The sequence below is a fragment of the Rhipicephalus sanguineus genome, chromosome 1, assembly GCF_013339695.2.
Source record: "Rhipicephalus sanguineus isolate Rsan-2018 chromosome 1, BIME_Rsan_1.4, whole genome shotgun sequence".
Classification (NCBI taxonomy): domain Eukaryota; kingdom Metazoa; phylum Arthropoda; class Arachnida; order Ixodida; family Ixodidae; genus Rhipicephalus; species Rhipicephalus sanguineus.
Window position 1 is genome coordinate 208938700 of NC_051176.1, and position 288358 is coordinate 209227057.

General features: G+C 45.8%; 1 protein-coding gene and 1 long non-coding RNA gene across 2 annotated transcripts; both read right to left on the reverse strand.

Moving 5' to 3' along the window:
• Window positions 1–16072: 16072 nt before the first annotated feature.
• LOC119381375 (hemicentin-2-like) lies at window positions 16073–232262 on the reverse strand. The gene is made up of 13 exons (XM_037649224.2): window positions 232223–232262; window positions 231739–232086; window positions 231170–231271; window positions 226831–227058; window positions 155135–155428; window positions 150316–150597; window positions 143326–143509; window positions 135183–135289; window positions 128341–128460; window positions 54732–55013; window positions 43972–44178; window positions 20186–20213; window positions 16073–18921 (listed from the first exon to the last, which is right to left on the reverse strand). The coding sequence occupies exons 1-13, from the start codon at window positions 232260–232262 to the stop codon at window positions 18900–18902; spliced, it is 2244 nt and encodes a 747-aa protein (XP_037505152.2). The 3' UTR covers window positions 16073–18899.
• LOC125759799 (uncharacterized) lies at window positions 38283–43165 on the reverse strand. Its single transcript, XR_007417492.1, has 4 exons — window positions 41572–43165; window positions 41434–41505; window positions 39383–39447; window positions 38283–39003 (listed from the first exon to the last, which is right to left on the reverse strand). It is a non-coding gene; the product is annotated as an uncharacterized LOC125759799 (long non-coding RNA).
• Window positions 232263–288358: the final 56096 nt, after the last annotated feature.

Sequence of the window (288358 nt, forward strand, 5' to 3'; positions counted from 1 at the left end):
CACAGGGCTGAGCACACCGCCCTGGGGAACACCACGATAACTGTAGTGTAGGGAGGTGTCCCCGTCCTCCGTGATCACAAAAAAGGATCGCATGCAGAGGTAGCTGCGTATCCATTTAAACATTCGACCGCCCACTCCGACGTCTTTTAGCGCGGCAAGGACGGCTTCATGAGTAACGTTGTCATAGGTTCCTTTGACGTCGAGGAACAAAGAAGCGCAAAGACGCTTGCGGCCTTTCTCGTGTTCCACGAAGGTGATGAGGTCGATGACGCTATCAATTGATGATCGATCATGGCGAAAGCCGGCCATGGTATCTGGGTAGATGTTATTGTATTCCATGTACCACTCCAGGCGTCCGAGGATCATCCTCTCCATCACTTTGCCCACGCAACTAGCCAATGCGATCGGACGATAAGATGCCAGTTCGAGCGGTGACTTGCCAGGCTTCAACAGTGGTACCAAACGACTGGTTTTCCAACTTAAGGGGAGCGTGCCCTCGTGCCAAGATTCGTTATATAGCTCAAGCAGAGCAAGTCTCGCGCGTTCACCCAGATGACACAGGGCTCTGTAGGAGATTCCGTCAGGTCCTGGTGCTGACGAACGTTTGCACGAAGCGAGTGCTGCCTTCAGTTCTTGGATGGAGAAGGGGAGGTTTCATGCGGCGGTCACGTGGTGGTGGACAGCTGTTCGAAAGTTGTAAACTGTCGGGTGCTGTAGGTTGTCCAGATAATCTGGCGCAGAATTCTTCTGCTACGTCAATATCTGGTCGATTTTGGTAAATGCCTAAAGCCTTGAATGGAGACCTCTGAACGGGGGATGACCGCAAACCTCGTACCGTCCTCCATAGCTGTGATAATGGTTTACGAGGGTCGAGCGACTCGCAGAAAGCAGTCCAGCGTTGGAATTCGACCTTATCCAACCGGCGCTGGATCTTTTTCTGCATACGTCTAGCAGTCCGTAAATCGTCAATGGCCTTCGTGCGTCGGTACCTTCTTTCAGCACGTCGCCGGATTGCGCGAAGTCGCTCCAACTCTAGGTCGAAGTCCGTGAATTTCGAAGAGCAGGTGAAGGTACGCACAGAGTCCTGTACAGTGCTCTTGATTGCCTCTTCCAAGTCTAGTATGTGGTCTTGACATTGGTCTTCCATTCGAGACTCAAATTTCGTCCAGTCCACTCTTCGTATCGTGTCGTGTATCTTGGAAGGTGACAATCCTCTAATCTTGACGTATGTAGGAATATGGTCACTCCCATGCGTTTCTATGTCCGTGAACCACCCCGCATGCCTCACTAAGCTTCGTGAAACAAAAGCCAAGTCGAGACAGCTGCTGTATGTGGAGCCACGTAAAAATGTAGGACTGCCATCATTCAACAACAAAAGTTCATTATTGGAGGCGAAAGACACCAAGTTTCTGCCTTTCACGTCGGTCTTCGGGCTTCCCCATAGAGTATGATGGGCGTTAAAATCCCCGATGATAACACATGGATCAGGGGCTGATGATAGGATGTCACGTAATCTTTTAGGATCAAACCGACTTGATGGTGATAGGTATGCGCCCACAACTGTAATAGTAAGTCTCTTCTTTTTCACTCTTAAACATACATATTGATTATCATCATGAGGTGGTACAGGCTGAAGGATGTAAGTGAGATCGCGGCGAATGAACACCAGAACCTTGCTTCTTTCAGTAATGGCAGACGACATAAAAGGTTCGTATCCAGAAAGTCTTATTGCACTGGATAAATTCGGCTCGCAGATGACGATTACGGGAAACTTATTGGCGTACACGAATCGACGAAAATCAGCAATGCGCGATCTCAGTCCTCTGGCATTCCACTGAAATATTGCTGCATTTCGGACCTCATCCCTGAAAGACATCGGTGAATGAGCCATGGTCTATTCAAGGGCTGCCAGCACCGGTCTGAGAGCGTCCAGTACTTGAAGGGCACTTCTAGCTGACATCGTCTTCATGTTGCCTAGCAACATGCGAATGGCGTTCATTAGTGATCGCAGAATCGCTACCACTTGGTGATCTGTGTGCCGTGCCGTTGTAGCATCTTGTACTTGTGGTTGAGACTCTTTCTGCTGTGGCTTCTCTACTGGTCGCGTTTCCTTAAGTGGTGGCCATTCCTTTGTTGAGAGAGATCTACAAGTAGCTTCTATTTCAGCGGCGTTGGTGGTTGCCGCACTGGGAACCGGAGGAACGGACTTTCTCACTGAATGCGACATTGTCCTTCGTGACGACCTTCGACGTCGTCTTCGCCTGACTTTTTCCGCTGCCTCTTTGTGAGTTGAACTGTCTCTCACCATCTGTTTCAGAACAGAAATCTCCTTCTTTATCTGAGGACAGTCCTTGGAGGAAGCACTGTGAGCACCATGACAGTTCGGGCACTTCAGCGTAGTTGCACTACAGTTGTCTTCTGAATGAGGTTCGGCGCATCGGGGGCACACTGCGGGATTTCTGCAAACGCCCTTCACGTGGCCAATCTTCTGGCAGTTGAAACACTGCATAAGTCTCGGTATAAATGGACGGACCTGGTGACGAAAATGGCCAACCTTCACGTAAGAGGGTAGACAGTCACCCTTGAACGTTACTCGCACACAACGTGTGTTACCTAGGCGACCTACATGCACAATGACGTTGTTTTCATTCGCCGGTTTTATAAGCACTAAGAGGTCTTCATTGGCGATTTCAGTGTCGATGTCATAGATGACACCTGCTACGGTGGCACCATCCGCTGGAATGATTGGCCGGACTTTGATGTTCCCCAGCTGCGTTACATGCTGCAGCGTGCTCAGCGCACTCGGGTTCATCACATCGATTGCCAAAATGTTTTTCCTCGTGTTTAGCCTGATATCCTTGATCTCGTTTGGCACTGTGTTTTCAAGGTACAAAGACAATGCTTGCCTGTTGAGGACACGCAGATTGTCGATAGCGTTCTGTGGCACAAACAGGATGGAGTGGGGCCACCGCTGAGGCGCAGTTTTCACAGTGGTTGTGCTTGACGCCGACGATGCGTTGATGATTCTTCGTTTGGCCTTGCGGTACAACACAGGTTGAAAGCCGTCTTCGGAGGACTCATCGCCTGATGCGGAGTACAGCTCGGTGTCCTCGCTCTCGCTTGCTGTGTTACCACGCTTCCTCGAGGCGATCCCCGCGGTTGAACCGGCACCGGACGGAACCTCTTGGGGTTGCACGTCCATCACCGTGATGTAGGGGGCGGCAGACCCCACAATTGCAGTGTAGAATCCAGAAAACGGCAGAGACGGGCAAGATGTGTTCCACAAGAGAAGCACAAGAGAAGTTTTTACGGCCGGCTTAAACAGCTCCGCTGTTAAAAAGAAATAGCAAGATATCTCAATTCACCCTCAGACAAATCGTGCTTTTAATTACGGCATGATTATCGTTCTAAAGACGCGCCATTTTATGTAATCGACGGCTGCAAAACTCGTAGCTATCATTTATACTGCGCTGAAGTTCGTTACTTAAGAATCGTCTTAGTAATCGCCCGTCCTTCATTATTGAAAGAGATTTCTCCAGTTTTTCCTGTGGCCGTTGCATAACGCACATAACGAACGGCAGGCGGACGATGGCTACTTCACCACCAAATCCACCAGGTAGACAACATAATCCGCAGTCTAATCATGGCAACGTTCACCAAACTGCACTTTTGAGGGAAGTCAAATGAAACGTACATTATCACTGTTAGCTTGAGGCGTAGAGTAAAAGTAACCTTGCCGCAATTCAAATATTACTAGAAAACAATAATGTCTAAGAAATGTATGTCTGTTCAACGACACAGTCGTTAGCATTGTAACTTCAAGTTGTATGTATACGCAATTGGAAAAATACGCAATCCTAATATGAGTTACCGTCTTTAGAGTAACATTTTAATTACTTGTAATAATTGTCTTAGATATGAATGCCTTTACAACCGGGATTTCTTTTACCAATGTAACCTTAATTTACATGTATATCAAGCTGCAAACATGTGTACGTCTAACCTACCGTGTTAATATTGCCGCATGGTCTGCTTGTGTGAGAACTGCGCGTTGAAGAGGACAAAGAAGATTGGTCTGAGCCGCTTCTTCACCACCCAATCCACCAAGTAGACAACATAATCCCCCTGCATCCAGATGTGAAAATTTATGTTTATGCAGACGACATTGCTTTCTTTGCGATGGCCCCTGACATTCATTGTCTTTACAGTACACTGCAAGCACACTTAAAGACACTCGAAATTTGGCTAGATGGTTTACAGTTGAACCTGAATGCTAATAAGTGTGCTATTCTCGTTTTTCCTGTTCAAGACGCTGTGCACATATCTATTAATTATAAGCTCCAAGATCTCCCGCAAGTCGAATCATTAAAGTACCTTGGAGTTATTTATAATGAACATCTCAATTGGGGTCCCCATATTGAATACGTCGCGACAAAAGGAGTATGCGCTATGGGTGTCTTACGCAGGGTGAGCAGCCGTAGATACGGGATGAGAAGAAAGGCACTTTTGATGATATATAAAATGTATATCCGGCCGGTGTTAGAATTTGGTTGTGTTCTATTTTCTGGTGCGCCAGCGTACAAGCTTCGGCCGCAGGTTCTACTTGAGAGAGAAGCTCTACGGCTGTGCTTAGGCCTTCCTAAATATGCGACAAATGCAGTGTTATACCTAGAAGCGCGCGCGCCACCCCTTTTATGCCGATTTAACCTTCTAACAGTGCAAACTTTCTTAATATTATCTGAATCATCCTCTATCCGCGATCAGATAATTTTTATCTCGGACCCTGACTTCTTTTTCTCAGCGCATTGGCCCAAATTTCATAAACCACAAATTGTATATGTTCAGTCGTTACTTCATCCACTAAAGGTACAAATTCGTGATTTGCTTCCTCTGACTACACAAGATAACTATTCCGAAATTTTGCATCATGATATATTTCCGAACCACGCGAAATTGTTACCTTCCGGCATTTTAAATGGTTTGTTGCAAGAACATATAAAAACTATGTCAACGAATGTTTTTATTGCAACGGATGCATCGCAGTCTGAGGAAAGATCTGGTATCGGAATATTTTGCCCTGAACTTGATTGGTCTTTTTCATTACGATTGCCGGATTTTATTCCCGTTTTCCTTGCTGAATTTATGGCAATAATTCTGGCTTTACGTAAGTTAAGTACTTCAATTCCAGTAGCGGCAGTAATAACCGATTCATTGTCTGTGTGCTCTTCGCTTTCCAAATCCGGTGACACACCTAAAACAAAGCTCTTTAAAATACTGGTCCCCGCGCATCTACAATGTATTCATTTAATTTGGGTACCTGGTCACAAGGGTTTGGTTCGCAATGAAATGGCGGACAGTCTTGCAAAGGCGTCGCTGACAGCACCGATAATTCCTGTTTTCCCGTTAACAGCTCACATCACGACGGCGCGTTTCCGGACACTTACAATTAGAAAAAGCTTATTAGACTCGGCGTTGACAGCTTCTCCAGAGTACCTTCTATTCCCTTGGCACAGCGATTTAGCTAATTCAAGGTTGATGGAAGTTGCCCTAACAAAAATTCGTTACCGCGTTACTTCCCTGAATTTTTACTTCCATCGATCAGTTTTTGTGAACTCCTCTCTGTGCCTCTTCCGTAATCAGGAAGAAACGATTAGTCATTTTTTCCTATCATGTCGCCGGTTCAACACATTCAGGAAACGAATACTTGTACCACCTCTTCGAAAACTGGGCCTGGAATTATCGGAATCCATTCTTCTTTCTTTTGGGGCCACTACGCTGGGGTACAGCCACAGGGATGTTTTCTTTGCTGTTCAGGAATACATCATTGCGACTAAAAGAATATCTTGCTAAATTCCGTGAGCACTAAAATTTTTCATTACTCATAATTGGCACTTTAATTCAAAACAAATAGCGTAACAAGGAGTGACAACATACATAAAATATAGGACGAATTCACCATCTACTCGGCCGATCCCCTCCATTGGGCATGTGCCATGACGAGAGGTCACCAACAACAACAACAACAACAACTAACCAAACGATCCGAACAACGCAAAGTTGTCGTCAAAAGCATGACAAGATTGGTAGACGTGCTGGGTGCGACGACTTATCCTATGCACAAGACCCCGCCTAGTAGCCGGAACACAAGCCCTGTACCGGTGCACAGAGCAAGCCGCCGCCAACGAGGCCTACCACCAGGGACACCGGAACAGCCTTCTGAGACAGCGACTATGACGTCGTCTCAAGTCGCCATGGAAGCTCCTTCGCCTTCTACGCCGGTCTACTGCACCGTTCAGAACCCGATGATGCCTATATAGTCCTTTTCACGGAGAGCTATTTAAAGATGTGGATGACTGGCTGGGTGAGTTTGAACGTGTCGCAGCGATCCATCACTGGGATGACGCCGCAAAACTTCGGAACGTATACAACAGCTTAAAGGACGGCTCTCGAACGTGCTTTTTGAATAGATATGATGTCTTGACATCTTGGCGCGAGTTCCAGCATCGTCTTTTGGAGACCTACAGGAGGCCCTACCACCGCGAGCGTGCTGATCGCGCACAGCAATCACGCACTCAGATGCCGAATGAGACTGCCACTATGTTCGTCGAGGACATGACACGGGTTTTCAAGCGAGCGGATCCTTCTATGGCAGGAGAAAAAAAAAACTGCGCCATCTTATGCATGGTGCAAAGGAACAACTTATTGCTGGTCTGGTGCGCAGTGCTGCCAAGAGTGTAGCCGAGTTCCTTACTGAAGCCGCAACGATGGAGAAAGTACTGCAACAGCGGTCTGCCCTGTTCGATCGTCAAGTGAATGCCGCATCAACTCCCAATTCTTCGCCACCTTTGGGAGCAACCGCACCAAATGGATTCGCAAAATCGTTCTTTCTGTTGTCTGCGAAGAAATGGAGAAGTTGTACGGGGCAAGACAACCCGAGGTCGGCTCCATCACCAGTGTCCTCCTCAGCGAGGTCCAGCAGGTGCTGCACACCCATCGTTTTCAACCGATGCCTATACCGATGCTGAAGCGGTTCCTGTGTCTACTAATAGTCGGCGCCGTACGTACGTGGAAGCCTTGCGAACTGCCACGCCTCTCTTTAGCCCAGCAGTCCTGATCGAAACGATGTCGCCAGTCGCGAGTCAATCAGCACACACTGGTTTGGACATCGATGGTCGCCGAGCACCCACGCGGAAATTAATCTCTGGCGTACGTCGGACAGACGACCCCTCTGCTACCATTGTGGTGAGGCCGGTCATATTTACCGCGAATGTCCGTACCGACAGCTTGGAGTGCACGGTTTCTCCATTAATTCGCCTCGTCCCCAAGTTGGTCAGAGGCCAAGGGAAATAAAGAGTATCTGGCCCAGGAGTGCGTACTCTGCACAGGACGTCAATCGCTGTCACCATCTCCGCGGTGACCCGCAGCCATTGGACCGCGTTTCGGTGCGACGGCACGGGGACGCTCCCAAGCCCCGTCGCGAAAACTGAAGGCAGCGGCTTTCGGGGGCGAGGTCGCTGGAACTCAAAGTGCGGAAGACCTCCCATCGACGCTTGCACGAATCGCCGCAGAAATTCCATCAGAGTTCGAGTGCAGTGCCGGACAAACGCGGGCATCTACATCTGAACACGGTGACCGAGTCTCGTTCGACATACTTGTGCTGATAGAAGGTCACGGTCTTCAGGTCAATGCCTTAGTGGACACAGGTGCAGACTATTCGATTATTAGCGCAAAACTGGCAACGGATTTCAAGAAAGTGATGACACCATGCATTGGAACGCGTATTTGTACAACTGGAGGACACGTTGTCGTACCACTGGGTGGGTGTACTGCAAAAGTGAAAATTCCTACGCCAACGTTTGTAGTCAGTCACCTGCCTCGTCCTTCGCGACTGTTCTCGTCGGCTCATTCTGGGCATGGACTTCCTTCGAGAGTACGGCGCGATCATAACTCTCCGCGAGCGCATCGTGACCTTCTAGGCACAACGCGCAACAGATCGAGACGCCGATAGCTGCCGTATACCTGCGCTGCGTGTAGCTGACGACAGTGTGACGCTGTCGCCCCTGAGCGACTGTTTTCATAGACTTCACGTGCGAATAGCTCCGAGACGGTGAAGCGGTCGCCGGAAGCAACCTCTCACTTCTGCTGCTTCAAGGTGGATGTGCAGCCCGGAACCTTGTGCGTGTTTGTGATGGGCGGTCACAGATACTTGGAGAACCTGTAACCGACGTCACGGAGTGCTTCGCGTCCGAGGAAATGAGTGATGGGGACAAGTTTCTTAAGAGCATCGACGTTAATTCGACGCTGTCGGACGAGAGGAAGGCTGCACTTCATGATCTACTCTAGTCATTTCAATCTTGCTTCGCCTCGTCTTCTAAGGTCTGTCAAACGCCCCTCACGAAGTAGCGAATTATTACCGACGATGACCTTCGCCCTATACGACAGCAGCTTTACCGCGTTTCTACCAAAGAACGCAAGGCTATTTAAACACAAGTAAAGGAGATGCTCGACGATGGCGTCATCCAACCATCCAGCAGCCCGTTGTCCTCGCCAGTCGTTCTAGTGAAGAAAAAAGACGGAGCGCTACGATTCTACATTGATTATAGGAAGCTAAACAGCGCCACGAAAAACAGACGTTTACCCGCTTCCACGGGTAGATGACTCTCGACAGGATACGAAACGCGAAGTATTTTTGTTCCATTGATTTAAAGAGATTATTGGTAGATAGAGGTTGATGAGTGAGACCGAGAAAAGACAGCGTTTGTAACTCCATATGTGCTTTATGAATTCTGGGTTCTTCCTTTCGGCCTCTGTTCTGCCCCAGCTATTTTCCAGCGGATGATGAATACCGTTCTCTCTCGCCTGAAGTGGCAGAGTTGCCTTGTGTACGTCGATGATGTGGTCATCTTGTCCGAGTGCTTCGAAGAACATCTGAAGCGCCTAAAAATGGTTCTGGAAGCTATTCGCTCAGCTGAACTCACGCCTAAACCCCAAAAATGTCATTTCGGTGTGAAGAGCTGAAATTTAGGGGACACGTCGTGAGTGCGGATGGGGTTAGACCTGATTCTGAGGAAACTGCTGCCGTCGCCGCCTTCCCCGTTCCATCAGACAAAAGAGCTATGAAACATTTCCTCGGCTTGTGCGCTTATTATCGTCGATTCATTGCCAACGCCTCGAAGACAGCCGAACCGCTCACGCGATTCAGCCGAGATGATGTACCCTTTATCTGGACCGCAGAGCAAGATACAGCGTTCGCAGAGCTACGGCAGAGGATGCAAACAGCACATGTCCTTGCCCATTTTGTTGAGGACGCTGCTACAGAAGTCGACACAGATTCCAGCAACGTCGGACTTCGCGATGTCCTTGTACAACGACACGGCGGCGTTCAGCATGTCATAGCTTACTCCAGTCGTACACTCTCTCGAGCACAGATCAACTACTCTACTTCAGAGAAATAATGCCTCGCAGTCGTGTGGGCAGCGATAAAATGCCGGCCTTACTTCTACGGCCGTTCCTTCAAAGTAGTAACTGATCACCACTCGCTGTGCTGGCTGGCCATTCTGAGAGATCCGTCTTGCCGTTGTTGCCCGCAGGAGTTCAACACCACGACTGTGCGCAAGACGGGGCGCAAGCACGAAGATGCCGATGCGTTTCCTCGAGCACCTGCGGGACACTCTGTTATGGACTTAGAGGATGACGATGGCTTTCTCGCAGCAGTTAGTGATTATTACTTCATCTCAAGACAGCGAGTAGACCGAGAATTACGCCCTGCTATTGTTTAGGCCGAAACTCCCAGGTTACTCGGCACATTGCTCGCGAGCTGACCTCCTTTTCTCTCGGAAGGGGCATCCTTTACAAGACAAACACTCCTGGTAGCGACAAAGCCTTTCTACTCGTTGTCCCTACCGACATGCGTGATGACATCCTCCCTGCGTGCCGCGACGAACCCGCGCCAGGACACTTGGGCTACTCGTGAACTCTCACCAGAGTGCGCCAGCAGTATTACTGGCCACGACTGTCAGCTAGCGTACAGCGCTATTTGAAAGGCTGCCACGAGTGCCAGCGCCGCAAGACGCCGCCAGTGAAACCCGCGGATCTACTCCAGCCGATTGCACCACCGAGGACACCGTCTGACTCCGTGGGAATGGACCTTCTAGGACCCTTCCCTTTGTCGGCCTCCGGGAACAAATTAATTGCAGCTACCACAAATTACCTGACCCGTTATGCCGAGACAAAAGCGTTACCCTGCGGCACGGCTTCTGAAGTCGCGAAGTTATTCATGCACAACATCGTCCTATATACGGTATGGCGCCCCGTCATGCGGGATCACGGACAGATGAACGTAATTTACAGCACACATGATGGAGGACATCTTCAGACTGAGCTGAGCAAGTAATCGAAAAATGACAGTTTATCATCCCTAAACCAATTGACTGACAGAGAGGCTTAAGAAGACCATAGCAGACATGTTGTTAATGTACACAAAACCTGGGACAAGATCCTCCCATACATCCCGTTTTCGTACAATACGGCAACGCAAGAAACAATGCGATTTCCGCCCTTCCACCTTGTTTACGGACGCAACTTGCAAGCCATGCTTGATTCTATGCCTCCGTGCGATAATAGTGATGAACTTGCTCCAGACGCTGAGCAATACACTCAGTAAGCCGAAGAAGCTCGTCCACTGGCTCGCATAAACATCAACCACCAACAAGACGCACATGCGCAACGTTACAATCTCCGCCGTAGAAACGTCGCCTACCAACCGATTGTCGGTGTGGACCCCTGTCCGACGACCAGGCTTCTCTGAAAAACTTATGAGCCATTATTTCGGACTGTAAAAGGTTCTCAGACGTGTCAGTGACCTTACCTACGAGGAATTTTCGGACAGCGCAGTTTCTTCTCGTCAACAACGTCGGCTCGAAACCATGCATGTCCTACAGCTCAAGCCGTACTTCACACAGTAGCCCTTGTGCTTTCGCGCTAATTCTTGTGTTACCATAGTCAGTGATTTTAGTTCGTGTTGTTGTTTTTGTTCTCCTGTGCTTTTGTGCATTTTCCTGTGTGCGCTTGGCGCAAGTGTAGGAGAGTGCTCCTTATTTGCCCTTCGGGTACTGGTACTCACTCTCTCTGGTTCTCTGCGCCTGCGTTCGTCTTTTTTTTTCCCTTTACAAGCATCGAGTCGACGCTTTCAAAGGGGGAATAATGCCGCATGGTATGCTTGTGGGAGAACCACATGTGGAAGAGGACAAAGAAGATCGGTAATAATTACATCTGGGGTTTAACCTCCGAAAACCACGATATGATTATGAGGGACGCCGTAGTGGAGGGCTCCGGAAATTTCGACCACCTGGGGTTCTTTATTGTGCACTTAAATCGAAGTACACGGGCCGCATACCTTTTCCCCTCCATCGAAAATGCAGCCGCCGCGGCCTCCATTCGATCCCGCGAAGTTCGGGTCAGCACTCGAGCGCCATAGCCACGAGACCACCGTGGCGGGGCGACAATGAAGATCGGCCTCAGCCGTTTGTTGGGTAACTAACCAAACGAGCCGAACAACGCAACGTTGTCGTCAAGAGCGTGGCAATATGCCGCATAAATTACCGTGTTCAAAGGCTACCGGTGAGTACAGTCTCACTGCTGTATTTCTGATAACGACAATGCGGAAGAAGTTGCCCGATCGGCCAGCGGTGGTCGCACAACAGATGGAAGCATAAATTTTTACTCGCTCATGAGAGTGCGTACACAGGCAAAGTAGAACTTACCGAGTTTAACAATGTATACGTCTCCGCAATTTGAATCCACCAGAGACGCCACGAGCTGAATAAATACGTCCGCGCCGCCTACAGCTCAGCGTGCCATTCACGAACGTCTATTTGTCTCACATCGGAAAAGTCGACAGCCCTGATAACGACAAATGAGTCTAGTCTGTGAGAGACGATATGCAATTGTCCTAACTTCAGTCTCAAAGCGGGAAGTAGCAGGACGTGCATGCATAATAAGGAGACACCGACTACCTTCGAAATCACACGCTGTATCGCAAACAAGAGACTACTAACAATCCGTATATTACTCTAGTCTGAGTTCTACTTCCCTTCTGCAGCAGTTATTCGTCCATTTTCATGGATAGCGAAATCCTTCCCTGCTCCGTTATTCACTGAAGGGACAATGGGGCCTCTACAATAGTACATTTCTTGAAAATCTGTACTCTCGTGATTTATAATTACTTCCAGTGTGTATCCTATGTGTACATTTACCGAGTGTATGTTAGCGGTCGTCTAAGCAGAGACGACAGCGTTTGCAGTGCATTATTTGGAACCGGTTTTTCTACTTTGTAACGAACTTTGCTATGCGGGAGCCAAGCTCTGCGGTCTTGATTTAGCACATTCGTAGAGGACTATCACTTTGGAAAATTATAGTTCGTACGCTCGTCATTATGCAGCTATATTTACTTCCTGCGTGTGAATTTCTTAAGAGTCTGTTAGAAATCGCTGAAACACACTGACGCAGATTTTTGTCATTTCCTTTTGGGAACCACTTCTAATTATACTGTAAGAGTACACTGTAAGAGTACACTGTACACTGTACACTGTAAGATTGGCCTTCTTTATTTTGCACATTCATAGAAGTACATGGCTTTTAAAAAGCACTTCATTATTCGTGTGACTCTGACTACATTTTCATTCGTCCAGCATGCCTCCCACCTCAATTTCCGGAGCCCTCCACTACGGCGTGCCTCATAATCATATCGTAGTTTAGGCACGTAGAACCCCACAAATAATAATTATTATTAACATGCTTGCCATGTGCGCTTTTAATTACACTTCCCTCAAATGTTTCTGCTTTGTCACAGTTAATATATGCATGACGATGGTGCCATGCCTCATGAAGCAGTTGTAAAATATACTATCCTTCCTGACACATAATACTGTTAATTGTTCTTTTAATCCTGTAATCTACTGCGTATCCTCATGGTTTATTTCTAATTATGTTTAGATCATCTTATTTGCAAAGGGAACGTGAACTAACAGTCAATCAAGCCAACAAAAGTATAGGGGATGTTATTTGTAGTAATTGTGTAATAACTGAGAAGAAATTAAAGTGGCGTAACTTGCCGCCGGCAGCGACCGAACCTGCAACCTTCGAATAACGCGTCCGATGCTCTACCAATTGAGCTATGGCGGCGGTCATCCTCCCATCCGCCTTATCGGGTATATCTGTGCATTTAAAGCTGGGAGGGATTAGTAATCTGCTGCCAGCTCGTAAAAGAATCCCGTGCTACGTGACGCCACAGGCAGAAAAAGAGTGTTCCACACTCGCCGTCACGGCTACGAGCGGCGCTGTTTAACAATCTCAGGTTTAAATGCACAGGTATGTCCGATAAAGTGCACGGGAGGACGACCTCCGCCGTAGCTCAATTGGTAGAGCATCGGACGCGTTATTCGAAGGTTGCAGGTTCGGTCCCTGCCGGCGGCAAGTTATCTTTATGTCCGCTTTAATTTTCTCTCATTTATATCACATGAATACTGGAACTAACATCCCCTCTACTTTACTTGGCTTGATTGTCTCTTAGTTCTCGGTAATGCTGTGTCTAACAAAGGAAAACGAGCACCCTTAAAACTCCCCTTCTTTCGTTTACTTGCAACCTAGTTGCCCCAAAACTCACCTATCTATCTATCTATCTATCTATCTATCTATCTATCTATCTAGGACGTTTGAAGAAATCTGTCCTCAAATCCTAAAAAAAAATAAGGGAAATGGAATATTTGCTAGCTGCATTCATAATGACTTTTTTCTGTAGCGGCAGACAGATTAAGATAACTGAGATGTTAGTTACTGCTGTAATTAAATAAATTGATTAAATTAGCTTAATAATTTGTGGAGACAGGAGGTCGCGTCAAATGAGAGAATTGAAATCGTTCCTGCGAAGAGCCCGTTGACGCTTGGAGCTTTGGAAAAATGGGCCTCTAGTAATTATTGATAGGTCATGAAGTTCGACCACATTTGCCGGCACATTTGCCGGCACCACATTTGCCGGCACATTTGCCCAGGTGGCTGGGAACATAGGTCGGCAAACTCACTCATGAGTCGACTCACTCAGACTCGGATCGAGCCGTGAGTCTGAGTCAGAGTGAGTCAGGCTGGCTAATATTTCCGTGAGTCTGAGTCCGAGTGAGTCCTGTTGAGAAAATTTCAGTGACTCTCAGTCCGAGTGAGTCCGAATGAAAAAAAAAAATTGGTGAATCTGAGTCCGAGTTAGCCCGAAGGGCCAAATATATTTCATTAGTGAGCCTGAGTGAGCTCCAAATTTTTGGCGACCTATCTTCCTATCTACTCCACTTCGGCATTACTATCAGTCTTATGATGAATCACGTTTAAACTCACGTCTACTCAAACATACTTCAAAGCACTAGCATCCATACGCCATCTCAATATTTATTGATCAGAATCGTGAGTTACGGATGGGGACGAAAGAAGGGGGTTTGACCTCCCTCTGGAAAATCTTTGACGGGCAGTTCTTGGTAAAAATACCTCGCGTGAGTCATCTCTTTCGATAAAAATGTCTTTACTGGATTGTAACCATTGATAACTCGTATTTGAAGGTACGAGATTAAAACACGCCCAGTAGAACACCACCTATATGGGATATTGATGTTAAAGAGCGTTGACACTATGTTCGAAAAAGTTAATTATACGCTAAAGGACTCATGAATCGATCCATTCAGGATTACTCAGACTCAGATCGAGCAATGATTCTGAGTATGAGTGAGTCCGAGCGAACAATATTTTGGTGAGTTTGAGTCCGAGCGAGTCCAGTTGAGAAAAATTTGAGTGAGTCAGAGTCCGAGTGAGTCCAAATGAGGAACATTTTGGCGAGTATGAGTTCGGTTGAGCCCTAAAGGCAAAATATATTTCATGAGTGAATCCGAGTGAGCTCCACATTTATTGCCGACCTATGGCTGGAAAGTTCAGCTGCCTTGTGTGAAGACCTAGAAATTTTCGCTCGCAATAATTTTCACATTTCTAGGCGATTTCCCATTGAATTGGAGACGCAGTGGTGTCCTGTTTCTATCAAAACCTGCTTGCGGCTTAGCAAGTCTCTACCTTTTTCAGAACCATCACGAACGCGGCTTTAGTTCCTGAAAAGAGCCTTATGCAATACGATCCTTTGTGGGAAAAGCCGAAGTCTAACAATGAAGCCTTTTTGTTTCGCGAGCGTTCACGAAAGATTAGGCAAAATAACAGTAACAGGAACACCGACGCGCAGTCCAAAGCAGTTGTCGTAGGGTGGGTAAGTCACATCTGGGGCAAGTTTCCGTGCATCGTAATAGAATTTACACTTAAACAAAAAGTCAAGTAAACAGACAGTGGTACGTGCTACTGTATGAAATCACACTAAAAATGAACCCTAGCTTGCATAAGGGTACACGTTCAAAATTTTATAATAAGTAGCTACTGAAATCGTAATTGTATATTACAGCGTAGGGAAGAAGTCTTTTGAAGAGTTATCGCAGGAAGATTCGGCGTAGCTTATGCTTATGCCATTGCACGGAAAACCTCCAGACGAGCCCCGCAAACAAAACGTAGCATCAAGGATAGAAGTAAAGGATGCATCAAAAGCTGTACTGGGGCGTCAACTTTTAACGTAGAAAGTGTCAAATGCCAGCCAAATGCACCATGACCAAGCTGACAACATCCATTCCCTAAAAAAGAACATCCCGAGGAGCACCTGCTGTAGTTCACACGAACTGTGAAAAACGCGTGTACTGCATGAGCTCGTAAGCGTAAGCCTGCGAATAGTGCACGGCGCATTTATGCGAGTCTAAACGTGACGGGCGGCATATTCCCTTCTTGCCACCGACACGACAGCACCTGCAGAAAGGAAACGCCGCAAAATGGTTTGCCAAATTTTCTAAAACATCGCTCACCCCCTTGAGATAACGTCCCCATGCTTTAGAATGTCACATTTCGTACAATGTACACGAACAGCAGTAAATGTAGCAACAGAAGAGACTGAGCCGCGCAGGGTATACCGCCACATGATCGGAGAAAGCAAAAAACGACGGGAACCCATGTCGAAACTTTATTTCATATTTTCTCACAGAAATCATGAAGCACTTCGTTTCCTTATGCCTAACCGTTAAAATCACACTTCGCGTTGCTGTGTGCCTACATCGTTAAGCCAGCCGCGATAAACCTCTTTCAGTGGAAGTGCGAGAGAAGCCTTGCAAGACTTCTTGTTCATTCCTTCAATTGCTTTAAAGATGTGTATATTTACATATTTCTTCGTTCAGACTCTAAGAAGAGATTTTGGCAACTCAGTAAATAAGAACAGTTGTCAAAACCACGGTGATCAAATTATTTTTTTGTACTAGATAGTAAAGCAATGCAGCCGGCAATGAGAAATTTCGAGTAGCTCTTCAAAGGGCAGCGAACAATACACTGCCTAACAACAACAACAACAACAACAACAACAACGACCACAACGGAGAAGAAACACTGCAGGCTCATCAGACAGCCTGTGCCAGGGTCTCGACGCACTTACCCATCATGAAGCAACTCGATCTACGTATATCGCGTAAACAAATCGACACCTATGTACAAAATTCACTTAACGCTTTGATAAGTCTGCACACTTTCCCGTCATTTACAGGGCCCCTCACCAGGTTTGGGCATTCCAAAGGCAGAAGCGTGGCACGTGGATGACGTTGTGGGAATCGTGTCTGCAAATTTTGAAGCGGTAACGCGGCGTGAAAACGGTCGAAATTTCGAACAGAAAGCCGCGCGCCTTTGTTCGCGAGGAAGCAGGGCTTCGACTGAGTGTGGAGACCGTACGTATGAATTCACTCGGCAACACGCATTGCTTGAAACATTACTGGCTACGTTGCGTGACTTCGGTCAGTCATCTGATGCTGAAGGTGCAATAGCACGACTTGAAATCTGCCGCGAAGCAATGCAGGAAGAGAAGAAAAAAAGGTAGAGCTCGTCACGGGAACATGGCGCAGTCCCTCGGCACGTGGACATGGGAGAATGCAGGGGAGTAACGTCGCTTGCGGGCGCTTGTCGAGACAGAAGGGCAGAATGTCTGCATTGGCAGTGAAGCTGGCCCCCGTGCGGCATGTTGACAGGACGGTTCGATTTCTTCTAGCTCCTCTAATAACAAACCGACTCGGAAAAAAAGAGAAATTCGGTGATCGCTCCCTCGACGGGTCCTTACAACTTCCGGTATATAGCAAATATTCGCAATATGGCCTGATGAGGGGCCCATTAAGAGGAAACTTCAGCTCCAGTGCTCCTGTCTTTATACATGAAAAAGCAGAAAAATATTTCAGCAACCACCGCTTCCAATTTTTTATATTTGTCGTATTCGAAAGAGAAATTAGAAATCTAATAACTGCACCACAGTAACTGTTTATTCAGGTGTTCATTTTTACAGAAGCTTTTCAAAATTTCCAAACTTCGAAAAAACGAAAGTATGAATTTTACGACTGTAAATTCGTGATTGCAGAAATGTACCAAGTGTCTCTACATTTCACCCCACCGACAAGCTCTAACGGACAATCTTAGTATGCGATAAAGTGCTCTCAAATAAGCCATTTATTTCGGAATATAGTTTTGCAAAACCAACGCAAAAGTTGTAACAGCTTCGCATACGCTGTAAATTGACACATTAAATAAGTCAGCTTTAGCCCCTCCAAAACTTGCCGTCGAAAGAACTGCGATGTCTTTTTCTTGCAGCGCTATAAGGTCATACAATGAGGGCTTCTTTTCGTTTGACTTTACCCGTTTATTACAATATTTCTTAAGCATCTCATGCCATATATCGAAATTCTGAATTTTAAAGTGACAATTTACAATTTCAGTTTCTATATCAAATGCAACAAACTTTATTGGAATCGGCCCAGCGGCTGTCTCACAAAAACATTTCTGCATTCTTAATGTGCTAGAATATGCGGTATTGGAGTTCGCCCTGACATACGTAAGGCTTCCACTGAAGAGACTGGTATATACATGAAATCACTGTGACATAAATATTTACAGCAATGACAGGATAATATGCGCCCTCATTAAAACAGCACACTTACCCGCAAACCGGGTTCGCTTGTCCGTCTTTGACATGACAATGTGCCTAACAACATGAGAGGTTTCAACATGTCAACGAAAATATAACAGGCCACCATCACATCTGGCCAGTGAGATTTATGTCAATGTACATAGTAGAGGCTCAGAAGAAACTCGGCAATCAATTTACAGGTCCCACCGCATGACGATCCAGCATACGATTACGCCGCGTCAGCCCTACTTATACTACACATGAGCAGTGTCACTGTGGAAGCAAATTGAAGACCCAGCTGAGAGAAAACACACTCCAGACCACAACCGCAAACAGGCACTGTTACGGCTCCATCAAGACGCGCAATAGGCAAACACTGTTTAGAGCAGCGTCTGAACAGCTCGCGAGCGCTGTTGTATTACGCTAACGCTCTGAAGCAAGTTCAAACATTCTGGTTGAGGGCTGTTCACGCATCTGATTATTACTCTTTTAAAAGGCAACCCCAACAGTTCGACCCGCGCAATAACCCCAACGGTCCATCATGATTAATAGTGCGTGGTTTCTGCAATACTGCAGGAAAGTTCACGCGTGTCGTCTGAAGTAGCGCTGTCTCGTGAAGCGGCTATCTGCCGTCGTCTGACCGACGGCTTCCATACACTTTCCGCACTGTTGAAGTCACTCACGTCTATAGCGCTGCACGGGCGTTTTCTTTTTGAAAAACGTCCACATTCACATCACTGCTACATCACAGACAGTTGGTTTCGGGCGCCGCCCAGTCAGCACGTGCGCATTAATGACGCTCGACGTCGGGAGGAGACTCGACGATTTCGGCCTCGACAGCTGTTTGTCACTTGACTTCTTGAAGGCTGCTGGACACAAGTGGGAGAAAGAGAGGAACGAGAAAAAAAGTGTGCACTGTTAGACGTATCTCGAAACCAAGGTTTTCTGCGCTTAAGAAACTAACATTTGAACGCATGACGCATGTTGACAATGAACACTGAAATGTAAAATGGCTTTCGCACCCCGCGAATCTAAGCGGACAAGCAGTTTTCTTTCGTAAGAGATAATTTGGTACTGTTTGTTTGTGATACCATTTGGCAAATCAAATTACCTTATGTTTGCCACTGCGCTCCGCATTACAAATAATGTTCGTTGCTTTCTGTAGCGAGGATGAAAGTCAGAGTAGAGAAAACAGGATATAAGCGTCTATTTCATCTTTCAACAGACTCATTAATTTCAGCGCGTTAAAGCCTAAAAATGAATTAGTTTTTAGGTCAAGCTGATGCAAGTATTGAAGTTCAGATAATTCATGCAAGGCTTCTGCTATGATCAAGCCATGTACGGATTTAGCCATTTGTCAGCTAACTTAGCGGACCACGGTGTATTGTTCAAGCAATATTCAGGTAAAACAACGTAGCAGTGAAGGAATATTATTCCGTTCTGTTCTTTTAAACATGAGTTGCTGTAAAGAGAAATATGGTTAGTATATGATACAATTTTTTATCTTTCTTGTATGTTTGTGCTGTCTCCACAAAAAGAGCTAGAAGTGAGCTCCTAAAAGAATCCGAATACGTATTATCAGAGCTCACTTGATTGCATTACTTCCTTTTCTTCTAAAGACAATACGTGTCCAAGGGTACAGGAAGCTCATGATATTTGGTATCAGCAACAAAAACAACGGAATAAATTGCGGGGAATGCTTATAACTTTCTAAAACGTGAAGGCGAAAGTCTAGATGGACTCATAGCAATGTGGAATGAAGCTCTGAGCACACGCGACGAGGCATAGGCACCGTGCAATGGAGTTTTCGAAGTGCGACAGCACCGCAAGAACCCCCGCCTACCAGCAGAAGCAGCCAAATTAGTCCCAGCCCCGACGATGTGCAGCGACTAGCCAATCCATGCCACACGTGCTGACTTCTCAGTCGTCAGCTTTTTATTACGCAGCCTTGCCTATGGCGTCCGAGTAAGTAAATTAGCCCCAAATCGAACATTTAATCCCTTATTACATAAAACGGCTTTTTTCACTGTGGCGATACTAAATTGTTTTGAAAACAATTTAGTAAAAAGATTGAAAAATCAACTTCACAAACCAGGAAGTCAGGGTCCAAAAAGACGCAAATGCGTTACTTACTATATTTCCGGTGGTCGCCTTCGCCGGCCTGGAAAAATTGCAACAGAAAGAGTGTCAATCCGCCATAATTCACTCGTGCAAGAACACTGAGAAAAATACTCAGAACATAGTGCAGAACAAAAAACGTTGGGCGTCTACTTGATGAAGCATGTCTTTTTCTTTATGAAAGTAAACAAGCACTAAATTTTCTGAAAAGGACACCGAAATATATGATAGGTTGTGCGTTGTCGTGTCTTGCTCTGTCCTTTTCAGAAAACCTAGCGCTTGTTTACTTTCATATTGCAGTTTATATTATATATATATATATATATATATATATATATATATATATATATGAAGAAAAAAATGCAACGATTCTTACTGTCTGATCTATCACAAGCTGCGAGTAGCTACAAGATTTCTTTGACCGTTCGAAGATAAACTTCTAGAAGTCAAGACGAGGCTTATTAAGGCGAAAGGCTTAGATGGCTCATTAAATGCGAAAAATCAACGAGGTAAATGCAAAAAATCATCATCACGTGATGAGGTCACCATTTGACATTATGATGACTTCACATATCGCCAAAACTTGTGAGGTCATTATGACGTCATCACGACTTCACATCACGTGACGTCACATGATGTCGTCATCACATGACAGCGACGCTTGGTCAAGGGCAGGCCAATCACGGAGGCTGTGCAGAAAGCTTGAAATACCTCCGATCTAGAGGCAGTGCAAAACCACGTTAGGTGCAGGAAGCTTTCGGACGGGGGCAGAGAAGGATCAATACATCGAGTGAGAAGAAAAACAGGAAGATGGCATTCGCCTTAGAGTCTGCATAGGCAAATTCAAAAAGCACCTATTTTTTTGTCATTGTGTAGGTGCGCTTGTTATGGAGTAGAACGCTGCTTTTTCACCCGCTTTTGGAGTATGACCCCGCATTTTCACTCAATTATTTCAGTAAAACTTCGTTAATTCAGGTTGATGACAACCTCAGTATTTTCCGGAGAATGAAAATTTTTTCGTTATATTGGGAACTTCGTAAAATCGGGTTTCGTTAGATCGAGTTTTAACTGTAGAGCATTGTGTGTGAACACACGCACAAAAGGCACTAGTATTTGTGATGATTATTGAACGAACTACAACGAAAGTGTGCACCATCCTTGCATGTGTGCTTTGTTAAAACGAGAACTTTTGAACTTACCAGTAGCAGGAGTGCATATATGTATATATAGTCTTTTGTTTCTTTATCCTAAGAGCCAAGTGAAAAAGGAAAGCCGTCGCCATAAAATGGCGACAACTCCGTTTATTTTTTATTTCAATAATAATAAAGAGCTGTGAACATTACTGTAGTACCGTGCCCGCCATTTAGCTGCATTGATATCGAAATGAACGAGAAAATTACAAATATCTCGCGTGAGCTTTCGCAGACTTGTCTTTTGAGGCGTGAATAAATTGTCACACAAAGCACCCGAGGTCTCGTCCGTACCTGGGGCAAGTAGTTTTTCTTCGTCCACTTTTCTTTCTCTTTACTTTATAATGAACATTAGCTAAAAACTGCAAATAATGGCCCTTAAGCATTCTTTGGGTTTAAATGGTTATGTCTACCAAAAACAGAACCCTGGATACATTTTACTCATTTCGCCCAAGAGAACGAGGTTTTTAAAGATGTGACTAAAATGAACATGTCGTCTCAGTTGTGGGGCCCTAGAACTGCCGGGTACTTAATATGGTAGAGAATAATGCGAGTACAGCAACACTTCCAACTTCCTTGCGTCCATCACGCAAATTAATGTTAGCGGTTGACTTCATGCAGTATGGATGGCAGAAGGCGCAGGCAGTACCTTTTACCATGCCCTCTGCAGTTTATGTTCGATACTGCAATGAGGGTTTTAAACGCACGGCATTTTTAATAAACACATACCAAGTCAAGAGCTGTATGAAAACTTCTTTGATTTCACATTTATGAAGCGTTTTTCTTCGCACTGTTGCTTGTACGCAAACAATACTATAAAATTCTGTATTTTTCAGAGAGCTTCACAATATTAAGTTAGCTGCTTCTAAGACGCCATACGTTCGCCCAAAAGACAGACCAATTAAATTGAGAATAATATCAAGGCTAGCCCAGCCTTTGTACCCAGCGCAAAGTGCTTACAAAAATAACGCTATAGGGGCAACTATACGCTCAGCCACGCAGAGAGCTAGCGCATCCGCTAAGGCCACGCCAGTTATAAGAGAAGATGTGATATCAAATGCATTGGTCCTCCTGCGCCCCTTCCCTTGTTTCCTTTATTATTCGCGGGTAAGGTCGCTACTGCTTACCGCAACAGACTACTGCGTCTGACCTGCATGTTTAGAGCTTACGATTGCTACAGCTGAGGGGAACTACCTTGAATTTTTTAACAGCTGCGCATGTAAGTGCCGGAGTTCTACAGCATAGCGTGCTTGTTTGATGGGTGAAAGAAAGCGAGTATTCCTGTTTTGCGTTAAATAAAAAACAGCCTCGAAATTGGTGTTAAACTTTTGTGAGATGTACAGACTGGTCAATTCAGTGTGTTCGTGTTGTCCGTTGCTGATAAAGCATGCAACGCTATAAACTTTACACTGTTTAGAACGGCACAAAGTTGAGCTAGTTGGTAGACACTGATCGAGTAAGCAAGGTGTGCAAGCATGCATGGACACAATAAATGAGAACCAGACCCGTGTTTGCAAGCCGTACTTTTTTCCTCCAAACTTCATGGTGATTTTTTTTCTACAAATCAAAATGAAAAGTATAATGTAAGCATTACTGAGCTCGTAAAACTTGACGAAGAGTTTTGAAAACAGCCACAGTAAGATGTATGGTGTTTTATGGCGCAAAGGCCATTTGACGGCCATAGAGCGCCAGGTCATGGCACAAAAGAGGTGAACAATGATTACGGTAAGTGGCTGTATAAGGGCCTTAAAATTCCGCGCACTAAGGTGGATAAAACATAAATAATAAATTCATGGGAGTGACGTGAAATGTGTTGTGAGAATTAACTGCGAGTGGTTATGATGATAAAACTATGGTGGAGAGATATGGCATTAGCACAGTGCCTCGTTCACGCCCTTGAGTCCAAGGGCCACGAGGCAACTGTTTTCTTTATTGTACCTACCGAAGCAGCGACCTCTGTACAGAGTGCTTTGGTCTGGGCAAGTTGGCGCGACATTCTGGGGCCGAGTTGGTGCGTCAGCACTGGTCCTGTTGTACATTTGTCTTTCGTCTCGTCTTTCGTGCTCGTTAACTTCGCTCTGTTCAGAGTCGTGCTACAGATTACTTGGGTATGTCACATGAAAACTACGCACGTCTTTTAAAAATGCGAACAATGAGCCATGCTTGAAAAGCAGTTCCCTACTGATGAACATTGATGGGTGAAATGGTACTTGTTGTCGGTAGGGTAACGAAAAGTTGTTTTCTAAGCGTGTCTAATTCTTTACACTTGGTTAAAATGTGAATCGCGGTTAGTGCTTCACAACATCTGTCACACAGAGGTAGATCGCCACCGGACAAAAGTGCTGTGTGTATGTCCTCTTCTTAGCCTGGTAAGTGTTACTTCTCTGCGGCGTGGCTTTGCGGGGAACAAAAGTCTTGGCGGGTAACCAGCAGATTTAACAACACTTCTCACCCTTTGCCTAGCCAAATATTTCAAATAAAGATACTTCTAATCTGTACCCAACATTATAAGAGTTAGTCCTTAACTTATGTGCCTTCCTTTCATCTGAAGGCGGAGAAAGGGTCTTTCCTTACTCTCACATAACTTAAAAAATGCCCCCACTTCCCCGAAGGGAATCGTGAGGAAATGCGAATGCATTTCTTGCGCCGAGAGTACACGGCGTAGTAGTTTTAATGGCGTAAATTAATGACGCCGTCAGACATTCGCCTTCAGCGACTTCTGCCATCGCCTTGAGAGGCGCCCAGCCAGCGGACGGCGAGAGAAGGAGCGGCGAAGCACTGCACCTACCCTCTCCTACACTCTCTCCACACACGCGGGATCTCCGCCGAGCTCCCGCGATGCGAGCGCCCTCACACGCTAGAGCGCGCTCCTCCTCTCCACTCACTCTCCGCTACTCCGTCCGCACCACCTGCTCCGGTTGCTTGGGGCGAGGATAAGCGCGCGCCCGCAGCTGTTGCTATGGGAGAGGGAGTGAGAGCGGAGAGATAACACCTGCCGGTGCGTGGACACCGACGCCTGACATAGCCCGACTAAGAAAAGCATTCGCATTTAAAATACGCTTGCCGCTGCGCTGTTGAAATGAAGAACCGGAAGTTTCTTGGGGTACAACACGTGCTGCTACTATCGCAGTCTTGAAACCATCTATATTACTGCCCTGTGTCGTTTTAATTCTTTGATGCATTGGACGGCCGCAAATATAACGTAAGCCTCTGCTGTGAAGGTTCTTCTATTAGGATGCAGAACGCCGGCATCCGAAAAGAATGGACCGACCATGGCGTATGACACAGAAGTGTGAGACTTTGAGGCATTTGTAAAGAATTCAGGACAAGTGTATTTGTGTTGCAGTTCCAGGAAGTACGTGCGGATATGTGCAATAGGCGCACGTTTCGTAACTTCCACGAAGCAGGCCCGTAGCCAGGTATTTTTTTCGGGGGGGGGGGGGGGCACTTGCTGAAAACATTGACTATTTGAGAAAAACACCCAATTTGATTATTTATTTTTGGTAAAAACCCCTACTTCACCAAAATTTCGGAAGGGGTGGCGGGCCCCCAGCCCCCCCCCCCCCCTTGACTTCGGGCCTGCCACGGCGGGAGATGTGCGGCAGGAGCCATCAAATGGTGTTCAAGAAGCGGCACACCCGTTTCCTCAGCTAGGCTCTTCACACGAAGTGAGTAGGGTTGTCTCAGTGAAAGACGGCTGTCAAACAGGGCAAAAGTGGATATATCATTGAATGTGGAGTGTGAGGGGTGTTCCTTGACTGTGTTCACCTTGAGATAATATAGAAAGGACTTGAAAGATCTCTGCAGGTGGAGCGACCACTCGTTCGACACGACGTAGAGGCCCTCTACGAAGCTGGTGCGAAAAGCACCAGTAGAAAGACGAATGCCCAAATGGTGGACAGGGTCAAGCATCCTCAAGGCGCCTGGTGTCGAAGACTGATAGAGTATCGCCCCATAATCTAGGCGCGTGCATGTGAGACTTTTATACCGATTCATCAGATATGTTGTATCACTGCCTCATGATGTCCGTGACAAAACTTTGAGTATATTCATATCTTTCAGATACTTCTTTTTCAGATTTTTGATGTTAGGTACAAATGTCAATTTCATGCCTCAAATTATGCCTAAAAGTTTGTGTTCAGTTTTCACGGGTATCCGCTGACCATGGAGGTCTATGTCCGGATCGGGATGGAGGCCACTCTTTCTTGTATATCCGAACCAATGTCTGTGGTGCGAGTCGCGACCGACGCTGCAGCACGTCATATGGGAATGTCAGAGCAAACCTATGGTGGCACTGTCGCCTCTGATACTCACGATGCTGGGGGAGCCTTGGGCGGCCGTCCTCGCCCGAACTGACCTGAAGACCCAAAGGGGTCTCCTGGATCAAGCCGGGCGAGAAGCGGCGGCCACTGGTGTCCTAGAATGGGGAACCCACCCTTGAATTTTGCACTCCTTTTAATTTTATTTTTCATTCTTCTTCTCATTAATAAACGTTGTATCCTCCTCCTCCTTGCGAATAAGACGCACGTGCTTTCTTGGCGATGGAAGCTGAACCCCTTCTTGTCTGCCCATTTCGTTACCTTGTTCAAACCAAGTTGAATCTGCCACTCGCACATTGTAAGATTGCATGCTTTAAAACTGATCTGCACATCGTCGACATATGTGCAATCAAACATATTCCGTGGAATTCACAGACGCAGCGAATTCATTTTTAAAATAAAAAGTGTGCAACTCAGGACACCACCTTGCGGCACTCCAGTTTCCTGGACAAATGTTCGGGACGAAATATTACCCACTCGCAGAGGGAACGTGCGACTGGACAAACAACTTTCGATTATGGTCAGCATCTTTCCTCGGACACCTAAGTGTGAGAGGTCTCGCAGTATGCCGAAATGCCATGTGGTGTCGTAGGCCTTTTCCATATCGAGGAACACCGAAAGAAAGAATTGCTTGTGGACGAAAGCATTGCGAATTTGTGCCTCGATACGTATAAGTTGGTCAAAGGAAGATCTACCCTCTAGAAAATCGCACTGGTATGAGTCAAGTGACTTGTTTGCTTCGAGGAAATTGATAGGTCGGCGGTTTAACCTCTTTTCAAAAGTTTACACAGGCAGCTTGTTAGTGCAATGGGCCTGTAGCTTGCAACGAAGGATGGAAATTTGCCCTGCTTTAAAATAGGAATGACAATAGACTCTTTCCATGAAGTACAGATCTCGCCGGAAAACCATATGGCATTGTAGGTTTTTGTAATAAGGTTTCTTGCGTTTTGGGTATGTTTTTAAGCATTTCATATACAACACAGTCAGAACCTGGGGCGGAATTACTGCAGCAGTTTAGCGATGTCTGTAGCTCAGCTAAGCTGAAAGGTTGGTTCTGTGCATCGCATTTTGTAGATATGCGTTCTAGTTTCTGCTTTCCTATTCTTGTTTTGTACCTTTGGAAAGCCTCGGAGTAGTGCGACAAGCTGCACACCTGTTCGAAGGGAGCGCATAGGAAGTTCGCCTGGTCTTCTAAGCTGTCAAATTTCGTGCTTGCTAGAGGGAGTGAATATGCTTGTCTACCCGCTACCCTACTAGCCAAGTTCCAGACTTTGCCCTCATGAGTATATGAATTGATGCCTGATAAAAGCTTCTGCCAACACTCTCTTCTAGCCTGCCGGTGCGTTCTCCTGCCTTGGGACATTATGTACTTAAAATTTGTAAGATTTGCCGCTGTGAGAGTCCCGAAGCAACTTCCATGTTTTCTTTTGCTTCTTGCGCGCATTTCGGCTCTCATTGTTCCACCATGGCACACATCGTTTTCTAGAGAGTCCAGTTGTTTGTTGTATACACTTGGTTGCAGCATCAATCAGAAATGTTGGAAAGTAGTCTACATCTGCATCTATGCTTAAGGCAGACATGTCGGTCTAACTTAAGAGCGTAACTTTGCTAAACTGTTCTCAATCGGCTTCCTCAATCTGCCATTTGGGAACTTTTGGAAAACATTCATTTTCTATTGGTGCGCTGAGAACTACTGAAAAATAGTCACTTCCGTAGATATTCCCAATAATTTTCCAATTAAGCAGGGGAAGAAGGGATGAAGATGTAATGCTGAGGTCTATGGACGAGTAGGTTTTGTTGGCAGGGCTATAATATGTTGGCTATTTCCATTCAACGGACACGCACCGGAAGAGAAAAGTAACTGTTCAATCAGACGACCTCGTGCATCGCAGCGAGAATCATCCCATAGACCGCTATGTGCATTCAAAGGAAGATGCTTGCCAAGCAGGTCTATGCACTTCGATGCACATCATCTGGCCTGGGGAAGTACAAGAACAAATGCAAGAGGGCGCAGGTTTGCAAGTTTCGCTTACAATCATGACCTCACCCTCACGAACGACGGCAGCCCCACTTTTCTTCGAGGTGTGACATATGGGAGCTGCCTTGATCTTGCTTTCGTTTCCAACTCGTTCGCCAGGTGTGTTAAGTGGTTTTCGCATACTGAGATACACGGGAGCGACATATTTCCACATATCTTCGCAGTCCTTCATTCCTCGCACATCAGTCGACTGGAACCACCTTCCGGGTCCGTCAGCCGGCATCGAGGACAACGCTTGTTTCGGCAATAACGTAGCTAACATTGTATACCAAGACTAGCAAAAATTTGTTCATTTCCTGCGTACTACCTTCGTTATTTTTTCTTAGCAAAAGCTCACCGCATTATATATGCTTGTATAACCACGGAACATAACGCCTGTATTTGAACTTTGTTTTCTTGTATTGTATTGTTTATGAACACTCCCCTCTGTAATGCCTTTGGCCTTGAGGGCATCAATAAATAAATAAATAAATAAAAAGGGCTGTCCAGATCTTGACCAAAAAAGACTGTTCGAAGGATTGACTGGACCACTTTCAAGTATGACATGGAAGATGCTTGCCAAGCGGGTCTGTGAAGTGGGTTAGAGCAAATAATCAAGTGCACAATGCAAGATGCCACGCGCACGATCCCGATTGCGTCCAGGTGCAATGATTTTGATGTCCATTTGGAAAGACTGCGAGCGCTTCACCGCCGCGCGGAACGCAAATACCGGCGCACAAAGTCCGTCCACGACATTAGAACAGCCAGAAGAATGCGAAAGAAGATTCAGCGTCGTATGGACAAGTTAGCCTCGGAACATTAAAGAATATTTGTCAGACACTAGACTCCCGCAAGCCCCTATCTCACATATGGAGAACGGTGCGGGGGCTGCCCTGCCTTCCTGAACAGCGTTTTCCATTCAAGGCGCTGGCGCTCTTCCAAAAGTGGCGAGACATTGATGTCGCAGAATACTTTTGCGCGAGGATAGCTGACCAAGTGGTTCGTCGGGATGTTCTTGCCGGAAGTGACGTCCCTCATCCCCGTGACGGCCGCATGGACCTTCATTTTACAATGTAGGAGCTTGAGGCGGCACTAACCTTATGCAGGCGCTCTTCATCACCGGGGCCAAATGGTATATCATATCGGGCCCTGTGCAATCTGGGTGAGACTGCGCGGGGACAGCTCTATGTTTGTACAACGGATCCTGGCAAGAAGGAAGTGTTGCTGACGAATGGAAGGCAGTGCGTATGGTACCACTATTGAAGCAAGGCAAGCCCTCACTTGAACTTGCCTCGTACCGCCCAACTGCACTGGCCAGCTGCGTGGGAAAGATAATGGAACGGATGACTCTTAGCCGCCTTGAGTGGTATCTTAAAGATTACAAGATTTATCCAAACTCCATGGCTGGCTTTCGACGTGATCGCTTTCTATCGATAATGTTATTGATCACGTTACATACGTCCAACAGCAGAAATCACGCAAGCGTTTGTCTGCAGCCTTGTTCCTAGACGTAAAAGGCGCATACGATAACGTCTACATGGGGCCATTCTCGATGCCCTTTTGTTGGGTGGCCGAGTTTTCCGATGGATTGCTAGCTACCTGACAGCAAGATCATTCTTTGTGTCAACCGACGACGGCCCAAGCGCACGACGCTATACCTGCTGGGGCGTTCCTCAGAGCGGAGTATTAAGCCCCAAGCTATTCAATCTCGCTCGCATTGAACTTGTCGAGAACCTGCCATGTTCGATCGAGATATCTATATACACAGACGACATATATGTCTGGAAATCAGCCGTCACTCACCTCCAGATAAGAGCAAGGCTTCAAGAAGCTGCAACTTTGAGAGCGAGCTACCTCGGCAAGCAAGGCCTTAAAATATCCTAGGAAAATGTGCATTAGTGGCGTTCACACGCAAACCAATGACGCACTATGCCATTTCTATTGAAAGGTGGACCATTTCTTATGCCCCAACCCACAAATTTCTGGGTATAATCATAGATAGAGACCTTCGTTGGAGCCCGCACGTGTCTTACATGAAACAGCGCCTCACAGCAATCTCCCAGCTGTTCAAGTTTCAGGGTGGAAAAACCTGGGGGATGTCATAATAATAATAATAATAATAATAATAATAATAATAATAATAATAATAATAATAATGATAATAATAATATCTTGGGTTTAACGTCCCAAAACACGATATAATTATGAGAGACGCCGTAGTGGAGGGCTCCGGAAATTTAGACCACCTGGGGTTCTTTACGTGACCTAAATCTAAGTACACGGGCCTCAAACATTTTCGCCTCCATCGAAAATACAGCCGCCGCGCCCGGGATTCAATCCCGCGACCTTCGAGTCAGCAGCCGCTGGGGGATGTCGGTAGACGCAATGCTTGAACTGTACAGATCACTGTTTCTCGTGTTTTTGAGATCTAGTCGGGCCGCACTGACTAATACCTGCAAGACAAATATTCGCACTCTGCTGGCTGTACATGCTCAGGCTCTCAGAATTTGCCTTGGCTTGCCAAAATCGTCGATTTAGGCGACTATTTCCATCGCACGGGACCAACCTATGCAAGCGCACATTACGGTGAAAGCCTTTAGAGCTCATATCAGGGATTTTTCTTGGGCTCATTGTCACCGTCTTGCAACACTGACTTCACAAAGACTACGGGCGTCGTACTGTGAAACGATTTCAAACTATTCCGCCCACCTTCCCTGAAGCTTCATCCCCGAATCTAAGCCAGTGATACCTCCTTGGTGCTTCATTCAACCTGAAGTGCACCTCAGCGTACCAGGAATCAGAAAAAAATCTGAACTCTCACCACGAGTGCTGAAACAGCTATCTCTGATTCTTTTGAATGATAAGTACACCGATCACGTACATGTTTATACTGATGTATCAACTTTTACCCAGTGTTCGTCCGGAGCAGTGGTCGTCCCAGCGGAAGATATTACCGTCACTTTCAAGTCAGACCACCCAACGACATTGAAGGCTGCAGGAGTTGGCGCTCTTCGTGCTGCACTTTGGGTAGTCAACCGCGAACAGCCTCAATGATGGTCAATCTTCAGTGATTCCAAGGCAGCCTAGCAATCTTTGCTATGAGCCCTGCGGCACGAACCATACGAGCAGCTGATTTTCGAGGTTAGGTATCTCCTCCATACATCGTTCCGAGAAAGGACACCACGTGACATTTCAGTGGCTGCCAAGTCACTGCAGAGTAATAGGCAATGAGCACGCCGACAATGCTGCTCGATCAGCTTTCCAATGCGACAGGCTCGAGACAATACCCTTATCAAGGACCGATGCTGCTAGCCAACTTCGAGTGGCCGCACAAGAAATCACTTTCTCCACTGGGAATAGAGCAAGCTGACTGTATTCCAGCACCACCACTGCCCGAAAACATTACGTCTTCAGACACCTACTGGCCTACGATGAAATGATTCTGTTATATTGGGGGCTCAGAGCCCCGCAGCATAGGAAGCACGCGAGACAGCGGCTGGCAGGAGACTGTTTTATTGCTTTCTTTTAGAAGCGGGCGAGAGGAGGCAGAGGAGGTTACAGCGAGGGTAGAAAAGTAACACGATATGCAGGAGCTGGGGACGAGAGTCCGAGGAATTCGCCGTGCCCGTGAGCGCGTCGGGCAGCACCAGCAAACGAGGCACAACGTCTGGAGTGGCCGTGAGTCGGTTGCCGTGCGCTTACACGACATCCCTTACCCCTTAGACGGGGTCACCGTATCGGTCAGGTGGACGCCGATCACATTGGGGCCTCGGCGCAGTTTGGTGCTGCACGGACCCGCTGGGTTGGTCATCGCAAGCTTGCGTCGCACAAGTGTCCAGCCTGGCCTCAGCTTCCCTATGTTCGGAGTCGGGCTTTGTTGGCAGATCATGCGGTGGCGGTGCTTCCGCTGGGAGCGAGATCCCGTACGGAGCCGGCACTGTGTCTTGTTACTGGTCCGGCACTGTGTCTTGTTACTGTGTCTTGCTACTGGTCCGTTCGTTTGATCGTTCCGCGGCGAATCTTCTGTCGGGTAGGCCTCTGCACCTGGCTTTATGTGATCAAGGTGCCGACGAACCGTTCCGCTTCTTGACTTGATTAGCCAAGATCGATGTCCGAGTCTCTTTAACACGGTTCCGCCAACCCAAGCAGGATTCCCTGCAAAGTTGCGGAAAAAGACCGATTGCCCGATGGCTACCTTTCTTGGCGATTTAGTAACGCTGTGGTCAGTGGTCACCCTCTCAGCTGGTCGCGGCTGAATGCGTGTCAGTGCCGTTGAGAGCTCGCGGCCGAACATGAGTGCAGCTGGCGTTTTGCCCGTCGTTACTGAAACGGTGGTGTGCTGTTTCAGCTGAAAACGAGCCAGCCTGCACGCAAATGTACCTGACTGATCCTTGGCCAGTGCCTGTTTCGTTTCATGCACCATTCTTTCGGCTTGCCCATTCGTGGCCGGATGATAGGGTGCACTTGTGATGTGCGTCACCCGATTCTTCTTCAGAAATTCTTCCATTTCCGCAGAAACAAAGGACGGGCCGTTATCCGTGACTACCCTTTCAGGAATGCCGAAAGTTGCGCACAGGTTTCGAAGTCCCTCGATCAGTGTAGGCGACTGTATGTTCCGCATGGTGCGCACTTCGAGCCACTTGCTGTATGCGTCGACTACAATTAGGAGCATCCTTCCCTCCACAGGCCCAGCAAAGTCAGCGTGGATTGTGTGCCACAGAGTTGTCGCACGTTTCCACTCGGGAGCTGGTGCTTTAGTTGGCGTTTTCTGGTGCTGGCAGCAAGTTGCACAACTTTTGACCACCCGCTCTATGTCGTTGTCGACACCGGGCCACCAAAAATAGCCTCGAGCGCACGTCTTCATAGCTACCACGCCCCTGTGACCTGCATGTGCTAAGTCGAGCACGTCTTTCCTTGCTTTCTCTAGAACGACCAGTCTGGCACCCCGAATGACGTAGCCCTCCTGCAGCGAGAGCTCGTGTCCAAGCTTTGTGCACGCCGAAAATTCCTGCTTGGGCAACCGGCGTAGTTCCCCGTTTGAGATGGCTGTCATCACGCGGGATAGCAGTGGGTCACTCCGGGTGAGCTCAGCCAGTTGACGCGGTGACAGCTCGAAACGTGGCGCGGACGCAAGCATAAGTACATCTCCCGGGGAGCATGGCTCATCCAACTGCGCGGGCAGTGGCAGCCTGCTGAGCGGTTCAGCATTTTGGTGCAGACGTCCAGGCCTGTACACCAAGTCGTAGTCGTATGTGGCAAATTTAAGACACCATCGAGTCATCCTCGGTGACAATATCTGAGGGATTTGCTTCTTTTGCCCCATGATGCCTAGGAGCGGTTGGTGATCCGTTAATACGGTCACGTGCCGGCCAGCGACATACTGGTGAAAGTGGCTGACGCCATAAACCACCGCAAGACCCTCTTTATCGAGCTGCGAGTAGTTTTTCTCAGCGGTTCCCAAAGTTCGTGACGCGAATGCAATGGGAGCCTCTCGGCCGAACGCGTCCTTTTGAGCGAGAATTGCGCCGATGCCGTATGGTGACGCATCCACAGACAGAATGAGAGGCCTTTTTTCATCATAATGCGCAATGACTGTCGAAGACCGAATCATCTTCTTAAGCATCTCGAACGCATCCTGATGTTTTTTCTCCCACTTCCACGGCGTGTTCTTCTCGAGAAGCCCATACAACTCTGCAGCTACTGTCGCTCTGTTCTCCAAAAACGATCGTAAAAGGCGAGAAGCCCTAAGAAAGCCTGCAGAAAGGTGTTGTCAGTCGGTCTTAGCGCCTCGAAGATTGCCTTTACCTTTTCTTCGGTCGTATAGACACCCTGAGCATCGATTTTATGACCGAGAAATTGGACTGAGCTGATGCCGAAGCGGCATTTCTCTTGCTTGAGTCGCAGGCCTTTGTCGCTTAGCCTCGACAGGACTTCCTCTAGACGTTGCACATGCTCTTTAACGTCCTTACCGCTGACAATAATGTCGTCAAGGTAGACACTCACCCCCTGAATTCCGGCCAGTGTAGTCTCCATCATCCGCTGGAAGATGGCTGGCGCAGCGGATATTCCAAAAGGGAGACTATTCACCTTGAACAGTCCTTCGGTGGTGTTGACGGTGAGCAATGCGGCTGTCTCGTCGTCCGCTCTTAGCTGCTGATAGGCCTGGTACAGGTCCAGCGTCGAAAATGTCGTTCCACCGCGCAACTTTGCGAACACCTCCGCAGTTGTCGGCCACCGTCTTCTTGACCACCGCGTTAACTGTGCTCCTGTAATCTCCACAAACGCGAAATGTTCCATCCTTTTTGCGCACCCACACCAAAGGTGTGGCCATTTCGTCATGTTGCGTCGGCTCCAGGATACCTTGTTTTTGCAGGCGGTCGAGCTCTTCCTCCATAGGCTCTTGGCAAGCTAGGGGCACTGGACGTGCTTTGCAAAACTTGGGTGTGGCGCCTTCTTCCAAGTCCAAGTGAACCAATGGACCCACGTAGCCGTCGATGCCCTCCTTAAATACATCAGGATGGCGTGCGAAAACATCCTGGATCTCTTGACCTGGTTCGGAAACCTGGTTTATTCCGTGAACACGGATGTTCAGTGCCGAAAACCAGTCACGTCCGAGCATGTTGCACCCAGTTCCTTTCATTATCAGCAGGGGCAGCACGTAGTCCTTTGATTTGAAACGCACACGAACTTGACGAACTTGTGCCGAACCGAGGGTGCCAAGTTCTTCCCCTGACCAGGTACGTAAGTCTAGGGCTTCTCTCGAAAGCTTTGGGGCGTTCGATGGCCACGTTTGGTGGTAGGTAGCCTCACTGATGAGAGAACATGCGGCGCCCGTGTCCACTTCTAGTTTCAGGTGCCTTCCCTCGACTTTTACGTCAACGAGGAAATTAGAGTAGGGTTGTCGCCCACTCACGGCATGTAGGTCGTAGCACCTATCGGTGTCCTCGAGGTCGTAGCACACAGGTTGGGCGTTAACCATGTGAGTTCCTTGCCGGGCGTTGATGTTGCCTTCATTGTTTTTCTTCTTTTTGGAGATGCAGGCGTTCTCGATGTGACCCTTTTTGGAACAAAAACGGCACTGCGCTGCCCTGAACTTGCAGGTGTCAGCCTCGTGCCAGCCGTCGCATCGGTAGCAGCGCCGTTGCTGAGCCGAATGTTTGCTTTCCTTTTTAGACTGTGAAATCTTGTGCACCTCCGCGGAGCTCGTCGCTCCCTTAAGCCCTCGTTGCTGCTTCGACGCACTTTCGGACGACCGTGCCAAGTTCAACGCGCGTTGAAAAGTCAAGTCTTTCTCCGTGAACAGTCGCTGCTGGAGGTGCTCGTCGCGGATGCCGCACACGAACCTGTCGCGAAGCATCACATCTTGGGGCAGCATGATGGGGTTCGCCAGAACGGCTGCGTGGCCTTCTGCCGGTGGCGTCGATGTATCAGACGTTGTCGCTGGCACTCCGAAGTTACAGTCAGCTGACAAGCTTCTGAGGGCTGCAACGTAGTTGCTGATCGACTCTTCCGGTCGCTTTTCACGTCGCTGGAACACGTAGCGGCTGTACAATTCAGACGGTCATGGACTGAAGTGTTTCTGCAGAAGGGCAACTATGTCGGCATAGCCCACCTCTCCGGGAGTCTTCGGTGCGACCAGAGCGCAGGCAGTTTCAAAGGTGTCGGCTCCGCATAGCGTCAGGAGGAGCGCGCGCTTCTTTTGTTCGTCGCAGACGTCGTTCGCCACGAAATAGAAGGTCAGGCGCTGGATCCACGATGACCAGTTCTTGCCGCTAAAAGGCTCGATAGCGGCCTGCATTTCTCCAGTAGCCATGGGCGTAACCTAGAGCGCTGTGCACTTATAAATTCCACTTCTCGTCGCCAGTGTTATGTTGGGGGCTCAGAGCCCCGCAGCACAGGAACCACGCGAGACAGCGGCTGGCAGGAGACTGTTTTATTGCTTTCTTTTAGAAGCGGACGAGAGGAGGCAGAGGAGGTTACAGCGAGGGTAGAAGAGTAACTCGGACTCTCGTCCCCAGGAGCTGGGGACGAGAGTCCGAGGAATTCGCCGTGCGCGTGCCGTCGGGCAGCACCAGCAAACGAGGCACAACATCTGGAGTGGCCGTGGGTCGGTTGCCGTGCGCGTACACGACAGATTCCATCCTGCTTTGCCTTGTATGGCGAAGAGCCGCTTTCACGAAGTCATTCTCCTTTCGAATCGAAATAACTGACAACCCTTTTTGCGACAATTGTGGTAGCGAGGAGACATTACAACACATCTTCTGCGACTGTCCTCGCTACAATGCGCAGAGAAAATCATTCGCAGTCGCTCTAGGTCGCACAGATCACAGACCGATGATGGCAGAAACCATTCTGGAATGTCGTCCCGAGAGGTCATCGCGGGTACGGGCGACGAAGGCAGTGCTCCACTTCTTGGAAACATCAGACTTGCACCGGCGGTTATAGATTAATGCCGTTATCATGAATGTGAGGCGTGTGACTTTGTACGTGTGTGCTCTACCTCTCTTTCTTTCTCTATCTTTAAACTCCCCCATCCCTTTCCCCAGTGTAGGGTAACACACCAGTCCTTCTCGACTGGTTAACATCCCTGCCTTTCATTTCTCTCCTGTTCCTTCCGCCAAGTCAACAAAGGCAGGATAAGATTCTTGGAGTTCGTCTGGAATTCATGTTTATACAGTTGGTAGTGTGGAGGTATGTAGAGAGAGCAAATGGCGACGAGTTTATTGAAAAGGACGGCTCGAACAGCCGCTGCCTCAAGCATAGAGTTTCCTACAATACTTACTAGAGGGAACTCTGGCGCTAGTGTCTATGGGAGCTGCAATGCATCGCGCTTCAGCCAGCATGGGAATCATGGGTAGTACACGGATTTGTCTAAACTTCGTCCTTTCGGCTCCGTTTGGCTCCGCGTCGCCTGCATCCGCTTTGTCGCAAAACGAAGTTCAGCAAAAATCAGCAGTTTCACTCCACCACTTTAACTTCTTTAGGCTCACCGATTCAAATCTGATCACGAAGTTCACAACGATCCATTCTTTTATCTGAAAGAAAACAAAAACATAGCAATAAACAAAGCCACAAGTGCGTTCGAAGCCCACAAGCACGAAGACTAGGCAAATCCGTGTACTACCCGTCATTCCCATGGTGGCTGAACGATCGCAGCGCCAGAGTTCCCTCTAGGTCATTTTAGGAAACTCTATGGCCTCAAGGGACGTTTGAATTGGTAAGTAGGTACACGCTATTCCTTGATAAACTATAACGGCTACACCACCAGATGATGCCACAGCATCATCCCGGTCCTTTAGGAAAATAATGTAACTACGTAAAAAGTTGGTGTACTTGGATTTTAAGTGTGTGTCTTGCGCAGACAGCACTTTTGGTGAATGTTTGTGTAAAAGTTCTTATGGAGTCCTCTCACGTTCCATTGTATAATTTGTGCTTCTATACTGGAAGTTAAGTAGTCCTGTGTGTACGAAAAGGAAGAGGCTGTTGTTTAAGCGGAAAGTTGGAACTTAAGTAGCAGGGCCGTCGTGGGACCCCGTCATCGGTGTTTTAGTTTTCTTAGCGCGCTCCAAGGAGCTACGCCGCTCTTTCGGCACCAGGGGTACCGGATTGTGTCCATTAGCTCTTGTGAGGCACTGGACGCCGCCCGCATGCGCGAGCTGCTGGTTCATGTTTCCGACCTCGCCTGGCGAGGCACGGTCGGGAGACCCGACGACCCTGCAGTCGTCGGGATCTGTGACTTTGTCGATGGAGCAGACTTGACTGCTGCCACCACAGGGCAGCCACCACAGCCAATGGCTCATTTTGCGTGGGCCTGGATAGTGGCGGAGGGCGATGTGACGCTGCCCCCGCATAGGTTCAGCATAAGTTGGGCCGTGAAAAGCCGAACAACTTCAACGTGCTTCTTTGAAGATGTTTTCGCAGACCCTCAATGAAATGGTCGCCTTTTCTTTCTTCCAGTGCGGACAAGTACGCGAGTATGCAGCATGGTCTCCGTCACACTTTACACAATGCGGCGTTTCATTACATGTGTCCGACGCATGGCCTTGGACACCACATTTTGCGCAGGTAGGTCGACCACGACAGCTCTGAGAGCAATGACCAAATCTTTGACACTGAAAATATTGGCGAGGGTTTGGGATGTATGGCCTGATAGGTGTCTTTGTGCAGCCAGTTTCAATGCTTTGTGGTAGATCACTAGTGGCAATGGTCAGTATGAAGTGTTTGGTTGGGAATTCCTGATGGTTTGTTCGGATGACAAATGGTTTTACATTTGTGACATTCTGATCCTTCCACCCTTCGAGGAGTTCAGTCTCGGATAGGTCAAGGAGATCGGTGCCTGATACGACTCCACGGGTGGAGTTCATGGACGGATGGGGTGTTACAGTGATGGGAACGTCACCGAAAGTTACGAGGTTCTTTAGTTTATGAAACTGCATCTTGTCGCTGAGTTCGAGAAGGAGGTCTCCACTGGCCATTTTTGTAAGTTTATAGCCAACACCTAACCCTTATGAAAATGTGAGACGAGTTCAAAAAGAAAGTCTAATGACTTCTGACATTTCAGTCATTTGACGCTCTAATGTGTCCCTTTAGAATTTTGTAATGTATTTGAAATGCCATTCAAAAACATATTGGCCGATCATTCTGATGCGTATTAACATGTGATAGTCTGATGCGGATTAACATGTGATAGTCCGATGCGTATTAACATGTGATAGTCTAGTGAGCATGAAACGACCTTTGACATCAACACTCATTTGATTCTCTAATGTATTTCTTCAGAATTGTTTTAATGTACTCATAATGTCATTCAAAAACATATTGGCCACCGTCATTCTAATGTGTCCTTATGAGTGACTTTCTTGTGAGTATGAAACATCCTGTTTGCAATGACCCTCGGCCAAGCTTGTGCTTCGTGGCCAATGACATTCATAACATTCCTGAAACAGAACTATTACAGTGCATGATAAGATTTATGATATGTCCGGATGATAGTACGGAATCACATATTAGTTGTGCCTGACAATGTGTTTGCTGGTTGATACACATGCAGCCAAGCATCATACAAAAGTGCATGTATGCACCTTCTACGACACTTGTGCTGTACAAAGACATTTCTCAACAAAAGAAAATGGATAAAAACATTTATTGACTGGGAAACATGCAGAGGTTAAATGAAAGAAAAATATGGTGTACACCTGTCATATCTTCGTTTCGTTTAATCTGTCTACTTAACATTGATGACAGATTGCTTTTGATGCGCAGGGTCCTTGTAGGGAATCCATGTATGTGTATCCATGCATGTGTATCCTGCACGAAAGATCGCAGTAAATATATAAGAGTTGCAAAGAAAACTTTATCCAACACATCGTGCACCTTAGAACACTTAGATGTACTGCCAAGGCCCCGTGCAGGTAGTTGACAAAAAGCACTTTTGTGAAGTGCTTTTTGTGAAGAGTTAGTCAAAATTGCATCTTATATCGCATTTCCAATAGAAACTTTCAGCAAATCCTGTAAGAAAACAGGAAAACAACACAGAAGGTCAAGTCCAGCATCAAGTATACATTAATGGAGTTACGTCTAGGGTCTTGTTTCTTTGATCTTAGAATTCCCTCAAAAAAGTTGCAATAGGTTCATGAGCAGGCGCAACATGTCGAAGCACTTTGTAAAGATTGAAACAAATGCCTACCATAAAATATAAGCTCGACCAGGCTCACAGGTAGAACGCTCCCATCTTCGTCTGCAAGCTGTCGTCTGCTTCAGTTCCACGAACAGGTGAGATCACCGGGTACATATGTTAAGGATACCAGAAAACATTCATGAGTTGGCGCACCACACAGACCTTACAGCTCACACACAATACATACAATGTATTCAGGCAAGTCTATGTTTATATACCAGCAAGGGCCTTGAATGATGGACTCAGATTGCGCTATAAGAACAAGTATAACCTGAGCAACGGCTCATGGCAGACAACTGTAATGGTGCCATTGCAAGCCGAACTTTCAGAAACTTATGTACTTAGTAAACACTATGTGGTTGGAGAACGCAGATTACGATATAGGTCATTTAAATGACGAAAATTACATCAGCTCTGCTACACAATATAAAATGCATAAATTGATAAAATAAGAGTATGTGTGGCCCATGTGCACACACCATAATGCCGAGCTTTACATATTGTATTATATGATGAATTTGAGCCGTTTAGGAAAGTAATTCTAGTCGTGTTAAAGCCAATCAATGCCTGGAATATCGGTTTAAATTTGTAGTGCTGCAAGCCATAAAAAAAAAACCGTTAACCACTTTTGTCAGCCTTCTCTAAACTTCTGCACACATAGTTACATATGAGAATTTAGATTTGTTTCCCATAATAATTACTTCATAAAATTAAAGTAGCACTCTCACAATGAATGCTACGTCTTAGTCGCACAACCTGCAAATAAGAGCGCTTTTTCAGTTTCATGCTGCCTTAAGAAAAGCTCACAAAAGAAACATGAACTTTAGATAAGCACATAATTGAGGTGTGCTTTTGCCACCCCAGCACAGTGGATAAAAAGCTCTTGGAACAGTGCTGCTTAACCATTACAACAACTTCTGTTAATATAAACCAGTATGCTTCAGGAAACAATATAACGACGGGAAAAATATTTCACATCATTTTCTCAAACACAAATATTGCAACAAAGGGCACCTTGCCAAACGCAACTGGCATATTTGTCTAGAATTGATAATTATATACATCTTGTGCTCTTTCAAATTACTGTACACATGGTGTTAGTACCAGAATATAACGTAATTCACTGACTTGTATTATCTTCAAGTGGGTTCACCCAACGCAAGTTCGTTTCTCGTAGCAACGACCTTGCACAGTCAGATTAAAATCCTAACCATAGTGCAACTAACTTCTAACAAAAACAAGCGCGGTGCAGTAGTCGCGGAGAAAGCCACAAACACACGCCACTGAAGAGCACCGCGCGCGCATGTGCAGCCGCAGCGTGTTTTTATATCTTCCTCCCCGCGTACTACATGCCAATTATTACTGAGTTTCCTGAAAAGTTACTTCATTTGTACCTGCATCATAGGAAGGCTAGGCGATGAACGTTATGTTTAAAGCAGTTCTATTTCCGAAGTGATAAGCCATCGTACAAGTAGCTTCAGGCGATGATCTCGTGCAGTATACAGCTGTAGTCGATTTCAATAACTTTCGACGACGCTAAGAAGTTTATTTACAGAATCACAACTCGCATACAAAAAATCTTGCAAATTATTCTTCCTTCGGTTTACGATCGCTTCTGAGCGGCGGAATGCCAAGAGCGGGCCACTTTCTCTCTCTGCTCGGTCGCGACCCGTCCCCTCTCCGGGAAAGAGCCATGCTCTCAGTCCTTCCCTCCTACCTCACCTCCCCCCTCCGGTCCCCTACGCCCAAAAGGGCGAATGTTGCCCTCCCTGCGACACATACATCGCGCAGGCGTCCCCAAGGTCAACCAGTTCCCGAGTAGAGAAGCAGCAGCGGGAAGCGGGCGGGCCGAGCGACAGGCATTCTTGGAATCGAAAAACAGCCAAGGAAGAAGAGCGCCATGACAAGAAACGCTTGCGTTACAGAAGCGAGCGGAGTATCGCGCAAAGCAACGCGCCTTCATCCACCCGTTGCAGTTGTAGGTAGTGAACGCACATAGTGAGTGCTTCATACAACCGTATAAAGTGCACAGAAAGCATTGAGCATAGCGTAAAACATACCTGTCTATCATCCTTCCTCTGGCCATCATCCCCGCAGAGTGAACACACCGCCCAGACGATCACACTCGGTTCCTGCGTAAAAGACGTCATGTAATGAAGTAACCTAGCTGTGTAATTCAGAAATATTCTAGAACTTACCAAAATCAGGCATCCACTGTGCACTCTTCAGCTTTACAGTCCACAATGTACCGTACACTCGGCGACAGTCTTGTCAAAAGGCTGCTGTACGTCCGCACTCGCCTTCAGTCACGAGACTAGGACCTAGATCGTCTTGGAAGGTACACTTGACATTGAATCAAGTAACCAACGTGCATAATCGATAAACGTGGTAACGAAGCATTGCAGAACACAGCATGGCACACACACACACAAACCGCGCGCATCGTGCACCCGTCAAACAACTAAAGCGCCCCCAAGGACAACTTTTCTTGGCAATGAAGGGAAGGCTACGGGGGCGGAGCTACTGCACATGTACTGCTCCGCGAAATAGTCCGGTTCGGCGCGCGTTTCGAATTTAGTTTTGGTTTGTGAACCTTCCGTACCTCATGTGACGGCCATTTCATTGTTCGAGCGGCCGTCTCAGGCTTATACAGCCATTTGCTAGTGAAATTCGTCAGAAGCTCCCTAGGCGAGTCGTCGGGAAAGGTGGAGGGTGACGAGCGCTCACTTGAAGACGAAGGCGCTATTTTGACTGTGAGGTGCACGTAAAAGGTGCGACGTTTTCACAAGTGCAAAAACGCGAAATGACGCTGCATAAATCAAAACAAATATAAATATCTCCTTGGTGCGCGCTGACCCTCTCTTCAAACAGCGCTCCGTAGAAAATAAAGCAATGTTGTTGTTTTTATTTGTCACTGTACATAAAAAAAAGTGTATTTATGGCTTTTTTTAACCCGTGTGTGCATGTTGGGAATGTGTTATGGCTGTTCGATTTTGTTATACAACTATACATTTTGTTTTGTCAAAAGAAACGCTTTTTTGTTTCAAGTTACTGCCCTCTCCCGTGGATAGAAAGAGGTAGGGATTATGATAGGAGGAGGGAATGGGTAGGGTGTGATAGGCAACACCCAACGTTGCACGCAGAGGAGGTGAATGGGACAAGGAAGGAGTGAAGGGAGAGAGGAGTTGACGCCGTGGAGAACGGAAGAGAGTCGCGTGGAGACGACATTACGAGGAGGCGGGGCGGGAGAAGGATGTACGCGACGTTGGGCCAAATCGAACTTTGCTTGTCGGCTGCTTCTGACCAGCGTTGCAACAGCGAGGAGAGATAGAGACAGTAGTTTGAGGTTGGGAAAAACGCTTGTCCGCGTATCTTTGCAACCAACAACATTCTGTTTTGGACATATATGTAAGTGCACCATGCATAAGAACAGTCCCTAATTTTTATCACAACAATAACGAACTTTTTTTCTGTACGTCACCCATTGTCCACAGTTCCAATTCTTCTCCGCCCCCCAAAATCCTTCGCGACGCCGTGCGGGTAATCCCCACTCTCCTCCGTTAATTTCTACTGGACAAATGGGCAACACGGGCCCCTGAGCGAGTGTTCGCAGTGTCACTTGATCATATCTGTTCATATTTGCATATGTGATCGACTCATGCCTTTTAAAAATAAGGAAATGCTTACTTCTATTATACGGCAGGTAATATAATGAACATTGCTGCGGTCGTCAGCAATTCTTCGATCGCCGGTGCATGGGCGATATATGTAAAATATTTACGCATTCTACTGAAACACGATATTTGTGTACATTGCAACACAAATAGTTTATTGCTTGTAGTCTCTGAAAGACGAACTTGTCTATTGTGATAAACTGATTTTACGGTGGCGATTAAGGCTATTTAACTTCTTTGTTGTGATGCGCGTTTTGACATTAGGAACGGCAACTGAAAGTCTGAACACTTCAGTCACCAGAAATTAAAGTGCACATGGTCATTTGACTCTCCGATGTACACTTAATGTTAAACGACATTAGGCTTTGCGTGTCTAATGTCTGTCTAGTGACTCATTAGGAGCGCACCTAGTCGACACTAGACACTCAAGACTCATTTTCATAAGGGAAGGTGGCTGTCAGTAGCTGTTTTGTCAGACTTGTCCCTATGTACCACATGATAGTGGGGGAATACTTCTATAGGTCAACTGAGAAAGGTCAGTTCTTCGGTGTGTACACGCTTTGAAGTGGAACGATCAGTTAGTAGTGAGAAAGCGCTATGCATGATAGCGGAATATGATTCAGTGGCGGCCCAACAAGCGGACGCTACAAGATTCGCGATACGCGAAAACATGCAGATGCCAGCCTCAAACCGCTACGATAACCCAATGCGCATAGACCAAGGTTGGCTGGTTGCACAAAGTTAACCCAGGCCGCCTTCGAAAATTGAGAAGTGACGGGAGTGGGAGACAGGACAGCGAGGAAAGGATATACGAACGTGAATGATAAGACAGGAGGGCAGGAAAAGGCGACAGCCGACTTCCCCTGGGTGGGTCAACCCAGGGGTAAGAGCCGCAGTAAACGCGTATGTTATAAGGTTACGTACGATAGTATTTCTTTCTTAGACGAAGACCGATGAATACTGCAGCTGGGAGTAGCACTACCAAGGCTGCAGAAAGCGCGCACGCAAGGGTCACGAGCGGCGAACAGCAGCCCCTTTGCTCCTGACTGGCGTCTTCTTCGTCCGGAAGCAGTTCCTCCTTCTGGTTGGCGTCAGGTAGCAAGGGCTGCTGCTTTGTTCGCCTCTCTTGGGCTGCAAAAAAGAAAGAAAGAAAGAAAGAAAGAAAGAAAGAAAGAAAGAAAGAAAGAAAGAAAGAAACATCAGACAGACAAAATGTTTCGCATTTCAGAACGCGTTTTTCACTGAAGTCTAGGAATCCTTACGTGCATTGAAGTGCACTGAACACTAACACCCCATTTTGTCAAAGCTAAAAATCGAGCTCTTTCTGCCAGCGCTACACTTGCCATATAGATTACAGACACAGTAAAAACGCTGGGAGTACAGTTTAAGAAAATATGTTACGGGATGCTCGCATAAAGCATCTGCAAGATACATTTGCCCGCATAGTTGGCACGATGAGAAAATTTCAGATTGCGTTGAACTGAGAAATATATGGATCTCAAGACACGTAATGCGTTTTGCTATGGGGCAGTACAACACACACAAGCATCACGAAGCTCTTAGTTACGCAGAGGAATGAGCGTAGTGTGATTGCTGCCGTGCCTTTCAAAATACATTCGGAACTGTTGTATAAAAATTATAATAATTATTATTGTGAAGGACTACGGATTAACATTGACCATCTGAGGTTCTTTAAAGCGCATCTGAATCTAAGTATATATGTATTACTGCATTTAAGGAAATATAGCCGCTGTGGCCGAGTGTCGAACCCGCGCACTCTTGTTTAGCAGCGCCACACACCGTAACTACAGTCCCGTTATTACCTTTATGACTATGTAGCTATCTACAAAAGTCTCGCAAGTATTCTGGCCTGTTCACGGTCAGTCATATGCTTAGATGCATTTTCTGCCTCAGCAAGGAGTGACCTCGCAAAAGATATAATAATAATTGCTGAGGTTTAATGTCCCAAAACCACGATATGATAATGAAGGACGCCGTAATGAAGGGCTCCGGAAATTTCGACCACCTGGGGTTCTTTAACGTGCTCCTAAACGTAAATAGGCCGGCCTCAAGCATTTCCTCCTCCATCGGAAATGCGGCCGTCACAGCCGGGATTCGATCCCGCGAACTTCGGGTCAGCAGTCGAGCACCATAGCCACTAGACCACCGTGACGGGTGACCTGGCAAAGATACGAAAGCTACATACGGTACGTTACGCCTTCCTCGAACAGGTCTACGTGCTAGAACAAAATATAAGATGTGATCCAACGTGATACCGGGTCTTTCCTTCGAAATTTTCAGTAGGTTACATGGCACAATGGAGGATGAGTTTGGCCGCACGCCGTCTTCTTGTGCCCTATATCGAGGTTAAAGGAGGCGCTCAGCACAAAGCAGGGAGACCGTTTGCGCTTCAAATTTCTTCAGGAACCTATTCAAAGCGTTTCCGTGGCCCATGCATTAACATGGCGAATAAAGTAAGGAAGTCAAACCACCGCCCATCTACTATAGCGATGTCCATTTGGCAGACACAAAATGCCCATGATACTAAGATGCCCACATTACCATTAAGATGATTGGTGCACGAGGCCAGCCTTTCATTCGGACCCCTTCCCACCACCACGCCATTCTCACCGTTGAAAGGTCCCGAACGACAATTAGTGCAGCTGTCTTTGCATCACGTGCATCATTTTACACTAAGGTACGCCCCTGTGCCCAACCCATTGTTTCTTCCATGGTCTATCGTAAAGCACACCTGGCGATTTGAAGACTTCGAAAGTCTGATCTACCACAGCCTCTCACTAAAGCAACTCAGTTTATTCATCTTGTACTAGAACTCGGTCAACCACACACAAACCTATACTAATGACACGACTATATCGACCACGTCTGGCGGCCTGCGGTTACACCGACATGGAGTATAACACTGCAATTAAAGGGACATGGAGTATAACATTGCGATTAAAGGGACTCGGCTCGGAAAAAATTGAGAAGATTGTTTGTCACATCGGTGGCAACCAGCATGCTTTTGTCCAATAAAACAGGAATTATATTTTTAATTTGGCTCTGAATGTCGTGAAAGCATGACCGCCAGCGTGACCCAACAGCGATGTGGTTCAAGCAATTGGTAGAAGAAAAAGACTCTCGCAGGTAAACTTATTTTGCTTGACAGGGGCGTAGCCAGAAATTTTTTTCGGGGGGGGGGGGGGGGTTCAACCATACTTTATGTATGTTCGTGCGTGCGTTTGTATGTGTGCGTGCCTATATATGCAAGCAAAACTGAAAAACTTCAGGGGGGGGGTTTGAACCCCCCCAAACCCCCCCTTGGCTACGCCCCTGTTGCTTGAAAACAAGTATGTTTAACTTAAAACTGTATTTTATGCACTTTTGGCAGCTTTTCTTTGCGTCAGAGAGGAAATTAGGTTCTTTTTTCTCGCTCGTTGAAAGAGGCATACAGTTTCCTACAATGCTTACTAGAGGGAACTCTGGCGCTAGTGTCTATGAGAGCTGCAACGCGTGGCGCTTCAGCCAGCATGGCTGAAGCATAGTACACGGATTTGTCTAAACTTCGTTATTTCGACTCCATTTGGCTCCCCGTCGCCTGCATCCGCTTTGTCGCAAAACGAACTTCAGCAAAAGTCAGCAGTTCCACTTCACCACTTTATCCCTTTTAGTCTCACCAATTCAAATCTGGTCACGAAGTTCACAACGGTCTATTTTTTTATCCGAAACAAACGCCAAAACACAGCAGTAAACAAAGCCACAAGTGCGTTCGAAGCCAAAAGCACGAAGATTAGACATCCGTGCACTACCATCATTCACATCGTGAACTGAACGATCACAGCGCCAGAGTCCCATCTATTTAATTTTAGGAAACTATGCAAAGGGGCACCCGGTGGCTCTGCCGGCGCCGCGTTCGCTTGCCTGCACGGCGGAAAAACGTGAGCCACGTGAGCACGGCGTGCGGCGCTACCGGCGCCACTCAAAAGAAAAAAAAATGACTTAGGCGAAGAGAAGCGCGATTGACTTCGCAAAATTTTTGAACCATGACCGTGAGTTCTCTTTCGTAAAAGCGTATACCAGTATTCGCCAGGGCTGGGCAAAGATACTTTGAAATTGTATCGCGATACGATACAAGATACTCAGACAAGAAGTATTTGAGATACAGATGCAAAATACTGCGGCAATAACTGTATCCAATACGATACTTGGCAATTGTATCTTAAGATACTTCGATACATTCTCAAATTTGTTATTATAGGTCCATATGATGTAGTAGTAAACGCCTATATATGCACGAAAATGTCTGCTTGAAACTTTCTTTAATTGTGACCAAATTTGTTTCATTTGAATAAAATATCTGTTAGTATCTCAAAAGTTTCGCCCTTCTTGCTCAAAGTACATTACTTTCCTTCCAAAACAGCTTATTGGGGTTTGTTTTAACTTCTTAATAGGCCAACTACTTATACACTTATCTGACAGCGCTTCTTGCTTGTCATTTTTGCAATTGATGGGAGTCGCTGCTCAGCTTGCCGACCAGCTAGCGGGTTGCCATATAATCACAATAACGTCAACAAGAAAACTTCGCACGGCGGCGCAAATACCGGTCGGTGTGGACTTTTACCTTGCCCGTAAAAGACAGTTTGCACAATACCATATACCCGGACATGTGTACAGCAGCAGCAACGCTGGTAGCAACTTTTTTTTGGGGGGGGGGGGGGGGGGGGGGGGACACACGTGGTGTATACTAGGTGTTTGAGACCTTTCGCTAGCGGCTCGGTTCGCACATATGACTGTATTGGTCCCATCTGTTTTTATTTTCTTAACAAGCATGTACATTAGCTACACAGACATGACTGGTCTCAAGCATTCCTTTCGCGAGGACACGTGGTCACGATGTGGTGAAAGATAACCGTGGAACAAAAACTATATTTCAGAATCCGCGTCCATATTTCACTCATTGTGTAGATCGGTATCGATGTTTTTCGGATCCTGACTCCAAATCCCCTTCAGAAATGACCTATGTATGAGATATTGGAAAGGCTTCCTTTCAAATGGCAACGTTTAATTGGTGACATTTCGTTCAAACTATCTCCGACCTCCGCTCCCACCAGCTTCACTATCCCGGTCCCTATGGAACTAAATTTCGTGACTATACGGTCAGTTTGAGACTCCTGGTGTATACGTAGAATTTTCGCATTCTTCTTATCTGCTGGCGTAAAAAATTCTTTGTTGATATACTCACTAACGTGCAATCTTGTGGCAATTTTTCTTGAACGGAGCAATTTTTTTTTCAGCAACCCAAGAACGTCTCAGACGTACTGTATACTTGCACAAAGCGTCGCATGACACCGCCGCTTTTCGCGCTACTGTCATTTATAGCTCCGATTACGTGGCGATTAGTAATAGCAAAAAAGTTTAGGAAGGCCTAAAACAAGAAAAGAAATATAATTAAAATAGACAGATGGTTCTGTATCAAACGTTCACATTTAATGAGTACAGAAACACGATACATACGGCGCCCTTAAAAGCTATGACAGTTAAGCATGAAGTATTGTGCGCTTACTTGTTGAGACAATAGAAAATTCAGTGCCTATGCAAAATTGTCTGAAACGACTCGTTGGGGCGCTCATGAGTAAAACGGAGCATTCGGTGTAACAACGTTTCTCGAATCGCCTTGCTGACATCTTTACGATGACTCCTAATAATTTCCATTATTATAACGCCCACTCATTTTCGATATTTTCCTAAGCGCTAAGCAGAATATTTTGTACTGTATACTCAAGGCACGCCCACATCATTATATATTTGTTTTCAAAATCGTCTTGGCAAACAATGTGTAAAAGTAGTAGAAATAAAGCAGACAGTTAAAGGGACCGACAACTGTGCAGAACGTGTGATTATAGATCCTGGTGGGAAATGAAAAGACCGTGAAAGATAGTGACAGATTCCAGCATCCTTTTCGCGTTGTGAGTAGGATTTATGTTTTTAAATCATGCTTAAAGGCAACAAAAACCGGTATGTCGCGCAGCCTAGCGGAAGAGCCTTGAAGCTGGATTATGAAGTCGGTCACTTTGCTGTACATAGTCACGTAGTCCCTGATGCTGTCCTGCGCACCATAATTGGTCCTCAAAGTTAGAGTATGTTTATTGTTATATATCCCCGCTCTGTTCTGTGCTGCCTACGAGGTAAAAGGAGTTGCACGGTGAGAAGCGGCGCTGCCTTCGCGGCCGCCAGTGGACCATGTCGAGCCGCGGCGCATGCGCGCGGAGTGCACGCGTGCGCAGTAAACCGCCGCGCTCGAACACGAACCGCTCTTGCGCCCACTGTTTGCAGCATGTGTTGTCAAGCGTGTAAGACTTCATATTTGCCGCAGATAGAAAAATTCGGATTAAAAATGTTTCACGGCGTTTTCCACGTTACTATTCTGTGGCTGACACTCTGACCAGTTAGCTTTCCGTTGCGCTAAAGAAAATAGGTGCCCTAAAAATTGGTTGTCAGTCCCTTTAAAAGAATAAAACAGATATATTATATTGGGAGCTTTATACGAAAAATAATAAACTCTCCAGCCACTTTGCTAAAGTTAAACTTTAGAAGCTATAAAACTGACCCGACGTTTCGGGACCGATGCGGTCCCTTAGTGACCGGAAAAACAGCACAGGGACCTAGGTAATGTACGGGATGCAAAAGGACAGCAAAGAAAGCACTTTGTACTTATAATGAACATATGATTTCATAAATTATTTGAATAAATATAGCAGGAAGTGAAAAATGCGGTACGCCAAGATATTTTCTGTTTGGTAAATGCTTGCTCTATTAGTTCTAGCGTCAGTACCAGTGGTGCTGAAGTTGTTAGAATCTTATCTGCATATAAGTTAATTCATTGCATGGAAGTCAAACTTACATCCACGAGATCCTTCAAATAGCTGATATGTAAAATCCATGAAACGCGAAGCAACCCCATCCTTACACGCATCGCATTTCGTTACGAAGCAAGACGCAAGAGAATCAGTAACGACACTATAGCAACATCAGAATATGCGCGATAGACGCCGCACACAGTGGAGTACGCGGCGCAGGACAGTGGCTAAGAGCAAGTGTCGCGTCATTATTTATTTATTTATTTATTTATTTATTTATTTATTTATTTATTTATTTATTTATTTATTTATTTATTTATTTATTTATTTGATTTGCATACATACAAGCACAAGGACACAGAGAAAAGAGGGAGAGAGCAAGCTGGCAAATGCCACCAGAAGGGGCACAACGCCTGCCTGCTCTTTCGGGAGGAGGGAAGAGACAGAGGAAAGGAAGTTAGGAGGAGAAAAAGAGGAAAGGAGATAGGAAAGTGAAGAAAAAATTGACGAAGACTTGGACAATAATAGGTAAACACACACACACCACACACACACACACACACACACACACACACACACACACACACACACACACACACACACACACACACACACACACACACACACACACACACACACACACACACAAAAAAAAAAAAAAAAAAAGGAACGCTTATAAACGGGCGGCCAGATCTGTTTGGTCCATGAAGGTCAGCAGAGCTCGATGGGCCTGGTCGCGTCGAGATACACAACCTCTCGGAAAGAGGTAATCGTCGATGGTCGCGCATTTAAGTCCGAGGAATTTATATTCCTTAATAAGCAAAGCCCGCTGCGTAGCAAACGCGAGAGAGTGTATTATAAGATGCTCAAGTGTTTCACATGAGCCACAAGCTGCACACAACGGACTGTTCACACGTCCTTGACGGAATAGGCGTTCACGCACCAATACTGAACCGACTCTTAGTTTATATAACAGTGCTCTGGAACGACGAGGCAAGCCACGACCACGAACACGGCACAACTAAAAGAAAAAAATCAAGAAAACAAAAGGGACGTGGGCTGGGCGTAGACGTTCATGCGCTTGACTTCCCCACCTTCTGTCCTCACTGGAGGACTCTGGCGAAAAAATAAAATTACGTCACTGCCCTTAGACTTATTCAGATGACTTAGTGGCACCCGCACCAGCTTGAGAAGCGGAGCTTGGCCAGCGATTAATGTTTCGTGCGGTTGCGTTGCGATAGAAGTATCTTGTATCTTAAGCTACACGATACATTAGCGAATGTATCAGAAATGCAGATACTGATACTCTTATTTCGAGAAGTATCGCGATACAGATACAAGATACCCATAGAGTATCTAAGATAGTATCTAAGATACATGTATCTTCGATACCGCCCAGCACTGGACTATTCGCCGATGCGGAAGTCACTTCGCCACACGGTCAACCCCATGGGTTCTACACTGAAGAAGATTTTGTCTTCAAATTCCGCTGCTGTTGGCTGTGATGTTGCATATGCAACGCAGAACACCAAAAGATAAATAAAAAACACCAAGGGCCTTCTCTTCTTCTGTGAAGCTCGTCTCATATTCGCTTTAGTGGCACGTTTGGCATGAGTGGAACCACTACAGTTCGTTTCACAACGCCGGCAAACCAGTGTTGCTGGAAAACACGAAGTCCTCCGCTGGACTGCGGTGGTTTTTCAGGCTGGCTAAACAAGGCTTGAAAGTATGTGGTAATATTACTTTATTTGGCAGTTTGCGAGCTCTAAACGATCATTTTGGTAATCGTTTTAATCTTAAACAAAACCTAATCCTGAATAAAAAAACTGCATGTGAATCTGGTTTTCGACTTTAATCGGCACAGCCATTGTCATCGCGTGCAGTGACCAATGTTGTCGGTGTCCCTACACCACTTCACGAAGACATAACGTAGATAGAAAAATTCTGTTATAAAATTTCTGCTCGCTTTTCAGAGAAACCGCTACAAGGTTGTACACTTCATAAGGTATGCTTCCTGTTGCGACACAATACAGAAAAACAATAAAGCACGGTAGCAGTCCCTTTAATGATATCACATGCCACAATGACTACCGCGGTACAACCCACGGCTCTATTTACACCAATTCCAATTCAGTGATACATCGAGCCTTGATAAGCGGGCTGTGTTTTCTTACTCAGAAATGACGTAACAGTGTATGCACTCAGTTCTCTGACGTGGACCACACTAGCAGCTGACGTACGAAATCATCACAAATTCAACACCTCGTGAAAAGAAAGACACCACATTTCTTTTCTGGCGAATGCGAGATTATTGGAAATGATTACGCAGACAAAGCTGCTTGGCCGTCGCGTCAAGAAGACCAGGACATTCTTATCAAACTTTCAAAGGCGGCTTTTGCAAGGCAGGCAGCATCTGACACGCACACACTTGTTCGCTCAGTGTAACACTCCAAATATAAGGCGCACAAGATTGCACAAACTAATCCTTTCGCTACTCCTCGGACCTCCATTCCGGACTTCATCGATGTGGGGCATCTCTTCTTTGTGGACTGTGATTGCGAGTTGCTTTTATGAAGGCTTATGCTACACTAATTGTAATGACCGGCAGGGCTGCGAACGATGTCTGCAGCAGTGAAGAGAACATCGAGAATTCATTGTGTCTTCGATTTCAATCACCAAGGCTCTCCAACGCGTTGTGACGACTGGCTGCTGTCCACGAAGGCCCAATTCGAGCGCCATCCCTATCGTTCGTCAGCCCATAAGGCAATCAATCCTCTTTTGTGCTGCTTGAGACTGACTGGTCCATGCGACGCTGCTGATTGCGTGGGCGCCGTCTGCGCACGTACCAGGCATTTACCGACATCTTTCCTTCCTTCCTCTCCTTTTATTTATATTTTTCTGTTGCCTTTCCCACGCATAGCTAACCAGATGCTCTTCTGGCTGACGCTCTTGCCTTCTTCATTTTCCTCTCCTAATCGGTTCGCCGCCTGAATAACCCGTGTGGCGACAAATTTTCTCTGTTCTGCACATGTTTTTCTAGTTTACGCCATCTCACAGTTCTATGTAGCCAAGCCGTTATTAAGCCTGACTAACCTCTCTGCCCTTGATCGCATGCTTTTCTCTTGCTTCAGGGACACAATTATTACTGAGCAAATACGTCAAATGCGCATCGCCTGTAGTCTGCCTATGTTTTAAATTACGTACGTACAGACAGGTCCACTGTTAAAGGGAACACTTGCGTGAAGTATATGTCTAGATTTAGATCTCTTAGAAAAGAATCGTGGCTTAGATTTGCATACGACTACTGGTGGTTGACAGTTCTGACTCCTCTTGACAGACTAGTGTTGGGCACGAACCAAGTTTCCACGTGCACTTGCATTTAGGGGGCCAGCAGTATGAAAGGTGCTCATTTGAGTGTTCCCTTTAACAGTGGACCGCACTGTACATCTGTGTAGCAGGGCGTTTAAAGGAGCCAGAAAAGGCTGACAAACTGACTGAGTGGCTTTGCAGGGCTGAGATTTTCCTGTCGTATCTGTGCGAACGGTAGCCTGTTAGGTTGAGCGAGCTTTGGAGTCTGGCTACGCCACCATAACTGCACGTCGTAGGCCGAGGTGGCCGGAGGCTGAATTCACAAGTCGTTTTTAAGGCGAAAGCATTAGATATATACGTTGAAAGGTCGTGTGAGTTCCGAAATTAATGGTCTAAAAAAAGGAGTGAGCGCGTCAGATACGCCTGTACTGCATTCACTTCGTTTTTGCGCCGTTGGCGTGAGGGGGAGGAGGAAGAAGAAACTTTTATTAAAATAAGCAGTTTAGTTGGTAGGCCTAGGCCTCCCACGAGTGAAAAAAAAAAAAAACACACGAGAGCGCGAGCTGCATGCCTGCATCGTCTTTGCCGTGTTCGCGCGAGTAAAAAAAAAAAAAAGTTCGGCGCAGGCTTAGAACGTTCTAAAAACGTGAAGGCGAAAGCCCACTTGGACCTTCTGTTTATCTTCTGTCACACAGAGACACAAGAACAATCTCAAGCCCTGTTAAATGTTAAATCATGTTTTTTTCTGGATCTACGCAGAAGTAACGCATAATCAGGAACAATGTAACATGCAGTAACGCATGGAGCGGCACGAACTACAATCGACACTCTTTTAATCGTCTGAAAGGCTCCTTAGAAAGGAAGCGTGAAAAACACATTGAAAGGAATGCGAAGTGTAGCGCCCCTCTGAAGTAATCAAGTTCGCATCCAGAGCCTGTTTATCTTCGCATGTTACTCAGCAGAACAGTTTTGCTCACATTTGGAGTCATTGGACTGGTGACAGGGGTAGATTCGGAGGAGGGGAGGGTCGAAGGAGGCAGGCGCCTTCACGAAGATTTAAGGGGGGACCCGGTCCTCCTTTCCTGGTGACCAGCAATACATACATACATACATACATACATACATACATACATACATACATACATACAAGCAGCCCATAAGGGCGAGGGGCCCCTTCGAGCAAAGTGGAGCTCCCTTCTCTAAATAAAAGGAGATTAAGCACTGATATAGAAGGAAGGAAGGCAGACGGCAGGGAGGTTGACCACAAAAGCTTCCAGTTGGCTCCCATACAGTGAGATATTGGGGAAGCAGAATAGAAAAATGAGAGAGAGGGGAAGGTTAGGGAAAAAAAGGTAGTGAGTTCACGGAAGCTCTGACACAGATTCTCTACAGAAAGTTCCATGGAGCCAGATATGTAGGGGACTAAGAACAATAAAAATCCAAAAACAACAAAAATATGCATTGCAACGAGGTACGGCACATGGTAATACCCTTCCCAGCGCCACTGTTTTGTCTCACCTCTTCCACTGCTCCCTGGAGCCGCCGAAGCCTCAGGAAGAGTTTGAGCCCTGAGAGCGGCGAGCTGGCTGCGCCCTCTGGGGCTGTCGGCAAACACCAGCAGCTCGAGCGGCGAGTCTGGTGCCAGGCCGCGCAGCCAGAGGGAGCGCCGACCGGACTGGGTTCTGCTCCAGGCGGCACTGCTGCTTGCACGGCTTGTGTTGGCACCTCCTGCTGTGCCCGACAGAGGGCGGCGCAGCTCCAGAGTCAGCTGCGGTTCCTCTTCACCTGCATCTCCATCCACTGGTGAGGAGGAGAGGAAGAACGCTAATTAGGAGGGCTGGCCACGCACATGACACCACGCGTGCTGGCTAAGGTTGGAGAAAGGACTCAACTACACTGCTCTCTCAAGCATCTGGGGATTTGGAAGTTTCCCAAACAATGCGTTTGCGCTTCGCTCAACGAGTGCTTCTCTGGCGCATCTGTCATATGGAGCGTTAAGGCTGTTTTTGCGCAACTAAGAGATACGCACGAGGGCTGTTTCAAGTGGCCAGTGTAAGAATCGTCTAATTGAAGACGTGCTGTACCCATACTCTATTATCATTGCTCTTAGTAAAGCGAGTAGTACTTCCAAATTTTTTCTTGAAGTATTTAGAGCTATCAGGGCGTGTTTCAATATGTATACGTATAGATGAGGCACAGTGCAGCAACACATAATAAACACACTTGACTTTGTGTGTACTGCGTGCGCTGCAATTTCACCATGAGTAGTAACAAACTCGTGCAAACATTCAGTTATACTGCCATATACATGAGGCGTTCAGGCAAAGGAAAGCGTCATATCCTAAACGAACACGAATAACGAACCTAACCTCTGCTGCTTTCTGAGCACGGAAACAGCACCCTGTACTCATTAATTACCACAGAATTGATTATAACAAAGTAGTACACTGTCATCTCGCTAAAACAGTGTTTTTACTTTAGTGAAGAGAGAAGTAAGTGAACAAGTACATAGCAAAATGGACAACAGCATCTGAACTGTTCTGCATGTACAAAACCTATGTGAAAGAGCGGTTCAGCAGAATCACCATGTGCCACACACGAAAGTTAGAATAGAACATTGAGGGGTAACGTTGAATGTGCGACAAATATTAAGCCGGGTGTGTCCAGATAAGATCGAACACGAGGTCCCGGTCACCATCCCCGATTGTGATGAAATTTACTGTAGGTCTAGGCATTACACCCAGAACAATGGTCTCGCAGTTAGTTTTGCAAAAAAAAATTTGTTTGTCTGAAAAAAAAAATACAAATTTTGGCCGCAAAAAACGCTTTTCCGCCAATTTCGCGATTTCTGAATTTTGAGCGCACCTAGGGAAAAAACGGTGCACTTCTTCGTCACAATATTTATTCCCCTTAAAGACCAAGTGAAATACAATCTTATGAGTCTATTATTTCCCTTGCTTGTCGAAGCACTTTTGAAGAAAAAAATCACAAACTTGGCAAATCGCACAAAATACCTGTATTTCAGGAATTTATTGCTGCAAGAAAGTTAAAGTGAGGATAATAAAAATCGGTACATATTAACTTTCATACCTTCGCTCTCTTTTAAAATAATTTGCGTGGTATTATCGCGCTCCGTTTTACTTGATAATTGGGCTGAAACGTAAGTGATTTACCAAAAACGCCGAACTTTGAAAATGATTTTCTCAAAAAGGCCATTTTTAATTTTTTTAAAGATCCCTCTGATTGAAGGCAAGGACGTCATCTACCATTGTGCAGAAAAAAACGTTGCATTATTTTGGTTGCTAAAAATTATAGTGCGTCAAATGTGACCATGCCAGCCTAGCGGCCGCGTCGTTCGTTATAGGCTGAAACTCGGATATAAGTTGCCAAAAATACTTGTACGTGACGTAATCACAAATCAGCAGCTCCACACTAACAAATGCGTAGCCCGGTGCCGTGGTTCAGCAAGCTTTGTCTTGGGATCAGCCGCTTGACAAACCCGCAGCAGCGGCCGCTCGATGCTGCGGGCATTCACATTACGTGAGTGCCGCTTCGACTGCGGATGAGCTTCTTGAGCGCCAAACTACGCTCAGAGGACAAATGAGAGAAGGAATGCATCGTTGTGAAAGTTAAAGGCCGTTAAGTGCCAACAAATGTCAAATATGCAACGGAAACTCTGCCGGCAATTTCCCAATGAGCGCCTTCAATACAGCACGGATGTATTTTTAAATGCGAAGCATTTCTTAGCGAACCTCTGGCACTTTGGGCGTTTCTATCTACGTATCTATCTATCTATCTATCTATCTATCTATCTATCTATCTATCTAGCCGCCTACGTCTGGGCGCTCTCGTGGTCGTCTCCATAGGTTGTAATATACCAATATTTGCACAGCATAGAATCAGTGCATGACGAACACGATTCACTGGTCATGACATGAATAACGCAAAATACCTTTCGCGTGCGTCATGAAACCCTTTCCCGCAATCACGTGTGGCACATACCCGTATACCAGAGTTCATGTTATGCGGGTATGTGCCACAGGTGATAACAGAGTCTCAATCAACGCAGTAAACGCGAACATACACATTGACACGGAAGGAAAGTGATGATAATAGTAATTGTTAGGGTTCTACGTCCCAAAACCACGATATGATTATGAGAGACGCCGAAGTGAAAGGCTTCGGAACTTTTGACCATCTGGTATTCTTTAACGTGCACTGATATGGCACACTACGCGGGCTTCTAGCATTTCGCCCCCATCGAAATGCGACCGCCGCGGCCGGGATCGAACCCGCGACCTTCGGGTCAACAACCGAGCACCGTAGCCACTGCACCACAGCGGCGGACGCAAGGAAAGTTAGGGAACTGAAGACCGAGCCCCTCTGGTAGACGCTGGACTACCATCCACTCGTCCACGTGCTCCGCAACGTCGACCACGTGGATTACGCAAGAACCAGGGTCAATGCTTCCTACGATATAACTCTGCCGAGAGGACCATGTCCCTCATGATTACCGGCGACTTCAGCATTGATATATCAAAACCCAACAACGCTTCGACGGCGTGAAAGACGGCTTGGATGTAGACAGGGAATCACAAGACCTTGGTGCCAGGTCCAGGACAGCAGGCATCATAGATCATTTCTTCGCAAGAGCCATACGCGGTTTCCACCCAGCTCTACTATACCTCGCATTTTTACTATACTCAGACCGTTCGTAGCCGCGATCACGAGCGGATCCAATAACAAGACCTGTCCAGCTGCTGGTGCTCCCTGATCACGGTGATGATGACCGTATTCAAGAACTGCCAAGAACCCGTTCCACACATGCACACAGGTTCGTGAAACGTGCGTGCGATCTCCGTCATAACGGATAAGTTAAGCATAACAACTCTAACGCAACTGTAACAACTGCAACTGTGACTGTAACGTGCATGCAGTGTGCCTGCTCGTGCCACTCGGCGGTGTATATATCGAGGTGAACTTTTCTGAATAAAGCTTAGTTGTGAGTAGCGCCTGTCCTGTGCATCTGTGTTCATTGTCCTATTTGAATTCGCGTAATCCAGTATTGAAGAATATAAGCACTACATATCAGCGTACTGTGTCTCGTGTTGGTAACACCTATATTGCTGTTGGCATCGTTAAGCAACTCTAAACAACTGGTTATATAACACATGTTCGACTCTTCAAAATATGTGTGCGTATACCATTTGCACATTTCTCTAGCGTCATTCCTCAACGTTTCGCTCATTGTGAAGAATTGCGACACAGCTACCTTCCTGCGCATGCTTCGCATCACATCGATTCCCACGGTACGTGGTATCTGCCGAATTTTTTTTCCCTGCTGTTATGCCCGAAGCCGCATAATATCGTGATAAACGCTCGACTTGCGTTGAATATTCTATCTGCGTACGCACAACAATACAGTATTCTAAAAGCGGTTCTTTAATGAAGTAAAGGACTTGGACACACTTCTTTTCACAGCCGGCTGACACAAGTGTTCTGGCACGGGATGAACAAGTGCAGTTTGAGTTGCTCGACCATCGGAAGCACGTATGACAGCTTTCTTTAGATGTCAATGGCTTTCTTTTGTGTCATATGTTGCTCATAGAACGAACCTAATTATCTTTAGGCCATCAGAAGAGAAAAAGCAACACATGAGCGCACTACTGGAGGCGCTCACTAGGAAATTGTCGGCAGAGTTTTCGTTGTATATAATGACATTTGTTGGCACTTAACGGCCTTCAACTTTCACAGTGATGCATTCCTTCTTTCGTTTGTCCTCTGAGCGTAGTTTGGCGCGCAAGCGGAGCTCATCCGCAGTCGAAGCGGCACTCATGTAATGTGAATGCCCGCAGCATCGAGCGGCCGCTGCTGCGAGTTTGTCAAGCGGCTGATCGCAAGACAAAGCTTGCTGAACCATGACACCTGGCTGCGCATTTGTTGGTGTGGAGCTGCTGATTTGTGATTATGTCACGTACAAGTATTTTTGGCAACTTATATCCCAGTTTCAGCCCACAACGAACGACGCGGCCGCTAGGCTGGCATGGTCACATTTGACGCCCTATAACTTGTTAGCAACCAAAATAATGCAACGTTTTTTTCTGCACAATGGTAGATGACGTCCTTGAATTCAATCAGAGGGATTTTAAAAAAATTAAAAATGGCCTTTTTGAGAAAATCATTTTCAAAGTTTGGCGTTTTTGGTAAATCACTTACGTTTCAGCCCAATTATCAAGTAAAACGGAGCGCGACAAAACCACGCAAATTATTTTAAAAGAGAGTGAAAGTATGAAAGTTAATATGTACCAATTTTTATTATCCTCACTTTAACTTACTTGCAGCAATAAATTCCTGAAATACAGGTATTTTGTGCGATTTACCAAGTTTGTGATTTTTTTCTTCAAAAGTGCTTCGACAAGCAAGGAAAATAATAGACTCATAACATTGTATGTCACTTGTTCTTTAAGGGGAATAGATATTGTGACGAAGAAGTGCACTGTTTTTTCCCTAGGTGCGCTCAAAATTCAGAAATCGCGAAATTGACGAAAAAGCGTTTTTTGCGGCCAAAATTTGTATATTTTTTTTTCAGGCGAACAAATTTTTTTTTCGCAAAACTAACTGCGAAACCATTGTTCTGGGTGTAATGCCTTGACCTACAGTAAATTTCATCACAATCGGGAATGGTGACCGGGACCTCGTGTTCGATCTTATCTGGACACACCCAGCCATTGATAAGTGGAATGTCGCACGAATAGCTAACTTGTTGACTCTGATTTCTAAACCAGCCAATGTTCAACCCTTACCTTACGAGTTTTCGTCTAATGCTGAAATAAATCACCACTGTGTTTTTCGCCAAGATCTTGGCTGTCCCCATGTAAGAAAAGGTAAACGCTGGCTTCTAGAATATGTTTTTGAACCACGTACAACGATGTAAAACGTCGCAAAGTGATACCGTCACTGTATTTGACATGACTCAGTGGAGAGGTCAGGATGAATTCGGAGATATTTCGGTGCTTATATACAACTCAGCAGGTTTGACTGATGGAGAGGGTAGTAATCTGCCTGCTTCGAGCATTTCTTTTTCCAACCTTCCCAAGTTGAAAAAGTGAACGTTTAACGCTGGTCTCATTAACCATTTTCGTAAATCTCAAATACAGCAATATGCTTTCAGTGTATGAAACTTCGTGGAATTCTTCGAGCCTATCCCGATAACACCAACGCCTATCACGCTGTAATCGTCAGAATAATTGGTGGTATAACGGCGAGTGCTCATCTTGCACTTTTTTTTCCCTGAGCACCGATCCGCTCAACTAAAGCGCATAGGCGCGTTAACCAGCGTGTTAATGCGTGTTCTGCTAGCATAGCAGTGGAAACATCTTTAATACAACCGTGGTTGAAGGCGGTTTTCTGTTCTGCCTGGTTTGACTTTCTCCTTTTCCTGCCGCATTTTTTCTTTCGGCCCAGAGTAAAGTTCACGGTACTTAAGCGTTCATCAAAATCTAGTGGTTCGAGTATTTTCCTTACACTGAAATTGTACTACTATAAGTGAGACGAAAAAAAGAATAAAAAAAACTCGCGGCGTTCAGGGGGAAGCACAGCTGTGTATGTTTAAAGAAATCTACCTTGTTCAAATTTTTGTTATAACGTACAGCGTCCCCAGCGTAGAAACACGAATAGCCCAACACGCGTGAAAATAAATAAGGTAATACATACAAACGTAAAAGAAAGTACATGACATGGCCCCCAGCCAGAAACACATTATCAGTTTACAGGTGATCAGTGTCCTGGTTAGTAATTACTAATTTATATCAACGAATTCAAGGAAACGGAACTGCTATATATATATATATATATATATATAGAGAGAGAGAGAGAGAGAGAGAGATTTCCTACAACCTCTGAAAGTACAAATAGAAACGCACACAATTGCAGGAGAGATTGTCAGGAATCAATAATCAATTTTATTAAGGTGTTACAATAGGTTCCCAGCCATCAAAAGTCACACCTCTATGCCAAACGTCTTCGTCCACCCGTCCGCGAGCTCGTACGAGAGATCACGTTAGTGTTGCTGTTGTTAGGCTGATCACAGTGCACTCGTTTGCGCTCTGTCATGGATCGTGCCTCTTTCTTGTGGTTTCTATATATTATAGCAGCTTACTTGTGAGCAAGATGGCTGCAACGAAAGGTGTGCAACATACATGATCTAAAATCCTCTTAATATGCCCTCAGGCCAATGGGCGATGACTTCGGTTCTCCAGCTATTACTCTGCCTCTTCAAACGCCGCAAGGGAACCCAATAGGCGTGGAACGTAAGCCGGATTACTCGCACTAACTATCCGCAGTACCGCAAGAGCTCCTAAATGGGCGGCACTTGAGCGCACTGTCCGCTGTTACGACCGTTCCCAGCATTGAAATTCTTCCGGCATTTGCGAGCCCGACAACTAGCTCGTTGACGCATTCCAGAGAATAGACCTCATGTAGCGCGAAAAAGACACAACGGACACACAGAGCCACAAACCACAGGCGCTACTAACAACTTTAATAGAAATTCAAGGTACACAGAATATATATGCGTTCCAAACGCAAACATGACATCCGGCAGGCTACAGGGGGCGCTAGGCAGAATACACAACAGTACGACTGAAAAACACATGTTCCGCGGACTGGTTCCTGACCAACGACTAGTCGTCAACCCCTCCCCCATCTCCCCACTCAGGCTCTTCCCTCTCGCCGGGAGAATTCTGGAACCTGCCGTGTGCAAAATCTTGGTGCTGTGAGTTCATGACCATTATGGCATCGTTTTAGACTGCGCCCTCTCCATGTGTTGCGTGGTGTCTTTTTCCCCTCTGTCGTGGATGGAGCGCTGAGACCACCGGACACCGTATTGGCTGAAGATCAGAAAATGCGGAAAATGCGCCCAGGGTTGGCAACGCAGCGCTATGAAAAGCCGGAGATTTGGTGTAAAATTCTCACTTGATCTACCTCTCTTGATCATTTCTTCTCAACTTACCATGTAAATAAATCTCTGTATTCACGTACGAGCGCCCTCTTTTCTGAAATGTTGGACGATGGGTCCTACGACGGGGGCCAGCTCCCAATAATGAGACCTGCAGGTAACTTACGTCCGGCAGAAAATTGTGTGACAGCTTGGTTAAGCTCTTTCTGTTAAGCGTCAGGTTACCAGTGACGAGACAGGATTCGGTGTAAGAGCTTTTTGGAAGCTTTATATGTAGACTAAGTTAACGGATAACTTGAGACAAGGCAGAAATCTAGAGCTGTCGTTGCCGTCAAGGTTAATTAGTTGCAGGACAGGAATCTTTAGGGAACAAAGGAAGCGGTAATGGAAGCAGCCAGGCCTTTGAAATCCCTGCGAGAGCCTATGTTGTTGCTACTTGCAAGGGAATTGCATCTAGACGTGTCGGACTTCCTAAGAAGGTCAGAACTTATAAAGAAGATTCTCAAGACGGGGGAGGACGATGAAGACCTCTCGGGCTATGTCATGGACATTCAGGAGGGGAAAGAGGCAGAGGCTGAGAGAAAGGCAGAGGCTGAGAAAAGGCAGAGGCCGAGAGAAAGGCAGAAGCCGAAAGAAAGGCAGAAGCCGAAAGAAAGGTGGAAGCCGAAAGAAAGGCAGAAAAGATACGTAGACACGAGGCTGAAATGTGAACATTAGACGGAGAGATCGAAAGGATTCGTAAACGCAATGCAATGCAGCCGAGTGGTCAGACATCTGTAGAGGTAGCGCACGAACGGTACGATGTAGCGGTGGTGCCGCTTAAAACCAAAGATAAGGCTAGTGCAGGTGAGGGAATAGTTGAGGCCCTAACCCGTTCCGAGGAAAGAGAGCTCGCAGCCAAGTCAGGGTGTGAGGGTTCCGTGGTGGTTGAAACAGGGTTAAAGAAGTGTTCCACCAAAAATGAGCCTTGCAGCCCTATAGACAATGCCAGGGAAGGCGCGCCAGCTATGGAAGGAGTCGGGAGTTCAGAGGGTTCTCGGGTATCTCGCGAAGCGGAGTGAGTGCACAGGAAAGCTCTTAGACGTAAGTCCTGCCGTTCTGATTGCCGAAAATGAAAAAGATCCCACTTTGAGAAACCAAAAGCCACAAGGGCTAACTGAGGATCTGAGTGGAGAAGACAATGCAGTTACGAACAGCTCACTGGTATGCAATCTGCCTTGTACAGGAGTAAGTAGCGGCATTGTTCTAGATAGCTTTGAGCTGTCCGCCGTTCTAGCGACTGAATGGGAGGATTAATTGCTAGGCAATCGTCAACACGGTGCGCGCGAGACAGCTGGCGAGGGTTGTGGCAATGTCGATGAGTGTCAGAGGCGGTCTAAAGGCTCCAAAGTCTGCATCAAGAAGCGTGCGAAAGGGAGGGAGCGTCCAAAGGCCAAAATTGCAGCAAAGGTCGCGACGCGTTTGAGGAAAGGCTTCAGATGTCGACGCGAAATTGCTAGAAAAGCGCGATTGTCGTCATTGGCAGGTTTCTACCGCATGCGTCCGAGCCGCCGCAAGAAAAAGAAAAGAGAAGCGCAAAGTTCGCGGAAAGGGTCCAAGGGCAAAGGACCTCCCCGTTGTTCTTTTCGCCGAGCGTTGGGTAAATGCGAGATCCCAAGGTCGGTGACTTTCGCGAGGTAACAGGAGGCGACAAATGCAAGTCCACATAGAGGACCGTAGTGGGGTTCGATAATGAGGTAATTAACTTTCATTCGTGTCGCTTGACGAGAAAAGCGTTCTTGGCGCGACCACCGCGAGTGCGCCTGAAAAGTTGTTGAGGACAGCTGTTAGCTTTTCATGGAATGTCGACTCCGGATTTGTTGAAAGGAATTTTGTTTGTTGATTTTAGTTCGGAATTAGTTTTCCTTGTGATTTCTGCGACTGTTGATAGTTTAGGAAAACAGTATTGAATTTTGTTTTCTTTAGCGCTCTATAAATGCCTATGGATCATGTGATCACTTGAGTTCAGCATTACGCGCTGTCGAACGTTGAAGTTCGGGATGCTTTTCAGACAGTTATAATACGCCGCTGAATCTGCTGTGAAAGAGCTTGCGAGTCCGTCAGGGTCCGACCTACTAGTAGGTGAAACGGTAACGTTTCAAGTTAGGTTTTAGCGTGCGCAAAGAATAAGCACGGACATCGTTTTTTTTTAAAGAGAGCTCATGCGAAAGTTTTTTGTTTTGGTTTGATTTATCGCATGTGTCTTGTGTGGGCAGAAATAAGGAAGGCCTAGTGAGCGCGGTTCAGAAATTTACTTGCTAGATGGCTAGAAGTAGGTTTAGTGTAGAGATAGGCCATCGCTTTCTCACAGGACTACCGATCATATCCGCTAAGAACGGCCTCTTGCTGCGCTAGAGCCTCGTTTTGCCTCAACGTACGTTGAGGTACGATATCAGAAGGGGATACTTCCAGGCAGCGCTGAAGGCCTGAGTCGAGACCCCTGACGCGAGAGGCTGTCTCGAGAATTCTGGCATATCTTTTTTTCTGACCTAGACAAAGGCTAAGGATTATGTTTTTTTTTTACTATTTTAGGGTTCGATTGCACTTCTTTGAAAACACTGAAGACACTGCTATCCAGGGTTTCAGGTTTGGTGTGTTTCCAGTGTTGCTGTTTTGTTTCACCTTAACGTATGAGTAACCTTTTGAATAAACTGTGTACTTCCTTTAAATGTCAGTTAAAGGGGAAAATTGCCTGGTGGATTTTGGCGGAATTGTCCGGCGCTCACCGGCTGAGTAACTGTGCTTTCATGTGCGTATGTGATGTCTGTTGTTCCCACAAAGAATCAGGTGGTGTACTCTACTTCATCAAAGAGAGTCTTCACTAAACCGGATGGAGGCGCTGAACTCTCCGGACTGTGGCTGCAAACCTCAGCCCATCGATCTACACCCCCACCCCTTTCGTACGAGACTGTTATGACCGTCCCCAGCGTTGGAATTATTCCGGCGTTTGCGAGCCCGACAACTAGGTCATCGACGCATTCCAGATAGCAGCATGCACTTGAGGCGGCCTCGCAGCCAAGCGAGAACAAAGGTGTCAACGGACCGGTCTTGCGTGAATAACACCAACGAGTAGGAGGAGTTGCAGGTGTGGAGGACTGGTTCCTGACCAACGACTAGTCGTCAACCCCTCCCCCATCTCCCCATTCAGGCTCTCCCCCCTCGCCGGGAGAACTCTGGAACCTGCCGTGTGCAAAATCTTGATGCTGTGAGTTCATGATCATTTGGGCATCGTTTTAGACTGTGCCCTCTCCATGTGTTGTGTGGTGTCTTTTTCCCCTCCCTCGTGGGTGCAGCGCCGAGACCACCAGACACCGTATTGGCTGAAGATGCGGACAATGCGCCCAGGGTTGGCAACGCGGCGCTATAAAAAGCCGGAGACTGTGCAAAAATTCTCTCTGATCTACCTCTCATGATCATTTCTTCTCAACTTACCATGTAGATAAACCTCTGTCTTCACGTACGAGCGCCCTCTTCTCTGAATCGTTGGACGATGGTTCCTACGACGGGGGCCGGCTGCCAATAGTGAGACCTGCAGGACCCGGAGTCCCAATATCGCCTAGATATCGGTTATGGTGGACGGCAGACGCACGGCGATTGGTACGCATTTCTAATGAAACATTGCTACACTTCGTGGCGCTATCGATGGCATGTATTACGATTATCTTAATGCAGTTACTAAACACGCCGTTTTCGGCATATGCGTACATAATAATTGTAGGGGTTTAACGTCCCAAAACCACCGTATGACTATGAGAGACGCGTTTTCGGCGCGTGTGCGCTGGCGCGGCACCTTTGCTTGTGTATCTGAACGCAATATCCCGAAACATCAAGTCTTAAGGGTACGCTTCTTTCGTCAAATCTTCAGGGTATGCTTCAGTCTGCGCTCGAGTGTGCTGGATCAAGCTTCAGTCTAGCTTTTTGTTTGTTGCAGCGTAGCGTAGTTTAAACTGCCTTCTGACAGCAATAATATTTACCAGCTTGCAGTGTCACCAAGTCTGACACGCTTTAAGTGTCCTGCGCTCTCACGCACTTTAATTCCGTGGCGTCATGCAGCATGTCACGATAGAGACACTGCCTTGCGAGGAATGGTGGCCGTTGCAACGGCCGTCGTCGTTCATCGAGACAGGCCGTTAAAGATTGCTTATTCAACAGATCCGTGCTCTGGAAGGTAGTATTTTTTTCTTAATTAATCAGGCGAATGGATAAATATTTACCAGGCAGAGATGTGTGTTTACCCAGTTTCATGCGGAGAAATATGCAAATAGTGTGACACGCGGTTTTTATCGGTACCATTCCTGCGACACGTTACCTATCGCGGGTTCGATGATACTTCCGTCATCAAAACATACAGAACGTCCGGTTTCTTTACTCCGTTTTCAGTTAAATAATTCGTCACTTGCCTTCAAAACTTCTTCATTCCTCCGATAGTTGCTACGCCTCCTAAACGCAAAGCCTTGCCGTAAAATCTAATCGACTAAAAATAAAGAAAGATACAGTAAATAAATAAGTGCCGCTCAAGTCTATCAGCCATTCTGTCTTGACTCATAGACGCGACAGACATTGGTGACATCGAATGCTACAAACTCAATCGGCAGTTGATGTTTCGACCTAAAGACGTCGACGATGCGCAGTGGATCACGGCCTTACAAGCTACTACTGAAGGGAACTCAAACATGAAATTGTATTCCACAAGAGTGCCGAAGCAGGGTACAATGTTTACAAATACGACGACTTAAATTTTCTGGACGATGTGGTCAACGCGCTGAACAACTTCTACAGACGCTGATACATGGACAGGTCTTTCGATACATACTACGTCAAGACGCTTCTCGAGTACCCGCCGTGGGCTCCAAAGGAAACATGCAGGTGCTGGTACAGCTCCAAACCAATAGCCCTACTCTTCCTCCTAGGATCCACCCGGGAAGTCGATAGCCATGTTCATCATAAAGACTAACGCGACTCACATCCTTGAGTGAGCGCGAGGTGAATTTGAGGGTCTATTCAAACCGTACGCCGTTAATAATCTCCAGCAGTGAAGTGATCCCAAATTATTGCCAAAAGTCCTCAACGAGAAAGTGCTGCTGCTAAAAGAATTGAAGTTTCTGAAGAATCACAACTACGATGAGCCCGATGGTAATTATATGCAAAGATGAAGATTAGGGAAGTTCTGGACGCTGCTCATGTTTCGATTCACCTCATTAAGCGTGCCGCGCTGTGGAAGCACTGTTCGCGGTGTACAACACTGTGAGATATAATGGCGTAAAAAAGAAGAAGCTTCACGATACCCAGCAGTACAGGGGCATCCCTCGACCCTAATGCTGCACTGACTGCATATTTATACTCGTAAGCTGGGGGAAAAAAATGCGAGTCACATCATCTTGCGTACAGAGGGAAGCACGAAAGCTGCTTCACCTCACGTGACCCTGTGGTTAGCGAGCCGTGCTTTTCAGTCGTATGTTTTGCGTGTAGAGATGAACTTAACGAGTGATTCGTGTTCGTTCATTAGACCTACAAGCCTATTCAGATCCCTGCAAACTTGTAATTAAATTTTCATGGTGACTTCTTTTAAACTTTGATACTTAACATGTGACATATTACGCAAAATTGTGAAGGTAATTCACGTAATTGAATTAATTGCTTTAGCTCTTCTTAAAAATGATGTTCACCAAAGCAGGTAATTCAGCTGAAGCAATGTGTATGAGTAAATTTCAGGGCGCTCTGTGAAGAAAAAAGTGCTCAAAGTCAAAGAAAATAATTACACAACGTTTAGTTGAGCAATACCTAATGTAAGTCAGTTGTCTCATCTTTCAAACACCCAATGTGGGAGCAATGAAGCGTCTTTTCTAACTCAGTGATTGGTGCTAGGCGGCGAAGCGCATGATGCGGCTCTCTAGCTAAACACAGAAACAGAGGAGCTATCGGAATGAATGCGAAAGTTCTCTTCAGTTCGATTTAGGCGCATGTTAGAGAAACCTCAAGGGAGATCAATAAATGCGGACACGCTCATCATATTGTTTCTCAACGCGTGTGTGTTGCTTTAGGATATAGAAGACTCATCATGTCAGCGAGTTAATTTTGAAGTGATATGGCTTCTCAAATATTTTGAACGGAATGACATCATTTGGACACAGCCGCTATTCTATCTAGTTTCACGTTTGTTTTCTAATCAGAATTGAGCAAACTGCATTTCAGATCTCTTTCACGATACGCTGACGCGTTAACTCAGTAATTAAGGCTGTAATAGAAGAGAGAACAGGCACTTTGCACTGTACATGGGTGTGTCGCTATCGTGACTTGTTTTTCCAATGTCTCTCATAAAATAATAGCAACGCAGCGAAACTCCTGCTGCTCCTCTAGATCTTCTCAATACAGTATTTTGTTCTACGCCATGCGACACATCCCTTTTCACTACATTTTTTCCCTGCATGGGCGTTCTCCAGACATTCGCTTGCATTTCAGACACGAGAATGAACCGCGCATTGCCCTCCAGCGTCTTCTGCCAAGCTACTACGCCTATCGCATTTCTCCTCAAGAAATATTCCGCTATGGCGTGACAATCAGCAAGAAGAAAGCGCACGCCATACCCAAAAGGGTGAAAACGGTGGAGGTGGAATGTGCATAGCAATCCAGCAATGGAAACTCGCGTGACCGGGTCGATAGCAGGCAGGCGCAGCAACGTTCATACACCACTTAACTGTTGACGCAGCTCTTCCTTGTTATCCATATTGTTCACTCTTATCAAAATAACCGTTTATATTGAGTTGGCTTTTTTTATGTACAGAAACACGTTGTTCGTGTTTTTCCTCTTCAGCATTATTGATCTCTTCTTTTGAGGCGAGTCTTTTTGCTCGAAAAGTCCGATTTTCATTATCTTTCACCGCATTTTGTTCAAAATGCAATGCCTTTTACAATAATCTTATTATCTGCTTTGTGAAGTAATTCTTTATTGCTTTTATCTCTGTTTATTATTTCCGTAACTTTGTCTATGTTATTTTCTCGTTGGGGGTAGGAGGAGTCATATACCATGCAACCACTTATTTCCCGTTTGCGGAATTATTTTTGTTTCTTAAATTGGTGCAACGCATGGCGATAATTTAAGCGTAAGCGTTCTGACAAAAGTATTATCACATCCCTTTTGCGTTAATAGCGGCACAGCTCGAAAAAGTGCCTTCTTTTGCGCGAAAACCTGGAAATTGTACATGAAAGCCGGCTTCCCCGCATAAAGAGTCACCTTGCGAAAAAAAAAAAAAAAAAAACCCTTCTAGCTGACTACATGGCATTGACACGGTCGCGGCTAACTGAAAAGGTTGTCAGAATAACGCTAACTGACATTATAAGTAGAAAGAGAGAAAAATAGCTTACTGGTGTCGATTATCAATAACAATTCGATGAGAACTAACAGACAATAATGCCAAGGAAAGTATTGGGGATGTTTTTAGTAATAAATGTAAGGTAATTGTGAAGAAAGAAAAGTGGACGAAAAGATAGCTTGCCGCGGGCAGGGACCGAACCTGCGACCTTCGAATAACGCGTCCGATGCTCTACCAACTGAGCTACCGCGGCGGCCATCCCCCCGTCCACTTTATAGGGTATATGTGTGCATTTAAACGTGGGAGCGTCAGTCAGCGCCGCCAGTAGCCATGACGGCGAGTGTGGAACACTCTTTTTCTGCCTTGTTGGCGTCACGCAGCACGTGACCTTATTACGAGCTGGCAGCTGACCAATAATCCCTCGCATACTACCTGAAAGCATCAAGTCTGCCAGAACGAGACCCTCGCTATGAATGAAGGAAAGAAGTGTTAATTTCAAGGGCTCGTTTTCTTTGTTTTTACACAATATTAATGAGAACTAACAGACAATAATGCCAAGGAAAGTATAGGGGATGTTCTTAGTAATAAATGTAAGGTAATTGTGAAGAAAGAAAAGTGGACGAAAAGATAGCTTGCCGCGGGCAGGGACCGAACCTGCGACCTTCGAATAACGCGTCCGATGCTCTACCAACTGAGCTACCGCGGCGGCCATCCCCCCGTCCACTTTATAGGGTATATGTGTGCATTATACCCCATGCACACATATACCCTATAAAGTGGACGGGGGGATGGCCGCCGCGGTAGCTCGGTTGGTAGAGCATCGGACGCGTTATTCGAAGGTCGCAGGTTCGGTCCCTGCCCGCGGCAAGCTATCTTTTCGTCCACTTTTCTTTCTTCACAATTACCTTACATTTATTACTAAAAACATCCCCTATACTTTCCTTGGCATTATTGTCTGTTAGTTCTCATTAATATTGTGTAAAAACAAAGAAAACGAGCCCTTGAAATTAACACTTCTTTCCTTCATTAATAACAATTCGAATAGCATAAACGCGGACATTTGAAGATGTCGTTTTTCATGAAGGGCCCGCGGCAACGAGGAGGAGCGTGCAACAAATTTTGATGGCCTTCCTGTGAGACACTGGGCTGCTCAACACGTGGTGACAGACCCCTACAGATCGAGAACTGCTCAGACAGAACAATTGCCGGCCATGCAGGCAAGGCTAACCCGGCCTGCTGCAACACCACTACCACCACCGCCTCGACGACGCTTGGTCAGCGTTGTCAAGGCGCGCCAAGCGTCTTCAGACGCGGGCTTGCATGAAGGAAATTATTGAGGAAACCATCAGTGTTGTGGCAAACGTGCCAGCTGTCTGACAGCGATTTGTTGCATGCGAGATATTTTTAAAGGTATTCCGTTCCGCATGATGAGGCATGTTCCTGTGTCGTAGTGTTTAGAGCATCGTGCCCAGAGTGCAAATACCGCTGTCAGAACAATGTTAACGTTTTCGTTTGCTTATCCGGCGTACATACGCGCTGCGCTAACGCCTCTCTTTTATGTTTGCGTGTGGGCCTGTGGGTGACGTCACGCTGGAAGATGGATCATCAACCATGCGGAATCCATTGTGCAATCCAATGAAATGCGATATGCATAAAAATAAATTACAAGCATACAGGCCATGCCAGACGACATACAAAATGGGTCCTCTCGAGCATGAAACGAGCTCTTTATCGAGCATTTTTTTTCTGTATACAGCAATCGGCCACTTGCTGCGTTTAGGCAGTACATATGTCATGAGTAAAGGGCACGGGACACGGGCTGGACGACAAAGAAGGAGCGATGGCCCTTCATAGGAAAGGAAAAGTCCTCGATGATGCTCAGTGGAGTGAAAAATTACTGAATGGAGTGCGCGACACGTCCACGCATCCGACTGGCAAAGGACACCCCTTGGCACACGACGCGAGCTGTGTTTGGAAACTGAAGAAGAAGGAGCTGGTATTGCCTGTGGGGCACCGGTCGACGAAGGTGGTCAAGCCAGCATCGCACTGTAGAGGAGAGCAGCGGATACCGGATCTGGAGGATGCAGCGCTAGGTGTCCTTAGTGCTAATGTCGACCTCGGCAACGGCCGGGTGAGACTCCTCGGACTCTCAGCAGTGTTGCTAAACGTAAGGTAATTACCCTGCTTGTAGGGTATTTTCGGATTTTTTCGGGCAGCGTGGGGTAGCGGTCATACGATTGTCTTATCCGGCGTAGGGTGATTTACATTTTCCACTCGTCATCGATCAGTGAAAATTGCACACGATCGACGCGAAATCTCCGAGGGTGACATTCCTACAGAGATCTAAAAACTAAATTTTCTTTGGATAAAATTGGGACAGTCTTAATTCACATGTCGCCAGCATAGGGCAGAGACGAAAGAAAATACGTCCCACATCCCTATCCTAGCATTGTTGTTTTTTCCCATGGATGGTTTTTTTCCTCTCTGTCGTTACCCATTCGTTCTTTGCGTGGAGAGGCTTTTAAATTTTGCGACGGCGGTCGGTTCCAGTTATTAAGGCGAAAGCCTTACCTCTTCAAACACGAAAAGTGAACGTCGGCGTCGACGCGAGTGAAGCAAAAAAATCATGATATTAGGACGTCACCTCATGACGCCATCGTGACGTCACAGATCGCCAGGAATTGACTTCATCGTGAAGTCATAGTGAAGTCACTATGACATCGCAATGTGACGTCATATGATGACGTCATCAGATGACATCGTCACTTGGTCATAGGTGGGCCGATTCCGGAGGCACGTGAGGTGCAGAAAGCTTGAAATGCCTCCGAGTCCGGAGGCAGTGCAAAATCACGCTAGGTGCAGAAATCCTTTGAGGTCGGGGGAATTTATACAATCGACCGAGAAGAAAAAGAAGATGGCTTTCGCCTTCGAGTCGACTTAGGCGAATGCATTAGGCACCATGCGAGCTTCTTCGATGACATTAGATGGATGGGTTAGAGAGCGTCTCCTTTACAACGGGGCGGCGACCTGCGCTCCACCAAGCCGAAGATTGTAAGAGCGAAGCTGTTAAGGCTTTTCTTTGAGCCGAGTAGTGCGAACAGAAGCTATCATCATCATGAATCGGCACTTGCTCTCTTCGTCGTCTCAGTCCTCTTCATGTTCTGTTTCGCTCTCAAAACACGTGCGCCGATTTCTCCAGCATGGCCTGTAATAACCTTGGTGGGTGAGAGGACAGAACGACTGCAGAGAGATAAAAATGAAAGAGAGAAAGGAAGAGAAAGTCGTGGAGAAAAAAATTCCCAGTGATTCGGCGGGATTCGAACCCGCTTACCCACGACCTGAAGCCGAGCGTCTCAACCACTCGGCTATACAGGTACGCAGACAGAACGTAGCGTAACATTGTATAGTATACTGTAGCAAGGGGGTAGAAAAGGGAAGTGACGGTGAGCAGGAGAAACGTGAGGGTGCAGAGGAGAGAAAGGAGGAGGGGAGAGCGTAAAGCATAGCGTATAAATAATAGAGAGAGAGAGCAATAGAGAGAAAAAAATTCAGACAGAGAAAGAAAGACAGAATCAAATAAAGAGAAAGAAATAGAGAGAGAAAGGAAGAAATAGAAATGAACAGAGACAAAAAAGACAGAAAAAACGAAGAGATGAGGGAAAAACAAAGAAACGGAGTTATAAAGAAAAAGAAAATAAAGATAAATGAAGAATGCCGCCCAGCTCCGCACCTCCTTGAGTCTTGGCACCCCTAGCGCGAAGCTGCCTTGTCTTATCGAGCTGAATTGAGGTATTCACAGTCAAAATCCCAGGTACTTACAGCAGATTAACCCTTTTCTTGCTATTTCTTTGCTGTCTGCCTACTTTGCTGCCACCAATCCTCCAGTCGTTCTTTATTTATTAATTTTTATCGGCGTCTTGTTTACCTTTCCAAACCTGTCCCTAAAACCCAAGGCTTCATGTAGGCTAGTGCAAAACAAACACCGGTGTGTATATCGCCACTTTCAATTAAAACATGCTCCATCGTTTACATGCCTTTTTCACGCATGTGCATTTCTCTTCTTTACTGAGTCTCGCTTACTATGCGTTCTAAGGCAACCCGACCTTGTTTCAAACAGCAAGACCACTTCCCCCTGAATTATCGTAAGCTGAATCCTTGCTCATTTTGTCTTTACTCTTTCGGCAGTTACTCAGATCCGGTTTTCTTTCTACGCTGTTGTCCCATACATCTTTTCCACCTCTCTGACTATTCGCTTAACGCTCTTTGTTACCATATCGCTTACACTGCCAGCTGTATACTTCCTGACGAGCCTCCTAGCTTTTTTCTCAACTGTAAGTCAACTGAACAAGGGTGTCAACGCTCTTCCCATGCAAATACTGGAACGCTTTCTCTTCCCATCTGCTGTCTTTCATGTTCCGCAGTTTCTCTTCGAAACTAATTTTCAACCGATTTTCGAAGTCGCTACCGACTTCAGCGCCACTATACGCCTGCATGTCGTACAGTGAAATGTCTGTGCCTCATTACTGTTACACTGCGCTATTTTTAGGCATAGGGTAAAATGTAAGGTAATAAAAATTTTGTAGGGTAAATTAAGGTAATTTTGCCGTGACGTAGGGTACTTTAAAAAAATTGGTTGGCAAGACTGACTCGCAGCAGCCTGTTTATAGCAATTCCCGGGCCACTTGCGACGTTCCGCTTTCTACAGCAGAACGGGGTCGCCCGCAGAACAATCCCCGGATGCCTCGTCGTCATTTCCACCAGGATGTCACTTGGCAGCAGTGGCCGAACGTGAGACTAGGCCTAACCTCCAAGCTTCAGTGGCGGCTGCGACGGCGACCAGGGAACAGGCGGCGTAGACAGGATCTCCCAGCAGCTACGTAGGTCTTCGACGACGACAGGATTCCGTCGAGACAGCTGGCAACAGACACAACGCTACTAGAAGCTGACTTGGTTGCCGAGCGCGACGAGCGAGTAAGAACGTTTCATTACGGAAGCGACTGTGAGGCCAATGTGGCTAGTCTGCGGCGAGAGTCAAGGACTGCGCTTTGCGCGTAAAGTTGAAGTTGCAACTTATTGTTAACGGACTAGGAGAACAGGATTGTTGTGTGTCCATTAGTGCTGCTTGCATGGGTTTGATCTGTGTGAATTTTTTTGTAGATGTTTGTTTCAATAGATGAAGTTATGTACCACCGTCGTCTTACGCATCAGTCCCTCTAAATGCGAGCACTCCCGAGATAGGTGACAATGTACTACACGCCCATATTGAGTACATAGTAGATCACCAAACAATGGGGCAGGTGAACCTAATAGAATGTTTTTTCTAGCTGCTTAAAAATATCAAAGCTTAAAGTACTGGCTTTCACAAAGCATAGCGCAGCCCGTGCTAGTTTCAACTGCACTGCATCCTGTATGCATTACCTATAACACCGTGTGTCCGAGTGGTGGACACCGCGACTTCTCAATTATTATGGCATTGCGTGGCGGGGAAGTAAGCCTTCCAGCCGCGGCGTCAATTCCAGTAACGTCTATAGTGACGTATTGAGAGACGCAGCTTTCGCCACGCAAAATAAACAAACGTCGATGTAACGCTATACTTTTCCCTCGAGAAATATGCTTCAAACGGGCAGTCGGTTGGAGATTACGTAGCTGTTAACAACTCAGGAACTTCCACCCTGCAGTTCTGCTCTACTTGTCTTAAATCATGGATACCTCAAAGTTACCACTCGATAGTCCAGATTGGAAGTGCGCGTGGGCGTATATTTAAGTAACAAACTCTGATGGCGTTGTTTGCAGAGGAGCAGATTTAGTATAGATTACTGCTTACCGATGTTTTTCTCTCATTTTAAGGCTGTATTGCACCAATGCTGTTCACCGCACGGAAGGGACTCAGTGGCGGTGATTGTTAATTAAAACTAGACTACAAATGACGGCCCTTTTAGGGCTGTTGCTTTGGCTAAAGATATACGCCATTGTTATATAGAAGTACCGTATTTCGGTTGTAGAAGCACACGGCATTCACCCAAACTTTAAGCTCGTTCTATTCCATCTAGCAGCCCGAAGGCGGAAGGAAGGAAGTAGGAGGAAAAGGAAGGAACGGCGAAAAGGTCAAGCAGACGAGCGTCCGGTTGCTATCCTACGCTGGGGGAAGGGTATTAAGGGAGGAAAAGAAAGGGGAAACAGAAAGGAGGGAACAACCAAAAAACACACGTGAGATTAAACAACACTGCTGCGTTCCCATAGGACTGGACTCAGGATCTCAGGCACATCACGAAAAAATTCTGATACAGTCTAGACATGCAGACACCGGCGTAGTGCACGTATAGTTGCTTTCTTTCTATGTCCCTTGCGTTGACTATACAAAAAAAGAAAAAAAAAAGAAAAACAGCTACAAACGGAAAATTCGCGTGACAGAGTACGCTTCAACATGCATTGTTTCCTGCGTATTGCGCATTTCTCTGCACAGACGGTAGATTACACTTCAGGGATTCATACCAAAAGGAGTGGAATATATCATTCGTTGCACGACGACAGAAAATGGTTGACCGTAAAATAATAATAATAATAATAATCAATCAATCAATCAATCAATCAATCAATCAATCAATCAATCAATCAATCAATCAATCAATCAATCAATCAATGATTTATTTAACGTGCCCAGGAACAACCGTATGGTCTTTGTGCTGGCGCACGCAAAAAAACAATAAAAATAAACAATACAATACAGACAGTTTTCAGAAATAAAAAGAGCAAAAACACGTAGACAAAGAGAAATGAACACAAAAGGGGAGGAGTAAAATAAGACAACACGAGAAATATTGAGAAATAATAATAATAATAATAATAATAATAATAATAATAATAATAATAATAATAATAATATAATAATAATAATAATAATAATAATAATAATAATAAAGCTCTGCCCACTTCTCAAACTTTCTCGTTTTCATCTTACAAAATACTGAAAAATTTACCAAGTCCAAACAGACAGTTGTACCCTGCGCACTTTTCACTCTCTTATTTTTATTCTAGCATGATATCTTTTATTTCACAGAAAGGCAGCGCTACTCAACACCCTTTAAGAGTTAGTTATGTACAAGATTCCAAGAGATGGTAAACGCGTGAGGGGGAGACAGAAAATTAGGTGGGTAGATGAGATTAAGAAGTTTGTAGGTATAACGTGGCAGCAGAAAGCACAGGACCGGGTTGATTGGCGGAACATGGGAGAGGCCTTTGCCCTGCAGTGGGCGTAGACAGGCTGATGATGATGATGATGATGTACAAGACGGCCGTTGCGCCGCTGCAGTGGCTCAGTGGTTACGGTACTCGGCTGCTGACCCGAAAAACGCGGGTTCGATCCCGGTCGTGGCGATCGCACTTAAATGTAGGCGAAATGCGAGAAGCCCCTGTACTGTGCAATGTAAGTGCACGTTAAAAAAGCCCAGGTGGTATAAATTATCTGGAGCCCTATGAGGGCGTCTCTCATAGCCTCAGTCGATGTGGGACGTCATACCCCATAAACCAACCGAGACAGCCTTTGAAAGACGGTTGCCGTTGCTTTGTGCAAGACGTGCAGGGCATTTTCTAAAAAAAATTATTTCCCACCAAAACGAACATTTCTGACACTGTCATAACTAGTTAAACCATATTCTGTTGACGAACACTGTTATGCTTAGCTTGCCACTAACAGAGTACGTGCGGTCCGCGCAAGTGTAAAGTGACACACAATGGATACTTTTGGAGCGCACATGATCGCAAGCTTTTCTAGCTTCCATCACTGTCCCTAAGCACAATCAGAAGCGCTTTCGTCAGTGCCCACAGATATTACGAGTGAAGCAGTAACTCATCCCGCAACTCACGGCGAAAAATCAACGCGGTGAAAAACTAAGCTCGGCCGAAAGCGTGCATTATTTCGCGATACAAAAAAAAAGGTCGTCTTTTAACGAACGAGCGTTAGTTTACTAATCACTGACCAGCTGATTAATTTCGCACGGGTTGAGCAAGCAGGAGCTTACACTCGCCTTCGAACAATGGAGGCAATCCGAGTTCGTCGTTCATTTGTCATGCCCTGCGCGGGCCCATTATTACAGGTGCCCCTTTGAGCGGAGGATGCTATGTCTAGATGTGAAGCAAGGACTGTGATCCAACAAACTTGATACAAAACAGAAATAAAAGCTACTACAAACGTCTTCGCACACGTGGGCGAAAGGGTAAATAAGTTCCGAGCCAAAATACTGCGCATCCGGCACTGAGAGCGGGCGCATGCCGGAGCGACTGTACAACAATGAACACACCCCTCGCTCACAACTTTGCCGCAGTTAATCCTGAGCTTTGAAAGCAGCGAGATATTCCGCTGAAGCACACACCGCTCGCTTAATTTCACTCGGGCGCCTGTTTTAAGTGTTGTAGCGTGCTTTTTTTTTTTCATTGATTATAGCGGTAGCTTCATATCGTTTTTGCGTGGGAACACTAAAGGTGGCGTTTCCTTATTTCATGCTTGAATGATATAGGAGAGGTGTAAAAACCGCAAAGAAAAAACTTTTACTTGCACAATATTTCACCAGGCTGCGGGATAAATGCAAGCGCAGTTGATCTTGATGGCTGTTTTTATTGATTGCTCGACTAGGCGACGGCAAAATGTCTGACTCTACCATGCATTTGTATGGCTCCACGCATGTATTATTAGATCTATTTCCAAGATTACGCTATTCAGAATTATTTTATATAATTCACCGCAATAAAAGAAGCCTGCCTAATGTAACAGTTGGCGTTTGTGCGTGCTCTGCACAATATTGTGCGTTCCGTAAAACTGTCGCATGAACACTCGCGCTAGCTGCTAATAGAGCATTGATTGGAGCAAAGCAAAAATCGAACAAAATAGCAGCTAAGGAAACATGTGTGCGCCGAATGTGCCATTTGCTTGTATTTATTAGCCAGTATTTGGGAAACCTGCCAGCGTACACGACGACCGCATATTAGATTTTGTTGCGCCAGCCTACGTAAATTGAAGGACTGTGAGGACGTAACATACATCAGAACTGGCATCTCGACATGGCCCGAAGTTCTATGCCCAGGCACGCAATTTCTCCCTGTCTCTAGAGAAAAGTTCGCCAAGCCATATTCTAGAGCAGTTAATTATAATAATAATTTCTGGGGTTTAACGCCCCAAAACCACGATATGGTTATGAGAGACGCCGTAGTGGAGGGCTCCCGAAATTTCGACCACCTGGGCTTCTTTAACGTGCACCTAAATCTAAATACGCAGGCCTCAAGCATTTGCTCCAGCATCGGAAATTCGGCCGCCACGGCCGGGATTCAATTTCGCGACCTTCGGGTCAGCAGTCGAGCGCCATAACCACTAGACCCCCGTGGCGGGGCGCTAGAGCAGTTAAAACGTACGATATTGGATGGTGAAATGCACGTGGATAATTTGTGCTGATAGCTTAGCTGACAGCTTCAACGAAAGCCGCAAGGGGTGCTTCTTTTCTTCTATCTCTTTGCTCGAATGATATAAATAAATGCATAAACCCGATGTCAGATTCATTATCGAATGTTTCATTTTCAACGGCCAGTAAATGGGACCAAGAAAGGCGATCTCTTTAAATAAACAATAGAACATTTCGAACTGTATATTTGTGCTGCTTGCAGAAACCCGCAGTAGTTAACTCCTTTCTCGCAGTGGTTAAATGTTTGTTGGGCATTCTATCTTCTTCGTGAAAGACCATCCAAAAGCAGATCACTGATTGACACGATACGTAGATAGTTACGAGCATTCACCGTCGCAATTGTTTTTCTTCGTTGCGGGATGAGCCATATATAGTCGCCTGGTGGCTTGTTCAAAACTTCATTCTATGCACTTGCGAACTGCGGTCGTACTACGTTATTTTTATGTCTTGCGTTAGAGCATTAGAGCATTCAATTAGTTCTGCTTCTTCCCGACCCATCCGAGGCCCGTGATAAGGGCGCCCTAACTCATTAAACTCGGCTTACCTTAGGTTCGCTCTAATTGCCATGAACTTCGTTCTCGTTCTCTCTGCGTTCTTATTCTACACAGTCCTGCGTAAACAACATCTAGCGCCACCTACTCAACGCACTTGCGGCCAGTACTCACGAGCACTTTCATCACACGCGTATATCAAAGGGCACACTTCCAACAGCTCCAGGGATTCGGGGCTACGAGGCCGAGTTCTTGCCTCCGCGCCTCTAGTCGTTGATATAGAGAGCTCCATTATGGGATTAGTCGCGAACATGGCCAAAGTACCTGCGTACGTCTTAGTGGCAAACTTCCTGTCTTTTCTTGTTGCACTTGGCCGTGACGCTACTTATAGACCTCCTGAGCCCATAAGCGTCCGTGCAGAGATCTTCCTTTCATCATATGCTTGACAACGTGTGCCTCACTTTCACCCAATAATGTCCTCTTCACGTGCCCAGCTGTGATCAATGCAGGGTCGCAAATTTGCCTTAAGACACTGGAGAAAAAAAAAGATGGTTGATCCCTCTGTCATAGGAATCGGTATAACACGAAATTGAAACGTGTCGTCACAGAAGTAGTTGATTGCTTTAGTGCATTGGTACATCAGAGCTTGCATAACGTCTATTGTTGTTTAGCAGATGTAGCAGCGCCTGATGCGGACGCACTCATGTTGACGCCTAGTGAAACATCTCCGTACCGACGACTAACGCCCATGATCATGATTTAACCCTTGCGGTAGCTGAAGTTCTTAACATATACGTGGACACCGCATATGGTGAATCCCGCGTAAATATGGTATCAACAAGCACATAATAAACACTGATAGTCGATATGCACTCCTCCAAAGCGTCGTGAAACACGAAGAGAAACGCCACACGCGTTGTGTCTTCCCTCTAGCCTGGCAGTTAATTCTCACAGGGCAAGCGCGGAACGCGGTGCGACAGCCAGGCGAGCGCCGGAGAGCTATTTGCTGATATGGATGGATGCTATGAGTGAGGCTTGGGCTACAGCCACTACCTCGCGGTGTGTTAACTCTTTCATGCACAGAACTGCATTTTTGGCAGGAAACAGAGTTTCATGCAAAAAACGGTGAATTATTTTAAATGCGAAGCATTTCTTAGCGAACCTCTGGCACTTTGAGCGTTTCTATCTACGTATCTATCTATCTATCTATCTATCTAGACGCCTACGTCTGGGTGCTCTCATAATCGCCTCCTTAATTTGGTGTAGACCAAAATTTGCATGGGAGGGTAAGAGGATTTGACGAATATGATTGCCGGGTCATGACATGAATAACGTTAAAATGCTGTCGCGTACGTCGTCAAACCCTTTCCACTAGTCACGTGTGGCACATACCCGTTTACCACGGGCCGCCGTGTACGGTTATGCGCCACAGGTGATTGACAGTTTATATCTACCTAGGAACGGCGAGAACATTGGTAACTTACATGCTAGAGCGTTAAGGAAAACCAACATCGGCAGCTTTGACTCAACGAATGGAAAGAATGAAAATTAAGATCGCAGCAGGAATCGAACCCAAGCATTCTGCGTGGCAATCAGATATTCTACCACTGAGCCACGCCAGGTATATAAACTGGTTTGGTAAAACAGCCTACCCAGGCGTAAAAGCGGTGACAGTCAATTGTGGTTGTGGTGCTGGCTATCTAATTTTACAAGAAAGCAGTGAACACTACATGATACTCCTACGATGGCTACTCCTACGATACAGACGTCATATCAGATCAACGTCTGTAGTTCCAGTGTTGGCTCCGCTTTTATAGCAGTCTAATAAATATTACGTTTGTATTCTATGATTCATCAAGCTATATTGAAGCATTGCTCGAGCCCGGAGGAATACATTCACGAAAATTACATATGATATCCACATCACCGCACCGTAAAGTGCACTTCGTCCACCAGAACGACGCAGTGGCCTCTTTATTTCTAACGAGGCTGGGCGATGGCCTCATGCTGACCGAGGATGATGCCAGATTGATTGACAGCCGCTTTGTAGACTAGGCTACGTAGGGCACATACGCTCAGGTAGTGTACGAATACGACAAACACCATCCATTGATGTTGGTTTACGTAGCACTATCCAGGCCTACCAGCCTCTACGGCCTATACCTCACCAACGCGAAGGGTGGCTTCAGGTTCCGACATGTCGCCGGCTCTGTCGACAGACAATTTGTCGATGAAATGACCGAGGCATCCACGAATTCCAACAGCTCTACTATACCACATACTTCACCACACATGGACCCCTCGTCACCACGATCACGACCGGATCCTATAACAAGTCATGACCAGCTGCTGGTGCTCACTGATCACGGTGATGACGCCCTTGTTCAAGAACTGTCAAGAACTTCTTGCACACATGCACACCGGTTCGTAAAACGTGCGTGAGTTCTCGGGACACGTATAAGCACTACATATCAGCTTACCGCTTCTGGTGTTGGTAATACCCACGTTGCCAGTGGCAGCGTTACCCAATCGTAAACAACTGGTTATATAACACATATGCGGCTCTTCAACATATATATGTGTGCGTATAAAATATATAGAAATCTTTAGCGTCATTTTGTAACGTGTCGCTCAGTAAAAAAAGTTACGCCACAGTCACCTACCCGCCGCATGCTTCGCATAACATCGACTCCCACGGTACGTCGGATCTGCCGAATTTTTTTAGAAAATAATCTTCTCGCAAGCAAAATTAATGGCACCTTTAGTTCAAAAGATATTAGGTGGTCACCTGAGGTGACCACCATGCAGTAAGGGTCGACCAGTCAGTTTCAGTGGAAGGCTGCAAAACAGTGCTTTTTTTCCCTGCAGGAGCACGGGGTCTTTGTATATACCACACATCCATCTCAATCTTGAAGGCTCCGTAAAGTATTTCGCAAAACTTCTCCTCCTAGCACCAATAAAAAAATAATATATTACCAGCCTTCCAAGACCCTTCATGCGCGGTGGTCACTCTAGGTGACCACCAACTTCAGCGGCACAGTGTTCTGTACTGATTGAGTACAGCTCCTAAATTCTGGATTCCTTGGTGTTAGCTACCCATGCAACGTGTTGTCCTAAGCTATCAACTTAATGAGAACCGGACATACCTTCATTTCTGTAAAAATATCTCGGGTCCATCGTTTAGCGCGCCTTGATGACGACGCAGCCGGATGAAAACAGACGTAACCCGTAACAATGAAGCCCAAACGAAGTGGCATCATCTCTGTCACTATGTTGAAAGCTGTAGAAACGTGTCGTATAAAATCTAACGCGAGGCGCTCGTGCGCTTCAAGAGAAAAAAAAATGAAGAAAATGTGGTTACCGTGGGTGACCACCGTGCTGGAGAGAGTTAAACGAAATTACACTTCTATTGGAAACGCGCCGAATGGGATGCTCGCAGCAACGGCGCGTTTGTTTGTTTTTTCGATCCTGGTGGCTCCTGTCAACGGAATCTTTTCGTATAGTTTTCTTTTCTTTGCCATTTTGTGGCGTTCATTTTGCAGACGTATTTCCGTGGCGGAAATACATCATGAAAATCTTGGTGGACCCCGGCATAAAACACTTTCGTGTTAAAAAAAGTCGCCCCCATCTTCCCACAGGGGGAACTCGAGTAAATGCGTCGCAGAGTGGTGGGGGTATCGCGTGAATGTTGCGTAGTTGAGTATGGTTTGGGAATGCTTTATTGTTACACGATGCGCACACCAAGTACGACTTGAACGGCTCAAGCGTGCACGAAGTTCCGGGTCCGCAGCTCGCTCCAAACGCTCGCGTTCAGCGTCGTATGCTCGTCTCTTCGCAGCCTTGTCTTCTGCATTGCTTGCTGTTGTTGACGCCGACGACTGTGAGGGTGGGGTAACGTTGCCTTCAACGAGTGGTGGGACGCTGACTGAAGGTACTGTTGCTTCCATCGCATCTACTCAAGTCAAGCAAAGCTTCAAGTCAAGTGAAAGCCAAGTAAAGACGCCCTTGACTGAATTCCGAACGTGCGCTCCGCCGCTTATTTACACACCGCCCGCGTTCGAGAGAGAGGAGGGAGGGAGGGAGGGTGGGAGGGGGGAGGGAGAGGAGAGGCTTGCTGCCGGCACGAGACGAGCCGAGCATGCGCAGTGGGGGTGTGGACGGCGCCGCCGACGCCGCAGGTGCGACTAATGCTCCGCATTTAAAAAATGTGTAGCCATTGACGGAGTTTTAAATCCTACGCTAAATGCAGCTCCACTATACCATGAAGCCTGAGGAAGCGCGTAGCACGGGCACCCAACGATTTCCGTTGGTAGAGTTCCCACTGCTCCGTTTACCAAACCGTCGATGACGTGAATGTTTGGGGTAAGCATGTAAGGTTTCCCTGGCACGAGTAGAATCTTGATAGGAAGAATCGCAAACTCGGTGTGCGATATGCGCGCTACTTTTTGCTGCGCTTTATTGACTTCCGGCTTGCTACGGAAGTTGAGATACGTGTCGTCTGCAGCGAGTTCCATCAGGTTGTTTCCCCCTTCAGATGTAGCGACGAAGGCGCCGGAGAGGCGCCGGTGGGACGAACAATCACGTACTTGGCGAGGTGGTGGCGCCCTCTCTTGTGCGACGCAGGTGTCAGCCATATGTTTCCGAAGCGTTTTAGGCGATTTTAAGTTAATGATTGAGAATACTTTTGGTTATTTATGTTAATTATATTATTTTACACCTTGTTCATTTATTTTAACCCGGTTTTGAGCATTGCTAGCCTTGTTTTAGGCCTGTATTGACCATTTGATTTCGAGCGTGATCACACCACATGAGATCTACGGATGGACGAGAAGCCAGGCCCCTAAAGTTCTATGCACTAAAAAAAACTTTTGGTGCAGGTTATAATGTATTACACCTTATTTTAAGGGGGAAAACTTACTGCCTGGCTACGAGTAGCCGCAGAAGTAATTTTGAAGGAAACACCCTAATGCTGTTTTAAAATGGCTTGTTGAGGGCCTAGTTGGTGCGTATATGACATTGTTCATAAGTGGCGAACAAGAAAAAAAACTGACAGGGTTCCTTATGCATTCGTCTAAGACGAAGGCGAAAACCATCCGGTGTGTCTACTTTACCGAGCGCTTTACATCGACGTCCAACGTTTACAAATAATGGTCACTGATTAACTTTCCGTAATGTAACTTTCATTAATTAAGTCAGCACTAACTTAGTTTCCTTTTATTATCACCATAATTGACTTCCACCACCTAACTCAATACTCACTCAATTTTCTTTGATTATCATCATACCCAAGTCATAGTTATGTTTTCACTCGATACCCACTACGCGTCCGCAAGGCAATGTGTGCACCGACGTAGTTGCACACTGTGTTGATGCGGCGGCTGATGATGATGGGCAGCTTTAAACTACGCACTTCTTACGCATTTCACATGTGACGCCTGGTGTGGTAATATGCTTCTGCCACGCATTATTACATGTGTTAACGTGACTAATCGGTCGACATGACACCTGTACAAGGTCTTTTTCCGAAGGAAGTTTCAAGGGCTGGCGCGGCTCTGTGGTAGGATTGACTGCCACGCAGCAACTGTACTTGCTCTAGGCGCCCCAGGACTGTTTACAACGACAAATGTCACGCGCACAGACGTTCCTTTCCTCAGGGCACGGTTGAGGTGTCCACCGAGAGGTGAAGCATTGCAAGCAAATGAGAAGGCAATGCGAACGAATCCCTAAACGCGATCACGTTCCACCCACAAATGGAAAGCATATATGTGTCCTCAAAATTTTGTGTTGCAGTAAGCGATGCCGCCGATTACTGCTAAATGTGTCGTACAATGTAGTTGTCGAATTTTCGTGAGAGAAATCAGTCGTGCTTTCACCAGAAATTGAGAACACGCCTCTACGAAGTTCAATAGGAAGGCCAAGGAAACAAATAGACTGATGCGTCTACAGTCATAGCGGCTTTCGCCATTTTGTCTCCCGAAATAAGTACAAACGGCGTATGAGTTTGTATTTGACAGCGACAAGCGACGATGAGCGGCGAAACGGGCCGTCGCGCGACCACATCGCTCGTTCAAGTCGCTCGATTCTAGGAATTTTGAATTCACTGCTCGACGCTGGGAGTTATCCCGAGCGCAATAGAACTCTAGCTGGCCGAGTCCACGCACTGTCTACATCAACGCTCCTGCTCCGTGTGTTGAGGCGGGCCACGTCTCCTCTTCGGCGGACGAAGCTGTGTGTGTGTTTTACATGCATGGCCATCGCCGCAGCTACACTGTTGCTATTTACGTGGGTCTGCAGACGTTGTTGAAGATGTTCTGTATTCATTACCGCAGGAAGCGCTAACACAAGAATACGTGTGGTCAGCTGTACAATATGGGGTGCATGTTCAGATGCTCGATTCGCGTTCTTTGAGCGACGCGCTCAAAAGAAGTCGCCGCACAGCTAGTGGCAGTATCTATTGTTAGCGCACTCCCAGGAAAATTTCAGTGAAAAGTGCGAGCCAGTAGTAATACGTTAGCTAACCGAATCTTACGAGCAAGTGAATCACACTGCCTTCTCTCCGTGTCACCCGCAGCCGTCGCTCGTCTACGTGACTGTCAAAGTTCGTGATAAGCGACAGACTTGAGCTATCGACGGCGCTCCCCGCTTTTTCACACAGAATTGATCAAAGCCGGTTCATAGTGCAAGCATGGCAAGTGGCAAAACATAGGCAAATAAATGTGACGCGCACGTTTGTGCGACATAGCAACAAAACGACCAAACCAGCGCTAGTACAATTCGCAGATACGTGCAAGGTGTGCATACAAACCGATCAGTCGTTTCCAAAATGCATGCCCCTGTGCAATATCTTGCGCTTGCTGATATGCGCCATCTGTCCAATTTTCACTCTCCTAAGACATTTTAGTAGTGGCTTCTATAATAGTTATATAAATTCCAAGTACAACGGTAAGGTGAGGAGCGGGAAGTACCATAGCCGTTCTCTTTGCATGCCTCCTTTTCTCTTCGCTCCCTTTCCATCTTTATTTCCCCTATTTTCGCGTAGCAAACCGGATATTTCAATGCTGGCAGACCGCCCTACCATGCTCTCATTTTTATTTCTCTCTTTCTGAATGTAAAGGATTCAAAGAATGACGACACACTATTCCGCAATGAGACGCACTGCCTGAAGTCTGTTCAGCTTTCGGTAACCCACTAAGAATAGCAATATTGAGGTTGTCTTCCTCACTAAACAGCAAGTTTGTGATGATTATTTAAAGCGCAGCTTGTATTGCCACAGAAGTGTTGTTGGCGTTGTAGGTGTGACCGAAAAAAAAATCCGGCGTCCGCGAGCGCGAACGAATGCGGCCTTCGAAGGTGCGCCGGTCACATGCGTGTTTGTATGCGCCATTTTCCAATAGTCGATGCTCTCTCGATCATGGGCTTGTAGCGATCAGAGGCTTCTGATAGGGCAGGCTGATCTTTTATCGAGATGATCGAGGTGACTTCTCATTCCACGTTGCCACTTTTCATTCTTGCCTGGGTATGAACGCATGACCATCGCTGTTGCATGTAGCAACTGAAGTGCAGCGCTGCTAAGCACGCCGATAACGGCCCCATTACCGGCATGGAGGAAGGAAAGAGTTAATAACTGTCGGGGTTTAACATCCCAAAACCGCAATATGATTATGAAATACGCCATAGTGGACGGCTCCGGAAATTTCGACCACCTGGGGTTCTTTAAGGTGGAAGGACAAAGTTATGAAGTGGCATTGTGCAATGCGACTGAAAGAAATAAAGAAAGAAAGAAAGAAAGAAAGAAAGAAAGAAAGAAAGAAAGAAAGAAAGAAAGAAAGAAAGAAAGAAAGAAAGAAAGAAAGAAAGAAAGAAAGAAAGAAAGAAAGAAAGAAAGAAAGAAAGAAAGAAAGAAAGGTAGTAGGTCAGGCATGCGCACGCCTAGCTACGTTTTCCCAATAGAACATGGGCTCCTGATTTTTTTTTTCCTTTTTAGCAAATGTCTGCCTGCGTAAATTGGCGTTTGCATGGAGCAAATTTATCACTTTTAAAAGTTCTTTCGACCAATTTTTGTTATATTCCGAAACTAAAGCAGCTGTTAGTGTGTCTGTTTGTTTAGAATATAACAGAGAAGAGCACACTACAAACATTCAGGCCCAGAGCTGTAGTTGCCCTAAAGAACTACAAAGAAAATAATAAAACAATGGCAGCGCTGAATGACACTCGACGATGAACGGCGTACGAGCTTTCGCGGTGCGTTGGGCAACAGGGATGACGACCGTACATGTCAAAACCACACTCGCTGATATCGTTGAGAAGCCAGCGCTTGAGCACCGTTGTCACTCATCTGTCCAAACATGCCGTATTGTGATAAAGCAAGCAAAGGCAAAAAGATGTGATTGGGCCCCAACTACATTGGCTGGTGCGCTGTGCCCACAAAGACTTCTAGGATAACAACGATTGAACAAACGCGGCACGTGTCGGAGCTATTTCATGCGCACAAAACCGTAATAATCATCAGCTATAGCGGAGCACAACACAACCACAGGCCAACAATGTTTCATATATTAGCAGCTGCACAGTTACCAGCCTCTCAGCGAAGTGCATTACAAAACGATGGAGAGGAAGGGTAGGGATGCAAGTGAGAAAGTGAAACATTCTTTCTTTGAACAGTCAGTTCCGAGGCTGGGCAAAAATACTTCGCAGTTGTATCGAGACACGATAGATACAGAGGCGTTGAGTACCTGAGCAGGAGAGCTTGAGAAGTCGGGCCCCAAGGAGCTTGGGGACCCAAGAAATATGCGAGCCGCCAGGGCGCATGCGCAGAACCCAAGCCACTCTTGTGCTCTTGCACTCGCCTTGATCCAAGACCCAAAAATTGAAAGCTAGCGTGGGTCCCCAAGGCGTCTTGGGTCGCCAGCGAGACGACGCATACGCAGCGCTGGCCACGACGCAGTATGGCCCACGTCTCGCATAATTTTAATTTCGCCACGTGTCGCGCCCCATGCGTTTGACCGAACGCAGCCTGCGGTTGACCCAATTCTCAAACTCTGCTGACCCTCTGAACGCAAGAGCAGCCTACCAAATCAGCTTGGGAACTCAGTTTCTTGGGTCCTCAATTCTCAAACTCTCTAAAGATTCCAGATACTATAAGAAGTGTATCCGAGACGATACTTGTCATTTGTACCTTAAAGAGGTACTTACACAAAATTTCGCGGCTAAGGTAGCCTGCGGGATCGATTCGCGCAAACATGTGTTTTTCATCTACCCTATCTCAACAGCAACTATAGCTTGGAAGGCAATTTATATGACTTTTGAAGTACGCGTGAGTGATCGGGCGCTATACGCCACACCCCGTGAGGCTGACATCATCTAAAGTGACCTGAAGGAGACCCCCAGCTTCCATGACGTCACCACGGCAGCCGATCTCCGAGCTGGCGCAGCTAAATGATGATGTCATAGTCGCCGTTGCCCTTTGGCCGTGCTTGTGCCAGCAGGCTATATTCGGCGGCTGCTCGCGGTCCGTGCCCGCTGCGAACGCGGGGAAGCCTGAAGAAAGTTGTTGCCACCCGATGCCGATGACGGCAATGAAATCGCGCAGCACATGCGGCAGGTGAAACATCGCGAGCAGACTGTGCAGGCAGCGCGGAAGTGCGTCACAGTTATGCGTGCCGTTTCGCACGCTAGATGACGTTAGTTGCACACGGCGGCTTGTCGTTCTCGGAGCTCTCCCAAACCGAAACTGAGACCGGTTGGTAATAAACAGACCGAAATTAATTATCTGTCGCGCGCTGCAGCAAGCGATGTGCCGCGTTATGACTAATAGGCCTCCAGCAACATACTTCAGCAATAAAACGCCACACCAAAATTTTTGTGTCAGTACCCCTTTAAGATAATTCGATACATCATTAAGAAAACGGCGCGACAGAAAGAGACGAAAAGACTTTAACCACATGAACACGTCTTTCCGTCTGTTTCTGTCGCGTCGTTTTCTTAATGATGCATTGGTACCAACTCGCTCAACTGTCAATCCTATATACTTCGATAATGCAGTAAAAATTGTCAGGGTATTACGTCTCGAAATCACGATATGATTATGAGAGGCACTCTAGTAAAGGGCTCCGAAAATTTCAATCACCTGGGGTTCTTTAACGTGCACCTAAATTTAAGCACACGGGCCTCTAGCATTTTGTTTCCATGGAAATACGGCCGCCGTTGCCGAGATTCGATCCCGCGACCTTCAGGTCAATAGTCGAGCTCCATAACCCCTAGACCACCGCGGCGGGTACATACTCCGATACATTAGTCGATTCCTCCTTATAGCTTCATCGTTAGGGCTGTTGGAAGTTTGCAGTTTGCTTCCCAAGTTTTTCTCCGGCATTCATAGCTTCTTACGCTGAGGACAAGAACGGAAGGGGGGTGGGGTGTTCGTCTCTCCGTTTCAATTATTGCCGTTAGCGAAAGAAAAAAGTATGAACAGCTACCAAGTAGGTCAATGTATCGCTCTCCTGAACTTCTCTCCCAGAGGTAGGCCTCCTTAATTTCAAAAAAAGTTCCGGCAGATCCCACGCATTGTGGGAATCGATTTTATGCGAATCAGTCAGCGAGGAATTGCCAATACCGCATTCTTTGGATATGAGCCAAGTGTTATGAGGTGGATCGATGTCTTTGCGTAAATTGAGTAGTTGTGTGCACATCGTGGGCTTACCAGGCACGTCGTCTAAATTGGCGCCTAAAATGCAGCTTGTGCTACAACATAACTTCGGACTCACGTTACAGCAGACGTCAGTTTTATACAAACAATGTGCACGCTACGGTGCGCTGATGTGCGTATCATAAACGCGTAAGACTATAGTTTTCTGGGTCGTAGGAGTACATATGTAATGTTTATTACCTTGTTATAAGAACGGATAGACAGCGCTGCAAACAAAAATTCACTTTAGACAACCAGAAACCACCACCACAGCTGATATTAGGCAAGTGTCACTACAATAGCTAATGCAACAACCTATTCGCGATCTGTACCACGTGGTTGCTGGCTGAGAATCCTTACAGCAGGTTTGACAGCGCTTATCTGGGACAATAATATCGCCAACTGTAGCAAATGGTATGCATTTCTCTTGTTTAACCCACACAAAGTGTCATGAAACTAGCTGCCGTGATAGCCTAGCACGTAAGGCGTTGCGCTGTTAAAGGGGTCCACTGGATCCATTTTCTTGCGTTGCTACCCGGGATGGTGTCCACTGAACTTTTGTGCTCCACAAAAGTTCAGTGGACACCATCCCTATCTCCAGAACATATCGAGGGCTGGGGTTCAGTACACTGAAATATTGTATTAAAAGCCTTGCACAACTATTCCTGAAGATCCGCGGCAATAAGGGCGACAGCGCAACGACTGCAGTTTACCTTCCAGCGTGGTACAAGGCTGTTTAACACCTGGTGGCAAACCTAAACTATCAACTCAATAAAGGCTCAGGCGGAACGACTGCTGGCTACATATGCCAGACTAATCCCGCCTGCAACAACACCAGCACCACCAGCAACACTACCACCTTCGAATATTAACGCGATAGCGTTAAAGAGCTCGTATCGCAGAAATTCCGCCGTCGGCGTCGGTGTCGGCGCCGTTGGTTGTGAGCGAAAAATCAACATCTTGTCCGTGACCGAAAAATCGAAAAAGCTGCAAATAAAATAAATAATAAAATTGTTGTATCCAAGTGAGAATCGAACCCAGGCCGGCTGCGTGGCAAGCAGGTGTTCTACCACACAGCCACGCCTCTGCTTGGAGCTGCACTGAAAGTAACTTTCATGCTTCCCAAAATTACTCGTCCTGTATACAGGTGTCGCAGCACGAGATGTAACATCGCAGTACTATTGCGTGGTACAAGCGTACATTGCCATCGGGCCACCAGGTCACTATTCTAACGACTTGGTGGTTTAAAGATAGCCACCCATTACAAAAGGCACACACATTACTGCGCGTATTCCCTTAAGGCCACGTAGTGGGTGCATCGCAACTTCGAAAAAGTTTCTCGCGCATAATTGCTCCTGGTTTAAAGCATGCTACCCATTACATAAGGCACACACCTTAGTGCGCGCATTCTCTTAAACACTCGTAGCGTTCGAAGTGAGCACTAGGGGCAGGATATCGCTATCGCTTTCAACTCTTAAAGGCGAAGCTTAAGTGTCCCCCAATTTTTGTTATGGTTTGTTGATGGTCTAGGCGGTTCTAGATCAAGACTACGCTTTAACAGCGCTTCGTCTTGTTCTTCATCTGTTCGCGCTGTTAAAACGCTTACCACGATTGTTGAGACAGCAGGAATATACGAAAAGACTACAAACACGAACCTGCTTTTGATTGCAACACTGTGCTGTTCCCCCCAATAGCTACGCCCATCCTTTGCCTTTTATCCTCTTCCCTTTCCTTTTTGCAGGGCAGGAAGCAGCATATTTCTATCTCGTTGACCTTCTAATTTTTCCACTTTTTCCTATATTACGGTTTTTGACTGAGATGCTTAAAACGCAGCAGTGAGTACGTACAGCGATGGCCACTTCTCATGCAATACATCTCGGGCGCCGTTTGAAACATCTCTCCATGAAAAACTGTGCGTTAACGGAATTCAAACCGTTCAATATTTCGTAGCGCAAAGACCAACACATGAATTCTATAAATGGTACGAGCGGGGACGGCTTCAGCTTCATTCATCTCTTTTTTCATTATTCCTTTTTCATTATTCCGTTTGAGTTGATACTTCTCGCTCGTCTTTGAATTATGTAGGCAGGCCACATATCGCGGCATTCAAGAAGCTCTTGAAGTGCAAAAATGGCACAGCAAACGATGCTCACTTTAATGTATACATAGCATCGACTACACAACCACGCTCCAACGTAAGGACAACGCCCTCACGTAGAGAAGCTTTCATGTCGAAACATTGACACCTGCAACATTCTCTGTTAAGCGGTGTCTCAAAACTTCAAGCCTCCATATTCCACTGAACTTTTGTCTTGTTTGCATATGACCACAGAATAGATGGTATTGCGAAATACTGTGTGTAACGTCCTTTTGCATATCTCGCATTGTGCGCAGCTCTATTACATCAAGCGCGGAAGGGCACGCGGGCGTAAGCAGGAATGAATACGACACTAAACATTTTTAAATACAATAAACAGCAAAGGATAATGGCATTGTGCGACATCTTTGCGTACAACGTTATCAATTTGTGCGTTGTCCACTAACACCTATAAATTGCGTCATAAAGTCCGCTTCCGCATTTTGGGAGTTTCGAATATAACTTACGTGAATACAAATCTGATAGCGTTTGTTTTACTTATAACATCTGATTCACGTGAGCGACATTGAACTTTTTATCTACTTGTGGTTTCTTTCGATATGGCATTTAGACAACACATGGCTTTGAATTTCAGCACGTAGCTCACAACACAGCAAAAGGACAGAGTGAAAAACGACGAAGACCGCCGCTACCAATAGGGCGTTGCACGACTTGAAGTACCTGGTCGAACCTCAAGGAGTATGAAATTACATGGACCCAATAAAAGGCATTAGCAATAAAGGAGATGCACATTGGGCAACGTTGCAATAAAACGTTGAACAATGTATGAGAAATGCAACTTGAAATTGCGCAAGTTTGAACACGTTAGTATTCCATTTCAGCGTGCTCATCACCTCGACTGCTGAAACCTCCTGTCAGGCACGTGTGATTTCACACCGCCTGATAGTGACCGGACAGTACCTCAAGTTGTGCAACGCGAATCATTGGCAGCGCCGGTCTTCATCGTTTTAAATGCGAAGCATTTCTTAGCGAACTTCTGCGGATTTGAGCGTATCTATCTATCTATCTATCTATCTATCTATCTATCTATCTATCTATCTATCTATCTATCTATCTATCTATCTATCTATCTATCTATCTATCTATCTATCTATCTATCTATCTATCTATCTATCTATCTATCTATCTATCTATCTATCTATCTATCCTATCTATCTATCTATCTATCTATCTATCTATCTATCTATCTATCTATCTATCTATCTATCTATCTATCTATCTATCTATCTATCTATCTATCTATCTATCTATCTATCTATCTATCTATCTATCTATCTATCTATCTATCTATCTATCTATCTATCTATCTATCTATCTATCTTAGCCGCTTACGACCTTGCGCTCTCCTGGCCGTTTCGTGAATGGCATGTATACCAAAATTGGTATGGCATAACATGACTGCATGACGAACATAAATAACAGGTCATAACATGAGAATCAAGATATGCATGTCATAAACGGCATGATTTACATGCCACGGTGTTGGTGCTTTTACGGCCGTTTCGTTAACTTGATATATACCAAAATTGGTATGGCGTGACAATAGTGCATGATTCTAAAAAGAGACAGGGCGTGCAAACACGGACACAAGAAAGAGATCAGGACACCACAAACGCCGACTAACAACTGAAGAGACGCACAACGGCTGAAAAGAAAGAAGGCACGAAAACTTATCTGCGCATGCCCATGCAACCGGCGAACCTATCAATCCGGCACGTGTGGCGGTCTACGTAGAAGATAACTGTTAAGGCATTTGATTTCATCTTTATGCAAGTTAATCGACGGTTGGCTCACGCATGCGCTACCACTATTCTCGATATGCCATGCTTCAATCATCAGGCGCGTTTCTTCATTTCTATGCCGGTACAACACTGCGCATTCATCGAATTTTGGCGTGCACTTACAATCTCGACAATGTAAAGATAAATTAGAAGGTGAGCCTCCTGTTAGCGATCTCGTATGTTCCAACAATCTCTGGTTAATGCATCTGCCCGTCTGTCCTACGTAGAAGCGGCCGCAGCTGAAAGGGACCTTATACACCACACTCGTACGGCAATCAGTGAATTTGTTGGTGTGTTTCACGAAACAATTATCGGTCCGCTTCTTGTCTTTTACTCGCTCATTCTTCCTCTGCACAGCGGCACAAATCTTACCTAGCTTATTGGCAGCCGTGAAAACAACATTAACGCCGTATCTACTTCCCACTTTCTTTAGCCTGTGAGATATGCAATGAATGTACGGAATACCTACGACACGTTTCTTCCTATCGCTTTCTGCAACCATGCTCGGACTTAACACAATAGACTTCTTTAAACGCTCAGCGACCGTGGCCACTGCATCACGAGGATACCCTACATCTAAAAGACGCGTAACCTGTGCGCTAAAGCTATCACTCATTTTGTGCTCACACGACTTGGTGAGGGCTGACTTAAGGCAAGACATGGCGATGCCGTTTTTTACAACCTTCGAGTGCTTCGACGAAAAATTTAACAGCGGTTTGGAAGATCTAGGAGAATACTGCCAGCACACGTGGTTCTTCTGGAAAGTTAAGGAAATGTCTAGAAATTGTATCCCATTATTCTGAGGCACCTCTTTAGTAAAGCTCAGCCCTCCTCCATTTAATTCAAATTTTTCGCTCACGGAAGTTACCACCTTTTCAAAGTCCTCATCACTACAAAAATCAAGTAGTCGTCCACATAACGAAAAACCTTAATAACCGAATTACCTAAGGTGCCTTCCAAAAGATTGTCAATCTTGCTAAGGTATAAATCACTAAGAACCGGAGCAACCTTAGAACCAATACATATCCCTGATTTCTGCACATAAACGCCTTCCTTCCAACCTACCAGCGTCGACTTTAAATACATGGAAAGGATTTCTAGAAATGCCCCGGTAGAAACACCACATTTATCGGTGAAAACCGTCTGGTCGCCTTGTTCGTTAATACATTCATTAACACATTTTAACAAGTCCTTATGCGGCAAAGAATAATATAGGTCTTCAATATCCATACTAAAAGCTTTACAACAGCCGGGGTTCTCCTCTGAGAGGAACTGAACTAGCGCCTGAGAATTACGCATACGAAAAGGGTCTGAAAAACTCAAAGAGGTTAAGCAGTTCTGCAAATAACTAGATACACCGACTTGCCACGTGCCTTGCTCTGAAACGATTGCTCGAAACGGAATCTCGTTCTTATGTGTTTTGGCTGAAAAAAACAATTCTAAAGTAAGTGATTTAGCCTTCTTGACATTACAAGCTATTCTCTCAAGATTATGTCTTAACAAAAGGTCGACAGCACGTTGCCTAACTACCGATGGCTTAAGTTTTACCGTCCTAAAATTCTTTTCTATGGCTGTTAATGCTTTTTCTGAGAACAAACTGTCCGGCATAATTACAAAATACCCTTCCTTATCTGAAATTACTGGCCTGAGTTTCTTCTCGACACAGTAATTAACCAAAGGCCGGATAGGATCAGAACACTTGAGATGCATATTAGAACCCTTGATGCTAGCAACGCAGTCTGAAATGCAGTGGGAACGCTCTTCTTCAGAAACAAGTCTAGTGATTGTACGCGGCAAACTTAAAACGTCTATTGGTTTCAGGTTCGGCTTAAAACAGTATTTAGGACCTAAGGCTAGGGTTTTGCAGTGACTATCATCTAAGGCAGCTCCTCCAAGGACTAGCAAGTTATTTTGCGGTGAAACAGTAGAAATAATTTTCCTCTTACATGGTTGAAGTTCTCGAAGTTTTACCCTCCATATGAATTCCGCATGCTGGTTAGCTACCCTCATCCAGTCGGCGTATATCTGCTTCTGGCGGCGGTCGTCACGTGAAGTCGAGCAACGGACCTTGAGGCATTCCTGGTAAAATCTCACTTGACGCCATGATTCCGCGGTCAATATGGCACATATCCCCCTGGCATGTCCGGTAGATGGTTGCAGAAAGCCGCACAAAAGCTGAACTTCAACTGGGCAAACTCTATTCTTAGAAAACCATGAAAACGTTCTAGCACGGACCAAGCAAATAGCAATTAAAGAAGCCAAAGAGGCAGGATTGTTCAGATAAGTAGGAGAACACGGAAAAGAGCTCAGAGTACTAGAAATGAAGCTTCTTTACATTGTCGAGATTGTAAGTGCACGCCAAAATTCGATGAATGCGCAGTGTTGTACCGGCATAGAAATGAAGAAACGCGCCTGATGATTGAAGCATGGCATATCGAGAATAGTGGTAGCGCATGCGTGAGCCAACCGTCGATTAACTTGCATAAAGATGAAATCAAATGCCTTAACAGTTATCTTCTACGTAGACCGCCACACGTGCCGGATTGATAGGTTCGCCGGTTGCATGGGCATGCGCAGATAAGTTTTCGTGCCTTCTTTCTTTTCAGCCGTTGTGCGTCTCTTCAGTTGTTAGTCGGCGTTTGTGGTGTCCTGATCTCTTTCTTGTGTCCGTGTTTGCACGCCCTGTCTCTTTTTAGAATGAATACGTACCAACTAGCTCAGCTCTCTGTTATTCTAATAGTGCATGACAAACATAAGTAACTGGTCGTTTCGTGCAAATCATGAAATGCATGTCATGTACAGCATGATTTACCTGACATCGTCTCGGGGCGCTCGCGGCCGTTTAATTAGACGGATATGTATCAAAATTGGTACGACGAGACATTTCTGCGTGGCGCACATACATGACATGTGGTAACATGCAATTCATGACATATATGCCCCACTCATGGTGCACTAGCGGTTGTTTCGCTAGCTTGATATACACTAAATGTGGCATTGCATGACGTGACTGTATGAAGAACATAAATCACAGGTGGTAACACGAAAACCATGACATGCATGTTACGTACAGCACGATTTACATGCCACGCTCATGGTGCGCTCACAGCCGTTTCACTATCTTGATATACACCAAAATTGGTATTGCATGACGTAACTGTACGACGAACATAAATGACAGGTGGTATCATGAAGATCATGACATGCATGTCGTGTTGAGAATGATTGACATGCCATGCTCATGGTCTGCTCATGGCGGTTTGGCTAGCTTGACATGCACCAATATTGGTATTGCGGGCCTCGACTGCATGATGAACACTAATGACAGGTGGTGACATGGCAATCATGACATGCATTTGATGTAAAGCATGAAATGATATACAGCAAAGCTATGTAGTATTGTGTGACGTGACTGTATGACGAACATAAATGACAGGTCCTAAAACTCAAATCATAACCTGCATATCATGTACGGCATGATTTACATGACACTGTCTTGGTGCGCTTCCGACCGTTTTATTAACTGGATATACGCCAAAATTGGCATGATATGAGTGCGTTACAAACATAAATGGCAGGTCATGCATTCTGTATACCAGAATGTACGTTTCATTATATAAAAGATTGTACATGGATGCATCATGACAAACATGGGATATGTAGGGAACTAGATGTCATGACGTGAATGACTTTTTTTTTTGCTCAAAGATAAACAAGGCGATGTGTGCAGCTCTCTGCTGGCTGCTTCGCATTACATCGATTCCCACAGTGCGTGGGATCTGCCGTATTTTTTCATTCTTGTGTTGTGCGCTAGATGCTGAAATGCAATGCATACACGCCATAACTTACGTTATTTCACGTTACATGGCTTTGCCCGTGGGTCTGGACCAGTCATGCCAACCCTAGGGATTTATCTCTAAATATAGGGATTTTCATTGTCTCTCAGGGATTTGGCGCCTTTTTTTTATCTAGGGATTTTTGGATGGTTCTGGGAATGTAGCAATATGCGGCCTAATGAGAGGTATTACTGAGTAATCACGCTTTTTTACCTAGAAAAGCTGTAGAAAACGATAATTCTCGCTATTTGCTGTTTTTCATTTAAGAGAGCGGTGGTGTTCTGCTGGGCCGAGGAAAGGCGTTCGCAGTTCTGTGACGAGAGATTATCATATGCTACATACTGTGGGAAATAAAACTTTGTCGTCGTTAGTGTTTAGCATGCACGCGCGCATCATAATGAGCACCCTGAGTGATTGCTGCTTTGTGAAACAAAGAGACATTTTCTTTCGCAGTGCATATGAAAAAAGTGCCAAGTTCAGGGTCGCCGCATGCCCTTACTGTGTAAAGTCTCCGTATCAAATAACTTCTGTACCAGGAGACTTGAGGAAGAGAGCGAACGTAGGATTGCCCATTGGGTGAGTTGGTACGGATTTTCATTATGAAAACGGCGTGACGGAAATAGACAAAAAGACTGTTCGTGTGTTTTCAGTCCTTGCGTCGCGTCGTTTTCATAAGAACCAAAACAGTGACAAAAATATTTGGCCATATGGGAAGCTGATCGAAAGTAGACAAGACGGCTATCAGGTAGTAAAAAATGACCCGTGTATATCTACTGCAAATCAGGCAACGTCGGTTGCAAATGTGCAAAATTAGAAATTGACCACCACCTCGCAAGCTGCAAATACAAGGAATGGGCTACATACTTGCGAGGGACTTTAACAACCACATCTCTGCCTTCAATGAGTGGGCAAAGTGAACTTGAAAAAATTTGTCTGTCTCTGTAGCAACTTGTGCCATCTGCAAGCCCTTTATGTGCAATTACTCGACAGAAAGTGCAGAAGAAAGAGGTTCCGTGACTGTCAGTATCCCCTTCAGGCGCGAATTATGATGCACCGTCTGCAAATGTCTCAAATTCGCACAACGTAATGCTAAGGTACTCAATATTACATTCCAAGAAAGAAAAAGTAATATGCTGTTTTGTGCGAGTTTTGCTAATTAATCTTAATTAGAGGATAATTGAATATTTAATTACTCTGCATTCAGTCATGTTCCATTTTTATATAAGAATAAGGAAATTGTTGGCTTAAAATGCCTGCGCAATTTGTTTTTGGTTGTGTTCATTTGGTGCGGAGAAAAATATAACTTATGACGTTCGTCCTGGAGTGCGGAACGTCGAACAACCCGTCGACCATCGTAGTGCCTTCACCAAAGTGATCGGTTGTGGTCATACTTAGCACACTGAGGTTAAGTCAAGACATGTTGACTATGCAGAAGGTTCAATTGATGCTATGCGCAATGTATCTTGCCCTTTCTTTCCGACTAGTCCAAAAAATTGGCAAAAAGTTGCGCCCACATATGTGGACGTTGCGCCTGAAGGGGATATGATGATTTTTACTTCTGAGAAGATTCATATGAATTGAGCCATAGAGCGAACCATCTTTATACTTTGTTAAAGGTTAATTAACGAGTGACAACATCAAAAAGTCAATCTAGGGATTTTTCTAGCAATCTAGGGTACTCTCGGGGGTCAATCTACGGATAAAACGTTGACTTAGGTTGACATCACTGCTTTGGACAAACATTGGGCCTTGTAGCTCTCAGCTGACGAGCTATATTTGTATCACTGGGCTGTAAAGATAACCACTAGGTTTGTTTACAAAGTAAATAATACGCCTAGAAAAGTGAACCAGGGTTGTCATTTTATGTATACCATGTAAGATTATCAGGTACATTCGCTAATCTTTTAAAACCTGTACGAAGAACTTCGCCACGTACTGCACAAACATTATCTCAATATTACCTCCGTGTAGGTACGAAAACGCAACGATAATTCTGTGTGAAATGCATGCACTGTAGCCGCGAAGCACCATTACATCTGTACAAATTGTTAAATTATACAAGGGTAGTATGTGAGCAACACGAGGTGACTATAGACAGAGTGTTTCAGTTAACTCGTGCTAGGTTTTGAAATGTGTGCAAGTGCTTTGCTGGACTGTAGCCGACTTTGTATATTTACTTTTTAATATTGACTTAGGTAATTATTTAACATACCTAACTGGATATCTATGAAAGTATACATTTAAAAGCAGAATATTTAACGAAAATGTTTAAGACAATTAAAAATATTAAGTAACTTCTTTTTGTGATGAAAGCTACCCCAGCTTAAGTTTCCAGGGCTGCAGCAAAAAAAAAAGTACGCGATATTTTCAATCGCACGACGCGGTCAGGCGCTTTCCCGCAGCCAAATTAGTGGCACTCTCAAACATGCTGCGAACAAAATATTGATGCTGCGCGCACACATAAAGTAAGAACAGGAAGCAACCAAAATTATAAGCCGCGGACACATCCGCTGTCTTTGATGCATAACAATCGGCCTATGAAACTTCCTCGCCTTCCTACGTTCGCTGTCACCAGGAAGAACGCTGACAGAGCTTCAAGAACAGACGTGCGTTATTCATCGCACATGTCACGGCCCAATTCGGTCGCTTGCTTCAACAGACAAGATGTATCACCAAAAGTGGAAACTAACATTGCATTCGATCCATATGCGTTGCTCGAGGCCACTTCATGCCTTTGACCTGTGTGGAGCATCGATCACCCGTTCGTAGCATATTTGAGGGCAATAACTTTGCTCTGCGCAAGCATAGTGACGTGGTACTTCTTCATATCTCGTACCCGTTGTTTGCAGATTCGAAAAACAGCAAAAAAAAATGGTTGATCCCTCCGTCATAGGAATCGGAATAACACGAAAGTAAACCGTGCCCTTACAGAAGTAAGTGAATTTTTACTGTAGTACATTGATATAAAAGTTCGCACAATGTATATTGATGTCTGGCAGCTATAGCACCGTTTATTGTGGATGCACCCACTTTGATGATTGGTGGTACATCTCCATTCCGACGACTAACGTCCATGTTAAATGATTAAACAAACCTTTGTGTTGGCTGTAGTAGTTGACGGTGAAAGCGTAATCAGAGAACGGGGTGTGATAGACAGAAGAGCGTCGCATATTGGACGCACAACTTGGTCGCCATCCCGCGGCTTGTTAAAATGTGATTGAACACCAAGCGCCGGACTAGAGGGAAACGCAAAGCGCGTCGTGCCGCCCCCGTAGCCCAGCCGCGATTTTTCTCGAGGCGAGCGCGTGAGCGGGGAACGCGGTGTTACAGCCAGGTGAGGCAGGCGCGCGTCGCAGGGCTATTTTTGGTTTGGATTAGCGTGATGCTATGAGCGAGGCCGACGCTTTTACGACGCTTGAGCTAAGGTCGCCACTTGGCGGTGTGTTAAGGCATTGACAAAATTGAACTTCTATTGAAAACGCGCCGAATGGGACGGACGTGTAACGCGTTGCAGGTGCTAATCGCGGAGGCCACAGTAATGACGAATTACTTTACCGCTCCCAGAGGGCAACACCACCCCGCCGACCGGGAGAGTGGTAGATATAAAAGGCGCGTTTGTAAAGCCTCTAGAGTCTGTGACCGTGGCGCAGTCCCGGCACGTGTTGTTGCGGAACTAGCGGTCGTCGGTTCGACGCCCGTTGACGGAACCTTTTTTCTTTACCATCTGATCGTGTAAATTTTTTCGACGTCATTTCCGTGACGGAAATACGTCACCGAAGTCTTGGTGGACCCCGGCATAAAACAATTTCGTGTTAAAAAGCACAGTACCTGTCATAACACAAAGAAGATATTTGATATGCTATTATAGGCTCCACAACTTTGTTTATTTTAATAATAACTGCTGGGGTTTCACGTCCCAAAACTACGATATGATTGTGAGGGACAACGTAATGGAGAGCTCCGGAAATTCCAACCACCTGGGGTTCTTTAAAGAGCACCTAAATCTAAGCACACTTGCCTGAAGAATTTTCGCCTCCATTAAAAATGCAGTCACCGCAGCTGGGATTCGATCACACGACTTTTGGGTCAGCAGTCGAGAACCATAACCGCTAGACCACTGTGGCGGGCAACTTGTTTGTTTCAGATTTTGCGTTTTAAGAAATACTTTTCAAGCTAGCTAATTACTTACTGTTGATTATTTACCTGAACACAGTAAACTACTTTGAGTTGCTATTAAGCAACTCAAAGTATTTTACTGCGAACAATACCAAGTAAATTGTTTTCTCGTAACGCACGCGTGGACCTTTAAAGCTTTGTAGATTTAGCTGAAATACCCAATATAGGATACCTGAGAACCTTTATCGGTGTTGCTGCACATGCGAGTGTACAGGCGGCGTCAAAATTAGTCTTGAACGTCACAATTTAGGCATTTAATTCCTAAAAAAAGTGAGAGGAACGAATACTCAGACTTAATTTTACTGGTTGCAGGCATGATTTACGTGACTGAACTCGTGTCGCGTCGAACTACAAGCGTGCGTTCTGGTATTGGTGCGTGTGTGGCGCCATGCAAATGACGAAAAAAAAAAGCTCTGAAGCATTGCGCGTACAACCAGACACTGTTCCTTCCGTGGTGGCGCTTAAGCGAGCAGCCAAATTAAATTACCGCCTAGCATTACGCAGAAGTAGTCGTTCTATGGACGCCTAGAACGGCAGGTCGGCCAATTTTCGCTCGCGATTCGCAAAAGGGGTCGCAGCTGGATTGTTGGAGCAGGAAGCGACGCGAGGCTAAGCAGGCACTGGGTGCAATCTGATTGCGCTAATGGCTTTTATTTTTACCCTACACAAGGCGGGGATAACGAAATGCACGAAAAACGACGAATCGAATCGCACACAAGATGCTGAGTGCAAGTGCCGCCGAACGAAGAAACAGCCCGAGTGGCGCCTATGCAACCAGAGATAAGCTAATGCATTTTTAAGCGAATTCGCGGCCATTAAGAATGTGGACGCGTTTTAATTGCGAGAGGGCTGATCGCGAAAAGAGCACAATTGTTCAGTTCAATGCGAAGCGCTGTAAGTGTATTGCAGCATCGCATGGTTCGGAGAAGAGCACAATTTTATGTGGTACTATACATGGTGTAGTCTGTTCAACTGCTTTATTTCATTACAGATTATAGGAGTGGGGTGAGCAAAGCCTTTTGCTGTTATATTTGTAATTTTCTAGTAAATAAACCGAAGAATGAGATCAGAATAGGTCTGAGGTTAACGCATGCGAGCCTAACACTTAGACAAGGCACTCTATCTGACTATACAAGAGCACTCGCACATCTCACATCGTTGACATTTCTAGTTGGCCTCAAAATGGAGCACCGTCTCGAGCCAGCGCTATAGCCCAGGCTGGCCCGAGCCAGACTCCGCTGAGGAACTAATTATATTAACCGCGAAAGGTCATTGAACGATCTCATGAGAATAGTACAGCACTGAACACCCAGCGAGCATCTCTAGGCCGTGTACGGGACTAATTATTTCTATTAACGCTTTTATTTTTCTTAACTCATCTTTGTGACCACGCATATTTTATCATCTTTCCTGGGTCCTTAAATTTTATTTGCCGTGAAGCTTTTGTGCTTACTTACAGGTCACAGAAACCTACATTGCCTGCAAACGCGCGCCGGCCATGGAATTAATTTCGGCGAAAGCTCCAGCCCGTATTCACTAATAAAAATAAGATAATTACAATACAATATCTAGAATAGAATTCAAGAATTCAGAAACATTTCGAGAACAAAATCGAGAAAGGAATTTCTCAGTCATTCGATATCCAAAATCGTAACGTAGTGACACCCAAAAGCTACCACGGCATTCTTGTTGCCGCGCCGCCAGCCCATGGCTACGTACGTAGAAAACCCACGAGGGCAGCCCGAGGGTGGCCGGGAAATGGGGGGGGGGGGGGGGGGCTCCACGCCCGAGCGATGCAAGCCAGGTATATAAACGGTCCCGTGAACTATGACAGGCCACCAATATTCAAAGACGCGGCGAACGAATGTAGCGATTGTGCGAGCAGGCCGAGCGAGAAAGTTGCCAGAAGACGACCCGTGCTATCTGTCGCATAAACCGTAAGATAACCAAAATAAGCACCACCGCCGCCTTAGAACGCCATTTGGTACGTAAGAGCACTACCGACTGCAGAGTGCGCTATTCCGTACATGGGCGCGGCGTGCAGCTTCGTCAAAATAAAGCTGGGGCTGCGACTAGGGCGTCTAGATGCTCTTACGCGATAACGCTAGAGCGGATGCTAGAAGAGAAACCCGTGTGTGCCAAAATTGGGAACAAAACCATCGCTTTTTTACTGATTTATTTCAGGAAAAGCTTCGCTAAATCGGGTTTGGTCCCCAAGTTGGTTCGTTGAACCTTATTGGTACCTGTCAGGGAATAAAAATTTCTTCGTTAGATTGGGAACTTCGTAAAATCAGGTTTCGTTAGATCGAGTTTTAACTGTTATCAGTAACTATCCTTTAGCACACACACACATAAATTAGTAAGTATGCCCTTAGGTATCTTCCATCTACAGTCCTTCCACTTGGAGGCTGGCACACGTGCAGTGGTGGGCACATGGAAATATTGAAACGAAAAAGTAAAGCTCTCATTTGGGCTAGTTGGTGCACAGCTGAACACACAGCTGAACACATTTCCAGTTCTACAGAGTGCCTATGGCATTTGGCGAGGGTCTTGTTTCCGCCAAAAGTGTCACGGGCTGCTCAAGAAGAATCGTTAAAGGTTTTAGGTGGTGCCACTGTACCTGCGGAAGTGAAAAGGGAACTGGAAAAGGGACCAAAATTCTGCTTCCAACCGGTTTCCAGTAGGCCGAAACTTGTAGCCATGGTAAGGCGTCTGGGAGGCCTTGTGGGAGAGGAAGACAGGGTACGTGTTATAGGGGACGGCGTCGACTGTTTACAGCACATTGGGAGTGATCCGCGCCAGAGCAAGCCGCCTTACAAGAAGATTGTCAGCTGTCTTAGAACAGAAGGACTCACCGTACTTCAGTCTGACAAGGAGGGCGGTTTCGCGGTCATGCCACTGACAATGTTCAAGGAAAAGGCCATTAAGGCAGTAATGAAAAATTTCAAGCCCTTGGTATTTGACCCAATGAAGAGAAGAAAGGAAGCGTTGAAGCTGCTCCTGAAAATGGATTTAGAAAAGCTTGGTAAATCCGTTAAAAAGTCTGAAGGGAACAGTCTAGAGGCGTTTTTCGCTTGCAAAACTCATAAGCCCGAAGGCCCACTTCGTTTGATTGTATCTGAGAGGGCTACTTGGCAGCGTGAAGTGGGGAGCTACCTGCAGAAACTTTTAACAACTCTTCCCCTCAACGATCCTTTTTCGGTCCGAAGCTCAAAGGAGGTTGTTCAACTTCTACAGGAGGGTCTACCCGCTGATACAAAGACATTTTCCGTGGACGTGGAAGAACTATTCTACTCGATTCCACACAAGGAACTTTACAGTGCAGTGAAAGAATGTGTTGAGCACAACGGTGAGGTGGCTTTTCAAAACGAAGCAGGCGTGAGTACTGAACATTTTTTTGAACTTTTGAACTTCTACTTGAACTTCGCCGCCATATGCCATGATAGTAATTACTATGTTCAAAAGAAAGGAATTTGTATAGGGTCTTTGGTTGCACCGGTGCTCAGTGACATTTATCTTGCCTCTGTTGACCGCAGACTTGGTGCTTCTGTGTCATCGCAAGGAATGGTTAGAATACTAAGATATGTCGACGATTATTTAGTGCTCGTCACCGCCCAGAATGATAATGTTTTTAATAGCAAGGTTTCAGCTATTATAGCTGAGTTCCGGCTGGCTTCCGATGGTCTGACATTTACGCACGAGAAGCCGGCTAATGGCAGCCTACAATTCCTAGACTTGCGTCTATTCTTTACTAGCAACCACGTGTGTTGGATGTACACACCAAGAACTACCAAGGCCTTACTGTCGTATGAAAGTGCCCATTCTAAGATAACAAAACGAGCAATTGTGTCCTTGTGTTGTCGGTCCGCTCTGGAAAAATCATGCCACCATAAGATAAAAGAAAGCTTAGCGCTCCAGGAGGCACGCTTGGTCAAGGCGGGATACCCTTCAACTGTGATTTTAAGCTCTTGTGAACGGCTGCTACAGAGCAAGAAGGGCAGTAGCAGACGTAACGAGAATGTGACTGAAAGTAGACGAGTGCACGTAATGCCCTACGTACATCGCGTGTCGCATAATATGAAAAAGGTAGCCAACCGTTATGGGGTAAAAACGGTTTTTTCGGCTGCGTGCAAGTTGGCAAAAGTATGTTCCATGATGCACAAGGGTTTGCGCGTGCCGTGTAGTAAGAGGCATGTTGATCCCGCTGTAGAGTGCGTAACAGGTGTGGTATACGAAATCCCCCTGTCCTGTGGCCAGTGCTACATTGGACAGACGGGACGCTGCTTCAATGAGAGGGCGCGAGAGCACAGTCTCGCTGTGCGCTCCCACACCGGAGGCCATCTTGATTTACACTGCAGGAGATGTGGTTGTTCGCCGAAACTAAAGCAGACCCGAATACTGTACAAGTCTAATGACAAGATGGAAAGGGAATTAATATAGGCCTTCTTCATTGCGCGAAGCGACAATTGAGTTAGCATGCCTTCACTGACATTGCTCCCGAAGGAGCAGCAATTTTTAGATGGTTTCATGTAATCAGACGTTCATTTGTTTGTTATTTTCTTGTTTGCTACTTCAGCGCATGTTAGCGATCATACTCTACCCACATATCACTATCATCACATGTTTGCAGGTTGGCGTCTGCGCGGTGGACCTTAGATAAGGTTTCAAGTTTTTGTTGCTCTTAGTTTTCCGCTTTTCTTGGTTCTTATATTTGTTCGGTTTTTTAGGCACGTGTCAGGCAGATGTTGATTCAGACTTTTTAACGGCTTTGGCCTTCCGTTTATTCAGTTGAAGTTTTGCGCCCGTCCTGTCCACTTCCCTTCGTCCTTGTTGTTTCGCGCAACTCTACACTATGTGTTCGAAACGAAAAGGCTACACAAGCGATACTCGCTGAGTGCGTCAGCTATTATGTTAAAGCAAACCTAGAACTAGAATGCAGATTTAGGCAGCAATGTTTTACACAGAAGGGCCTCTCAGTTGCTTCATTTTCCAGGATTTTTTATCGCGATAGCAATTATATGGACACTCTCCACGGGTCTTCGCCGTTGGCGTAGCCATCTCCGTCATTTTCCGTATAAAGTCCAAATTGCTAACATTACCCCGCGGATCGTATGCTCGCAAGCGCTGACAACGAACGTGGCTGAAGCGGAGAAGAAACGTCCCGTCGCATTCAGGACATATGCGATAACATCTACCCGCGTACAAGGCCTGTCGTTGATTGCTCATCAAGCAGAGAAGAGACGCTCCGCCCGTCTTTTGTAAGCAGCATGAAGGGACGCCAAGGGAGGGGAGGGGGACTGCAAAGCTCGAAGGGCGCGGTCGCTGGCGCGCGCGCTATCTCGACAGGCATCAGGAGACGGCTCGTAAGCTTGCTGGGCTCTCAACGCTGAGAAATGATAGCAGAAAATCGCTTCGGTCCCTGGAGTGGCCGTATTTTCTTAAACAAGCGTTTTGTTGAGTTGTGCGAGATCGGGTCCAAAAGTGTTAGCCGTCAGCCTTACTTCGCATCACATTACAATTTCTTGCTATCGCATTCATTGCTTCGCCCTTAAGCGAAACTGAATTTTTACGGCAGAGCTGTCATGCTCGAGGTTTGCCGTGCGTCGTAATAGAATATTCTCATCATCATGAACAGACACACGCGCTCTTTTTGTCCTCTCCTTAATCGTATTCCTCTTCTGCTTCGCTCTTCTGCTTTTTAAACATTTTTTAGCCACGGTCACTTAGCGAAAGCAAAGAAACGCTCCTATAATTGTGAAAAAGGCGGAGAGGGGAAAATGAAATCTTGCGATGAAAAATTCGTCAACAGGGGGCGTGTGCTGGGAGCTGACGTCTCGACAAAGGGACTTGCATTCTTCTAGGTTGTGTGTGCTGGTGCCGACGTTTCGACAAGCGGACTTGTCTTCCTCAAGGCTGCAACCTTGAAGAAGACAAGTCCAGTTGTCGAAACGTCGGCACCAGCACACACCCCCTATTGACGAATTTTTCACCCATAGTTGTGGTTGCACGAAGCGTCACAAGATGTCGATGCCATCGTCCGGTAATCCAGTACTCCGCAAAGGTCTCTGCGTATACCGGAATTCGGTATACACTAATATTCTGTATTAGGAAATTTTAGTGAGTTTTGAAGGCATCCGGATGATTGTTCGCGTGTGCGTGCGAGAGCAGACGATGCAGCACTGCGCGCGTCACAGCTTTGTGGGCCGACGTGGTAAAGCTTCTTACACAGTGACGTCAGTGTCCAACTCGGCGTCCACAAACCGAAACCGAAAGACGCTCACATAAATAAGGCGATATCAAATTATTTGGCGAGAATTCAAGAATCACGGAGCGTGTATCATGCTTCCTAGAACAATAAGAAACGTTTGTAATAAAGAACGCGCAAGCCACAAATTTGATAGCATCATCCCTCTAAAGGTCAACTCCGGCAATTTTTCGAGGTCAATAGATCTCAATAAAATTCGGTGGGTACGTTCCATTTCTGTCATTTATGTCAAATTACAGGCTGTAGAGATACGCAGGTTAAATACAAATGAATTTTATTGATTGCCTCGACTCTCTCCACCTAGCTTTCCAGAAAAATTGGCAACATTGTGAGCGTGGTGTCATTTTTAGCAAACCGGAAGTGACGCAACGGAGGTGCCACTACAGCGTCTGATATGTATAAGGCAACGATTATGTGCGTTTAGCCAGCGCTTCGTTGGCTGGTCGTGCGAATTTCAGTTCCTTGTGAGCATCCGTGCGATGGGTGGCAAGCGGTGTTGCGTTGTGGGCTGCACACGATTCCCCGTATAATTAGCTTGACAGTCACGAAACACTCGCAGCTAACGATTACCACACGTCTCTATATTACAGTGTTTTAGCTAGCAGGGCCGGTTTACAGCACGGAAAGTGTGGTAAGACGGTACCGGATGAAAGGCGCGCATGCGTGTACATTACCGTCCGGTAACTTTCCGTAACGAATAAAGGGTGCACCGTGACCGGGCCTATCGGCATGCGGTGAGCTGCGCGTCGTGCGAAAGGTGGCTCGTACTTCGCTTATATTAAATTCCTTCGCCCCTACTAACACGATGTACCAACCCCAGTGGGAGGTGCGCCCGCAGTGGCGAGGGTGATGCTCGGTGGAGAGGATGAGGCAATTCGAGGTGCACCTGGAGTGGTGAGGGTGATGCTCGGTGGAGAGGATGAGCCAGTGTAAGGTGTGCCTGGAGTGGCGAGGGCGATGCTCGGTGGACAGGATGAGCCAACGGGGGGGGGGGGGGGTGCGCCTGGAGCAGTGAGGGTGATTCTCGGTGGAGAGGATGAACCAAGGGGAGTGAGCCTGGTGTGGCGAAGGTGATGCTCACTGGAGAGGATGAGACAATGGGTGGTGTGCCTGGAGTGGCGACGGTGATGCTCGGTGGAGAGGAAGAGCTAAAGGAAGGTGCGCCTGGAGTAGCGAGGGTGATGCTGGGTGGAGAGGAAAAGCCAATGGAAGGTGCGCCTGGAGTGGCGAGGGTGATGCTCGGTGGAGAGGATGAGCCAATGGGAGGTGCACTTGGATTGGCAAGGGTGATGCTCGGTGGAGAGAAAGAGCCATTAGAAGGTGCGCCTGGAGTGGCGATATTGATGCTCGTTGGAGAGGTTGAGCCAATGGGAGGTGCGCCTGGACTGGCGAGGGTGATGCTCGAAGGAGAATATGAGCCAATGGGAGGTGCGCCTGGAGTGGCGAGGGTTATTCTTGGAGGAGAGGATGAGGCAATGGGTGGTGTGCCTGGAGTGGCAGGGTGATGCTCGGTGGAGAGGAAGAGCCAATGGGAGGTGCGCCTGGATTGGCGAGGGTGATGCCCAGTGGAGAGAAAGAGCCAATGGAAGGTGCGCCTGGAGTGGCGAGAGTGATGCTCGGTGGAGAGGATGAGCTAACGGGAGGTGCGCCTGGAGTGGCGAGGGTGATGTCGGTGGAGAGGATGAGCCAATGGGAGGTGCGCCTGGACTGGCGAGGATGATGCTCGGAGGAGAATAAGAGCCAATGGGAGGTGCGCCTGGAGTGGCGAGGGTGATGCTTGGTGGAGAGGATGAGGCAATGGGTGGTGTGCCTGGAGTGGCGAGGGTGATGATCGGTGGAGAGGATGAACCCATGGGAGGTGCGCCTGGAGTGGTGAGGGTGACGCTCGGTGGAGAAGATGAGCCAATGGGAGGTGCGCCTGGAGTGGCCAGGGTGATGCTTGGTGGAGAGGATGAGGCAATGGGTGGTGTGCCTGGAGTGGCGAGGGTGATGCTCGGTGGTGAGGAAGAGCCAATGGAAGGTTCGTCTGGAGTGGCGAGGGTGATGCTCGGTGGTGAGGAAGAGCCAATGGAAGGTCCGTCTGGAGTGGCGAGGGTGATGCTCGGTGCAGAGGATGAGCCAATTTGATGTGCGCCTGGAGGGACGAGGGTGGTGCTCGGTGGAGAGGATGAGCCAATGTAAGAAGCGCCTGGAGTGGCGAGGGTGATGCTCGTTGGAGAGGAAGAATCAATGGAAGGTGCGCCTGGAGTGGCGTGGTTGATGCTCGGTGGAGAGGATGAGCCAATGGGTGGTGCGCCTGGAATGGCAAGGGTGATGCTCTTCCAGGATGGCCAAAACCACTCGCACTCCCTACCCTGCAGCTTAACAGAGTGTCAAATCATGAGCGATGATACAACACAGAAGTACTTAGAAAAGACTTGCAAAATAAAAATACGTACAAAGACTTGCAAAAACATAGAAAGACGATATCCTGACGATGAGGGGGGCCACCAGCTTAGCTACGGAGGTGAGCTAGCTTTGCAGAAATTAAACACTGACTATATGCCCACATTATGTACAGATATTGCTCCTTTTGATAGTTGTATGTTTTTATATCTGCGATAGAAGGGAAAATAACGAATGCACAAAAGTATTGATACAGGCGGTTCAGTAACCTTTGATGGCTTAAAGACATCGTTCAATACGAATAGTAGATAATCTAGGTGGCAGTAGATACCCAAGACTAGGCCACTTCGCAAAATAGATATATTTTAGCTTTTATATATCGGAAGGATTAAGGAGGCAAGATGAAGCATGCATTCACGGAATAAGACTATACGTTGCCTACACAAACTACTTTTTATTATTTGTGCAAATGTGTGGTCATTATATATACCTTATTTATCACCTGACGCCTGGAGTAGCAAGCCAGGCGATAAGCCACGCTACCATCTCCGGGGTTATAATTTAAAATATCATCTGTCTGTCTAAGGTTACAAGGCAAAATGAAATTATGGATCAAATTGTGACCTTTTTTCCCTCGCCCCTCCCTCTAATCACATGCAGAATGTTTGAAGTTTATTACAGTCCACTGCGGTGATACGGTGGTTTCGGTGCTCGGCCGCTGAACCGAAAGTCGCGAGTTTGATCCCGGCCGCCGTTGTCGCATTTTCATGGGGGCAAAATGCTAGAGGCCCGTGTAATTTGCGATATCAGCGTGAGCTATCAAAACACCACATGGCGAAAATTGCTGGAGCCCTCCACTACGGCGTACCTCATAATAATATCGGGGTTTTGGCACGTGAAACCCCAGAAATTATTATATTTATTACAGACATACACGGATGACCAGCTTACCGCGTTTATAAGGCACGCTTTTATCTAACTTGTTGCGGGGTCAAACCAAGCACTTTTTAGACTTATTGTGCACGATGACTGCTTTCTCCAAAGATGCTTTCTCCATTCGCGTGGCTGCATGCCCATTATTGCATCAACAGTGACCACAGTTCCTTCCTTCCATGTCTCGGCGTTTCTAACGGTTTGCTCGAGACAGCAGACCATACGTGGTTCTCCATGCATTAAACCGTGATTTAAGCAAATAACCAGCTCTTGTGGGTTATCCCCTGTAGTAGCTACAAGCGCACACCGACAATGAGACGATGAATGTAAACAGTCTGTATTCATCAAGTGGCGCGACGACTATAGTCCCAGCCAGTGTGATTTTAAGGTTATTACTCACTGTGACCTTCCAAGTAGCTGTTGCTACTCCTTACTCCCGAATTCTGCGCACCTACAACAACGCATGTATCTCTCCAAACCGCTCGTCAGAATGAGCACTGGCAACGACTTCACACGAGTTCTTCCTCAAGGAAGCGCCAGCGTGCTCCAAGAAGATTGTGCCACTCCTGCGAAAACATCTTTCGAGCTCTTCTATGCTCTCCTGTTCATATTAGGAACGGGCATTAGCGAAGTTGCTGCTGCGATGGCAGCGCGAACTTCGCGATTGAACATGACGTGGACTTCCTCTCGAACGCCATCGATCGTGGCCCTGGCCCGCTATTGCTTCTTTGTCGCTGCAGCGTGAAATAATGCATCCCGAAATCCAGAAATGCGCGACCAGATTTCTCCTAAACAAGCCTGCGTGAAATAAAGACGCATATGACGTGTACCAGTTGTGTGAATTCTGAGAATGTCGGACGCAAGCTCTTTGCAAATTAAAGATGTCACATCTCACGCTCATACCGCTTGAGAGGTGCGCTAAGACACTGTAGCTAAAAGCTGAGGTTGCCGTTTAGCAGGAAATGCATCCTTGCTCGCCGTGTCATCCGGATACCAATGTCAAGGACTATTATCCGAACACAGGCTCAATGTTCGGTTAGCCACTGTAGTCTTTTTTTCCTTCAATATGCCGATGACATCAGTGTATTTAAGGAAATTTTAGCACTCTAGCATGCTGCTGTCAGATTTATTTTGTTTTTCTGATTGGTGCGAGAGCCATAACCTGTCCCTGAATACCGCTCCTACCAAAGTCACGAGTGTCACTCGCAAAACTTCTAGCTAGTAATTTTCATACTCTTAACTCGGTATCGTTGTGTAAGGCCCGTGAGATCAATTATTTCGGTGTTCTGTTTTATAGAACCTCATACTTTTCTGCTAACACTAAGTGCATTGCTACGCGAGGTCTTCGTTCTCTCGGCTCTGTTTGCAGACTATCTAGACATTTCAATTCTCCTATAACATTCCGCAATATGTCTTCCCGAACTAAATATGCGTCTGTGATCTGGAATGGCATTTATAAATCCAGCAGTAACACCATTGAGCGGGTGCAGACAAACCTCCTAAGCATATATAACCAACGCGTCGTTAGGAATTACTCTAAATCTACTTCTGGTACGGTTGAATTGCTGTCATTGTCATCACTTCACTGCCGACGAAATCGCGCTGTTCTGTTTCTTTTCAAGCTTGTTCACGATATGGTAACCTGCCCTGCCCTGACCTATCTATCTATCTATCTATCTATCTATCTATCTATCTATCTATCTATCTATCTATCTATCTATCTATCTATCTATCTATCTATCTATCTATCTATCTATCTATCTATCTATCTATCTATCTATCTATCTATCTATCTATCTATCTATCTATCTATCTATCTTCGAATTCGGCGTAATAACCAGGGAGCGTAGACCGTTTCCTGTACCCGCCTGCCTCTGCCAACACTCAACGAAGCACACACACACACACACACACACACACACACACACACACACACACACACACACACACACACACACACACACATATATATATATGAAAGCCAAAAAGAAAAATAATTCATCAAAATTTTTCCGAGGTGCGGATTCCGAGGTGCAGCGCGCGGCGTTCGACTAAGCCACGGAGATAACAGCCAGAATCACACTTGTCTACAGCGAGCAGCTGGCCGCTTCAGCTGCCGTTTTCTGCAGAAATATCCAAAAACCGACGCCGTAATGATACCTAACATAGTCGTACTGTAGGCTAGGTCATTGTGCTATAATTCAAACATTAAAAAAAGCTTGTAGCTAACGTGAGGTGGTAGCTGCGGGCAACAACAGCGTCCACAGCCACGCGCTCCACCGCTCTAGCCAAGTGTTGTTCCGTCTGTACGTCTTTCAGCATAGTAACAGCGAGCTATTTATATACACTATTTACCGTTGGCGGTACGCCGAGCTCGGAAGCGCTTCAGCATGTTCTCTTGATTAACAGCGAGACGGCGCGAAGGGCGCGCTTTAAAGATCATCGCCCCGCTCGTTGCGATGCGCGCGCCTGCTGCATCTATATGCTGTACTTTGCCCTACAGGGCGTGGTGTCCGACGCGCGCGCGCTGATCTCGTGATGGAGGTGGTTTGTACGTCTTGTGCATTCACCGCAAAGTTGATGTTACAGAGCACACGAAGGTCACTTCGCTCGCTGCAGCGACCACGTTTGCGAAAGAAGCGCGCTGCTCAAACACAAATAAGTACAGTTGTTAGTTCGTGCTCGTCCTGTGTATACCTGTGCATTCGTTTTGTGCGTCCTTCTTTGTGTTTGAGCAGCGCGCCTTAAGTGTAGAGCTGTGCCAGTTATTAGTTCGCGCTCGCCTTGTGTGTGTTCTTTACATGCGTGCTTCGTGCCTGAGCAGCGCGCTGGAAGTCTTCAGCTGCTTGCCGTTCTTCGTGCTACATTCCAATTTGTTGCTATCGCTTTCATTACTTTACCATTGAGGCGAAAGTGACTTTTCTTGATTTTGACATTTTCACAGCGCAGTCATTGTTTTCCTCCGATGTTTGTGCTGTGTTACCATAGTGTCGCACTTTGTGCATATTCTTTACTCCTTTGTCTTTCAGCCCACCTTGCACATTGTCGTATACAATTTTAGTTAGCATTGACTTTCCATATATATATATATATATATATATATATATATATATATATATATATATATATATATGTCGGGTTGTGTTACTGTATTTATGTCCTGTTGTCTTGAATTTATATATTTTTGCACTTTTTTGTTTGTATTTTTTTCTTTTAGACGGTCCTCATTGCATTATTTATTAGTAATTTTTTATTTCCATGTGCAAGCACAAGGACCCTATGGCTGTTCCTGGGTTAGTTAAATAATTGATCGTTAGGTTTATTGATTGATTGTTATGGCGTATGTGAAACACTGTAGGTGGAGTCGTATTAGTGAGCACGACTGCCAGACAATTTCTTTGCCTTCAGCACTTTCATCAAGAAATTGCAAGTATGGAAAGAAAAGCAGCAAACATCTTTTAAAATATTTATTGAGGCTGTCTTCAGCACAGTGAGCCTGAAATTAAGCATTCTCTTATTGTCACAAGCGACTAGGAATGTAAATGTTTATTCATGTCTAAGTGTAAACCCGCCAGAAAAGCCGCAGGAATGGCGCCCGTTTGCGCATTCATTAAAAAACAAGATGTTCGCAGTTTAGCAGTCGCACATCATAATTTATTAAACTTGGTAACTGCCGCATGATATGCACTGATGGTCAGCGACGTTCATTAAGTACCCTGCAATAATTCATGCACAGGCCATGTTTCATTAGGTCACACGAGGATCTCCATAACGAATGAACGAAAGGCTTTCCAGATGGCGGAGACATCCTAATCAGTGCCCCGATTTTATTTGAAGACGAGCTGTGACGATCAGGAATATAACTCACAGAAAGTACTTTGGGTTCGCTTTTTACCGTGTACATTATGTCCTCACAGTCTGGCTGTGCGAACTCCCGTTCTTGAAATCGAATACAAGTACAATATGAATCGGAACGTTTTCGAATAAAAAGACAACTCCTTTCAATAGTGTGCTCGAGGTACAGGAAGTTAAGTCCAACCATTCGGGAATTTCAAGAAACAACAAAAAGATATCAGAAGACCATGCATTAAAATGGTGTCCCTATATAGCAGTCACTATAGTATGAAGGTGCCGTTTTATCAGTGCGTCCTAAATAAAAGCCAGACATTAGACTTAAAAAGTTTAACGATCTGGCACTTTTCGAACGAAAGTACCCCGCCACCGACAACATGGTCAACATAACGCTCCGCGACAGAACGCCATAAATAAACCAAGTTCATATGCCTTGCGACAATTAATAAGGGAGATTGTTGCTGCGCGCACATTCGCACGAGCACTATAAATTAGGAGCATAACCACAATTTTGACATTGTGTACGTAGAGCAATTAACGCCTAGGCTGTGAGACACGGATAGACCAGGGATGGAAACGAAAAAAAAATGAGCTTCTTGCTGTCATAGTTTCTCTTCTGCCTAACTGTCTCTTTCCTTCCTTCCTTCCTGATTACATAGAAACTATTTAATAAATGTTCAGTCTTTCAAATATCAAACTAAGGCAGCTTAACACTAGGAGTGCCAAGCCTGAATGGTGCGGAGCTGGGCAGCCTGCCTCGTATCTCTTGAATTTTGTCGTTCTTTCTTTCTTCCCCTGTTTTCTTCTCTCTCTCTTTTCTAACTCTCTTATTGCGGTAGCAATTATATGGATACTCTCGACGGGTTTTTGCAGTCGCCGTCACCGTCCGTATTAAGTCCAAATAGATACCCTCCCCCCCCCCGCACATCGCATGTTCTACCTACGAGCGCGCGAGCGGCGGTGGCGAATGCGGCTGAAGCGGAGATGGAAGGAGCTGGCCCATCTCCTTCGCACGAAGGGCGCATGCGATAACATCATCCCGCGTGCGAGGCCTGCCGTCGATTGCTCCTCAAGCAAGGAGGAAACGCCCCACCCGTCTTGAAAGAGCATGAAGGGATGCGGGGGGGGGGGGGGGGGCAGCGGGAATGTGTCACTCGAACAGCAACTGTGAACTTTTATTATACGGGCGCAGTTGTGATCGCTCGCGCGCGCGCTATCTCGACCGGCATCAGCACACGTCTCGTATATCCTTCTACGTGCTGTGCTCTCAAGGGAAGAGACTGTGCGAAAAACACTTCCCTCCCTCGAGAGGCCGTATTCACTTAGACCAGCGCTTTGCAGAGCTTTCTGAGATCGGATCCAAAAGAGTTTGCGGCCAGCCTTACTTCGTATAACATTATAATTTGTTGCTATTCATTCATTGCTTCGTCCTTCCGGTGAAGCTGATTTTTTCCTTTTTTTTTCTCTTTCTACCCTTTCTCTCTCTCTCTATTTTTTCTCTCTGTTTCTTTGACTATTTCTCTCTTTCTTCCTCTTTCTCTCTTGCTCTGTTTTTTCAGTCCCTTTTTCTGCCTATTTCTTTTTTTGTCTTTGTATCTTTTTCTGTCTTTCTTCACTCCTTTTCTCTATACTATACATGGCTATGCTATGTTTCACCCGCTCCCCTCCTCCTTTCCCCAATCCTCAACCTCACTTCCCTTTCCCACTTCCCTCTACTCTAATATACAAGACTATGCTATGTTCCGCTAGCGTAGCATCAATAGCCGAGGGGTTACGACGCTCGCCTTCCGATCGTGGGTAGGCGGGTTCGAATCCCACCTCGCCAAGAAAGCTTTTATTGCGATAGCAATTATATGAACGCTCTCGGTTGACTTTTGCCGTCGCCGTCGCGGCATGCCCCGGATATGTATATGTATGTATATAAAAAGGGCACAAAGAAAAATAAAACAGAAGAAAAAAATTCCGAAGCACCCGACCGGGGTTTCGAACCATCGACCCCTCGCTCCCCAGCCTGCTGCATTGAACAACTCAACCAAGCCCCATGCATGCGTCGGCGAAATAACGGCGAGCTACTTATATACATCATTTACCGCTGGTGGTAAGCAAATCTCGGAGGAGCATGAGCGCGTTTTCTATCACGCAACGCTCCTAATTTTCTTTCAGTTTGAAAACTGCCCTTGAGACGCGCACGAAAAGTGGCTCTTTTCTGTATCCACTCGTGATGTGGAAGAAAAAAAAAACAAAGAACACCGGGCACGCCTTACGTCAGACGCTCCCGTGTAGTAGGATACGCAGAGGGTCACTACACGCGCAGCAGTTTAAAAGAAAAAGAAATATCTAAGAGCGTCTGATTTTCCATTGTCGACACATGCCGACGCAACGCTCTAATTTTCTGTCAGTGTGAAAACTGCCCTTTAGACGCGCACAACAATGTGGCCCTTTTCTGTACCCACTTGTGATGTGGAAGAAAAAAAAACAAAGGACACCGGGCACACCAGGCACACCAGGCACACCTTGCATCAGACGCCTCCGTGTGGCAGGAAACGCAAGGGGTCACTCCGCGCGGCGCAGTTTAAAAGAAAAAGAAATATCTAAGAGCATCTGATTCTCCATGAGAGAGTGAGAATTGGGGACCCAAAACACTGGGTCACCAAGCTGCGTTGGTTAGGCTGCTCTTGCGTTCTTGCCTTCGGAGGATCAGCAGAGTATGAGAACTGGGTCAAACGCAAGCTGCGTTGGCGCAAACGCACGGGGCGCTACACGTGGTGAAATTAAAATCATGCGAGACGCGGGCCATACAGCGTCGTAGCCCATGCGGCGTCTGCATAGTCTCGCGGTGACCCAAAACGTCTTGGGGACCCACGCTAGTTTTCGATTTTTGGGTCTTGGGCCAACACAAGCACAAGAATCCAAGAGTGGCTTGGGTTCTGCGCATGCGCCCTGACGGCTCACAAGCTCCTTGGTCCCCAAGCTTTTTGGGGCCTCAATTCTCAAACTCACTGCTGTCGACATTTGCAGCGCGTTGCTCAAGCCCAAAGACGTAATAAGTGCGACAGTTGTTAGTTCATGCTTGCCCTGTGCATGGCTGTGCGTTCGTTTCGGGCGTCCTTCCTTGTACTTCAGCGGCGCGCTGCAAGTCTCGAGCTGCTTCTCGTTCTTCGTGTGACATTCCAATTTCTTGCTATAGCATTCATTGCTTCACCCTTGCGGCGAAACTGTGACTTTTTTCGCCAAGAACTTCTCTCTTTCTCTCTATCGTTTTCGCTCTCCTTCTTTCTCTCTCTACATCAGGATTATTACATCACACGCCGGTCAAATCGTCGCACGTGTTCTGGGAGCGAAGAAGAGAACGAAGAGTGAGCGTGCCGGTTCATGATGATGATCATTCCTGTTGGCGACTAACGGGGCGCTTCTCCGAGCTTAAACAGCTCCGCTGTTAGCAACTTTAAATTTTGTCACCGAGTCGAGTAGTAGTGAATTCGTTTAGTTATTTAGTATTCAAACATTTCTACGATTTTTCATTATAAATGAGTGGGAAATCTGGGACCTTGTAGCGTTCGCAGATGTCGCCAGTATTACTCATCTTCCAGCACTGAAATGGCGAACAATGTAATTGCTTGTGTAAGCGTCATCCTCACGGGCTTTAACGACACTGCGGATTTTTATATTATCCTCATTGAACGTAATCCTTAAACGCAGACGCGCATCATTAGAGGTTTTTAGTTTGTCCGTATATTTTTAACGTTACCCTGTTACCTGAATGCATGTTTAACAACGTTTTAGCTTCCCATACGTAAATGTATACCTTTACGTTTGCGCAAACCACTAAATGATGATGAGAACTGCATTTAAGCTGTAGTTAACTTAGATAAGACTCAATCACCACTGCGCAAAATTGTAATAGAGGTTTTTTGTGTGTACGGTATTACGGTAAACGCAAATGTATGTAAAAATACCGGGTATCGACATCTTGCCACGCTTCGTGCAACCACAATCATGGAGACGTTTGTTTTCCCCTTGTGTTTTTGAGAGAAAACATGACAAAAAGGCACCTCATTCGCAATTACGCCGCTGCAAGGCATTTACGTTAGAAGTAGAATGCACCATTGTTCTGCAATAACAATTTTGCGCTTGCCTGGTTCATCTTGGCCCCGCCAGATGGCACCACCTATCCGGCCTCTAACGTTTACGGCTTCTTTATTCTAGGTCACTCTAGCTTCGGTAATCCAGCTCAAACAACATGGTCGTAATTGGCGCTCGCACTTCGAACTATTTCACTCGCCGGCTGGAGTCTCCGGAAAGCAGATATCGCGAGTAACCATGAATGAAGGTTAATTCGCGAGATATGGCTGCAAATGTACAGTGTATCTGGCGAGTAGTTTACGTTCCGTGAAAGCAATTCTACGTTCCGCAAAGACCTGCCCATGTGCAGATTCCGTCCGGTATCCCGGTAACACGGTAATGTGAAAAATATACAGACAAGCTAAAAACCCCTATTAATCTCATTCACCTCCTGAAATCGGGAACTTCACGTTTTAGAACACAACCAATATTCATTGCTCAGAATATATTGTGAAGTTCTTACGCAAAACCGTTATCCCACTACGCAATCTAGACTTAGCGATAACCATACTAGAAATTTCAACGATTTATTGTACCGCTCGAAAGTACGTAATACAATATTTTAATAGCGAACGTTTAACACTGAATGCCACATATGGGGCTAGTATAGCCAACACCGTTTAACCGCAAATAACAAAAATGAAGGCTGCAGTGTTTGCAGCTGCAGCTTCCAGACGTGGATAAACTTATTTAAAGCTACATGTAGATCACCATCTTCATCAGTTGTATTTAAAGTGTATTGTACTTCCTGTATTATCACTTGCATCGCGCGCCGTAAGCACTCACTTTGAAGTTTCCGCGACGATGATTGACGGTAAATGTGCTACAAATTCATTAAGCGAAGGCACAGTAAAAAAAAAAACGACTACCGATGAACTCCACAATCAGACCGACGAACTAATTCCCACCTTTACAGATTTTTTTTTTAAACTTCCGGCTGTCCAAACCATTCGGTCAGGCCAGAACAAAGGCGTCGGCTCACGAGGAGCATTCTACATATACCTGGGCGCTTGATTTTGTAATCTGTTAGAAAAACGCCGATTGTGGAACACGTTCGCTTCGAAAAGCACTGTTACAATGAGCTGAAAGCGCGGTACCGGCACTTTGTAAAGCTCCCAGAACATTCCAGTCAACAACGGCAGCATTACGCGTGCCGTTTTTCTATAAGCAAAGATGTTTTTGTCTGAAATTTTCCCCCGAACTTCCATTATTTAAACTTCTCGTGTAATTTGAAACAGAATTTTTCTAGCAAAGAAAACGAACTTATCTCTCCATGGCTCCTCTGTTATATAGACAGCTTGGAGTACAGAATCTATTTCCTGGCGTTATTTGCGGCTCACTCTATGTAGTGTGTTTAGTTATTTTGAGAAGGGCGCTCTTTCATAAAAACTCCGCTTGGAAGTCGGAAAAAAGTGCAGCCGTTCAATGAATGTTGATGTTCCTCGTTTTTTTTCGACGAGTTTCAATTCCCCTATGTACGATATTCGTTTTGACAAATACTTTACTGTCGTTCAGCAGAACTTTTAAAATGAAGCCTTATCTCCATTATTTTGCTCCACGAACTCCACAACGATCGATAACATTTGTTTGCATAGCTTTTAGTTACGCTGCACCTTGTGCAAGTTCGAAAACAAGGAACACGGGATAATAAACCGGCATGAAGCTGGCTGTTAATACAGCAAATATTTTGACATACAAAAGAACCTTTCCATAACAGTCGATGCCTGCAAAGGATTTAACTTATACAGCGTATAGCTTACTACCTGCATACAAATGGTAGCGATGAAGCATTGCTCTTAAAGGGTCAATCTGCGACTGCAGTGATATTTTTAGGCCTAATGCTTATCATAGAATATGTGGAGCACTATCACATTGCACCAAATGTAGGCGTGAATTAAGGCCAAATGCTTTGACCGTACTTCTGAGCAGTTTATAGTATTCGAGGTTAACCGTCTACATGAACAGTGAGCGTAGGCCCAGATCACCGGCTTTACTATCAAGGCCAAGTTAAGCCATACTTAAAACGCTTAAATCCGTGGTTGCAGATAAACACAACATAATTGAATTTTAAAATCTTCGGTCTTATTTATAACTTATCCCTGTCTTGAATTTCATATCCCACATATATTAAATCGTAGCAGAGGTTTCTGTTTGCCGCTTAAGGAGTAGTATACCCATTTTACAAAATATTTTTTCTACACAAAATATGTTGCCTGCTATGAAATGGTAAATTCGGTGTAAAGCGAGCGCATGCGATAACATTTACGTATGTGATATATTGTCCTACAAAAGTAAATATTCTGCTTGGTCCCTAAGTATCGCAAAAAAAGGTTGCTAAGAGCCAGTTAAAGTTAATACACTGGCATGTCGAGCAATTCGGACATAGTGAAAGCGATAATTGCTAACTTCACAGAATGGGATGGACCAAGGTCTAATTATCTCCACCCGACTACATTATAAGGAGGCAAGTCAACCTTGTATTCTTCGTAAGTCGAGCATAAATCAGGAAAACTGTAATGCACTTAAAATAGTTTATTTTTAAAAAGAACATTCATGAGGTAACTACCGTTGTTCTGAAAGCAGCGACGTAGTCAATAGAGGCACAATAGTACATTTTCTTAGACAAGTTCTTTAGGGCTGTTCGTATTTTTATGTTATGGTATCCATGTCTTGAAGCCTTTTTTTTTTCAGACAAAAACAAAGTATTGCCAGCAAAAATTTGTTCAAGAGGCAAATCAACCTTGTATTCTTCGTAAGTCGAGCATAAATCAGGAAAACTGTAATGCACTTAAAATAATTTATTTTTAAAAAGAACATTCATGAGGTAACTACCGTTGTTCAGAAAGCAGCAACGTAGTCAATAGAGGCACAATAGTACATTTTATTAGACAAGTTCTTTAGGGCTGTTCGTACTTTTATGTTATGGTATCCATGTCTTGAAGTCTTTTTTTTTCAGACAAAAACAATGTATTGCCAGCAAAAATTTGTTCAAAGGTAGTTTAGTCAATAACTGCCCAATAACGCCCAAATAATATAAATGCCTTCATGAAAATAGCAAATGCTCACAAGGACGTCTGAGGCATTTCGAATGTCTTGAGCAGGCTGGCTTAGGTGCTTGTGATTTCCTTAATTATAAAATAAATCAGCCAAATGCAAAGGCTTCCAAATTTCTTTTTATTCTGTAAGAGAACACAACTCAAGAAAAATGCTGCGTACGTAAGGATAGTTCTTTTTCAAAATTAGGAGGACACTAACAGGGCCTTGACAATCATCCTATTGTCACAGTGCAGTGTAATATTGGCGAATTTGCAGCATGGTTCGTGTAACAGTACCGCTTATCTCCACTCATTACATTACGTAAGAGCATACGCTTAAGAAAGAACAGAATGAATGGATTGCCAAAAAATAATAAATTTAGGCCAGCCAACTATAATCGTTTCCATACGATCTCCTGTGTTTGTTTAGCCACGTACACGTGGTATGCTCGAAGCACATAATACCGAAGATAACATCAACGGAATGACAACGTAACGTTGAAACAAAAGTTAGAGAGCCGCCGCTCAGTTAAAAAAAAGATACTACGGGAGTTTTGCTATTTTGCTTCGTAGACTTGGTCTCAATTTACTCGTAGCTGTTCTTTTAATTAAGGGTTTGTATTAGACTTTAACCACAGTAATATTTTCACAGATGTTCATGATTAGTTTATTTTCGTTCATCCTCGGTGTGGTGAATTGTGGTTTTAGTTTCAGCTCACATTTCCCTCATTTATATCTGATGCTTATATCAAGCGGCTCAAAAAAAATCTTCGGCCACGTCCGGTTTCGCACTGCGAACTTTCGTTCACTGTCCTTCGTGCAGCACCTTTCACGAAAACAAGAATGAACTCCTAGCGAATAAAAGCGAGCGCTGCCACCGTGTGTGCCGCAGCTTCCGGCTACCTCAAGACTAAATGTGCAATATAAATAAATTGAAGAAATGTACTTCAGCCTGCGAGAACATCTGCATTCCAATGATTCGAACATATGTCTTCAGTCTACACGAAATAAATACCGCGAGCTGCAGTACTGTGACAGCGACATGCCAGTAACGTAACGCGTGCGCTATGAACTTAAAGACCATCCCACGTACCCTAGAAAGCATTGATACTTTAGGTGATTTGAATTAACACATCTCCAGAAAGGGCACAGGTACCTTTAAAATAATAGCCTGCGAGCGACATCATCGCGCTAAGCGTACCTTGCAGTTTATTACATTTTACTTTTGTCAATTTTGACAAAGTGCAATGCATGGATACTAAAAAACCCGCTAAACTAGCTAGAACAAAGCGCTCATTAACACAAAAATATATAAAAATAATCAGGGATAAGGAAATCTACCAGAAGCAAAAAAAAAAAAAGAATGTGTTCTTTTGCATTTGTTTTGTATCACCGGCACTGAATGTATCTGATATATTACCATTCTCGTGGGGTGAATGTTTGACATAGTGGGTAAGGCACTCGCTTTTGGTACGTGGGCCCTAGGTTCAAAACGCAGCTATGGCAATAAATTTTATTTGTTTATGCATATTTATACGTGGCGATTCGTCTCATGTGACAGAGAGATGGTCAGACAACATCCTCGCATAGTCGGCCTAGAAATGCTTACGCATTTAAAATACCCCCTAAATACTCAGACTAAGGCACCATTATGCATATAAATATTACATACCGTGGGTCATAATAATCTAGCGTAGAGACCCGCAGTGGCGTACCAACTTGTTCGCGAGCGGGTATATATATATATATATATATATATATATATATATATATATATATATATATATATATATATATATATATATATATATACATTTCAGGAGACAGCGAAAGAGAGCTGCTTCGTTCGTTCATGCGATGTTTTATATTGACGGTTTCGTTGTTTACTAACACAGGCCCTGGACCGCTTCCGGTTTCGTGCGCTGGCGTTGGCTAGCAGAATTGGCGGGGAACAAAAGCCTTGGCGAGTAGCCCGTAGAGTTTCAACACTTTTCTCCCTGTGTCTAGCAAAATATTTGAATTAAATATTCTTCTAAGCTACACACAACACTGAAAGAGTTCGTCCTTAACTATACGCGCATTTCTTTTATGTGAAAGTGGAAAAAAAGTATTCCCCTACTCTGACAAAACTTAAAACAACGCTTTACGCTTCGGTGTTGCAGAATAACAAATGAGGTGACCGGAAGTTTCTTGGGGTACACCACGTGCTCCTGCTATCGCAATCTTGAAACCGTCTATACAATGAGAATTTGCTTAGCTGTGTTTAATAACATTACGGAAGAGGCAGTCAGTTTTACGTAGCATACACGGGGACAACCATGCATATGCTATGCGTGTTATCCGTGCAATACTAGTAGAAGCAACACTTTTTATACATTAACCACACAACTTTTTACATGAGAACAATTATGACTATGGCGAACTTCCCATGCAGTAATATAGATTTGTATCATTTATGGAAGTTTAGTAAATACTTAAAAGCTGCTCGCTAATAATAGCGCTTTTAATGTAGCTAATAATGAGTGCACCTTCTATTTTAATAAATATTACTACACTTTCTTGCACATATTCAGGTTTGGGACTATTTTGCCTTGATTTCACTTAGTGGAAATATTGTTTCTAATGTGTTATTATTATTATTATTATTATTATTATTATTATTATTATTATTATTATTATTATTATTATTATTATATTATTATTATTATTATTATTATTATTATTATTATTATTATTATTATTACTATTATTACATTACTGTTATTATAGTACCATTGTTGTTAACTTCTTAACCACGAGTTTCCCTTACAATGTAAGAATTTGGGGTATTACAGGCGTAGTACGTTCTTTATACTCAACGTATTTGCATTTGCGACGTTGCTGAGAGGGCCTTCCGGCGCGAATCTTCTTTGAAAGCGCGAATCTTCTTTGAAAAAATGTGGGCGATTATGACGTCAAACTACCGTGCATTGTTTACTTCCGCATTGGATGTTGCTATTTATGATTGGTCCAAATTTCCTGGATCATGCACACAACCCTGCTTGTAACGCGAATGCAACAAATGACGCGAAAATGAGCAGTCGCGTAGTGATCACTTATGCACGAATGCGTAAAAAATAAGAGAACACACTGTATTTAATGCAGCATATTTTCGACCACTAGTTCTTCTCCATTCCTCAAAAATTCCTCGGTGTGCCATAAAATCGCCTGCTCGTTACGGGATATCCCAAACCTGTGAAATCTTGCGGCGGTAAAACGACGTATGCACATTAAACGTCGCATCACTATGCTGAACAATACCAAATTTTTTTTCGGAATAGCCGCACAATGTCTCATTCTGAACACAATTCAGAAAGGTTGCCCGCCGCTCACACAGGCAGAGGCTAATTATAGCAGCTGTCGAGGTGAACTTATACGGGTATAATAAATATTTTCCGTTGTATTATAAAGATGTTGAGTTGTTTCTGCGCGTATGCAATCCTGTGGACGCAGCTTTGCTGAGAGAGGGGAGGAGAGAGAAATAAACAGCACTGGTCGCGTGTGCTTATTGCCGTCTGAGTTGTATATTGCTCTGTACAACTCAATTCAAGATGAATCAAGACCAACTAGCCCGGCTGTCAATTCAGTGTCCTTAGTCGAGAAAACCATGGACCTTGACGATCTTCCTGTACCGGTAGAACAAGCTGCGGGGCAAGCTTGAAAGTTGGGCTCCCCAATGTGCTCGAGTCCAATGCCTTATCCGTCGCATTGCTGCGAGCCGCCGCCATAGCTGAAAGCTACCATATGATAAGTAAAGCAAAGCAGGTTGACTGGAGACTAAAGCGGAAACCTTTTTTAGCTCTCCAATTCCGGCCCAACTAAAATACTTAACACTTCTGCACTGTCGCCGACCCACAGCAGCTTGGATATAGAGCCGCGGTGATGCTATTCGTTTTCGCTGAAAGAAAATGAATATTCTGAAACAGGAAGAGCGCTTCACCAGTCCATAAAGCGTTTGCTGGTCCCCGCCCGTATTTGCGTCGTCGATGATGTGAATTTCAGGTCAGATAAAGCAGAATAAAAGCATGACAGAGTGTTCTAACGTTATAGAGCTCATGCTCAGCGGTATCTCCTTTGAGAATTCTGGAGTGCAAGGCGCGAATGTGCCGCATAGGCGGCCTGCACCGCAGAGAGCCTACAGTGCGTGGTCGTGAGACGCGGAAGACAATTTTCACAGCAGAAGCGTAGGAAAAAATTTCTTTATATAATGACGCGATTGCTATTTTGAAGGAAAACTTCGCCAGCGGTTCGTTTCCCAGTGTGCAGCCGACAGTGACCACTGGCAAAAGTGGGGGGGGGGGGGGGGGGGGGGGGGGGTCCGTCCCCCTAACTTTTCTTTCTCAGTGGGGGGGGGGGGGGGGGCTATCCCCCCTTGCCTCCTATGTTGATACGGCTATAGAGACCTGCAATGGCGTTTCGTTACTTCACATATATTTCGCATCTTTTTAGACTTAAACCACTACGAACTATCCCAGCAACAAGTGTAGTGATATTCGCATAATGCAGAGTAAAGTAATAACCAGTGACAAGCATGGGTAGTCTACGCTTATGCAGAAATGTCAGATGTGCAGGAAAGTGCTTAAGCACTGCTTTATTCAGGAAAAGTTACTATGGCATCAAAATGTGCCCCCCCCCCCCAAAAAAAAAAGAGGGGGGGATATAAGATCAAAGCAAACATTACGTGACTGAGATGCGAAGGTCAGCCATATTCTTAAAGACCAGGCTAACCTCTCCGGGCATTTCATTAAAGATTCTTATCTCTCTCTTCGCCGAGAGAAAGAAATCTAAGATTTATATCTAGAAGGAGCTGTCAGGTCTTCTTGCACTAAAGTGCAATAAGACCTGATGGGTCATATTGTCACGTGGTCGTGACGTCGACGAAGGCAGCAGTCAGCACGTCCGAGATGAAACTCTTTATTAGGCCGAACTTGTGGCCGGGAAAATGAAACTCCAGCTTACAGCAATAAACTGATAGCGGCGAACAGAGCGTCGACCGTCGATCAACTGACAGGCGGTGAAGCGCGTCGGTATTTAAACATGTGCCGTCGAATATTCCAGCGTTATCGCTGGCTGTTGTGCAAATTCTAGAATAAGCTCGAGTGTGCGCGTCTTGCGCGCAATCTTAACAAAATGATCTACAATGATCGCGAAGGTTCTCGAACAGTGAGGCGCGGTTCGCGCTGAGCGTTGCTGACAGTCTTTGTGGGCGAAAACCGAATACAGCAAAAGCGATAAAGAAACTCTCGTGGAGGTATACATTTACGTAAAGGTATACATTTACGTATGGGAAATATATCCGAGTACTGCCCAGCACGAATTCCGGTGCACTAGGCAGGAGTCATAGGTTGTCAGTAGAAAAGTCCGCGGTGAGTTTAGTACACTAGAGAAATGCGGTTTTTATACCATGGTTGCGCGACGAACACGTTGTGTTAAAAAGGACGACAGAAAGAAACGCTAAAAGCAAAAAAACAATTCGTAACTAGGTACACAATTTCCTTGAGATGATTCTAACAGGAGACGCAAGTGTATGGCATGGAGCAAAGCATAGACTCCAAAAGCTAAGTAGAGATAAGCATTTGTGTGAAGAAAGGAACCCAACCGTGCTACTAAATAACTTACCCAATGCACCCGGGTCAGCACCAGTAGGAATGGGACCCCTCTGGCAGACCACTTGTACCGCGGATGACGTGGCATTCCAGACGCTGCAGTTGTACCACTTACGGGACAGCCACGAGTTACCTGTAAAATAAGTAAATATTCCAGGAAGTGAAAATTACGCGTGTCTGTCCTTTTTTGCGGAAATTAGGGATAAGCAGGAAATCACAATGCAATGTCAAGGGATTAGCACCAGACACGTACGCAGTTCCCGCCGCAGAATCATACCCACATACGTCCAAAGGGCTCGTAAAACTCACCGTACGTAGCCATCAACACTAATTCTGTATCTCCAAACTGGATATTTAACTTTAAATAACACACCATTTTTGTACCACACTATTTCGTTAATAATGCCATCAGCATCCGCGCACACGCACACACACACAAAATATAATCAAGCGCTATTAGCGAAGACTGGCTTTCAGACTGATCGGAAATGCACCACGCTATACACACAAAGCAACGGTGCTAAATTCTGCAAACGTCATCATTCTGTACTGATTTAGAGAGATCCTATGAAGCACGATCTGATTTAGTATAATTCGCACATATACAGGATCCGGTTTATTGCGACATTTCTTTTATTATAACAATTTTAAACAAGCACAAACGTAAGCGAATTATGCGTAGAGACCATACCCCGTGAACTTTAGACCTGGAAGTACTTTTTAGGTAGGTGTGCGAGTGTCGCAAATGGATTTCAAGCGTAATTTAATTTTAACTCGACAGCGGAACCTGCGCCACAAAAATTATGGAAGCCGTCTCGACCGTCACCGCGTAACCCCGGTCGTAACGGTTCAGTGCGAATTGCAGTTACGAGACAGGAAATGTGCTGATCTGGTTCGTTCGCGCGCCGGTTCTGTTAGTCGTCAAGCTTACGACGTGACGTAAAAGAGACATCCCGAAATCGGCCAGAACGATCGTGACACCTCCCTCGCCCCTCACGTTCCCATCCGCACTTTCCTTATTCCTTAACTTAAAGCATTTTGTCCGCCTGATTTGTCCCCTTCACCTTATTATTATTTTTTTTTCATAAATATATATAGAATCCATGCGTTTGGCGAATCCTGCATACAATCGTCATCACGACCTAAAGTTTCAGGCATTAAAACTCGAAATGTTGTCGCGTGTGCTGAATATGTAACAGACGGCCGCGTAGGTAAAAAACGTGTTCGAGCAACAATTGGCGTATTAGGCGATGTCACTGACACTCTTCTGAACTGCAGACATTACGTGGGCTTCTAGTATGAAGAACGCCCTTAAACGCGGGACACTTTCGCAGACGTTAATTGGGTAGCGAAAGCTGTTAAATTATGTACTACGTGTAAAATCCGAAGACTTCGTTCTAATATATACCGGGTTTAAGGACAATACGCCTGAAGATATAGAGCAGCGCGTCCCAACGCAGCCGTTTATTCCAGTCCCAAAAAACCAAAGCTTCGCGTGCCCCGCGCCGTTTCTCGTCTCCCTCTTCTTCTAGCGCGCGCTATGTTTTCTGTTATTAACACTACGCTCATTGCGAAAGGACAGTGAGTATATTGAAAAACCAATAAAGAAAACAAGTGAAGCGTCGGTCATCTGTCAATACACGCGAATCGTATGGCAGGCAATTATTCACCTCATTAATCGGCTATGTGCTATCTTACGCGAGCCTTGCATTTTAGGGATTAAACTTACAGACACTAAACTTTGCCTTTTGAATCGTTTGTGTACGCGTCAAAATGTGAATGGTGCAGTCGCGTGAATGTGTTCGGACGAACTAACGGTATGGCTATGCAAATGGCGGGTTCTTTAATGCGCCAAGCCATCAAGGGCTCTCCTTTTGCGGCAGATTAGGTGGTCCTCTTTTTTTTTTTCTTTTCCCACGTTCTGCAGAGTCACGCTGAGAGGCGAGTGATCTTGTTATATTGTCGGCACTAAATGGCTGATCACGTATGTTTTCGCTTTCATTCAGGCCAGAGTTTTTTTCTTGTTCTATTCAGTTTCAAAATTATAACTTTTTTAAAAAGTGAAATAAAGGAAAACATACTAAGATATGTGCTATGTACATGTAGAGTGAAAGCGAAGACGCTCCTGAACAGATAAAAATAACAGTCGTCCCGCGGAAGAACAAGTACTTCAAGCTATACGCTGGCAAACACGAGCCTCTTAGAAGTTCTTATAAATGGTCGTGACTTTTTGTTTGTTTTTTTAAGAAGCATGCATGTAATGTGTATGTGCATTTTTGGAAGATGCTATATTTGTGACGCGCTTCACGCGTGTATGGAGAGAGGCATTCTGCTAGGTCCACATGACCCTCGATTTCTATGCTGTACATAAAGTGTGCAAACTGGCTTTTGATTTCATTATTTCAATGGGTCCCGACTGTTTATGGCGCTCCACGCATGGCTGGGCTTTTTGTAATTGGGCTGTGCACGAACGCACGCCCATATTTTTTAGAATGAATGCACGTCAAGATTCGCACAGCTCTACAAAGCACAGGATTGTTTACCGACGTGGCTGTCAAAGGTAGTGCCCCTGAGGGCATTCCAGCAAGCTTAAAGTGCAGTTGCGCCGACAGCTTTTGCTGTAAATGCTACGGTTTATCGCATTCGGCCGTCCTGTATTTGCCACTCAATGTAATATGTCGAAAACTTGCAATAAATAAATAAAAGAAGCAACCGCTGAACGGTCGCTATAAAGTAAAAAAAAAAGACCAAGCAATGATATTCGGCATTGAGAAAAGCGAAACGTATAGTACTAGGCACATTTTTTTTGTATTGCACATCAAAGCAGCGGGCCACGTACTGTGCTGATCGCGGCGATGCGACTGAGATACTGGTGCACGTGTACGCAGCGTGAGGTTCTATTAATTGATTTTACCGCAGTTCGGATTGCGTTGGCATTTTCCCAAATAAGTAAACATATGCAAAGAAGGCGAGCCATTGCACGCTTGCGCGCCGCGATTTAAGTGCTCTAAAGCGTGTTGTGCATGAACAAATAGCGCCGTTAACCAAACCAAGTGCGCTGTTGCAGAGAAAGTGGCAGACTAGTAGCGTAAGCGTTTGGCGCGCATTTCACGCCAGCGATCAATATTACTAGCGTTTCTTACGATAACAGACGCGGTAGGCAACATGCGTCGTAGGCGTAGCAACAGGCGATAGTGACAAGCCAACTGAAGAAACCGAAACTGTCGCTGTCTCATGTAATCGAAAATGCACTTTAGCACACACACACACAAAAAATCTAGCCAGTTCCACGCTGTTGTCCCTGTCATTTGGTCCCTTCAAATATATTCTTTCGTTTTGGCTAGTTACTCCTAAGCCATTACTTTGTTGTTTCCCTATTTAAGCTAAGACAGGTCATTAGCTCCAGTCGACGGCTCTGGTCGGCGTGGGTTACCCAAGACTGTTCTCTCAAATATTTTCCTGTCACCCCCAGTATACTTTCTGTCATTTCACTAGTAACAGCTCCCTTCTCAATCCACTGTTTGAGTCGCCCGTCTTACGTAAGCTTCATCACATGACCGCCCTTTTCAGTCCACTCTTTGAATCGCGCACCTTACGTAAGCTTCATCTAGTAGCCCCCTTTCTCTCTTCCGTTCATCAGACCCTCTCCCCTCTCCACACTAGTCATGTGACCTCCTTTAGCGTGCCGACGGCACAAGGTTCGCATAAACGGCTTCGCTGTAAAAAGCCTATTCGAGCCGCCTTTCTGCCGCACAACAATAACCTTCATCTATCTCGCGTCTTCCTCTAGCGTTGTCTGCGCTCGCCTGGTATTTCCCGGTGACGAACGGCGTGCGGCTTTATCAGAGTGACATCGCACTCTTGAAAGGAAAGTAGCAAGCGCAGAGTTTTCGAGGAAGGAAACGCAACGAGACGGATGAAGGTTATTCTTGTGCGGCAGAAAGAAGCGCCAAATACTCACGTTCACCTTGGATTATATACTTTCCTTCTGAACATTGCAAGCTTCATGCAATGTGTGACTTGTCAAGTGAACGAAAGGTATTTCTTTTGTGGCAACGTTTTGCTATATTTTGCTTGCCTAGACATCGTTACTAGTTTGTGAGGAGGACCACAAATTGCCGCACATTACCATACCTATGGTTTCAAATACTGACATCCCATTGAAAAATGAGGCGATGACCGCCGTCACCTCATCTGCGTGCGACAATAACGTTTTACTATGTCTACTGCCACCTAGCATTTTGCCAGACTCAGCTTTGTATGACGCATCTATAAAATCTATAAACTACGGCCCAATCTCTCCCTTCTATCTGTTTAACCGATACTCTAAGCCTCTCTCTTTTTTCCACTACCTAGCAGTGAACACTTTCATAAGCGCTGAACCTCAGCGATTCCGAAATGTGGACGTTTCACGCCGCACTTGCACAGTGAATATATTTGCATTTCATTAAAATGTGCTGGTTCCTTTCCGGACTTCTTTCCGCAGACACATGCCTTACCCTGCTGGAAATATTTTGTCCAATATGTTGTTGCCCTTAGCCAGACGGTCGGCTCGGGGCTTCAGAAAAGGAGGCATTGTACTATCGCGTAATTTTTTCTCAATTTCTCGCTTGCAATCTTGGTAAAACTCAGCGGGCTTTTTGTTTCCATAAGTTTTGCATCTAATTTACTTTCTTTATTTTTATGACTTTATTTTCGATGTCTGAGGGCTCTATACTTGTACTACTTCCCATTACGTTCACTTGGTGGTCGATTCATCGTCATGTCGATGACCTGCTACCCCGCACTAATATTCGCCAGCTGAAGCTCTGAAACTCGCACCTTTCTTTCAGTACAGAACATCCTGCAGTAATCAGTCCGACAGCAGGCTACCTAGCTCGTAGGAACGTTGCACCAGGGAGTGAACTTATCTATTTGACTTGATTTAACTCTGCTGAGGTTACGTCGAGTGGGACATATTGAATAATCTGGCCAGAGTTAAGGAATAGAAGAGGCGAATTGTCGATCTGTGAACTTTTTATTTCGTTTATCGGATAGAGCTTCAAGATAGTAACGCCTTAAGTTTGCTTGAAAATACCAACGATACTGTCCCGCTTTCTATGTCGTCCTGAATGTTGCCTCTGCATGTATTCTCATTGCAATTTCGTTTTTTTTTTTCCTGCTTGTTGTTCCTTGTTTTATTTTCGCGCTTTCTATTGCGTAAGCGTCTATTATCATTATTTTACAAAAGGATGTTACATCCAAGTAGCCGCTGGTTTATCGCGTCCACTTACCACTCTACTTGCGTTGCAACAGAAAGCGACCGCTCGACATAATCTCACAGATATTACGAGGAGAAGTTGTGAAACACTACTACTAGCTAAGCTAACATAAGTCTTTTTCGTGCATTTAATGTCCATTCTTTCAGATAATGGTATAATAAACATCACAACCTTTTTTTTTTAAAGTAACGGTATTATAGAAGCAGACTTCCAGCGTGTAAACAGAAATTCTTTTGCAAACTATTTAGTTGCGGATTTCTGGCAGGCAGTGTTCCACTTACTGAAGAGGTATCTTCAGCCACGATTGTTTTTCGTACGCACCGAATGTAAATTCTGCGCCAGCTGGCCCATACAAAATGCAGTCACGGTCTCCGTAAGCAGCAAAATTTCCAGAAGCAGTGCGTTTTATGGGTTCTCAAATACAAGCAACATGCATCTTGCAACTTTACGATGTCTAAATATGCCGAAAAAAGAATACAAGTCCCTCAGACTGACTCACAGTGTTAATATTCACTGAAGCCCATCAAGATTTGCTAAAATCAGAGTCAGACGGGCTGACGTAGCCTCAGGCTCAACAAAAGTAACCCTAGCCGAGCTCAATCGTAAACTAACGGGCTCACAGACGTCTACTCCTTTGGACGCACTCGGATTCAAGGCATCACTGACTCATTTAGAGTTGTGATTCGATGTGTATCGTGGTATTTTGCAGGCTCGCCCATTCGCAGAATTGGGGTATCTCTCTCAGCAGACGCGGAGACACATCAGCTGGCAGACGCCAAGTTTAGAACATAATGCTTCTGTGCCAGCATATCATCGTGGCTGCTCGATTTCACCCAAAGCAAGCGCCCGCTTCCCACCGTTTAAGGGCGAATTACAAAGAAATACTACATTGTGTAAAAAGTTTTGCCGAGCATCGTGTAAACTGCTTTGCCGAACAGTTTTTGTAAAGGTCTTACTCGTGTATACTATAGAAGCGTTGATATTCGGGCTAGTCGGTATACATTCATAATAACCCCGCAAAGACAGACGGTAGAGCGCTCCTCCTGTAAACTTCTCTTCCTCTGTCCTGTGTGTTATAGCGCTGTCATTATTATCGCATATACTACTAATTTTCAGTCAATATAGACAGAGTGAAACTTTCCCTAAAAGTTGGTCTGCAAAAATTCCTCACACTTATCACTTACGCGCTCGTTTCGAAAAGGGATTCTCTAAGAACCGCAATTTCGTAAAATCACACAGAAAGATCATATATACGGAGCTACGGGATAAAACTTCTCTGAGGTGAACGTCACCCCGAAGCAGCCAGACAGCCAAAGGTAAACACGAGTGTACGAGATACAAGGCTGAATGTGAAGATGGTGATTTTTTTTTCTTTTTACGTCGGCAGTTCGCGTTAACGAATCTCAAGGCTGAGAGTACACATGATGAGAACATCTACGAACGTAGAAGAAATCAAGACATTTATCACTTAGCCGTGTCACACGCTGTTCAAAACAAAACAACAAGAACAACGACAAGGTACGCTTGTTTTGGCACAAGTAAGTCAGAAGAAGCCGATGCTTCAATCCGCGTTCGTACGTCCTCTTTCACGCACCTGGAGGTCGCAGGAGATGAAAGATGCACGGCCGTATTGCAGATCCGACGCTGTTGCGGGCCGTGCACTCGAGGGTGCCGTAGTCCACTTCAGACTTGGGTCGGAACCTACGGAAGATGTGTTTGAAAAAAGACGCATAGTTCATAAGAAAAAGAAGGAAACAAAAAACAGGGAAAGGCGTATGAGAGAGGTGGGGATTGGAATTTGATGTCTTTGCTCAAGATTTCGAACGGGGAAAAAAAACGAAGTACAAAAACACGTTTCACAAGATGCGACCGTAAGTCTCTAAGGGCAGACGCACGATGATGAATGGCAGCGCTGAGCGCGGATCTCGCGAAGCGGAAAGCACAGAGATCGTCGTCTAGGGCCTTGCGCTATGCGACAGTCGTAGACGGTGCTGCTCTCTCCGGAACTAGCCTGCGAACTAGCATCAATTCCAACACTACTATTTTCCTATTGTGTTTACTTTCTCACCTTGATATAATCACCCTTTTATCGTAACTCATCAATCGGAGTTTGCCCTTCATGGTGGGAACGCACAGGGTCAACTCTATATTCGCTCTATTAACATGTTAATTATAACTCGTACTCATTTATTGCTTGGAGCAACAGTCAGCTTTTGGGCTAATTAACGTCGCATGTGTCGAAATAAGAATGTGGTGATAGTCATGCATCACTATCATCAGCAGCAGCATATGTTTTGTCCACTGCAGGATGAAGGCCTGTCGCAATGAACTCCAGCCCACTGTGTCCTGCTCTAGGTGATAGCTAGCAACCAGCGCAGGATAGCTATGCGTTGTTCAGGGTAAATAAAATGCCTACAGTTATCGTGCGGCTAAATTATGCGATGTGCATTGTTGATATGTTATCGTGAGAGCCAATTTGTATGCGAAGACGTCGGGAATATACGTTTATCTTTTTTTATTAAGTCGATGCTTTGCGTTTTCTCTGTCGATTGTAAACTGTCACCTAATCTCGCACACTTAATTGAAATTACTTGCTACGAGGTATGCCTCTTAGCACTGGCATCTGTAGAGATGCAATCGCCCCCTTTGAAATAGTTATAATGTTGGGTTTCCATGCGCATAAATACCCGATAAAGTGGACGTGAAGACGACCGCCGCCGTAGCTGAATTAGTAGAGCATCGGGCGCGTTATCCGAAGGTTGCAGGTTCGGTCCCTGCCGGCGGCAAGTAGTCTTTTCTTCCACTTTACTTTCTTCAGATGTATATCACAACTACTACAATACAGTTAAATCAGTACAATTAACGTCCCCTATACCTTCCTTGGCTTCATTATCTGTTGCTTTACATCACGGTGTAAGAAAAGTAAGGTGTTGACACTCTCCGCCCGCTGCGACGGAGAGCGCGTCCAGATAATGTTCGGCTATAGCACATGCGCCGGCCGCAGTTTCGTGGGAGGCGCGGCGACAAAGAGACCGAGTGCGACGAGGCGGACGCATGTTTTTCTCCTTGCTTTTTTTTTTTTTTTTAACGCCGTGCACGCTAGCAACTAGAGCTAGAAACGCATTCCGCATTTTTCGCAACCGAAAAACGTCATGTGCGGCGAACGCTGCAGCTGCCTCCACGGCATGGTGTCAGAAAAATAACTTATGCTTCTTACACCGTGGTTCTAACGTTGCGTTCTCAGGAAGGCAACGCCGTTACGGACTCTACATATGCAGCTCGTCGTCATAGTACATGCGCTGGCCGCATTTGCGTGGGGGGCGCTACGACGAGGGGACCGATAGAGTTACTGTATTTACTACCTTTAGGTAAAGGGATCCGATGAGTTAAGCTTCTCCGCTCTTCTGCGACGGTGAGCAGCATTTGCGCTCTCCTTCTCCATGGCTATACCACACTGGCAAACGTCAGCCAGAGGCGCTATCAAGCGGCTCCAGCGCAGTGTCAGACGGCGACTGCACAGCGAAGGCGCACAGCTGCGCGCACGCCGTCTGCCGCGGCTATGACGTCACTCCTCTGGAATGCGCAGACCGGCGAGTCGCGCGCGGTGGCGGCGGAGTGCACGGACGTGGCGGCTTCGATGCTCGAGCTGTGTCATATCACTGCTCCTCGCACATGCGCAGCACGGCTCTTGTATGCGCGCGCGAAACCGCTCCGGCTCGGCCAGTGTAGCTAACGCTACAAAAGAAGAATTCACCAGTAGACGAAACAGAAGCGGATACATATCATAAGCAATGGTGCGCCGAGGCGAACTGCGTTTCCAGGCTCTCCAGTTGCGTTAATTACTCCAATGGTCGCCAGCGAGATTCCTCTGTGGCACTCTCTAATACTGGAGCTGAGTGCCCGTCTCTTCTTTCACGACTCCTTGCACTACAGATTTCCGCTTTATTCATTATCTGTATACCTTCTTGATGTGTCGCGCATTTCCGCACACGGTGGTACGCGCTCGACGTTTTTGTGTAAATCCACCAGTTGTCCCCATTAGTACCATGCTCACGCTAAAGAGCCACGCAAAAGCTTGGAGAGCGCCAGTGCGCATGTCGTCGTTTGCTTGCCATCCCGGAAATTCGGTGGCTCTTTCGGCGAGAATGGCGCCCGGTCAGAGTTTTCATCTGTTTTCGCAGCGTACATCGGTGTGCTACATCACCAATGTGATCACTGCCTCTCGACGTATGCACCACGATTGTCTGTTCGCAATGCTGAAACATGATTGGCGAGTACGTCAACATGCTCCTTCCATTATAGCCGGCGACTGTAGCGGCGCCTCAGTCAAGGGACGTGAAGTGCACCGAAACCGTGTGTCCTTGCCTTGGGGCGTATATAAAGCACATCAAGCTACAAAAGTTCACGGGACGCGAGGTCTGAGGAAAAGTTGAATTCCCGCCTCATAAACATGGTCCTAAATTATTTTCAGCCTGCGGTAGTTTCTGCGACATACACAGATCCGTTAAATTACACGCGTCACGCAACCTTACGGTAGAAATTATTATTTTCCTTGGTGCGTATGGCCCGTAAACTTTGGTCGCTTAGTGCACTCCGCTATACTATCTGGAAAGGAGGCGTGTGCGACCTTGAGGCATGCACCCACGCTTTTGTGCGCACGCGCGTGCTTGCGTGAGCGAGGTGCGTGTGTTAACGTGTGCGTGCGCCTCCACGCGCACGCCGTTGCGAGTAAAGTTGGTTGGGACGCAATAATTATACGCTGCTCGCGTGTCGAATAACGTAGCACGGCGTCCGTTAATCCATGCGAAATGGTTATATTTATTTATTTATTTATTTATTTATTTATTTATTTATTTATTTATTTATTTATTTATTTATTTCACAATACTACAGGCCAGCATGGCCCAGGCAGAAGTGGAATTACTAAAAAAGGAGAACAGCAAAGAAATAATTTATAACAATACCAGCACCACATGCAATGCGTCACTTTCGCTAGGACGACTTTTTAACAAAGAAATGAAAAACAGCACCAATCGTTTACAACAACACTCGCACAACAAGTAATGTAGCAGTTTCAGTGATGCAATATTCAACACGACAAATGCTGTTCAAGGGCTTCGTCAAAATTGCCTGCCTCGCAAACGAACTCAGGTAGACTGTTCCAATCCGAGACAGTGCGGGGAAAAAAACTCTGAGTGCCCCTCTTTTGGCAAAAATATCTAGTAGGGCGTGTTTGTGAGTGTTGCGCGTCGCTCGCCCTGGAGGGCTTTAAATATGAAGGTGCAGACATACTAAGTTTTGCGTTCAAAGTATTGCGCAAGAATTTCAGTCGACTGATTTTTCTGCGGACAGCCAATGTGGGATGTTATGAGCTTTCATGAGTTGATTAATCTAGTCTTTTGTATTTATTAAATATAAATCTGATCTTTCTTCTGCAGCCATTCTAAATATTTTTAGTGTACGGATCCCATACAACGGATGTATGCTCCAATTTAGGTATAATAAGATGAGATTATGTATTCACGGTGACATAATGCAGAAAGTGCAACACTGTGTAGTTGATGAATAATAATTTGCATGCGATGAACCATTGGTGACTCAAATTTTTCCCATACGTTAGCAGTGTTGAAGTACCTTTTTATGGCATCACGACAAAGACCAGAACGCTATTGTTAACAAGCTCGTGCGAGGCGAATGCGTTGTGATTATGTTCGTTTACAAGGGATACATTTGTCCGTCGGCGCATAAAAAGACCGCCTTGTGTACTAGCTCAATGCCGTCTTTTTTTTTTATCGAAGTACATGTTCATATTTCACGGAAAGAAAAATTCAAAGCGACAAGTCGCGTCTTGTCACCCTTCTTTCGAAGAAAAACGTCAAGACAACGCACCTGTTCTGTTGTCGCTCGTGTGCCTCATGAATTTTGCACTCATTTTCTAACTTCGTGCCTATGTTCTATTCTGTGCGCCTCTCACCTCAACTCTCGACAAGGTACAACTTCCTGAAGAGCACGACAACAGAAGCTAGCCTACCTTCAAAAGAGCGCTTTGCTCGTGGACTACGCTCTTGAGAGCAAGCGAAGCATGTTGTGCCAGCCGCAGTTTTTCGACGTCGTTTCGAATGAACGGCCTGATTTATGCGTCCTTGCATATTTCACGAAGCTGCAAGGCCCTTCAAACAAGAACGCGCCATTCTCTTTTTTCTCCACCACTATACTTCTCTTTCTCTTAATGCTTAAAACCAAGAGGAAGAAAACTTGGGACACGAAACAGGCGTCCTACCTTTTATTACAGTTGCGTCATACCTTTTATTACAGTTGTGTTATACCTTTGATTAGCGCTAGCGCCGCGGAAAGCGCAGCGTCTATGCAACGAAGCCAACAGACCGCGGTGATTATGAAAGCGAAAGCCTTAGACGACTCATCAAACGCGAAAACTGACTGGCGTCCCGCGTCGGCGTCTCCCGTCGGCGGCGTTGACACAAGTGATGCAAAAATCATCACGTGATGACGTCACCATATGACGTCATCATGACGTCACAGATCGCCGGAATCTGTGAAGTCACATGATGACGTGATCACATGACATTGAACCTCGGTCAAAGGTGGGCCGATCACGGAGGCAGTGCAAAACCAGGTGAGGTGCCTCCGATCCTGGAGGCAGTGGAAAACAACGTTAGGTGCAGAAAGCTTTCGGAGAGTGGCGGGGCATAAAGAATGCAATCGACTGAAAAGAAAAAGATGATGGTTTTCGCCATCCAGTCATCTTACGTGAGTTCATAAGGGACCCTGTGAGTTTTTTGCACTAAAGAACCGTTGCACAGGTAAACACAGTACACTTGCACAACCGCTCCACATAGCGTCCGCATGGGTTTATACTAAAAGTTATTCCCGAATAAAAGGTCCTTTTTTTTTCACTTTATAAGGTAAAAACGCTACGAGCATAGCCCCTTTGCTTTGAAGGGAGTAATTAAAAACGCCGGAATGTACACAATACAAGGCAGTTTAAATGATGTGAGCTCGTAGTACACGCATATGAAACAGGCGCGAACTAAATTGGTCAAACGCTGCCTTTGTAGATTACGTGCAAGAAAACACGAAGGATTATTATTCTACCCTCTTATTCAGCAGAGAGCATAATAATGCTTGAGGGTTTTCTGCGCGAGCCTATTCATGCATTCTGCAGAGTGTTGCCAACAACAAAAATATATCAGGAAAACCTGCGAGTCTGGCGTTTGAAACCTCCTACGACTCGCAGATCCGAACTCTAAGAGCTGCCACAGAAACGTCTCAATTCAGGCTCAAGTCGGAAATGTAGTACCTATGTTAATTTTTTACGGTCTACGTGGCATAGAGCTGATAGGGAAGAAAAGAACAATAGAATTATATTAAGCCTGATCTCCTCAATGAAGTTAAGACGCATGAGAAAGGAATACATTATAAATATAAAGAAATATTCCCTAGTGCGCTAACTAAGTGCGGAAATTTATTGCTATGTGCATTGAGAAATGCCCCTGCTTTGCAAGAGAGCCGCATCTTTCGTGTTGAGCCGCTTAGCACTTCCAGAAAGCAGCTTTCAAGCGTGTGCTCCTGGTATAATTGCACAAGTTCGAGCCTGCATGCCTTAAATCATGCCGTTGAAAATAGCGGCAAGAGAAAATGATCCTACATACAAATTTACGAACTCTGTTAAACTGATATAGTGAGAAAACAATGCTGCCCTGAATAGCAGAAACTACGCGAAAGCTTGTTGCAAGCAATACGTGGATCGACCGCAGTGGCAGTAAAGTTGAGCCTGAGATTAGCTTAAGAATAAACCACAATAATTGAGTTTGATACCATAAATGGGCATTGGGTAGCTGCAAGTCAGCGCTATTTGGCACTTAAAATTTTTTAACTACGTTCAGGTAAAGTAGCATAAAACGAGAATGCTCATCCAAAAACGACTTGTAAAGCAACCAGGTTGCTGCTGCTGGCAGGCGAACGTTTTGGATGCCCATATTGCTTCCAGATAATGATTGACGTTAACTTGGGCTTTATCGTTAACAACTACATGCATGCTCTATATTCACGGTGACGGTTGCCCGCTCGCATGTAGAATAGAAATAGCGACCACAACCGTCAAGTAACAGTCCGCAGGTATCCAGAACCTAGCCCATAGACCTCATAAAAATGACTTCCTACATGATATCCATAGCTTTAAAAAACTTTCAACTGGTTTTATTGGCATGCTATATACGTAACTAGAGTCAAATATTTAAAAAATTACAGCATATCCACGGTTGAATGTTGAAGAGCTTGGGTGAAGCTCCTGAAGCAATCATGGTTACACCGTGAAATGTTCAGTGATTTCGCCCAGCAGTAATCAAAGCAATACGCTTTGATTACTGCTGCGCTCGCTTGGCGGCAGCCTCTCGAGCTCGCACCTCGGGATCCTGCCGACGAGCACGAGACGCAACGGCTTTCCGCCAAGCAGCACGATCCGGCAAGCGCACTCCTCCTCCCCGTACGGCGACGATCAAGGAGAATGAGAGATAACGGGCGCAGCAGCCAATCTGAGAGCAGCGGCACCTATAACGCCATCTAGCGTGCATTCACCCAACCGCCATATTGCACACATCTCTATGGGACAGCGTCATCTAGTATATCGTCACCCAACTGCAGTTTGCATGCATCTCTATAGGACAGCGCCATCTATTGAATGATACGGAAGACGCGACGGCGGGGGAACGCCGGATGGAGCGACGACCGACCAGGTCATGCTATAAGGAGCTTCGCCCCTAAAATGAAGCTGGTTAGCCGCTACGGAATGAAACCAACGACATATGTTTTACCATGATGAAGCGCTCGTTAGGGTATTTTGATATTACGTGAAACTGGTTAATCAACTAAGATTAGTTATGCAATTTTTTATTATCCACTTCATGGTCAAGTGCGTCTCGTTACGCGGGCATTCCAAAGTTACCGATTCAATTTTTTTCTGGCAATATACATGCCGCGTGGTGATTCCTTCCGGTGTTTAAGGAATGACCACGAAATATGAAACAAAACCACGTGACTGCTCTCATGCGCTACCGTGTCGCAACGCCTTCAAACGTGCTTCAAGCGAAACAACCGGGGAGCAGAAATTGGCAAAATGAGACCCGCCACGGTGGTCTAGTGGTTATGGCGCTCGACTGCTGACCCGAAAGTCGCGGGATCGAATACCGGCCGCGGCGGCTGCATTTTCGATGGAGGCGAAAATGTTTCAGGCCCGTGTACTTAGGTTTAGGAGCTCTTGAAAGAACCCCAGGTGTTCGAAATTTCCGCAGCCCTCTACTACGGCGTCTCTCATAATCGCATCGTGGTTCTTGGACGTTAAACCCCAGATAATATTATTATTTATTATTATTGTTAAAATGAGCAGCCGCGGCTCTAGGCATCGGCTTCCCGGCGCGTCAGAATTTTGGACGGCCACACACAGCAAGGACACACTGCCGTCCCTGATAAGCGATACGTTGACGGTCCGCTATGAAACGCGATTCGACAATAATTTATTTTTCTACCCTTTCAAGAAACAGTGTCATAATTACTATTGATTTTTGAACACAATGCCATTAGGATGTCGGGAAAAAAAATGTCAGCAGGTGTCCGCACAAAATAAAACTAAGGAAAGTTCGACTTGGCTGAAAGAGCCTGCGCTTACTCCAGCACTGGTGCGATCCTTGTAATTGTGGCAGACGAGGCCAGTGTGCACTCACTTGAAGCTGGAGCGTGCGCCGTGGCTTTGGAATCCTGTGAGCTCTCTTTTTCCCAGGGATCCGTTCAGGGACCAGGAGAAGACGAGTTGCGGTGGCTCGGCCACCATGGCACACGGAAGCTCCACCTCCTGTTCCATGGCCGATAGGAACAGCGCACCCTCCTCGCGCTCACACACGGGGGCGTCTGCACCGGAAGAAGCGCAGTGGCCGTGAGGATACTTTACAGAAGCAGCGCTGGCCGCTTTCCACTGGCACAGCAGCTCATGGCAACAGTAAGTAAGGCATCTTCAAACGAAAACGATGTGGGGCAAGGAGGAATACGGGTGTAGTGCACATGTGGTGCAAGAGTAAACGCACACAGCGAAGCAACTAATTTTTTTTTATATTTAAACGAAGTAGGCTTCCCTGAAGAGTAACAAGAAGAGACCATGAAAACCTGTTCGTGTTATCAGAAGGCTGTCTTGGTTGGGGCTTATTTCGAAGGTAGTTATTCTGGAAAAGCCAGAGTGTGTGATTCCTTGCCATAGGTCGGTAAAAAAGGGGGAGCTCGCTCAGACTCACTCATGAAATATATTTTGCCATTAGAGCTCACTCGGACTCAGACTCACCAAAATTTTCCTCAACCGGACTCACTCGGACTCAAGACTCACTGAAAGTTTTCTCAGCTGGACTCCCTCGGACTCAGACTCACCAAAATATTACTCACTCGGACTCACTCCGACTCAGGCTCACGGCTCTATGAGTTTGAGCGAGTCTGAGTGAGTCGACTGATCCGTAAGCGTATAATTGGCTTTTGCAACCATGGTGTCAATGCTCTTTAACACCAATGCCTCGCATAATTGGTGCTACACTTGGCGCCTTTTGATCTCGTACTTTCAGATGTGTTATCAGTGGTTGCAATCCAGTAAGGACATTTTTATCGAAAGGGAAGACTCACATGAAATATTTTTATCAAGAACTTCCTGTAAAAGAGTTTGCGGGAGGACAGTCAACCTGCCACCCACCCCCCTCCCTCCTTCTACATAAATCACGCCTCTGGTTAATAAATATTGAGCTGGTGTATGAACGCTAGTGCTTTGAAGTACGTGTAAGTCGGCGGGAGTATAAACGTGAGCCGACATAAGGCTGATAGTAACGCTGAAGTTGTGTAGATAGAACCACAGGTCGGCAAAAAAGTGTGGAGATCACTCAGACTCACTCAAAACATATATTTTGCGCTTAGGGCTCACTCCGACTCAGACTCACTAAAATTTTCCTGTACGGGACTCACTCGGACGCAGACTCACTAAAAGTTTTCCCAGCCGGACTCACTCGGACTCAAGCTCACCAAATATTACTCGCCCGGAATCACTCAAACTCAGACTCACGGCTCGATCTGATTCTTCGTTAGTCTGAGTGAGTCGACTCATGAGTGTGTTTGCCGACCTATGTTTCTTGCACATGTGAATTTATACAAAAAAGAACCTTGTATGAAGCGGCATTACAAACAAAAAGGAAGGTGTTGAAAATAATTTATTGTGCACACTTGTATAGTGGAAAACAGAGCTTTATGTTATCTTAAAATTTCCGATGTGCGTTTGGCCGCTACCTTGGGCTGCACTCTTATTCAGCAATGATAGCAAATTTGTTAGCAAATGATAGCAAATATATATATGATAGCAATGATAGCAAATGATAGCAAGAGAGATTGAAAAGATTGGTCACGTGTACAGGTTCCGGCTTGAAATATCTGCCTCTTGCTTTCCAGAAAATAAACAGTTGTCAGTCTGCGCTCGTGGTGTTCTGTATGTTTTCTTACTTGAGTGTTCGTCTTCTCGCGCAGTTTAAGAGAGTTTATTGCTATCTTAACCTATTGAGTAATAGTTGCTTGCTGGTACTGTGCAGAGCTGTGCAGTGTCACGAAAGGTTACATTTAATTTACCTTACCAAAATTTTTTCTTGAATCATCAGGTTGGTGAAAAAAGAAAAAAAAATCAAGTCAGCTTCGCACGAGTGGTGCAAAGCCTGGAGGAAGTGCGGAGCTTGGCAGCTTTCTTTGTTTCTCTTTACTTTTCCCTTTCTTTCTTCATCTCTCTCTCTTTCGTTTTCTCTCTTGTCTATTTTTTCTATGTCTCTTTTCTCTCGGTTCCTCTCTATACGTATTTCTTCCTATTTCTCGCCTCCTTTTATCTTTCTCTTTATTCCCTTTTTCTTCTCCCACTCTCTACTACTCGCTTAATCTTTGCTTCTATCACTTTCTGTCTATATATTTCTCTATTTTTTTGATGATCTCTATTTCGGTTTTTTCTTCAATTTCTTTCTCTCTATTGCTCCCTTTAAAATTCTTTCTATGCTGTGCTTTACTCTCTCCCGTCCTAATCACCCTCACTTCCCGTTCCCACACCCCTGGCATACTATACTATACAAGGCTATGTTATGCTATGCTAGCGTGCCTGGACAGCTGAGTGGTTACGATGCTCGCTTTCGGGTCGTGGGTACTCGGGCTCGAGTCCCGCCTCGTCAAGAAACTTTTTCGCCAAGAATTACTCTCTTTCTTTCTCTCTCTCTGTACTTGTTCTCTCACCCATGAGAATTATTCCATCGCACGTTGAACAAATCGGCGCATGTGTTCTGGGAGCGAAGCTGGAGAGGACGAAGAGGAAAAAGAGGACGAAGATAGCGCGCGTCGGTTCGTGATGATGATAGTTTTCTTATCGCGAATTTAGACGATTGGCTGGCATAAACAGCCCCGCTGTTAAAAGATGCGCCAGATGATGCAGAGCATTATCAGCTGCGTCATTTGTGAGTGCAGCGGAGGATCGTTCTTATCATGATCATGAGCCTGCTGGTGCGCTTCTATGGAACCGCCTTATATAAGATTCTTATTGTCTGCCCTCCATGAGTGCACATCATTAGACGCTTTGCGTAGATGTTTGTCTCCGCAGCAGCAACATTTCCTCCTTGGGTAGCTAACATAGTCGCCTTCACCGAGAGCGCCGATCCGGACCAAGAACTGCGGCTCAGCCGAGTAGAAGGTGTTAGTGGTGGCCGCGGAAGTTCGGGTTAACCAAATTAGTGTTTCGCGTTCGGTAGATCTGGTTTGCACTAGGTCTGTGGGAGACTAGCCAAATTTTCACCCACTGTTATTCGTTGACCGAAATTTGGCATATAACCGGGCTCGCGTTAACTGCAGTCTAACGCATATTTCAATGTCCATCTCTTTGCTTGGAACAGAAAAACTTCGTAAATTGGATCAAAACAAAGTTTACCGTAAATTTTGTTAAACCAGAGTCAGCAGAGTTTGTCACAAACACGGGATTAATGACCATGCACCGTCGCACCCATGTCGTGTTACAAGCCGGTCATGCTTTTTTTTTTCCTACGCTACATTAGGAGACCGCAACACCCCATAGCTTTGGTGCCGCAATAGAAGCGGCACTTCTCAAAGGGGGCGCCCCAGGTTTCTCGAACTCTCAAGACAATTGATTTTCGCTAGAATGCGCCGAGGGTGCTGGGAAAATGCCAAGTGTTCCATTATTCGTTTAGAATCGGTAATGGCACGCGTTCTGATAGTGCGTCAGTCGCGATCAAAATTCTAGCGACCACGCAAGCGCGTGTTAAAGTGCATTGCTCCGCCTTCTGTCGGATTCACGGTTGTGTGTACAGCGCACGCGCGTCCTTTTTAACCTGAACGTCTGCTCGTTTGCACCCTTCAACCGAGTAAACAGCGGAAGGTAGGACGAAGCGCAAGGTGTCACTTTCACAGTCGCGTGGAAGCGCCCGAGCGATGATGTGACGAAAATAAGTTGTTTGTGGAATGGAAGAGTCTTCGACACGATATCATCGTTCCGCTCTTCGACATCGACTGAGGAAGTGGCACCTTGCACACGCTCCCGCGTTCCGATACGCGGTGACTGAAGCGAGCGAACGAGCAGACTGTCAGGTAGAAAGGGACGCGCGTACGCTTTACACGCTCTCAAAGTTAGCCTCGAAGACGAGAGAAAACACAGCGATGCAGTTTGGTACGCACTCCACCGATCTCTAGAATTTCGGTCGCGACTGTACCTACGTACTTCCACTGAGCAAAAGTGCAGGAACCAAGGATTCTTTAACAAAGCCGGTTTGTTTTTGCCTTACTTTGAACATTACACGAAGTTGGAGACTTCAGTACGTACAGGGTCGACCACATCTAAGCTGAACACCTCATTAGTATTCAAACCGGTAAAACTAGAACGTTTCTTATACTTCACGAGTGCAATGCCCGTTATAGAACGTCTAATCATGGTGTCGACAAACACAGTAATGATTTTCCGAATTATGTATTAAACAACAGCTTCAATGAGGTCTTGAATACTAATGAGGTGTTCAGCTTAAATGTGGACGACTCTGTACACTGTATTGCGAACTTACCTACGTACTCGTCAATTTAATGGCATCTTCGACAATTCGCACCGGTGTGCACCGGGGCACCCAGGCGCTACGATGATTGGACAAAACGGCGTACCAGGGCGCCCCGGTGCGCACCGGTGCGATTTGTCGAAGATGCCATTAGTTTCGGCGTCTGAGCTACGAATAAACCCTGCCTTTTTTTCTTCGGTGAGTGTACTATTGCTTATTTATGTTCGTATACAAGAGTAGCACAGTACGGCGGCGCATGAATGCTGTTGAGGAAGTTGAATGACTCTCTAAGTCTGAATGATTGCCTGCCTGACAGTAAATTCCACAACGTATACACAAATTGACGCTCGGCTTCTGGGGGAAAGATTCAGATAGCCAACATGATTATCTAAATGTCCTATAGGCAACAGCAAACAGTGGCCAAGACACACAGCGCTCGCAATTATATATATATATATATATATATATATATATATATATATATATATATATATATATATATATATATATATATATTGATATATATATATATATGACTAAAAAGAAGACATACGTCGAAAAATAGAATGGTTTCCTTACGTTGAGTGTGCACGTGAAAAGCGCTTAGAGATGAAATTACAATGAGATGTAGAAATTAAGTATTGCAGATGACGACGAAGCGTGGACTTTCAATATAAAGGGGCTATTAGGTGAAGTCCTGGTCGTATTCGGACGCATCTGAGTGTCATAATTTGCTCTTACGTTTGGTACTCTCCAGAGTTCTTGAAATCTAATTATATATTTTCCAAAGTTGTAGCTCAAAAGTAACTTTAGCTGCACAATATATAGAACCACGTTTCATGCCTTGGGCACGCTGCTTATCAGCGGTAATGAAAAAAGTGGCCCTATAGTTAAGTACATAGACAGTTCCGAATAAACCTTTTTTGGAGAAGAAGTCGCACATGGTTTACTTCGATTAAAAAATAACAGCATGGAGAGGGTGTGCTGACGGCGAAGGAGGAGAAGGTTTACTTTTGCGCACATAGACGCATTAAATGTCCTTTAAAAGAAGAAAGCAAACAGAAGGCACCGATTCCTTCGCACCGCTTTCTAATATTTTATTAGCTATTCCGAGTACCATATTACTGGTTGGGTCGTATTACCTTTACCAATTTGTGTGAACTTTGGTGCCTTCTTTTTTTTTTTTTCCGGCGGTACCGTAAGACACCCGGCGCCAACGACTTCAACCCCGCTATGCCTTAGAAGAAGAAAAAAAAAAGACCCTGCAAGAGAGAGGTCATAGGTACTTAAACAGGATCTATCAATGACGGCACATTACTGGGAGAACGAACATGAGCCGCCTTAGCCTGTTCGCAAATACTGCTTTGCGTTTATTTATGTATTTATTTTTTGTAACTTTAGATTCGAAGGTTCGCCGAGAGGCAATGGCAGGGCGTCTTGCTTTTTTAATAAAGTTTGATCTTTTTAGCGAGTGTATTTGATCTTTCGAAATTGAGTCAATAAATCAAAAAGTTCGACGGAGCGTTGAGAAAGATTCCTGCCTTTGCACATTTAATTACTTTAACGGTGAAGCCTAGCGGGAAACGTAGTTCTCGGGCCTTTCGAGTTCAACGACGCACGGCCTGGCACCTCCGACGATAAGCGGTGCATCGATCCATGGAGTGTTATTATTTGCTCCTTTTGGCGTTTCGACTTTGCCTCGGTGACGTGCAAGTGTAATCGTGCAGAAATATCCGCTACCTCGCTCTTCAAGCGCGCGCATTAAGAGGCAATAAACGGCCGATAAGTTCCCTTATAGTTGCCTCTTTATCCGCAAGTGCGCACACATGCCCAGGGTTATACGGGCGCGCGCGCAGACACGGAGTGGGGCGAGGCTAACTTTTAGCCTAGGATTGCACTTTGCAAGTCAAATTTGTGCGGCCCCCGAAAACGACAGCGCTTTAAATGTTCTCTCTTCGCTGCACCGCTTCCAGCCTAGACGAGCTGACTCGTCTGTTGCGCAGACGCTCAATTTTTCGCGGGCCAGTTCAATTCCGACGTGAATCAGTTGACGTCGAATTTCATATCGTGGGACGACACTTCTTGCAGCGTTGTGAAAAGTATTAAAATTTTGCTTAACCCTAAGACGACACCGACTGAAAACAAGCGTTTTGCATGGCTTCACTTATGGCCATGGTTGATATAACGGACACAGGGATTGAATATAATGTAACAATGCGGGCGAAGCGAGCTCTGCGAAAGCACCATCATCAAAACCGCGAATTTTTTTCTTTTCCTTTCTTTCTTTAAATATTTTTTTCTGTTGCCTGTTAGGCCTTTGTGTGAGAGCACGGTAAAGGAATACGAACATTTTCGATGAAGTTCCTTAATTCGTCACGTTTCAATATGGCGTTTTTTTATATATATGAGCTCATGGTACGCGCTTAGTATGACACATGACAGGAAAAGGGGAGAGGCTCATATGTACGGGCAGCGATTAAAGTGAGAGTTTTTTTACCCCTATTTTCAATAACAGAGTTCCGAATAATATACCTTAAGTATCCTTTCCATCAAGACGCGCTGGCCCTGTCACATTCTGCTGTCATTGCACGCGGCTCAGAAAGGTGCACTCACGTTTAACTCGCAGCCGCACGGAGTTGCTGACGGTCTGTCCAGCCGAATTCTGCGCAGTGCAGCTGTAGAGGCCAGCCTGATGGCGTGTCACCTGCCGTAGTGCTAGCGACAGGTTGCTCACGATGAGGCGGGCGCCACTCAGCCGCCGGCCATCGAGGCTCCAGGTGACTTCGCTCACCGACGGGTTCGAGCGAACCGAGCACTCGAAGTAGACGTCGTGGCCCTCTTGCACGCCGGAAGAGTCCAGGCCCTGTCCTAGCCGCAGCTCCACGATTGGTTTGTCTGCGCAGCGCATCAGGATTTTCAAGCCTCCGTGGATGTCCCGGCAAGTGAGGCGCCTGAATTTGTCCTTGTGGGCTACCTCGTATGCGTGAGTAGCAAGGAGCTGTTGGCATTCACGTCGAATTTCTGGGTTGACAACGCTCTTAAAGCAGGAAAAATTGTTTGGACTCGAGATGGAACATTCAAGACGAGTAACCGCACTGAGCGTTTTCGTGCCAGTCACGAATGGGAGTGGCGTCATATTCAGCGCACACGTTGAAGTTTCTGTGAAAAGCGCAGCTTTCGTTTAGTGGTTAATCAAATGGTTTAAAGCTCATGCGATGCGCGCGTGGTTTTTTTTTGTTTTTTTTATTGCTATCTCATGCAATGCTTACATTTATGCACCGCACTGGCTTCGACTTTAACGTTGCACAGTGTTTATCTTTGTGCTCTACATCATTCACGAGGCTATGCCGAGAAGCACACCGCTGTGGTCTGGCGCATGCGCATTGCGACACGTCGACACAACGACGTCGCAAGGACCATTGTCATGGCTAAAGCCCGAACCATATAGAGCGTTTTTGCCGGCGTTTGCTGGCGTTGCGTCCCTCGGCGTCGTCGCATCAACGCCGTCAGAGAGGGCGGCAAACCATATGAAGAGCGTTAGCTCAGCGTCACACAGTGTGACCAGAGGGAATGAAGCTGACACCTCGTAAAGCAGTGTACAGTTTCCGTCAATGGACCAAGAAGATATATTCCTGATTATAGCTTTTATGTCTCATTAGCAGTTCTGTGGTGCAGAAAACGAGTCACAGTGACACAACGCCACCGAAAAGTCTATTTTTTTCTATTTGACTTGTAGCGCCAGCTATTGGCATTAAGAAGAAGCACAAACTTGTAATAGATGGCCTCTGAGCTTGAAGCTGCCGTACATCTTTGAGGCCACGTATGCGGCCAATACACTCATTCCTGCTAAGCCTACCGATGAACTTGAGTACGGCACTCGGAAAGACTTCAAAGATATCACGATCGCTTTGCTGTCGAAGCTTCTAGGGAACAAGCTAAGTCAAATACAAGCATCAGTTGAGAACTTAAGGGCCACACAGTGCACGGCGACGACTTACTGGATCCGAGGCGGGCGGCAGCCATTTTGGCAGCAGCGACGACGCCGTTACGTAGCGGAAGTCGCTGCCAGCCGCACGCTGATTGGTTCTGCGTCCATCGAACTGCTTCCGGCGTCGACACTGCCGCCCGTGATGTCTGGACCGTCCAGAGGTGGACGTTTCGGCCACCGTCACCGGTAGCGTCGACGTCGAGGGACGCCGGCGTACGAAACGCCGGGAAAACGCCGGCAAAAACGCTCTATATGGTTCGGCCTTAACGTTTGTCGAAAAAAAAATGGTGCTGGGCGGTGTATGCGCGCGGAAGAACGATGCTAAAGACAGTGATAAAATCTACTATTATACGCCCGGTGACATAGAGTTCATACAATAACCTACAGGGAAAACTGGCGCCGTGGTCGTTCAACCACCATGGGAATAATGGGAAGTACAGGCTTCGGATTAGATTGCGTTAGCTGGCGAACTGTCTACGGATCTTCTTCTACGGTTTCATTTTCGTTCTTCGCGAGGCATGGGTAGTGGGGTGCGTTGCAAAGCACTGAAGCAGTGCATTTGTTGTTCAATAAGGCTGAAGACCGCTAGATCTCTTGGTTTGCTGCGACGTTGCAGCTTTAGAGGTCGCATTTGACAGTTTTAGTAAAGCATCGTGCACTCACCGCTGCGTATAGATGTAGCGTCCCATGCCAGTGCAGGAAATCGCATAGAGTTCACGACTTTTGATAAGCGCTACTTGTCAAAACTCTTTCAAATAGACTGCAAAACGACGGCGAAGCTAACTTGACGCACCGTCAGACTACTCTGACTTGACTTCACAAAAAAAAAAAAAAACGAGAGATGGGTTGGGAGCAGAACACTCAATTGGACAGACGCACTTGGCATCGCAGCAGACGATACGTTAAGTTTTTCTCATCCAATACAGTACTGTTATTTACATAAATAGATAATGCGTACTTTCGAGAGAAAAACAAGCGTGTTTGTTTTCAAGTGTTGCAAAAAAAAAAATAATTCATTGTATCGTGATGCCAAATCTGGAACACAATTGTAGAGCAATGGGTACCCCGGTGGTTGAATTAGTCCAGGTTTCACTTCCATCTCACGGTCACGCAAACTTTTTGCAATAAATTTTACGTACAAGAAAATGAATCAAGTTTTAATGGGAAATACCTTCATGTCACTTTGTTTTACACTCGGCAAACAAGCGTCGCGAACCTCAAGAACTTAATCCATCCGAAGCCTGTACTTCCCATCATTCAAATGGTGGTTGAAGCGCCGCTAAAGAAGCCCGCGTAGACACTAGCGCGACATTACCCTTTAGGTATTATAGCAAGAAAATCTATGCCTGGATACAAACGTGAAACGCTTCAAAAGGAGGCTGAAGACGGACAGCTAGTACAAACAGTGCGTTAACTTTCAGCACATGGTTTGTGTTAAACCGAGGCACTCACCTACACATTCACGGCGTCACGTACCACGACCAAATGTCATGCGCAGAGGCGTGACCTTCTTTTGACATTTGGTACATCCGTGCGTTCCCACACGAGAAGTCAGGCTATCAAATCATGCACTATGACATATTCAAATATAACATTTTTTTTCTCTGATGAATAGTCGTATTGAAGGTTGACAAATAACTACTCAAATTTCAAATTTTCGGAGCTTCTGTTATTCATCTCGTTAGTTTGTTTCTGTGCGTTGATAAAACCGTCGTTGTGTAAAAAAAGAGCATGTGCGCGTGCTACAATGTAACTCCAGCAAGTCATGGCGTTCTTTCCTAGCATGAGTACGGTATTCATTTAATGTATCATTAAGGCTGGCCCTTGGCTGCACAACATACTGACTGCTGCAGGAAACTTCTTTCCTCAACATCACAAATCGCACCCTATGACCTTTCTTCTTCTTCTTCTTCTTTTCTTTTTTTCTTTATTTTTTGCAGGTTTAAACCACATGCTACGTTAAATTGCCGATATTTACCAATCAATTTTAAGTTGCACGAGGACTGAGAAAACTTGTTAAACGTAGGCACGTTCCGTCAGCGTTTTCAAGTTGTGCGACAATTTATGCAAATATAGAAGAACACTTTCGCTCTTCCGATCGTCAGCGCTGCTCGGAATGCTGACTCGATCACTGCAGCGGTTCTTCCTAACGTTCATAACGCCAATAGGTTAGGGTCGCAAGCAACAAAAATCTAGACGTAAAATTGTTGTGGCAAATCAGTTTTACACAAGTCTGTCCGCTCGAGAAAGTTTTATAAGAGGAAAAAAATTAAAAAGAACGGCTTTCGTCCGTTTGTCGCAAGAACCTATACACAGAAAGCCCGTGCGGGTTTCTTAGAAAGTGAGTTACGTTAAGGTAATTTAAGAAATGGTTTTCACAAAACTTAGTGAAGAAAAAATTGCAGACTAGGATGACTTTTCTTCAACTACGAAGCTTTCTGTCGGAGAAGTCTGTAAGGGTTTCCGTTGCAGCTTCGTGCCACAAGTGCGTAGATGACAATTTTCGCTTTTCTTTCGTGAAGCCGCTGTGTCATAGTTGAAAAAAAATTCGCACAACTTTGACAAGGCTGGCGCAATGCGTCAAAGGTAGTTTTTCCGGTCGCCGTGGTATGTAGTTGAAACCACTTTATAAGGACAGCAGTACAACACAGAATACCGCGGCGCGACTAGAAAATAATAATAAAAAATTAAATAAATACAATGAAAACTGAAAAAAAAAAACGTGGTAAATGATTTGGTTTAAGAATTGCAGCAAGCAGTTTCCTCTTGCAAGCTGCACGTCGGACAAGTGAACCGCTGTCTGAATGATAGATTAGATAAGAACTGTAATAACGTCAGGGGGCGACGCGGTGGATTGTAGCATTGTAGATTGTAATGAGAGATTAAATTATAGTAAATGTGGATGCGATTGTTTTTCTTTTTCATAAGACCGTGAGCTTTTTGTCAGCACAAGCGGGCAAACTAACACGACTAATAACAGAAGCTGAAGAAATTCGAAATGTGGAAACATGCGTGTCTGCACTTCAGCCCTCTCCTTTTCAGAGTGCTGCCATTTTTGGTGTGTTTCAAGGCCCCACGTCTATACGCATGTCACTTGTAGCTGCGACATGTGGACGTTGTGAATGTATATGTGGAAGGAGGTCTGAAACAAAGTGCAGTAAATGGATCACCAACGTGCCCAAACAGCCGCATAGCTGAAAGTGCTCCTTTCGTGTCCTCCTTCGTTCTCGTCCTTTGCAAGCGATTTACATTTGTTACTACACTGCACCAACAGAGCTGAAAGTCTATGCCCTTATCATGTTCTTCGCCCGCTTCGCATTTCATGCGCCAGTAGCGGCAGCCCGTGTGCGAAACTATTAATTAGCTGTTAGAGAATTATGCGCAGACACTGTTCGCCGATCCGCAACGACAACTATACAGCCATATTGGGTCCCAGACGCTTACAATGTACGTCGAGCCGCCAGGCGTCGTCAATGACGTCTTCCGGAAAGCGATCGTTCATAGCGAGGCAGATGAGCCGACGGCCGTTGTCCTGTGGCCGCGGCGTCCAGCGGAGCAAGCTGGCCGTGCCGTTGGCGCCCCTTGCCAGCACCTGGGCTTCCCGCAGGGGCGTCTCCTCCAGCCGCCAGCTGATGTTGGCTGGAGGCTGGGAACCCGTCGTCTCGCACTCGACCACAGCCTCCACGTCTGCAGACACCGGACTGCGCGATCCTTTGATGCGCACCTGTGCCGGCTTCACTGCAACACGAAGCAAGTGGACTTCGGTCACTCTCTCTAGTAGAAACGAAGACGCAAAATGGGGCGACATCGCATCGTGCATTCACCCTGCAGTTTGTTTTCATTACTGACGTTGCTTTCCCTTTGTAAATCACGATTAAAAGTCGGGCGATTTGGTTTTGACTAATCACGTGAAAATGTGCTGTAAAGACGACGATACAGAGAGGAAAATATAGGACGACGCTTTACTAGCGACTGACATATTTTGTTCAGGAAAACGCTTATTTATAGAACGCTTAATCCCGATAACCCAAGCGTGTTTATTATTTTAAGTGCGAATGCACTTTATAAGCGACCCTGTGTCCGCCGTCCCATAGCAACGGCGCGAGCAGAGGAGAGGAGCGTCTGTAGCAACGGCGCAGCGACGTCACGCCCCACGTGACTGCGCGCGCTCCGCCCTCCGCTCCGTGGCTGCGCGCGCCCCGCGCATTACCTGTGGTGATGCAGGCCGGCGGCGAGACGCCGAACGAAAGCGTGCGAAGCGAGCCGAGCACCCCGAAGCCGATCTGGCGCGGGGACGCGCGATGCGCGAGCGAGCACGGGCCCTCGAATTCGATTGGCCGGACGCGCGCTTCAAGCGAGACTTCCTGGACCGCAGCTTCGGATATAGCTGCGCGGTGTGCGATCGACTGTGGTTCGACAACAACCTGAGCCCCATCTCGGGCGTGCGCAACGCCGCCAACAAGTTGAACGCGTTGCGGGTTCTTTGGAACGAGTTCGGAAGACAGATCATCATCATCAGTGAAAGTGCTTTGCACTTAAAAACGGCCAGACCTCCGTGGGTCGGCTGGCGCGTGCTCTCTCGCTGCCGTCTCCTTCGCTCGGCTCTGCAGTTTAGTCGTGCGCGCCGCCTCATAGCATCAGCCCGTGCTTCGCACTTCCTCATACTCCCCTTCGGGGAAATGCGGGTTTTTTTTTTATCGTCACGTTTGGGTTATCCAGATTAACCGTTACACCAGTAAGTATTTTGCCTGAATAAAATATGTGAGGCGCTAGTATATAGCGCTTCGTCCTGTGTTTTCTATTCTGTGTCCCTTTATATAATTTACGCAGCCATCAGAATAAGTGCACACAATGCCTATTCGGGTGTTCCTTGCCTTCTTTTCTCGTAAAATGAATAATCTGATTACTCCCACAGCCCGAACTGCTGTGCAACTTCTGGGTGTTTTTAATCCAGTGTTTTCAGTTCTTCAATAAGGACCACGGCTCGCCCACGGCCCTCTTTTTTGTCTGAAAGTCACAAAGGCCGCGATTTCACCAATCGAATGACAGAGCGCTGAAGTCGTGCATATCATAGAAACATCGACCTCAGTGGCCGCTTGCACTGCTGTGTTCGCGCAGTGCTCGCCTTTCTCGTTTTTCCTTCCTGGTCGCCGCTCCCTTATCACCAGTGCAGGGTAGCAAACCTGGCGCTCCTCTCGTTAACCTCCCTGAGTTTCCCCTTCCTGTTTTTTCTCTCTCTGAAATGAAGGTTTCCAGCCTTTTTCTTTTCTCGTTGACACTGTATTTTTAACTATATGCCAACGTTTCGCTGCCTCTAGTGAAAATAACTCTTATTGGAGGCAATAAAAGGGCTGCCAGCCATGACATTGATGGGGGTTACATTTTCTTTGGATTTGCCGACTGTTGCGGCACAGCTTGCGATTTTTTTCTCCAAAGACTAACTGACGCACAAATATTCAATACCGAAAAAATGTCCTGGCCTTAGCAAATTGTGTTGATGGGTTGTTTCGCTCATTCTCAGCAAATTATAAAGCAGTGCAATATTTTCCCGGCATAAAACGACGGATAGTGGCCAAGCGCTCTGTGATATGAAAAAGTATGCGCTGGTTTATATTGTGCTACCTCACACTCTCTGTGTGGTGTATATATATATATATATATATATATATATATATATATATATATATTCGTTCTGCCGAGCACCAGGCCGGAAGTGCGCTTGTACCTGTTTTACCGGTAGGTGCCTGGCGACAGTAATTCTCTGCCTCCCACAGAATCGGCGGATGCTCGACTATTTCACCAAGGCTGTGGTGGGTTAAGGTGCGCCCAGGGGCCTTTGCAGAAGCTTATGGGGCCACGTTTCGAGAAGCGTACCCAAAAACAACCGAGCGCCAGGTCAGTGTACTCCTATACCCTTTAGGAAAAACCGATGGGTTTCCTGTCAGCAGTGGGAATCGAACCCGGTACCTGCCAAATTGGAAGCGGACGCTCTACCATGTAGCCACCGCTGCGGTTAAAAAGAGGATGACCATATATATATATTATATATATATATATATATATATATATATATTATATATATATATATATATATATATATATATATATATATACATATATATATATATATATATATATATAATATATATATATATATATATATATATATATATATATAATATATATATATATATATATATATATATATATATATATATATATAATGTATTTATTCATTGATTTATTTATTCCAGCAGGCCCAGCTTCTGGGTTCTGGGCCTGTTGGTAGAATTTCGCTCTTCTTTCGATGTCGCTCAAACTTCTCTCGGCCGCACGTCCGCCGTAACGCATCGCATCGACACTGGCGCCCAGCCGCCACTGCGGCAACGTCCATATCGCGTATTTCCCACAGAACGCCGTGTAATCAACGAGCAAATCGACGACATGCTTCGACGCGATGTTATTCGACCCTCTAACAGCCCCTGGGCGTCTCCTGTCGTACTTGTTGCGAAGAAGGACGGTTCTGTGCGGTTCTGTGTGGACTACCGACGACTCAACTAGATCACTCGTAAGGACGTGTATCCACTACCGCGAATAGACGACGCGATTGACAGCCTGCAAGGAGCAGAATTCTTTTCATCTCTCTATTTGCGCTCAGGGTACTGGCAAGTACCTATGGCTGACGACGCTCGGTCGAAGACCGCCTTTGTCACGCCCGACGGCTTGTACGAATTCAACGTCATGCCGTTTGGGTTGTGTAATGCGCCCGCCACCTTTGAGCTCATGATGGATACCGTTCTGCGCAACCTGAAATGGCACACATGCTTGTGCTACCTCGATGACGTCGTTGTTTTTGCTCCGGACTTCTCTACGCATCTTGAACGCCTGTGGCATGTTTTCACGCGTTTGAGCGCCGCCGGTCTGCAACTGAACCTAAAGAAGTGCCGATTTGCAGCACGGCAGCTGACCATAGGCGTGCGCACAGGGGGGGGGGGGGGGGGGGGGGGGGGGGCAAATCTGCCCCGTACATTGACCCTTCTAGTCACCTAAAAGGGGGGAGGGCGCAAAATATGCCCCATACATTTACTTAGTAGGGTAAGGGGCACTGCGATGAACCTTCGACCCCCCTGATGGGGAACCCTGCGCACGCCTATGCAGCTGACAATACTCAGTTACGTCGTGTCCAAGGACGGTATTCTCCCCGATCCAGCCAAGCTTCGGGCCGTGACCGAGTTCCCCAAACCTACGTCCGTCAAAGAACTGCGCAGTTTCGTGGGACTGTGTTCGTACTTTCGGCGCTTTATTCGAAACTTCGCGACTATCATATCGCCGCTGACGAAGCTCCTCGGAAGTATCGGGCCCCTCAATTCATGGTCGTCAGAGTGCGACGACGCCTTGGCGAAACTCCGTCGTTTGTTGACGTCGCCTCCCATACTACGCCATTACGACCCTACAGCCCCTACAGAGGTACACACAGACGCCAGCGGTGTTAGCCTTGGCGCTGTCCTTGAGCAGCGCAAACCAGGGTTTCCTGAATATGTCGTGGCATATGCAAGTCGTACGCTCACCAAAGCCGAGACCAATTACACCGTCACCCTGGCGATCATCTGGGCCCTTACGAAGTTCCGACCTTATTTGTATGGTCGCCCATTTGATGTCATCACCGACCACCATGCACTCTGCTGGTTGTCATCATTGATGGATCCATCAGGCCGCCTCGCTCGCTGGGCACTTCGCCTACAGGACTACGATATTCGCGTGCTGTACCGCAACGGACGCCAGCATGCTGACGCCGACGCACTCTCGCTCTCCCCCTCGGCTGACCACAATACCCACAGCTCAATGTCTCACAATGCCGTTTCTTCCATCGACATTCACACTATCGCGACCGAACAGCGCAAGGATCAATGCATCGCTTCACTGATAGACTTCCTCACTGCTCCATCGGCAACACCATCCACTCGCGCCTTGCGTCGTCAAGCCCAACATTTCGCCATTCGCGACGACCTCCTTCACCGACGCAATTACACCGCCGATGGCCGCCAGTGGCTAGTAATACCCCGCAGTCTGCGTTCTGACATATGCAAATCGTTCCGTTGCGGTACAGCACGCGAATATCGTAGTCCTGTAGGCGAAGTGCCCAGCGAGCGAGGCGGCCTGATGGATCCATCAATGATGACAACCAGCAGAGTGCATGGTGGTCGGTGATGACATCAAATGGGCGACCATACAAATACCTCACAGTCTGCGTTCTGACATATGCAAATCGTTCCACGCTGATCCACAGTGTGCGCACTCTGGGGTGTCGAAAACATACCACCGCATTCGCCAACGGTACTTTTGGCGAGGCATGTACCGCTAATCTATTGTCAGCGTCGCAAAACTTCAACGCACCAGTCGCCAGCAGGTCTGACACCTTTACCTTGCCCTGACCGGCCGTTTGGGTGCGTTGGCATCGATTTGTATGGGCCACTCCATCTGACGTCGGCTGGTAACCGCTGGGCCATCGTCGCTGTAGACCACTTTACGCGATACACCGAAACTGCCGCCCTCCCAGCGGCTACAGCGCGCGATGTAGCCTCCTTCCTGCTCCGTCGGTTCATACTGCGCCACGGTCCACCCCAGGAGCTGCTCAGCGATCGAGGCCGCGTCTTCCTGTCGGAAGTCGTCGAAGAGATCCTCAGAGTGCAACGTTGTTCACCGCAAAACTACTGCTTACCACCTGCAGATGAACAAGCTCACGGAACGCTTTAACCGCACACTCGGCGACATGCTCTCGATGTACGTCGCCGCCGATCACACAAATTGGGATTCCATTCTGCCTTTCGTCGCCTACGCCTACAATACCACCCCTCAAAGCACCACTGGTTTCTCACCATTTTTCTTATTGTACGGCAGGGCACCCGTCGCGCACAATCAACACAAACCTTCCATACAAGCCGGATTGATCTGAGTGTGCGCCTATTTCTGCCACAGCCAGACTTGCTGAGGAGTGTCGCGAGCTTGCCAAGACCTTTACTACGCATGACCAAGAGCGGCAGAAGAGCATCCGCGGTGAGACCAACACTTCTGCACCCACGTTCCTACCTGGAGCGCTCGTATGGCTCTCGATCCCTATCATTACAACTGACCTCTCTTCCAAACTACTGCCCAAATACGAAGGCCCCTACCGTATCGTCGAACGCACATCCCCGGTCAACTACCTGATTGAACCCATCGACCCATCTTCGGACATGCGCCGTCGAGGGCGCGACATTGTCAACGTGGAGCGCCTCAAGCCCTACCATGACCCGCTCATAGTGACCAGCTGTTAGGTCGCCAGACGGCTCCCTCTTCGTACCCGGGGTAATTGTAGAGAAGCATTGGAACGCTGTAATGGGCCGTCCTCCCGAGCGCCTTCTAGTGGGTCGCCCTCTTCGCCTCTTCTCGGAGAGCATGCCCCTCGTGCTCGTACTCGTGAGAGTCTGCGAGTCTGCGCTCCATTGTGACTGTTGTGCATAATCGCCGTCAATCCCGCCGTCAACAAACGCCTTTACAATTTATTTATTGATTTATTTAACGGTTAGTCGTAACCAGTGGTTCAAGAACGAAAAATGCCGCATGGGAAGGTTCTCGCTTACTGGCTTACTGCTTCGTATGAAATCTGTTCCCGTTATGCGTGGTATCTACCGGAATTTTTCAGGAAGATTATCCTCTGGTATAAGATGCCCGCCTTTCCATACTGTCCTTGCGTGTCCTTATGTCTTTATGCGCACCATTCAACATTGGAGTTTTCAAAGGCAGACTGAATTTTATAGCTCTCTCTCTTTCTATGGCCAAACAATTAGCAATTGGTGATAATAATTTCAGATGCCAATGTTCAGGTTACGAGCGCAGTGCTAAAGGAAGATATTACCAATATCGGATGAGTACAGGTCTCACGTTCAGTCCATGAAGCTTTTGCTGAGAATGGATCTCACAACAGTTCGCATTGCTGCCGGCACGACTGCCGGGGTCGACTATGAAGGAAGAAACCGCGTCACTCACTGCTATGACTTTTGGCAATGTTGAAGTAGAATAAAGAGCACCGCAATAAGAACGAGATGCACAGTCGTAATCACAATGACGCGCACGGACTCTGAGACACTTATTCAAAATTGCGGCACGACGGATTTCGCTAAGCATAGTGCGGAGAGTATGCGCACTTATAAGCGTATTTATATTGTTTTTTTTTTGTTAAACGCACGTTATGAATGAATTATGCAGTGAAAGAACTTTTAATATTGATAAAATTTATTGCTGTGTTGACTGCAGCTGTTTATTGTTTGCACTTTTATTTTCGTAGCTACAGATCATTGGGGACGAGAGTGCCCCATTTCGCCGATAATGGGGATCACCGAAATCCTTTTGCGAAAAGCTACGTTTAACTTTCTTGTCGCAAGGGCGACCGTGTGACACGGTCCGCATCTCCCTCGACGTAGAGACGAGGGAGTTAAGCGGATTTCGCGGGTGCCCGTGTGACAGGGGCATTAAGCGTGAGGCGTAGTTGGATTAACGCTTTCGAGGTCACAATAGTCATTGTCGTGTTCGAAGACACGTTTGGAATGACAGCCTTGCTTGCAAAAAAAATTGTGCGAGACATGACATTCACAGTTCGTATGAGGAAATGCGAATTAAACCTTTGCTCTATCGCAACTTATTTGCACAGTTAACTATAGTTTTTCAGCTTGCGTTCAGTTCGACGCCTAACGTGATGATAACTAGGCGTTTTTCAGCAAGCATGTATGAATCTAGCTAACTCGCTCTGCGTATGCATGGAACAAAATAGTAAGCTGTGCCAGTAAAGTGCCACTATCACAAGTTTCTCAGCAGCCTCTGCTATAAATGGTTATTTCGTGAAATTACACCGTGCACGTTTACAGGAAATTACAGGGTGTAAAGGTAACAATGGTGCGTTCATCATTGGAGGGCACAATAATTGAACTCGGGCGCCTTGCGTAAAGGTTGCGAGATCGTAGGTACAATAATGCCACTTACTGCATGAACGCTTTGAATTGACACAAAAAAAAAGGTCGAGAAGTAAGTAAACCTTCATGTTACACACACGCATGTACACTTTTAAGAAAAAAAAGAGACAGAAGAGGGTCACGGCACCGTGACCCTCTTCGGGTATCCATTTGACCCCGTTTGGAAGGTAGAAACAGAAAAAGAGAGTTTGCACTTCTGTAGAAGTCACGTGACTCTCGAGAAGCCCGTTTCAGTTGGCTTCCGTGATGAAGGCGCCGCCGTATACGCCGTACATATCGCGCTTTTGCCGTTCGGCTTCGTCGTGGCGCCATGGCTAGCCGACGGAGCAGGGCTGGCGCGGCGCCTCCACCTCCTCTCTCCGTCTCCTCGGTTGGAATGCGTTGCGTTGGTTGCGCAAGTTGTGTCAGTTGCCTGTCTTGTAGTTTTGTGTTCGAGCGAACATGCGCATCTTCGGTGGCAGTGACGCGAGTGCCCGTGCTCGAAGTGACGCTTGGAGCTGAGGACACGGACAACGTGTCAATGTACTGCTTTTGCAGGTACTAATTATACAGCTTTACCTGGGCGTCTGCAGCAGCTCTGCGGAAATAGGCTGCCAGTCATTTCCAACAGCAGCCTGCGCCCACGGGGCTGTTGCGGATGTCCAACTAAAAGTGTCAGTCAACGAATTGACACCGTGATGCGCGTTGCTGTACAAGCTCCCATAAAATGAGTGATGCAAACAATTATCAAGGGTCATTGTTTGCTGATAGCACATTGTGTCTGCACTGCTGAAAGTGCAAGGTGTCGTTCTTAGATGCGCTTTAGTCTACTTCATAACGACGTTTCCATCGACATTAAGTGTGCAGCATGCTTCCGCGCATGCGAACGTGAAAAAAAAGTATGTGTACAGAACACTTAGACGGGCTATATATAATGGTTTTTGTTGGCTTAAAGACGGTAGTTTAAGATACAGATATAACACGGTGTTTTCTGCGCGTACGCGGTAGTCAATTAAGTCGTACACGTCTCACAGGTAAGGCGAAAAGTTCGAGACTTCGACGGCGCGCGTTGTTGCGGCCGCCACCGTGCACTCTTTTCCCTCGTTTCTGTTTGCTGTTTTCGTGGTTTGCCTATCTGCGATGGCGTTCAGCGTTATAACAGAATCAAGTGAGTGTGGGTGACTGTGGGAGCAATGTGCGGCAATTCCAGCATACGACATGTCTGTTCTCGACGTAGACGGCGTGCGCGCGCGCTGGGTGTCGTTCGGGCGCTCGTACCCGCATGTGTCTATCTGAGTATTTAAGGATCGGTTACGTTTCTAAAACAGCCGGTCAGTACCGCCCACGACATGCCCCTGACTGCCGAATGATGCGCTTGGGTGTTGGAATATGCCGGCGCAAAGCCGGGCTGGTCATGAAAGCAAATTTTGAAGCAATTTTTCAGAAAAGAAGTGATTTCATTTGTGCATAGCCAGTGTCTATTGCGAAACGAAGTTCCCGCCTTCTTTTACGTGAAAGTTTGTTTTCGTTGCGAAATTATTTAAAACGAAACACACGTGTCACATGTGTTTACAATAACGACTTGTTGAAGAAAGGGTGGTTTTAAATACAAATAATCAGTGTGTGTGTGTGTGTGTGTGTGTGTGTGTGTGTGTGCGTGTGCGTTTGTTTGTTTGTGTGTGTGTGTGTGTGCGCGCGTGCGTGTGCGTTTGTTTGTTTGTGTGTGTGTGCGTTTGTTTGTTTGTTTGTGTGTGTGTGTGTGTGTGTGTGTGTGTGTGTGTGTGTGTGTGTGTGTGTGTGTGTGTGTGTGTGTGTGTGTGAGAGAGAGAGAGACAGACAGCCTCGGGGAAACGAAGGTGTCGCTGTGGTCTGGCGCCTCACCACTCGTGATGGGAAAATCAACAGCGGCGTTCGCCCTGTCAACGACGCAGTCGGTCCTACATTTCCTTTGGTTAGACAACACGACGCAGGAAAAGGGGCGAGTGGCACCCACGCAAAGGAGCCTAAACCAATTACATTTGTTTCTTAAAAGAGGCTCACATCATCTTGTTCTGCAATTTCGTTGCCAAGTGACGTGTTACAGAAGCTCCTATTTGCAAGTGCTGTTTTACAAGATAACGGCGAAAAACTTGGTTCCTTACCATGCCCATCTGCATTTGTTGTTTTGTTGTGAGCCTTCATTATGTCTGTGTAAATCACTTATTGTGTAGGTTTTGCAAACTCTTACTACAATTTCATTTTCTCATCATAATATCACGTTCTGCTTTTCAGGTTCCATTTTGCTTGGCTGCTCGCGCTGAACAGGAGCGACAACATAGCAAGTCACAATTCTGATGCCTCCAGCTGTCACCACTTTTTGATTTATTCATAATCATAAAGAATAAATATAGGAACATGATGCCGATTTCTGCAGTTTATATTGTACCATATGACACTATGCACATCACTTTCACACATTTTAGTTGGCTATATTCATACAAGCAGGTAAATAAGGAATACCTCAACGGCTTAATTGGAAATCACAGACCATCTTTTCGCGCTTTCTAGATTACTCCGCAGGACAAGGTGTGTTGCTTTGACGTGTTTCATTAAAATAATGCTGAAATTGAACTCTTTCTTTTTTTTTTTACAGTCGCTGGGCACAACGGCAAGTATTATTGGACTTGCTTCAAATAAATACTTCACTATTTCCAACAGTAGTCGCGCAAAAGTAGTGAACGGGTCAATTGCGTAACTCTTGCCGGTAACCCGCGTAGGAGTGTTACCGGCAAGAGTCGTCCGACTCCTTCATAAGTGTTAATGTCATACTTCAGATAAGAGTCTTTCCACTCTTCCTAGAGGGTCAGGGTACTCTCCCAGAGCGCACCGACTATGACCCACCAAGAGAGTCACCATGACTCTTTAAAGAGAGTCGTATACGTAGCAAATCAGAATTTTCCGAAAAGAGTCACCTATACTCTTTTTTTTTTCTTAGGGTGTACGAAGCGAAAAAAAAAGTTAAAGCCGTGAGCAATCAGCAGCCGCTATTTAATGTTGCCGGCAATTAGGCGCGATCCAATGAGCATACGAAATACGAGTTCATTTGTACGGTCCCTCCTTATGAAGCAATGCGAGACGCACATGGGTCCTTTTAAAAGTCAGCCCGCATTGTTGTTTGATTCATTCAGCAAACTTGTTTCGTGCTTTTTTTTTTTCTTTTATAGCCGTTGCGAAACATTCAAATAAGAAGGGGGGGGGGGGAGGGGAATCAGAGCCGCAGCGGAGATATATCTACATAGGTGCCCTTGTCATGAGATTAACGACGTCCTGCTCCGCTGCGTGAATTACAATCTGCATCCTTTTCAGTTATTTTTAGCAGTCTCAAAATCTTGCCAACAGGAGTAAAGGTATCGCTCTTTGAACCTTAAGCGGAAAAAACAGATCGATGTCCTTGCCGTGCGCAGCTTTTCAGCCAAGTAATTACGGGTCCTATACGGTGCTCCTTGTCGCGTAGTTGGATAGGGCACCCAAAACAATAATACGCACTTTGCTTCCATTTTCTTGTCATCGTTATTATCCGTTCAAAAGTTTGTTGACGGAAAGCAATTTCAGACATGTCTATTAGAGTTAATGAAACTACTGCTGTATTATTCGCGGGCTGCCGTGTGTGTGTGTGTGTGTGTGTGTGTGTGTGTGTGTGTGTGTGTGTGTGTGTGTGTGTGTGTGTGTGTGTGTGTGTGTGTGTGTGTGTGTGTGTGTGCGTGCGCGTGCGCGTGTGTGTGTGTGCGTGCGCGTGCGCGTGTGCGTGTGTGCGTGCGTTTGTGTGTGTGTGTGTGTGTGTGTGTGCGTGCGTGCGTGCGTGCGTGCCATGTCATGTCGCATTTTTAGCAATGTCTTGTGCGTGTTCACTTGTGGGCGAGGGAAGATTTTCTTTTTTTCTTCCGTGCATCGCCATGGAGTTCATTATCGCCACTAGTACAATCAGTTCTATAGAATTTGCCTGAAACATTTTCCGCATAATCAAGGTGGGGTGACTTCTTTTGTCCCTGATGCCCTATCGTGACCTTTTCATCGAGAGAGAAACCGAATAAAGGTACGAAGCTTAGCCAGACGGTCGTTCGAATGGATACGCTGAAGGGGCGTATAGACTGATTGGAACAAAGAAGGGAGAGACAAAGAGAACAGAGACTTTCTGGGTTGTGGGTAAGCGGTGCCCGAGTAGATATCATGTGACTCACCTTAAATTAGTGCTGGTCACATGTAGAGATTGACTTTTCCATTCGTGCGAAAATAACCGTTCTCATTGATGTTTACCGATTCGCTCATACCAGTAACGTATACACACTTAAAAAAAAAAGGTAGTAAAATCTCAGTAACTGCAGCATTTCAAAACCGCCCGTCATGTTTACTTCGTGCCGATAGCGTTTTACTATCTAGAAGTACCTGAGAGGTACTGAACGTTATACTTATTCAGAGCGTCAGGGTTAGTAAAGTTTACTGCTTGCTACGTGATGAAAAAAGTTGGCGTGCAGACACTGACACAACAGAAGAGATCAGAACGACACAACTGCTCTGACCTCTTCTCTTGTGTCCGTGTCTGCACGCCAACTTTTTAGGAGCTGGCTCGGCAGGTTCTTAAGCTGGGTAAAAGTCCCGCGCCGTAAGCGTAACCTTATAGGGTGCCTTGATGCGCGTTTTGGGGGCGCACACATCGAGGCACACTATAACCTTAGTTCCAGAGGCGACATCTACAGGCGCAGATCGTGCGAAAGAGAAGTCTTCTTTCTCTTGTTCTTCGAGAGCCTTGATGATGATAATAACGCAAGCAAAACCCGATTATCTCCGAGCCAGCTCCTCAATCCTCATTCATTTCGTGGATATGGGGTTTTTTTTATCATGCATCCTTACCAACTAGCTCAACTTCGATGTCATTTTTACTAATTACGTAAGGGACGGTTTAGAAAACGCTGCTGCCTCTGCTGGCCCTAGTATGTTGCGCTGTAATTGTGAAAGTCTTATGGGAAATTTCGTCAAACTACAATTTTCTTGATTATGTTGGAAACACAGTTTTGTCACAATATGCAAACAGTAAGGCATAAGAATCTTGGTCCAAAACACCGATTATATGTCTAAGTTCATGGCTACGCACCGGTACAAGGTTTTGCTACCCTAAAGTAGGGATATATACAGCCTTAGAGTTGCTGTTGGGGCATATGTCGCGTAGAATCCTTGATATATGTGTGTGTGACGTCTCGTTTATGGATCGTTCATGCTTCTATGTATACGTTGTTACCTGAAGATGACATTGGGGTGTATAGTTACCAGGGTAATCACGTGTAGTAATAAGCGATTATTGACTCTTGTAACTAGACGATGCTGTTCCCATTACAGCGTCTCTCATGGCCAAAGTCGATTTGGGATGCTATAAGCCCCATAAAACAGCCAACCGTACCGCTTCCGTTTTTTTTTTTATGCGACCATATGCTTTTGTAAAAATTCGAATTTGGAACCAACTAACCTTGCGTTACTACTTCACTGTAGGCAGTAACTGAAAGTAGTAATGTAATGCTAATAACTCTGCGTTTATTACCTGCAGTTACTAGATAGGTAGTGAATGGTGTGACAGCATTTACTACCTCAAAGTTAGTAAATACCCCTACCTTTCCTGAAGGGGCCGACAATCAGTTCTATGGTGTCTGTTTTCTTTAGTGCAATGGGAAGCTTAGCGGTCAGAGCGTCTAATCACGGAATGGTAACGCAGAAAACGAGATGAAACATTTATAATCAGGGCCGCACACTTCAGCTATGGGAAACGAAGCGTCGCCTTGATGCTGGTAGCCAAGGGAATATTCAGTAACCTTTGCATGTGTGGTTTCATCTTTTCAAACTATATAACAATAAAGTAAAGTGATGCAGTTATGCGTAGAAATAAAATGTCTGTTTGGCTATTTTCTTTGGTTAAGGTCCGATATCTTTATTTAGTGGCTTCATTCGTTGCGCCAATGGGTGGCGCTTTCGCTATCATCGTTTCTGCTGCATTCTCTTCGTCTGCTCCTGCCGCTTTCGCTGATTGCACGTGGACGATTTTTTCGGTGTGTTCTGAAGTTCAAAAGCTTGTGTTTCTGTGCCCGCGAACATGCCCACAATGCCCGAAAAACTGAGGTAAGGGCACAAAGCGCACTGAGCGGTTGTGTAGTGTGAGACCTCGGAAACGAACAGCAAGCTGAATTTTTTACGCTTCCCAGCCGACGAAAGGTAAGAAGCAAGCGCTATCCTTATTAGATAATAATAACAATATCTGGGGTTTAACGTCCCAAAACCACGATATGATTATGAGAGACGCTGTAGTGGAGGGCTTCGGAAATTTCGACCACCTGCGGTTCTTTAACGTGCACCTAAATCTAAGTACACGGGCCTCAAACATTTTCGCCTCCATCGAAAATGCAGCCGCCGCGGCCGGGATTCGATCCCGCCACCTTCAGGTCAGCAGTCGAGCGCCATAACCACTAGACCACCGTGGCTTTTTCTTTCTTTATTACACTAGACCACCGTGGCGCGGCTATCCTTATTAGAAAGCTGAAGGACGAAATGAAAGGTATACCGCACTTTCCTTATGACGTGTTACCTTTTTCAGTGGTCTTGTAAGAAACTGCAGCTACTTGCTGACAGTTTTGCACGAGCCGATTGATGCTATAGCTGGCGCGCAGACGGAAACTTCGCTTCGTTCTTGGTTAGCGGTCGCTTTTCACATTTTCCACGAAAACAAATCTTGCGATTTATGTTTGCCGAATGCACTTAAATGCTTGCTCCGCAACAAGTTTGGCTAAACAGCATTCTGCTGACAAATTTCTGTGTTCACTTAGCATCTTTAAATATTCACGAAGAGGGAAACAAAAAATAACAAATTACGTTGCAGTAATCGTTTGCTTTTTGAATTACAAGTTATAGCTGCGTGGGTGACGTCCGACGTGCGCTTCGCTTTTCAATGTGTGCCTGCCTGCCAAGACAGTCGTGCGATTGTCGAGCGCATCCACAAAAGTGTTCCATGGCCCTATCACCGATTTTTGTTGTTGCTGTTGTTCTTGGCTTCGAAGTTTGGCATACCGAGCGCCAGCAGAAAATTTGGCGCTAGTAACGCAATTCCCGCTTACCTGCAGGGCATAGCAGCTGTCACAGCCGTGTTTATAATCAGAATTTTTCGATCTGCGGCGACTATGCGGTCGTACACACAACACATGCTGCAAGCAGTGGGATGTGAGCGCGACAGCGGGTCGTGTTTGTGCGCTGCGAATGGCTGCGCATGCGTGCACTCCGCGCATATGCGCCGCGGCTCGACATTTTCCACTAGTTGTCGCGAAGGCAGCGCTTCTTCTCAGTGTTAACTCTTTTTATTTCGTTGTCAACACAGAACAGAGTGGGGATGGATAATAATTCCATAGTCTAATTCTGAGCGTTACGTATTATCTGGGGTTTTACGCGCCAAAGCCACTATACGATTATGAGGCACGCCGTAGCGGAGGGCTCCGGAAATTTTGACCGTCTGGTGTTCTTAAACGTGCACTGACATCGCACAGTACACGGGCCTCTACCATTTCGCCTCCATCGAAATGCGACCGCCACGGCGGGATCGAACCCGCGACCTTCGGATTAGCAGCAGAGCACCATAACCGCTACACCACCGTGGCGGTCTTATGAGCACTAGTTATGGTGCACATAAAAGCGTTACACTACGTACGGCAAACTGAACTTCATAGTGCAGCATCAAGGCTCTTCCGCCAGGCTGCGAGAAATAGCGCTTTTTTGCGACTTTTAAACGCAATTCAAAAATATAATCCTACTCAAACCACGAAAAGGGTGCTTGAATCTCAGTATAATTCATGGTCCTTCCATTTCAACCAGGATTTAATCACACGTCCTGGCCAGTTGTCCGCCCCGTTCAAAGTGTACATCTATACAAAAAGGGCGTTTGTGTAGCTGGCTACCATAGTACATTAAATCAAACTTCTGGTACTTGAACACTGAACGTTTGTATATATTTCACACAATTCCGTATAATGAGTGCAAAGAGATCAGTAATTGTTAAGACTTGTCAGTTCTTCTCTCAGCTGATTATGGCTGGGAAACACAGATAGATTTATTATAAGAAGTCGTGCAAGAGGTCGGCCCGAACCTCTGCGTTCTAGCAAGGTACTAAACGCTGGGTAAGGTGTAGAACACGAAATGGGTAGGACGGAAAGTGACTATAATGATGATGGAGAGAGTAAGGAAGCTTCACTTCAACAAAAGAAGAGAAAGAATCTGGAAGCATTTCTTAGTCAAGTATAACGTTAGTTCACTGCTTCTCGGGTTTTACAAGCCCGAAATGTCTTTATGATTATGGAGGACGCGGTAAACAGTAGAGTAGATAATTTCAGTCGTTTTGGTCAACCGAGGTTCTCTAACCTGCCCCCATAAGCTTAGGCACGCGGATGTCTTTCGCTCCCGCCCCCTCCTAGTCCCACAGAAGCATAACTTAGCAAGCATAATATAAAGCGTGTTTTTTTTTAGCCAGCGCGTATTTTATTTATAACAATGCTATATCATAGTAAGGCCCATTTCATGTTCACGCATAAACTCTACGTCCAGAGGAAATACTTTGCCGCTGCTAAAGTAACTATTACTTAACAACAGTTGGCTTATTAGCCTTTAAGAAAAACTCAAGAGGTCTCTTAGGCATTCTGCTAAGACAACTGGAAGGCGAAAGCCATCCGGTGGGGCTCTTTTACCGTGCGGTTTATATCCCAGGACCATCGCTTTTTTTATTTGGCTAGTCACGCGTACTCCGCCAACTCGAAGAGAACGCGCAGCTCGCTCGCCTATAGAGTATACGAGGCGCTGGTGATCATGCTCATCCTTTTTACGATATGGCATCGAGGCCGGCTTTTCGCACAAGGCCACGTCCGCACGAGACACGTAAAGCTTTCGCCTCAACAACTTGAGTGCGGTTAGTTATATGGGATAATTGCAGGGGTTCACATTTCATGGGACTTGGATTTTTTTTTTTTTTTAGAAATTCAGCACATTGTACGTGATTTAAGGCGTTCGTCATCAAATTTCAATGAAGGTAGCGAAACGAAACCGAGTGCGCCGGGCGCGGAGGAAATGAGGCCGCTCTGTTACGTCGGACCGGAACTTCCGGTGTTCTGTAGCTTAAGAAAGAAACAGATAAGCACTGCGCATCACACGTATAGAATAAGCTGTCAACTTCTGTATTTCAAGCAACTTGCCGTTTTTCCTGGCCAGATTCTAGTGCGACGCGCCTCTATTCAAATTTCGTCACGGGAACTTCCGATATAGACGTAACAGAGAGAGCGGCCATCTTTTCTGCGCGTCCAGCGCGCTCGGTTTCGATATCGCCTCACATTCTATGATGAAAACGTTTAATTACGCGCAGTCTTTCTTTTTTTATTTATATTAGACTGATATGCCATAGGTAGTGACCCCCTCCTACTTTCCCCTCAAAGCAATTGCCGTGACGTTGATAACTAAGAAGTTAATTAGCAAATTATTCTTGCCAGCCTCCTGCACGTAACTTTAGCAGCGGTAAGGCATTTTCGCCTCGACGGAGAGATCGTGTGCGACGACGACGACAGGCGCCTTATTGTCATAGCATTTTTTATTTAAAAAATCTGTGTTGTCTAAAAAAAGGAGTACCCCCTATACCCCACTCGCCACCCTCTCAGCCTCTAAAAAAAGACAGAAAAGAAAACTTAAATAAGGCGTGGGTGGTCTATAAGTATTAATGATTCGACCATCCATTATATCACTCAGTAGTGAAGCAGGCTTTCGCGCAGCACGTCATTCGTAGTCTCCAGCACGGTGCAGTCGTAACAATTTTTTGCATGACAACTATGCGGTAGAAAGATCAGTCTTAGACTATATTATTAAAGAAGCCCTGCAACACCTTTCCGAGTAATAATCGAATGACCTCACGGTAGGAGCTTATCGCCTCACGAATCGACTGCAGCAACATTTTTTTTTTCAGAATCCACCAAGTACGAGCGGAGTTACGGGGATTTGTCGTACGCTCTGAGCGCTTTCTCTTTCCCTTCGTCCCAGCGAGCGCGCTGAAAGCTACACAGGGGGGGGGGGTGACAAGAGGAAGAGTGCAAGAAGCTATGCGTCCGTACGTCAGCGCGCGTCATGACCCTGCGCACTATCTCTTTCTTATTTTCTCTGAACGCGCGCCTCACTATCAGGGTGATCACGACAGCGCTGGTAGAGCGCGGCACTAACGCAGCGCGGGCCCGTCGCGTCGGTTACGGCGGGTGTGCAGCTCACAGTGCACAAATCAGCCAGTGGCCATGTCCACGTGAATTTGGGTATATGGCATCATTACTCGAGAGAATAGCTAGCGATTTCTAGCTGACTTTAACCCTTTGCGGTCCGTTGTCGGGCAGCGCCCGACAACGCAACACGGCCGTAGCGGTCCGCTGTCGGGCCCCGCCCGACAAGGGTGTTCGTGGTTTAAAATTTGCTGTTTTCTCACCGCGAGTCGCGCGCATTTTTTGTATACATGAAGGGCCATCTCTTGAGGAATAAGTGAGCTTTGTTTGTTGAGGTTTTACTTTTTTGACACTAGGGTGCAGCACTATGATCAGCACGGGGCCTAGAGCGTACCCACTCGCGCGCGCGGTTCGCTGAGAAGCATGGCCACGGTTTCACCGCGTGCGTTTTACGGCGGTGCTTTTAGCGAAAGCGAGGATGACTTTAGTGACGAAGAGAATTACGTGCCTCCACCAGACAGTGATGACAGTGATTCGACAGAAGTGAGTGACGAAGACGACGACGGCGGCGGTGGAAACCTGCAGTAATAACCCTGGCCTGCACACAGGGGAATGCTTTGAGCGGTATCATACGTTGCCCAAATATCACTAAAAGAGTTGCCTGCAGAATGCAGGAGCAAAAATAAATATCCTGTGCGTTTCTCTTCCACAGCTTGTGTTTTTATTCGCGGCGCCAGAAACTGGCGAAATAGTTTCGGACCGCTAGAGCCGGAAAGTGGGTAAAGGTTTTGGACCGCAAAGGGTTAAAATTTAATCGTAATTTCCGTGCCGCGTGCTGCGCTGCAATGTTTGGCTGGCATGTACGCAGGAGGCTCGGCTACCGATCGGCAGCATTTTCGGACCGTTTTGAAAACGTGTTGCAGGGCCCCTTTAATGTTTGCGTGACTTCTATGAATGTTTAGTTGCGTAGGGAATGGAATTTCAGGATTGTAAAACGATAAGAATTCGCGGGATTTTACGTGCCAATACCATTATACTTAAAATAACAGAGAGCTGAGCTAGTTGGTAAGTATTCATGCTAAGGAGACAGGGCGTGCAAACACCGACAAAAGGGAGAAGTCAAGACACCACAAACGCCGACCAGTGTTGCGGAATAGGCGCCTCCATTCCATTCCATTTCCATTCCGGGGAATCACAACTTGCCGCAATTTCATTCCTTTCAATTCCTCGGAATGAAGAAACTCCCGGAATGGCAGGGCAGTTCAATTCCAATCCTGTAATTCCTCAACGTAGGAGAGGCACCTTGATAGTTTTATCGAGTTAAGAATGAACTCCCCATAAAGCTGATGTCATCATCAGATGCATTAAGAACTGCAAAAGTACGCACAACACGTTACCAAGGTCGAGGGATAGTAGCTTGGTGACATATGTCGTGCAGTACAACCACGCTACTATTTCCCATAAGGGCAGTTCTCCCGCTACCTATAGAATTTGCGTGGTCAACATGTTTGAACGAATGGTGATGTTTTAATAGTGTTTAAGCTTACATGTGTTAATGCTAAAATGAGGACATAGCGTATTTTTATGCTGACAAAAGAAGTGCTTAGGAAGACTAAGCAGTTTTGCCACGCGCCTGGAGCGGTCGTGAAGTTGGAGAAAACAAAGATTTGGCTAATGGGGAACAAAACCGTCTAGATCTGCTGGTATTAGTTGGAACAGTGCACCGCACGCGCACCTTGTGCGTTTGCATCGAATACGGAACACTGGGCCGCAAAGCTCCTCAGCACTCACGCTTGTCAAGCGTGCCTCTCTCTCTCTCTCTTTGTACGGAGGGGGAGGGCACACAGTTCATCCTGTACGACTGTGTGCTGACAGAGTTTCGAGCAAAGGCGCCCATATGTCTAGACAGGGGGCACAGTATTGCAAAAGGGTGCGGGAGGGGGGAGTATGAGGTGAGACGGCGCGCTCAAGTAGACCACCACGCGTGCCGGATTGATAGGTTCGCCTATTGTTTGGGCATACGCAGATAAGTTTTCGTGCTTCCTTTCTTTTCCGCCGTTGTGCGCCTTTTCAGTTGTTAGCCGGCGTTTGTGGTGTCCTACTTCTCTCCTGTGTCCGTGTTTGCACGCTCTGTCACTTTAACATGAATATTATTATATATTATGATTTACGCCGCAGTGAGAACTTCGAATTAATTTAGACCACCTCGAGTTATTTAACGTGCCTAAATCTAAGTACGCGGGTGTTCTTGCATTTCGCCCCCATCAACATGCGGCCGCCGCGTCCGGGAATTCAACCCGCATTCCCTGACTTAGCAGTTCCACACTTTACCTGCTAATTAAGCTACCACGGCGGTTTAATTTCAGTATGAATAGATAGACTCGATGAGATCGTTAATTTGACTTGGTCCAGTATTTTGCTGCAGTGGCGTGGCCGACGGGATATAGCATATCGGTAACACCTGGTCTCGAAAATTAGATCAGAATGGAAGCAGAATAGCCGAGCTGAATCGTGGAACGGTAACGTTATCTCTGCGTCAACGAGCTCATTTACAAGCGTATAGGCTCCGTATATTTTCCTCGGAAGAAAGTCGGCCGTTCTGTTGTCTTAGCGCGCGTTCAGCCTCAGTGACCATGCGGGCAGCTGCTCTCGTTAATTATTCAACCCTGATTTCGTGCGGAGCGCTGCCGCAATGCATGTGTGAACAATTGCACCCCCTGCCCGCCCCCCTCCCTCATATAGTAGGCGGGGTTAAACCGCAGTGAATTCTTCGTCAAAAAGCTGACGCCGTATCGTGGGATTCTCTTGAACCTGACACGAGCTGTCTTTCTAATCAGGTGCTTTGAATTAACGAATAATAATGACGCTGACGTTAATCAGCCTTCTCACACAGCTTGTACCTATGAATCCCGATTGTACGTTATGCAGCCGAGAGTACTTGGGCGCCATGGCTAATTTGGATTTTCCGTACGGTAATTTATACAGACTTCTATGCGCGTGTTTCCGATGCGAATGTAGCAAAACACGAGATAAAAGCTCTGCTTGGCGTATATGTATATGCACACGTTCCGTTCTGTCGATTCACGAAGTCATGCGGCACAGAACCAATATATGACGCACAAAACGACGAAAAAAAAGAAGGGGGGGGGGACAAACTAACAATCCTCCGAAGCTTCTTTCTTCGAACAGTATAGATTTACTGGGCATTTATATAGACCATGTTGGTAGAAGAAAATCGTACCGCAACTTTTGACATGTATCGCCGTTCATGCGAAAATTCTGGACATCCCATTCTTAACCACACTATAAGAAAAAGCTATTTATATTCTAAATTTATTTCTGCTATTTATATTCGACGCGCACTCAGGTCATGCTTTACTGATTTTAGTATATATCCAGCTCACAAAACGGCCGCGAGCGCACCATGAGCGTGGAATCTAAAGCATGCCCTACATGACATGCGCGTCATGATTGTCATATTAAATCCTGTTATTATGCTCGTCAGACAGTCACGTTGCGCAATACCAGTTTTGGTCTATATAAAGCTAGCTAAACGTCCGCCAGCGCACCATGAGCGTGGCACGTAATTCATGTTATACATGGCATGCGTGTCATGAGTTTTATATTAACTCCTGCTATTTATGTTCGTCACACAGTCATGTCGCGCAATACCAATTGTGGTGTATATCAGAAAGTTGGTGTATATCAGAATTTTGGAGTGCCGGAACGTTCTAGCTTCCAACCAGAAAGCGATGAAGGTGCTGCTGAAGTTTCTCCGCTCAACCGACCTCGCTAAACGACTATGATGCTCCCGTGCTTGTGTGTGTGTGTGCGCTTTTTTTTTTACTCCTTTTTCCTTCCTTACCTTTCTATCCCCCTTACCCCTTGCCCAGTGCAGGGTAGCAAACCGAAAAAATTCTGGTTAACCTCCCTGCATTTCACTTAACCTTTCTCTCTCTCTTTTTGGTGTATATCAAGCTAGCGAAACGTCCGCCAGCGCACCATGAGCGTGGCACGTAATTCATGTTATACATGACATGCGCGTCATGATTTTCATGTTAATTTCTGTTATGTATATCAAGCTAGCGAAACGTCCGCCAGCACACCATGAGCGCGGCACGTAATTCATGTTATACATGACATGCGCGTCATGATTTTCATGTTAATTTCTGTTATTTATGTTCGTCACACAGTCACGTCGCGCAGTACAAGTTTTGGTGTATATCAAGCTAGCGCAACGTCCGCCAGCGCACCATGAGCGTGGCTCGTAAGTCATGCTGTACATGACATGTTTGTCATGATTTTCATATAAACTCCTGTTATGTATGTTCGCCATATACTCTTGTCGAGCCATACCAATTTTGGTATATATGAAATTAACGAAACGGCCGCAAGAGCACCAAGACTGTGCCATGTAAATCATGCTGTACATGACAGGCATGTCATGATTTTCATGCTATGACCAGTCATTTATGTTCGTCATACAGTCATGTTATGCCATACCAGTTTTGGCATACACCCCATGAACGAAACGGCCAGGACAGCACAAAGTCGTAGGCGGCTACATAGATAGATAGATAGATAGATAGATAGATAGATAGATAGATAGATAGATAGATAGATAGATAGATAGATAGATAGATAGATAGATAGATAGATAGATAGATAGATAGATAGATAGATAGATAGATAGATAGATAGATAGATAGATAGATAGATAGATAGATAGATACGCTCAAAATCGTAGAAGTTCGCTAAGAAATGCTTCGCATTAAAAAAAAATGGTATGCGTGACTCCTGAGCCCTGACTTGCCATGCATATGACTCTCTTTAAAGAGGCACGTTAACTCCATTGTGGGTCACATGACTCTACGAAGAGAGTACAATGATCTCCAAAGAGAGTTGGCGTGTGTTTTCAAAGAGAGTCATATACGTGACAAGCCAGTAAGCTATACGAGCCGATTGACATTCGCAACCTACTACAATGTGAACGTGACATCTAATAATAATATATGGAGTTTAACGTCCCAAAACCACGACATCATTATGAGGGACGCCGTATAGCGGAGGGCTCCGGAAATTTTGACCACTAGGGTTTTTAAACGTGCACCTAAACCTAAGTACACGGGGCTCAAACATTTCGGCGCCTCCATCGGAAATGCAGCCACCATGGCCGGGATTCGATCCCGCGACCTTCGGGTCAGCAGTCGAGTGCCATAACCACTAGACCACCGTGGCGGGGCTATGTGAACGTGAAAGTTTAGGGCGAAGTTATATAGGTGAAACGACACCGCATAGAAAGCACTTCGTCTAATTGTCCACTATATCTTAGTTATACAATGCACGTAGTTTTTTACGCTCTAACACAGTCTCTAATCCGAGATAATCCTTGAAGGAAGAAAAAAGCTTTTTCCTGTAGTGCTTCCCTCGTATTTTGTATTTGTGGTTGATTAAAAAAAAAACAATATACGATGCTGTTCTCACAGCGCGAAAAAGCGTGCACCTTAATAGCACAATGATCAAAATTCGGCAGATCCCACGCGTTGTGGGAATCGGTTTCATTCGAAGCAGTCAGCAAGTACTATGCTGTATTTTGTGGCTTTGAGCCAAGCGTTACGAGGTGGATTGACGTGTTTTTGTAAGTCTAGTAGCTGTGTGCACATCGTGGGCTTACCAGGCACGTCGACAACACTGGCGTTTAAAGGGCAACTTATGGTGCGATGTAACGTCAGCCCTCACGTTAGAATACATACGTCAGTATTATCGACACTAAGTGCACTTTATGGTGCAATCATGTGAATATCATACATAAGTCTCGTTAATGTATTCCTCCGGGGTCGAGCAATGCTTCAATATAGCTTGCTAAATCAAAGGAATACAAATGTAATGTTTATTAGGCTGCTATAAAAGCGGAACCAACACTGAAACAACGCGCGTTAATCGCGCGATATGACGGCTGTATTCTAGGAGTACATATGTAAAGTTTATTGCTTTCTTGTAAAATTAGACAGCCAGAACCACAACCACACTTGACGTTACACGGACATTACGCCTGCATAGGCTGTTTTTCCAAACCAGTTTATAGACCTGGCGTGGCTCTGTAGTAGAATACCTGATTGCCACGCAGAATGCTTGGGTTGTATTCCTGCTGGGATCCTAATTTTTATTCTTTCCTTTCGTCGGGTCAACGCTGCCGATGTCGGTTTTTCTCAAAGCTCTCACATTTGAATGACCAATGTCTGTTCTCGCCGTTCCTGGGTAGATATAAACTGTCAGCTACCTGTGGCGCATACCCGTACACCGCGGCCCATGGTGAACGGGTATGTGCCACAGGTGTCTGGATGAAAGGGTCTGACGACGTACGCGACAGGATTTTCACGTTATTAAATGCGAAGCGTTTCTTAGCGAACCTCAGGCACTTTGGCTGTTTCTATCTACGTATCTATATATCTATCTATCTATCTATCTACCTATCTATCTAGCCGCCTACGCCTATCTCGCCGCCTATCTATCTAGCCGCCTATCTAGCCGCTCTCCTGGTCGTCTCCATAATTTATATTATACCAAAATTGGCATAGCAGAGGATCAGTGCATGACGAACACGATTCACTGGTCATGACATGAATTACGCAAAATACCCGTCGCGTAGGTTATGAAACGCTTTCTCTCAGTCATGTGTGGCACATACCCGTAAACCAGAGTTAATGTTACGCGGGTATGCGCCACAGGTGATACAGAGTCTCAACCAACACAATAACCGCGAACACACACATTTACACGCAAGGAAAGTGATAATAATTGTTGGGGTTTTATGCGAAAACCACGATATGACATGAGAGACGCTGTATCGAAGGGCTCCGGAAATTTTGACCTTAGGGTATTCTTTAGCGTATACCGAGATCGCACAGAACAAGGGCATCTAGCATTTTGCCTCCATCGAAATGGGACCGCCGCGGCCGGTATCGAACCCGCGACCTTCGGGTCAGAAGCCGAGCACCTTAACCGCTCACCACCACGGCGGACGCAAGGAAAGTGAGGAAACTGAAGACAGAACACCCCTGGAAGACGCTCAACTACCGTCCACACGTGCCCGTGGTCCGCAATGTGGACCACGTGGATTACGCAAAAACCGGCATCAATGCTTCCTACAGTAACTCTGCTGAGTTACCAGGCCTCTCATCATTACCGGTGACTTCAACATTGATTTATCAAGATCCAACAACGCTTGGTCCTTATACTGCGTGAAAGACGGATTGGGTGTGGAGAGGGCATCAAAAGACCTCGCTGCCACGTCCACGACAGGAGGCATCATAGATGATTTCATCGTAAGACGCATTCAGGATTTCCACTAGCTGCACTATACCTTGCACTTCCCTACACTTAGACCTCTCGAAGCCGCGAGCATTAACGGATCCGATTAACAAGTCCGGTCCAGCTGCTGATGCTCACTGATCACGGTGATGATGACCTTGTTGAAGAATTGTGAAGAACCCCTTCTACACATACATACGGGTTCGTGAAACGTGCTTTCTCCGTCATAACGGACAAGTATAAAAATAACTCTTAACTGTGACTGTAACATTACATGCAGTGCACCTGCGCGTGCCACTCGGCTGTGTATATATCTAGGGAAACTTTCCTGAATGAAGCTTAGTTGCGAGTAACGCCTGTTTTGTGCATCTGTGTTCCTTCTTTGTTGTGTTCGAATGAGCGCTATCCAGTATTGAAGAATATAAGCACTACATATCGGCTTACCGCGTCTGGTGTTGGTAACACCCATGTTGCTGTTGCCATCGTTAAGCAACTGTAAAGAACTGGTTATATAATAGATATGCGACTCTTCAACATATGAGTGTGCGTATACCAATTCCACATTTCTCTAGCGTCATTCCGTAACGTTTCGCTCAATGTGAAAAATTACGCCACAGTCACCATCCCGCTCATGCTTCGCAAAACATCGATTCCCAAGGTACGTGGGATCTGCCAAATTTTTCATGTTATGACTCGACAGTCATTTATTTTCGGTCTTCTTTTTCCTCTGCCTCCAAGGACTGAACTCCTGTACTTTCTTTTCCGTCTTCTTCCTTGCACGCCCACCATTCTTTTTTTCTTCACCCCTCCTGAGGTGATGCAGAAGAACGTTGCTTGCAGCGGCGAACTCTATACTGTCCGTTATTGAGGTAGCCTATGGTCTTAAGCAAACCTTGCTGTACCGAGATTTTCACGACCTTAAAAGGTCCAAGAATTCTTGTTTCGCTACCCGGTAGGCCCATCCGTACAAGCACAAGATAGTATAGTCCAATGTCCGGCCTGTGTCCTTTGTGTCGCTTATAGAATTGGTGCTTCATATCCTTTCTGTATCTGCTTTGTTCCTAGCTTGTTTTCCGGTGTTCAAACAGTTGCAGTTTGTCATCAATTCCAAGTTCTTTGTCGGCTGGCAACATTGCAACTTCGCCATAAGCAGCAAAGTGTGGGCTTCAGCCAAGAAGCGTAGTCTGTGTTCGGTTGTGGTGAGCCACAGCCGCTTCGAGGCAGCATTTCCATCCGCCTTTAAACGTCGGATACATAGAAATGAACTGCTTGATGTCACGGATGACCCTTTCAGCCATTCCATTAGCCTGCGGGTGAAATGGAGCGCAACGGCGTAGCGTAATACCACTGCTATCTGCACACTGCTGAAGCTTCTTGCTTAACCCTTTCGGCCCTGGCGTCCTATAAAAAGGACAGGAAGAAAAATTGCTATAAATTGCGACATGAATTAGTAAAAAAATCAGAAATGTGTCTGTGGTATCCTCAATACACCTGTGCAAACATAGGCAGTAACTTTTCTATCATCGTCTTCCTCGGAAGTCTGCAATTTCGAAAACAAGATGGCGGAAGGTGAAAAAGACGACAAACGCCGCAACCAAATATTTGATGACATTTTACTGAATAACTATTTTCTCTGTAGCTATCGTAATTTTCTGTGTTGTTTCTAAAGTGCTTGACGGCATATTTACAAAAGGGGCCTTCCCTAACATTTCCGCTTAGGCCGCTGCAATGAATAATCTTCATGTCCTAAATGTAGGACACCAGGGCTTAGTGGTTGTGAGATTTTTGAATGCACTGCATGATGATCCGAGCTGTAGCACTTGTGTCTGCTTCCAATTTCTTGTTATTCTCCTCGGGAAATCAGCCTGCATTTCTTGCTTATTTGCAAGGGGGTCCCAACAGCGACATTGTACATAATTGATCCGAATACGTTTGCTGCAGAGTAAGAATGGTGCATGAGAGGGCTTGGAGATAACGAGGATGAAGTGCAGTTCCATCAGCTTACCCATGCAGGAACGGGCGACAATAATTGTGGCGCACCAAGGGAGGATTCGGCAACTTATTATGATTTTAGATCTTACAAGGCGTCCAATAATTAGATATTGGCCATTCAAGTGCATTGAAGGTCACTGTGTCACGAGTGCAAAAACTTGCTTTTGGACCTCTGAGACGGAGTAGCTCATATATGGTTGCTGGCATGCTAGATTCACAACAATTTCAGGTGTAAACAGAGTAAAATAAATAGCAATAACGAAATTCACCATATTTCCCTTCACAACCACTACGCCCTGGTGTCCTATGTTTAGGACATGGCGCTATTTTTCTCATACACTGATGGGATGCTCAGAAAAAATTATTTTCGTGTTCTTGAGGTGATAAAAAAGAAATATCAAGAACAAAAAAATTCTCTACCCGTTAAAAAAATTCAGGGCTGAAAGGGTTAAAGGGACTGTCTACCGTCCTTCATCGCTTTTCTGTTTTCTGCCGCATTCGAAAGCATACCGTCTGAAGTGTCCAACCTTGCAGCGGTTTCTCTGGAACGTGAGTAGAAAATTTTAAAACAGAATTTTTCGATCTGCGTTCGGTCTTCTTCCATTGGCGTGAATACACCCGACAACACTGGTTGGTGGACGCGATGACGATTGTAGTGCCGGTAAAACTTAAAACCGAAAGCACATGTCATTTCTGTAGGATTTCTTTTTTTTTTTCTCTGAACACTAATGCAATGAATGTAACAGTCGTTTTAAGCGCACCATCGGTTAAATGAAGCCTTATTATATGATTACAGAACACTCGTTTTGCTATGATTGCAGTCTATGCGTTTATTTTAGCACTGCTGCCGTAATCTTCCCACAGACGTTTCTGTAACGGTCTTGCAGGCAAACGATGTAACGAAATTCCTGTACTGATGTAGCGATGATAAATGCATGCCTTCACAGCGCAGCACGCGCGAGACATCCTAACGACAGTGCAGCGTAACGGTACAACCAGCGCGGGGTGTTGAAGCAGACGAACTCGAAAGCGGTGGCGTCGGCAGCGCCGCCAGGCGTCTTTTTGGGCGCGTGAGATAAAAAATACAGCAAAAATTACTTTTTGACGCAATCGAAAGCTGTTTCAAGAGCGGAAAATACACTCTCGAGTTCTACATGTTTGTTTTTAAGCAAAATAAGTCCACCTGCGTGGATAGTCTGTCACACCTATAGATTGCGGGAATTGCGACCACTTTGCTGTTGGGTGACGCTAGCGGTCATTCTTTTGACGGTTTTCAACATCAGATTAAAATTTTAATTCTTTTTTTATGGGACGAAAGCGCGCTCGTTGCCGCCGATGTGACGAACGATCTTCTCATTTTCACCACAATCAAAAAAATTTTTCCGAGCGGTAGACAGTCCCTTTAAGGATGCTTGTCCATTGTCTGATATCACAACTTTCAGCTGTGAGAATGTCGCACGGTCAGGCAAAGCCATAACGCTGGTAGCGTCTTCTCATCCAGGATGCGTTGCTGCCATTCTGGTGCACTGATCGAATGCAACCAGAAAAGACTGCGTCTTGAGAACCCCGGGACTCTCCTTTTTCAATTACGCGAATTCCACGTGCACGACTTCAAAGGGTTTGCCCGAGTGATCTGGCAAGTCGAGCTGGTCCGGTCGAGGCCGGTATTTGGCTTTATTCACTTGACACAAGTGGCACGACTTGACATAGATTTCGACGTCTTTTTTTCGTGTTTTTCCATGTAAACTTTTTGAGAAGCCTGTTGTACGTTCGCCAGAAGTCATCCTGACCACCTGATTTGGGGCTTTCGTGATATAAGTGAAGCAATTTTGGAATCAGTGTGTCTGGTACAGTGAACGTGCCATCCTTGAAGTGCAGACTTTCATACCCTTCCCATAATCTCGTCAAATTAACTGTTCCATGCGGGATCTCGACCACCAACCGAGGCAGGGCATCGGCGTCAGTAAGATGGCTGCCTTCACGGTGGAAGACGTCAAAGACGTACTCTTGAAGTTCATTGACCCATCAGGCCAATTTTCCTCTTGGCTCTGACATATTCAACAGGTGCGTTAATGCTTGGTGATCTGTATATAATGAAAACTTTCTTCTGTCAAAGTAGTGCACAGCCATTAAAACAGCAAGAGCCTCCTTCTCAGTTGTGGAATAATTCTGCTGAGTAGGGTTGAAGGGGTAGGGGTAGTATCCTATAACCCTCAGCTGTTGAGTCGAAGGTGAACTCACGTCTCTTTGGTACAGAACCGCCCCTGTAACATAATTGGAAGCGCCCGTATTCATCTCGAAAGGTAAACTATAGTCCGGTAGAGTAAGAATAGGGTCCGATTATATACGACGTACAAGTTCTTGATAAGCCCTTTCGCAATCTTCGGACCAAATAAAAGGCGCCTCTTTCTTCGTGAGCTCCGTCAAGCACTTCGTAATCTTCGAGAAAACTCCTGAAGTGGCCTGCGAGTGCAGTAAAAACTGGAAGCAAGTGAATGCCATGTGGCTTCGTGAGCTTTGCGATCCTTCGGACGGACTCCTGTTTAGTGCTCTCGGTAGTTCTGTCTAACACTCTTCCAAGGAAATCCACTTTCGACGTAAACAACTTGCTCCTCTTCTTATTTATCTTGAGATCCGCGTCACTGGGGGCTTCAACACTTTCCCGAGATGTTCCTAGTGCTCCTCTTTTGATCTTGAGTACACTAGGATGTCGTCAATGTAAACGTTGCAGAAGACTCCCAAGTGTGGCATCAAAACACGGTTCATCATCTTTTGAAACCAAAGGCTGGAGAATTTTTCCAGCCAAAGCGTTCACATCTTTCCCACTGACATGTGAAGGCACGCATATCTGGCGCGGACATTGAGAAAAATTTTCATATGTATGGGACGAGGGGTCGTCAGAACAGCCTTTGATAGATTTCCTTTTCTTTTTCTGTGCTGTTTCCTTGCCTTGTGCTGTTTTCCGTAGACGGCTCGGGTTTGCCGAATGTGTCTGGCCATCCAGGTACTGGAAACATTTCATCTGTGGTCACTTCTGTCGCCGAAGACTGTCGCTGTTGAACGAACAACAGCTTCATAATATGCAGTAGCTCCTCTGGCGTTTGTGGTATTCCAAGCTGAACATGGCGCTGCATGCACACAGGAAGTCCCAATGTGATAAGGCACACAAGTTATGAGTCGGAGAGTGCAGAGTCCGCTGCATGCAATAGCCTCCATTTCTCGAAAAAATAGTTCCTGTCCGTACTAGAGGTACCTCTGGGCTGTTGCACGGTCCCAAATTCTAAAGTTGCTTTCAGAGAATGTCGCTAGAAAGCTCTGCCTCCAATCCGCCCAAGGATGTCCTGCCTTCTCTGTTGCTCGAATGTCATGCCAGGTCTTCGCAACGCCACCCAAGTAGAATCGCATGTTCATTACTCTGTCACGATCGTAATGCCAAAAAATTTGATCGCATGCGTATTCAAAGAATTCAAGCCAGGCCTGAGCACTCATTTAAGAGGATCCATCGTAGATCGCTGGCTTAATTACTTACATTGATGTTTTGAGAGATCGATCAAGGCCGGCTTGCATTATAAGCTCCAACAGGTGTTGTTGCCGATTGCTTTCTGTTCCTTGTGACTCATTTCTTTCTTCGAGAATAGGCGATGTATCGCCGAACAGTCAAAGGTCACGCGAACGGGTCAACTTTACACCATAGGCGCAGCATGAAAGGCTCACCATCTTGACATCTTCTACACGTCTTGCAGCGACGTCGATGCACATGGTCGTCGGAAAATCGAAGCTGTTTAGGCGCGTAGCACAGGATCTTGCAGTGCACTGCGCCGCGCCAAAATTGTAACGACACCGAGAAATCACGAGTACAATATGGTCTCCATTACTGTTTATTTTCGTTTTTCGTTCTTCTTTTTCCTCTGCCTCCAAGGACTGAACTCCTGCACCTTCTTTTACGTCTCCTTCCTTACAATATATATATATATATATATATATATGTGTGTGTGTGTGTGTGTGTGTGTGTGTGTGTGTGTGTGTGTGTGTGTGTGTGTGTGTGTGTGTGTGTGTGTGTGTGTGTGTTCTGGCGGTCCCATGCCGCCAATTTCAGGGAGGATGTCCTCCAAATCGAATTGAAACTTCGTTCTGCCAAGCAACTGGGCGGAAGCGCGCTTGTGCCTGCTTCACCGGCAGGTACCCGGCGGCGGAAATTATGCTTCCCACAGTATGCCTGTCCATTTCACCAAGACTGTGTAGGACAATGAGCGCCAAGAGACCTACAAAGGTACTTATGGGGTCATACCATAAACGTATCTACCGGGGAGGGGGGCGCAAGGGGAGCGCTAGCCCCCCCCCCCTCCCCCTTACCCTTCTCCCACTGAGAAAAGCTAGGGGAGCAGGGCCCTCCCATTTTCGACAATGGTCAGAGTCGGCTGCACACTGGGAAACGAACCACTCTGCCGATGTTTCGCTTCAACAAACACAACAATCACGTCATTATATAAAGATATTTTTTCTACGCTTCTGCTGTGAAAATTGTCTTCCGCGTCTCACGACTACGCACTGTAGGCTCTTTGCGGTGGAGGCCGCCTATGCGGCGCTTGCGCCCCTTTCGCCCCTTGCGCTATGCGGCGCTTTCGCCCCTTGCGTAACGCTAGAACACTGCGTCATGCTTTTATTCTGCTTTACCTGGCCTGAAAATTACTTCATCGACGACGCAAATACGGGCGGGGACCAGTAAACGCTTTATGGACCAATGAAACGCCCTTCCTGTTTCAGGCTATTCATTTTTTTTCAGCTAAAAGGAATATCATCACCGCTGCTCTGTATCCAAGCTGCTGTTTGCGGACGAGAGTGCAGAAGTGTTAAGTGTTTTAGTTGGGCTGAACTTGGAGAGCTAAAAAAGGTTTCCCCTTTAGTCTCCGATTAACCTGCTTTGCTTTGCTTATCATATGGTAACTTTCAGCGATGGCGGCGGCTTGCAACAATGCGAACAATGCGGCAGTGGACTCGAGCAAATTGCGAAGCCCAAGTTTCAAGCTTGGCCCGCAGCTTGTTTTACAGGACCAGGAGGATCGTCAAGGTCCACGGTTTTTCTGGACTAAAAGGACTGAATTGACAGCCGGGCTAGCTGGTCTTGATTAATCTTGAATAGAATTGTACAGAGCGAAATACAACTCGGACAGCAAAAAGCACACACGACCAGCGCGGTTTATTTTTCTCTGCTTCCCCCCCCCCCCCCCCCCGCCACAGCGTATAAGCTGGAGCAACACCCTTCTAAGAGCCTGTTGTAAGTACTCTTAGGGGGCCCACTGCAAGTACAGTTGCGAAGTATTCACTCCTTTGTGAAGTAGCGAAGTGCTCATGCACTACGCGTCTGTAAGGCAATAGCAAGGTCTCCAACTGGGCTAGTTGGTGTGTTTGCATTAAAGCAGCCCAAACAACACTCTCTTCCTGTGTCTCTTGCTTCGTCCGTGTTGTTAGCGCTGCTTTAACCATAATGTAAGACAATATTTGCACCTTTTTCTGCACCTTTTTTGATGATGTTGCTGACGATGACGGGGAATTATGGCTGACTTCCTTGTAATGGGTGGGCAGCTTTAAACCATCCACTCGTTACGCAGTTCATATGGTGTGACGCCTGGTGCCATTCTACGCTACTACACGCAGTATTACACCTACTAACGTGACTCCTCGCCCAGCATGACGTCTGCATAAGGTCTTTCTCCGAAGCAATTTCAAGCGCTGGAGTGACTTTATGGTAGAATACTTGACTGCCACGTAAAATGCCTGGGCTAGATTCCGACTCGGATCCCCCCACCCCCATCCCACTTTTATTTCCCAGTGTGCTCGTTAGCTGCCACGGACACCGGCGGTGGCGACGGACGACATCGCGGACGACACCAAAATCAGCTGTTATTGTGAGCTCATAACGACTTACGCTGTAAAAAAGCGGTACGTTCCCGGTCAGCACTGCGAATCGAACCCAGTACCTCCCGCATGGGAGACGGACGTTCCACCAATGCTACACCGCTACGGTATTCTATACTCTAGTTGGCTGCTCTAGTAAACGACATATTGGCTCCGTCATTTCTCCATTCTCGCTCACCGGAGCCAAACCAATGGACATTAGTTTGGCTCCGGAGATTAAATGTTCTATTCCTTTACTCTCACTGTGGTATTCTGTTAGTAACGCGCTCGCTAGCTTCTCGTAAAGGTTTATTACTTATGTGTTCGACAAGCTTCAAAAACTTGTTGCTATTGGTGTGTTTTCGATATCATTCACTGCTTGTCTATTTTGAATTTACTTCTCCGCCAAGCGACATTTAGTGATATTTGCTGAACTTGCAGGATTGTTTGTGCGACAATAATGTTTAATTATATGCGTACAAGTATGATGATAAGGCATGCGCCCGTTTTCATCGCTATTCTTGCCCGCGTCTATTCAGCGCTATATGGTCTCAATGACGGATTCTAAAGAAAGCCAGCCCCCGAAATTTATACTCCTGTATTACAGGATTGCTACAGCCTATTCACTACATCACCGAAGCAGCAGTAACAACATGCCGATGTTACTTATAAGGGGGAATTTGCTGAACACTCAAGAGTACTTTATTCTTAATATGCCTGATATCGTATACTTTTAAACATAATAAAGAACAGAGCAATGGAAATATGAGCGTTGCGTAGCCTATATCAATTGTTTTCGCGCAGTGATATACAGCGACAACCATGTTTGCGCTGATTGCAAAATGCCCAGTATTTGAGTAGACCAATATCCAGTTGTTCCAAAATAATGTTGTTTCATTAAGGCAAGCGTTTCTTCTGGAAGCCTCTTTATTTATATGAGGGCAGTGTTTCTTTGTCTTGGGCCGTAATATGCGAAGGGGCTGCAGCTGCCACCACAAAATCAGTGATTTCGAGCAAATTATTGCGAATGCCACTGTACCATGTCCTGTTTGCTTACGTTGTAGGCACATGTAGCGGTCGCAACAAGATTCGGCGTACATTATTGCTCTAGGCAGCATTCGCTTCTTGGCGGTGATAAGCTGCACAATCAGAGCCGGTCCGGGCGAGTCGACAAACATAGAATGCGAATCCCGGGCAGACGGTTTCGATCGTGAGAGAACATGCTGCAGGTGTCCTTGTATTCCGCTGGCGTTCTTTCTAGGCTTTTGGAAAGCAATCGTACTGATTGTGATGAATAATCTACTTCGCTTACACGCTTTCAAGAATATACACAAACGTGGTTATAGCTGCTGAATAATAATAATAATGATATCCAGCAACTGTAGCGCCGGCAGTATGGAGCAAGGTGGTGTCCTGAGCCCCATATTCTTTAAGCTTGCGCTCATCGGTTTTGTTGGCGTTCTTCCGCGGTCTGTGCAACTGTCAATATACGCAGACGACAACGGCATCTGGGCGTCAGGGGTCACGCGTCTACACGTACGAGCCAGGCTTTAGCGAGCGGCTACACTGACGGCAAACTACCTCCAAGGACGGGCACTGGAGCTGTCGTCTGAGAAATGCTCACCGGTTGCGTTGCGCGCAAGGTAATGACCCCATACGTCATCAAAATCAATGGGCGCACTATCAGCTATAAAACGACCCACCGTTTCCTGGGAGTAATCATAGATCGCGGCTTTTCCTGGAGCCCCCAGAGAGCCTACATGAAAAAAGAAACTCGATATGATCACCCCCGTCCTGAGGTTTCTTGCGGGAAAGTCGTGGGGTACAACTGTACGAGCGATGTTTCAACTGTATGCTGTACTTTTCCTCGGCTTCATGCGCTACAGCTTACCTGTACTGGGCACAGTGCTGGGCAGTATCGTAGATACATGTATCTTCGATACTATCTTAGATACTATCTTAGATACTTTTTGGGTATCTTGTATCTGTATCGCGATATGTCTCTCAAAACAAGTATCTGTATCTGTATTTCTGATACATTGAAGAATGTATCGTGTATCTTAAGATACAAGATACTGCGATCGCCACCACCGTTGTGAACCAATAAACGTTGGCTGAGCTCGAGCTTCTCCAGCTGATACTGCTGCCATTAAGTCACCGGAATAAAACTAAAGGCAGTGACATTATTTTATCTTTCCGCAAGTGTTTTCCAACGAGGATAGGCGATAAGCTCTGAGCGTTCCTATACTGGTTCAGCATTGTTACGAGGTGGTGCTCGCGTCGTCTCGACAGAGAAGCGCGCGAACGTCTGCGCCCAGGCGAATGTTTGTTTCATCGTTTTTGTTTTAAGTTTTGTCAGTGCCATGACACTTGGCACTTCGCCACTCTCCTGTTACACGTACTACAATGCGTGCGGCGTCTTTCGCACACATGCTGATGCCGCTGTAAAATAATTATCGAAGTTCCTGTTGTGTGATGCTTCGTTACGAAGTCTGAAGAATGAAAGAATGGCAGGTTGCTTTGCCTCTCGTGGCTTTCACACTTCGGCGATTTGAAGGATCTCGTGAATACATGCATTACATGCAATGAGATTGACATATGCAAATAAGACCCTAACAGCTATAGCACCATCGGTACCGATGCTGGATTTAACAGAGCAAGCATTCGCCTAACAGACGCTATCTTGGCGTACGTCTGTATTTCTTTTATTCAAACAGTTTTTTAAAATCATAATTTGATTGTTAGCAGAAGTTATTTCTTAGCTGGTTCTTGTTTTCCATCCCGCAGATTACCTATGTCTCTATATTGTTTTTTTTCTGCCGGTCTGCTTACTGCAATATTCCTTTAACGTGCTGCCAATGTAAGCTCTCTGCTTCATTCCTAGTTTTAACTGTCTGCGTCATTTCTGCTGCTGTTCTTCTTCAAGTGAAATATAAGTTTATATACTTATATTCCACTTGAAGGTACTGTTATGTGAAGGGGATGTTGAGAACAAGTATATAATAATCCGGGCGCGCCTGGAGTATACAGTAACGATAGTTCTGCGTACTCCTAAGTAAATTCGAAAATTTGAGTTTGCATTACAATAACGTAAATTATTAGGCGCCATCTTGAATACATTGGCAAAGATATTCGAGAAGCACTGTTATACCAAATGCTCCGTTTTTCTCATGAGCGTCCCAAAGAGTCGTTTTACGCCATTCTCCATAGGCACTGAATTTTATTGTCGTAGCTATTAGGGGTTGCCCGCCGCGGTGGTCCAGTGCTTATGGCACTTGACTGCTGGCCCGAAGGTCGCGGTAGCCGGATTTCGATCGAGGGAAAATGGTAGAGGCCCGTGTGCTTATATGATAGTCGGATACAACTTTAGAAGTCAACGGCATTTCCTCCTCAAAGGCGGATGAACACAAGCCTGCACCAATGGGCGCGCACTCGACACTGACGTCATGAGCGGGACGGCCGGTGGCTCCGCCTTCGGAGAACATCAGCGCGTGCATGAGCGGGACTATTTCTTTAGTCGCGGAGGCGATCAGCTGCTGCGCTTCGGTCGTCTGGGCGGGGCCTCTCCTGACTTCTTAAATTGTATCCGACTGTAGGTTTTAGAACCCAAATGGTCAAAATTTCCGGAGCCCTCCGTACAGCGTCTTTCATGATCATATCGTGGTTTTTCGACGTAAAACGCAGCAATCATTATTAACTCTTGGAGGTGCCTCCTGTATCGTGTTTCTATACTTATTCGCTGTTTTTGATACGGAACCGCTTGTCTATTTTACATGGATATATTTGTTTTCGTTGTTTAGGCTTCCCTGAATCCTTTTACTGTTGATAATCACCAGGTAATCGGATCTATAAGTGTCAATAACGTGAACAGCGGCGGTGTCCTGCAGCGCTTTGCGCAACTGTACAATACGTCTGAAACGTTTCTGGGCTGCACACGTTTATGGTGACCTATACCTGTCCGGTGATCCGTTATTGCGAAAACCATAATATGTTTACCGACAAGGTAGAACTCCCCAGTGGTATTTGCACCATCGTGCGGAGGCTTCTTATTGAAGTTCATATGGTTACTTGACAACACGCTTGCTAGTCAGCAAGCAGAGCAGCGACTAGCTCCCATCAGTTACAAAAGCTACAAGCAAAAACCGCTATCAACGAAATGTATAAAGAACTGTCATGTTAAGCAGCTAAAACAACGCGAATAAGTTGTTTCGGAATGCAACAGATATACCTTGAACAAGAACCACAGAACTTTTGAGATACTCACAGAGTTTTCATTCAAATGAAACACAATTGGTCGCAGTTAATAAATTTTCAAGAGAACATTCATGTGCATAGGCGTTTAATGCTGCATTATATAGGTATATACTAACAGATTTGAGAACGTATCGAAGTATCTTAAGATAGAATTGGAATGTATCGTATCGCAATACAATTTCAAAGTATCTTTGCCCAGCCCTGACTGGGCAGGACCCGAAGAAGAAACGTACGCGTCCTCCCGTCGATTCAAGCTCAAGCACTGAGGATATGCCTTGGACTGCCGAGATGCGCGTCCTCAGCAGCGACTGTCGTCATCGCTCGTGATCACCCCATCACAACATACATTCGCGTCGATGCTTTAAGAATGGACATAAGACATGCCGCCCGGATTCCATCACACCACCTCGCCTCAATTCCAGCGTCTAGGCCACACTCTGCATTCAGCGGAATTATTGCTTCGCATCGGGCAGTGATTCCCGCAAACTTCATGCACGCAGCAAGACCGCCGTTGCCCTGTGATGTCTACATCCACTGGAAGCCCAGATAACCATTCCCTGTATACAAAAGAAAAAACAGACGTCATATCTGGCCCTACAACAAGCCGCACTATTGTTCCTGCATGAAAAACACAGTGGACGCCTTCACATTTACAAGGATGGTTCAGTTTCTTCTACAAGCTCAGCAGGGGCAGCGGTCCTACCCGAGAAATCCGTCACCATAAAGTTCAAGACATCTGATTTGACATCACTGACGGCTGCAGAACTCACCGCCATCCGTGCTGCTCTAGAGTTCGTAGCTGAAGAACCGCGACAGGCGTAGTCAGTGTTCTCCGACTCCAAAGCAGCCCTCCAGTGCATTATGTCACCATATCGTCATGGACCAAATGAACAGTTAGTCGCTGACATAAGACTGCTTCATCACCGCGCTATTGAGAAGCAGCACAACATAACCTATCAGTGGATACCGGGCCATTGCGGTATCTACGGGAATGACCGTGCTGATGAAGCCGCCCGATCTGCCCATGATGCTCTCCATTGTGCAGCTATACCGCTGTCAAGAACGGACGCCGCAACAAGGCTTCGTTCACTTGCACGTGAACTGACACTGGCACAGTGGAACTCGACGGAATTTACCAACGCCCGTCTTCACAACTTGACCCGAATCTACAGCTGCGTCTTCCGTCGGGAATAACTAGAGCTGAGGAGACGCTCCTGTGCCGCCTCTGGCTTGGAGTGGCCTTCACGAAGGCCTACTCATTTCGAATTGTAATGGCCAGCCGCCCGACATGTGATAACTGTAGCTGCGAGGAGGCAATCGCCCGTCTTCTCTGTGAGTGTCCTCGCTTCAGTGCACCAAGAAAAAACTGTCCAAATGCGTTAGACAGACTTGACAATCGCCCAACGTCGGAGGAAAGGCTCTTAGGACACTGGCCGAAACCGCTCTCGGCAGGGCGAACTTTGATAGCGTTAATTGTCGCGCTTTTTGCGCACAACTAGTATCAGAGACAAACTTTAAGCAGTGTCCTTTATCGTATTATTGTTATTTTTTTGTAAGATCTCTTTTCTATCATCTTTCACTCCCCCTTTTCCTTTCCCCAGCACAGGGTAGCCAGCCGGTCTGAGAACTGGCTAACCTCCCTGTCCTTTCGTTTTTTCTTTTCCTCCTCCTCTTGCACAAAATGGTTACGACGCAACACAAGGAGCTGTTCGGCTGTTATCGGCGAAGGTACGCCACATTTGCATTTATATTCGCATTTCTCACTCACTCACTCACTCACTCACTCACTCACTCACTCACTCACTCACTCACTCACTCACTCACTCACTCACTCACTCACTCACTCACTCACTCACTCACTCACTCACTCACTCACTCAATCAATCAATCAATCAATCAATCAATCAATCAATCAATCAATCAATCAATCAATCAATCAATCAATCAATCACGAACGCACGCACGCACTCACTCACTCACTCAATCAATCAATCACGCACTCACTCACGCACTCACACAGGCATGCACGCACGCGCACAGGCACACCACACGCGCGCACGCACACGCACACGCACAAAACTAAAAGGAGATGATGTGCACTCTTTATATGATGGCAGTGCGCTCATAGCACTCCGTGGCGGTAGCCGTGTTCTTGGTGTTGCCGCCCGCTCAGTCGAAAAGAGTACTAAAACACGAAATAAAAGAACTCCTACACAGTGCTGCCACGCTGTCGCACTTATTAATCTCTCTTCGTATCTGCCAAAAAAAAAAAGAGTTATGATTGAAGGGCTGCCTTCAAGTCACGACGCAAGCACTGACAAATGAACAAGTGGAGCGTATGTGCCACGTTCTCCTTGGCCGTCGACCTCGGTGCTGCACGGAATGAACTACGGCATGGCAGATACCGCCATCAAACGACGACCGCGGTATGTTGTAAGCGGCCACGGCAACCAACGGAACGACGTCTGATATGCGGTCTCGTTAGAATTGCTAGCTCGGAGACATTTTATTTTTCTCACTAATTCTTTCTCTGTTCTTTTTTCTTTTCTTTCTTTCATGCCAGCGTGCGTGCCGGCGGGTATCTGCTGGCAAGAGTAATCAGATTCGCTTCGCCATGGCGTCCAGAGCTTCACAAGAAGAGTCATTCCAATGCTACTAAAAGGTGTCTTGCCAGATGAATTCAGGGTAAAAAAATTCTTACTCAAGCGCATAGAGATAAGTCAGCAGACCTAGGATTGTCGAATTACCATAAAGCGTAATAGTAACAATAAAAAAAAAGCAGAATTATAATCTTTGTCTCGTTTTTGGCCGCCGTTCGGGACGACACGGCCTTTTTAATGTGGGTCCGCAAAAATATTGGGGAAAAGCTTTTCATGTTTTGATGAACTCTATTGATGATGTACTCACATATGTTCGGGACAATATATTTGCTTACGAGCGCGTTTAGAGCTCCCTCGTTCGCCAAGCACACTACGTTGTTATCGAAGCGAAAGTTTATGAGAATTCTGACGGAAACTGCGAAAACGATACTTTAACTGACAAGAATTCGGCGAACGCGTCAGTCGTACATCGTATATATATATATGAGAGGAAGTCACAGTGAAAAACATAACATTTATTCTGAGCTTTCGGCCGGGGACCGGCCTTTATCAAAGATCTTTGATAAAGGCCGGTCCCCGGCCGAAAGCTCAGAATAAATGTTATGTTTTTCACTGCGACTTCCTCTCATATATTTTAACTGATAGCCAGGAATATTCTCTTGAAATATATATATATATATATATATATATATATATATATATATATATATATATATATATATATATATATATATATATATATACCGGGTGTCCCAGCTATCTTTAGCCAAGGGTTCATAATTTCAATATTAGAGGTAGGCGAGTGAAATCACTTGCAAATTACTGACAGTTACCTTGCGCACTACAGACATTTTTTTGTTTGGTAATTAACTAATTTGTTAATTATAATTATTTAATTAAATTGCTAAATATTGACTGTAGGCAAGAAATGCGGCTTGCAAAGTTCGAGAGCGTCTTCAGAAACCCCATTTCTATTATTTGCGATAAAGAAAGTCTCACGTATACCATTTTTTCCAAGCTGCAAAGAAAGCCCGCGAAATACAAAAAGAACCACGTGACTAGCGCATTCGCCCGCCGCGAGAATGCTGCCCTCAGCCATGGTTTGAGCGAACGAAATCAGCTGCGGCCGCGACTCGGCGGCTCCGTTGCAGCAGTATAGGCCGATAAGTTGACGGTGGTTTCTTGGCCCGCGCTTGCTACAACTTGCACCGTCACGCGCGCCAACTGGCTGACGCGGGCCAAAAAAAAAAAAAATACCACCGTCGACTTATCGGCCTATCGCTGCAACGGAGCCGGCGAGTCGCGGCCGCGGCTGATTTTGTTCACTCGAACCACGGCTGAGGGCAGCATTCTCGAGGCGCGCGAACGCGCTAGTCACGTGGTTCTTTTTGTATTTCGCGGGCTTTCTTTGCAGATTGCAAAAAATGGCATACGTAAGACTTTCTTTATCGCAAATAACAGAATTGGGGTTTCTGAAGACGCTCTCGAACTTTGGAAGCCGCATTTCTTGCCTACAGTCAATATTCAGCAATTTAATTAAATAATTATAATTAACAAATTAGTTAATTATCAAACAAAAAATTGTCTGTAGTGCGCAAGGTGACGGTCGGTAATTTGCAAGTGATTTCACTCACCTGCCTCTAATATTGAATTTTTAATCCCTTGGCTAAAGATAGCTGGGACACCCTGTATATATATATATATATACAACTTTGAAAATATCAGTATCAGTAACCCTATTCCAGTATATATACACGCATGCGCGAGCGATATCTTGCTTTCAAATTTAGAACAATAATAGCCGGCAGCAACCAGGACCCTGGAAGACTATCCTGCCTCTGAGAAATATGGTCCAAGATGAATTTGACGATACGAAAATATAACTGGTTACCATGCTTGCTTCTTGAGAGGGCTGTGCGTATGACAGGAAACACAGTCGTGCCGCCTGAAATGCGTACTCTGCCCTACTCCTTCGAAGCCATTCAAATTAAGAAGAGGAAAGGCGGAAAACCAGCCCAAAGGGGACGCGCCTCCCTTACGAGCGGGCCCTCAGTCTCTTCCCAACGGCCGCAGCGACAACTCTGGGTGGATCTGTACACGACGAGAACCCCGAATGAGACATTAGAACCAGGTGTTGGCTTAGTGACCTTCGGCCGTGTACTACATATGGTTTCTTCTTTTTTTTCCCCCCTCTCTCCGAAAGGTGTTCGAAGGTGCCACTCGACGGCACCTTAAAGAAACCGACAACCAATTTAATGGTACTTATTTTCTTTAGCGCAACGGACAGCTTACCGGTCAAAGTGTCTAATCACGGAATGGTAACGTGGGAAACGCAGTGAAACGATCGTAATCAGAATTTTTCTATCTGCGGCGTATATGAAGTCATATACACAAGTAACAACCCATGCTGCAAACAGTGAGCGCGAGAGCGGTTCGTGTTCAAGCGTGGCGGTTTACTGCGCATGCGTGCACTCCGCGCGCATGCGCCGCGGCTCGACATGGTCCACTGGCTACCGCGAAGACAGCGCCGCTTCTGACCGTAGAGCACCTTTTACCTCGTAAGCAGCACAGAATAGAGCGGAGACAGATAATAATACACATACTCTAATTTTGAGGTCTAATTATGGCACGCATGAGAGCGTCAGTCCTACTCACAACCTTAGAATAACAGAAGGCTGAGCTAGTTGGTAAATAGTCATTTTGAAAAGACAGCGCGTGCAAACACGGACACAAGAAAAAAGTCAGGACACCACAAACACCTGTCCTGACTTCTTTCTTGTGTCCGTGTTTTTAGAATGACTACTCACAACCTACTCACAACAATCCTAATCACAACGCGAGATGGATGCTGAAATCTGCGACTATATTTCGCGGTCTTTTCTTTTCTACCAGGATATAATCACACGTTCTGGCCAGTTGTCGGTCCCTTTAAATATAAAGCACTGCCCAAGTGTGGGCCACTTCCGAATTTGTTTATTCAGTGCCTGAATGTCCAACGAGACGGAATGTCCAACCGAGACGGAATGTCTAATGCAGAAAGGAAGAAATTGCGCAAGGTAAAAGTTACCAGACAAGTTATTCATTGGGTTCAATAAGTAAGTTTTAGTACTGTTCAAGACAACGCCTCCGTTGTGCCACAATTGTTCGCACTTTACGTCCCAAAACCACGATATGATTATGAAAGACGCCGTAGTGGACAGCTAAAAATATATAGACCACCTGGGGTTACTTAACGTGCCCCTAAATCTAAGCACACATGCCTCTAGCACTTCGTCGCCATTGAAATGCGGCCGCCGCAGGTGCATCCGGTCCCGCGACCTTCGGGCCAGTAGTCAAGCACCATAACCACTAGTCCACCACGGCGGGTAAAGGTGCGAGGATCGCACAACATTCAACCGCAGATATCATGACGTGTGTGTATTAATATTTTTTTAACACGACAGTGTTTTATGACGGGGTCCACCACGGTTCCACTGACGTATTTCCGTCACGGACATGACGTTGTAAAATATAAAGACTAACAGATGGCAAAGAAACAAACTAGGAGAAAAAGTTCCGTCACCGGGAGTCGAACTTACGACCCCTCGCTCTGCAGCACACGACGCGAAACGATTAGGCCACAGACGGCACATTCTTCGCCATGCTAACGGCGAGCTATCTATATACACTATTTGCCGGTGGCGGTACTCAGAGATACTCGGTGGTACATCAGCGTGTTTTCGTTATCACTAGCGAGATGGAGCGAAGGGCTCGAAGAGCGTGCTTTAAAATCGCCGCCCCACGCGTCGCAAGCAGTACGCGCCTCTACAGGGCGTGGTTGCTCGTGCACGCTTATCTCGTGATGGCGGTGGTTTGTACGTCTTGTCCTCTCACCGCAAGTTTGCGTTGAGAGCACGAATGTCACTTCGCTCACTGCGGCGGCCGCTTTTGCGAAAGGAGCGCGCTGCTCACATAAAAATAAGTTACAACTGTGACAGTTCGCGCTCATCCTGTGTATGTTCGTTCCGTGCGTCCTTTCTGCTTGAGCAGCGCGTTGCAAGTTTCGAGCTGCTTGCCGTTCTTCGTGGGACATTACAGTTTGTTGCTATATATTCATTCCTTCGCCCTTGGGGCGAAAGAGCGCCCAACAAACGCTGAACTACGTCTGTGGAGACACGTTTCATTTCCTTGTTATACCGATTCCTATGACAGAGGGATCAGCCATGTCTTTTTTATGTATTATCTCAAATAAACAGCACCAGCTGCAGCAGAGAGAAAATGCAATTACATTAATCGCTAATTCTCAAGAGAAAAAAGGCTGCTAGAATCAACGCAAATTGCGTAAAGATGCGGTGAGGGCTTTGTGTCTGTCCCTATAGACTAAAAGAATAAATTGCTGTGAGTGAACGTTTTTCATTATTGCTGTGAGTTCAAGAGAATGTTTTTCAACTAAGCATTTCGAATATCATCCCCGAAGAGGCGAATGAAATTACAATCCTCTGTATTTCCAAACATGTTATTCTCTCAGTGGTACCCTATTGTACTGCCGTGTTGCAATTGCCGTGTTCCAAATAATCGTAGAGTATTTTTTTTTTCATCTACCATTGCACCTCTCAGTGTTTTCTAAAAGCATTGAGAGCTGCGATGGTAGATGGTGTGCTCAGCCATTGTAAAAGCAAAGCAGCTCTGTCGAAAGGTTCCTGCGTACGTCGTGGTACAGCCGATACATTTATTTCGAAAAGGTAATGTTTTGTTATTGCGGGACGTAAACTGACGTCAACATACCTTAAACAAAAGAAACAAGACCCGTGATGGTTTGCCGCGAAAGAGCGAGTTTACACAAGCCCATGGAGCGGTTGTTTTAGACTTGACGAAACTTTTATTTTTTTATTTTTATAAATAAATACAGATTGGACAACAAATCGGCTTAGGCATGATGGGAATCACTTTTTGCCCAGTTTACCCTGCGCTTTGGCTATTTTTGCTAAAGGATGCATACCAGGGGGCGGAAACTACCTATATCCTTCCCATGGGACGCGCTCTCGCGTGCTGATACGCTGCGGCAGCACTGCTTCCACCACTGGCGGCTGCCGGGTATCTACTAGAAATCATTCACAAACCAAACATTTCTTTCATGACGTCACTGGTGAGTTCAGCAAATAGAGGGAAAGAGGCGAATTGAGAGGAGGAGGATTGTCGTGGAAGCCCTCCTTTCCTACATCGCATGCAAGCGGAATGTGTTCTGCTATCTTTCAGGTCCGCTGGCCTCTCGGGCGACGCGACCATTCGTTAAATTTAGTTAACCATATGTTTAATTTTGTTCGTGTGTTGTGAAGTGGACAAACTAAAGCTGACTGATTTCTCAGTAAGACAGCACTCGATCAACACAAGTAAATCTTAAACTTTTTTTTTTGTCACATGTTCCGTACTAAAAAACAGAGACATACACGTAGTGTGTAAGTGTCAATCTGCAAAAGCAGCTTTAATTCACAACTGAAATATGCACATAATGAGCAAACATTGAACCCAGAATATCCGAACAAAAGGGAAAGTAATTAACAATCACGAGCTGGCCGCGTCGTACTTGACTCATTCACGTATGTCATGACGGCGAACATATTTTTCTTACAGAACCTAGTACCAAACAAGAGAGAAGTTCAAGGGAAGATGGAGGCTTGAAGCGAGGAGAAATCGTTGAAAAGGGAATGCCGCTGGAGACGATGCTTCGACCAGTTGACTTGTCTTGGTCAGGGCAGCAGCATTGCCTTGACGAAGAAAAGACCACATGCCGAAACGTTGGCTCCATCGAACTTCCCTGTGAAACTATTTTTCAAAGTATCAGTGAGTCCATTACATGTATGTCAGTGACAGTATTAGAAGTAAAGGCTCACAAAGTTTCAAACTGGCTACATGCATTTCCATGAACAGGAAGGAGCCTACAATTTCTTTACATCATTTGAACTACATGGCAAAAGTAAAAGATGAACAAACTGTGTCGCCGAACCAACACGAATTTAAACGCATTTTGCTGGCAACAGGTAGGCTGTCATCACGAAGAATTAGTCTAGCGACACTGCGCTTATGTCAGTCCAGCCAGGCTTGCAGAGAACTGGATCGACTTATGTACTCATCCATAATGAATACCTGCTTAAATAATGGACCCAAATACTTGTGCTCACTCGTTGTCACTAGGAAACCTGAAAAACCTTCGCGGAACTGGAAATCTCTGGGTTAACACACCACAAAGCAGCGCGAGACGTGTGATGCCCCGATTTAGCCATCTTCGTGTAATACTCGGTTGGCCTCCTCGACGTGGCTTCCTGCGGCTTCTGTTCGCTGCACGCCCCATCAAATGTCTTATATTTCCCGTATTCATACTTGGTACGTCAACCGAGTGACATAACCGAGCGCGATCGAACTTGTGATATCGCTGAGCGAGTGGCAAGGGTGAGCGAAGGCAAGCGCTACGAACACAAGTTGACCAGATGGCGCGTTTCGCCCGATTTAAAATTCACAAAATTAGAAAGAAAAAAGACAAATGAACAAAAGAAGAGTTCTTTAGAGTTCAATCAAATGTCTTCATTTGTAAAAACTCGTGAAAGACAATGAATGCGAACATACAGATCTTAGGATGCCCGGCAACCGCTACGAGCGCGCATGTTCCTTGAAACCGAAACTAGCGCTCGGTTTCCGGGGCCTGTGCATACTTCGTTATAGACACAAGCCGATACACGAGCGGTCCAGTCTTTTAGCCACGGGAACCCGTTCGCTCATGTGGCCATCATGGTGACGTACACTTGAAGTTCTCACTTGGTTGGAAATAACTAAAAGAAAGAAAAAAACTGCGCATGCTGTGGGGAAGGCTGTGCGAGCCCATTGCTCATGGGCAACTCGCTCAGGCTTTTGATATAAGCATCGATTCCGCATGATAATTCTTTTTCAGAAAGAATCGGTGGCTGTCCCACGCACGTGCTGCTGCAAGCAGGTATTGCATATACGCTTTAATCTTAAGACGCACTTTATTATCCTTGTGAGCAAATTACGGTAGCCTAATCTGAACTTCACTGTCGTGAAAACTGGGCGCATATTTGCGCTAGTGACAAGCTGACTGGGGAATAGATGGCACCACCGGTCAACCATATATCATAACATTTCAAAGCCCGAATGCTTACAACTGCGCTGAGCTCCCAGTGAGCTTACGAATGAGATAGACATAATTCTGTGTGTCGTTCTAGAGGCTAAGGTCACCTCAAGCGGCCTCACTTCAACTTTTACCTAGGCGTCGGCTATTATAACTGTTTTCAGTGATTAGAAAGAAAGAAAGAAAGAAAGAAAGAAAGAAAGAAAGAAAGAAAGAAAGAAGGAAAGAAAGAAAGAAAGAGTTTGGAGCACTCTACAAAACGGCATTTGCGTCGATCGCACGTCGCTTCTGCGACGCATTTGCCTGTGCATTCACAAGCCAAGTACCGGCCACAAAAGTATGGCTGTAACAGCCATACTTTTGTGGCTTGTACTTGAACATGAACCGACTAGCCCAATAGCGTGTACTTCTATGCATGGCATTAGCTTACTTTCTGTACCAAAATGAATAGTCACAACACGTTGGTGACTGTTTGAAGCAACTGTTTCTCATGAGAAATAGTTGCTTCATTCAGTGCTCCCTTCACAGTGCATGCACTGTGAAGGGAGCACTGAATGAAGCAAATTTCACAAATTTTATACTACTACTACTACTACTACTACTACTACTACTACTACTACTACTACTACTACTACTACTACTAATAATAATAATAATAATAATAATAATAATAATAATAATAATAATAATAATAATAATAATAAGGTCACTTCTAATGGGATCGCGCTTCGGTCTATGTCCCGGGATAAAGATTAGTGTGCAAGCGAAGGAGACAGGGCTTCGATGCCTTAAAGCCGCCCTCTAAGCGCGGCTTCCAGGGCGAATCCCAGAAGGATCGGATGGCTTGTCAGCCGGCGATGGAGTCCTCTCCTCTTCGCGAGTGGATGAACGGCCAGAGTGTTTCTTCTATTTTGTAGGCCCAAGTACAGACAGAGCAAATGTTGCTCTATCGGAGGGCAATCTGTATTGCGTGTTGTGCAGTTGACGCGGGTCACGGTAGAGGCAACCGGTGCGTTTCCATTGTCTTCTATCCCGAGAGTCTGCCTTTTTCACGCTGCATGCTCTCCACTTGTCGTGGATGTATTCAGTTAGACTGAAGCCCTTGTGTACAAACCCTACTTCCCGCGCTCTGATCGCTGGGTCGTATCTCGGGTACCGTCGCGCGCAGTGTCTGTTTTGCTTGTTTCTTGAATATGCCTGTCGTAATCCTTGTGCGGAGCTGCTCTAAACGATGCATATGACACGTGCCTGAGGGAATATAAATAACTCGCTCGCTAACGCATGCATCGCCATGGTACCCTAGTGTGCAGCACCGAATCGGTGCAGACCTCCATTTGGCAAGCCGTATGGGTTATATATAAGAGGACTTTCCCCCTGTTTTTCGTTAAACTTATTCGCGGCGTTCCGGACATCGACCGTAAGGCAGCAAAGGAGACGTGCGCGATGTCACCCTGCAATAGGCCCAAGGCGGGGATGATTTATACTCATGTCTAACAGGGCAGCGTATATATGGCTTCGAAGTTCGGTCTCCTTCGGGCTTGACATGCGTGGTGTCTCGTTTTGATTTGGTTTTATATTTGACGTTTTGTGGAACAAGGACCAAGCATGAGATAAGAGCACCTGGCCCATGTGAATGAGTGGCAATGAAGTGATAGCTTACGGTAAATGTGACGTGGCTCTAAGGGCCCTCAGTCGCTATAAAGTGCGTAAAATGCACGCGTTACAAAATTAAGCAATAGATAGCGAAGTGTGATATGAACATACGATAAACTGGGAATAGACGGCATGACATAATGACTGATAAATAAGTGGATGCCTCGGGCCGCTTTGCCGGACATTGTGAAGGCTGATTTGGCAACCCACCCACAAGTTACACCACACCCCCTTCCGCACCTCATTCCGCAAACCCCATAAAATCAACCATCAGTAGTTGGTTGGTTGAACCATCTATAGTAACCTTAAGAGACAGGAATAGAGCAGAGTGGGTCAGGGAACAAGCGGGGGATAAGGATATCACAGTTGAAATCAAGAAGAAATGGATATGAGCCGGGCACGTAGCATGTCGGCAGGATAACCGGTGGTCATTAAGGTTAACTGAATGGATTCCAAGAGAAGGCAAACGCGTGAGGGGGAGACAGAAAATTAGGTGGGGATTAAGAAGTTTGTAGGTGCAACGTGGCAGCAGAAAGCGCAGGACCGGGTTGATTGGCGGAGCATGGGAGAGGCCTTTACCCTGCAGTGGGCGTACACATGCTGATGATGATAATATTTGGTTGATTTATGGGGTTTGACGTCCCAAGGTGACTCAGGCTGTGAGAGACGCCGTAGAAGTGGTGGGCTCTGGATAATTGCGACCCCCTGGGGTTCACTGACCACCTGGTGACGTGCACAGACATCGGACAGTGCACGCGTCTCTAGCATTTCACCTCCTTCGTAATGTGACCGTCGCGGCTTGGATCGAACCCGCGTTATTCGGGTCAGTCAGGGAGCAACCTAACCACAAGACCACCGCGGCAGCACTAACAAAGTAGTGGTTGTGATAGTAGTAAAGTTACTATTCTGTCGCTCTATACTTCTCTGTGGGTTGTAGCTGTAAGCAGTAAGTGTCATGGTCGGAAAGTTACCAACTTGGCAGTTACTACCTGCAGTTACTGCACAGGTAGTGAATGATGTGGCAGGCATTTACTACCTCGAAGTTAGTAAATACCACTCCTTTTTTTTAAAGAGTGTAGGTGTTCGTGAGATACTCAAACGCAGACGCGTTTCCACAAGTCTGTCGAGCGGATCGACAATGCGGAGCGCAACTGTATCATCGGTCGATTCGCGAGAAACATACGTTGTGATTATGTACCGGGTAGAGAGGCACCGAAGGAAGTACGCTTTTGACTCTCTGCGAAAACGCGCATCAGCGCTGTACGCGAGCAGATGCGGCAGTTGTTGCATTAGTCACGATCCCGCCGATCTGCGCCAGCATGCGATAACTCGGGCGCGCTGCATCGCAACCGTCGTGATCGCAACACATCCATAAAAAATATTGACTAGAGGAAAGCGGGCATTCAGTTCTTCAGCGCGAAATGCGAAATTCCAACAAAAAAAAAACGACATATGCAGGACGCAACAAAGAGAAAAACAAAACTACCACATCTGTCTATTGAACCGCAGTAACAAAGGTAAATAGACAACCACCCGTTTGTAGCACAAGGCCTCAAGGAAATCCATACGGATTTCTCAGAAAGAAAGCTTCTCTCTTAACCTAGAACTGGCTTGCAACGCAGGCGCGACCACCAGCGATATCTTTTAAGCACTTTAATATCAAACGAAAGTCAGCCTATGAATTTTTTTTCCGTAAAAATATTTTGCCTGCTTTATCAACGTGTTGCGAATATTCAGGAAACGTCCTGTAAGTATAAAACTAACGAAATAAAAATAAATAAATCAGACAAAGTTTTTTAAAACAAATAAAATAAACGCAATCGATGGTTCTGGTTTATGACAAGCATTACGTTGAATACAGATGTCATCGGAGCACAAGTTCAAGATAAGGGTCAATTAACTGCCAGTGTAATCAATCAAAACTAACTAAATGAGTCCATCGAAAGAGCAGACGGTTTATGTTGTGATCAACTGCCATCGTTGCGGGAACTAGCGGAGCAGATCTGAACCTCACGCTTCTTTCTACGTGACCTCTGAGATCCGCTTCGGCGAATCTCAGAGGTCACGTATTCCTTGGCGCATTCCTTCAGTTACGCCGACGTGCGAGTGCCACTACCAGACACTTAAGTCAAGGATTAAGGCCGCCTCCAAGTTGTTTTGAATATTGCACCTCTCTAACGTTTTAGTTCAGGCCCGCGCTTCGCTGTGCCGTGCGAAAATCGATAACAGACAGCGACGTGGGCTGTGCTGCGCGTGGCGGTAACCGAATGAACTTCGAAGCACTGTAGCCTCCCTATATATAGGCACGTAAATGCTCGTGTCCATGCATTTTACACCATTTTTACACTTTCCAGAAGGGGTGTCGCGGTGAAAACGAAAAGCGACTCAAATTTCTACGGCAGTGGCATGGAGTTTCAAAAGAAAAACTTTCTTCGCTGAACATAAAAAGTAATTGAATACGAGATTATTAGTTTATTTATTATTGAAATGCGCCACGATATGCACAATTGGGCGTGTTTTTACCAGGAAAATCGCAGTGTTCGATTACTGGCTAAACGTAGCGAAATTAGTCTGTTTTTATGTTTTTTCTTTGCATTTCATATACCTGTCTTAAAAATTTTTTCGTCTAATGTACAGTTCCCGAGTTTATATCGAACGTTAAACGAGGCGTTTCGTGCAGAAATTTTCTTAAAAGACGCACCAATCAATCCAATGTTAACAACCTATAAAAATGCGGCGCAAGACGTATATATGTTCATTCTCGTCTTTAATGTAAGCCCGCCCCGATTTCATCGTAATATAACGCAGCTTTTTGCAACGTCTTTTATAATGCATTAATTCTTTCCGGCCCCACGAGGAAGTTGTAGTAGATGAGGCGCTACGATTTTTTTTCCCTTTTCAGAAAAACAATCTCACAACTTCACCTTATAATGTTAAAGGGTACACAATTCTGGGAATGAAATCGCAGACGATCGAGCGCCAATGCACTGTTGGAGCTTCTTGCGTGAGTATGAGTAAAAAAAAAAAACTCTTCGCGGCTGCAGAGGCAAGCAAAGGTAGAAATGTCCTTAAAAGGAGAAGAGTTACATTGAGAAATGCACTATAGCAAGATTTAGCCAGCAACAGCGGTCTCTCACTGTCAGCGACTTTTGTTCTCAAACACCGTCTGGGCAGCGCTGATGCGGACAGTTTGTGAAGAGGCACGGCTCGCTCCTAACAAATTTCTCATTCCCGTTTTACTTCGCAGCATACTCTATACGAGGGTAGCGAGAAAGAAAATAAAGCAAAAAAAAAGTCTATACGCGATATGTGCGAACTGGAAGTGCCGTTCCGTCCCATCTGTATCGTCCATCTCTCTGTGTCAACACTTGAAAACGAGGCAAACAGGAGAAATATATTATCGGGCCCTCTCAATCTCGCTCTGACCGAATGAAGCGGAGAAAGAGAGAGAGAGCGAAAATATCGTAGAGAAAGCGAAGTTATCAAACGTTGCTTTTTTTTTTTTTTTTTTTTGAGGGGTGGTGGGGATATACATTTTAAGAGTTGGAGGGAATTAGGCGAGAAAGAAATGTGAGGCGTCCAAATGAAGCAAAATACACACAAAAACTAGCTGAAGCAGGGAGTCGTCTCATCGTGAACTCTGTGTAAAGCTGCCTAGGCTGTTGCGTGGCGCCGATGATCGATCTCGAGGACGTAATTTCCATATCAGCCGCGACGGCTGCATGACAGCGAGTCCGAAATTCAAGAACGTTCGTCTGCATAGTCAGGTTTAAACGAACGTTAAAGAATCCCGAGGTGGTTACCACTGATCCAGAGCTCCCTACCATGCGGCCTGCCTTTCAATAAGAACGTGGTTAAGGAATGCGTTATCACATAATCTATTTCCTTAAGTTATTGCAAGGCTACAAACATCAGGAACTTGAGCAGCGCAGATAAATCCGTGGGCGAGGAGCTTCGTTGGGAGCCCCATTTTAGAAATACTTGCTCGGAAATTAATGAGTGTCTAGTAAATCAAGCTGACTACATATTACTTGTCTCTCAGTGCTCTACTGTAGACACAAACACAGAGGATTCATAGAAAAAAGACCTTTTCAGGACTTACAAGTACAGTAACGCTGCACGTACGGCTAATATTAATGCCATGGTTGCAATCAACTAGCGCTGCAAACAGCTCGGTGTAACTTATTTAATCTAACATTAGTAATTCGCTGCCCGCAGACAGCGTACTTTGCAGCCTCTTTAATTCTACCGGTTGTCGTAGGAGCCGGTCATGACACGGGGCGTGCTTCATTCATTCTCTAAAGCGGAACTCTGAAATCGAACGCGGGGGAGGCGTTCAGAGCCTATGCTGCTCCATCGTTAGTGGCGCTTAAGCTCAACAAACTTTGTTTTCTACGATACTTCATGCCTTCCAGTTCTTATCGGTGCCCGGACGCAGATTTTATCGTCACTTTTTGTATCCGTGAGAGACTGCGATCTGTTACGGCGTCAGTCCGTCATGCACTAGTGCAAATATTAGGTTACTTTAACCTTTCTGACATAACACGATCCGAACAAGCGCTGAGGTTGGCTGGGAATGACGTCGAAAGTAATTTTGTAAACACATGCCTCGCTTTCAATTTGACGTAACTCGTATCTATATATAACCATAACGCGAAAAAAACAAACAAAAAAAGCAAAGCGAGCAGTGCTCTATCGTGCTCGAGCTTATCTTAGCGTTCCATCCCGATGGTGTTTATTTCGTAACATATTTGCCAGGGATAAGTGTAACGCATGCTTACTTATAATCTCAACGCTAATTAAATAAATAAATAAATAAATAAATAAATAAATAAATAAATAAATAAATAAATAAATAACGCCCCTCCCGTTCTTCCTAGTACCCTGCACAATCACTCAAAAGTATACTTTAGTGCCTCGATATGTTCCGCTGCATTGACTCCATGAACTTGAAGAGGCGTTTTAAACCAGGTCGCACAAAGGCATCACAGTATTGAAACGTCGAATCGATTATTAAAAAAATAGGTTACTGAAAGACAACATAACTTTATATGCAGCTGCAGATCGTCACTATGATGAAAAGTGTATACAAACATGCATGCCTGGATCAGTACTTAATTCTAGCATATGACAGATTATATATTGCTGCGGGCCAGATGTGTTGTGTGGCGCACGGAGTCGCTTTTTGCTGTGATCTTCAATCCTCCGAGTCCCACACTGTCGATGTTATTTCAGAATGCACGTTAGGGCGGATTTAATGGGAATCCTGCGTTCCACGAGGCATATTTTCAGTGCGGATCACGCATCGTGGCACCGGCATCTTTTTCGCGCGCAGTCACGCGGCAACATTTTAGATAATCCTAAACTACAATGTTGACGCCTCTGGGGCGATTTTAATTTGGTTAATGTATTATTTACTTACGAAGAAACAATATAGAGAACAGGCGCATATGTTAGAAGGGCCCGTTGAATTTCTGGGGAATCGATGTTCAGCACATCCAGCGCTACACCACTGAACGTGCAAGTCCCTATACGTGACTGGTGTCATCGAAGATTCCACTACGTGGAAAAAGGTGCAGTTTCAAAAGCTCGTTTGAAACAGCGAAACCGTTTTCACTCCACGATAATGACTTTTTCTGCCTTTCTCTCAGTCCCCGAGACTTGTTCCTTTTATTTGTTTCCACTACCAAAGCTACGCCCCGTGTTAAGGCCGAACTTTCTCTGAGCTTTTGTGAACCGTGCCAAGGGGTGAGAGAATAGAAACGCTTCCTTACTAGCCACAACCGCAAAACCAATTAGCCTCGGAGAAACCAAAAGAAAATAAATGCCTCGGAAGGGAGAAAGAAGATCCTCGTAGCAAGCATCGTTGGGACTGCTTTCTTGCTACCCAATTCGCCTTCCAATCAGGGCTGTTGCGAAGCGGACGAAAATGGTCGACACTGTCCTCATTAGTGCCTCCCAAGCCCCACCCCGCTTCGGGCCCGTCGCGCACGCGGCAGCCCTGCAGTCCATCGCGGGCGTCGCAATTTCGTTTGCGCCTCATGAGATGCAGTCGACCGACCGGCGTGCTCGACCCTGGGGCGCTGAAAGGAGGCCCGCAGAGGAATCGTTCTCCGCGCGTCGGAACCTCATGGACGCTGCAAATCGTCCTTGCGGCGGCTGCGCGCTCGATCGCGTCGCAACATTAAGTGTTCCCGCGACGATGAATTCCCTCTGTTGTCTGGCGGGGATCCCGCTTCTCAGTGAATGGGGCCGCCTCGGTTCAGCGTCAGCCATCGGTGACGAATTGGTGGCAACGAATTTGATGGGACGCAGCCTGCCGCGCCGGCGGCCGTTACGCCTGCCTTCTTCCATCCCATGCAGGGCCCGTGTGGCTCTCGGCGTAAAAGGGGCCGGCCTGGAGTGAAGTTCAAAAGCAGTTTATAGTAATGCGCCACGGTTCTACGTCAGACAGCGCACGGATAAGAAAGGGGATATTTTGATAGTACAGCTGTTCCATCGAGTGAGTTACGTCTTGGGACACCTCCTCCAAAAATAGAATGACGGCCTAAGAAAATGTTCAGGGTCCGCATCCCACGGAGGCACCATTCGTATACGGACTATTCATTATTAGCGGATCATTCTCTCGTGTAATATGTTCGCTGTAACTGCTGGCTTAAACTTACGGGATGCTCCAGTTTATACAGCCATGTTTTTTTTTTTTATTACTCTGGGTAAGACTCCTTGGTTTGAGAACACACGCGTAGATGCATATACATTCGAACACAACTCTGCCTCCTGTGGATTGTGCAGATTGTGGCTTGTGGACGCCTGTGCCGTCCTCTGTCGCCTGTGGCTTGTTGTGTCTTTTACAAACACCTTTGCTTGCGCACCGAAATGGCTGACAGCACTGCCTGCGACGACTGCAGCAGCGAGGAAACCATTGAACACATCCCCTGTCATTGTGCTGGATACAGCTCTCAGGGACAGTCTCTCTCAGTGGCGTTAGCACGCCTCGGCTATCGGCCGCTTTCCGGACAATCAATCTTAGAATGCCGGAACGTACGAGCTTCACATCAGAAAGTGACGAAGGCGCGTTCGAAGTTTCTACGAGCAACCAGACTCGTTGAACGACTATGGCATTCCCGCGTTTGCGTATGTGTGTTTTATCTCTCTATCTCTCTCTATCTCTCTATTCTTCTATTCCCTCCCTACCTCTTCCGAGTACCGGTATAGCAAGCCGCATATTATCTTATGGTTAACATTCCTGCCTTTCGCATATCACTTATCTCTCCCATGCGCACAACAACAGACAGCTAGAATTTCCAAAGCATTATGCGATCATCTTATGATAAAGGCAATGTATATCAGCAGCGTTTTCATTTGGGCTGGTTGGTACATGTTGTCAAGCAGCATCACTCTGCCCTGTGCATCTTTTATTCGTCCCGTGTGTGCACTGTTCAAAATTCACTTGTCCGAGAGTAGTGATTCCAGCCTTGCGCCAGCTGCACCAAAGTGCGCCAAATTGGATTTACTGCGCCATTTTGATAATATCGACGGAAAGTGGGCCAAACTGCGCCAGAGTCTCGGGTTGGAGGTGTCTATCACCGGCAATCGCACCTCCGGCGCGTCATAACATGTGCAGCTTGATCTCGGGGCCGCCAAAGTCACAACCACGAAGCAAAAATTATTCCGCTGAATAAACAGCGCTCACGCGTGCGTCCCGAGTAATCCACGATGCCATTCACAGTGCCGACGCAGCATCTGTTGTGAAAGTCGGCTCGACGGCAAGAGGCGCTCACCGCCGAGGCTCGTGACAGGCCAATCGGTAGCGAGATAGTGTGGCGGCGATTCATCGCCGGACATCGTCTGCTCCAGAAACGCTGCTGATCGCTCGTTCCAGGCGTTGCGCGTCACGTAATTACAATGTTCGCTAATAGAGAGTTTTAGCAAGTTACAGAAATACGGTACGCAAATACGGTAAGGACGTACGGTAGCGTTCCTCCTTTCCCGCTGGTTGTGCTTTGGCCGCTCAACGACCGGGAAAGGAGGAACGCTACCGTACGTCCTTACCGTATTTGCGTACCGTATTTCCGTAACTTGCTAAAAGACTCTAATAACTGCATTCGTGCCGCTAAAATATGTCGTTTCTGTTTCTGGACATCTCGGAATGATATCTGGGAACGCTAGCAATAGATATATGGAACAACATTGAATCTTCCCTGCTTCGCGTCCATGGAAGAGCATGTGAATAGTGGTAACGCGCTGACATGTTTCCTGAAACATACTTTATCCATGAATCTTCTTCCGGAAGTGCTGTTTCGCAATTCCTTCCACCATCACATCCGGGTTTGTAATCGCTCTTGCGGTAAATACCCCCTAAAAGACCCTGCCCTTTCGAGCTCGTGAGTGCTAGGATCCCAACTCGAATTTTCGCTTGCTTTTTAAAAAATGTAATGTCATTAATAAAGGCATACCTGTTGGTCGGAGCAGCCGCAATTAGGTTTTAATATACGCAGCTGTCAGGAGCGGGCCCCTCGCTGACGGCCCTGGCGTCGGAAGGCCCACTGTGAAGCGGCTATACCATGTTACACGTCCGCCCATCGCTTCCCGGGGTCAATAGCTGACGGTTAAAAAAATCAGTTTCGCTTAAAGGAGTAGTGACTCAAAACTTTGAAGGCGAGATAACTTGTGGGATAGATTTCTGTGGACACGCACCCATCATCTACGAAATATCAACGGATAATATAGCATAGAACATATTTAAAATCCATGTTAATGTGCGTGTCGCACCACTGCACGCGAAACGCGTCTTCGGTTTTCGTCTAAACAACCCCCCAGCCCCTGCGTCACGAGTTTGTGTTGGCTGCCACGATTCTTGCGAGCGCTCTCTACTAGCAGACCTTTTCAACGAAAAGAGGGGGCAGACTTGCACGGATGTACCAAGGCTGATGTCCTTGCCTCGGCAGTGCATTTTTGGGGGGTCACGCATGTTTACAACGCCTCAGAGGCGATTATAGCAGCACCCAGGTAGCCTTCTTTGAAAAGATTTGTCAACGCAGTGCTCATGTGCACGCGGTTTTGTGTGCTCACGTATCCAGCTATGTTTACACAAAAAGCGCTCTGGGTTCCGCCTCACTCGGCACTCTCTGAAACCGAAGCTGCGACCTGGCGCTGTAAAACCGTCTCCAAATAATTAACCGTCGCGCGCTCGAGTAAATGAGCTTTCCATCCGTGATAAGTGGGTCGCTAGCTACCCATTGCAACATAAAAAACAAGATGCAAAATTTTTGTGTCAGTGCGCCTTTAAGAGCGACGCAATGAATGCGATACGAACAAATCGTATTGCTATATGCGAAGTAAGCTAACTCTTTTGGATCCGATCTCGCGTAACTCAACTAAACGCTCGTTTAAGGGAATATGGCCGCTCCAGGGACCGAAGTGGTTTTCGGGCTGTCAGTTCTCTAAACGCGAAGTAAGCGTCGAGAGCACACCAAGTTTACGAACAGTCACTTGATGCCTCGAGATAGCGCGCGCGCGAGCGACTGCGCCCATCAAGCGAAGCAGCCGTGATACTACGTGACTACGTGAATACAACGGGGGACTACGTGATATAACAAACGAAGTTTGTTATATCACGTAGTCCCCCGTTGAACGCACTCGCGGACACTTTCGCGGAAGCTCGAGTTGAAGCGAATCTCCATTTTCAAGGCAACCTGGCGCATGCGCAAACGATAGTCCAGAAGCAATGCGAGAATGCTCTTGCTTCAGCACAGAGAGGCCTCAGAGAGAGGGAAGCGAGTGTCGGAGTAGGTTGGCTTTCTGAGGCTAGCTAAGTGACATCATGTTGTGCCCAGCAATACAATCGATCGAGAAGAAACAGTATCTGGCTTTCGCCGTGTAGTCGTATTAGGTGAATGCATTGGGGACAGTGTAAGTGGCGTTTGTCTGCCACTTCTGCTGATAACCACGTAGACGTATTTAGAGGGTTATTTCATAAAGTACAATTTTATTGATCTATTATTCTGTTTCTTTGCTAGTGTCGAAGATAATCGCTGAAGAGGTTATTCCAGAACATTTAAGCGCATGACGCCCTTATTTTTGCGTTATCCAGTGAAATATGGAGCGCTCCTGAGAAGATTTTCTCCATGAGATTTGCAATGAATAAAAATATTTGTAGCTCTTCATAAGAGCCCTATAATAATTATTCAGGTGCCTTAATGTCAACGCAATTTTCTTCTCCATTGTACTCCAAGATGTGAGATTAGCTGCTCCCAGAGTGCTCCCAGATGCAAAATGCCTGCTCCAAATTGCTCCAAGATGGAAATTTTTGCTGCCCCAAAGTGTTCCAAAATTAAAACTTTGCTGCTCCAAATCAGAAGTCCTCGGAAGCATCACTGCAGACATACCACAAAAAATACGTCTCAATATTTGCATATTCATGAGAACTTGATCATTTGTTTGTTCATATTTTTAGAGTCTCTAGTTATTATATTGCCACGCCGGCTCCTTGTTTTATTTTTGATGGTTAGCAACGCTCGACGCTGACTGCGCCGGAGTGTTCGAGAAGCTTCGCGATTGTAGTAGATCACTTTGTTAAGATTGCGCGCAGGACGCGAATAGTATAGATTATTCCAGAGCTTGCGCGACCGCCAGTGATAAGACTGGAAAGTTCGATGCGTGATGTATAAAAGACGGCGCGTCCCAGCCATGAGCAGTTTAGCGACGGCCGACGCTCTGTTCGCCGCTATCAGTGTACAGTGTGTATTGCTGTAGTTTGACTTTCCGTTTCCCGGCCACGCGTTCAGCCAAATAAAGAGCTTGATCTTCGACACGCCGACTGCTGCCTTCGTCGACGTCTCGACCTCGTGACAATATACTACATTACCTGTATAATTTTGTATTCTGTGTACACTACTTTTATACTATTATTTTTACCGAGTGTCTCAAGAGCCGAACACTGCTTGAAAGTTCCTACCATCAGCAATAACAGCAACATACTTCAGTATAGAACTGTTGAATAAAAGTCGCGCAGATATATAGTCGCTGTCACACAATCGAATAGCCACACGCTCGTTGAGTTCAGGTGTCCAACCGTCGATGAGAATGGTGGACACGCAGTGCGCGGCAGCGCACTATTGAAAATGGCGTTACTCTCTCTTCCCTTACTCTTCCCTCGCTGAACTGCTTCAAATACATATCCAGAAGGCTTCCCGCCTATAACCGGCAATACCTTGCGAGGATTTCAGAAATAATTACGGCTAATCCTTGACGTAAGTGCGGTATACACTGCTACGCAAACTATGATTACATAATAATATAATAATTGTTGGAGTTTACTGTCCCAAAACCATGATACGATTATGAGGCACGCCGTAGCGGGGGGCTCCGGAAATTTCCCCTACCTGGGGTTCTTTAACGTGCACCTAAATCTAAGTACACGGGCTTCAGAAAATGCGGCCACCGCAGCCGGGATTCGATCTCGCGACCTTCGGGTCAGCAGTCAAGTACGATTACGACTAGACCACCGTGGCGGGTTATACTATGATTACACAACTGTCCTTGTAAACGTCAGAGCTTGAAAAGAAAAAAAAAGAAAACATATCTGCTCGTATGATTACGTAGCAGGTGTTTCCAAATAGCGAAATGTGAGGTAGTGGTTATAGCAATTGAGTGACTTTTTTTCCATTTTCCATTCTATCCCACACTGCGTGGTTTTTAATTTGTATAATTTCGTTGTTATCCTCCAAGTTTCAGCCCCGTATGTTAGCACTGGCAGAATGCTATTGTTGTGTACTTTCCCCTTAAGGAACAGCATTATATCTCCAGTCATGATTTGGGAACGCTGCCATATGCGCCCCGGCCCATCCTGATTGTTCGGTGAATTTCCTATAAACAAAAAAGCTCCCCTGTGAGTAACTCAGTATAAGGTTGATACGGCAACACGTCTACGCCAGGCTAAAACATCCCAATAGGAAGCGGAGTAAGGCGCCCTTAGGAACTGCATTAAGCCGGCGGAAAAGTCGATGGGGTAAGCGTCGAGCCGCAGACGACTGCAACTTTTTGCAACGCAGTGTGAGCGCCGCCTGCATGCGTTTAACAAGACCACCAACGAAGGAGCACGCGTGCCTATTCCGCAGATCGATTAATAATAACGAATTGGCGAATCTCGTTAGCGCTAATGCATTTTCAATGCAGTGCGCCGGGATCGCGGCGAAGGTTATCTTCGTAAGCACGGCCGGCTGATCTGTCGTCTGGATCTGTCTAACCCGAGGCTGCGACGGGGGACACCCCGGCCGGTCCGGTACGCGAGTCCTTTGTAAGGCGCGAGTGCCTAACTTGCAGCAGTAGTAGCGAGGCGCTTTTTGGCCCCGCACAAGATACAAGAGCGATGCAAATTACTTTGCCCGAAGCAAAGTAATTAGCGCGAAGACTGACCTTCTTTTGCTCTCACCTAGCTTTCATGAAGTGGGGGTCAGAAAACTAATTGTGTTAGCCACTTCCGCATTTCCCCCACTTCTCTCTAATATCATGCAGTTGATTAAACAGTCATTTTGTAGTTCTGCCTGCTCGAATATGGTAAAGCCTACCCGGCCTTGGGGTATTAATTATATTAATCGTTTTATATTCCTATCCTCTTCTTTTTTTTTCTGATTAGCAGGAATGAATGCTGTAGCATACTCAAACAGTGCAAAAGTGCAAACTCAAACAGTGCAAACGGCGCAAGTAGCAGCACTTGCACTTTGCCTGAAGATATGCGAAGCATAAAGCTTAGTGTTTTCTTCATTATTGCTAAGCTTTGAAGGGAAATAATAAAAAATACCGATATAGTCAGGCTGGCAACAACGACCCAACGCAGCCCATTTGCCTTTTAAAGGTAAATAGATAGGAAGGGCAAAATAACGGAAGAAGTAAAGAGAAACGATACGAAAGGAGAAAAAGCGTCATACGGGAGCATGTCAGTAAGTACAATTTAAAAGCCCTGAATGAGTCGCGCTCGAGAGAAACCTGCAACCGTCAGCAGAAAATAGAGAGCAGCAAAACAGTGAAACTGACAAATTTTCGCTAAACATAGCGCCACGCTGAGACTCCTTTGAAGTTGTAGAGAAAAGAAAGCAAAACAAACCAGAGATCACTTCAGCCCGGCCCATCGTTCGACAGTCTAGCCTATACGCATTAATAAAACTTAGGCCTTTCCCCCTTTCCCTAGAGCAGGATAGCCAGCCTGTCTGAAATGGCTAACATCCCTATCGTTCCGCCTGTTTCTTCCCCCTCCCTTTTATTAGAACTTTGTGGTTGATCCACGCGGCAAGCACGTTTTCTGGGGCAAAGAGAGTACCGTCGAAGCCGAGAATGTGAAAGTGAATGGTGCAAGATAGTTCTTTTTTTATTTTGTTTTCGCGTGTCGATAGATAGGGGCGGTGTATAGCCTAACAAATAGGATGGGGGGGGGGGGGGGGGTTGTTGCTTCCGCTGAAACAGGTGAGCGTTACCACAGCCTCTTCCTTTGAGAAGGGATAACATCTTTTTGAGTATAACATGTGTTTCAACCATCCTTATTAACAACAACGCTCTATTTGCTAATAATGATATATATATATATATATATATATATATATATATATATATATATATATATATATATATATATATATATATATATATATATATATATATATATATATATATATATGCGTGTGTGTGTGTTTGCGTGCAGAAGAGCACTACTAATTTATAGAAATGATAATATATCCCACGAATAGTTTTCAAACACCTAATAGACCAGTCCCTTGACACTTTCAGTTTCAGTTCACTTCAGTTTTATTTCCTTAAAGGCCCCCATTCAGGGGGTGTTACATAAGGGGTGGGATTACAAATAAATGACAAACAGTGAAGATTCCATTAACATTGCAAATAAGACAAACGGCGAAGTTTCAAATTAACATAGCAGGTGATCAGTGACGCGTTCCTCATCTGTGAAACATAAATGCATTCTTCAATCTTCGTGTTTACTTGGCGGTTCAATATGAATGTTCAACGTATAGTAACAGCGGCTTTCAAAATTCTTGTGCCATCGAGATTGTGCACACCTCACAAGTAAGCGAGTCGCTAGTGTATAACACTGGATGCAGAATCGCATACGCCAACGCTTAAGCCTGTTCTTGAAGTTTTGGGGGGTGTCCATGCCCTACTCGTGTACAATACCGTTTCCGACATTCCTGTCTCGCCGTGTCAAGGCAGGCTTGGGGCCACTAACAGTGAAGTTTCGCATTTTTGACTGCCTATAAAATAGCTTTACTTCCTTACGGTACGCTCTTGTACACATGCTCGCTAGGGATGGTCGATTTAATTTTTTAATCGAATAATCGTTAATCGTTAATCGATTCAGCCTTTAATCGATTAATTGGTTTCCGTGGAAAGTTTTAATCGATTAATTGATTAATCGACATTTTTTATGGGTGCTTTTAAAATGATATCTCTTTGTTTCAGAGGCATCGTTTGTGCTTGATACGGACCCAAATCTTTTTATCAGACGTGCTGACGATCGAAAATTCCCGCTTTCGAAAGTGTCGACGATGGGCCTCCTGTGTCCAGTGTGCGAAAATTCCCACTTTCGCACACTGGACACAAGGGGCCCGTTGTCGGGAGATGGCTGTTGGCTAAATAGCGAGATACTGACAACTCACCTGAAGAGGCGGATTGGTGTCGTCAGGATAGGGTTCTTCAATACTGCCACCTTCGTCGTTACCACCTTCCTTTGGAAGATGGCTCTTTGGCACGTGAATAGAGTGTGTGTGCAGCTGGTGATATCTTAGTCTCCGTTGCTGGCTTCGAGAAGTGCTTGCCCCATTGATTACACCTTGCAGTCTTCGTTTTCTCATCTTCAGCGAACAACGACCACACTGCGCTCCTCTTCCGATTGCCCGGCATTATGACATCCTAAAGGTAGCAGTATAACCACCAATGTGTAATAATTACACAATATAACACGCAAGCAACGCAAGCCCCATGTATACTCAGGCGACGCTCAACCAGCTTAAGGGAGAGGAGAAGGCAGTAGCAGCAGTAGACTGTGAGCCGGAGCGAAGCGGGCAAACACGAGGGTGGCCAACGGGCGAGGACCAAAGCTTCTTCCAGAGACGGGCCTCACCAGGAGGGAACGGGCCGCCCTGCTGCGACTGCGGACCGGCTGTATCTGGACCGCAACCCGCCGCTACGCCAAGGGTCGCTGCACCTCCCCGGCCTGCAACCGTTGCGGGGACCCTGAGACCCTCGAGCACCTGCTCTGTGCCTGCCCTGGTTTGGCACAGGAACGCTCGAGGGTCACCACGGCCTACAGGAGACAGGGCCTACCTGCCTCCACACTGGAGCATTTCCTCTACCCGTCCCGCCCTCATCTGCCAGCGCTCCGGAGCCTGGCGGAGTTCCTGGAGGAGACGGGTATAGCGGCCTACCGCTGAGCGCGGGTCCTTCCACCCCTGCCCTTGCTGCCGGTTTTGATGGCTGCTACTACGTCCGAGCCACAAGGACACTCTTAACACTCCTATCCACTTTTCTCCCTTTCTCCCCACCCCAAGACGCTGCGCCGTGCTCCCTATAGGGCTGCAGAAATTAGGCGTCTTATTCTTCCTCTAATCACACAATCAATCAATCAAGCGGGCAAATTCATTTCTGCCTCGATAGGGTGGAGCCGCCTCCTGTCCGGGCTTGAAGCATTCGGGAGTGCTTGGAGTTCAGGGCGAGTTCATATCTTTCTCTATGGGGTATGGCCGCCGCCAGCTCCGGGCTCGTTCTGCTTGCGCAGAAATATGCGCTGTAGTGAAAGCAGTGAAAGAGAGGTCCATGCGCTCCGGCCAGGGGGAGAGGTTGGCAGCGGGAGTGGGGGGTGCCGTAATCAATTAGTAATCGAATAGCTTTAATCTATTAATTCGATTAATCGAAAGGCGGAAATCCATTATGAATAATCGATTAATCGTGGACCTTTAATCGATTAATCGTTCATCGATTTTACCATCCCTAATGCTCGCTCACTCGCTCGTGCGCACGAACACGCACACATACACATACACACACGGACGCACGCACGCACGCACCGGCATATGTTATACTGGGTCGAATTTCGGCGTGTGGCTGATGGTGCACCCTAATGTATGCCGCGCGCTTCATTTGTATGAGTCTGTTAGTTTCGTGTAAACAATCATGCCACTAAAACTTTCTGAAAAATGCAAAAAATAAAGGCTGCGCTGCATAGGAAAGTTCAGCAAAGATGCACCATCGCGAAAGAGGCAGGAAACATCGGTAGAGCACAGTGAAGCCGTTTTTATGTGACGCCTTCCGATAATGCCAAATATCGGAAGGTATTCTTATGTGCGCTTTGCTCAGTTCTGGGGAAGAGAAGAAAGACAATGTGTTCGGGGTGCTGTCGACAGATGGCTTTTATTGCATTCTTGCGCAATTATCGAAAGGCAGACGCGTAGACGAGTCATCGATTGACAATGGCATTGCATTAGATCCGTGGTGATACCAAAGCTCTTTTCTTTCTATGTTCGCCTTGTAGCTTACAGGGCTAGGTACCTCCAGTGTGGAATGCCGGAGACAGGGGGCAAGGAAAAGAGACCACTCACATAAAATCCTCCACTGCCAGGACGCGTGCTTCCAAGGTCGGCGCCAAATTGGTTTATGGAGCGAGTCGAAGAGAACTGTCCAGCACCGATTTTTCGTAAGCAGGCCGCCCAGAATGGGCCTCCTTAGCAAGGACGCAGAAAAAAAGAACAAAAGGAAAGGAACGGTGTCCGGTGCATGGAAGTGGCAGCAGATGTCAACGATGAGCAGAAGAGGCGAAGCTGCAGCGGGATAACAGAGCGTTCACCGAGGGGAGTAGATTTACGCAAAGAGATGCTGACAAACCTAGGCGATGGACGAGGGCTGGTCGACGCCAAGCTTATGTTGCGTGGGACGTTCCGACGTCCAGACGGGGTCTTGCGCCCCAGAAACTTCACGGTTGCTCTTGTTCTGCTGTTCTATGCGAAGTGTTTTACGCACCCCAGTAAATGTTTCCTCGTAAAGCTCTCTTTTCTTTTGTCAGACCGCATGATGCATCGCTAGTTTTACTGAGGTCAGTGCGAAAGCAATGTTTCACACACACAACAGCTGCACCACTGCAAAGCTCCAGATTCACCCTTGTGTAGCCCGAGCTATGACCCTTTTGATTTTTTGTTTTCTTTTTCTGTCGACCAATACTGTCCCCTTCAAGGCTTTTACAGAAGCCGCATGCGTTCTTTTTGTGGTTGAAGTTGTTTTACGTGTTCTGCTCACGCTCGCGTATCAAGGAAATTTACCTCGTCCTTTACATGGAGGGCACCTGTTAGAAGACGAAGTATTCTGGACTTACAGGGCACAGCTGATCGCCTGTTTCTCGAAAAGGAGGAGCCACGCAGGCAACGCTGCTATCCGCTAGTTGAAAAAATCCCCAAATGCGACTTTTTTAAAGAAAACTTACCTTTGACATTGTCATCAAACTTTTGACAGGAGTGTGAAGAATTTACCCTTGTAATTTTGTCGCATAGGAGTAAGAGATGAATGCTTAATACTTGCTTAAATATGGAAAATAACAATATTTTGGTTAACTGCAGGAAACGTCATCACTTGGGTAAACGAAGACAAAATACATTGGTTGCCACGTGCCGAAAGTTCATGTAAAAATCTACTTTTCATACTGCTGTAGGAGTCTGTAGCCTTTACTCAAAACTACTTAACAGTTTTGCGTTATAGTCATACCTGACTGGGAAATTAATAGCAGTACGCTGTAATATCCTCTCTAAAGGTATTCACTAGACCATGCACAGGGTACTCTTTTTCCCACACACATGCAAAAATCGAAATATTGTTGCTAATATATTTGACTTAACGTTGTCTTTTTTTGGCATTAGTTTTATACGAAAGGTGTCTCAGAAAATCGGACCGAAATCCCTTACAGACAGAGAACGCGATTTCTTCTAGATTTTTTTATGACAGAGACATACATTGTAGAACAAATCAAGTTAGTGCTAAAACAAGATCTAATAGGTTAATTAGACGTAATAACTATATAATCAAAGGCGCGAAAAAAATGATCCTAATTAATGTAAGAACTGAGAGTCCGCCAGACGGGGAGTCCATAACCTGCTTCCAGACACGCAGAACTTGGCGCTCTTATGTCTACAGCTTAATAAGTTCCGGCCCATAGCAACATGAAACCGAGACTGAACCGACGAAAAACGCGTCTCGTATGCGCTTAGCAGACAGTTGTGGGGAGTGTTATTTGGCCTCATCGCCGAAAGAACAAGGATAGAGCGTCTTTATCATGCCCCGACTGTCCCGATTATTGAGTTAATTGACATAGTTCACAATCTTGCTTGTTCCAGCTTGATTCTCTTTAGAACATCTGTCTCTGTGATTGCCTTTTTGTTTTTTGCACGGCTGCTTTTTGGCTTCGCTCTTCTCTCCATTTTTCTTTCCCCTTCCCTTAGTGCAGGGTAGCAAACCGGATGTCTCCATTACAGTCAACATCCCTGCCTTTCTCTCATTTGCAACTCTCTCGAAGAAACCGGAAGCTTATGGCAAACCGTACTAGTGTACATCACGATCGGCTCTTTTAAGGATCTTACGCTAGGCACAGTGTATCGATCGCCCATATTGTAGCCCCCTATCAGCCAAAATAGCACGAAGTTCCGTTCATACAGTTATGCAGCGAAGCGCAGCCTGAAACGGAATTTTGTTAATACAGGTCTCAGCCTCAGCTTTCTGCTATATCGAAACGAAATTTAAGCTTTAAATGATTCATGTGCGCGTACTTCATGTACTTCTCTATGGTGAGAGCTTGAGGAAAGATCTTTACAATGAATACTACAGTCTTTTGTTTCTATAACAGCCATATCCAGAAACCAAAACTGGGCTAAATTTTACAGGAACATGAAGCACGCCTAAGTATGTTTCACTATTAACCCACTTGTAATCAACATGGGGCAATTCATGGACTCAAAAAAGTAGTTTTGAATAAAAAAAGAAGCCAAATCCTGCACATGTTTGAATCAAACTGAGCCAATTCCATTAAACCAGCGCTGCGTGACTAAAAAAACAACATGGTCGTATCTAACCTGTTTCATTTGTGTCCTAGTTGCTTTGCTATCGTGCTTTTCTTCCACAGTTATTTTTTCTTGGATAAGTTGGTACTTAGAGAAGGAAATATTGCTGTAGGGCAAAACTCGAATTTCCAATACTCGAATGGAAAGAGTAAGAGGCCGACTTTCCTGCTTCTTTCTGCCTCTTAGTGTTTCTTTTCGAGTTTTGCGCAGCAGTATCATGTCCTTTTTTCGCTGCAAGGCAGTATATTTGAAATAGAAGACAACAGAAATGAAGATATTGAGCGCCGACCTCTTCCGTGAAGAAGTGATCCGAAACGGCGCGGCATGAAACCACCTAAGAGGAAGCTAGGAAAGATGATGACTCTTAAGGGCTCGTTTTCTTTGTTAGACACAATATTAATGAAAACTAACAAACAATAACGCCAAGGAAAGTATAGGGGGCGTTATCTGTAGTATTTAGAATATAAATGTGAAGAAAGTAAAGTGGACGAAAAGATAACTTGCCGCCGGCAGGGACCGAACCTGCGACCTTCGAATAACGCGTCCGATGCTCTACCACTGAGCTACGGCGGCGGTCATCCTCCCGTCCACTTTTATGGGGTATATATATGTGCATTTAAACCTTGGAGTGTTAGTCAGCGTCATTCGCAGCCATGGCGGCGAGTGTGGAACACTCTTTTTCTGCCTTTCTGGCGTCACGTAGCACGTGATCGTTTTACGAGCTGGCAGCTGACCAATAATCCCTCCCATACTACCTGAAGGCATCAAGTCTGCCAGAACGAGACCCTCGCTATGAATGAAGGAAAGATGATGACTCTTAAGGGCTCGTTTTCTTTGTTAGACACAATATTAATGAAAACTAACAAACAATAACGCCAAGGAAAGTATAGGGGGTGTTATCTGTAGTATTTAGAATATAAATGTGAAGAAAGTAAAGTGGACGAAAAGATAACTTGCCGCCGGCAGGGACCGAACCTGCGACCTTCGAATAACGCGTCCGATGCTCTACCACTGCGCTACGGCGGCGGTCATCCTCCCGTCCACTTTTATGGGATATATATATGTGCATTTAAACCTTGGAGTGTTAGTCAGCGCCATTCGCAGCCATGGCGGCGAGTGTGGAACACTCTTTTTCTGCCTTTCTGGCGTCACGTAGCACGTGATCGTTTTACGAGCTGGCAGCTGACCAATAATCCCTCGCATACTACCTGAAGGCATCAAGTCTGCCAGAACGAGACCCTCGCTATGAATGAAGGAAAGATGATGACTCTTAAGGGCTCGTTTTCTTTGTTAGACACAATATTAATGAAAACTAACAAACAATAACGCCAAGGAAAGTATAGGGGGTGTTATCTGTAGTATTTAGAATATAAATGTGAAGAAAGTAAAGTGGACGAAAAGATAACTTGCCGCCGGCAGGGACCGAACCTGCGACCTTCGAATAACGCGTCCGATGCTCTACCACTGCGCTACGGCGGCGGTCATCCTCCCGTCCACTTTTATGGGATATATATATGTGCATTTAAACCTTGGAGTGTTAGTCAGCGCCATTCGCAGCCATGGCGGCGAGTGTGGAACACTCTTTTTCTGCCTTTCTGGCGTCACGTAGCACGTGATCGTTTTACGAGCTGGCAGCTGACCAATAATCCCTCGCATACTACCTGAAGGCATCAAGTCTGCCAGAACGAGACCCTCGCTATGAATGAAGGAAAGATGATGACTCTTAAGGAAAGATGATGACTTAAGAGTCATCATGTTTCCTTCATTCATAGCGAGGGTCTCGTTCTGGCCGACTTGATGCCTTCAGGTAGTATGCGAGGGATTATTGGTCAGCTGCCAGCTCGTAAAACGATCACGTGCTACGTGACGCCAGAAAGGCAGAAAAAGAGTGTTCCACACTCGCCGCCATGGCTGCGAATGGCGCTGACTAACACTCCAAGGTTTAAATGCACATATATATACCCCATAAAAGTGGACGGGAGGATGACCGCCGCCGTAGCTCAGTGGTAGAGCATCGGACGCGTTATTCGAAGGTCGCAGGTTCGGTACCTGCCGGCGGCAAGTTATCTTTTCGTCCACTTTACTTTCTTCACATTTATATTCTAAATACTACAGATAACACCCCCTATGCTTTCCTTGGCGTTATTGTTTGTTAGTTTTCATTACTAAGAGGAAGCTAAGAAGAAGAAAGGCTGAAGCAGTTTTTAAGGCCTTCAATAGATGCCTCGAACGAGAAAACGCTGCCGACAGTCCAGAATGGTGTGCCTGTTGCCTGGAAGGACCACTCGCTCTGCAAGTCTAGTCATTGCCATTGCGCCCATGCAAAAAAGGACGAAACCGACGAAAGCACAAGGGTGAGGCTAATTTTGTCGCAAATTATTGCCATATCTTTTATCCGCTGCCATTTAAACTTTTTTTACGCAGCCAATTCGAGCCCAAATGAAATGTTCAATATATAAGAGCCAAATCCAAATTTTATTCCTGAATACCGACGATAGTGGGCTATATAGATTTTAGCCACAATATATATTTGAGGTATTTTGTGACAGGAGCACACCGGCAAAAAAATTGTTCGAACAAGCCCAACCACACTGTCACTAGCAAAAAACTTCGGTTTTCTTTTTTTTTCAGCTTTAGTGGGCTTGGCTCTTTTAGAAGAAAAAAAAAACGGCCCATATATACAGGGTGCCCCTGCTAATTATAGCCAGAGTTCAAAAATATGCCAACGCACTCTATGACGACGCGACCAAATACATGTTGATGACTATTGCATAGAGCAAGTCACGCCATTTTTTTCTGTTCTACTTAATTGCTTCATTAGGCATGTTTAAGTAACAAAGCTTTGAAGCAACAAAGTTGGGCGGAATATTGCAATGACAAAGTTGTAGAGCTGTTTGCAAAACATCCCATTAGACAGTTTCCAACTTTCTGTCTATTAGTTATTAGTGTTTTTCTGACCTGGAGTAGCATGTCAGGCGAATAGCCAGGCAAACATCTCCAGCTTTTCATTAAAACATTTCTCTCTCTCTCTCTCTCTCTGCTTACTACAGATGACCGCGATAAAAAAAAAATACCACGCGACATGCCCGCTTGCGCACTTGTGCGCGCCGTGATTGCAGTGCTCCGTAACGTTCCGCGTGAAAATGACCATAGCATTTCGCCGGGTGTGCTGCCTCGACAGCGCATCGACGATGGTGGCGGCTGTGCGATTACGGGCATTTTGCTAGCAGCAACGCAGTCGATAACCGCTGCGCGGGCATATATAACTCTTTACATATACATATACATATACATATACAACTCTTTAGCTTGAACCATTATGGTCTTTTTAGATGGGTTTTCATTTTTTATTTCTGTTTCATAACATTTCCACCAACACTCAACTTCCGGTTAACTTGGGGCCCCGATTCCGGTGTGCTCCTTGAAAAACTTAATGTCGCTAAGTGCTAGCCCCATAAAGAAATCGAGGAGTCATCCCCACTGAACATTTGTGACTAGGCTACAGTGACACCGGTTGTCATGTAGAATGAGAGATCCGTCAGATAGTGCAAAGCCCGTCGTGAGACCTCAACGGGCAGAAAGAAGCGCGAGTGACACCGCGGGACCCCTTTACATTAAAACAGGAAAGCATTCATGCGCACGTTGGGAAACTACGACGTATTCTACACCGAAGAAAGAAAAAAAAGAGCCTTGAAACCCTCAAAGTTTGTTAAACTTGTATATAGAATGTTTTGACTAAATTTCCGACTGCATAAAAGCCGCTCTCCTGCGGTTGAGTTGAGCGGTTCTGAGAGCACAAAAGTAAGAGCGGCAGCGCCAACCTCTTCTTCCTGACGCAGGGTGGCCTTTTGCCACGGCGTTTCACCGCTTCCTTTCGCGCTTCCTGTTTTACCCGGCGCCTTGGGCTTGTTTTGATGCCTACGCATTCCGCACCAACGCTCGCAATAAACGCGCCGCTCAGGCAGAGAAGGCTTTCCACTCACGTTCGAGCTGGAGGCGGAGGGAGGAGCTCGGAGACGCCACAAGTTCAGAGTTGAAAGCCTGGCAAGTGAGCCGTGCTTCGTGGTGCCATCTTTGGAGCTTGTCCAACGTCGCCCAGCTACGCGTGACGCCGTCTCGGGCGTCTGACGAGCCTTCCGTGGCCTCAAGAGGCGTGGGCTGCAACCCGCCCGAAAGCGAGAGACTCCACCGCAGGCTGGGCCGCGGCTTGCCTGCATTGAAATGAGTGAAAGTCGCACGCGGAATTCTCAAACGGTTGTCTGCGAGAATGGCGCTCCAACGAAGCCGCTCGAGGATTCCGCCCCATTGAGAATCGCCTGCCTGTCTGGTATTCGAGGGGGGCCCCGCCAAACTGCCCACAGCACGACCGAAAGCGGTGAACGTCGTGTTCCGCGTTGGGCTCGGCAGCTGCACTCCTTTCTTTGATTGGCGGTAGCATTGTTTAGATGGGCCTGTTTTCTAAAGCCTTTACTATTCGCAGGAAAGCAACGCTATTACAAGATGCCGGCTTTCCAGAAGTGCCTATTTAAATTCCAATCGACCATGTCTATTCACACGTATATACAAAAGGCTTCCAGAAGGCTTGCACGTGCGTGCAGGCCTAGAAACCGCGGGACATCGTTGAGAAAACAACCGACATCCTAAAACGTTATGCTAGCAATATGGTCCCCAATTACACTGTCTACTGTGCTCAGAAACCATTCAAGATGACGGTGAGAATGTCTATGCGAGCCTCGAATGCTGGACCATTTGTGACAACCAAAGCAAAATAAAACAGCTTAGCCGCGAGTTTTCTTCCGCGAAGAGGGCCGTGTGCAGTCGTTTGTGTAATGATTGAAACTAATTAGAGACCTCTTAACTTATGTAGACTTTTTTTCGTGTCGCTGCGGCCTTGGTAACAAGACACGCCATTCAGACGACTGTTTCTGGTTGAGCAGTTTGCAACAGACGACCTCATTATCAGATAAAGGAGCTGGACTAAATTCCTATGACGTATAAAAAAAGAAAACAATAAAGCTATTTAAATATTTCGTCATTAACGTAGCGATGGAGGATGAAAGGTTCATTTAAAAGGCATAGCCCGAAGTACACTACGAAGACAAAGCGCAGCAAATTATTGGCAATCTTCTGCAGACTCAGCAGGTGACCGGCCGTGTCTGTCGCAATAGGCATCGCATTACCACCTCGATCACGCACACGTTGGCAAGTGATTGAAAAATAGAAACAACGCAAATACTTGCAGACGTCGCGCTCAACGAGTGGTGAACAGAACATGTGTCCTTTTCCTGGTATAGCAATCAACCTCTCCTGTCTACCTAATGCTTGTAGTTGTGCACAAGAATACCGTATTCAATAAGCGTAAAGAATACGGTACAGCAGCTCGTGTTTGTTAACAGCGTAGGCAACACATCGTGGTTCTGCGCGCTAATGACCATCTCTAACAAAAAAGAAAGAAGAATATCGTTCCTGATTCGATTAAGTGCTAGGAGCTCAGGTCGTCAGGGATAGAATAGAAAAGGTAAGAAAAATGGTTCCTTTTGTTCCCACCGGCTGCCACACGAGGCCGTACCATTAAGTATCCCTGAATAGAGGTGGCGAGGAAGTGTTAACGGACATGCTTTGGACGCAGACATAGCAAAACCCGGAAACGGTGTGCACGGCTGCCTTTTCCATTATGTTTTGACCACCAACTTCTTTTACTTAACAGCGGGATATATTCCGCACCGGGCTGGAAATTTTAATTTCTCGAAGAAGCAGCTGACATGACACAACATCAGTTGTTTTTTTTTCGTTTCAGTTGTGAACAGCCAAAACTAGAATATAGGGCGAAGGGGCACAGAAAAAGATGCTGCTTAGACACTCATCTCGTAAAACGCGAATTCCTTTAGCGCATGCTGTTCTTCAAAGGCATTCACACACAGTGCGAGAACACTTCTTGACAGCCTTAGACAGGAGCGTATTATCCACGTGGTAAGAACGGGCGCAAAAACTCATGCAGAAAACAAAATAGCGAGCACACACAATTGTGTACGCTTTTGATTCTCGGGGTAAGGAGTACTGAAATGCTCAGATAAGGAGCTTAGTACAGTGCATACCAACATATGAATGGCAGTAGCACTTTGGTCGCCTTCGGGGTCGGACTTAGGGAAGCATTTAATTCAGGATTTTTAAGCGCAAGCACAACTGACTTTTATTTTGTCGTCTTCCTTTCTCGGTACTCAAGATAGAGGCATGCCTGACAGTGGAAAGTCTGATTGGTCGTTGAAATTAGCGTTTTTGAGAAGAGGATGCTTGTTTTGTAATTGATGCAGGCGAACATATTCCCGGCCTTCATCGAAGAACTTTTAAAAACAACAAAGAAATTGGCCACCGTGATCTTTAGCCACACACCCAGTGCAAAAATACCAACCTGCGCATCGAATGTTCAACCTGCGCATTGGGCTAATATCAGCCCAAAAGGGTTGAATGCTAAAAAGCTGAAGTCGTAGGCGGACCGCCAAGCCTGAAGATGGAGCTATACGGATGCGACCTTTCTTGAAGTGTGCACTCACAAAAGGGTCATTTTACGCCAAACGTCCCAGCCATCTTGGCGACCACCTCAAATGTGCATGCTCGAAAAAAGTCGTGGTGTTTGTTTCATTGAAAACAGCGAACTGCTACAGTATTTCGAAGGCAAAAAAATTTTGCACACGTGGGAGCCTTCCAAATTCCGCGGTATGTCGTCTGAGAGTTGTTTGTCAGAAAAATTATCCTGAGAGTATCCTTTATTGTTTCAATACTAAATTTGGTTTAGTTACTAAGCAAAAGCGTTTGTATAAGGAGTTCAAAGCTCAATAATATTACTGCAACATTTCTCCCGAGTACGCCTCCACAAATTTCTCCAAAATGTTCCATGTTTGCATTTTTTTCCTGATAATATTTCGCTATATATGAATATCTGAGTAATGAGCACTTACTCTACAGAAGGTACATGTTGAGTTAAAATTATTTTCAGACCACTGAAGTTTCCAAATTTTGCGAGAAGAAAGCACAAATTTAAGAAAATGGTCATGTTGGTCCGCATTGAGACGCAATTTATACCACGTGGTGCTCCAATTAAAAATCAGCTTTATACCCCACTCGAAAGGAAGTAAATAGTTCACCTTATATGGCGAGTTTCATAATTACAATTTTTGTTTTCTACCTTAAAACGAAAATTTTAATGGTAACTCTTGCCATATAAGATGAAGTATTATTTTCTTTCTATTGAGGCATAAAGCAGATTTCTAATTGGAGCACCACGTGGTGTAAATTGCGTCTCAATGCGGACCAAAATGATGATTTTCTTAAATTTGTGCTTTTTCTCGCAAAATTTGGAAACTTCAGTGGTCTGAAAAAAATTTTAACTCAACATGTACCTCCTGTAGAGTAAGTGCTCACTACTCAGATATTCATACATAGCGAAATAATATCAGGGGAAAAATGCAAACATTGAACCCCTTGGAGAAATTTTGGAGGCGTATATGGGAGAAATATTGCAGTAATATTATTGAGCTTTGAACTCCTTACACAAACGCTTTTCCTTAGTAACTAAACCAAATTTAGCATTGAAACAATAAACGATACTCTCAGGATAATTTTTCTGACAAACAACTCTCAGACGACATGCCGTGGAATTTGTAAGGCTCCCACGTCACCAAAAAATGATTTCTCTGCGAAATATTCTAGCAATTCGCTGTTTTAAATGCAAGGAATCAGCAGGATTTTTTTCGGATACTTTTCAGGTGGTCATCAAAGTTGCTGGGTCGTTTGGCATGGAATGACCCAAAGCCAATGCCGTAGCACAGTGCGATGCTCTGGAAAGTACGAGAGCATCCACAATTATGAGGGGGCAAACCCTCGTACCCTCCCCCCCCTCCCCCTCCCCCCCTCCCCCCCCCCCCAAGAGAATGTGCCTGCCAGGCATTACATGAGCAGAATTCGAATAAAGTTGCTAACATCACTGCGCGCTAATCGCGCGTACCGAAGGACTAAAATGAAGTTGTTCATCCATCCATCCATCCATCCATCCATCACCACCATCAATTAAAATGACGAAGGCGTTGTCTAATAAGCCATTATTTCAATTGATAGCAAGGGCTATACCAAATGATCGTGTGCTCGAAATAAAGTTTTAGTAAAATTGGTCGCCATAATGCAGGAGAAACAGCTGCCCGTTTGAGTTTTTTGTTTCCGCATGTGACACACTTTTTGGAATTAGCAAACAGAAACGCTACAAAAGACGGCTCCTGTCTCGTCAGTTAGGAGCTTACGAAATTGTTTTTCTGTGTGAGGCGAGCTTACCTCCGACCACTTCACACAGCACTCGCAACCGCTTTCCTTCTCTGAGGCGGTCCCCTCCAGGTGCCTCTGGGTCAAACTTTAGCACAGGAGTTCCAGGGCGCTCTGCGTAGAAAGAAATCACCAACCAGTGAGTTTCGCAAGAACCTTGTACACAGACGACTCCAAAGGTCACGCAGGGCCTGATCGCTGCGATTGTTTGGAAAAGTGCGTTTGCATGGCATATTTAGTATGATGTGAGGATGTGGGTAGATCTCATGCACGAAGTCGCATTTGTGTAAAATAAATTGCAATTTCGGTGTTCTCGCCTCGTGTCCTATTCGCGCGCCCTTTACTGGCGTCGTTTCCAACAAGAACCGACTGACGTTATTTTTTCTGGTGGAAATGACGTTTCCGTGATGGAACTGACGTAAGTCATTTCTAGATGCATCCATCATAAGACACTTTCGTGTCAAAAAGTATTCACCATGGGATCATAGTAACAAAGCTACAAAACACGCGTACAGTTACGTGCCGCTCAGCCCGTTACGGGCTGATCTCGAAAGCACTGGACAACAACGGCAGGTTCTCACCCACTACGATGAGCTCCACGCGCGATGTCCTCTCAATAGCGTGCTGGAACCGCACGCGGCACACGTAGAGCCCAGCGTCGCGCGGCGACACGTCAGCCAGCGACAGTGTACCCCGAGAGACAGAGAAGTGGAAGCGCTCTTTCCAGGCCGGAGTCACCCGGTGGTCGGCCTGCACTAGTGCGACGCCCTCGGCGCGTACCACGCTGTAGAGGGGCTCCGCGGTGGCCGACGGGCCGCGGGTCCAGCTGATGAGCGATGGCTCCAAACCAGACGCACTCAGCAAGCCGCCAAGGTCGCATGGCAGCCGCGCCTGGCTACCAGGCAACGCCAACACCTGTTGCACTTGAGCTGCAAAGAGAGGACAAGTCGTGCGGGAAAATAAGTCGTGGTGTAACAATGAATATGTAAGCCATTCAGGTAGGCGGTAAGCACGTAACACTACACAGGATACTTTTTTACACAGCTTTTTTAAATAAAAACCCACTGACAGTAAGACTCCTGTCGTTTTCGCACACGAACTCCATGTCGAGGTGGAAGTACTTTGCCGGAGCTGAAATGACACTGTTGCGACTAGTTAACAAGAAGTCGTAAATTAACTTTTTAATTATTTACTTGATGGCAGTTGTTTATATCCGAAAGCTGTAGTGCACGATGATTTATGGCATAACCATTTCTTGAAAAGTCACAAAATTTGCACGTAATTCGAGATATTCATCACCGAATTGTTAAGGCGATATCGAAACTGATCGCGGCCGGCGTGCATGAAGGACGATCACTCTCTTACGTGAGACGGGAACCGCCCGTGACAAGGAAGTGACGAGATCTGAAAGAAGGCGCGTCGCGGCCATATCTTTTCACGAAAAGCGGCAAGCCATCACACTTGCATCAGCGGATCGCCTAACCTTTGCCAGTAGTGTTTGGTGCTTATCTGTTTCTTTCGAACGGTGGCCAAGAAAACCGCCATATCCACCTTTTCTTTGTCTATGAAGCATAAAACTCAGGAGCAGCCACTGCGGCGCTTCTTTTTGCAGACAGGCGAAATAGTTTTTCGCCTGCTTATGGTTTAAGAAACAAACGGATAAGCACCACACATTGCACGCAAACAACAAGCTGCCTATGTGTGCATCTCAGAATGATTGCCGATGTTGTTGACCAGATTCTGCTTCGGCGCGCCTTGATTCAAATTTCGTTGTCCCTTCCTTGTCACATGTAGTTCCGGACTGACGTAACAGACAGGCCGCGTTTGTTGCGCGCCGCACGCCGTCAGTTTCGATATCACCCTTAAAATTCGATTATGAGTATCTATAATTACTTGCTACTTTAGCGATTTCTGAAAAAAATGGGTATGCCATACATTTGACCACACTATACAAATTTTAATATAAAGAACTGTCATCCAGTAATAAGTTTAAAAAATCCACGCATCTCCACGAAGTGAACCATGACGAGTGAGGGAAGATCTGGGTATTGCATGGATGAATAACCGTACGTTACCCGAGCGTTGACCCATATAATGTAAATTGAGTGACAAATAGTCGACGACAAAGCTAGGTCCTAAGGTCCATAATGTCTACGTTGCAGTCACCGACTAGTATAAAGGGTTTGAGCTTGTAGCTATTTTATATCGTTCTGTCCCAATTATGATTCATGTTCGTCTATTGTAATCATTCTTTTTATTCACATACACACATATATGTTATGTAAATTGAGTGACATATATAGTCGACGACAAAGCTACGTCCTAAGGTCCATAATGTCTACGTTGCAGTCAGCCACTAGTATAGAGGGTTTGAGGTTGTAGCTGTTTTATATTGTTCTGTCACAATTATGATTGATGTTCGTATGTTGTAAACCTTTTTTTATTCACATGCACACATATAAGTTTCAATTATGGCAACGGTTTTCTACATACCATGACAGCCGACAGTGAGAGTCGACGACAAAGCTAGGTCCTAAGTCCCATAATGTGTACGTTGACGTCGCCGATTGCCCCGCCACGATGGTCTAGTAGTTATGGCGCTCGACTGCTGACCCGAAGGTCGCGGGATCGAATCCCGGCCGCGGCGGCTGCATTTACGATGGAGGCGGAAATGTTTGAGGCCCGTGTACTTAGATTTAGGTGCACGTTAAAGAACCCCAGGTGGTCCAAATTTCCGGAGGCCTCCACTACGGCGTCTCTCATAATCATATCGTGGCTAATATCAGCCCAAACGTGTTGACTGCTAAAAAGCTGAAGTCGTAGGCGGACCGCCAAGCCAGAATATAGAGCTATACGGATGCGACCTTTCTTGAAGTGTGCACTCACAAAAGGGTCATTCCACGCCAAACGTCCCAGCCATTTTGGCGGCCATCTCAAATGTGCATGCTGAAAAAATTCGTGCTGTTTTGTTGCATTGGAAACAGCGAATTGCTACAGTATTTCGAAGACAAAAATATTTTGCACACGTGGGAGCCTTCTGAATTCTGCGGCATGTCGTCTTTGTGTTTGTCAGAAAAAATTATTCTGAGAGCATCATTTCGTGTTTCAGTACCAAATTTGGTTTAGATACTAAGCAAAGGCGTTTTTGTAAGGTGTTCGAAGCTCATTAATATTACTCCAATTTTTTCCCATACAAGCCTCCACAAATTTCGCTAGAATATTCTATGTTTGCATTTTCTTCCTTATAATATTGCGCTCTGTATTAATACCTGAGTATTGAATACTTACTCTACAGAAGGTACATTTTGAGTTGAAATTATTTTCAGAACACTGTAGTTAAATTTTGCGATAAAAAAGCACAAATTTAAGAAAGTCATTATTTTGGACCGCATTGAGACGCAATTTACACCACGTGGTGCTCCAATTAAAAATCAGCTTTATACCCCACTCGAAAGGAAATAAATAGTTCATCTTATATGGCGAGTTTTATCATTACAATTTTTGTTTTCTACCTTAAAACGGAAATTTTAATGCTAAATCTTGCCATATAAGATGAAGTATTAATTTTCTTTCTATTGAGGCAAAAAGCATATTTCTAATTGGAGCACCTCGTGGTGTAAATTGCGTCTCAGCGCGGACCAAAATGATGACTTTCTTAAATTTGCGCTTTTTTCTCGCAAAATTTGGAAACTTCAGCGGTCTGAAAATAATTTTAACTCAACATGTACCTTCTGTAGAGTAAGTGCTCATTACTCAGATATTCATACATAGCGCATTTTTACCGAAAAAAAATGCGATCATGGAACATTTTGGAGAAATTTGTGGAGGCGTATTTGGGAGAAATATTGCAGTAATATTATCAAGCTTTGAACTCCTTACACAAACGCTTTTGCTTAGTAACTAAACCAAATTTAGTATTGAAACAAGAAACGATACCGTCACGATAATTTTTCTGACAAACAACTCTCAGACGACATGCCGCGAAATTTGGAAGGCTCCCACGTCACCAAAAAATTATTTCTCTACGAAATATTCTAGCACTTCGCTGTTTTAAATGCAAGGAATCAGCACGATTTTTTTTGTGCTGGCCTCCACTACGGCGTCTCTCACAATCATATCGTGGTTGTGGGACGTTAAATCCCAGATATTATCATCATTATTAAGTCGCCGACTAGTATAAAGGGTGTACGCTTGTAGGTGCTTTATGTTGTTACGTCGCAATTATGATTGATATTAGTCTAATCTTAAACGTGATGTTTCGATTTTGCACGGTGCTATGTCGTGAGCATGGATACAACGGACAGGCCCCGAACCTACGGTACTTCGCCCTAAAAAGTTAATTAACAAGCTTTTTAAAATTAGTCGCGTCAGTGTAATTTTGGCGGCGGAAAAGTATTTTCGCGTCGACATTGAATGCAAGGAGCACTGCTTCTTATGCTAGTTGGTTTTCCATCACCGATCACTTAAGCGCGCGCAAACAAGGACAAAGGGAGGTGACGACAACACAGGCGCTTACTTCAAACTGACATTTATTTACGAAATGCATTATATGAACTCTTTTTTTTTTTCATGACGTCACAAAATTGTACTGCTGATATTACATGAAGGTGCTTAGAAACTTCGTTTCTTTCGACGACAAGATGATGGAAGGTGCGCTTACGCACGACTGACCCGCCTTTGCAATCAAATCCGCCTCTGGCAATCTTTCAGTGCATTGTCATGAGTGTGGGTTAAAAAATGGTAGGCCTTGTAAACCATTGTATGATATGTGTAGGGTGGTAGCTAGAAATAGAAGCCAAGATGTGAGGGAGATAATAGAGGCGGATTTGATTGCAAAGGCGGGTCAGCCATGCGTAAGCGCACCTTCCATTATCTTGTCGTCGAAAGAAACACAGTTTCTCAGCACGTTCACGTAATGTCAGCAGCACGATTTTGTGACGTTATGAAAAAAAGAGTTCATATTATGCATTTTCGTAAATAAATGTCAGTTGGAAGTAAGCGCCTGTGTTGTCGTCACCTCCCTTTGTCCTTGTTTGTGCGCGCTTAAGTGATCGGTGACATTGAATGCATGTGCACAAACGAAAGGAGCCTGACTGTCACATAACTTTTACTAAAAATATATATTTTCTAAAATAAACACTCTGTAGAAGCCTACAGGGCAATTACGAACAAACTAAATACTTGCGAAACAAGCGCTGAGAGAATAGTTGGTACTATAAACCATGAATTGAAGCCACCCATCTGGAAAAAGGACGACGTGCCCGAAGTGCCTCGCATTTGCCTTCATGTTTTTCGCCTCTGGTTCTTTTTTTTTCTTCGAGCGGACTGCTTAGGTAAAACGAAGTACCTATTACTAATAACGTCGTACAAAAAAATATCAACATGGTAACATAATCACCAACCATACAGGAATGTCATATGTACACCGTTAAGACCAATGGAAACACGATAAGGAAATAAGTGATTGGAACACCTGATTTGCTTAACTTTCTGGATGCGTGACGTGTAATCACACTGTAGCCGGTTTCTCACAGCGAAGTGTTCCCGTGTACGAACTTCCGAGTCTGAATTAAGTCACTTACAAATGCCGCAGCATTTACAAATAGAATACGCATTGGACCCGTTGTCGATCGTTCGCTACAGAATATATGGCGACAGTAAATTGCAAATGGTGTAGCGCTGTAAGTGCCGCTCCCGTGGAAGCCACTATGCTGCTTGGGCATCTGCGTGCTGTGTCAGTTAACCCAAAACTGCCGCGCACTTGGAGTTCGGTGCACGTTAAAATACCACCTGTTATTCATGTTCCTCATACAGCCACATCGCACAATACCAATTTTGGTGTATATCACTCTAGCGAAACGGCCGCGAGTGCGCCATGAGCGTGGCATGTAAATCATGTCGTACATGACATGCATATCATGATTTTCATGTTACCACGTGTCAGTTATGTTCGTCATACAGAAATGTCTCGTCATACCAGTTTTCATATATCCTTCATTTAAACGGCCGCGAGCGCCCCGAAACCATGTCATGTAAATCATGTTGCACATGACATGATGTGTGGGTCGAAAAATTTTAGTAGTTTCTTATGGTGCCACGTACACGTAAGATGAAAGCTGTCATCATAGAGTGAGCTTACCCAACTATTGCGCAATAAAGGTTCCGCGTTTTCGTATAACATACAAGATCACAAAGCATTTACGTCAAACTTTTGTGAAGAAATCAGCCAATTCTAATCGCTAAGATCGTAAGTAAAGGAGAATATTGCTCTGATGAAATTCCCAAGCATCTCCAGAGAAGCAGCAATCGTTTCTCAAAAGTTTGGGAAATATTCAGGACTGAAGAATGACACGTACACCGGCAGTAATAAAGTTATCTAAACGCGTGAGGCCAATATTTTAAATAAAAGTATTCTCATCCTATTCTGTCCACTGCATTTTTTGAATGGGTGATATGTGCGATTGCGACAGCTGTGGACTACTTCACTACTCTTCACTACTATTCCATTATCTCACATAGTCCGTTAAACAAAGCATTTTGTGCACTATTTCGTGTATTGCAGCCAATAAATGAAAGCGAGAAGTGACCTAATACGTTTAGCAGACCAAACCGTTCTCGGAAAACCGGATTGGTATGTCTGCAATAGTTAGTTTTCCTCTGTTATACTTGTTTTATGTCGGCATCTGCCAATGGCAAGCTAATCCTGGTAATAGCCCAGGCGGAGCACCACTCGAATCATTCGCGATACGTTAAGGTGAGACAAACTTCGCATTACTAACCTCGTCCGGGTAACGTAGATAAGTTAGGGCAGAGCTAATAGATTGTTTGCTTTATTTGAAGACACTGGTATTGTTGTTAAACTTCGTTGCAAATTTAGTCATTTGTGCAATAATTATTTAAGAAATGGCATTCGTTTACTCAGACGCCATGTCAAGCGGTGATTGAAAATGTTAACAGTTGACGGTCCATAAATGTATCCTTCCTACTGCACAACTACATTACCAGCAATTCAAGCTTGAACTGAGGTTTTGCACGCAGAATGGACATTATGCCGGCAACTAACGAAGTGTCAGCTTGTTTCAGCGTGACAAGTTTAAAATCGAATCCTGGACACACTAACAAACCTCCACAAGATATATATATATATATATATATATATATATATATATATATATATATATATATATATATATATATATATATATATATATATATATATATATATATGAGTCACTTTGGCGCTCGCCATAATCTTGCAGCCGCCACATATTTTGTCCTTCCAAGTAACGAAAGCTTTAGTCAAAGGTAAAGAGATATTAGCGGTTGTACAAAGGACACTAAGTTTCAGACTTTTGAAAGACGCTTAGCCCTTAATAAGAAGCAGCGATCGCTAAGGCAACACTGCAGTTGTAAGAATACAGAACAAATTGCAATTTCACATCACGGAGGCTGGAGTCGCGGTATACTCTCTTCTCAGGCTCATTTCGTTAATATTTTTTTTATCCCTGATTCAGTACAACACATGCGACAAACAAATGCACTCTACCGAGAACTTTTCGCGTCGGCACGAAGCGCGTACGCTCAAAAGTTGTACGCATCCGTTCACTTCGCTGGAGGCGTTCCGGCTCATTATACGAAACCAGGCTCCAGGAAACGAAAAAAAAAAAGCATACCAAAAGTTTATCAAGCAAGTAGACTTCTGGTATTGCAGCAATATGCGTGATGGATGCAGTAGGACATGTGTAGTTTCTACGCAAAGACGTGGAAAAGTTTCTTTCTCTTAAACTTATTTTGACGACGGTTAACGTGAGGCTGACGCATTACTCGGGAGCACAACGCACTGGAGCGGCAAAAAACCAAGAGAAGTATCATCGCTGAGTAAGGTGGCGAACAAATGCAAATATTGTTAGAGGGATATTTACGCCCAGGCGGCGGCGGCGGCATAAACACGTTGTAAGAAATAACGTTTCCGGCGATATGTACGCCACTACCGAAATAAACAGGAATGCAGCCCTTTCCCTTGAAGCCGTCATCGCCGCCCAACCAGTATTTTTTTTATCACTTCATCTTTACCACCTGCGTCTAGAGCTGTTCTCTCGCCTCATCTCTTTCTTTCTCCTGTGCTTTAGGTCGAGGTGACTATAGCGTTCCGCGTGTTGAGAAGTCGCATTTTCTGAGTGCATGTCACGTCTGTAGGCAAAGGGCGGCAGCAGAAACTGTGGGTGACAGTTCGTTATTTTCAAGGACCCCATTGGCGTCGTCTAGTTAGTCCCGTGATTGCCGCCTGTGCTTCTCTTTTTCTGGTTTCCTATATGCCGTTACTTATTTTCTTTTGGTTTTGGTCCTCAACAGAAGCTTGCCTTCTGCTAGCTCAAAACAAGGACGCCTCTTCACTTCCTCCTTTCTTGTTTTCGTTACATGCACACGCCAGCAACAGCACCCGCTTTATCTGTTGACGTCTGGCCTATTCGCTTTTTTCGCTTCTGTTATTCGCCTACTTTGCTCTTTAGTCCACCTTTGCCTCCTCTTTGGTGACGAAGAACTAAGAGCCGGTGATCTTCCATCAGCAGCTTTTAAACAGCTATCCTTACTCCTATGGTATAAGCAGTACCTACATCAACTGTTCATTCATTCTTTTATTGCGATAGCAATTATATGGACAGTCTCGGCTGATTTTTGCCTCCGCCGTCATGCACCTTATATATATATATATATATATATATATATATATATATATATATATATATATATATATATATATATATATATATATATATAAGTCCCAAAGAAAAATCATTCAGAAAAATGCTTCCGAAGCGCGGAATCGTACCAGCGACTTCTCGCTCCGCAGCGCGTGGCGCTAACCACTACGCCACAGAACGCAGATGCTTCAGGTAGCTAACGGCGAGCGTTATATGGACACCCTTTACCGGTGTCAGGACTCAGAGACGGCAGGCGCTTATAAGCGTTTCTTCATTGCCAGCGAGATTGCGCGAGGAGCGCAACGGGCGTATTTAAAAGTCGTAGGCCAGCTCGCTCGCTTCTTCTACTATTTGCGCAGGGAGAACCTTGCCCTTCCGCTGTCTGCTCGCGCGGTAGTTGCTGCCGGGGGGTAGATGTTCCTACAGCGTAGCAGCGCGTTCACCACGGGCCGCTTTTCTTGTTATCGCATTCATTGCTTCGCCCTTGCGGCAAAACTGTGACTTTTTTTCGTACTCTTGCTCTTTCTTCTCTATCTTACTGTTATCCCCGACTTTCCCCCCCATCCCACACCGAGCCAGAGCTTGGTTAACATCCCTGCATTTCCTTTTCGTTTCTCTCTCTCTCTCTCTAACCCCCCCCCCCCTCCCGCACATACACATATACCGACGGCTCCGTGGTGCCAAATAGCTCTATCGCAGCTGTCATCGTTCCAACAAAATTTATTTGCTTTATTTGAAGGTACTGCCAGGCGCGCTTATTGCTTTATTTCGATGTATTCGAGTTTCCCCGACAAAAACTGGGAGCAACGCTCGGCACAGACCGATCTTTGCGATTGTTTGGAAGCTTTGCGATTGTTTGAGATCATTCTGTTAAGATTACGCGCAGGACGCGAATGGTCAAGTTTATTCGAGAGCTTACACGAGCACCAGCGATAATGCTGGAAGCTTCGATGACCTATGTATAAAAGACGACGCGTTCCAGCGGTGATCAGATTACTCGACGGCCGACGCTGTCCCCGTCGCTATCAGTGTACAGCTTGAATTGCTTGTACTTTGACCTTTCACTTTCCGGGCACAAGTTCGCCCAAATAAAGAATTCCGTATTTCTCAGTCCTGCTGGAGCCTTCTTCACCGTCATGGCCCCGTGACAATATTATCAGTTCAACATTGGGCCTAGGTAGGAGTAGTGAAGGTAACAAGCCAGCACTACGCCATATTTATAAAGTAGCAACTTGGTACAATACTACTACAGAAAGAATGGCATCACCACAAAAGCACAGTAGCAATGTATAACAATAACAAGAGCAATACATTCAAATAGAACAACACAGCAGTACATCAAAAACAAAAAAGTAGTACATTAGCACTTCGATGCCCTGAAACAAGTCAAACACTATCCTTACAATCAATATTGAACAACGGCTGAAAATCGCGAATTCCAGCATTTGCAATGGGGGCCGGCAGGCAGTTCAATACGTCGACAAAAAGGATAATAATAATAATAAATGTTGGGGTTTAACGTCCCAAAATCGCGATATGATTATGAGAGACGCCGTTGTGGAGGGCTCCGGAAATTTCGGCCACCTGGAGTTCTTTAACGTGCACCTAAATCTAAGTATATGGGCCTCTAGCATTTTCCCCTCCATCGAAAATGTGGCCGCCGCGGCCGGTATTCGATCTCGCTACCCGCGGGTCAGCAGTCAAGCACCTTAACGACTAGACCACCATGGCGGATGTCGAGAAAAAGGAGTGCTTGCAGCGGCTCTTTGTGAACTGTGGTTCCCTCATGTAGTTGTGCTTATTGCGGGTTATTCGCGATATTACTTGATTAATGTAGATGTTTATACCAATACTAAGTCGTTTATTGTGCTGTAAAACATAATGAGTTTTTTTTTACTTTCTTCTCTGACAAAGAGGAAGGTTCTATCGCTTCATTATAAAGTCGTGTTACGGAGTTACGCCTTCCGTACCGGGGGGAAACGAAATGTAGGGCCCGATATATATATATATATATATATATATATATATATATATATATATATATATATATATATATGGTTCCAGAGTCTAGCGAGGACTTCATTCGAGGTTTTCATGTATTGTAAATATCTATGAACCTCAAGCATAGAGCTCGGCAGTGACTTGTGCCATAAAGATGTAGATGCGGCTAAGAGCTTTCGCTGTGAAATAGCAAATATTAAGAGAAGACAGTTGCCTTCCTTTTTAGTGCGTCCGTTAGGCCCTCTCGACATTGCCTTACGGAAAGTACATCACAGATGACAAAGTGTGTCCGACTTCTTCGAATAACTCGCATGAAAAGACACATTCTGAAAAAAAAAAAATGGGTTTTAATCTAGAGGTTGGTTTACAGGACGCCAACAGTTTTCTTTCACCGTACAAAAATTGAGCAACAAATAAGACATAGGCACACAACGCTCGATGATTTTCCCCTTTCCAGTCTTATTATAATCACTTCCCATCCAATGTCGTCAAAACACATGTGCGTAGCCTTCAGAGTTCTCTACTACTGAGAAGAGACGCTGCCTATATACGCTTCGTGTTTTGTATGCACCGCGCCTCGGCGGACGGATGGCACTGCTGGAGAGCGGATATGAAACTCTCAGATCTGACGGCATGAATTTCAAGAAGACCATAGAACTCGATGAACCAGAAAAGCCTACCTTTGCAAGAGGTAACGACTTCGGCGGCGTAGTGAGTGAATTCGTTTTCTTGGAAGGAAACCTTAAGCAACGCAAAGCTGAGCTACTAAGAAAGCTGCGGTATCGAGAGGAATTGGACAAATTTGCTGAAAGCAATTTTTTTGCAGGAATTAAGTTTTTCTTCCTAAGACATTCAAAGTTTTCAAAAGCTGCCTTTTTGCGCAAGATGAAAAAGGGATCACAGAAATAACGATTCACTCATTTTTCCGTGTTTGAAATACTAGGAATATCAACGGAGGACAATGGAGGCATGTACAAAAAAATGGCGAAGGGATTACATTTTCCGAAGCTCCCATATACATTTTCTTGTCTCTCAAGAAAAAGTCAGTTTCGCCGCAACGGCGAGGCAATGAATGCGATAGCAATAAATTGCAATGTAACGCAAAGAACGGAAAGCAGCTCGAAATTGCCAGCGCGTCGCTCGAGCCCAAAGGACGCACGAAAAGAACGCACACAGGACGAGCGCGAACTATCATGCGTCACAGCTCGACACTGGAAGCGCACTGCTCAAACATAAAGCAGCACGCACGAAACGAACGAACAGGTACACACAGAACGAGCGCGAACTAATTGTCACAGTTGTTACTTATTTCTGTTTGCACAGCGCGCTCCTTTCGCAAACGCGCCGCTGCAGTGAGCGAAATGACCTTCGTACCCCTCCCCGCCACCGGCCGCCCCTTCTTTCCTCGAGATAAGCGCACGAAGGCGACCACGCCCTGCAGGACGAAGAGCAATGGTGTTTGCAGGAGCGGGGCGAAAATCTTGAAAGCGCGCCACGAACGCACATTGCGCCATCTATGTGGTGACTAAGAAAGCATGCTTAAGTAAATGGTGTATATAAATAGCTTGCCATTAGCAGGCTGTTCATTAGCAGGCTACTGTTCATGGCCTAACCGTCTAACGCCGCGCGCTGCGAAACGAGAGGTCACCCGTTCGATTCCGCGCGTCGGAAAGTTTTTCTGATTTATTTTTCTTTGTGGCTTTTATATATATATATATATATATATATATATATATATATATTATGACGGAAGATACAGGAAGGATAACATAACGGCGGCGACGGGGACGGCAAAAATCAGCCGAGACTGTTCATATAATTGCTATCGCAATAAAAGTCAAAGCTAATGTTAGAGGGAGCAGTAGCTTAGACGAAGTGTTGCACTGCACAATCCAGAAACCTATCATGCAACTCCATTGGATGGATTAATGGATTAGCAGGTAAGGTGTAGCGAAGCTAATCTCGAGGATGCGCGTTCGACCCTTCATTTAGATAGAATCGAAATGGAAGAACACCCGCGTACTTAGATTCAGGTGCACGTTAAAGGGGTACTGACACAAGATTTCGCGGCTGAGATAGCCTGCGGGATCGATTCCAGTGAACATGCGTATATTATCTGCAAAATACCAACAGCGAATATAGCTAAGAAGTTATTTTAAATTGATTTTGAAGTTTGCGTTAGCGATCGATATCCTCGTGCTACTGACACCCTCAAAGGGGACCCTTGGGGACCCCTTACTTCCCTCACGTGACGGCGCTGCAACATGTTATGACGACGTCATAGCCGCCATGTTATTTTGCGGCGGTCGCTCCAACAGCCTACTTCTCGGCGGCTGCTCGCGAACCGCGCGGAAGTGCGTCACAGTTGTGTGCGCTGACGTGTTCGAGCGCTGCACCCGCTAGGTGGTGATAGTTGCACCCGGAGGTTTGTCGTTTTTGAAACCGAAACTGACACTGGTCGGTAAAGAGAAGCCTGTAATTATCTGTCGCGCGCTGCAGCAAAAGATGTGCCGTGTTATGACTAACAGGCCCCAAGCAACAAATTGCAGCATAAAACGCGAGGCCACAATTTTTGTGTCAGTACCTCTTTAGACAACCCAGGTCAACAAAATTAATCTGCAGTCCCCAACTACAGCATGCCTCATAATCATATCGTGGTTTTGACACGTAAAACCCCAGAAATGCCCAATTCAAGCAAATACTGTGGCAACATCTCCAGAGCCGAACAGCCAATCTGATAGTAATTTTATACATAGTGCTGGTAAAGATTACCGGAAAACTGAGAACACGTCAACGCACTCAAGCACGCACGCACGCACGCACGCACACAAAGTTGCGACCTTCCTGACGCACTGATACGTTCACTAAAACAACATCTAGAGCGTTAAAAGTTAGTAAAACGAGCTACTGACTAGAGTAAAAAAATCATGTTTCTGGATTTGAACAGGACCACTTTTCACAACATGCAGTATACTACAAATACACAGAGCGGCACGGCCAGTCTCCCACCTTGAAAGTCTTTCATTTGAAACATTTCAGCTCACCGTAGACCTCTGCAGCAGCACACAGCCTCCCCTCTGAATCAGTATAATATGACTGATGTTCTCGCCGTACTTAAGAATATATCACGAAAAGCACCCATTTGACGCGATCGCGATTGGGAGTTGATGTGTGCACCTCACAGCAAATAGAGTTGCTAGTGCTTCACGCAATCAGTGTAAGGCGGATTCTATTGTGACTCGTGAGCTGCTAATTTTAGATTTAGGTAACATAACAGAAAAAGCAGTATCAACCCGTATACGAAAAAATGCGCGTCGCTTGACGCAAGACACTCAAGGAGCTTTTTTACATGTTAAGCTTTTCTTGGAGATCCGACAAATAGAAGTATAACATGGGGGTTGGGGGGGGGGGGGGGGGGTAATGCGCTAACACGCTAAAGAAACGTGCCTCAATATTGATGCTACCACCTGAGGGGCGCTTGCACCTTACTACAGCACGGAAAGCACGTTTCTAGGCCTTCTGATGGCAGCGTAAATGCCTTCAGCTCGACGTCTACGACGTGTTCGTGCTTGTTGCCTTTATCTCTTGAGGCTTTGTGCTTTTTCCTTTTTTGCTGCTCTTAAAACGCCAGCACGATCTCTTGTTTTTATTTTAGAATGTCCTCGACTTCTAGCAGCGATATTCGCCTCGAGGCGGCCTTATCGAAACTTTGAAAGCATTCTATTTTCCCAACTGTTCCATTTAGATCAGGCCATGAGCCTCACCTTGGCAATCTCTTCTCTTCTTTTCGTACAGCGAACGTTTCACTCTTTCTGCGTGTGTTTTCGCTGGGATGAATTCTATCAACAGGGAGCTGTTGATGCTGCCTGTATAGCAGCTGGCTCCAAAAACACGATGCTCTTTTCTTACGAAACTCTTTTTTTATTCGTTCCGTTCCTTCTTTTCTTTCTTTCTTTAACGGGCTGTTACACGCAGGAAGCTACACCAGTAGTCTTAGTGTGTAAAATTGCTTCTCCGTGGCTTAATCATGTAAACGCTATTACACTTTCTTCCTCCTGTGTCTTGCTCTACTCCGGTGCTATTTGCCGCAGGGGAAAGCAATGTCGCCTCGGTAGCCGAATACACTACGCCGAGATTGCTGCAGAACGTGGGCATCATCATCCTCTCCTTCTGATTCCTGATGACACGCCATCTTCCTCTGGGTTCTATTTTTATGCGGCATTGCGGAAGCGTACAGCTCACTTCTATGAAGTGCCCAACATCAAAGTCATGGGCCCAGAAAACTTACTTTGTGACATTCTGTGAGCTCCCGCGACTCCGCCTTGATTACGTGGGATTCTTTCTTTCTTTCTTTCTTTCTTTCTTTCTTTCTTTCTTTCTTTCTTTCTTTCTTTCTTTCTTTCTTTCTTTCTTTCTTTCTTTCTTTCTTTCTTTCTTTCTTTCTTTCTTTCTTTTTACACATTAATTTCCTCAGAATATCGTTAAACGAATGAACGACCGAACGAAAACTCTGGAGGCAACCGTAATCCTTGCCTTCGGCGTATGTAGTGTGGCACTCGCGCGTCGGCGTTCGCGTGCCCTGGTGTATTCCTTGGGTTAACTTTGTGCTTCGCGTGCTCCCGAAGCGGATCTCAGAGGTCACGTACACAGAAGCGCATGGTTGAGATCTGCTCCGCCAGGTGCCGCCGCGATCCCAGCCGGTCACAATCCATCAATGAACTCAATCAATTAATTTTCATTAATTATGCTGACATTTATTTGGCTCTTATTCTAAATCAAGTTTTGCTCCAACATCGTATGTATCCAATACAACTCTACTTGAACCAGAACCACCGATTTCTATTTTTTAGAAAACTTTTTATGAATATTCGCAAAACCGGTAGTAAGGGCTCCACCGGATATGCTGCAAGAGGAACAGAAGTGTCACTCGGTGTTCATGCCGTTAAAAATACGTGCCGACGTTTTCCCAGAGGCTAGCAGTTGTCGCGGTGTGAGATATCGCATGAGAATAGTGGCAAAGAAATTACGGGCAGCTTGCACTAAGTCGCGCAAAGATTGCCACAGGGAAGCACGGACTCGTCGTCGCGCAGTACTCCCCGTCGACCGACACGTCTAGCTTCGATATTCGCGGCTTCCTCCTCAGGAGTACGCAGCCAAGCTATGCACTGAGGTTGCGCGCGATGTCTCCGTCGGTGGACGTGGCTTAGCTACTGCGCATGCGCGACTTGGCCAGGTGGTGCGGTATGTGGTCGCTAGACGACGCGATTCTTGCTTCCTTTTTTTTCTCTCTCTCTATTCTTGTTTCTCTCTCTTTCGTTGACGTTCTCGCTCTTTCTCTTATTCTTTCTGCATTTATTTCTTTCTATTTCTCTCTTTCTCATTATTTCCGTGCTACGCTTTACTCTCTCCCCTCCCCCTATCCCTCCCCCTCACCATCACACCTCTCCTCCTTACCCTCACTTCCCTTTCCCACCCCCTTGCTACACAATACTATACAAGGCTACACAAGGTTGCTAGTGTGCCTGGATAGCCGAGTGGTTAGGACGCTCGCCTTCGGATCGAGGATGCGCGGGTCCTAATTCTGCCTCGTGGAGAATTCTTTTCGGCAAGAATCTTTCTCTTTCTCTTTCTTTATATCTTTCTTTCGTTCTCTTTCTTTCTTTCTCTCTTTCTTTCTTTCTTTCTTTTTTTCTTTCTTTCTCTCTCTCTCTTTCTTTCTTTCTTTCTCTCCTCTCTCTCTCTCTGTACTCATTCTCAGGTAGCCGCACGGTGGCACATGCCCGTTAAGATGATGATAGTTTTCTGCGATCGACTCACAAGGAACGATTTGCTAAACAGCTTCGCTGTTAAAAAATCAGAAACCAACTCGCCAGGTACGTGACATGCGTCATCGAACACAACGTCGAGAAACCACAATTATAGTTTTCAAACTAGGTTTTAAATAAGCACTGGACTAACGTTCAGCATACCGTGACGACTATCCTTCGTAAACATGGCCGTGCTACGTGCCTAACGAAAACGACGAATTTCAAAAACAAATGCACCTTCATAACTGCAGTGGTGCATGCTCGTTGTTTTCCACGACGCAAAGCTAGCGTGCCGGTGTGCGCGTGTATTTCATGCGAAATAGTTTGCACACCATACAGGCTGCCTTGCTGCTTCAAAAGCATTATGTGCTGCAGATTGTGGGCTCATACGTCGATAGGGCAGTTAAGTTGTCGGCAGCATTATAATTTGCAGTCTGCAGTGCCATTCGTTGCCGCTTGTTGCAGGGTTTGTATCGTATGATAGCCATCTGCGATTACTTTATTACCACTTTGGTTGTTCCTAGAGCTCATTAGTCGACCCAAACAAAGCGGCAGCTGTGTATTTGTCGTAGCACATGGGCCCGTAAGGCTGTGATGAACAATCAATACGAGCATAGAGCTCCCGTGTGCCTCTAAGTCAGCCAAAATGACGAGAAATCGTACCCCAACAAGCCAAGTAACAAGCAACAGAGGCAAGTGGGGCAATTTGTTATGGCTTCACCGTCGTTACTATCCTAAAGTCGGTTCAAACAGTCTGCGCAGACAATAATAATCTCAAACGCTGATCTACGCTGCTTTTGTCGGAGTTTCATATATGGCAGGGCAAATGAGCTGGCTGACAACGCTTGTCGCTGTTAGTAATTAACAGTTCTACGCACAACAAAAGTCAGAATAAGGTGACACGATCATTTGAGCATCGTAAGAACTGCTGCATGATCCACGCTTACAGCTTCCCCTCGTAAACTTGCTTGCGAATGGGTAAAAGTTTGCGCGCCGTTCTCCGCGTTTCATGTAAAACGGTTCTCATGGCTCACGACGCAATACTATCGCACTCTTGCTTTCCAGAACGACAGAATAGTGGCGGCTATCGCTAGAGAAGCGAATGGAGAAGCCCGAGAAGCACCACTGCCATGCACGCGTAGCAAGAACCCGCGCTAAAGCCTCCGTCTCCTGCGACCGAAGCTTTCGCATTAACCAGGTAGGGCGGCGGAGTAGCGTTGCTACCGCTCCACCAGAGCAGAGATTATGCTCTGTATCGCTATAGCTAAGAAGGCCAATGAGGAGAACTCGCTGTGGTTTTTGAGAATACATGGAGAAGAGCACTGGCGAAGGTAGGGAGGGGGGTTCAACCCTGCCCCCGAAATTTTTCAATTTTGCATGTGGATACATACGCGCACACATAAAAACGCAGACACGAATATACATAAAGTATAGCTGATCCTCCCTCCCCCCCCCCCCCCCCCCCCTCCCCGAAAAAAATTTCTGGCTATGCTACTGGAGGACAGTCCCTCCCACTGTGCGCCACTGAACCTTTTATGAAACCTTAATTCAGCCGGTGTCACGCGGAGGGCGAATACCTGTGGCAGACAGCAGACAAGCCGTCATTCTTGCGAGTCGACATGCGCCCTAGCTTCGGCTTCGCTGCACGGAGTTGGTGAGTGCACAGGGAGAGAAGAAAACAGCACGCGTGGGGAAGGCAGCAAAGGCGAGCGGAAAGCCAGTGCGGTGCGTAGCCGTTCATTAAGAGACGGTTACTTCCGTATCACTGCATAATTTCAAAACATCCTTGCGGTCGTATGTTCATTATCAACTAGCATGCATAGCTGGCGGCCATAAACTACTTTCGAGCTCAGAGTGGTTCCGGGGCATTTTAAACGAGCACGTTTCCACCAGAGTAAGGCACAATACCAATATGAATTTTGTGCGATTTCTCGCTTGGTCTTTGTTGCCTGTTTTTTATCTGCTCTTCACTATACAATTTTATGTAAGGCTTACGGTTTGTTTAATTATTTTTATATTCCACTTTGCACAGTAACATCAGCAGAGTTCCATGTTCGAGTTAGGTCATCTACATATAAGCAAAACAGCATACATATGACGCATAAAGCACCCCTTGAACGCACCTTCAGTAGTTATAATATTTATGACCGCTGATAGTTGGAAACTTGACTCAAAAATTCCACGAAAGAAGACATGTTGCATTGCTTTTCCGAGCAACAGAAAGGGATCTAAAATATAAGTTGTCATTTTTAAAGAAAAAATGATACCATGCTTCCGAGATTATACTAATTTAATGTGGTGTTTATTGCTGAGTAAGGAGTAAAATTTCTCGCGAGATCTAGTATGTGTGCGTGAAGCTTACTTGTGCACCACAGTTGGGCATATTACAGATCAAATTAAGTGCTCGGAGTATGCATAATTATGTTTCATTTAAAATAATTTCAATGCAATAAGAGCCCAAAGAGGCCGATAACGCCGACCGTCATCATTAAATAGTTGCATGAATTTTTATTGCTAACAGCGAAGCTGTTCTTGGTCGAGCCTTTCAAGTCCAGTATCCGTGGTGACGCTTGTGGGCACCATAAACGCGTGTGCGCCACAGACATTGCGTAAATCCCCCTACTCAACACTGGTCTACTAAAAATGAAATCAACAGTTAGCCCAACAAACGGGTATGTGCCACAGAAATCTGTGCGGCCTATCAGAAAACTATCATCATCATAAATGCGTACGTGCCACAGAAAGTGGGTAAATCCCGCTACACACAACTTCCACACTAAAAAAGGAAGAAGGCAGCAGTTAGCCCAACACGTGCGTGCGCGATACCATAGTCACACCACTGTCACGTGATACTTTGTGGTTATAAAAGGTGGTGGCTATACTACCGCCTCAAATCTTAACAAAGAGTGTTTAATAAAAGAGCAGTGATACGACATATGGGAGCATCTTAAGCGAAGGCTTCTTTGTAAACTTGTGTGTAAGAGTGGTGTGGTCGAGATGCAATAAAACTACCTGAAAGCTTAAGAAAGAGTGTTTAATAAAGGGCAATGATACAACACATCTGAAAGACTTGCAAAACATTGAAATGCGTTAGCCCGACGAAGGGAAGGCCACCAGCCTCGCTGTTGCATCGGTGTCCGCGAAGCGGAGCTGGTTGAATTTTTTGAAGCGTGCCGGATAGTTTGAAGCAATTGGTGATTGTTCGAACAAGTCGCGTATGGTATTGTATAAGGAATCAGTATTCTGATAATGTTATTGAAGAGGAATTTCTTTATAGTCCCACCGCTTATTGGAAGCTGCGGGACACTGATTGATTTTACTAGGTACCGTACGATACGTAGATGGCCCTCACAATGCATCAACGTTCTTGGTTTTTATGACGCTAGCCTCTGGCGACGTTATGCATCTCGCTCGGCGACTTTCGGTCTACTTCTTGTCATCCGGATGTTGAGATTTTCTACGCTGTGTCTGCAAACCCCCGATAAAAATTATGACAACTCCGCACTAGTGGTACCAAGCTTGAAGGAAGAGCGCAGCTGGGTTGCTTCACTTTAGCTTTTTCTGTCTTTCTCTCTTTCTTTATGTTTCTCTCTGTTACCTATATATCTTTTTGTATCTGTTTCCATTCATTTCTTCAGTTCTCTTTGTTCCCCTTCTTTCTCTCTTTCTCTCTGCTTCTCTCTGTCTCTTTCCTTCTATCTTTTTTTCTTTTTTCTTTCTCCCTCTCTCTCGACACGTGTTTCACGTGCTCCACTTCGCGGAGCAGAGCTTTCATTTAACGCTCGCACATACCGTACTCGGCAGTTGGCCTTGTCCAATTCCTGTGGCGCATACCCACCTGTGGAGTTTTTTTGCAACACCAGACAAACTACGGCGAGCTACAACAGCTTCGCTGTTAAAATAAAACTCACATGAAAAAGACTGAATGGTTCACTGTTACGAGTGGTGTAGGATAGATATGACGTCGGAGCATGCGTTTAGTAAAGATAAGGGCCAATTAACTGTCGGAATGATTAATGAAAATTCATTGAATGAATTCATTGAGAGAGCAGGCTGCTTTCATGTGACACCTGGTACATCGTCAGGCATCAGGTTCTCCGCTAAGTGCTTCGCCACGAGCATCGTTGCGGAGATCTCAGCCCCGCACTTCCTTGTACGCGGCCTCTGCGATCCGCTCCGGCAGCGCGATAGCGCGCTGCCGGAGTTGATTGCGAAGGCCACGCAGTGGAAATGCCAGCTCAAATCGTCGAATTCACTTAGGTTAACTGAATGATTTCATTTAAAGAGCAGACTGTTCTGAAGTGGGTATGTGCCACCAAGATAGCACATACCCACTACAGAACGGTCTCATTTTACTCTTAAAGTCTATCCATGTGAACTAATCGCTAGGGGCTGGCGCCATTCAAGACTTCTTTACAGCAGAGCTGTTATGCTCGAGGTTTGCCGTGTGTCGTAGATAGAAAATAATCATCATCATGAACCGGCACGCGCTCTCCTCGTCCTCTTCTTCCTCTTCTGCTTCGCTCCCAGAACCCGTGCCCCAATTTGTCCGGCGTGGGATGCAATAACTCTGATGGGTGAGAGAAAAGAAAGAGAGAAAGAGAGAGAAAGATAGAAAGAAAAAATAAGAAATTTGTAGGAAAATAATTTCTTGGCGAGGCGAGATTCGAGCCCTCGCGCACACCCAATCCGAAGGCGAGCGTCGTAACCACCCGGCTATCCAGGCACGCTAGCCGAGCATAACATAGCCTTGTATAGTACAGTGTTGCAATGGGGTGGGACAGGGAAGTGAGGGTGAGGAGGAGAGAAAAGAGGATGGGAGAGAGTAAAGCACAGCATGGAAAAAAAGCAAGAGCGAGAAAGAAAAAGAACTATAGAGAGAGAAAGAAAAAAAATGGAAATAAACAGAGACAAAAAAGACATAGAATAAACAGAGATGTGACAGAAAAAGAAAGAAGAGAGGAAGAAAGAAAGAGAGAAATAAACAGAAACGAAGAAGGCCACCCGCTCCGCACTCCCTTCAGGCTTGGCACCACGTGCGAAGCATCACGAAATGACTAGTCACGTGACAAAAATCACGTAACATCTAGTCGCGTCAATAAATGCACATCCAGTCCCGTGACTAAAAACCACGTAACACTCACGTGACTAAAACCACGTAACATGACGCAACTAGTCACGTGTCTAGAATCATGTAACATCATGTATCTACTCGCGTGATTAAGATCACGTAATATCATGCAACATCTAGTAACATGACTAAAAATCACGTAACATTTTTTCACGCGACTAGCGTCGCGTAATAGCTAGTCACGTGATATGTCTCCGCCATAAACCCCGTAGTAGCCAGCCACGTGACATGTTCTCACCAAAAACCACGTAACAGCTAGTCATGTCACTATATTCGCAACATCACGTAACAGGTAGTCACGTGACATGTCTGGCCAAGTCTAGCCAAGTCTAGGCATACTTAATACTACTAGCAAACAGTTTGCCTCTCAGCAAAAGCTAGGTCGAATACTAGTTCCGCTGACGGTTCCAGCCTTGCGCCACTATATAGTGCAAGCTGCGCATTTTTTCTTTTTTTACATAGTGCAGTGTAAAAATATTGGCCAGAAGCTAGGGATAGTTGGAAGATATTCGTTCCCAATGTTCGAAGAAAAGCAGTGGCAATGCAGCTTAGAATTTTGCTAAGGCGAAGTGGAATGTCAAAGCATTCCATTAGAGAATCTGAGGACGAATAATTGAAAAGCCACGGTACGTATGATGACTCCTTCTACAAATAGAGATGATTCAAGGATTGACGAGCTTTAATTACAAGGTGTAAAAATTGTAGAAAGATTCGTCATTATAAAAATATCTTGTTCAATTTTTCTATTTTTGTGTATTTTTACTTTTTGAATATACCCGAACTACAAAAGCGCGACAGAGCTCCGAGTATCGTAAGGACTAAAATAAATAAAACAATTAGTTCACAAATAACAACACCCTTGACCGCCTCTGTTCAAACTTTCCTTTAAAATTCATATTGAATTTTCAATACACGGTCCAGTAAACACAAGGCCCCATCCAACCTCCAATTTAAATTGTGTTCGAAACAGTACTGTTCAAGATCGACTTGAACCAGACTCATAAAACGTTACTAAGCGCTCCTTCGTAACGATCGTTCAGTTGGTATTCCGCTCTGAAAGTTAAAGAGAAATCGACGCAAGCAGGGAACACGAGCCGTGGCTTCACGTGTCACTGTGAAGCGCCGTCTTTATTTTCTTCCCTTGCGCTCGCGCCCTCTCCAATTTTGTTCACCGCCCAAAAGGAGGGCGCGACAACGGCATTATGTGGCGTTGCGTCACATGACGCCATGCCAGAATCTCTGACGTCATGATGACGTCACAAGGTTTTGCGATCTGTGACGGCTTGATGACGTCATATGGTTACGTCATCACGTGATGATGAGTTCTTGCACCACTCGTCCCCGACGCCGCCGACTGTCCAAATTCGTCTTTAGTGAGGCATTCAAGGCTTTCGCCTTAACAATGGAGTAAATACTTAAGTGTGAATAAAGAATGACTCAAGTGACTTAGGTTGAACCAAGAATGAATCAAGTGACTGAAGTGTGAACTAAGAATGAATCAAGTGACTTAGGTGTGAATGAAGAGTGATTCAAGTGACTTGAGTGTGAATCAAGAATGAATCAAGGACTGAAGTATGAATAAAGACTGACTCAAGTGACTTAGGTTTGGATCAAGAATGAATCAAGTGACTGAAGCGTGAATCAAGATTTAATCAAGTGACTTAAGCGTGAAGGTACAATAAAGTGAGTCAGTATTGATTCAGGTGAATTAATATTCCTTAAAGCGTAGGCTTTCGACTGTGATCTTTTTAGCGTTAGCTAACGGGACCCCGCGACTTTTGTGCCCGAAGGCAGTGGTTGGTCTTCTCTACCAGCAATCCACGAGGTCATGAGTCCATGCACTTGTGTCTTTTCGGGGCAAGAAATGATCGGTGCTTGTGGAGCGCATTTCTCTACTCTAGGGATGTCAACAGTGCATGCTCTCAGTGTGGAGATGTTTGCTTGTTGTTAAAATTGCACGGATGACGTTCAGTGAGGACTTCCGCAGGGATATTATTTGCCGGTTGACAAACTGTGTCTTAAAAGCATGAGTACTACACGTCAGGGAAGAAGCAGAACGCTGCGACTCGTTGACTATCTGTGAATTAGATATTGGAGACCATGTTAAATAGGGAGCAGTGCCTGTTTGTGACAAGAAACCAATCACAACATGCATCCAGTTTTGAACACCGATAATATGTATTCCCATAAACAGCGGTAAACATCCGGTGAATGGGACTGTGCTGATGTTAACTGTAATCGTTACCGTCCGGAGTGAAATGACGATAACACTGATTATGATGATCGTCATTGAAGCATTCTGAAACGACGTGTGCAAGCTCATTATGTTTTACTATATCCACAAGAAATGTGCAATTTCACCTATCTCCGCATTTAAAGGTATGCCTGTGCTCGTGACTATTCACGTTCCAGTCCATATCATGACCGCCGCGAGCTGAAAACATGCGTGGCTTCCGTTGGAAAGCGCTGTGTTTTTCTTTCCTTTTTTTTCTTTTTTTTAGATCATGGAGGCTATTATTCATGTCAAGCGAAAATAGATTGCCTGTTCATCCCCGCATCCCAGATGAAAACTACTGTTTCACACGCACGTTCGAAGGCCCTTTCCAAATTGGGCGTGCGCCGTTTGAAGTACGGGACTCTGTAAAAACCATTGGGATTGGCAGAAGTCTTGCGATACTAAAAAAAAAAAATAAAAAGAACGGCTCGCGAGGAAACCTTGATGGAGATTGGAATACTGCGGTCATTTTACAAAATTCAGAAGTACCGCTCTCAGATGATCGTAAAAGTGCTTCTTGAAACGCGATATGAAAAGATGGCTCCTACATTTTCATTCTTGTTAGAGGGACACAGAATCAAACGCAAAACAACATGCATAAGCCTGATATTGAGCCCGCATCATCAGTCCAGCCGGGGTGAAATGTTTTCGACGAACACTGATCCACCACGCTGATGAGAAGCTTAGTGATTCAATTGAGGCACGCGGATCGTACATTTTTTTGTTTGCCTTTACTCGACTCAGCTTTGTTATAGGCAACACGCGGTGCTCTGTGCCCCTGCTTTCGTAATCATAGGAATTCCGAATATTAATGCTCGCGTGACGCTATGCGGAGGTGGAGCTGCGAAGCTGCCCTGCATATTTTCCCAATTTCTGGTCATGGAAAACGTTGGCATGTTGGTTCGACGAATCGAAATGTATGGAGAGAAAGCCTAGGTGGAGAGGATAAAGAAAAAAAAGGAAACTATGTTCGCAAATATTTTCGCAATGCATAGTTTTAAAGGTCTAATGAGAACTTTGCTCATTACAGTGATATATTCATCGCCCCGAAGGGGCTCCACAAAGGTTTTCAACATTGCAAATGAACAAGAGTGGCGCATAGATCAGGGATCCCGTCAGGAAAGTACGAAACATCTGCGCGGGTAAAAAATGGTCGAAATTTCTAACAGAAGGCCAAAGGCTTCTTCATGTCGAAGAGACTGAGCTTCGAGCGAAAACCATGGTCCTACGCACAAATGGCTAAGCAAGGTGCACTGCTTGCGTCATCAGCGGTCGCGACACGTGACTTTGCTTAATCAGCCAATGGGACCAGCGCGATGCCATCACTGAAGATGCGACGCGAAGCAATATAGAAAGGCGAGAAAAAGAACGAAAAAAAAAGATGCGGAAGGATTTTTCATGGAACATGACAAACTCTAGTTCCATCAGACATATTTGAGAATGCACAAGGAGCGGAGCTTGCGGACGTCAGCCGATGCAAATGGGGGCATCGTTTTTATTCATGGCGACTCTCGCCTTACAGTGACCATAGTAGAAGGTTCTGTTCAATTTCTTGTCCTCTAAGAACGAACGGCTCCGGATTTTTCTTCCCTGGGAAGGTCACATTTTGTAGGCGGTGACTTACAACTTCCAGTGCACAACCAGAATTTTTAATGGCTCCTGCTGAAGTGTCTTGGCCTTTAAGGGCGAATTGGCCTTTTGTGAGTCCGAGGAAACCTTCACGAGAGCTTTTAGGAAAGGGGAGGGGGATATGCAAAATATGTTTCAAAACGAGAGCGTAGGATATGATACATTGAAGTTAACTTTCAAAGGGCATTGCTGTTTAAAGCTTAATTTGATGTAATAAATAGATGGTGTAACGAAACAGCATAGAGCATGTGTAAGTTACCGTTTTTAGAAATAACGATAAACGAGATCCAAGCAAGCTCAGCAACCTGAAGTTAATAGAGTATGTGCGGTACAGTTCGGTTTTAGGAAAGGGCGTTCCACTGAAACAGCTTTATTAGATGCGAAGTATCTTAAGGCGGAGCTCAATCCGGTGGTGGTGGTGGTGGTGGTGGTGGTGTGCGGCGTGACCACCCTTACTGCGCATGCGCATACCCTCTCCACACACCCCCTCTCCACTCACCCTCTTCCCTTCCCCTCTCCACTCTCCCTCTCCCCTTCCCCTTCCACTTTCCCTCTCCCCTCCCCCTCCCTCCCCTCTCCACTTTCCCTCTCCCCATCCTCTCTCCACTTGCCCTCTCCCCTCCCCCTTTCCACTCTTCCACTGAAACGCGGGCTAGACATGCCGAAATTCTCTCCTGCGCAATGCCGCGATGAGCTCGAGCGCATGCGCGTCCCCTCCCCTTCTCCCTCCTCTCCTACGCTGCCCCCCTCTCGCCCGCCTGTCGACCGCGTTCCCCGCTCGCCCTGTGAGAATTAACGGCCGGGCTAGATGGAAGATACGACGCGCGTAGCGTCCCTCTTCGCGTTCCACGACGCGAGGTCGGTAGCATGCCCAACGAACGCCAACGAAACGCGATCGTGCAAGTGCTCCGGCTTCGCATCGCCTCATGGTTCCCTTTAGCGGGAGATGGTGTAATTTTAACTCTAAAAGAGTGTGTGCTACATAACATTGAAAATAAGCTTGTAACTCTCGGTCTCTTCGTTGATTATAGTAAAGCTTTCAATTCACTGAACCATAACATCCTTCTACTAAAACCATCAGATTACGGGGTTCGTGGTAAGCAGCTCGAATTATTCCGTTCATATCTCACAAGCAGGAGTCAGTGTGTGTGTATTGGCAATTATCGCTCATCACCCTTTTTATAAAACACGGCGTGCCGCAAGGTAGTATTTTGGGTCCTCTTTTCTTTAACGTATATATTAACGATATAGTCAGTATTGATGCAAGCTCAAAATTTATTGTATATGCGGATAACAGCACTATCCTGCTCTCTGGCCCTGATCTAAAAAGCTCTAGCGTCAAAGTGTAATCACGTCCTTGAAAAACTAGTATTCTGGTCACATTCTAACTGCCTTAAAATTAATCCAACTAAAACCAAAGTACTCGTTTTCCGTGGCAAAAATACATCAATTAAATTAGAGCAAGTTATTTACTGCGACGGACACATGGTTGAAGTTGTTAATGAATATAAAATTCTTGGCGCTACATTTAACTCGAATCTCTCATGGGACACTCACATTGACAATTTGTGCAAAAAGCTTTCAATGAGCACAGGAGCTATGTCGCGTTGTCGCACTATTCTTCCACTGCAAGTGAAAATACAAATTTATCATGCACTCTTCGCATTGCATATTAATTATTGTAGTTTGGTATGGCTGACCACTACACAACGAAACATTGCGAGAAATTATTTTTACAAAAGAAAGCTGTTCGCAACATCGCCAATATTGATTACTTGTCTTCCACAGAACATTATTTCGAGTCGTACAACATTATGAAAATAAATCAGATGTACGCATTTCGTATTATGCATTCATTTTATGTGTCTTCGCCCGCTATCAAGCATTTTATCACCTCAATTGCATCGCTTCAGCAGTACAGTAATCCACGCACACGCTCCACTGACTTATGGTTAATACCACGTTTCCGTACATTTTATAAACTGCAGTCCTTGAAACACAACCTGCCATCAATTCTTAATCGATACAAAGATATAGGGAAACCCACGTTAACTTCACAATGTCAAATAATTTTAAAATCATCAATATGAGTATTCATCATTAAGCAACAAGCAAAAACAATTCCTAATGAAATATATACATTATCTTCGGCATAAATTTAGTAGATAACTCGCTCAGTCTTTATTTGTGCTTCATGTTGTGTTTCATGCAGTGAATATTTTTTCCTATATATTGTACATGTGTATCTCAATTTGTACAGATGCGTATATGTGCATATGTATGCATGCGCATGTGTTTATATAGATGTAAACTGTGGGTATTTTTCCATTTTTCAATATGTTTTTTTCTTCTTTTGTATAATTAAGCTACATTTCGGTATCACCTTTAGTTCTACATTTATTACTGTAACGTTGCTGTTTTCTATGTAAAAACAATGCTGCTCAACGTTTTGTTCGCTATTCACACATTTCGCTTTAACTATCCTGATGGCATATTACTTCAACGATGCTTAGCTGCTGACATGTTTCTGTTCATGATTTAGTATCTGCACCAAGGACGGGCGCCACGTGTGCCTCGATGTCAAGCCCTGCCTCGTGTTTTTGGTTTCCGGGCCTTTGTCAAGCTGCAGACCGCAGCTTTTAGCCCTGGAACCCATTCCAAATATATTTGGAAAAAATAAAGAATTAGAATTTGAATGAAAGACACTAAAGTCAATGCTAACAGAAAAAAAAAAGAAGAAAGAGGGTTATTCAAAGCCGACCTGCGAAATGATTGAAAAATTCCGCTTCACCATGTTTTGATTCAAGACCAATCCCAGCGACTTTTGTGGGCACTGTGCATTTCACTTTTAGTCACTATGGTGTGGCGGGAATCGGTCTGTTTCTCCGAGTGGGGGGGGGGGGGGGGATGTACATAGCTTCAAACAGGTGCCAAACTACATTAGCAAGGTAAGAGATTGTATATCGGTGAGCCCAAGGCGACATTTTTAAATTTTTAAATTGATATCCGCAGCAAAAGTTCGCACACAAGAGTGTGCTGCCTTTGCTCTCTTTGTGCGTTATATAGGCCCAACAATAGTTCGGAGATGGGATGGTGGCTGCCGTGCTTTATAGTCGGTTTGCAGAAACACACCGTTAAAACTGAGCAAGCGCCATTCTGTGCTGTACGCAATAAAAATAAATAATAATAAAGAGGCGCAGCAGAGCGTCATACAACCGATGCTATGCTGTCTTGCGGTTGTGGCCCAAGTAACCATGATTTACGGCCTTTTTCTTCCAATACCCGCTCCTATCAAAACGGCGTGCTCAACGCGGAGGGATAAGGCGTATATTACGCTCGCTTTTCCGTCGTAAGCGTGTGCTTTCCGTTCGCCATGGCAATTTCCTTCTCTGCAACCGCGCCCGATAGAAATAAGAAGACTCAGCAACCTCCATTAACCCCCTCGCTATACCATCCACCCGTTCAGTCCGGCGCACTGTTAACGGCTGCTTGAGTTAAGTGCCGTTCCTTCCTTACGCAGTGACTTCTACTTTTTGTTTTTTCCCGCGCCATGCAGATGAGAAATTCATGAGTGCACTTAGAAGATGTCAAAAAGAAAAAGCTGCCTTATAATCTAGACGAAACGTGTATCGCATGCGTACGCACTAACCCACGTACTTGTTCTTACTCTATTATAAACTTCCGGAGTGCAAGAACGGAGCTGGGACTTTCATAATGCTGTAAAAAATGCTGCCAGGCGAGAGTTGGGCGTGCGCTATGTAATACGAGGTCGCGCTGCATTTGCCAACCTGACTGCCTCAAATCCAGCGCCTGTCCAGCTTTGCTGGACGAATAAAGTATTAAATTTACTGGCACAGTAAAAGGACGGCCACACGAAACCAAGCAACTCGAAACGCGTAAGGTACCAGCTGCTGGAACAATCATCACTCCTCTTCTGTTCGACACACGATTTGGCGGCTTGCGTGGAATCGTGAGAACCAGGGATCTCCGTAGAAAAGGCGGCGGTTTGACAGAACGTCATGCATACGATGACGATGCCACAAAAAACACTAAACACTGCAGTGTCACTCGACCAGTCGTAGCGACAGCAATGCGCCAACGACGAAATTTCGTGATATGCGAGCCACGAACATCAAACTTCACTTCATCATGGCCGCTGAGCTGGAGGTAACGCCTGGAGCAGGATGTCGAGTTCGTAGATCCGTTACGGGCCGACGTGTCCTGAAAGTGAAATAATTGTTGCAAAGAAAAAATACCTTTACAGTTAGCGTTGGCGATAGCGACTTAAAAATAACCATTTTTCATGTCGTATGTAGTGCGTATATACAAGAAGTATGGACACATCGCGTCCCTCGTGTAGCGCGGAGCCATCGTGTAGCACTGTACACAGAAAAACATTATTATAGAATTGTTCTTAAGAAAACGTCCCTGCCAATCCTGACTGGACGCATTACTACTGAAGCAGGTCAGAGAAGCGTAAAAAGCAGCTATATGAAGGAGAATGTTTGCGAATTCAGCACCTGAATGGTGGCGCATTGTTACATAATGCATGACTCTTTCCCGTTTCCTAAACTTTCCTGACAGGAGGTGACCGCATGGTCAATCGCGGGCCCTCACGTGTAGTCTTTTGACACTGTACCTGCACGAGCTTTAATATATACGCCACGTCTCCTGGAAAACACCTTATGGTACTAAGGAATTGTAAGCATGTACCCGGCGTTCCGGCGACGACTTTCTCCAAGTGTTGGAGGTTGTTTGGGACACCGCAGTACTTTTTGTTGGACGAGATCCGCAATAAGACTTCAGAAATGAAGACTATCTGTCAGATCGTTTTGGCAACACATCTAACTAAAGTTTCCTAGTGTACTTTCTATATAGTTCTCAAAGTTAGGCCCATAATGCACACAGGACGTCTTTATACAGCTAAAATGAGCTAATAACTAATCGTTTTTTTTTCTTTGAAGTAGATGAAATCCATTTATTTAAAGCACGCTAGCACACAGTGTTTCCATTTATTTTCCGCATGAAGCTAAAGTCAAGCACGTGAGGAGCACGTGTAATAACGTTTCACGGTTACATAAAATCACAAATGATCCGCCAACAAATAAGAACAAAATACCTCGCAGACATTTGACAAATATTTGGAGGCACAAAGAAACGAGGATAAGTAATGACATGACTGGTGCCATTTCCTGTTCTCCTTTCTTTATGCCTCCAAATTTTTGTCAGACCATGCACCAACTAGTCGAAGAACACGTGTTAGTCTTAGTGATAGTTGCTTTTGGCAAAAAAAAAAGAAAAAAAGAGCAGGACCTCGATGCAAAACCATGATGATATTCCTGGACCAGAAGAAATTACACGTGGCATGCTCAAACAAAGCGATGACATTAGATTTGCAAACCCAGGACATGAGGATGCTCTAATACGTTGTCATTTCATGCCGGAACCACCATCAAAGTTTGAGAACTGTGCGTCTGAGCAATCGCAGTTACAAATTATACACACTGTGAGCTTGCACATCCACATTTATTCTTAAACAACGTACTGTCACGATAGCACAAATAGCCCTCCGGGGTAACATGGTGTGTGCGATAGAGACTTCACCGCCTTCATTTGACATATATGCTATCAATAGAGAGTCCTGTATTAGTCTTTTCGTCATCCAAACGCAAACTATGGACATACCTTCCGAGATGTTTGCGACAATATTACTCTAGGAGAAATCTCTTTCCTACATACTTCGACTAGGGAAAGAGACGAGGCTTAAAAAATGACGATATTTCTTTTTGTTTTTCTCGTACACATTCCCGGGTAAGAGTGTCTAATAAGACAGACGAAGTTCGGCTGTAGCTTGTATGCACTCTGTGCACATTCAATATACTTTGAACTTTGTCCGAACAAATAGAACGCGGACTTGAAATGTACATACAAATAAGAACATATGGATAAGGCTGCGCACAAATATCACCGCTGTGTCACCGCGCCACGGTGATATTGCCTTAGAACGACAGAAGCTTGCTATCGTTTCGTTTGGAATCCGGCAACAGCGAGTGATTTAGCTGTCGGGACAGAGTATTCACTCGAACTGCCATATTTGCCGTGACGGTAGTCATTCTTGGCTCGACTAGAAGGCATACGTTCCCGAAGGGCGCTCTGAGATTGTGCGTCAACGTACGATCTTGCAAACTCTTTAATGGGCAGGTGAATGGGAACAGTGTCGCTGGCAGGGCGTCAAGGTGAATCGACTCATAACGAGTATGAGTCGATTGACCCCCGTTGCCCCCTAACGATTGCCCCCCAATGAAACATTGCCCCCCATTAGGGGGGCAATGCTTCATTGCAGCATCCCCCTCCCCCTTCGTTGGTCAAGTCCAACGGACAACATGCTTCACAATGGAAGAAAATAAAATGAAAGTGAAGCGATGACGTGCTTCTCACAATGGCCTGCCTTTGGTCCCTGGTTTTCTTAAAGTAAAGAAGGGAAGTAAACAGTTCTTGGAATGCTACATCAGGAGTTTTCGGCTGCCATTATTGTCAAAAACCTGCGTGGCCTAACTGAGTAAACGTATGGGGCCGACATTGCGCCTCCTCCTCCTAGGGTGCATCGATTGTGGGACGCATTTACAGAGTCTGCGTGCTCTGGCGAACGGCACTCATAAGCTTTTTCTCATATTATACGTGCGTTCGGCGTATCGATAATTATCAGCGTTCACTTTCAGACGGAGACAGCGATGATTTCATCAGAATACACGGCAAATGATTGCAAGACGAAAGCGAGGAACGTTGTCATTTGGACAAAGACAAAAGATCTAAAGAAGTAGAATAAACATAATTTTTCCTGCTGCAGTAGGTAATACTCTAATAACGCTGCCAAAACAAGCCCAAGTATTTAAAAAATGGAAGAACAATTGCTACATCAAAGCTGCTGATAGAGAGCTCAAGAAAGGTTCTGTTCCCGCTCCTCAAAGAGATTTCTCACTCACAGTAAACGCCAGGGTAACCGTCACAAAAGTACTGTATAACTTTTACACATCGTTCACTGTAATCACCAAATTATTTCTCCGTATCATGTGGGCTAAATGTCATTTAACAGCCGTTTTTGTTTTAGAGTGACTTCACGGACGACCATATAAGGCGTACAACCACAACGGCGTAACTATGTGGCTGTGGTGTCGCGCTGTCGTCCTTCAGGTCACTGTCTCCGTACCGGACGCGACGGTGGCATTTTCATGGGGAGAAAAGCACAGACTCTTGTGCCTTTTAAGTCCATGTTAAAGTAATCCAAGTGGTGGAAAGTTATGGAGTGTCCCCTACTACGGCCTGCCTCATAACCAGAATGTTGTTTTTAAACGTGAAAATAAAAATTGGCGAAGCTTGCACTGAGCCGCGCAGGGCTTGAAACAGTGAAACTGGACGATTCTGAAGACTAATTTGGTTGCTTATAGGTTGTTTCTAGGCCTTAGCTAGGCGATGTAGGTTATTTATAGGTCGTTGCTAGGTTGTTTCTCCGTTGATTCTCAGCGCAGAGAGGTTCGAGTTAAACCACAGACAGTCACAGACACGACACGGATGTCCGAACTCCGGAGACGGAACCTCGCGTTGAAACCAAACGTCCGCACCTCTCATAGATCTACGGGCACGTCGTCGTCGGCGTAGGCCTTGCGTCGCTTCGGGGGCTTCTCACAGCCGCCGTTGCCTTTCCCGTTCCTTAGTACTCTCTCGTTGTACGTACTCGGGGTCTTCGTCTCGCCGCCGCCTCTTCGCATCCATTTGTTGGGCTAACTGTTGCCTTCTTCATTTTTAGTGTACCAGTGGTAAGTACGCAATTTCTGGGGGTGCTGACCCAATTTCTGTGGCGTATACCCGTTTGCGATGATGATAGTTTTCTGATAGGCCGCACAGTGGCACATACCTGTTTGATGACGATTGTTTTCATCTTCATTTTTAGGGAACCAGTGGTGAGTAGTGGGATTTACGAAATTCCTGTGGCGCATACCCGTTTATGATGATGATAGTTTCGTGATACGAGATGCAAGGAACGATTTGGTAAACAGCTTCACTATTAAGAAATAGCAATTTTTTTCATTATGATTGGTTGGTTGGTTGGTAACAACTTCAGTATAAATTATTTCCTGTAGGTTAACGAGAGCAGACACTTTCACCATTGCTTGTCGAGCACGATGGGACTACATGGCTTTGTTTTCCCTAATAGCGGCGCGACTTGAAAAGTGCAAAGTAATGAAGTTTCGGATTGCTTTCGTAATTATTAAACGTAGCAACTTGGGCGTTCCTTCTACATCCATTCATCGCTGACTCATTCTGAATTGAAAATACGCACACCAGTACGCTCACTTTGGTGGCAGTCAATTAAAGTTGTTCTTCAACGACAGAACCTCTCCTCGAAGATGTAGCCCGTCTAACGCCTCCTGTGGTGCTGCATTCATTCCTAGTCGTTTCTTTTTGTATATATAGGCAAATTTTTCACGGCTGTTATAGAAAGGAGACTTTGTTCGCTAACTCAATATCGTCAGCTCTCAGGCCACCATTTCTTCCATAATTTGCCACATTACCGAATTAAACAGTATAGCTAAGGAGTCTCGGTTACACACCCAATGACAGGAATCGTTTTCGAATACTACACTACAACGACGCCCTAAAGGGTGCAGAGGCTAATATGTTTGGGGAATGTTCTTGAGATGGAACAGTAATCTTCATCCGTCCTAGTGCCTTCCCTCGCTTTATTGCCAGGTGCCCGCATATGTACTGGTCACAAACGGCGTGCCCGCTAACATTGCGACATATCACTGATTTATATCACTAATTTTCTATTGGCTAGTGGTGAGCGCAGTTTTCAAGAAAGAAAATGTAAGCAAGCCAGGTGGCGAGTCGGTCCGAAATTTTCACATATCCGTCCGTTGAGCGCGCGCGCGCACGCACGCACGCACACACACACGCACACACGCACACAAAACTGGGCTGATGCGAGAAATAGTGCCATACGGGGCCGACCCGACGGCCGTCGTTTTCTTTCTCAATACAGGGTTAGAATGCTCTTTGTTTATGCTCGCTTAACTGTTGCCGGCACGTGTGGCGTGATAATGACGCATAGTTACGTTTAATTATCACCAACAATCAGCACCATCGGACCCTTGCTCAGTATACTATGACCAAGCAAGTGCAAGCGGAAACACAAGGAAGAAGTAACAGACGCACACACGCATGATTGAGAAGACTGTACGTGTATGTCGGTAGTTGGAAGTTGAAATACAAGACTACTTGAGTGTATATTTGCATATCAGTTTTTCTTAATACCATGCGTATACGCAAAGATCACTCTTCCGGCAACATGCACACAAAGAGCAGCACAAGCAAGCCGAACGAGCATCATGCTGCGCATGTCTTATGGGTAACTCCTATTTAGAGAGGTTACACATGATTTCTTCAGAGAAGTCAGAGAATTCAGCCTGCAGAATTTCCTGGTTCGCATAAAGCGACTATTTTCATCTACCCATCAATTACGTATTACTCGAGTGTTCGCTCCGTTTCTTGGGCCACGAGACATCGAAGTTTATGACGCCGTATTTACCGTAAATTGTTTCTCTTGGTTGCCGGTTTTAAGCTACATGCGTTTCAAGAAACTTGCCTATCTATACGAAGTGCCAACACCGCAGCACGCCACACATCAAGGGTGGCCGACAAAATCAGTGATAAAAGCAATATTCTACGTATAATGCGTACCGTTTTAGAGTGGCGTTCTACACTAGGTTGGCGCAAGGTGCAGTCCCTCAATACCATCGCATCTATATAGGAAATGACCAGTGCTTCGACAAAATATGTCCATGAGTGCAGTAGTTTACGACGACTATTTACAATTATGCACAGTAACTTTTGTCATCGGCTAACACGAATCCGCGGAGCAACTATTGCCGTTATTTGTACACGAAGTGAATGGAGTCACTGGAACAAAGGCCCAATTGACAGATATTTTCGCATTAGTAAACATAGTTTGACATTCGCCGGTTGCCTTCGCTGGATAATACATATGCGCGAGATCACAGCTGTTCACTGATTTTTGCTTTAACGAACACTTCTAGAAGAAGAAGTGTTCGTTAAAATGTACGCAACACCATTTTTCTGAAAACTAATCTACCAAATACACACACACACACACACACACATATATATATATATATATATCTATATATATATATATATATATATATATATATATATGCAAAATTACGGCTGCGTCTAAGCCAACTAAGCCCAAAATTAAGTGTGCCTGCCACAGATGCCTTACTGGACTGCGCATCTTTCCAATCTCGGTCGCAAGCTACGAGAGTGCTGCTCTAGTGACAGGAAGAAATGCGGAGCTCGGTCCAGAGCAGCAAATGAAAGAAAACAAGAAATGCTCGGCATTCCAGGAAGAATCGACAGCTGAACAAACGACCATGACCACTGCTCTCGAAGTCATTTTCTTCTGCTTGCACAGTGGTGGCGCTCATTTACATTGTTATAAATGTTTGCCGGACGAGTTAATTATGCCTGCTCCTGGACGGGCACCCGAAAGACGAGGCTGCCTCCCTCGGCGGTCCCAACGATTTCTGCTCACTACCGTTCTGTACTCTCTGCCGTTGGATATTTTTTGCTCCCACTGCGCAATGCTTTCCTGAACGAAGAATCAACGTGCTTCAGTTCGCCTGACTAAAAGTCGGCGCTCGTTAAAGTACTCCCTCTCTCCCTCTCGCTTGTGTTCTCGCGTGAATGCCGCTGCAACACCTTAATTGCAGGAAGACATTTGAAATCACTTGCCACATTTCAATCCCAATGCAACGCTTACTCATTCCTTGCTCCGTTCAGCCCTTTACTGTAATCTGCTTTCCATGTCAGAGTCGCTGTTGAAATACCACGATCGTTAGCTTGGCTATTATCGAGACGTCCTCGAATGTTTGCGTTTGGCACTTGCGAAGTATTTAAAGCGTGATTAGATGTGCGTATCTGCATAGGCACGAAAAAAGTTACATCGAGGGCGTAAAGTGCGATACTGTAAAGCGAGCCATCGTCAGTCGATTTATTCAAAGGGCGTAACAAATTAACATGTAACAGCGACGAGTAAGAGCACGGTAAATACTTCGGTTCCGGTCAAGTAAATGTAGTGCATATCATCAAACCCAAATGGTGAAGTGTATTAGGTGACCCGGAGACGACTCTGGAAACAATTAAATTCTGTAGCTCGACGTGTCGACGTCCAGTTGGCTCTGAGGGGGGCCGTATAGTAGAAGACTGATAAATTTAGACAGCTTGAAGTTTTTCGACGAACATAGAGAGCGCGGTACACGAGCGCTTTTTACATCCCGGCTCCATCGGAATGCGGTTATCGAACTGTCGACCTCCTGTTCAGCTGCCGAATGCCACAGCCACTGATTATGTAGTGGTTTGAGGTTAGGAAAGGCCTTTATTTCTGCAATTTATAAGGCATTGTGAAGAAACGTGGTGAGGGGAAGGGGGAAGTATATAGTGAACGGTAAAAGAGAGCGGAAACGGGAGGCCACCATCTCGATATTAGTGCCACCACGTCCGAGGGCCACGTCAGGGTACCTCTCTCCTCATTATCGAAACTGGTATATGCCCGAACGCAGTACCTCCCGCATTCGAAGTACCACAGTTCGAGTGTACGGGTAGTAACTTATATTTAACGTCGTTACAGAGTAGATCCATCCACCGCGCAAAACTCATCGCCTAAAGCGTATACCAGCAACCTTATGAGGTGACAGGTTCTTAGAAGCTGTGTTTGGTCAAATTAGCAGGTAACTGAGAATTTACCATAGGCGTGCCTTCTTTCTGCAGCTTAATTTTCTGCCTCATTACGCCGCCACAAGTGCACCAAGGTGAAGGTGCGCCAAATGCACCTTCAGTACCATCACTTGTCTTGCGTTTCAATATGCATGTCCAATGTTACTGTGTTGATTGAGACTGTGAATCACCTGTGGCACATACCCGCATAACATGAACTGTGGTATGCGGGTATGTGCCACACGTTACTGACGGAAAGGGTTTATAGATAGATAGATAGATAGATAGATAGATAGATAGATAGATAGATAGATAGATAGATAGATAGATAGATAGATAGATAGATAGATAGATAGATAGATAGATAGATAGATAGATAGATAGATAGATAGATAGATAGATAGATAGATAGATAGATAGATAGATAGATAGATAGATAGATAGATAGATAGATAGATAGATAGATAGATAGATAGATAGATAGATAGATAGATACGGCCAAAGTGTCTCAGGTTTACTAAGAAATGCTTTGCATTTAGAAGCGTGTGCTGATGATCGAACACGAATAGATACCGCGATAGCCGTGGTTGTCGCGTCCTTCTTCCAAGCGCACACGACACGAGCTGGTTCGCGACAGCAGTGGCGGTAATGTAAACTTTTGTTCGAAGTGCCTACCTATACTGCTGCCTTAGTTCATACCACTTATGCATCAGTTACAGGCCGGTGCAAAGATTTCTGTCGAACAGATATTGCAAGCTCAGAGAGCGACTATGGCGTGTACTCTCTCGGGCGAGCTTCTGAATATGTCGGCAGGCAAAAAAAAAAAAGAAAGAAATAAATGAAAGCGAATAAATGTCTTCCCGGAAGCATCGGGTGTTTCCGATCAACCGCGCGTGCGCGCACGCACCGCGGCGCCACGCCGACCGCGCAGGAGCTGACGGGCCGAAAGGCGGAAATTACGGCGCCAGGCGCGCATCTTCGCGACTCGGCTCATCCAGCTTCACTCCGAGGCTGTCGCCGCTCTTCGTGGCGCGCCGCCGTTGCCCCGAGAAACATATGCATTCGGGCCTCCTCCGCTTCCGCTTGACGCGTCTCTTCCTCTCTCTCCTCGATGGACGCCATTTTTTCGTTTTTTTTTTCTTTTTTTGGGGGGCACGACTAGTGCACTGTGTGCCGCGTATTTTTAATCGCCGCGTCTGGACGGCACGCCGTCACGACAAAGCCTCGGTCTCACCTTTTAGCGTCTCGAGCGAAGCTTAAGAAACATTTCGAGACAAACGCAGAACTGCGGGGCTTCGGTGACCGTGCACTGAACGCCGTGCCCGTTTTTCCAAACAAAAATACGTGCCGAAGTAATTAACGGCCACGAGCGCTCTATTTTATTTTATTTCCCTTAACTAACTTTAATTTTGCGAGGCCGCCTCGCACAGAGCGCCCCCTCGAAGAAAGAACGCGCCTGCCTGTCGCAGTGCTAATGCAGCTGGCTGGCTGCCCGGTATCAGCATCTCGGTATAGTATCCGTTGTTCGGGTCTACAAGCCTCTCGGCTGTGTGCTGCCTAGTCTGAACCCGTTTGTTCTCCTTCAGCAAACAGTTGCGTAGGAGGTGCATGTTCAAGCCCATACGCTTGTTTGCGTCTATAGACCGCTAAGAACTTCATACAAAAGAAAACGGCCTCACGGAATGAGCCCTAGAGAAGGTATATAAAGGTGAAAAGAACATTGTATGGGCCATACGCTACCTGTTTTGTTTTGTTCTTCTGTTCTTTTTGTGTGTGAACAGCGGCCCTATGTAAGCTGTAGGAAACCGAAGTTGCAGTTCCTATATGTAGACGCCAAAACCGTATACCTGCATATGTGTTTGGCTGTGTTCGGGGCACCGTTGTTCAGGACGTTTCAGCAGCAGCGTCTGAAGGCGCCCGTAAAGATAAGACACGTCAAGAACATGAGAGACGTCATCGGTTTCGCCCAATATTTATGGCTATATCTAGCGGGTTAACTAAAACCCAGCGTATTTTCTTTGGAGTATTTCGGTGGGCGGACGGGGGATGCAGAACAGCGCGTGCTGGCCACGCACAGGGATGCCTTGTTCTCCAATGAAAGCCCGGCTGTTTTTGTCGAGTATTATGTTGTACATTTTCTGCAATCCTCTCTGAATAATTTTGCGCTGGTTATTATTCATATAGTTTGAGCGCAGTGCAAATTTTAGATGAGAGACCAGAGTTTCACTGGAAGGAAACTAATTCAGCCTGCTTAGTTTGAACGCGCAATCATGCTGCTTTGGTCAGTTGGACACCTGCTGGTGCCGCATCATGCGCGCGATCAAAGCGCTGTCAAAATACCTGAAAACACAAGAAACTCGGAGTAAGCAAACTACAAGAATGCTGGAGACGCCGAGAAAAAAAACGCCAGGCCTGCGCTGAAACCGCAGCACAGTCACAGCGAAAGCTGGAAGAGCGGCGCTTCTAGAGCCCGTTGTAAGCTCTCTTGGGGCTACAATACAAGTACACTAGAAAGGTACCCACTACGCCATAAATCACAATTTTTGTGAAGTTGGGAAGCACCTACTAAGCCATTATTTGTCATTCTGCGGAGAAGCGAGGCACCAGCTACACGTCTTTAATGCATTATGGGAACTTTGTTGACGCGACGACTAATGACGATGAAGAATTATGCCTCAGCTCTTTGTAATGGGTTGGAAGCTTTAAACGGCCCACCAGTTATGTAATTTGCATTGGGTGACGCCCAGTCGCTATTTCCCTCTCCCGTCATGCTGTATAACATACGTTGACGTGGGAGAGAGACGGGGGGGGGGGGGGGCGAAGAACTTTACTCAGACCCAGAGGAAGTGGATCATGCGCTTATGGGCTTCCTTGGCAACCAATACAAGTGCACTTGCGAGGAACCCACTACGCTATAAATCATTGTAATTTTTGAGAAGTAGGGCAGCAGGCACTGTGCCATTTTTCGTCATTCTACGGAGAGCGTTGGTACCTGCTAAACGCATGTAAGGCATTATGCGCACTTTATTGATGCTGTGCCTGATGACGATGAAGAATTATGCAAGAGCCCTTTGTAATGGGTTGGAAGCATTCAACAACCTACTCGTTGCGTAATTCGCATTGTGTGACGCATGGTTACAGAATTCGCGTTGTGCGACGCTTGGTGCTTATTTTACTCTTCTACCACGCTATATTGCATTTGCTAATGTGGTTCCTTTCCGACATGAAGCCTGTATAGGACCTTTTTGCAAAGCAGTTTCAAGCACCGGTATGGCTCAGAGGTTGAATACTGGGCTCCCACGCAGAGGGCCCAGGTTCGAACCTCGTTCCATCCTGGAATTTTTTTCTTATTTCGTTTTTTTTTTCTTATTTCGAGCGATACTGGTTACGGACACCGGCGGCGGCGGCGGCGGCTGCGGCGGCGGCGGACAACTACGGCGCCAAAAACGGCCGGTGAAATGATCTCATAACAGCTTTCGGTGTAAAAAGACAGGCACGCTACTGTTTTCATGGGTGTCAAATATCAGTGCGGTCGACGATCCTTCCTGTTGTGATGGCAACACTTGTTTGATACAACATACATACTGCGCGCAAAGATGCCACCCAGTTCCGGGTTTACTCTGTGGCCGCTTGTTTAGGCCGCTTTCCTCTGCGTGCTGCCGTTGCACACCTGTAGAAACATTTGTGATCTATTCACGCGCGTCAGCAGCATACGTCAGTGAGGTGTTGCGACAGGAGGTGGAAGCAATGTTTTCATTTCGAGGTGCTGTTTGAATGTTGCTTAAGACGTCAAAGACTTTCGGGTTTTCGGCCGCAGCACGGCGCTACACTTTGGGGAACGACAGTTCCCACTCGGTGAGCCGAGGTAACCAACGATATATACCTCTAGAATAAACATCAGCGAGCAAATCATTTGCTCAGTGCACTAACCTTTCCTTCTTTTGCGAAATTTTTCGCGGCAAACAAGCCTAATTGTCTTCTGAAGGAAAAATTGCAGCTGAGAGCAACACACAGACAGACAAAGTCGAAGTGGCGAAGTAGCGCTTTACGTTTTAGAGTGATGTACTTGTGTAACCTCTGCAAAGGTGAAAATGCTTTAGGCAGCATGCAAAAGTTTATTGGTCTGTTGCCAGCTCGTAAATAGATCACGTGCTGCACAACACCAGACGTCAAAAATGAGAGGCAAATGTGAGTGAGGCTGTGAGTGTTGCCACGGCTGTCGTAGCCACGGCTGTAGTCGTAGCCACGGCTGTGAGTGTTCCACACTCACAGCCGTGGCTACGAGTGGCGCTGGCCAACACCCCCACGGTTACACGCACAGAAATACCCAATAAAGTGCACGGGGGAAAGACCGCCGTCGTAGCTCAATTGGCAGAGCACTGGAGGCGTTATCCGAAAGTTTTATGTTCGGTTCATGCCGACGTCAAGTTGTCTTTTTTTGTCCGCTTTCATACCTTTCCATTTATCTCATAGTTACTACACTACTGTTAAAACTACAGATAACGTCCCCAATGCCCTCCTTGGCTTCATTGTCTGTTGGCTTGATTAGGCTGTGTCTAACAATGAAGCGAGCCCTTAATCCACTCCCCTTCTTCCGTTCTCTGCCACGGTGCTTAGACTACTATTATTATTGATTATTTCATATGCGCGCACATACACACAAGGACACAGAAGAAATAGGGAGAGATCAGGCTGACGAATGCCGCCTGGGATGGTCACAACACCTGCCTACTCGTGCAGGAGGAGGTAAGAGATAGAGGAAAAGAAGATAGGAGGAGATGCTTAGTATAAAAATATTGAATAGTAATCAAATTCTTCCTTCAAGTGTGTTTCGCGTAGCAGTATAGTAAAACTGACAAAATACGCTCGCGAGAGCACAGAGCGGGACTAACAAGAAATCATCTTTTGTTGGAGTTGCCTCGACGCATACTAGATTGTTCCCTATCTCTTGTCCGGACGTATGCCCATATTGTCTGCCTTCTCGAAGAAAAAAGAGAAAGAAAATAAATTCACGCTGTTGTAGGGCGTATTTTCCGCAGTGAGAAGCACTCCCCACTTTCGTTTCTCTCTCTGTTTTCTGTACAAAGATCATCACACTTCGCCGCAGTTGTAATATTTCGCTTCACAAACTGCAGAAGTAAATCGCATTCTGTCATCTTTGCCGGCCTCTCTTGAAGTGTTAAGGTTCTTTTTTTCCCTTTATGTTAGCCGAATTGATGCGCACTCGCTGAGCTGCTTGTATAATACGAGAACGCTACAGGGAATATGAGTGGCGTAGAGGGTGAAAAGAACACACCGGTGAGCAACGGGAAGGACCGTTTAGCGACCGGAAGGACTAACACGCCACCCGGTACATAGGATGCTCGCCCCAACTTCTATTCTGAATAGCAGCGCTAATTAGGACGAACGCGAGCAACCGAGGAACGTCTGCAGTCGCCGCTCCTCTAACGAGCGAAGGCTGCTACAGCTGAACGCTCTATTTGTGGCCCGCGTATCGCATTTCGACTCGCCGTAAGCGGCTGCCGCTTCTGAAAAGGTGGCACCTACGCGTGTGATTGCCTGCATTACACCGTAAGAACGCCGGAGAGAACGAAAGGCTGGCCCTCTTAGCGCAGCGGCGGATTCCGTCTAGGACGAGGAAAGACACAATAGGTGCCGAGGTGCGGGCGCGGCGCCAACGAGTGAGGACGTGAGCGAGACCGAGCAAACAGTGATTACGATTACGAGGAACAAGGCACGCGAATCTACTGACGCTGTTGTTTACTCACAAGCCTATCTGCTTTCCCGAGGAGGAAAAGAAAAGGGACTTGCCCTGTTGCAGAGCGGCTCTGCAGTGGTTATGCTTAACTGGAGTGGCTGTAATTTGCCCTACAGAGTTGGACTATACACACAACGCGCTTACGTATGCGCGTGCTTGTTACACGTAGCAAAGCGCTGCCTGTATCAGGTAGACTATAGCTCGACGAAGGTGTGGATAATCTCGGGGGAGTCGCGCGGTATAGAATTTTAAATGCTAAATTGCCTTTCATATTGACGAGAAAGGAAGTACTAGTATAGATAGCATAGATAGTACATATATAAACGTTGTTTATTACGATGCAGCCTAATCGAACGCTGAATAAATAAATAAGTAAGTAAATAACTAAATAAATAAATAAATAAATAAATAAATAAAAATACCAAGAAGGAAGTGCGGAAGAAGAATATAATTATGATGATTATGATGAAGATGATGAAGAAAAAGAAGAGGGTGTTGCGAGCACACGAAAAAGAAAAAAACGTCCATCCTAAAGTGCGTCACTACACTTTCTACTAGCTGTCAAAAGCTCCATTTTCTTCGGAACGGCGCTGGCTTTCCCACCCTGGAGGCTTCCTGTGTCCTTCGTGTGCGATTATTTTACTTTGTCACTGCGGGCCTTCCCGAGTTTCGTTTCTTCATTTTCTTTTATCATTTCCTCAGGTGATGCATCAAGGTTTTAACGCTGTTGTTATTCCGCATGAAGCTTTCTTTGGACTCCCTAAATTACGTGCACTTCAATCTTAATTTCTGCTCCTCCTTTCTTCCTCCAGCCGCTCAGCAATCCCCTTTGGCGCATGATGACGGCAGAAAGAGAAAATGTGCCACACTCCCGATAAGTCGCCCTCCACGAGGGATTTGTGGACAAAAAGTAGAAATGCAGTGTACACAACAAAGCGCCTAATTTATATTTTTATTTTGTAATGGCCCTACGAGCGCGTAGTGTTTTATGACCATTTTAAATAAACACGTATATAGTGCACTTCCAGTGCACCGGATGGACCGTTCGTGTTCAACGGACAAATATATAGCGCTGAAGACATGAAAGCAAAACAATTTGCGCACTAGCTTTGCAAAGAAATAAGTGAAGGGAAGAAAATGGCTTGCCCAAAGCACATAATGTGCAGTACAGTGCGCTGCCAGGTGGTGGGAACGAAAGAGCCAACCGATAGCAGGAGAAGAGTGCAGTTTTTGCCGTTCCGAGACCTTAATGCCACTTTGCTCGTCTCCCTCCTCACCTTCCGTTGTTTTTTTTTTTTTTTTCTAAACGGACAGTCGTGCGAAGAAGTAGGAGACATACATCTCGCCAACATGAGCGGAACACAAGAAATTTTCTCATTTTCTGCAGACGTTAGCCGTACCAAATGGACTTCTGGACGTACTGCATTATTTCCTTGCGATGGTTACTTTTTATATGGTTTCTAGAGGAAAATGTGCGTTGAATGTCAACTTCCTTCACCGCAACCACACATTCATTCCCTGCGTCGTGAACTCATTTCCTCTTCTTTTCCTTAAAAATCTGCAATAAAGTACATTGGGTTTGGGAAGAGGGGGGGGGGGGGGGGGGAGACACAGAGAGAGTGTCCCCAAGCATGCTATCGTCGTTGCCAGAATCATCCGTTAGCTTTGAACGACATAAGCCTCGGGTGCTGAAGGAGCAGTGATATTTTTTTTTTGTTTCCGAAATAGAGCGAGAAAGGTTCTGGGATGTTCTGAATATGAAGTTTTCGAGATGAGTAGCAAGCAAACGTCGATACGAAGAACAGTTGCTCTGCGTCTACAAAGTGATATTTCGTCAACAAAATGCGCAGTCTAGAATGCTACTGAGATGGCAAGGTCGTAAAATACCACTACGCTACGAGAGACGGAACGAGTCTGTACATAAGTGACCTGGGAGACGCAATCTTACATATACAAACCTCCCGAACGTCCCATTAGTCTGAGAAGCCGCATATATAAGGCAATGGAAACGATCGGTTTTGTGATGGTGTATAGTGTGTTGCGCTTTTGGTCGTGAGGCCTCCGGCACACTTGTAGTATATTGCGGATATACCGCAGCTGTACTTCCTGTTACACCAACCATTGGACTGTGCACGCAGACGTCGATGGCACACGAAATACATTTGGGAGACATTACAAACCATAAAAAAGGGACAAATCAGGAAACATTGCTCAAAGGTGACCGGCAATGTGGACAAATATTAGAATAAATAGTGTACTTGTCATTTAAATAATAATAATAATATCTGGGGTTTAACGTCCCAAAACCACGATATGATTATGAGAGACGCCGTAGTGGAGGGCTCCGGAAATTTCGACCCCCTGGGGTTCTTTAACGTGCACCTAAATCTAGGTACACGGGCCTCAGACATTTTCGCCTCCATCGAAATTGCAGCCGCCGCGGCCGGGATTCGATCCCGCGACCTTCGGGTCAGCAGTCGAGCGCCATAACCACTAGACCACCGTGGCGGGGCGTACTTGTCATTTCTCCTACCGACAATTAGGCCATGGAAAGCATAGGGGCCATTAATTGTTGTCTTTAACTGTACTGCAATAATAATTACACAGTGGAAAAGGGTGACTTTTCGTCCACTTCAGTTCACTTGAGTTTTTGTCATTATTAATGCACAACAGTTAAAGACAACAATTAATGGCCCCCATGCTTTCCATGGCTTATAACTGTCTTTTGGATGCACTTGGTTGTGTCTAACAAAGAAACGAGCCCCTCGAAAATTTTCCCGTTCTTTCGTTCATGTATGTGTGGAATCACATGCATTTTCTCTCGATATTTCGTTAATGTACATCCGCAGCGTTTTGTACATTTGTACTTGCACTTCTCTGTGATGACATTTTGTGCATTAAGCAATTCCGTATAAATATCTCACAATGCGTGCTTATTTTACGTCGGCATTGTTGTGGACGCCAATGTCCTTATATATCTCTCATGCCAGAATGTGTACCTAGCAACCGTACAAACATCTCGTTCAACTAGTATCGGTAGCAATAAAAATTTACAAAAAAAAAACCTGGTAACCAACCTGGAAGTTAAGTGTGGATTCTGGAAAATGTCAACGGATCGGGCATATTGTAGATGGAGTCTCTCTTTGTGTGACTTTGCGTGTTAATGGATGCCTTATAGCGGAGAAACGCAGAGCATTTTCATTATTTTGTTTCTTTTTAATCGGCCTCCTGCAACCCTGTGCGTTGCACGCGGCGAACAGCAGAACTCTTTCACTGCGGTCGGAAATTTCGGCGACCTTATTATCAAGCAGCGAAATGTCAAACTCGCCAACAGAGTTTTATAACGGGGAAAACCACGGTGTAAGAACGTGGATTATAACACCGTGGGGACAACGTTTTCTCATATTGTTTAAAGTCGCGCGAATAAATATAGAGATTCATTCGCATACGAGGGCGGACCCCTTGAAATACTTTATTAGATAGTCAACACAAGGTTCAGTAACTATGTTTTCACTTATTGTGTTGGAAAGCAAGGCATTTACGCAAGCACAGCCGGCAGCAGAAATAAGAAAGTTGTTGTGGCCTAAGAACACAACAAGCTGATTCTTATGTTTTTCAGGCGCCGATCTGTAAGAGCAGAATACACATACGCGCGACCATATAATAAGCTGTCGCAATGTTTTAGGAAGTCAGTGCTGGCTGGCATCATATTACTAAAATGATTGGTTTTACAGAAACTGAGGGTGGTACCCTGGATTAGAGCACTGCACGGGCCGTGCTTTTCGGCCCGGGCCCGGGCCCAGCACGGGCCCGGCGCTCCTAGAAGTTTAACCGCCCGAACCCGGCCCGGTGACTCAAAGCGAGACCCAGGCCCGGCCCGAACCCGAGAAAAAAATTCACCTACCCGGCCCGGCCTCACCGCAGGTCGGGCCCGACAGGCCCGAACATGAAATCGACAGCAAGGCGTAGCAAATAGCTACGTTTTGTTGGCCCATGCTACGCTAAGAAGTATGCTTTAATCTACGGTAATCCCTTGTTAAAAAGGGCCTCACTGTGGTAACAGTTGACCGGACATACTGGGTACGATAAGGCGTTATCAGAAACGGTATACTGTTCTTATTTTTTTCGGCAAATACAGTGGACATCATCAACAGCGCTCGGTAGGAGACATTGTAGCAAGAAAAGTGATCTGTAGCATAAGTTCATTTTCAACAGGGAGTGCAAAAGAACAGATGGGACAGAGAACAGAAAGCTCTCTTCACTTTGTTTTTATTGCGCTCTCAAACAAATTTAAAGTGTGCTCTATCAACAAACCCAATCGTACACCCTTCTGGATATGTAGCACCTGTCTTCAGCATAGTATCACCTTGCCACAGCAAGAAAAATACAGGCAGACAACTTTATTACCTCGGTTGTAATTACGCGAACCTAGATAAAACGTACAACGAACTCCCCGCACCACGTGTACTGTTTAAAATCCGTATAAACAGCCGAAAAAAAAAACACATAGCAAAACATAGGATTACTTCCATATATCACACCACTACCAGTATATATACAGTCTATAGGTTTTTGGTGGCATAGTTCACTGCTCTTCTCTTCACATATTATTTTGCGAAAAATCAAATTATCAAAAGATTCCAGCTGTAAGCTCGCCATGCGCTGTTGCATCATATATGCTGCCGCGCTAAGCTAGAATTCTTGAACTGCTTGCGCTAGCCGCAGGGGCGCATAAAATCTGCCTTGCGAATTACGAAGGCATCGGCAGTCGTTGCTCTCAGGATTCCACCTGTTTGAGCAAATTTTACACGTGTCTGCGGACCTCTGCAGAATGAACATAGCTGTCCAGCTCATCCCTTGATTTCTTTTGTTCCGGAACGTCGTGCCGCTCTTCATTATATTCTATAAAACTTATCTTTGAGGGCTTCTCCTAGTAGGTTTCAGCAGTGTATTTTATGCACGGTTTGTACTGCAGGCCTTTTTTTCTGTATTTTAAGGGCCCATGCCTTGCTAACCATGTTGTACCAGTAGAAAGAGAGAGAGAGAGATAATAAAATGAGAGAAAGGCAGGGAGGTCAACCAGAAAACTAGCATCCGGTTCGCTACCCTGCACTAAGGCGAGGGGGAAAGGGAAGGAAAGAGGGAAAGGAAAGCGGGGAGAAAAGCAGACACGCGATAAAAAAATTCACAAATAAATAAAAGGAAGGTGTAGGGCGGGAGTACTATAGGCCACTGGCACGCATAAAGTTCAGTAAGGCCTTAATTGATTTCCGGTGTGAAGACAGTTCTAGTCGGCATTCTATAGCACTGACTGTTCTGACAGGGGTCTGTCGTCAAGGCGGGCCAACATAGCAGCTCCATTGCCACAGATAGTTGTACCCGAGTGTAGCTACAGCGCACAGACTGTACCAGTAGAAGGCGCCGATTGGACTACGCGGGTAGGACTGGCAGGAGGTGGACGAAGAGAGATTTCGATCTAGTTTCGGGGTTCGTTAAAGTTAGGTAATAAAGGCGCCACTAAGGTTCTTGACGCTTACTCGCAGTGGCTTGAGGTAAAGGGACATCACCCGGCACAGAATACGTAACTGCCTTTTTTCAAGCAAGATATTTCGTTAAGTGAATATACTTTGCCCCACACCTTGTGTATTGGACCTATGCTATTCTTGCACATTCCAAAGCTGTTGCGGCAGTACCATGTAGTTATCGCACCATATAGCGGAACCAGACGAAAGCTCAGACGTTAACAATTTGGGCGCACAAGGCAGGCTGTGCGACTCCATGTCGTGTCACATGACCACTGGGAGCCGTGACGTTACACAGAATCTCTTTATCGATATTCTGTGTAACGAGACTCCGCGCAGACCATTCGTTTTCTTGGACTGCTGCAACATTCAAGAACGTTGCCCCGCTTTGCAGTGGGCACTCCCACTCCACAGCTATACCGTTCTTTAGAACTGACGAAGCCACAAGGCTGCATTCTCTGGAACGTGAAATCACACTCGCACAGTGGAACTCGGCGGAATTCACTAACACTCGTCTACACAGCTTGGATCCCAATCTCCAGCTCCGTCTTCCGTCAAGAATATCTCAAGCTGAGGAGACACTTCTGTGCCGCCTGTGGCTTGACGTGGCCTTCACGAATGCCTACTCCTGTCTGATTGGAATGGCCAACAACTTAACATGCAATAACTGCGGCTGCGAAGAAACGATCGCCCCTCATTTGTGTGAGTGTCCCCGTTTCACTGCGCCCAGACCAGAACTTTCCGATGCGTTCGATAGACTATACTCGCGAACAACTTTCTGTGGCAATGGAGCGAAAGCTACGGGGGGCGGAACTCACTGCTCTGTGTTACTGTGCCAAAGTATAGTTCCCGGTAAACTGGTTTCGGTTTCAGTTTAGGCGTGACAGATAAGCTACCGTTCATTTCTTCGCATGTGTTCCGTGGTTGAGTGCGTTGAAACAGAGTCACCGAGCATGCAGGCACATCGGCGACTCTTTCCCTACGCTTCATTTGCTTCTAACCAGGGTACTACCCAGAACCTCCGCCTGGAGCCGTGCAACAGTACGCTCGCTTACGCCGGTAAGCTAGCTAACCGAACGAAACGCGGAAACGACGGAGAGTTCCGGTTGCGTCAGTCTCACTTGGGCGTACACGTTGCAGACCACTTGCCCCGTTTATTTTGACGGCTTTTGGTTCCCAAGCTTCTGGAAAATTCTATGCCGTGATTGAAGTGGCGAGCTACCGGAGGAAAAAGGCGCCGTCGACGAGGAGGCTATGTTTTCTTTTTTTTTTTTCTGAAGGGAACCTATGCGACGCCTGTTAAGAACGCCGCAACCAAAAAAACCCAGAAATCTAAAAAATAATGCTGTTTCATATTATCTGGCTAATAATTTTGTGGCATTATCAAAATGAGGTTTTAAAATAAGAACAGCACATTTTTTAAATGCGTACGTTACGCGCGCAGCAAATTATTTTTTTGTGAGACTACTTCTAGCTGCGCAGCGAAACTATCGTAAGGGCGTGGTTAGGCTCTGTAGCCTTGACTGCACTGCCACAGAAACTTGTCCCCGAGCATAGATAATCGCCCTTTGTCGAAACAAAGGGTTCTTGGACACTGGCCGAGTCCGTCCTCAGCACAGAAGTCTTTGAAAGCATTATTGCGTTTCTTGTGGACAACTGGTCTCGGAGACAGACTTTAAGCAGTGTCCTATTCTCGTTTTTTTTTTTCTTTTTTTCTATTTCTTGTTCTCTTTCATTGCAACATGTTTCTTCTATCATCTTTTATCCCCGTTAAACCCCAGATGTTATTATCATCTTTTATCCCCCCTACCCCTTCTTCCAGCACAGGGTAGCCAGCCGGTCTATGAACTGGCTAACCTAGCTGTATTTCCGCATGTTTCTTTCCTCCTACCTTCCCATAGATATAAATTTATTATGTTACATTTACTACCACGATTACAATATAACACTTCGGATGTAAAGTAATCGCGAGTGCAATTATTAAAGCACAGAAAAGTGAGATGTTACTTCTATAAGCGCCTGGCCTACTTACATTTAGCTCACCCGTTTCAGGTAGATCAAGTAGCCTCTTATGCAAGAAGCAAAAAAAGTTCAGTACTTGTCCCTCATGAAACTTCTCCAAATAGCTTACCCCACTTAAAAATTCGTTTTTTAGATTAAATATGTGGAACATATATGTATACACAACGCATGTGGAATCAATAATAAAAGCTGAGCAAAATCCAAGCCCAGCCCGACCCGAGCCCGCCACCTCTAACTCGGGTCCGATACTAAGCCTGGAGCGTCGGGCCCGAGCCCTACCCGGGCCCGCCGTGAAAACTACTTCACCTGGCCCGGCCCGGTTTTCGATTATGCCTGAGCCCGTGTTTTCGGGTAGGCCCGAGCCCGTGCAGGGCTCTACCCTGGATAACCGCCTAAGGTAGCCCTTCATATAGAGGTGAAATTCAGATGACGAAACTCGAGCACTTGGGTGTACCCTATGCTTGCTTTGCGTTCAAAGGTTTTCAGCTAAAGTTTCGGGAGATCCGGAAAAACTCGCTCGATCGGAATCAAGTATAAAACAATGCCCACATTCACAAAAACTCCTTGCGCTTGATTTCAGTTATATCATCAGCGATGGCAATGAAACACAAAAAAGCGCTGACGAAGAATAGCTTTTATGAATTCTACCCCCGTTTAGTCGGTCTCTCTAAACGTTTTGGGAGGTTATGTTCATGTATGCACAGAAGGCTTTCATCAGCCATGTGTTGATTTGTGAGGCCGCGGGATCGAATCCCGGCCGCGGCGGCCGCATTTTCGATGGAAGCTAAAATGCTTGAGGCCCGTGTGCTTAGATCTAGGTGCAAGTTAAAGAACCCCAGGTGGTCGAAATTTCCGGAGTCTTCCACTACGGCGTCTCACATAATCATATCGTGGTTTTGGTAAGTTGAACCCCCCCCCAAAAAAAAAAAAAAAAGAATGTGTTGCTTTGTGTTGACCATGTGTTGACAGAGGACTCAATAGTTATCTCGCCTTTCCACGTCTTCGTAGTCAAATCCATTTATGCAGAAAACGTCTTTTTTATGCGTTACCTCACATCAATCTCCGAAAGACGTCATGTTTCATTCTTCCAGGTCAAAGTGCTTTATAGAAAGGCAATAAAATTTCACCCCGAAACTTTGGTTTGGTTGGGCTGTTCGGACGTTCTTGTAGGTACAGCCATCATTATGAAATCCACGTGGCGTATCCTAAGAAGAAAATTTGTCTCGTCAGTTTTACATGATGACAAAACACTGCCGACATCTGTGCGTCATCAGTGTCTTTGACTCTCGAGAAATGCGCCAAATTCAATAGTTTCTAAAAGGCACTCGTCTGTATTAAACTGATCGTAGTCAAACTGTATCAAACTGATCATCGAGTTCCAGCCTTGAAGAAGACAACTTATCTGATGAGCGAAGTACAAAGGACAGCGCTGGTACTGTGTACTTCCTAGTCTGTGGCTACGTCGCGCTGTTTTTCACTATGAAGAACACAAGTCCACTTGTCGAAACGTCGGCTCGAGCACCCACCCCCTGTTTACGGATTTTTTCATCGCAAGATTCCATCCTCCCCTTCCTGCCGTTTTTCGAAACTGATCATAGGGTATTTTCAATATATCGCGTTTAGGCGAAAGAGTAATTACTAAACGGCGTCTACAAGCACTATAAACACGAGGTGTTAAGAAAGTCACTTAGAAGAGGGCGGCATGATGTAGTTTGGGATCAGACTGACCAAACTATAGGCTTCCAATATAATCCGTAAATAACGACTGCTAAAGCGAATCAAGCTAAATGGCGTACAAGTACAAACATTGCTGCTGCGTTGCGCTGGTTGCGTCAGAGCCTAAGCGTGAACGCCGGAGAAACAAGGCGCAGGTCTATTTTCCTCTCTGTCCATTCGAACGTCTTAAACGACTGCGCAAAGTGTTGCTCGAGGCAGAGAGTTAAATTACACCGCAAGGCAAAGAACATTTATTATTCTGTGTTCCGAGAGGCAGCCATTTAAACATTGCGGCCCGCCTGGCGGCAAAGTACTTCGCGCAACGAAAAAGCGCAGGTCGGGTAATTGAGGCCTCTCGGGACGGGTGCCGGCTGCAATGTCCATACGGGCGGACACGTCCAGAAACGCACCGCGAAAACAACAGAGGAAAGAAGGAAAGCAAAGGCAACGGAATGCCTCGTAAAATTTGCGTGCGCAAAAAGGCACTGAAAAGGCAAAGAAAAAGGAGGCACGGAGGAAGTCCCCTGGGAGACAAACGGCATCGCCGCAACCATTAGTCCCTTTTTTGAGGCTAACTGGTCGGCGGAACTAACTGGCGGCTCCGCGAGGCGGTCGCTGTGACCGGCTCCTTTTTCCCCTCGGGACTCATGGGCGGCGACTAACGATTTGGCGCCCGAAAATCAGCAGCATGCGTTGCTTATGCGCCGACGCTGTTACTCAGCCTCTATTTCCTCCTTACCGCATCTCGTTCCGACGGATTATTTTTAGCCGGGGCAAAGCCGATAATATGCGTTGCGCGTCAGCGCAGTAAGACGGCTTGCCAACGAAACAAACGATATAACCTGATTAGGGAATGCTCGTGACAGTCGTCTTAAATCAGATTTATATGTTGCGGATAAAACGGTAAACGAAGCCGCGATAACGTTTCACGCGGCGCCAAACACTCGCACAGCTCCTGGGACGATCAATCGAGCGGGACCGTTGCGACTACACTTCGCAGCAGTGGCGTCATTGAAGTCTTTCATAAAAATAGAACCGGACTCTGGCGGTTTTATGAGGCACGCTAGGAGCTCCGGATCGATGCTAACTACCTGGGGTTCCTAAACGTGCACCTAAATCTAAGCCTATACGCGAATGTTTCCGCCACTTTCGAAATGCTGCCGCTGTGGCCGGGCATCGAACCAGGGTCTTCGATAATAGTAATATATTACCTGGGGTTTAACATCCCAAAACCACGGCATGAATATGAGAGACGCCGAAGTGGATGGCTCCGGAAATTTCGGCCACCTGGGATTCTTTAACGTGCACCCAAATCTAAGTACAAGGGCCTCAGACATTTTCGCCTCCATCGAAAATGCAGCCGCCGCGGCCGGAATTCGATCCCGCGACCTTCGGGTCAGCAGTGGAGCGCCATAACCACTAGACCACCGTGGCGGGGCCAGCGTCTTCGAGCTTAGCAGCGCAACACCTTAGCCGCCGAGCATCAACGGCGGGTTTTGATATATATATATATATATATATACACGTTGCATTGAAACCGCGGTATGATTAGAAGGTATAATCTGTTGTTTGCAGATTGCAAACAATTGTTATAGTGAAACTGGGCGACCAAACGGCAAAGGTCCACGCCTTCCGGTGGACGCACAGCATTTGTAAGCCGCGACGACATTCTTAGCATAAGAATTATAATATCATGAGTTTTTACGTGTCAAAAACCACGATGATGTGATTGCGAGGCACGGCATAATGGAGAGCTCCCGAGATTTCGATTACCTGGAGATATTTCGCGTGCACGTGTCTAAGTATCGAACCCGCGACTTTCGGGCCAGCAGCTGAGCACCGTAACCGCTGTACCATCATGGCGACTGAAGTTGCTGTGGTTGATACATGGCCGTGAGTCATCATAACATTTAACGAGAGACGCAATTCACGAAGTTCTCGAAATCAGTTTTTTTTTTTCTTTACTGGGAAATCACGCCATGGTGAAAAGTAATGCGCAGCCCGTTATAATTTAGTACAAGATCATAGTATTACCGAGGTTCTAACAAACCGGGATAATATAATGGCTTCTCAAACTATCTACGAATATAGTCTCCTTGTGGACATATTTTCAACTGTCTTAAATGATGAGCGATCATGCAGCCGGATTTACTGGGAGATGAAAACAGCGCATTAAGTAGTGTTTGCTGGATGTATGCAGACGGCAGTGCACGTTTTCTTCAGTGGAATGAAGTGGACCTTTATATTCTTTATTTTTAACCCGAACAAGCGAGCATCGAGCGCACAACGTGTCAGGGCTTTATAAAGATGAAAAAGCGGCCAGATCGGAGGTCAAACCACGCGAAGCAATTTCAGTTCGAAATTCGCTTCCTGCAGGGCTGTTCTCTTGAGAAGTTCACACGCCCCGCCTTTGTTATCGGCGTGGTTCATCGCCCACCGCCCCAGAATAGTAAATGTTGGGGTTTTACGTCCCAGAACAACGATATGATTATGAGGGACGCCGTAATAGATGGTTCCGGAATTTTTGACCATTTGGTGTCATATAATGTGCACCTAAATCTACACGGGCCTCAAGCATTTCGCCTCCATCGAAATGCGGCCACCATGGCCGGGGTATCCGCCCCAGAATGCCGGGCCATACAGGTAATTTGAATCATGACAGGTATTCAGAATCGTAGTATCCCCTCCCACGTGTTCATACATTTCATTTTTCTTAAATCTCTGTTTCGTGACACATGCGCAAGTTACTGCAAAGCAAAAAAAGGTAAAGGATAGTACCAACGCAAATAAAAGATGTTAAACTGCGTCTACACGCACACTAACTTTGTTCACACAGTGTCGTACAGATTACCCTAGCTGGTGTATGTCCCCTGGTGTGGGCAGCAGAAAAGATAATGCGAGCACCGGAGGGTGCTTTTTGCGCTTGTGCTTACTGTCGTCGATTTCGCCTCTTCTTGTCATTACAAGGGGATTGCATGACACGCGGTAAGCACTCACGCGTCCCGATTAAAGAATTGAAAGGAAGCGTACGACTTAAATGCACGAATTCATATACAGATCGATCTTCATTCATCTAGCATGACTCGAAATATTAATCGCAATTCTATGCTCACTCAAATTCCTATATTTTTACGTTCTCTCAGTGGCGGGTCGTTCGATAGCCCGGGGGAAAACTTAGGAAAATGGCAGCTTGCGTCATTTCAAGTGATGAAAAAGAAGAAAGGGGGCCTTTTCTGTCGCGTCACGCAAAGCGCCGCGTAGAGGTGCTACAGCCTCTTTTTTCATACTTAGCGGAGACCAGGTTGCGTCAGGGCGCAAGAAACCAAAGCTGATGAACACACAGCGCTAACGTATAAAAGTGCATAAATGTTCTTGACAGGAGTGACATGATTAACGTCCAAATTATTTGGCTATGAAAGCAAAGTAAGTAGCGGGACGAATCGATAAATAAAAAAAAGAAAGGAAAAGCAGCGAGTTTCCTAAATGATGGATGGCAGCATTTCGTCCTGCCATGCTAGCAATCTTTGTTTGTACTGTGTGCAGTGCACGTCTTTCTTTTTCTTTTTTTTTCGTAGCGTGAGTTCGAAGATGGGCAAGCCCTGAAAGAACAAGAAGCAACGGTGGACAGCCCAAATAAGCGGTCCAGACAGATTTCAAAAGGTGGTTATGAGATTAATCGGAGCCATGAATCATCGTTAATCGTTTGCAGCTACCAATGGCCGATTTCTTTCGAAAGGCCTGTCCTCTCTGCGCCTTGTATGGAGTAAACCACGATACGATTTTCACAATCGTCACCACAAAGTCACAAGGTTTCTCAACGTCTGCACATCAAGGAGCTCGGGATAAAAATAGTGGCGATGCGCGTATGCACGTAAACACCGGTGGTCCACCGCATAATTTCCTGCACCACAGATGACGTTGTTTAAAATTACGATAAGTTATGCAGACATTAGACAAATATTATTTTTTTTTTTTGTTGAATGGCCCTTGTCACACCAATGGTAATACCGGAAGGCACAGCGCATTAAAACACTGATACATCATTCTTTTGATATCGCTTTGAGGATCGCGCTCTTCTTAACGCGAACTTATTAGAGTATTTTCTTACTTATTTCTTTGATATTAATTATGCTCATGTTTGTGTATTGGGGGATAATTTGAAAAGTTCGTATACACGTTTTTGTCGTTTTAAACATCTTCAAAGAAAGAAAACACGGACATTATCGCTGGATCCATGGACCATTTCATGATTTGCTGCTAAACTTTGTGAACGAATCAAACTTTCCGGCGTATTAAATGCGAAGCATTTCTTAGCGAACTTCTGCGACTTTGAGCGTATCTATCTATCTATCTAGCCGCCTACGACTTTGAGCTCTCCTGGCCGTTTCGTTAATCGGATGTATATCAAAATTGGTGTGGCATAACATGACCTTATAACGAACATAAATGACAGGTCATAACATGAAAATCATGACATGCTTGTCATGAACAGCATGATTTACATTCCACGGCCTTAGCGCTCTTGCGGCCGTTCCGTTAATTTCATATATACGAAAATTGGTATGGCGTGACAAGAGTTCATGACGAACATAATGAAAGGTCCTACGTGCAAATCATGACACGCATGTCATGTACAGCATGATTTACATGGCATGGTCTCGGGGCGCTCGCGGCCGTTTAAATGAATGGATATATGAGAAAACTGGTATGACGAGACATTTCTCTATGACGAACATAAGTGACACGTGGTAACATGAAAATCATTACATGCAGGTCATGTACGACATCATTTACATGCCACGCTCATGGCGCAATCGCGGCCGTTTCGCTAGACTGATATACACC

Excerpts from the sequence above, each read along its gene's own strand:
- LOC119381375 (XM_037649224.2), bottom strand. The coding sequence starts at position 232,262 with ATGGAGTTCGTGTGCGAAAACGACAGGAGTCTTACTGTCA. Across the intron at positions 227,059-231,169 it reads GCTGTGTGAAGTGGTCGGAG|GCAAGCCGCGGCCCAGCCTG; the intron begins GTAAGCTCGCCT and ends ATTTCAATGCAG. Across the intron at positions 55,014-128,340 it reads TGCTGACCCGGGTGCATTGG|TGGATGGAGATGCAGGTGAA; the intron begins GTAAGTTATTTA and ends CCTCCTCACCAG.